At 34.2% G+C, this 219,101-nt stretch overlaps 17 protein-coding genes and 1 long non-coding RNA gene across 24 annotated transcripts in view; 10 read left to right on the top strand and 8 right to left on the bottom strand.

Annotated features, from left to right (window-relative positions):
• Positions 1-8,982: 8,982 nt before the first annotated feature.
• LOC136271691 (V(D)J recombination-activating protein 1-like) lies at positions 8,983-11,660 on the bottom strand. Its single transcript, XM_066072111.1, has 2 exons — positions 10,461-11,660; positions 8,983-9,067 (listed from the first exon to the last, which is right to left on the bottom strand). Exons 1-2 carry the CDS (start codon positions 11,576-11,578, stop codon positions 8,983-8,985), a joined length of 1,203 nt encoding a protein of 400 aa, XP_065928183.1. The 5' UTR covers positions 11,579-11,660.
• Positions 11,661-11,676: 16 nt separating this feature from the next.
• Positions 11,677-12,928, bottom strand: LOC136271688 (V(D)J recombination-activating protein 1-like). The gene is made up of 2 exons (XM_066072101.1): positions 11,834-12,928; positions 11,677-11,688 (listed from the first exon to the last, which is right to left on the bottom strand). The coding sequence occupies exons 1-2, from the start codon at positions 12,872-12,874 to the stop codon at positions 11,677-11,679; spliced, it is 1,053 nt and encodes a 350-aa protein (XP_065928173.1). The 5' UTR covers positions 12,875-12,928.
• Positions 12,929-16,809: 3,881 nt separating this feature from the next.
• On the top strand, positions 16,810-31,068 carry LOC105321006 (uncharacterized). Its single transcript, XM_011419165.4, has 8 exons — positions 16,810-16,947; positions 21,958-22,067; positions 23,609-23,694; positions 24,235-24,359; positions 24,720-24,902; positions 25,452-25,599; positions 25,803-27,373; positions 27,545-31,068. The coding sequence occupies exons 2-8, from the start codon at positions 21,996-21,998 to the stop codon at positions 27,595-27,597; spliced, it is 2,238 nt and encodes a 745-aa protein (XP_011417467.3). The 5' UTR covers positions 16,810-16,947; positions 21,958-21,995; the 3' UTR covers positions 27,598-31,068.
• Positions 31,069-33,285: 2,217 nt separating this feature from the next.
• LOC105321007 (uncharacterized) lies at positions 33,286-36,020 on the bottom strand. Its single transcript, XM_011419166.4, has 3 exons — positions 35,822-36,020; positions 34,218-34,445; positions 33,286-33,949 (listed from the first exon to the last, which is right to left on the bottom strand). Exons 1-3 carry the CDS (start codon positions 35,877-35,879, stop codon positions 33,393-33,395), a joined length of 843 nt encoding a protein of 280 aa, XP_011417468.3. The 5' UTR covers positions 35,880-36,020; the 3' UTR covers positions 33,286-33,392.
• A 5,410-nt stretch (positions 36,021-41,430) lies between these two features.
• On the bottom strand, positions 41,431-46,295 carry LOC105321008 (uncharacterized). The gene is made up of 7 exons (XM_011419167.4): positions 46,151-46,295; positions 44,967-45,194; positions 44,343-44,594; positions 43,543-43,671; positions 43,076-43,213; positions 42,800-42,937; positions 41,431-41,945 (listed from the first exon to the last, which is right to left on the bottom strand). Exons 1-7 carry the CDS (start codon positions 46,251-46,253, stop codon positions 41,854-41,856), a joined length of 1,080 nt encoding a protein of 359 aa, XP_011417469.3. The 5' UTR covers positions 46,254-46,295; the 3' UTR covers positions 41,431-41,853.
• Positions 46,296-50,871: 4,576 nt separating this feature from the next.
• Positions 50,872-59,317, top strand: LOC105321009 (uncharacterized). Of its 2 annotated transcripts, none has more exons than XM_034447424.2 (3): positions 50,872-51,132; positions 56,967-57,015; positions 57,255-59,314. In XM_034447424.2, the coding sequence occupies exons 2-3, from the start codon at positions 56,967-56,969 to the stop codon at positions 58,061-58,063; spliced, it is 858 nt and encodes a 285-aa protein (XP_034303315.2). In that variant the 5' UTR covers positions 50,872-51,132; the 3' UTR covers positions 58,064-59,314. The 2 variants fall into 2 exon arrangements, with proteins under 2 accessions (XP_034303315.2, XP_065933313.1); XM_066077241.1 differs by lacking the exon at positions 50,872-51,132 and adding an exon at positions 56,013-56,101 and having other exon boundaries at positions 57,255-59,317.
• A 7,808-nt stretch (positions 59,318-67,125) lies between these two features.
• Positions 67,126-78,025, top strand: LOC105321044 (uncharacterized; the record flags this gene model as incomplete). The annotated part of the gene is made up of 14 exons (XM_066072093.1): positions 67,126-67,245; positions 69,031-69,075; positions 69,537-69,646; positions 69,985-70,215; positions 70,329-70,548; positions 70,886-70,982; positions 71,480-71,870; positions 73,607-73,802; positions 74,441-74,485; positions 74,992-75,101; positions 75,952-76,182; positions 76,284-76,503; positions 76,925-77,021; positions 77,380-78,025. Coding segments are annotated over 14 exons (2,526 nt in total), but the record flags the coding sequence as incomplete, so codon positions are not given.
• A 5,332-nt stretch (positions 78,026-83,357) lies between these two features.
• Positions 83,358-93,279, top strand: LOC105321010 (neuronal acetylcholine receptor subunit alpha-7). The gene is made up of 8 exons (XM_011419168.4): positions 83,358-83,528; positions 87,386-87,543; positions 87,731-87,775; positions 89,035-89,144; positions 89,480-89,710; positions 90,252-90,471; positions 90,675-90,771; positions 92,429-93,279. Exons 1-8 carry the CDS (start codon positions 83,489-83,491, stop codon positions 92,839-92,841), a joined length of 1,314 nt encoding a protein of 437 aa, XP_011417470.2. The 5' UTR covers positions 83,358-83,488; the 3' UTR covers positions 92,842-93,279.
• Positions 93,280-106,754: 13,475 nt separating this feature from the next.
• On the bottom strand, positions 106,755-113,332 carry LOC136273140 (uncharacterized). The gene is made up of 3 exons (XR_010711333.1): positions 113,069-113,332; positions 110,083-110,129; positions 106,755-109,670 (listed from the first exon to the last, which is right to left on the bottom strand). It is a non-coding gene; the product is annotated as an uncharacterized lncRNA (long non-coding RNA).
• Positions 113,333-117,008: 3,676 nt separating this feature from the next.
• LOC105344284 (AP-3 complex subunit mu-2) lies at positions 117,009-124,255 on the top strand. Its single transcript, XM_066077240.1, has 13 exons — positions 117,009-117,114; positions 118,290-118,368; positions 118,561-118,666; positions 119,044-119,156; positions 119,330-119,454; positions 119,740-119,899; positions 120,330-120,443; positions 120,536-120,609; positions 121,519-121,624; positions 122,045-122,203; positions 122,521-122,571; positions 122,962-123,030; positions 123,898-124,255. The coding sequence occupies exons 1-13, from the start codon at positions 117,080-117,082 to the stop codon at positions 123,961-123,963; spliced, it is 1,257 nt and encodes a 418-aa protein (XP_065933312.1). The 5' UTR covers positions 117,009-117,079; the 3' UTR covers positions 123,964-124,255.
• Positions 124,256-124,420: 165 nt separating this feature from the next.
• LOC105344260 (CDGSH iron-sulfur domain-containing protein 3, mitochondrial) lies at positions 124,421-126,565 on the bottom strand. The gene is made up of 3 exons (XM_011452008.4): positions 126,430-126,565; positions 124,849-124,939; positions 124,421-124,753 (listed from the first exon to the last, which is right to left on the bottom strand). Exons 1-3 carry the CDS (start codon positions 126,493-126,495, stop codon positions 124,521-124,523), a joined length of 390 nt encoding a protein of 129 aa, XP_011450310.3. The 5' UTR covers positions 126,496-126,565; the 3' UTR covers positions 124,421-124,520.
• Positions 126,484-132,106, top strand: LOC105344277 (ubiquitin carboxyl-terminal hydrolase isozyme L5). The gene is made up of 11 exons (XM_011452018.4): positions 126,484-126,624; positions 126,855-126,918; positions 127,104-127,209; positions 127,598-127,723; positions 128,155-128,216; positions 128,410-128,540; positions 128,890-128,956; positions 129,669-129,756; positions 130,362-130,454; positions 131,152-131,250; positions 131,350-132,106. The coding sequence occupies exons 1-11, from the start codon at positions 126,549-126,551 to the stop codon at positions 131,392-131,394; spliced, it is 957 nt and encodes a 318-aa protein (XP_011450320.2). The 5' UTR covers positions 126,484-126,548; the 3' UTR covers positions 131,395-132,106.
• Positions 132,107-133,833: 1,727 nt separating this feature from the next.
• LOC105344250 (neurogenic locus Notch protein) lies at positions 133,834-178,475 on the bottom strand. Of its 3 annotated transcripts, none has more exons than XM_011451978.4 (31): positions 177,994-178,475; positions 177,589-177,664; positions 169,157-169,296; positions 168,621-168,755; positions 167,948-168,152; positions 165,310-165,443; positions 153,281-153,403; positions 150,510-150,746; positions 149,641-149,757; positions 149,044-149,232; positions 146,714-146,827; positions 145,471-145,584; positions 144,755-144,997; positions 143,369-143,482; positions 142,834-143,175; positions 142,487-142,717; positions 141,994-142,375; positions 141,660-141,867; positions 141,382-141,535; positions 140,718-141,269; positions 140,208-140,525; positions 139,764-139,915; positions 139,034-139,605; positions 138,785-138,936; positions 138,425-138,686; positions 138,227-138,323; positions 137,766-138,135; positions 137,489-137,640; positions 137,228-137,375; positions 136,967-137,064; positions 133,834-136,874 (listed from the first exon to the last, which is right to left on the bottom strand). In XM_011451978.4, the coding sequence occupies exons 1-31, from the start codon at positions 178,049-178,051 to the stop codon at positions 135,729-135,731; spliced, it is 7,335 nt and encodes a 2,444-aa protein (XP_011450280.3). In that variant the 5' UTR covers positions 178,052-178,475; the 3' UTR covers positions 133,834-135,728. The 3 variants fall into 3 exon arrangements, with proteins under 3 accessions (XP_011450280.3, XP_011450274.3, XP_011450291.3); XM_011451972.4 differs by lacking the exon at positions 149,641-149,757 and adding an exon at positions 149,969-150,124 and having other exon boundaries at positions 177,994-178,474; XM_011451989.4 differs by lacking the exons at positions 149,641-149,757; positions 165,310-165,443; positions 167,948-168,152; ... (2 more) ...; positions 177,589-177,664; positions 177,994-178,475 and adding exons at positions 149,969-150,124; positions 159,504-160,303.
• Positions 178,476-182,663: 4,188 nt separating this feature from the next.
• Positions 182,664-196,731, top strand: LOC136269451 (U3 small nucleolar ribonucleoprotein protein IMP3-like). The gene is made up of 7 exons (XM_011451962.4): positions 182,664-182,877; positions 186,455-186,562; positions 195,711-195,785; positions 195,885-195,964; positions 196,148-196,199; positions 196,407-196,479; positions 196,645-196,731. Exons 1-7 carry the CDS (start codon positions 182,741-182,743, stop codon positions 196,669-196,671), a joined length of 552 nt encoding a protein of 183 aa, XP_011450264.1. The 5' UTR covers positions 182,664-182,740; the 3' UTR covers positions 196,672-196,731.
• A 549-nt stretch (positions 196,732-197,280) lies between these two features.
• Positions 197,281-201,592, top strand: LOC105344233 (gamma-aminobutyric acid receptor subunit alpha-5). 3 transcript variants are annotated; one of them, XM_066077239.1, is made up of 10 exons: positions 197,281-197,970; positions 198,346-198,440; positions 199,219-199,286; positions 199,377-199,600; positions 199,726-199,808; positions 199,921-200,061; positions 200,150-200,214; positions 200,368-200,455; positions 200,559-200,740; positions 200,986-201,592. In XM_066077239.1, the coding sequence occupies exons 1-10, from the start codon at positions 197,927-197,929 to the stop codon at positions 201,250-201,252; spliced, it is 1,257 nt and encodes a 418-aa protein (XP_065933311.1). In that variant the 5' UTR covers positions 197,281-197,926; the 3' UTR covers positions 201,253-201,592. The 3 variants fall into 3 exon arrangements, with proteins under 3 accessions (XP_065933311.1, XP_065933310.1, XP_065933309.1); XM_066077238.1 differs by having other exon boundaries at positions 197,282-197,970; positions 199,392-199,600; positions 200,535-200,740; XM_066077237.1 differs by having other exon boundaries at positions 197,284-197,970; positions 200,535-200,740.
• Positions 201,593-203,012: 1,420 nt separating this feature from the next.
• On the top strand, positions 203,013-208,141 carry LOC105344230 (dopamine beta-hydroxylase). Its single transcript, XM_011451939.4, has 10 exons — positions 203,013-203,151; positions 203,786-203,978; positions 204,442-204,571; positions 204,682-204,783; positions 204,914-205,087; positions 205,183-205,349; positions 205,559-205,802; positions 205,906-206,002; positions 206,236-206,539; positions 206,827-208,141. Exons 1-10 carry the CDS (start codon positions 203,132-203,134, stop codon positions 207,265-207,267), a joined length of 1,872 nt encoding a protein of 623 aa, XP_011450241.3. The 5' UTR covers positions 203,013-203,131; the 3' UTR covers positions 207,268-208,141.
• Positions 208,142-211,086: 2,945 nt separating this feature from the next.
• LOC105344218 (gamma-aminobutyric acid receptor subunit beta) lies at positions 211,087-216,240 on the top strand. Of its 2 annotated transcripts, none has more exons than XM_066077236.1 (9): positions 211,087-211,214; positions 211,351-211,439; positions 211,561-211,628; positions 212,891-213,117; positions 213,686-213,768; positions 214,120-214,257; positions 214,351-214,503; positions 214,592-214,827; positions 215,013-216,240. In XM_066077236.1, exons 1-9 carry the CDS (start codon positions 211,168-211,170, stop codon positions 215,370-215,372), a joined length of 1,401 nt encoding a protein of 466 aa, XP_065933308.1. In that variant the 5' UTR covers positions 211,087-211,167; the 3' UTR covers positions 215,373-216,240. The 2 variants fall into 2 exon arrangements, with proteins under 2 accessions (XP_065933308.1, XP_011450219.2); XM_011451917.4 differs by having other exon boundaries at positions 211,351-211,442; positions 215,013-216,239.
• Positions 216,241-216,348: 108 nt separating this feature from the next.
• Positions 216,349-219,101, bottom strand: part of LOC105344216 (uncharacterized) — a 27,020-nt gene continuing 24,267 nt past the window's right edge. The window contains exons 17-19 of the mRNA XM_011451902.4: positions 218,196-218,366; positions 217,849-217,925; positions 216,349-217,636 (exon numbers count right to left, since the gene is read on the bottom strand). Of these exons, the coding sequence (XP_011450204.3) occupies positions 217,392-217,636; positions 217,849-217,925; positions 218,196-218,366 (493 nt within the window). The 3' untranslated portion in view covers positions 216,349-217,391. The remainder of the gene's footprint in view (positions 217,637-217,848; positions 217,926-218,195; positions 218,367-219,101) is intronic.

The following is a 219,101-nucleotide window of genomic DNA, read 5'->3' as shown; positions in this document are numbered from 1 at the left end:
TACTTCTTATCTGGTATATTGGGCTATGCCAGAAATGAAAACGATTGATAAAGGCCTATATTAATTTCTGAGATCAATGCATATAACACATTTCAATTGGCTTCATTTGCATGTGCTTATAAACAAACAAGGTATGTAAAAAGCGTACGTTAGTTAGGTTTATCAAAAACAATATGATCTTTTAAAATATCAGTGCAAGAAAAGAAAAACTATACCCTTATGCTTATTTTTAGTTGATAATTTAATGTTTTTCAATGTATCTTTATTTTAAATATGCAGTGATTTATTTGATTAGAATTTGAAAAGAGGGTTCATGTTGAAACACTTACAGATTCTTTAACATACCATTAGAAAAATATTGCAATTGTTTTGTCGGGTTTTTTTTCAATATCACTTTATTTAATTTACAAGAAAGCGTATTTCATTGTCCATTTTTATAAGTTACATGTATCTCCATGTATCTCCAAGTTGCTGAATATCATGTTTTGGAAGGAAAGATGAGGGGTAGGGAATCTTCTTCCTGCAATCAACTAAATTATGTACTGGAAATTGACCTGTATCATTGATTAACGCCTATATCCCGCCCCATTCTCAAAAACAGTAAATGAGATTCACAAGTTTTAACAAATCATTATACAATCAACAGTTTAGAAATTCAATTCCAATCTTTTTCAAAGTGCGTTAACTTGGTTCCAAAGGACTATATATGATAAGGGCCTAAAATGGCCCCTTAAGATGAACATTATCATTTTACTATCATTCTTTGTTTTCTTAGTACAGATATGTATGTGATGTGTTTACATAATATTCATTTTGGTTCAAGTGCCCACTATTTAGAATTATGACATTATAAAGACAACCTTTTCCCGCCATTTTTGCATTTTTAGCGTAAAACAGCTTGTTTTCAAGCATTTTTTCCTTCCGAAAACATAGAGCGCATTCTTGAACAAATAAAATATTTTAATCAGAGATGTATCTAGCCAAGACTAATAAGTGACAAAAATATTTTCCTTGTTCAAGCATGCGCTCTATATTTCCCATTCGTAAATAGATAAGAAAAATGTCAATTTTTGGCTGATTTTGATTGAATTATAGAAATGGCGTCACTTCTGACGTCATATACTGCCAGTGAGTGCAAACAAATCAAATAAATAGATGAAAGATATATTTTATATCAACTCTTCTAAAAAATTAGTTAACATTTTATTGTACCCGAAACACTTAAAAAATGGCGAATTATGGGGGCCAAATTTAACTCTTATCATATATAGTTCTTTAACGCACTTTGAATTTTTTTTAAGTGCGTAATTTTTTTTGGAAAGTGTGTTCCCATATGCCAGGCGTAGAGTTAGGTATATCCCTCTAACTATTTTTAGAATCGGTAGGACCCTCAAACTATTTTTAGAATCGGTAGGACCCTCAAACTATTTTTAGAATCGGTATGACAAAAAAGTAGTGCCTTTAAGCAAAATAGTTCCTATACTTGCAGAGTGTATATACATTGGGACATTTTAAATCAAAATGCTTGACACATGTCAGAAAAGAGGATTTGCAATTTTAAAAGCAAGTGTCAAAATTGAATTATCATTTAAAGAGAAGAATTGAAATTGTTTGATGTACACCCTTTCCCAAACTGTGAAATTCCCTACTTTTACTTTCATTTTCAGAGTTTTTCAATACAGACGCATTTTGCCGGAAAACGAATCTGACTTCACATCACGAAATTTTAACAGGAAAGAGACAATTTGATGAGCTTTCATTCAAGAGGTCCCTCGTTGCTGAACGAAAATTAGGGCCGGAGCTATGAACCCTAACGTTAACATTACCGCCTATGGAAAATGCATTCATGGACTATACCCAGTTATAAGCAAGATACAGAGCTCACAATTCTTTGTTATGTAAACAAGGCTGGTGTCATGTTTTTGTTTACATTGGTTCAATATACCGGTAAAATCACTTCTTCAAGCGGATTTTTTTTTTCTATCTGCGAATTCGTTTTAAACAAAAACATAGTTCCTAGCGTTTGTCACATTCATTTTAGGAATTTTCTTATCAACAGTCAAAATGTAAACAAGATCTTTGTTTACAAAACAAATAATTGTGAAGTCTGTATCTCGCATATAACATGTACATGCCAAATCGCTTATTTTATTAATAAATTATACAATTTAAGACAGAAACGCTTAACAAAGCTATCTTGCTCCTAGAACATGTAAAATTTATTCACATTGTAAGTGACTTATAGGTCCGTTGGGCCGGGTGTATTGATGTTATATTTGTAAAAGGAATTTTGTAATTATGCTATATACACATGTCACTATAATAAATTATTTACTTACTATAACTTGACCACAGACACTCAAATTTTGGCTGAAAATTACCAATGCCTTACTGAAGCATTGTAAACATTAAAATAAGAAAAATAATTTTCGACAAAAATCGTGACCATATTTCCTTTTAATGTAGCTAGATGTATACCATGGAGAAATACGCCGGTATATGCGTGTATTGTAAAACTGTAATACTATTTTACTGTAAGACATACATACGTACATGCACTGTATTGGTTATATGATTAGATGTTTTTAAAATGTCTATTCATTTAAAATGGGCTTTATTGAATTTCCAAAAATTAGCGGCCGCCCTGAATGGTGACCCAATACGTAATTTGAAAGGCGATGTGCTTTGTTTGACTAAAATATGTAGAGACTTGAAAAGACAAAACTTCATTAAGCAGGCACCGTGATGTATTTTCTTTAATATAGAATTTCAATTCAATTATTTTCAGCCTCTCAATCATTTTACTTTTATCTTTCTAAGTTTTAAGTTGATTTATGAGACAATGGCACTCATTAACGTAATAAGAAATCTTATAGCAATGTATACTAAATTTTATATCATAGATATATGTGTGTCTCCATGCCAGTAATCGTTTTCCTTTAAGACTGGTGTATAGAGTATATGTAATCGTATTTTCAGACTCTAATAACTATTATAATTTCGTTGAATATACATGTAATTAGACTACTACTTACACCAGATCAAGTTGAGCGCTTGAACATCGCCCGTTTATGAATGGCGAGTGCTCTCATTTTGACGATTTAATATCGTATCTCATTACTATATATAGTTCTCTTTAGAGCAGTTTTGATTAAGGTTGTTCACTACATCTTGTAATAGTTTTTCAAATCAGCAGACAGTTAAGTACTTGATTATGATAGAGAGCATGATTTTTACAAGTTAAAAAGGGCAAAAAAAAATGCTGTTCTGGATTTAAAAACTGATTTTTTAGTCAGAAAACATTAACAAAAGCCCCATGCCTGTTGCTCACAAACCTGATACTTTAACCACTGAACTATGAAGATGCATGTATTTAAATTAATTGATTGATACATGTACAAACAGTTTAACAAAACATTCAAATTGCCATCTTGTGACGAAGTGTCTAAAAAAAAGTATAGGTCTTGATGTAGTGAGGTACATATATACCTTAAGCCAAAGCAAATTAAACTTGCTGAATTCATTAAACATGTACTAATACTTTGTCAAAAGGTTTATATGCATATTGTCTCTATAATAGTCTATAATCCGAACGTCTCCATACAGCTTTTCTGTTTCTACAAAGACTCTAACCATGATATTTTGACCACGTCTCTCAACTTCTCTGAAAAACCAGTGCGCGGGAAACTAAAGATTCATCGAAAAAAATTGGCAGCATCCCATATGCTTTATATCATATATACCTAGTAGTTTATCAGCCCTGGTACATGTGTTTTGGACTAGATGAGACAGCAACCGGAAGCTAGTGCTGTATCGCCCACTACCGGCGATATTTCTCTGTCTTAGTCCATCTTCGAACCCATCTTCAAGGGGGTGTATTGCTCCCAAATTTAAAATTGTAAATTCCCAATTACATGAACCTCTGTTTGTATAAGGGCTAGTTTGTGAAATTAAGATAGAATAAGTAATAAAATATATAAAGCATTACATTTGATTATCAACTAACATCAAATAATTTTTGCTTCCCCTTAAAACCGTTCTTTACTTTTGAGGAGAATTGATCAGTCTGTAAAATGTAAAATGGGTTTTATTTGATCAAAAGTGTAAAGGATGAATATTATTTTTCTTTTGTATCTTGTTGTTATCTGACTTTTATTCATTACAAGTATTTTTTTCCTGGCTCATGATTTTTCAAAAGTATGTTTATTTTTGTATTCTAAATAATACGTTATACCCATGTCCCCGGTCCCTGTTTGAAGGTGTGTAATTTCCCATTTTCCAATTTTAATCCATTTCTATATCCTGCATAATTTAAACGCTGATCGATATCAGTAAAGCGTACTATTGCTCTAAATAAGAACAGCCGTTGCGTAGGTTAACTCCCCTTACTGAGATATTAATACCGAGCGCAGCGAGAGGCGGGCGAAGCCCGCCTCGCGAAGCGAGGATTAATGGTAACACGTATATATGAGAAAATCAGTGAAAAATGAAAGCTGAATCAGGGGTACTAAGGCCCAAAAAATTTTCTTCCAGCCATGGGCGCCGCCATATTGGCCGCCATTTTGTTTTTAAAAAGTTAGTTCGATCATTGATTGACTGGTAGTTATCGATGTTTATTGCCCCTAAACTCGATTTAATAAGTTCCAATGTTTCAATAGAAGGTAATTTGAATTAAAAGAAATTAAAAAAGAAAACAAATAAGTTTTAATAGTGCTTCAATCAAGAAACACGACTTGTTCTATGTATGTCTTATGAAATTATCAGATGGAAAATGAAAACATTAACGCCAAGGAACTGATCTTTAAGATTCTGAATAAAGTATTCAATTTTATTACATTGGCATTCATATGAATTAAATTGATGAACAATGAAAGAAGAATTTAAAAAAAATTCCGAATCACGTAAGTCTCTTCGGCTATTTCCGAAGACGTTTTACGTCTGAAATATGACGTCATAATGTAGACTGAGCACGCGACATTTAGTTTAACTCTGACGAATGATTTGAGAAGGCAATCATGCTGGCGGATCCTACTGTGTGCGTTTTAAATAGATTTTATTATACAAAAATCAAACTGCACTGTGTTAAATCTGCGCTCGGTCCAACGGTCACACCGTTTACATATTACCGAGCGCAGCGAGAGGCGGGCGAAGCCCGCCTCGCGAAGCGAGGATTAATGGTAACACGTATATATAAGAAAATCAGTGAAAAATGAAAGTTGAATCAGGGGTACTAAGGCCCAAAAAATTTTCTTCCAGCCATGGGCGCCGCCATATTGGCCGCCATTTTGTTTTTAAAAAGTTAGTTCGATCATTGATTGACTGGTAGTTATCGATGTTTATTGCCCCTAAACTCGATTTAATAAGTTTCAATGTTTCAATAGAAGGTAATATGAATTAAAAGAAATTAAAAAAGAAAACAAATAAGTTTTAATAGTGCTTCAATCAAGAAACACGACTTGTTCTATGTATGTCTTATCAAATTTTCAGATGGAAAATGAAAACATTAACGCCAAGGAACTGATCTTTAAGATTCTGAATAAAGTATTCAATTTTATTACATTGGCATTCATATGAATTAAATTGAGGAACAATGAAAGAACAATTTAAAAAAAATTCCGAATCACGTAAGTCTCTTCGGCTATTTCCGAAGACGTTTTACGTCTGAAAAATGACGTCATAATGTAGACTGAGCACGCGACATTTAGTTTAACTCTGACGAATGATTTGAGAAGGCAATCATGCTGGCGGATCCTACTGTTTGCGTTTTAAATAGATTTTATTATACAAAAATCAAACTGCAATGTGTTAAATCTGCGCTCGGTCCAACGTACGGTCACACCGTTTACATATTACCGAGCGCAGCGAGAAGCGGGCGAAGCCCGCCTCGCGAAGCGAGGATTAATGGTTACACGTATATATATAAGAAAATCAGTGAAAAATGAAAGTTGAATCACGGGTACTAAGGCCCAAAAAAATTTCTTCCAGCCCTGGGCGCCGCCATACTGACAGCCATTTTGTTTTTAAAAAGTTAGTTCGATCATTGATTGACTGGTACTTATCAATGTTTATTGTCCTTAAACTCGATTAAAATGTTCCAGTGTTTCAATAGAAGGTAATTTTAATTAAAAGAAATAAAAGAGGACACCAGATAAGTTCCAATAGTGCTTTAATCAAGAAACACGACTAGTTCTCTGTATGTCTTATCAAATTATCAGATGGAAAATAAAAACATTAACATCAAGGAACTTATATTTAGATACTGAATAAAGTATTCAATTTTCTTACCGCGGCATGCATATGAATTAAATCAATAAACAATAAAAGAAGAAATTTAAAAAAGTTCGGAATAATAAACTTAACTCTCTTCGGCTATTTCCGAAGACAAAACGTGTACGTTTTACGTCTGAAAAATGACGTCATAATGTAGACAGAGCACGCGACGTTTAGTAAACTTTGGCTAATGATCTGAGTAGGCAACCCACTATCAAACTTCCGCTCTTTACGGTGTCTCCTGCTAAGAACAATAACTCGTGCGTAAGAACAATAACTCTTTCCGTATTTCCGGTAACAAGTACGATAACTCCTACCCAAGAGCGGTAACTCTTTCGTGTTTCCGGTTACAAGAACGATAATTTCTTCACATCCGTTTTTGCGTAAATATTGCGCGGGCTTTCGTTTTCTTCTTCTGCTTCGGTCTTCTTCTTCTTCGATCTTCCCCCATAGTCTTCTGGTACTAGCTGGTGTTATATATTGAACTGTTTTCAAGGTAAGTTATATTTTGTCAATTATTTATATATAAAGAATGGTTAATGGTATATAATGTATTTTTTGATAAGATTGTTTCATGTAATATAATTTAATGAAATGTATGTATTTTCATTCCATTACATGTATAACACAGGACCATAATCCATATAATAACAGACATTAATAAACGTTATTTATCTCTCTGATAATAATACATAATGTTATTTAAACATTTAACTTGCATCATTGTTTTTCTTAAATATGTAGAGTTATTGTTATCCATTTCAAATGATACCTATGTTAATAATAGCATAAGAATGGCTAAGCTAAGCTAATTAGATTTACTTTATTTTTGTAGAAAGAAATACTTATATTTACTTATACAGCTGATCGAATTATTAATCCATCAATTCAACCAACACATGTATAGGTGAGTTGCATTCTGATTCTTAACAAGTTTTTCTTAATAAAATAAATTTAAGTGAATTACTGATTTATTAATATACACACTAAGAAAATTATATATGTGTGTGTATATATATATATTTACATTATCCAGTGTCTTTGTCTGTGATAGCACTACATATCAATTTTGTACTATATAACCAATAATACAAATGACGCCAAATTAAGGCGCCGGCGGGGTTTGCTTATTTATATATAAAGATTTAATCGTACGATGGCCTAAAATATATAAATATAAGTAATAAGGAATCATTCTTTGAATATTATGAGGTGATAATTTCGGTCGGGGCGTGATCAAATCAATCATAAAGCACTTCGGGCTTTATTGGATTTGATAATGCCCCGACCAAAATTATCACCTCATAATACTCAAAGAATGATTCTTTATATATATATATCTCTCTCTCTCTCTCTCTCTCTCTCTCTCTCTCTCTCTCTCTCTCTCTCTCTCTATCTGCACACACCCTAAAAAAACCCCCCAAAACTATAGTTCAAGTGTATACATTCTTTATTACAGTATTTATATGCATGTTACTTGGTGACGGGCCCCTAGGTATATTTGTTCATTTTCCTGTTTGTTTACTACGTTTTTATTAACTGTGCATGATGAGTTTGTACAAACAATTTCGTGCGTTACCTTTTAAAAACCACACTACAAATCCCTTAAGAAGAATTACGAGGAAGAAAGCAGTTGAAGATGAGTTAAATTATTTTCCTCCAGAAGGACATGTGTGTTTACCTATCAATTGTCGTACCTATTTATATTTTGGTGGTGCCAGGCGAGGGCAAGAGAGTACTTGGAATATGTCAAATAAATTGTACAGAATATCTTATGCCGTTGATGATAATGATATCAACATTGAAAATTTATTAGAAATTAAACTGTCAGGTGGTCAGTTCCCACACTTGCAGTCAAGTGATGGATTTTATGTTTCCCCCAAGAATTGTTTGTTTGTTTGGGGTGGACTTAATTTGTCTTCTTTTTCAATGTCAAATGAATTATATGTTGTTAAGTTAAATGACACAAAAGGTATTGTAGAAATTATTCAACCGCCAGGTGGCATTTCTGTAAGAAAATTAGAAGGGGATATTCCTTCTGGTAGATCTGGTCATTCTTTTACATATTTTGATTGTTGTGCTATTTTACATGGTGGAGTTTGTTTTCCACATAGAAATTCATGTATTGGTTCATCTCTTTTTACGAATGTTACAAATGATAGCAGTTTTTATATGTTTGATTATGAGCGTCTTTTTTGGACTAAACTTTCTGTCTCAGGTTCTCATCCACGAGCATATCACACCGCTACACAAATGGACATCAGAGGTATGAAATCTGTTGTATATATTGGTGGTGTAATAAAAACTGAAAGTGATCTTCAAAGAATACCATTATCAAATGTATTTGTTTTAAAGATGGATTCTGATAGACATTTTCACACAGAAATTTTGACATTTGCCAATTCTCCTGCTGTTGGTGTTTCATACCATTCAGCAGGAGTGATTGGCCCATACATATTTGTTGTTGGGGGGGTAGATGAAAATAATCTTCAAGGCAGAAGTTCTGTTTCAGTATTAAATGTAGAAACGTATTTGTGTGATATTATTCAATTTGACCAGTCTTTTAAGTCAGCTGGTCATTCAGTTTGTAAATTGTCAAATGATTGTTTAATGATATGTGGGGGGGTGCATTTACAATATTTTGTATTTACCAGTAAACCAATGGTACCAAGTCCATGTGACTTTGGTAATGATTGTAAAATTATTCAGTCATCAGAAATATCTCCCATTTCTTGGATTCAGTGTGAGGGTGTTTGTAAAAGGTGGCTCCATCAATTTTGTGTAGGTGTACTGAATACTGACATGAGCCGCAGAAAATTTTTATGTTCAACTTGTTCAAAGTCATGTAAGGGTAAGAAGAGAAAACTTCCTGTGTAGAATTTTCTGTAAAATGTAAAATTGTTTTCAAGCATATATCAACTATACTCTGTCTCGTGGTATTCTCAATTCACATTTTGCCAAATGGAGAAAAGATGTAAATATTTCCCATTATAAATCTTCGTAGGGAATCTGTTTTCTTTACTGTGAATTTTTAGGAGGGAAAAATGATAATATGTGAATGAAGTTATTTTAAAATTTTTCCCTTAAATGGATTTCAATTACACTTCTTTTACAGGTATGTGTATTTTTATTAAAAATCGTCCAAATGTGCAGCATAAATATCTTGGGAAAGACTTTAGATTTTGGGATAAAGTCAAAGTTGTAAATAATTATGTTCCTTGTTTAATTTAAGGGCTACTACATGGAGTAGCACTTCCTGTTGTGGTATATATTATTTATTGTTTAAACAAAGAAAGAAGATCATTGTAGTGTATTAATATGCATATTTGTACATTTATTTATTGTATGGTCATAAATAATGTACATGTTTACAGTGTGATAGGCATATCAAACTTAATCCATACAAGATGAATTATGTCGTAATATATCATATAGATCTATACACATGAAAGATGTGTAGTATTTACATATTTACAAATGTGTACAACCTTAATTGTTATGTGCATATAAAATACCTCTGTACAGAAACATACCCATTTCTGATCAATATGTAGTACAATATGAATGTATAACTTAGACAAATTTTCAAAATAATGATACATGTATTATGTTCATGAACATTGATGTTTCATGAAATAAAATGAAGTTAATGATTATAATCTATTGGAATATTTATATGAAAGAGTTACAAACTAGTTTTTAGAAGTGGGCAAGTTCTCTTATTATGTCCACTTGTAAAACATAAAGAACAGCGAATTTTCTTGTGCTCAACTTCGGCAAGCTTAAAAAGAGCCTTGCTGCTATACAGCCAATGCAGTTTTAAAACATCACACAAACTACCATAAGTATTCCCACGTCGCGAGAGATTTTTTCTAAAATGTCTAAACAGTTTGTTCCCTGCTTCGTTGCCCTCACTACTAAAAGCCCCCACTGACCCAGGCCCATTTGGGTCTTCTATAAGTTGCTGAACATGTTCAATAATTTTATGTAAATAATTGGGCCACTCTACGTAATCAAAATTTTGAAGTAAAAGAGTTCCCATTTCAACAGCACATTTTTTGTAATTTTTTACATCTAGTGGACATTCCTTTAAAGGTTCTTTACATCTATATACCTTTCTAAGGTGTAAAAATATACTCAAAACAGAAGAAAGATTTTCTTTTCTGGTAGAATCTGAAATAAGTTCTAACAAAACAGAATGGGGAGTTTCAAAAAGAGTCCTTGCATAGTTGCCAGGCATCATAAGTTGGGGATTAATTCCACAATTAAATTTCAAATGTTGATCAAGCAATGATTCTGCACTTTGAACTAATGACTTAACATCTTGTGTGAGTTCCCATTTTGTAACCCCAGCAATTTCACGTATAATAACTTTCTTAAAAAACTGTCCTAAATTGATATCTGCATGTGTTGCATCTATGCCTTTCTGTATTGGTTCAATTTTTGAAAGTGGAGCAGATTTCACACCCTTTGATAATTTTTTCAATTCATTTTCAGACAAAACATTTGGATTGACACGCAAAATTTCAGCAATATTTGTACATTCAGAAATTGACCTATTAATTACAAAAGATCCAAGTAATTCTTTTGCAGCATGTTTGTCTGCATCACATAATGTACATAAATATTTTGACCCACTACCCTGAAGACCAGAATCTCCTCTGTCCCTTTTTTCGTCAACCATTGAATTAAAAAATGAAAATTTATGACATATCCAACCCTGTTTTGTTTTCACATTCATGCGATTTTGCATTAAAATTTCTCTTTCATTTTCAATGGGTAGAATACAAACAACATTTGAAACATGGTTATTTTCATCCGAAATTGATTCCAAAAGGGGTCTATTTGTTCGAACACTGTTTGGCAATGGCTCAGTAAACACATCATACTTTTTGCCTTGATATTCGGCTTCAATTTTAACTATACAAAAAGAAAATCTGAAGGCTTTGTCTGGTAACATTTTAAAATCTTTTTCTTTATAAATAGAAACTTCACCCATTCCATCACACCCATCTTTAACAGTTGTATGTAAAATTACATTTTCAACAATTAAACCATGCTTTTCTAACCCATTCACAATTTCAGGCTCTAATTCTTGTAAAGAAACAGACAGTGCATCAAAATAACAATACCGAACTCCCATACAGTTTGGAGTTGCCAATTCAACAAAACCTTGCATAAAACATTCATTTATATTCAAAGGATCTGTACAAGGATTTTGGGAGTTTTCAAACAGTACATTGCCATCATAATTAATAATCTGATAAACAGCTGCAGAAGGCAAAAATAAATTTTCACAACTTTCCATTTTACTGGGTGCTTGAAAAACATGAACATTATTTTGGGAAAGGAATTCATACTGGGATCTATATTGTCCCTTGCTTTGTAAAAGATCAACGCGTATAGCTAAACATTGTTCTGGAGAAAGGATATTATCATTTCCTAGCCACAAATTTTCAATCTGTTTCCAACGTGGATCATTAATATCTTTCAAATGGTCTTTCAACATGAAAAACAAAACATCAGACTTATTTTCATCTTGCGTTTGGCAAAATTCATTTACCTGAGATATTATGGGTTTCAAACGTTTATGACGTGTGTGCTTTGCAGAAACAGAATGAAGAGGTAATTTAAACACCTTAGGTTTTGTTGTAACATCATACAAAACTTTTTTGCCTTTCATTGTACAGACATTTTCATGTTTATCAATATCTCTAATAACAAGTGATTGGGAACAGTTTGTATGTATACAATGCACTAACAGGGTATCATAAATTTGAAGAAGATGACCATGAAGGGGGGACACCTCACTCTCATCAAGTAATGACCTACATACAGGACATGCACTTGATATGGAAAACCAGCCAACTATGCATTCTTTGCAAAAAATATGATTGCATTTTGAAATATATGGTTCACAAGGAACACCACGACAAATCGAACACATAAATGATTGGGCAACTTCTACTTGACAAAATCGCTCAATAGGAATGCTCCTAATAACAACATTTTTGAATTTTTCAGATGAAACAGGCTCAGAAGCACATGCATCAGCAATTGCCAACTTATCTAGAGGGGGGAAGGGGGAACTATCTACAGGGACAGGAATGGAGCATGTTGACGAACATGATGGATGATCGGTAGAAGAAGAGGATGATGTTGAAGATGATGGACAGTCGGGGGATGTCGAAGGTCTTGATCTGTCTTGACTGTCTTTGTCCGCGCTGTGATAGGAATGTTCTTGACAAATAAAACTGTTCTTAGTAGACTGGGATGGGACACTTAATTTTCTCTTTAACACTTTCTTTGGTCGGCCAGGTTTTACATAACAAATGTCACAATTGTCAGAATGGGGCAAAAATTCATGCAAAACAGGCAAGTTAATTAATGTGGCATCTTCAGCTTGACTGTATCGTGTAAGTCTAAGTCTACATGGGGTACAAATTTTAGAAGGATGAATGTTCAAAGAGTCACTGTCAATGTCGATGTTGTAAAGGGATGTGATTGCCGACTTGAAGTTTTCTTTGGGATGAGACTTTGAATTTATGGGAATTTTTACACCACAAAGTCTGCACAAACTGTTCAACTTTAATTCATGCTCCATTTCTGTGGAAGAAGTGAAATAAAATATTTCAAAATAAATTATATCACCATCATATTTTTCTGTGTTTTTCTCTATGTAGCAAATAAATGTGTTCATATGCAAATAGACATGAAATAAATAACTGTCCAACTGCCCCCATATATATTTTCAATTTACCATCCCATATTGGCCCAATCCCCTCATCATGCATCAATCATTTTTAATCATTTGCATATGGACACACTGATTTACAACATGTTTTATGAAAGTTGTTGACTTGCTATATAAGCAAAAAGTACATGAAACGCATGACTGGCCATGTACAGGAAATTCATATCAAATATCTGATGAAAAACCAATTTATAAGTATATATGTATGTCCAGTCAATCTTGACATATATTCAAATTTTCTATCAATACAACTTATGTACATATATGTTGAATATTTAAACAGATGGGGTGTTCCCAGGCCATAGGCCTTAATTTTGAGCAAGGAAACACAAGGTGAAAATAAAATAGGTACACATAGGTATAAATGGTATTATTGAGCCGCTCATTGACCTTTACTGTATATATAACTAGTATTCGAACTATTTTTGATGAATTTTTTAATCACACAAGCTAACAGAACATAACAAAACATAAAAACTTTCAACATTTGCCATGCTACTATAACTATTGTAATTTTAACAGAGGCAGCTTGTATTTATTTCGTTAAATCTGCAGTTTCTTTTCTTCATTTGCCATTAACTACCATTTTCAGCACTTTTTGTACCAAGACTTTTCAATTTCAATGAATGTGTAACCCTGTTTATCGATAGTGTACCCAAGTAAACAAAAATTTACGTGAATCTACATGTCCTTTATGACCTTGGTAAAATTATCTCTTTTTACAGAAAAATTTCATAAAACAATAAAAATTAATCAAAAATTTATTTACAAGAGCATAATGTTATCAAAAAAAAGTACCGGAAGTAAACAATATCAATTTTAAATTACCGTTTCAAAATTTTCTCTCAGACGATCAAACTTAACTCATACCGATCGGGTTCGTTATTGCATGTACTTTCTGTTTCAAGTTTATGCGCAAAGATATAAAAATAGAATAATATTCGGTACTCCTTGCGCATGTACCATATCTTGTAGTTTTAAATCTGAAGCGGAGTCTGGAAAGCACCGTGACGTCATAGTTGTAATGTATTTTTTTTAAAAATGGCCGACTGAGTAGGAGACGGGAAGTTTGATAGTGCAACCAGGCGGATCCTACTGTGTGCGTTTCAAATAAATTTAATTTGTTCTACAAAAATCAAACTGCACAGTGTGAAATCTGCGCTCGGTCCAACGGTCACACCGTTTATATATTACTTATCTCTGTTTGGCGCTTTTTTTATAAAATTTTATTTTTTAATTTTCAGCAATATACTGTAAACCAACTTTTATTCGCGTGCGAGAAATTTTCGCGAGGTTCGCGGGGGCATCATTGTCGCGAATGTTTCTCGCCGCGGACCAGTATTTACCATATATAGTTGTAATAGCGAGTGCAGCGAGGCGGCGCGAAGCGCCGCTCGCGTAGCGAGCTCCATAGACAACGTGTACGAACGGAGGAAATTCGAGTTGAAAACTGCACATTGTTCAAAGAAAATTTTGTGGACCCGCGTGAAAACGTTCTACTATCCCAGTGATCCTTTGCGGTGCATAGCAGCATGGCGGAACAGGAAGCGTTTCTACGGAAAATTCTTACCTGTAAATCGCATACATCATTTTCATTTAACAATAAAAAATCCCTTTAAAACCATTAAAGTAAACAACACATATGCTTACGTAAAAAACTGTACCTATGACGTCATTTCCTTTCCCGAATTTTTCCGACAATTTACAAAAACTGTCGAGCGCAAAAAGTTAAGTATGACGTCACAGTGATCTCGCGTTTTATATTCCCGCGATACATTTAGAGGTGGATCAAGCATCTGTACTGAATGAAACGTGTAGGAAGTACTCAGTAGGGAGTCACCGTTATTACTGATACTGTCTGCGCTCGCTATCAACGGTGACTCTTTGGCTGATTAGTTTTTTTTTGATGGGGTTTTTTTGCTCAGTAAATACACATGCAAGTTCCATGCTAAATTTATTGTCATATTGATCCAATCATTGTATACGTTAGGTAGGTGACAAAAAAATATTAAAAAAGAAAAGTCTAATCGTTATTAGATCTACGTGTAGCCACGTCATTTTGTAATGAATAAATAAAAGAAAAAAATTAAACTGTTAAAATATCTACATGTATTTGTTATAGTTGCATATGTGGTCAAACCTTTCAATAATATTGGATATCACACACTAAAAAGAGGAGGAGGGCACATATGTCTACAACGCTTATATAGCGTACAAAAATTAAAAAGATTAAAAACAAAATTGATGTCACAGAGGAAAATAATTAAAACACCGGTAACAACAAGGAACAAAATGAGAAATAACACAGACACAAAATTTATTGATTTTAATGATCATTATTAAAAGGTAAAGAAGAGATAAAAAAAAAAACGGCTTTGTGTTTATCAAAATATTTTAATAAGTCTGTTTAACATTTTATTAATGCTCAGTGGTAGTTTTTTGTTTAAGTGTATTTATAAGCCTAGGAAGGGACCATTGGAATACAAGTTTGATATCTACCGGTTCCTTGCGGTGGTAAAAGTTTTCGAGACAAAGCCAAATTTTAAGTTTTTTGGTTTGGTTAAATCCACGGGTTGCATTTAACAATGATGACAGATGTGTGGCTCCTTCTGCGCTCGCCCCAACGGTCACACCGTAAAACATATTAAAAGAAACAGGTGTGGATAAGGTTAAGTCGCGAAAATTAGTCGCCGCGAACCAGTTCATCTAGATCTAATTTATAAAAATATTCATACGTGTAATACTTAGTTGACATTGATGCAAGGTTTGTGTAATTCTTGCTGCGCTCGCCACAACGGTAGCTCCGTAAAACATATTATTTAAATATTCAAATGCTTAAAAGTCTTGAAAAGAATATTTTTTGACTTATAATAATAAAAAAAACTATAGCCTCTTGATATCGGTCAATACATGTTAGTGGCGTCGGGAGCAAATTGAAAAAAAAAGGCTTATGGCTATTTCCAAGTAAGTGGGGGGGGGGGGGGGTGCTAATTAAGCCTCCCCCTCCGAGCCCCCTCCCCCGGTTCCGACGCATGTGCATGTTTATAGACATGATGAAAGAACATCAACCTCGGACTTCGACATCGGGCAATATATACTTATTCAGGTCTATAAAAACAGAAATCTTTTTTCTATTTTTATTATCTTTATTATTAATTTTTTTACAGAGCTATTATTTATGGTCTATCGGGTTCAAATTGCTAAAACGAGGTCTTCTTTGAAAAGATGGAGGAACCCCCTGCCTGAAGCTATTTTTTTTATTCTGTAAAGTTTAACGTCAAGTACAGATGAAGTATACTATTCTTATCCCCTCCCCACTGAGCCCACCACATTTTTTATACACCCTTGTTATCCAATGGACGTTGAATTTAAGGGTCGTCTTATAATCCCCTCCACTTGTCATTTGATGAGTTTTCTATAGATTTATTATATAAAGCACAATAAGAGCATACAATGCCCGTAACAAAGGGGGTCCTACTCAATACTAGACATAGCAAAGTACGTACTTCGTCCAAAGACCATCGTCGGTAATCAACCGTGGGTTACCGACGATGTCCAAAGACCTGTGACAGACCTAACTCAGGCTAGTTTTCAAATCAGTGACTTTCACTGATAAAATTTCTCTAATTGACATTTAAAACCATTTATTTATTTTTTTATTTTTTTTTTATTTTTTTTTTTTTTGTTATCATAATGGTCATTTTGCAAAATGTTTTTCTGTGTTTTTATTATGTTCAAAGAAGGGTAACTCCGAACGTCTACTTGTGTTTCGACAACACGAGCCACGAGGTGTTCCGAAGTTGATATTTTCGCGTGAAAAAAGCATGAGATCGGTGAAAATGAATGTCCGTCACGGTATACATGGTATACGGTATGCCCTAATAAGTTGGTAAAAAGTGCATTTACAACAGACAGGATTTTATGTGAGTATTATCATTCGATTTCACCAGTTTTAGTTGCAATACGTAAGTAAGCCCACGCTTGTCCAGTAGACAATCGCGGGAAAAGCGTCCATACTGTTTACACAGTATGGTGCACGATGTCAAATGTTTACGGTGTCATAATGACATTGTTGTGTAGCTTCGTTTGTATTTGAAATGCTCTAGAATGTGCATCTGAAATTGTATTGAAAAGCTTTAACAGATTGAACGGAACAGTTACATGTATGTCTAATGTCTATAGATAATTGACTGCATGTATCCAGATGTATGGCCTGTGCTATAGATGCAGCGTATTGAGTTATTTCCCTTGTGTTCAATTTCCCTGTTGGATATACAGGCACGTAGCATCAGGGGGGGGGGGGGGGCAGGGGGGGCCTGCCCCCCCCCCCCCCACTTTTTCTCGCAGCAACAAATTTTTTAAAATTTACATATAAAAAACTGAATTATAATGGAGCTGGCCCCCCCACTTTTTTGGAAGTAAGAAAAAAATTGATATGAAAATAAGGAAATGAGGAGTCAAATTGAAGTAACCCCCCCCCCCCCTCCCCCCACTGATTAGGAATTTCATGATTAGGAGGGGAAAAAAATTTTGGTAGGGAAAAATTTTTTTTTGGTAGTAGAAAAAAATTGATATGAAAATAAGGAAATGAGGAGTCAAATTGAAGTAACCCCCCCCCCCCCTCCCCCCCACGGATTAGGAATTAGGAATTTCATGATTAGGAGGGAAAAAAAATTTTGTAGGGAAAAATTTTTTTTTTGTAGTATAGTTTAGTATACCCCCCCCCCCCCCCCCCCCCCCCCCCCCCCCCCCCCACGGATTAGGATTTTGAAGATTTTTGAAAACTTTACTTTTCCTTTTTTTTTTTTTTTTTTTTTGCTTGTCAAGATTTTTTGGATGGGTCTGGCCCCCCCACTTTCAAAAACGATGCTACGTGCCTGATATAGTCAATTTTAATATGTCTCTCAATGTTAAAAATTGGTGGAAATTTGTGTAATAATGTGTTCAGTTCATGCAATTATCTTAGGAGTGTAAAGTGTCATAAATTAATTACAGTTTCCTCTTAGACTTGCTCAAGCCTCTCTTGTTTTGATGTTTTTATATTTTCTTGCAAATTGTTCTGTGTTTCAGAAATTTTAATTTCTGCTCTTAGTTTGCACGATGCGATTTTATAGATCTGCCTTCATACATAATTTCACATCGATCTAATTAAAATTAGAACTTCTTTCCTGGTCCCTGGTTTTACAATACGAAAGAGAATACTAAATGGAAGAGATCTTATACGAAGTTCAAATTTTAATCAGATTGGATTTCACATTTGATTTCAGTGTTTAATTTACAGGATATGATTTGCCAGACATGTAATTCATAATATTTCCCTCCAATGTTTTGTTGTTTACAATATAACATCAGAAAAATGCTATTGATATCTTATCGTATGTCTGGCAATTTTTGTGATGATCTATTTAATACACAGAAATTTTATCCAGTATTTTTTGCTATAAGAAACATTAAAAATCACAAGAAATGACTGAAGCAAATTAAAAAGTTACACATTTTAATTAATCAGTTGCAAAGGTTTGGGAAAAGTCCACATTTTAATTGAATGTACTGTAATTAGTTGATCTTTCTGACCTTGTTAATGATTGGTCAAAACCTTCTGACTTGCTAGACAGAATAGAGCATATGTCACATTGTGTATTCCATATGTCCATATCTGTCTATATTTTCTTATACAGGATGTGGCAAAGTCAGATCTGAAAAATTGCATGTGTAAATGGGGCATAAATGTTATCAAGCAAAGTGACTTGTAAACCCTGCACAGGGCTTATCAACCTCCTAATTAATTCTGTCATCATGTATCCCCTTGACGTAGGTTTTATGACTTTTCCCCGAATAAAATTGCCTCCTTCCTAGTGTATCCATTCTCTTACCTCATTAAAATTCCTATCTTTTTAACCCGGTTTTCCAACAGAAAAATCCGGTTATTAAAATAGTGAAAATGGCGGGTGGGCGGCGGGCAGCTGCCAAAAGGGTACCCTCATTGTACGGATAACTCCTCCTACAGTTTTCAAGATAGGAAGTTGTTCTTTTGCAGATCAATTGTACATATATCAGAGATGTGCATATTGCTAGGATTTTGATTTTTGATAATTTGTGAAAAAAATAACAGCTTTTGAACTTAATCATTTTTTGGCAAAATATTGCATATAGGGTACCCTCATTGTACGGATAACTCCTCCTACAGTTCTCAAGATAGGAAGTTGTTCTTTTGCAGATCAATTATGCATATATCAGAGGTGTTAATATTGCTAGGATTTTTATAACTGATAATTTATGAAAAAAATGCCAGCTTTTGAACTTAGTCATTTTTTGACAAAATATTGCATATAGGGTACTCCATTTCACTGGATACGGGTTGACACGGATTATGGATACAGTTCACATTAAAAAAAACCCGAATCGCTGTCACATTGACAGCTTTTCACTTGTTGTTTTTTTTGCTCGATCATTTGTCGCTTTTTTTGGAGTTCCTAAGATGGTTTCTGGACTTGCAAAGATAACTGTTGCATCAGTCTTGTAATTCACTAAAAAAAATCCTTTTTGTCATGTTTAAATTTTACTCAGTCTTAATTATAACAGAGTTCAATCGGGGAAATGACCAGCACACTGTTTTTTTTATGGTTTGAATGTAATGCTTGCAGGAACAAAAAAAGCCAGGGTGTACCACTTCCACTTAAATTGAACAAAAAATAGAAAATTTAGAAAACATCATATTTCTGTATTAAGTAAGTAAGTAAATTATTTATTATAGTGACATGTGCATATTATGTATAATTGTGCCGTATGATACAAATTTTATAACAACTACTTGTACATGAATATTGGGCACCCGGCCCATTGGGCCTATAAGTCACCTTGGTAATATTAACAATTATAGTTCATCACGCGTTATACAAGGTGTATCAATTATTAACTTATATTTGGGTTATGGTACATATTAAATCACAATGTTAAATGAAAGTGTATACCCTAAAATGAATAAATTATCTATAAAGAAATTGTCTCCAAATTCGGAATGCTTTTACATTATTATTAAATATTAAATATTATTAATTATATTAAATATTATTAAATATTAAATGTATTAAATAAGCTTCTATTACTTTTCTATGTTTAAATTAATTGTTCAACTTATTAATAGTTTGAAAATTCCCTTAGTCATACATCTTCTGTCAACTTATCAACGATTATGCAGCACCACACTGCAGAGCTGTAATATGACCCCCTTACCAACAGTAATCTGGGGTGATTTTGCAAGGATTACAAGTCTCTATGTTTGACATTAACATATAGACTTGAGCATGTCTAGCATATGAGCAAACCTAAAAACTCTTTCAATCAGTTTCAGAATGCTGTGTTAGGGTGCCCATCTACTCTTTAGCTCACCTGAGCTGAAAGATCAAGTGAGCTTTTCTGATCAAAATTTGTCCGTTGTCTGTTGGCGTGGTTGTAAACTTTTCACATTTTCATCTTCTGCTCAAGAACCACTGGGCAGATTTCAACCAAACTTGACACAAAGCATCACTAGGTGAAGGGGATTCAAGTTTGTTCAAATGAAGGGCCACACCCTCTTTCAAGGGGAGATAATTAAGATATATTGAAAATTTGTTGGTATTTTTCAAAAATCTTCTTTTGTTTTGACATTGCATTGACCTATGACTTAGAAATTTTCAGGTTGGCATAGAACTCCAGTCAAGCTCATTGACCTTACTGCCAGGCTTTTTGGGGTTTAATATGAGCAACTGCCAAGATTAAGCCAATGGGAAATAATTTGTGGTCTAAAACTAAAGAGATTGGCTATGACCTTCACATTTAAACTTGAAACTTTATTTAAGGTCGCTGCACATTCTTTACCCAAAAGCTCTTTGTGTGAAGTATGAGCCAGATACGTCTAAGGGAAGATAAAATATGATCTGAAATTTTTTTTTGCATGATCTGATATGACCTTGACCCTTGACCTAGGAAGGTAATTCAAGATCACTGCACACATTTTGATCAAAAGCACTCTGTGGATGAAATATTAGCCAGATTGGACCAATGGGAGAGAACATATGATCCGGAAAAAGATTTTGCAGATAATTCTTTTATGACCTTAACTTTAGACCTAGAAACTTGGTTCAAGGTCAGTGCACACCTTTTACCCAAAGGCACTCTGTAGGTGAAGTGTAAGCTAAATGTGGCCAAGGGGAGAATAGATGGAGAAAAAAATATGATTCAGACAAGGATTTTTCAGATAATTCTGCTATGACCTTAATTTTAGACCTAGAAATTGGTTCAAGGTCACTGCACACCCTTAATCCAAAGGCAGTCAGTAGGTTAGATATGAGCCAGATTAGGCCAAAGGGAGAGAAGATATGCCCAGGACAAGTGATCTCTAATGGAAGGACGGATGGAAGAATGGATTGATGGCCAGTCTGATAACTATAGGGTGCCTGCAGTCCATAGGGCACCTGCAGAGGGAGGCCCTATGAAAAAAAAGTTTATATAACTTATGCCTATTGCTACATGTGTATATGTGTGTGTGTGTGTGTGTGTATATATATATATATATATATATATATATATATATATATATATATATATATATATATATATATATATATATATATATATATATATATATATATATATATATATATATATATATATATATATATATCTTTTGCTTACTTTTGCGTGTAGTTCTATGTTCTTTGAACAGCTCCTGTTTTTTCTAATTATATGTAATTTGTATGGTATGTGACATGAAATTTCCGCAAGGGGAAATAAAGGTTGATTGAACTTACCTATTATTCCCTCTGGGCTTTAAGTTACAACTTTATAGATAATTATATTGATAATTTCATCTTATGTATGCAAACAACTCAATGATAAAGGTTATTGATCTTGGATTGAAACAAAAGAATGACTTGTACTGTTGCATTTTGCAGGGTAAATGTTGAAACACAGAAAGTGACAAAGCTACTCCATGATGTCCAGAAGAGAGGCTTATAACCTTTATTCAGTTTTTGTGGGACATCTGTCCATGTCAGTGTCAAAGGTAAGTCTATATCTATTTACACATGTAAGGTTTTTTCAGTGTTTGGTTTTATTGTATTTGTACATTCCTTATGTAATTAATAGGTGTGATGCTTAACATTTTACATAAAATAAAAATTGCTAGCTTTGAAAAGGCAAAAGCTAGCTAAGGGCTTCAACATACTTCAGTCTGTACTTTGATGAAATTAGGAAAGAAAAAAAAGCTAGCATGGTTACCAGTAACAAGATTAATAGTATTTACATAAAGAGTATCCCTTTTTTTGCTACCAGTATTAGATTACTGAGCCAACAAAGTACATAAAATGAAATGATTTCAATGAGATTATATATTTATTACATCAATTTTCACTATAAATGAACCATTGTTTAGTTTAGAACTAGCTGCAGGACTGTAACTCCTGGTCTGAATATGGCTGGATGGGAGAAAGAGAAATTAATCAAAGAGGGAGACATACCAATAAAATTGAATATTTATACAAATTTTTCAGGATTTCAGATTTAATCAGTTTTTGCCTGAAATCTTATTTTACAAAACTCATCAAGGCTTTATTTTCTTTATACCATGTTTCAGTATCACCACATCTTTTAGAACCAAAGAAACATAAAATCTTTGAAACATTACTTAACATAACAACTTGCTCCATAAAATTAATACTATCTAACCTGATTATTTGCTGCATGTCTATATATAATGGTATATGTGATGTGTAATATGAATAAAGTAAAATCATATATGTAACTTATGGCGCACTATATGAATTAACTTAACATTTCCCTTCCTGGAATTACTGCTTATCTATATACGGTATTTATGTACATGTCCTTTTATTTTGCCCTTGTGTACTAAATACCTATGCAAGCCAGTGTTTCAATCTGAACTAGACGAACTAAATGTATATTTACATACCTGTCAAAATGTAGATTGAAATATACACACATAATTAATAACTGAATTTCATTATTTAATCTAAAAATCACATTCCTCAGGTATCTTTAGTTTGTATAAATTGTATGAGAATAATTTATAAAGCTGGTGTCCAGGAAATGAAAGGTGGGTTGAGGTATACAATTTTTTAAAAACTTGTTTGACATTTAAAAAAATTAATATACCAGAATTAAAAAATATGTATTTGAAAATATACATAGTTTTCTTCTTATCCTATCAAATAAGGATGTATTCTGTACTCTCTATTGAGCACACCCAATATCTATGATTCTTAACACCCCCCACTCGATGAATTTTACTGTAAAATTCTGAATAAGTAAGTAAATACACTCCAATGTATTAAGGCTGTTTGAGTTTGCTCCAGCATAGTAAAGTAATTTATAGGTTTCCTTTAGCCTTGTTTTAAATTTTGCCCACTTTGCCCAGTTGTCGGTGATGGGATTGAAATCAGGGATAAAAATTTGCCTCTGTACAGTATTTACTTTGGCTTCAGTATACTGGAACATAAATTCTAAGTGACTGATTAGGATAGAAATATGTTGAGATGATGGTACAGTTATATCAGTACAATGTACTAAAATGAGTATGTTTTACAGGCAGAGTTGTTTGAGATTTTCTCTGGGTGTGGAGAAGTAGAGGATGTTTTTATAGGTGACAGTGGTTCATCACAGTACTCTTACGGGTGAGTGAATTCAATGTACTCTTACGGATGAGTGAATTCAATGTACTCTTACGGGTGAGTGAATTCAATGTACTCTTATGGGTGAGTGAATTCCATGTACTGACTGAAACAACTTACAGATTTGTGAATAGCTCTGTACTGTACTACCCCTTTTTAGCCATTTATCTAGAGCATGCACAGACTTTCGGCAGTACATGTCAAAGTTAAATTTGATGAAGGTGGGGTCTACTCATTGTTAACTGTCCAGTCATTGGCCAATAAATATGAAAACATTAAACACATTGACTCTTGTCTGACTGTTTTTGGTCAGAGCAGTACATTTTACTGTTAATTAAAACACAGTCAATTTCAGTCAATAGAGCAGATTTCGAAAAAACTTTCCAATTTTGACAGTGTATGAATATTGGTTTGCTTTTACAATGGGGATGTTTTTTTTTCGTATTGATTCAAGAATCCTTGCTCTTTGAGAGATATGCTTAGTACTGTAGGCGAGCCTTTGCCTTTTATAAGGGTTTCAGAAAATGCTCTTTTTTGCTCCAGGTTTGTACGCTTTAGGGAAGTTGAGTCTGTGTTCAAAGCAGTGAAAACTCTACACAGATGGCCACTGAAGGGAGTTAAAATTGTTGTTGATGTAGCTAAAGATACAGGAGACAAAATAAAAAAAGGTGAGATTTTGTAGATATATCGATAAAGATAAGGAAGAAGGAATAAAGAAAGGTGAGATAGTCATAATTTGTCATAATTTGAGATGGAATGGAATATTTCATTTTGAAAAGACTTAATTAATAATCTATTTAGATGCAGTTTATGCAAACAAATCAGAAGAATGACAATATAATATCACCAAACTGACTCTACTTTCTACAAATATATTTACTATAAATGAACATTGATTGAATATTGCATTTCCCAGACTTTTAAATACATATGTCATGAACCATTTTTTTTGACAATTTTCAAATACATCTGGTACTATTTCATTTTATCCTATAATTTACTTTTACTTTACTCTCTCCTTTTTGCAGAAGGGGAAATTAAAATTAATATAGACAAGTTGTCATCGAGTTCATCACTGAGTGCCCCTCTGGTGAGGGATCGTCTTTACACGGGGACCAAGTCCAGCATTATCCAGGATGTCGTACAGTTAGGGAGACTCAAGGAAACTTATGCCTCCTTGTCAGTGGAAGCAAAACAGCATAATGGGGCCTGTAAGTCTGATGTATCATTTCATTTTAATCTAGAAATGCAATGCATATTCAGACACCGTTAACATTGAAAGTTTTAAATACAAGATTTATTACTTCTAAACATTTAATGGTACCGGTACGTTAAATTATTTTATGTACAAAATTTTGGAGCATTCCAATTAGTGGGGTTTCTCTGTACATTGTTAATTTCCCTTTGGGGTACCCCATATTTATTTACCAATAAGATTGCAGTATCATTTCATTTTAATCTAGAAATGCAATGCATAGTCAGACACCGCTAACATTGAAAGTTTCAATTGTCTTTGCAAAGACATTTTATATCCAAGATTTATTACTTAGAATTTTTTCATTAACCTAGAATTGTGTAATCGATAAGAAATAGGGGGGAAAAAATCCACATTTACAGACAATTCGCTACGGCCATTTCAATAACCATTTATTTCTTTGCCAAAAAAAGGTCTCAAGAATTTGTACAAGTTATGCATGTATGTAAATATGCCGTAATTCTCGATTCAGGAGATGATTCCATTTTGTCATTGTACTTTGTAGTTTCTGGCCACAAGTCATTAAGTGTCACGGACATAGAGACTTTCATGGAGGATGTTGAGCAGAGTAATGGAATAAAATCAGATTGTTATGAGGGAAAAATTCACAGTGATGTCACCCCAGACTCTGTGTATCAGGCACTGCTCAATAGGTAACATTTTATGGAGTGACTGTCCAGTAATCTACTTGGATAGTGATATGTTTACGTTAATATGCCGAGTTATTTTAGTCATTCTACGTTGACTGGTACAGCTAGTTCATTATACAATTGTTAATATTTATGAAATGAACTACTTAATGATTATTTCTCTAAAAGTTTTGTAAAATATTTGGTAAATAAATTCAATGTTTCAGTGATGACATGGATCCAGCATTTGGGATGCAGAGATCGAATCAGTTCCTGTCAGCACTGAGAGTGGTGATGGGAAATGTGGCTTCTTTTCTGAAGGACCATGAACTGCTGTCTGCTGAAGCTGGGGAAATGTTTGACCTGTGCAACAGGGAGGAGCAGAATGAAGAGGAGGAAGAAGAGGAGAAGTATGAAGAGGAGTCTTCCAGTGGGAGTAGTTCATCACACAGCCAGAGGAAGGCGTACAGGGACTCTGGATTTGAGTCTGAGCTAGAAACAAAGCCTAGAGAACCAGAGAGCCCGGAATCAGAGCTGTGTCCAGTATTTGAAAATCTAACATCTCCCAATCAGGAAGGCCCAAAATCTAGTCCACATCTTCAAAAGGAAATTATCCAATCACAGAGCAGTAAATGTTCATTCTCTGAAACTGAAAGCATGGAAGATCTTAAACAATTTGAAGATGATACACAGAAGTCAGGAGAAAGAAGATCTGACTGGGTGCTGGAAGAACCAGAACAGAAGACATTTAAATCACTGGGAGAACTTATACCAATGAAACAGAATAGTATTGAAAAAGTGAAAGAAATGGTAAACCCAGAATTGCATGGTGTACAATTAAGAGTTGACAGCATTCTGAAAAAGGAAAAAGCAAACAAACCTGATGATATATTGGACATAGATACTCCTATGGGGAAACAAGAAGATATTCGAGTTGAAGAAGAAAACACTGTGTCTTCAGTCAGTAGCTTGTCATCTTCCACAGGCTCATCTCAAAGCACAAAGTTACAAAGGTCCAATTACTACAGACCATTATCTCCTGTAGCACCAGACCTTTCAATCATTTCTTCAGCTCTTCATTCCAAACCATCTAAGCCATACTCAGGTGTTCAATGTAGCAACAATACATTAGTTACTTGTCGTCCAAAATCCATACCTATCGTTGAGCCTATTGTAGACAGATTACCCAATGCCATCTCATCACCGATCACTGAGTCGTTTTATGTAGATACATCACCAGTCACCAGTTCATCACCAATCATCATCCCCTTGTATGAAGATGAATCATCCACCTCAGTTTTGTTGAATGAAAAGCATGAACTGTCCCTACCAAATGTCCCTAATCATCATGTTAATTCAGCACCACCTATTAATGACTTTGTCTCAAAAACAGATTCCTCAGAGATTTCTGTCGACCAAGAGAGTAGAGATATTCAAACCAGTACCTCCATTCGGCGTCCAGTTTTTCACAAGAGTATCTCTGATTCCTGTGTTACCAGTCTTCAAAACTACACAAGGTCTCCCCCAAATGATGGGTCTTCCAAGACTTCCAGAAATCCAGAGTTGGAGGCTTTTCAGAGACTTGATCTTTCAGAGTTGTTTGTGTCTTGTAACGGCAAAAAGCAAGGAGTGAACACCAAACAATTGTGCTTGAATGATATGTTTAGATCATGCAATGGCAAGAAATGGGAACTTCCTGTTGAGAATCAACTCTGTCTTCATGCAAAAATAGATGCACCTCAGAAACACCTTCCTAAAGGTGTGTCATTTGAAGAATGCCAGAGGAACTCGGAGACAGGTAGGGGTTTTCTTTGTATATCAACATATTAAAAGTTCCACCTAATATGTACATGTATTTAGCATTGACTTTTAATTTCAATGGAATTATGTCAAGTGTGTACATTTTATGAAGGGGATAACTAATGCTGTGCTAAATTTTTAAGCTAGAGCAATGTAATATATCTTGCAGTTAAACTTGGGCGGGGACGAGGCCTTGATTCACTGAGGAAGACTTTGAAGTAATATCTCCGAAGGTGATTTCACTGAAGCATCCAGATTTTGCAGCTAAACAATAAAGAAGATTGTGATTTTTAAGAGATTTAAAGAAAGAGCTGAATGTCGATGTATTCCTGTTGGGAAAATTTTAAAATATTGTTATGTTGATGTATAAAAGTTCACATACTTTTAAACAGTCAAAAACAGGATGTCAAATATAGAACGTTTTTTTTTAAATGAAGTCAGAGTCAAGAGTTTTGATATTTAAAAATATTTCAATAGTCCCTCTGAGCTTCATTAGTCTGTGTTATACTGTTATCCTCTCTGATGGGTTTCTTTTTTACTTAAAAAAAAAAATACTGGTAAGAATTATTTAATATTTTAATGTTTTCACAATAGTTACAAGATATAAAGTGAATAAATGATAGTATGTACATGTATGCTATTATTTTTACTACATTAGTATACTAATTATTAAAGTAAAATTTCTTTTTTATGTCAGCATAATTATATTTCTTTTCATTGTTTATAATAATGGTTTTAAACTTTTAAAAGCTCTTTTAAAATTCTGTTTGGCACTAGGTTTTAGATGTTATGAGCTAAATTATATTATTAATAGTAAAACAAAAATACATGTACCTGGTATTTATATAACTTATAGGGTCTACTTTCTTGTGATTCATATTTTATGTTTTAAACAGCATTTTTAGAAGAGTTTTAAAAGAAAGTCAAGAAGACTTTTTCACATTTACACAATTGGAGAAGTTTTTAAAACATTTAATGATTGTGATGTATGTGTAGATTATGATGTACATGTATATATAGCATTACATCATTTTTGTCCTTCTGGTGTTACCTTGTAAATTACCCTATGTACCTTCTTCCTGATGGCATATATGGCAGAAAAGCTGGGACTCTTGAAAAAAAATGAACTTTTTTTATCTATAAAAGTTAAAGGCTTTATATAAATATTCAACACACAAGATGCATTTGGCAAAAAATAGTTGTATGTATCGCATTCTCTTTGATGGCTTTGTCTTTGCATATATATACATGCATTTTTACTGCCCTTGTTCACAAGGGGGTGTTGTATCAGCTGCTGTGTAGGATCTGGCCTTAAAAGTTTATATTGGTTGTGAAACCAAATGTTTTCAAATTAAGAGATAAAGAACTGCAGCTGGTGCTGTACATACTGCTGCACTACCTTGTACCAACCAAGATTTGTCATTCATAGCAATCAAATAACAAAGATACATTATTTTATGTGAAGGAATACTGGAATTTTTACATGTGAGACCTAAGGTAAAAAAATAGTCTGAATAAAGACTCTGTCATGAATTTTGACCCAGAGTTTGTCATATAGAACGAGTGTCTTTTTATGCCATAGCGTAATTACAATTTATTGAGGTGTTAAATTTTTTGATGGACACCATCTTTCTTTTCTTTCTCTAGGTGGTGATGTATCAATTTTTTGTGAGTGGTACATGACAAATGATAAATACCTAGAATTGTTTACATATGTAACGGGGGTTTTGTACTAAAGAGATCTTTTTATAATTGTTTGTTAATAACAGAACATCTTCACATTGTTTAAAAGTGAGAGTGAAAATTTATTAAGAGGAAAGTCTTGTTTCAAACATGTTATGTTAGCTCAGTAAGACTAAATCAAAATGTCAGTTAATCTTGAGGGTTGAACAAATAACAATCATGTATGTAACATGATTTGTAATGTCTTTATGGGTTTATCTTTTAAGTATAAGAAGTTGTAATGTATAATAAATTATTGTTTACTGGTCCGCATCTTTGCAAGCCTGTACTCTACACCATGGCTTGTGAAGATGACTGGCCCATTGAGGAATGTGTTCACAGAAGGTTTTGACCAAATTTAATCATTTGTTAGAATAGACATGTTTGTTAATTACTACATGCCAGTGATGCCAATTAATCAAGGTGTTTTTATTTTTACAATGAGTGCCTTTAACATGGTTTATGATAATGTTTGTGAAATGTCTTCTTATACATATAAACAATTAAGGCGGGAATGTGACAAGTTATTACTTCCCTTAACATGTAACAAAGTATTGCATAATCATCGATATACTGACAAGGACAGTTATATATACAGGAAATGTATATATGTTTTATGCATGTACTAGCATTACAGTAGTTGATTAGTAGTCTAGAGTAAAGAACGTTCCATTACAGAAAATGGTCGGACACAAATGTCAGTGACAGGAAGAATTATTAAACGTTGAATGGCAAGGAATGTGTGAATGAAAAGTCTAAAAGTCTTGCTTTTAATACAACTTGATAAAGTTTTAGGTGTCCTAAATTTGTCTTAATGAAATGTAAGTTGTGCAATAGAGTGGGTATATAGTAAACGGTGCTTAATCAAGAACTGGTATCTGAGCTCAGGTTTGTGTGAACATAGCCTATAGACTGATGATGCTGTACTGTTGAGTTTTAAAAGTTATTCCTTGTTGAACAACCATTATGTAGTTGACACCAGTATAGTTACTTACATGTACGTAACCTTTTTAGCGCTCTTTATATCTTGCATGATAAAAGTTTCGGAATTATGACTGTATGAACTTTTAATCAAAGTGTATCTATATTACACTGTGTTAGTAAAACATTTTAAAGATTATATTGATATAAATATATTTGAATTCTCTGTCCATTCTAATTTCTAAAGAAGTAATTTTTGGTATTTTGGTTACAAGTGTTTTTTAATGTTTGTCAGAAACCTAGATTTAAAGGTTAAGCTTCATTAGATTCGATGAGCCATACATAATTCATGGAAGATATCATTCTGTACATATATTCATGTATTTCATATATTACCATATTTCATATATATCTTATATTTTATATGGCATATTTTAGATTTCTCCTCTTATAATTGTTGGCTACACACTGCTGTCTAGATTGTGTAGAAAATAAAAACTTCACTATCGGTATTGTCAAACCCTCGTAAACAACGAATTTTAAAAGAATAATTACAAGAACTTAATTTTAACATCCTCGCAAGCCAAAGGTTTACGATCCACCCTGCTTTCTATAATTCCCATATATGCCAATGGGAAGCGAAGTGGACCGAAAACCATTGGCTTGCGAAGATGCTTTATTATTGGGTTTTTAAAAAGTGTTTTACAATGTTAAAGAGTGCCATATTTTTGTTGTTGATGACTGAGACATTGTTATTGTGTTCTCGTGTTTTACCCCGTCTGTTAGTTGTTTTATGGAGAGATTGGGGAAAAACAGAAAGATATGTCATACAAACTTTACAAGATGTCCCACCATCATGAATAATTCCAGAGTTATTTTGTTTGATTGGCTGTTTGTAAGCCTTTGATTTTGTATTCGCTTTTAGAATGTTATTAGATATCATATACTCGTGTACTCAACAATGATCAAAACAGTTTGTGTTCAAGAAATCGCCATTTTCCATGTTATATTTGTACAATATTGTTAATAAAGTTTACTTTTTAATCTTTATGGAGTTTTTCAATTTATATGAAATTCAAGAATTTAGGACAATTCTAAACAAAACTATATTTACATCTACCATGTATAATTTCCTCTTTTTCTTACGGAACAATAAAGTCAATTCATAGCTCTATAGAAACAGCTTAACTGAAATTTACTCGCCCCATTTATCGATTGGTGGAAATCTACATCGGCTGAAATAAGAGGGCTGAAATTGACGCGCCCTGTTTATCGATTGGTCTGAATCGACAGCTCACGGACTGAATGAAATAATCATGATGATGCCAGACTCAAAGTCTCACAAGAGACGATTTGGCTGTTTCTTTTAGCTAACGTACTATGTACATTAACAGTAATTTAGTGAATTTTACTAACTTTTCATAATCAATTTTATTATTAAATAGTTAAAGAAAGATGTTAATATAAACAATAAAATGCTTTCGTTGATGATTCATGCGGGTTATGAAGGTAGCGATCATTGCAGGAAAAATTAACATAACCCGTAGCGGGTTATGTATTTTTCCTGCAATGTCGCTACCTTCATATTCCGGATGAATCGCCAAGGAAAGCATTTTATTGTTTAAATAAATCACTAGAACTTTGTAAATATTATAATTAATGAATGTGACTTCTGGATTGTTGTTCCCGCTTTAGATTTTTGTTGCCGCTTTAGATTATTGTAATTATTAATTTCCTTAAAGATGACATGAATTCATAAATACGCATTATTTCCCTTTTATCTCCGACTACCGCCATATTAGTTGTCGATTTATATTGTTCTGCTCATGGATACACACCCCCTATTTAAGACCGAGAGCACTATTCATGCTTCACCGCGTTCAGGTATTTCATACACCCGAACACGTTACCTTGGACGAAAAGACGTGTAGAAACGCGTTTTGAAGAAAAATAAAATGACAACCACTGCACTGGCAAGATATATCCAATAAACGACGAAACAAGACAGACTGAAATCCAGGCGCAGATACTTATAAAATTCCTCGATAATAGTGGACCGTTTTCCTGTGTATGTTCTAACATCGCACATACGCAAACAACACACTGGCAGATCGAGTAATGTCAATGATCGCATGGGTTTTAGAAACGGAGCGTTTTTGTAGGAACGGATGGAAACGATGTTACGTTGTTACCTTCTTGGATTTACTATCATTTATGGACTGTGTTGGATGTAGTGCCGCCGGGGTTTTCAAAAAGACGCAGACGATATTCACTCTGAACGCCACACGTGTTCGATGTGAATGCGAAGTAAGGCAGCACTGTCTGTGCAAAATGATAAAGATATCTGGGAAATCTATTCACAGAATAAATATATTTTGTATTTCATTGATTGTTGTTTTCTTTATTCTTTGCTACAACCATTTTACTACGATATGTAATTCATGCATTTAGAAGTCCGTGCAACCTGAATGCCTCGATCGGAAAGCAACCGACCGTAACTTTCTGAACCGGTATATATACCCCAGTGGCAGTAGAGGAGCGTTCGAAACTAATATGGCGACCAAATGCTTTTATGAATTCATGTCAGCTTTAAAAGAGTGAGCCGCTTTTGTATTGGGATTTATATAGCAAGCGATTATTCAAATCTTAAAGCGAAATATTATAAATTTATCTTTATTTATAATGGACATTTTTAAAAAGGTGACTATATTTCGAATACGATTTTATTAAAATTGATATTTCAAGGAGTTCCAAGTGCAGTCCACTTAAATATAATAATCATAAGTTCGAGTTTGGACAGAGCTTTTCAAATTAAGAATTTGAAACTCCGTTTTGTTCGGTGCGCCTGTTTGGACGGTTGTTGTGTTATGACCAATGACAGGAGACTTGTTAACACTTGGCCGGGACTGCTAAAGGTTTCATTGGTGACGTGTTTTATAGAGCTGTTGGCGACGAGAGTATGGGATGTCCATTATCCCCATCAACATAGACCACTAAATCAACCGGACCCCCACAGGAGGCAATGTCCAGGTGAAAAACAGGTACACTCTACCTGTGCAGGAAAACACAGGTACATGTCCACGCGCAGCTTGCTTTTACGTGTACAATGACAAATATGTGATACTACATAGCTAGTTAACCATACGGAGCGGAGGTGTAGAATATTAGTAGAAATCAAGGCCTTACTAAAATTGATAAATGATTCTAATAAGTTTTTTAGTTCATATTTTTTATTAAAAAATAATATAAAACAAAATGAAGAATCATTATCAAACAAAAGCATGATTGTGTCAACAAATTAAACTCCTAATGGATAAAAACCAACAGTTGCCTGATGATGTTTATGATGGATGAAATTGTCCTTCAGACTTAGTTCAACATGTGAGGTGTGTTTTCAACAAGTAGAGAGTAACAAAGGACATTATTACTACTAGCGCACTCAATTTGACATTGGTGGCATCATTGTAATTCCTGATCAAATGAACAAACTTTCTCACTTTCTCCCTCAGTTCTTTCCTCTCTACTAATTCAGTCTCTCTGGTTAAACTTGAGGGCTCAGATGTATTGGTAGCAAGCTCGGAAGTAGTATTGATATTCAGACTATTTTCAAGCGCATTGGATTCAGCAACAAGGTCTGTTGAATTGTCTGCGACTGATACAGCTTGCGGAGATATTTTTGTCACTGCTTGCGTCGATGTTTCAACGTTTGTCATTTCCTCTCTTGCATGTGTTGTGACGTCATAATGAGGATCAAAGTAGCAGTTGGCGCCAGTATAATTGACGGTGCTCCATGTGTGTGTCAGATGGGTGAGAGTCTTGGAGATATACGAGGACACTGACGTATCCTCCATGTGGCTGATGCACTTGTTACCGTGTGCGGGATCCACCAGGGCGCAGCGACGTTCTACCGCCAATAAATTGACCTCGGCGTCTGTTTGGAGATATAAACAATACGTGTCATAATTTGCTGTTGAAGCGATGCACATTGAAATGTCATTATTGCATGCTCTAAATATTAGTAGATACAAAGAGAATTGTCTTTTGTTTCAGCTTGAAGCACATCTTCATGTATTACTATGAGACAATGTAACGAAGATTATTTTGAAAAGAAGAGCTTGAAATGTAAATACTAGTACTCTCGAACTATGTATTTACGCTATCCTACATTATGATAAGGCAGTAATGAGCGTTATAATTACCAGGTTCTACTCCCAAGATTCCGTGAGCCTGGACCACAACATGGGTCTTCTTGCACTTGACCACCATACCCGAGTTGTCCCGAGGACACGTGATCTGTGTCTCCGGACTGTCCTGGAGACAGTTCAGGTTGTAGGTGTCCAGTAGGAGGGAATCCAGCAGGGAGCGAGAGATGGTCCGGAGACCCCTCATCGTGTAGTCCAGGTGCACGCAGTCCGAGCATCTCTCACCTGTAACACAGTTTATTACGTTACTATAGCGATGACGTTACATCGTGTACAGTCTTTATAGGTTACATGAAAAGCGTAAAGTTTATCGATATAAATAACAGTTTGAATCCAAAACTTTTAACGTAACACTTATTTACTTTTTAATAAACTAGCAAACTAGGATTTGGCCGTAAAGTAATACAATTCATTTTGTTTTTCAAAAATAAAAATGAGAAAGTGTTTAATACCTTGGAAGTCTCTGACTCGACTTGCCGAATACGGATATTCAACTGACGCATTAAATAATGAATGTTTTAAGGAACTATGTTTTTATTGAACAACACTTTTTTTGGGGGGGGGGGGATAAAATCGTTAAATTTGAGTTATGAAAACGAAAGTTCGCTACAAAATAAAGATGTTCCAATTTTCCATGATTTTAACTAAGGAATTACATGTAAATGGTTGTACATTTATTGTCTTTAAATACACAATTACACATTTAAATATAAGTGACTCAATGACATCTTGCTATATCGGTTCATTAGAAGATCTATTCTTATACTGTTCTGGCATTTTTAGTGAGTTATTCGTTTCGTGATATTTCCAAAGACGCAATTTTGAATCCCATTTTTTAAATGTCAAAAAATAGAGAAACAATTTAAAAGAATGGTGTTATATATATAGTACAATGCACAATAATGTACAATCAGTTTGTGCGTTCAACATTAATATGAACATTTCAAATAGAATGAATACTAGAACTGTGTTTCGCCACGAGAAAATGAGGCGATACATTACGATATTCATTTAAAAAAATATTGATATATCATGATCTATATATGAAGTTTTTATATTGAATACATTTTCCATTATTATATTTCGAGTTTTGATTTACATGCAAAGTGCAAGTGCTAGAGTAAATTATTAGAGCATTTTCCCCACACATATTAAAGTCCAGCGGAAATCAAGCTATATTAAGATACATATTTAATTTTACAAAAATACTCTTAACGTTGTTCAGTATCTAAACCCCCAATTATTAACTCAAATCACGCGCATTATAATCTTTCGGAAATTATCAAAGTTACCGATTCTTTATTTTATGAATCGATGTGTTATATCGACCTCCTCGGCATCACAATACATCGATACTATATCGCTAAATTTCATGTCATCAAGAAGTCGCAAACCTATCTAATATAAAACATTTTGACAAACTTCACAGAGATTCACAATTTATAGAGATGTTTATATTATCTATCTTAGAGGAAAAACTTTCAGCACACCAAAAAAAAATAAAAATAAAAATAAATAAATAAATAATGAAAAGACGAAGTTCACAAAACAAAACTTAATCAGCGTTCTGTTAAGTAAAACATAATTAAGAAAACCCTTACCATTCAATTTTACAATATAGCCTGCCATCACTATTCCAAGGAGAAGGTACAGTCTCATCTTTGTCCAAGCACCGAATGAAAACGTCTCGAGCCAGGTCCTATAATGAAGTTACATGTTCATGGGTTTTCTAACACCTCCTATATGACATTCTGCCGTAGATACACATTTTTCTTGCTGCTGACACGCTTCAGAGATTTCGCCACGGTGTGTTAAGCTGCCACCCCACCCCCCTTCTCTCGCGTCCGGAGCAGAATGACAGGCGCCTACTTGTTACGGGCATGTTTTTTTCGGTGGCCTCGCTAGCCCCTGGTCAAATCCAACACCAACATTCAACGGACACTGGTAATTTATTTCACTCATCCAAAAGAAAACTAGCCATAATAATTTTTTTGATGCTGAAAAACAAATTGTTTACAATCTTGACATTGCTGAGACAGTCTGTTCGTTCTTACTAGACACCATTATGCACAATAAACGTAACAGTTAGCGAGACTGACACAATTAAATGTAACAATTCAGGAGACTGACACAAATTTACTTTCTTATAAAAAATAATCAATTAGTGCAGGATTCATTTTCTGGTTTTTTTTATTCATTGGTTTCTCTTTTGTATATAGCTAGGCCAAGAAGGTTATATATTTTAGGAAAATTGTACAATTTCAGGTTCTTATTGATCTAGAAGATAATAAACCCTCCCCATTTCCGCCACAAACCTTCAAAAAAAAAAAAAGGAAGAGAAGAAATTATATACATGTATTTACATGAAATTACCTCAGGAATTCGAAAAAGAACTTGCACATGGCAAGAAAACATTGATCTCGTACAGGATATGATAATTTTCGGGGGACATTTGTATTTGAAATGCAATTTCAATCGTGTATGCCCAAATTGTCCGTTGATTTTATGGTTAAACTATTCATTATTGCAACTCATTAATTTACAAAATGATTTGATAAAAAATACAATTAGGGTGACCGTCGTTAATCTTTTCCTCAGAATATGTGGGATATTTTATCACCAAACTACAAAATATTTGCCTGTTAATTGTTTTAAGGATTTGCGATTTATTATTATTTGTTGGTGTATTTACATTTAAAACGTATATAAGGTGGGTGAACTAATGTAAGTACATGTTATGCATGATAGTTAAGCTTGTCTTTCGATTTCATTTTTTTTTTTAGTTATTGCAAGAATATTTATTTTAAAAATCTAGAGAAGCGTATCATCTTAACGTTAGGATGAGCATGGCGCTGAATAGGAGCAGTTTATTTATTCATTAGCTACACTTATGCTTTAACAGGTCGGAGGAAACAACCTTATATGGATATTGTTGTCATTGCGCAGAGAGATGCGTACTTCAAACTTACATCTACCAACTATTATTCCCTCTATTTCTTACGGAAACTTAAAACTAATTCATAGCTCTATAAAAAAAGCCAGACTGAAATTGACACGCCCTCCTTATCGATTTATCCAAACCTACAGCGACCTTAGAGAAATCACGGACTGCACGAAATAATCATGATGATGTCAGACTCGGAGACTCACAGGAGACAATTTGGCTGTTTCTTTTGGCTAACGTACTTATGTGCATTTACAGTAATTTAGTGAATTTAACTAACTTTTCATAATCAATTTATCTACTGGTTTAAAGAAAGATGTAAATACTAACAATAAAATGCTTTCTCTGATGATTTATACGGGTTATGAAGGTAGCGATCATTGCAGAAAAAAATTACATAACCCGCTATACTCTGTCCCGGGTTTTTGCTTCCACCAGTTTTTGCCTGATATTTCAATGATAGTAAATACCTTTGTGCTCAAACTACGTTCATCCACTAATATGAAAAATGTCCAGATTATCTGTTTTGAAACGCCCCTTCTACCGCTTCAGGTTTCAATACACATCCAAAAATTGAAAGTCTACGGAGATTTTGCATTGCATCAGCCATTAATAAGCCCGGATGATAATGTTACAAAATTGCGCGATGTATTCCGAGTGTTTTTCGAATGGAGAAAAGATGTAAACATTTCCCATTACAAATCTCCGTAAGAAAATTGTTTTCGTTCCTGTGAAATTTTATGAGTGAAAAGGGATAATTGACATTAATTGTTCAATGAAGATACATTGTATCTTGGATATATTCCCTTTCATCGATTTCAAATAAGGAATAAGGAATCATTCTTTGAGTATTATGAGGTGATAATTTTGGTCGGGGCGTGATCAAATCCAATAAAGCCCGAAGGGCTTTATGATAGATTTGATCACGCCCCGACCGAAATTATCACCTCATAATATTCAAAGAATGATTCCTTATTACTTATATTTATATAATTTTAGGCCATCGTGCGATTAAATCTTTAAATATAAATAAGCAAACCCCACCGGCGCCTCAATTTGGCGTAATGTGTATTATGGGTTTTATAGTACAAAATCGATACGTAGTGTTATCACAGACAAAGACACTGGAAAATGTAAATATTTGTATTTCTTTCACAGGTATGTGTATTTTTATTAAAAATCATCAAAAATTGATGGAAGCAATAACTTGGGACAGACTATAAGCATTTTATTGTTTAATTAAATATTACTATGAACTGAGTAATAGATATGATGTAAGAATTGCTGTTTCTTATTTAATGTATTCGTATCAAATTATTATCAAATGAATTTAACTTTCATTAAACAGTAAATAATTAGGAGCCTGTTTTTAGTTAAGTTTTATTGATCTTTTAACATAAAGTGTTATTGTGACAAAGGCATAGTAGGATATAAATCTCACAAAATAAAGGGAAGAATAAATCAGAAAATGGGTGAAAAATATTCAGAGGGGAGTTAATGTTGCGAAAATGATAGAAAAGAAAATTAAATAAGGATAACGTTTATTCAGGGGCGCATAAACACAGATAGGAACGAAAAAACAACTAATTGTAGTTATATTATATTAGCATGCGCGGATCTAGAGGGGGGGTCGGGGGGGTCCCGACCCCCCCTGGAAAATGAAAATTTATTAAATTTACATAGTAAAATTATCACGAAAATATGCCTCGGACCCCCCCTGGCAAACACAATTATCCTTCGGACCCCCCCTGGAAAAATTTTCTGGATCCGCGCATGATATTAGTACTAAATTTTAAATTCAAGTAACTAGATCAATAACATAAATACACCACTTTTAAAGTCTATATTTTGTTGGTATTGAAATTTAGAAAAGTCGATGATCAAGTTTTTGAGATATGACAAGTATCTTGAAGTGATTTTATGCATTTTTGGATTTTTCTATTAGATGCCAGTCAGCAATCTAAAATTTTACGCAAGATAATACGATCATGAAATACTTGTAAGTAAAACGATGCGACAAAACAAAAAACAAATATAAAATTTTGTCCAGATTTTCTCTGTTTCAGATTAATTTTACCTTTGTCATATCGCATCTTCCTCAAATACACATCAAATTGACTTCAGGTATTGAACTTTGTAAAAATATTTTTTGAAATGTCAAACCTTGTGTAAATGTGACCATTAAAATTTTCACCTGTCAAAATTGGGTAACGATTTCTTTGATGTTATCAGTTAATCCGGATTGGAAATTTAATTACACTGAGATTACCACTATATACGGGTAAGTTACAAGTATTCGTTAGTAAATTAATTATTTATTATAGTGAGAAGTGCACAATATGTACAATCGTGCCGTTCAATAACAATTTCAATCGATTAGTTGTACGTTCATATTAGGCACCCGGTCAATTGGACCTATAGGTCACCTTTGATTATAATAACAATAATAGTCCATATTGTAGCATTTAATTAAGTATAAAGCAAAACTACATGTACATAGCCTCTTTCTAATTCCTTATATACATAATGGTCCCCTCCTCACTGGGGTGAGACATCTAAACTTTAAAAGTTCTTACCTCCCGTCTATAGTGGTCCACCCCAGGAGGAGAATGAGGGGTTGGCAGAGAGGTTTAACACCCAGGTCAAAAGCAACACTTGCTTTAAAAAATAATTGGCTGTATATCTGTGTAAAGATTGACCTTAAAGGTATATATGGTGTTTTTAACGGCATTTTTGAAAAAATAGTTAAAAAAGATTGTAATCATATCAATGTGTAAAATGTTAATTCCCGCGCTTGCGCTGGATATTATCTAATGATTTTAAAATAGAACGTCATAATTATCCTTCTAGGTCCCCTCGACTCAAAACATACACAATTATTTATAGAGTTTAGGTAATCGAGTGAAAGCTATACAAGTTTTATCATATTCAGACAATGGATATCGTACCATACACATTAGATTTTTTTTCCTTTATGAGTAAATATCTTATTAACAAAGAAAACACACCGCTGTGTGACCCACCTGCCAATAGCATGAAGCCGGCAAGCCCATAGTTAAACATGAAGTTTCTAACACGTGCTCACCGCTCAAAGTGGTCTCCAATATAGATTCTCATTTTACAATGTTATCTGTCAAACTGTTTCATCTTTCTTCTCTCTTTGAACACGTTAATATTGCACTGACAACGGACCGACCGCGTTTTCGCGTCGACATCTTGTGTACATTCTAAAATTAGCTTGTCACATCACGTGCCTATGAATATTTCAAAGTTGGACATTTACTGACTGATCCGGTCAGTAAATAAATAAATAAGAATTTATATTTCATTATTTTTAAAGAACTTTATATGATATTAGTCAAATTTGGCCCCCATTTTTCGCTATTTTTAAAATGGATCAGGTACATTAATTTGATGTGTTATATTATAAAAGAGTTGACATGAAATATGTTTTTCACCTATTTATTTGATTTATATGCACTCACTGGCAGTATATGACGTCAGAAGTGACGCTATTTTTATAATTCAACCAAAATCAATCAAAAATTGACATTTTTCTTATCTTTTTTCGAATGGGAAATATAGAGCGACTCTTTGAACAAGAACGAACTTTTTGTCACTCATAAGTATTGGAGAGATACATCTTTGGTGAAAATATTTTGTTTGTTCAAGCAGTCGCTCAATGTAATCTTAAAGAAAAACTGCTTCAAAACAAGCCGTTTTATGCTAAAAATAAGAAAATGACGGGAAAAGGTAAACATTATGATGTCATATTTTTAAATTGTGGGCACAAAAATCAAAATCAAAATTATGACAAAACTTCAAATGCATATTTGTAGAAATAAAACAAAGAATTACAGTAAAATGACAATGTTCATTTTAGGGGGCCATTTTAGGCTCAAACCCACAGGCACTTGTTTCTTAGAAAAAAATTTACCCTATAGTATAATAATAACACAAGGTATCTAACTCCCTATGCTAGACAATGCTGAGTGAGTTGATCTCACGGTCACACACACACAATTGAAACCTACATTATGTACATAGCAAGTTTTTTGATAGCGTAGATTATTCATACACTATAAAAAATACAAAAGTTTCTGAGGAATTGGGTTCTCATTCACATGGCACAAGCATATACAGAAATACAGTTCTTTTGTAGCTGATTAAGACTTGTATTTTGAAGTTTTCGCTGGAGCCCAAAACAACAACGACTTACCGGCTCGGTGACCCTTGACCCAAAAACCCGTTAAACATCACGTTAAACCTAACTAGATCTATAAAAAAACTTAATGCTTAATGTTACTAGTGAAATAAAACGTCAGTTTTCTTCATAAAATTGGTAAACCCAAAAAGGGTTTTTATTTTTCGTTTTTGTTTCCAAGTTTAAAATATCAAATTATGTCGCATGTCATGCTTTTGAAAGAATCTATAGACGGGTGTGAAAAAAACATGTAAGATAAAATAAATATAAGCACTATATTTTAATGTATTTGAGTATAAATAACTCGCAAAATTACAAAACATATAATGCACACATATTATCGAAACTGTTTCCAGTTTCACCCTAATAACAGTTTAAAAATCATAAACTTTAGCCCTCTATAAGGACACTTTATCATACAATAAAAAAATAGTTTTTATATAATACTTAAAAAGTTGCAAACATTTCCTCAAAAGGTGGCTTGATCACAGCAAGTTTGAAAGTTTGATAAGATAGCCTGCACTCCATAAGTAGACTTTGTCAAATCCGCACAGATTCAAATTTATATACCATCTACCTGGAAAACAAATAGGAGACACAAAGCTTAAAAGTGAAGGTAAGATAAATTCTAAATAGATATTTTTATACTTTAAAACAAGTTAATTAGATCTATCTGAGCAGCATGTTTTTATTAATGAAGATTCCAATTTCGGTGGTGCCACCATTTTGACTGCAACACATCGTGATGATGTAAAAATGCATTCTGTACATGTTGTGAATATGATCGTACAACAACTTGAAAAGTGAAATCTTTTCTACACATAACTAAAAACTAAAGTAATCGTGATTAATACAACAAAGCCTCAGTAAATACATACTTACATGTACAGTCCTGTTTCACTGTCCTCTCAACTTCGCTTTAAAACAGTTACGTGACATATCGTGTACTCTGGGTTTTTTCGGGTTTTCTGCTCTTTAATACTTATTTTTTATTTCTATTCTTATTTTGGACAATTTATTTAATTTCGTATGTTTATTAATTATGTAAGGAGAACAAAGAGATCATATTTCAGTCTATCCATATTTTGATACTTGTCTTTCAATGTGAAAGAAAGTACACGTTTAGATGTAATATAAATAGAATATCATGTGTTTTATATATATATATATATATATATATATATATATATATATATATATATATATATATATATATATATATATATATATATATATATATGATGTTTTGATGACTACAATAAAACTATAGTAATCTGACATTTATGAAATATGAATACATGAATACATTTCATGAACATGGAAAACTGCTTTTTTTAGATTTACAGTTATAAAAACATATAAAAATATGTTAACATATTAATAATCTACATAATGACCGACTTTGGCGCTTGATAGTTTTCTATCACTTACCTGTATTACACAGTTCTCCCTGATAATCTACAGCACACCCCGTTAGACACGTCCCATCAATATACGAGCACAGGTACACGTCAAGGCAATGTCCACAGGTATTGATGCAGCCCATACCATATAGCCCTCTGTCGCAAGCTTTGAAAATAAAAACAAAAACAACGGTTCCTTAAAAAATGGATTAAACGTTCAAACCACGAGAAAAGTCATCGCATTATCGAACACTTATATCCGAATTTAATCACATTAAAGCTGAGAACACCGAACAGCACTCACGTGTTTTACATAAATCGTCCTGGTAACCAGTATCACATCCAGTTAAACACGTCCCGTTGACATGGAAACACTGGTCTACGTCACGACAATGTCCACATGTTTCACTGCATCCAATACCATAAAGACCTTGCTCGCATTCTATGATAAAACATACTTAATGTTTTCACAACCTCGTGTAACTGCAACTTGCATTGTTTCCATGTATTTGTCAGTCTGTTTTTGTTATATGAACATCCCAAGTAAATGAACCTGGCTCAAGACGCTTTCTTACCACGCACTTGATCATTGGCATGGGTTATTTTATTCATACATTATTAACTGCAAATTTATTCAATATTTTAAAATGTTTCGGTGGTAAAAATGTAAAACATGCCATATAAAGTACGTTCAACACAGAATAAAATGTACTAACCCAACACATACAGTAAAAATGTTACAGGTACCAATACGTAAGGCTTTTGTGATACCTAGCTCACATCGACGTCCTATGTAGCCCGGCCCACACCCCTGACAGGTGCCCGTCTCTATGTGACAGTACTGACAGTTGACATCAGGACAGCAGTCTGACCCGTTATAATAACCCGATGTTGGACACCCTGGATGTAAGTATAATAGGAAAGAAATCGGTGTAACTTTATACAAACATCCGCTTAAATAACTTACTGTGTGGCCTAATAACATGCATGTTAAAATAAGCATCAATTACTTATAAATTCCTCATTGATAATTTTGGTTTTGCGTATTTCGCAATTCACATACGATGCATAATCAATTTTTGTGTTTTTTCAAAGCACTTGTATTTTCCTCATAATTAAGATTTATTAATTTTTTAAGAATCAGTAGCATTTGCAGTTTCCTAATTTCGTTAAAGATATGTCGTCCAACTTTTTATTTAAATATAATAAATTTTAAAAATAACCAGATTTTTTATTTGACAATCAAATCATAAGCATAACACTTTAATGATAATTTTTGGAAAATAAATGTGTCCATGTATTCGAATTAATGTTGATACATATGTAATAAGAAAATCATAAAATTGATTAAGTGCAAGTATTATAAAAGTTGAATTAACGCACATTTAAATATTCAATTTTTGTTGAATAACAAGTACATTAATCTCATCAATAACATTACCTATAAGACAAATTAATAATGTCTTTTAAGATCCAACATATTGGTTTAAAAAAATAAAAATAACATTTATATATATTTTTAATTAAATAAAAAACAAATAACAACAAATTTAGCTTTAAAAATCACTCACCATATACCTCAACTTCACAAAGATCACTGTTAACGTCATCAGAGTAATAGTTAGGGTAGGTAACTCCTGGTTGTCTCTCGTTGTAGTAGATGACGTATTGTCCATGTACAGGACAGGTGGTGGTGAAGACAGCAGGTATGGTGTCTAGGGTAAAGTTGTCGTCCTTGTAACACAGTGTTCCCTGTAGCCTGTCTGTTGTATTGGAGACATATAGAAAGAATCCAAGATAGCCAACTTTTTCAGAGTAGGAATCTGTAAACAATTTAGTATACAGATGTACGACATCATGGTACCCTGTTATTGATTAACATCGGTAGTTTACAAAGGTCAGAAAAATAAATTATAAAAATGCATTTCGCTTTTGAGTCCCACTTGATATGTCATAAACAACCAATAACGGAACACTTGTACGCCAAAGATATGATAAAATGGCAGGCTGCTGCTTCCATCTGTTGATCTTAAAGAGATAGATGCCAAACAAACCTGGATGTTTAACAGGAAAGCTTCGTATTTTATGGAGATTGGGAAATAATTACGGTAGACAGTTTAAATTTAACCGTGTTCGCGATTTATTATACGTTCTACTCAGGGTAAAAATGGAACGAAACATAATGTTAACCATACCCCATCGTACATTGTCCGTCTTGAAGAAGACGGTGATGTGATGGATGCTGAGTTCATCGTTCAGGTCTACCCACCAGGTGGCGGTTTGATTGTTATGTGATACTGCACATTGACCTCCATTATACAACAGGTCAGACTTCCGGCCGTCTACAGCGTTACTGGCGTCGAACGTGTCGTTACCCAGTATAGGATACAGTTGGTGTGCTGGCTTGTTGAGTGCGATATTGACTGTTGATAAAACAGTTTTTAAAAATTCACATAGTGTATATCGGTTAATTTACTATCCCCTCTTGATACTTGTTGCGAAGGGGATATATCATTGATTGTGTGTGTGTCCACGGCCCAAAAGAAAATTCATGTTGCGATTTAAATTAACGGTTTTTTTTTAAATCATTAACAATTTCATTTATGTTTATGATAATGAACTGATTGGTTTTAACGACATAGTTTTTAACTTTTTATTCAAAATTTCACATTTATGTAGCATATGGTATACTAGTAATGTTCTATAGGTTTCGTTAGAAAAATGGAGAAAAGAGGAATTTTAAATATCAAAGAAGGTCTTTAATTTTGTAAAAAAAAAAAAAAAGAAAAAAAAAAGTATTTGAACAGTTTTTGAACGAATTTCAATAACATTTACAATTTTCAATTCTACAATGTAAATAGATGAACTGATGAAACAAGTTTAAAGACAGTGGAAAAAATTAGGGAAAGCTCAATAATATTAATTTACAGAAAAAGACACCGCGGGAGTAAGCATAACAAAACCAAAGAGACACCAGTATAAGGTCCGACCATATAACAGATAATAAAAGTGAGCAAATAGCAGACATTGTCAGTGTGTGTCGAGGAGAGAGATGCCAAATGTTAGAAATTACAAACACGCGCGATAATGCTTTTCTCTAATGATCAAACCAATTAAATAAATTTCAATTATAGATATACATTGTAGATTACAAAAAATGAATATGTTCAGACAATGCTCATTATAATTAAATCTTTTTTAAAAATACAAACTGTTTTTATCAATAATATATACGAATGTATGTCGTGCAAATGGTATATAAAAGTGTGCAAGACTCACTTTGTTTTATTGTGTTTTACTTGTTAGAAAATTATTTTGTCGTATAACGTCGAAAAATAGATAATCGGGTTCAAGGAATCCTAAACATTGTTGAACTTACCATAGGCATTCAATACCAGTATATTCCCAGAGAATAAATACAAAACGTTTAAGTAGTACAAATGTAAATTAAACACAACAGGCGACATCCTAACGCGTATCATCACCTCTGTGTCCTTTTTTAAAAATGTGATGTAGATTTAAACTTTGTCTATATAACAAGACAACTCTTTGATATAAACAATTGTTTTCTGGTCATCTATATTGTTCTGCTTAAGTATCTACTTACGCATCCTTAAGCATTAATGAATTTTGAATAGACTAGCATAAAGTGTTTCTTAAAATGTCCCCAATTTACTTAGAAATCACTGTTACACCGCTCTGCTTGAATGGCCATCCTTTCATGCAGCACTTTAACCATACTTCCTTATTTAAGCATTATATTGAATTGTTGCAATTACTTTACACTAATAGTAGATTTTATATGCATTAAATAAATAATATAAAGGTAGATCTTGTCATTTGAACATACATGTATTAGTGATTCATACATTTCTTTAATTTAAATTGTATAATGTTTTTTTCCGCGGAAACAATGCACACAATTTTCCGGACATATTACCATTGTTATTGGCTGTTGTTAACTTGCTAAATCTTCAACACCCTCACCAGTGGGTAATGTAAAGTGGGTACATTCACGTCCAGATCATGATCCATCATTTTTAAATATAAATCATACTACATAACTCGTATAGTTCAAATAACTCATCGGGTACATGTATCTACATGTAGATATCTGAAAATCATTACAGGTTTGTGAGTTGTTTTACATGTTTCCTTGAAGATCAAAACGTAAGACACGTACGTCAAGATTTTATACAAATATTATTCTATATATCTTAATGAGCCATGAATTTAATACATTTTGACAGTAAAGGACATCCGTAGAATATTTTAGCTGCAAAACTGAAAATTACCATGAAGTTTATGGATCATATTAAAATACCTTGATCATATTACATATATATGTAATTGATGAAAACATTTTCTTTCCATAAAACATTAATACATTTTATAATATTTACATCGTGTAAACTTAAAAATAACGTCAATATATCATTACAGAAAAATGTGCTATTGCACATGGACAGAGATGACAAGATAATACGTAAAATCAGAAAAATCCGCGCGGTTGAAAAGACTCCGAATTCGAGACTTAAAGGATGACACAAGAGTACTTGCAACAAAGGAGGTACAGGCACGTAGCATGAAAGGGGGCAGGGGGGCTGGCCCCCTCACTTTTTCTCGCAGCAACAATTAAATTTTCTTAAATTTACATATAAGAAATTGAATTATCATGGAGTTGCCCCCCCCCCCATTTCTTTAGGAGTAGTAAAAAAATGGATTGAAAAAAGGAAATGAATAGTGAATTGAAGTTATAGATACTACGCCAGCCCCCTCCCCCCTCCGACCCCACAGATTAGGATTTTGAGATTTTGGAAATTATTTTTTTGCTTGTCAAGATTTTTCGATGAGTCTGGCCCCCCACTTGTTAAGACGATGCTACGTGCTTGAGGTATGGAAAGAAAACACACATTATTGGGTTTTTTATTACCCCCATTAGTGTATGGGTTTTAAGGCCACCTGAGTCACTCAGGATACCTATTGCTACATGTATGTACTTGTTGAAATCTGCATTCATCTTTTAAATATACCACAAAAGGCAACAAAGATGTTGTTGCTATGGAAATTAAATTTGAATAGAAAATCGCACAGGAAATCCTACTTTTTGAAGTCCATAGCAATGGCAATTGTTTTTAGCAAAATAAAGATGTTCAGGACCTACGGGATATTTTTCTTCATAATATAAAATTCATATTTTACATATGATTGATACTAATTCAAAAATGCTAAAAATTTTGTTTCATTTCTTTTCAACTCGTTACCACAGCATTTTTATTTATGATTGTGTGTAAAATATTCATGATTTGTAGTTTAATTTTAAATCAAATGCAGATATAAATTTGTGAAATATCTGTTCAGTTAATACTGGAAACACTTTAACATTTGGGATTTTCCATAATTTTTTCTTCCTCTTGAAAAATGAGAACTTTTTTCCTTGGAAACCCCAAATTGTTGCCATTTGTCACAAGATATTGTCAAATAAGCTTTAAGGCCATTCTGACATGTTTACACTATGTTATAATGGCCACATCGTAACAAATAAACAGTGCTAGGATATTTTTACTGATCAAAATTGATCAATATGCAAACTATGAGGAAAATCGGTGACTATGCAAGGCCACCGAATTTCGTTGCTAACATTGAATTTATTTTGATTGCTTAAAACGCATATACACTTAGTGAACCATGGAATTAACAGTAAGTTTTCTCAGTAATGAGTGCGTATAATGTTCATTCTATTAAATGTAGATAATTTTTTTTACCAAAAAGAGTATCTTCAAAGTTTTATGAAAAAATTTTATTGGCATTTAAATGTTGAAAAATCAAATTAAAATAAGTAATGTAGGCGAACGTTATGTTAATTTTGAAATGTAAATACTTTTTTCAAATAAGTGGATGATTAAATATTTTATGAAATTATTTTAATGTCATTCAAAACTTGAAGAAAACGAGGTTTTAGAACTGGATCTGCTATTAAATTGCGTTGTGGTTGTTTACGTCCTAGAAGCCTTTTATTATCTGATTATTTTTTCTTACCTTACATCACCATTTAAACTATCGGTTTTTTGTAACCCTGTTGACTAGATCATAATTGTATAATTGATGAACGTAGGACCGAATACAATCTAGAATATAAATATATGAGTTGAGAATTAATACATGATTCAGAATATTTAGACTAGGGGTGATATAAATTGGTTTTATGAAAACAGAGGAACCAACCTCTGCAGCAAAGATTTAAACAACGTTAACTAGACTCTTGTAAAAAAAAATAAGAGCAACAAAACGGTATTCCATTCTGACATGTATGGATTTAATTGTAAGACATTGCTTCTTTCACGTTGAAAAATGAATTTCTGTGAATGAAGTTTCCAGACTTCTATGTAAAACAAAAAAAGATTCAATTTTTGAAGTACTTTCTGTGACGAACGGAAGTTTTGCCAATTCAAACAATGCTTGTTAAACATTTCTAAAAACAGATGTCTATCTTTCATTTTTAGAGTTTGGTTGTTCATGTCTCTGCAGAATCTGAGATTGCGGTGAGAAAATGTCTCGGGACCGGAAACAAAAGTACATGTACTTTGTGAAAATAAAAGCCGGTATTTCTTGTACATTTGCCTAGTGTACACTACTCTTTATCAGGCTAAATGAAACAGCCCAAAAAATAAGTTAAACTTTTTAGAAACATGATTTATTTAAACCCTTCCGATAAAGACCAGAAGTGACAGTTGACAAAATAAAATCAGTTCAACACATCTTCAATTAATATCTATCATCCGTGTAATTTTCATGACTTAATCACATACCGTGTCTGATATCTCGTGGGTACAGAATTTAAAAAAAGATACCTGAGATATTTGAAATATCTTTCCAGAATAAAAATCTGTTTGCTTATTTAACATTGTGTAGATGACACATAAAAGAATTTTATACTGATATATTATTCCATGTAAAATAAAAAAAAAATTAAAAAAAATAATGTTTGAAGTACTTCTAGTGATGACCAGAAGTTACGACGAATGAAAAAAAAATATTGTAACATATGTACATGCACAGGTCAATTATCCCACAAAGTTAGGATGTTCAATTCTGAAGCGTTTTTTAGATCTTGTGTAGACAAGATTTTTTGTCTCCAGACAGAAAAAGAACAAACGGAAGTCATCAATGAAAATAAACTTTTGTATTTCTTGAACATTTTCCTATCGTATATTATTGTTGGTCTAGCTAACTAATCCTGTCAAAGAAAAACATTTAGATTCATAAACAACCCGATTTGTTTGAACCCTTTTGGTTACGACCGGAAGAAACTGTCGACAAAATAAAACCCGTAAAACATATCTACATTCAAATGTTAATCATGCATGTAAGTTTCGTGTCTTGATCACTTACAGTTTCTGAGATCTTGCGGGTACAATATTTCTATTAAAAAGCTACCTGAGATAATTTGGAAGTAAACTTCGTTTGTTTTTATAACATCGCATATATAAGGATTCATACGAATAAATTTATTATATGTAAAATACATTAAATACCTTTAGAAATAGTACTTCCGGTGACGATTAGAAGTAACAACGAAAAAAAATTATGTGAACAAAACTACAACTTTAGGTGTATCATCCCACGAAGTTTAAGTCATTATCGTTTCTAAGATCTCGAGGTGACAAGCTTTTCCTCGCGGGACAGGAAACGGACGACGGATTTTTTTTTATAAATGGAGAAAAAAAACCTTCAAGATATATCACTGTCTACCATTCCTGAAAATCCTAAAGAAATATATCCAGTTATCTCTGAGATATTCTGCCGAAAAAAGGGGGAAAATAATAAGAAAAAAACCCACTTCACTCACTAAACCTGACCTAACCAAAACTAAACTTATTCCTGTTAAATAACATCTAGCAGTAGAACAAATTAGAACATGCTATGAAAGTAATATGATAAACAGAGGGGACCAAATCAGCTTAAGTGACAACTGTTGCGAGAAGTTGGAAAGAGTTTACAATTCTTGACTGTACACACCATCAGTATTTCCAGATACAATTATAGCATGAAGATGACTGTCGATTAAAATTGTAGACCAAGGATAAATCATCAATTTAAATTCCGTCACTGAAGCATACTGGTCTGATCATGAATTAATATACTGTGAATTTGAATGATTATTATTACTGGATGTTAAGGACGACGGCCTAATTCACTTTGCGCAGATATATCGCGCACCTAAAAGAAATGATTCCAATATAGTATAAATTGTTCTGACTGACGATTCTAGATATAGCTATTTTACAGATTTTATTTTAAAGCAACGAAAGGAGTAAAAATCCAAAGAGCAACAGTTGATTATAACATATATCAAACATCGTAAGTATGTTTTATTTATTTTAGCACGATAAGATTGCAGCTGCATATTTTTTCGTACTCCAAAACATAGTCAGCCTTACCGCTACTACGATGAAAAACCGTGGAACAATATTCGTGTATACAACGTCGATGCAACCAAATCTAATTCCAGTCTAATACGGTAGGTTTGAAAAAAAAATAGTAAGCACTTATAAGTACATAAAGTTACAATATCCAAGTAATGTGTATAAGTCATAAACCTATTACCGAGATATGTTAGTTTGAATCAGAAATAATTTCTCTTATTTTAATTCTAATGTAGACGAGTTATTTCTTGCATCATAAACCTTGATAAACCTGGAGGGATAACAAATCAACCAACACACCCAGTGAACAATTTAAACTATGATTTTCTATGCATGGTGAAGTACAGAAAGAATCCGCAAATGCTAAAGAAAGAAAATATAAAGATGCTTAAGTGATGAAACCATCAACATGGTATATATAATATGAATGAAATAATATAAAAAATAAAATATGAAAGTAAAGGCTAAGGTAAGATTTAGGAAAACATGTGGTTTCACCAGCAGTAGTGGTATCTGGGGAATAAGAATAGGAATAATAACTTTGGCTTCAAAACGTAGTAAATCTGTATACGTTTAACCCAAAATGGCACTGTAGCAACCTCTAATGATACACCGTCCACTAATGATATAATGTTGCATTAGAGGTCAGGATGTTGACAACTAATGATATGATTTTATCATTAACAAACAACCTAACTGTCCGCTAATGATATAATTTTAGATTTATATCATTGGCAGTCAAAAATCGTAACCTCTAATTATATGGGAAAAAAATGGTAAAATAAGTACTACCTTGACCACTTATGATATACATTTGCACACATTTTCAATTGCATTAGTGGATGGATTTGCAACCTTTAATGATAATTGATATGATATGATATAATATAATATACCTGCGCTCTATACTATGAAGGAAAAAATGACGACATTTACATTTGCAAACAAAATCTACTAAAGTGACGTCATATATAGATGGACAGGTCATGGACAATGGTGACTAATGTTGAGTCTAATATGTTAGACAACCTGTGTATAATGTTGGATAAAGATTTGATTTTGATACGATACTGCAAAAGAATTGGTTAAATTTAGGGGGGGGGGCAGTTATTTGATCATATATATATTGTAATATACACCATTCTGACATTGCCCCTGACATTTTACCGTTTTACTTGAAATGAAATTAATAGTCGCATACAGACAAAATACATACAATTTATGACTTCGTTTGTTTACAAATTGATCATCATTAAACAAAAAATGAGTTGTGCTAGATATTTTTAGTTGATGAAAAATTTGAAGAAAAGCAATTTTACGATATTGAAAAAATTATTTTTAAACACAAAAAGTCCAATGGATAAGATTATTTGCTATTGTGGTCTGTAGTACAACTGAATCACCAATCTGTTGTTGAATATGTGGGTTTGTTAATTATAGATTAGAACAACAAAGAATATTAACTAAAGTTCGTTGAATTAAAACTACATAAACAATAGTGATCATATCGGTGTAACAAAGAATGATGACTCGGGTTGAAAATTGACCGGGATAAAATCATATAATTTGTGGTCAACATCCTGACCACTAATGCAACATTATATCATTAGTGGACGGTGTATCATTATATCATTAGTGGACGGTGTATCATTAGAGGTTGCTACATGGCACGTTTTTGCATTTTATGCAAACTAGGTAACGAGTCTAAGGGAAAATTGAAGTGTTCCCTTACCTACATGTAGTGACAAGATTGTATTTTAAAGAGAACAACTTTTGTTGCTACTACCAATTTTGATTTATTCATGAAACATACAAGCATATGGAAACACTCCAAACTCTCATCTCGTGTTGGTTTCGCATGAAAACTTCTTCATTCTCAACATTTGGCACCTGTTGCTATAAATTGATCATTTACAAAGAAGAAATAAATTGTAAACAGGTTATGCAAAATAGGTAAAGGTAATCAGTTACCTAGTTTTGAATTAAACTTCATTTATGATCGGTGATTTTTTTTTAAATGTGTCCGTGGGGGAATTTGAAATTAGTACATTAATATTTTAAAGGGATTCCAATTTTATCGAATTTTTGTTTGCATCATTAAGTTCTTTAAATTACGTTTTATATTTAGTGCATGCATACGCGGTATTTGGCGGAAATTCATTACTCAACAATTAAGCGTTGATTTGAATTTGATTTTTTCTTAACTTCTCCGCTCTTATTCATCTATACAAGGCACGAAACGATAACATTAATAGAGCGGAGACAGTTTAACGTTAAACAGAATACAGACACAATGTGTTACATTTAAAAAAATCTCACTCATTTTTGTATATAAAATTATAAATCTGCTTAGAAGTATTCAAAGAAGATTAGGTCGATTAGGCGTGTAAAATGCCCATACACGGTCGGACAAGCTACTGAAAAAATAAAATATCAATAAATCTGATATTGTTTTAAAAAATCATTCAAAAAAATATATATTAAACATACCATTGATTTTTAATCTATAAATATGATCAATACTTGGAATATGTTGACTCAAGCATGCCTATACGTATCAAAACCTGCAAATACTGTCATTTTTTTTTATTTCTAGGCATTTTCTTTTATTGAGTGGGTCTGTACTCCATATTTTTTTATAGTCTAAATAAGGTCTAATGGAAAACAAGCCAATTTCAATCAACAAAAACATGGAGAGATGACCCACTATATATTAAAAATATCATTTTGTATCCAACAATTGAAAGTTTTGAAAAATATAATACAAGTCCGTAAATTCGTGGCCAAAGTCACAAAAATATTTAAACAGCCTACGTTGTAGTGTCTAAAATGGCTCAGTGGTTAGAGTACCTGACATAAGCTAACCTTATATATCTAGGGTTTTTTATATTATGGGTTCGATACCACCAAAATTTCAGGCTATATTTGAATTCTTATCTTTTGTTAAATATATTAAAAACTGAATATATTTAGAAAGACTTTAGTGTGCTTTTGCAAACATGTATTATAATATACTAGACTTTGACCCGTGCGTGCACGGGTTGACATTGCATATCGGACACTTACGAATAGGTACATCGACACAGTTTATTATTGAAATTTGAATAACAAAGCTATAAGCCTACAATAATGGTATTAATTTCACTACACTTTCCTTAGTTTGGTAAATCTAACTGTGTCTCGGGAAAGGCACTCCCCACAGTTAGAATGCCTCCGTTATACCCGTAATGTAGCAGAAAATTGCAGAATCGCTCCGGAACGATTATGGAGAAAGTTAATGAAGTTGCCTTGAAAATAACAGTCAAATTCATCACAACAAACCTTTTTCAGACTGCAAATACCTTTTATCTAAAAATTTTAATCCACAGAATGGAAGAATTCAACACTTTTTCACCAATGTACACGTATTTTCTTTGTAAAACTGGGTCCGTAGGACATTATTCATTTTTACGATAAAACATATTCTATCTTCACTCTAACAAATATAATGTAACTTTTTATGTAATCAAATATTTTTGTCATCACGAAGACAAAAGTAATTAAGTACTTACATGTACTTGAAATGTATATTTGTTATTTTATACTTTCTCTCATAAGAAATCATTAATATATATGAACAGAATATATAGCAAAAGTCCAATGAAAATTTACCCGTATATGTTTTATCATTTCTGAGTTTATTCATGCAGATGTGATATTGTGGAAACGTAAACTAAAGATCCCGTTAGCGTGAATGTATTGCGCAAGCGCAAGATTGTAAAATCCAAAAAATCCAAGTGATTTCCGGGAATTTTTGAGGAATTTTCGTTGATTATTAATTAGCGAAGCTTAACTGAGAAAAAATAAAAACAAATTGGTAATCTTCAAGTACCAATTATGTTTAAAATATATAAAACAAAAGACAGTATTCTTCCGATTTCTCGGTATTAAAGACAAAAAATTCGAGTCTATTATTTTAATATAGTAGTATAGATTTGAATAGATTTAATTGGGTAAAAAATAAATTCAAAATTGTATTTTACGACTAAACCGAATGTGCATTTACGCAATCTTATTCCCCCATACTCTTTCAATATTTTATGTATTTGATAAACCTCTACCAAACTTCGTATTGACATGCCGTTGGCTGATTGGATTTTCACAGGTTTAACTGAAACTATCCAGTTAGACAGTTTAAACCCATTTATGAACATTTTTTTTCTCGAAAATACTAGTATTAAAAGATATGAATTTTTTTTATCTCAAGTTCAAACTTTTAATGTTCTGAAAATGGTATATAAGGAAAAAACAACATCATGCATATGATGACACCCATAAATTATTCCAACCCTTTACTAAAAAGAGTTCTTTGAACACCGACAATACAAGGTAACTAAGCCGATTAAAATCACATGTGCATCTATGCATGCTGCTATAGATTCTGAATATTTCTTGCAATAGCACATTTCAATTTGTTGGAAAAGATGTCAAGTGGATATGGATACGCTTAAGATTTATTTTAATATGGATTTTTGCACTATATTAAACTAGTTTTTTTTCATGCAAAGAAATCTTCATCTTCGCTAGCCAAGGGTTTTCGGTCCACTTTGCTCCCCATAAACCCTTGGCGGATTTCATTACGTTCCGTTTAATGATTGGCTGCAGCTGCGAGTAGCTGATCCAATCACAGTGCTTGTAAATATAAACTTTAAAAGAAAACACGTGTGATCTTTGGTAAAACATTCGGTGCTTTTAACAAGTTGAGACACAAGTTCTTGAGTACAGTGCCTCACCAACGATGGTATAACCAGATCGCTTAAAAAACCTATATATTTTACAGGGATTGAACATAGTTCTACAAACTTGTCAAGGCTCGCGTGATAGCATGGGAAGTAAACATGGCGAATGTAGACGTTGTCTATTCCGTTAGTATATACGTTCCTGCTTATGGTTATTGCTTTTAAAGGTTCAATGAGCTGCGTTTTATTTAATTTCTTTGTTCCGCAATATTCACGACAACGATACCTGAAATAGTTATGATTTATTTTCACTATTTCCTTGAATCAACTTCATGTCCGAGCCACTGTCATTAAATTCTATGGTAATTGTTCGATCCGTCATTGTATAAACATAATCCTAGTTACTAGTATTAGTTTAATTTCTTTTTTTTCCAGAGGAATTTCATATTCTGAACTACTTCGCTTTCAAAGCATATTCAAATTCAAATGTTAAATTTTGAAATAAAAAATAACACCATTCACACTCTGCATACAATGAAACAAACTAGTGTAAGTATACAAGTAATGTCAAATAAGTTTTTGACAAAAATGAGAAAGTTATGAAACCATCCACATTTCGTTGATTTTGTTTGTCAAGATATCAGCTATTTTGACTGCAAATATAAAGATTGATAACGGTAGGATGAGACATGACGCAAACATGCCACGTTATCTTCGTAGGTTTTCCTCTTCAAAGGGGGGAGGGGGCATTTAGGGCATATAACCTTGTTGACGGGCGATTTTTTTTTAATAGTTTCTATGAATGGATTTGCGGACTTATACAAGGTTAAACGAAAAATGGCGTTTTAATTACTGGCTAAATAATTTCGACGCTATTTTGACAAATCATAAATTTCTTAACACGTATACGTGACAGTAATTGGTAACAGCTCCGGTTCAAAATCATGAAATAATAAAACAAGATCAAAATAAACTAAAAGTGCAACAAATCATTTCAAAATCATTATATTTCAATAACGGTTATATTTCATGGTTCTTTATATATTTTCAGATGAATGTGTACGTTTCTTTCATTTGGCTGGCAATTGTCAATGCGCAAGGTAAAAATCATAGATATTTTTCATGACAAAAACATATCATGAATAAGATTTTTTATTTCCAAATTCTAATTAAATAAAAATTAAGTTAATTTGACAAAGACAACCGAAGCCTTCGATACATGTATCTATCATAATTTTTAGTAAATCATATTTACGGTAAATATGTTATTCGCAAAAGCCTGTTTTCGTGAATGTTAATAAGATATTAAATTATCGTTGTTTGACAAACTCTTCTACAGATTCTTCTTTGAGTTTAAGTTCTGATGGATCAACTGTTATTATGAGTGCACCAGTTTCAACAACAAGCACTCCAGTTGCTGCCTCCAGTTCGCCGATCATTTCCACTAGTTCACTAGTTGCTACCACCAGTATGCCATTTATTTTCACGAGTGCACCTGTTGCTACCACCAGTATGCCAGCTATTTTCACGAGTGCACCAGTTGCCACCACAAGTATGCCAGATATTTTCACGAGTGCACCAGTTGCCACCACAAGTATGCCAGATATTTTTACGAGTGCACCAGTTGCCACCACAAGTATGCCAGTTATTTTCACGAGTGCATCAGTTGCCACCACCGGTATGCCGGTTATTACCACGAGTGCACCAGTTGCTACCACCAGAATGCCAGTTATTACAACGAGTGAACCAGTTGCTACCACCGGTATGCCAGTTATTACCACGAGTGCGCCAGTTGCTACCACCAGAATGCCAGTTATTACAACGAGTGAACCAGTTGCTACCACCGGTATGCCAGTTATTACCACAAGTGCGCCAATTGCTACCACCAGAATGCCAGTTATTACAACGAGTGAACCAGTTGCTACCACTAGCAGTCTAACGGTAGCCTCTAGTTCGCCTATTATATCTACCAGTGCACCGGCTGAGTCGACTAGTGCGTCGATTGCTCCTTCTAGTACGACGGTTGTTACTGCAAGTACTGCGCCGGGAAGTGGAGGAGAGAGCGGAGCCAGTGCTTTGGTGTTAAGCAACTACGTGTTTGTCCTGACTGTAATCGGCATGTGTGTGATGCTGTTAGTAGACCTCTGACTGGCCAGTTGTTGTTATTTATTGGCGCTTATGTGATATGCCTATGATCTGTATAGGGAGGCAAATTCAATGCATTAGTTTGTGATGTTATATTATACATTATCTTTTTTCATATACTGTATTTATTCATGATAACTATGTTATGATTGATTCATGTTTTGAAATTTAGACAACTTTGTAAAAAGATGGGTGGATTAGGCGTGTAAATTGCCTAGGCTATAAAATGACGGATAAAATAATGTAAAATTGAAATAACAAATCTGATCATTTTTGATAAATCATTCAAAACAATGTAAATTTAACACAACATCGATTTTTAGCCCTTAAAGACGTTAAATATTTGGAATATGATGATTTAAACTGCCATATGCGTATCTAAACAGTGTATTTTTTTAATGTCTTTTCTTTCATAAAGTAGGTTTGTGCTCCATATTTTTTGTCGTTGTCTAAATAAGGTCTAATGGAAAACAATCAACAAATACTTGGAAAAATGACTCACCATATATTTAAAATATAATTTTGTATCTCAACAATTGAACATTTTAGAAAAACGATAAAAAGTCCGTAAATTTTAACCAAAATCGCATATAGCATTTAAACAACACTCTATGTTGTAACTGAAATGGCTCAGTGGTTAGAGACGTTAAGTAATCTTAAACAACTATTAAGCTTCGATACCACCAATTTTTATTTTTATTTTTCTTATCTTTTTTTTTTCAAATATCAAAAAATGAATAAATTTGGAAATTGTATATTACGACCAAACCAAATGGGCCAAGGCATTTGCGCTATCTAATTCACCAATCTTCTTATTCGTGTTTATGAAATATGTTGCCACAAAAAGACGCTTGGTATATAAAAACCCTGATTTGGGAAAGGGAAATTCCATGATTTTGTTTCTAATACGTTTCCCCTTTGGATACTATAAAACAATTCACGTTGAATATTAGATTCTCTACAAAATCAGTGCAAATATTGACGGAGACCTTTATGAGTTTCATTGTCATACACAGGTAAGAAATGGCAAACATGTTGCATGGTGAGGAGACAGAACAAGCGTCATTTTGGAATTGACACCGAAACATTACCAAACACGCCACTGCGCAGAGGCCGCATACCACGGAGAACACATCAAAACTGTAGACACAGTTTAAGGATGTCAAAAATTGGCACCCGAAATACATCCGATGATAGACATCTCAATGCAGAAATGTATGGTGTTCCGATGGGGCCACTTCGACCTTCGCATTTCGCCTTTAGGTCGAAGATGCGAGAGTGCGAAGTTGCGAAGGCGAAAGTGCGATAGTGCGACGGCGAAGGAGCGAAAGTGCGAAGATGCGACGGCGAAGCGCGAAGATGCGATGGCGAAAGTGCGAAGGCGAAGGAGCGATACTACTATCGCTCCTTCGCCTTCGCAACTTCGCACTCTCGCATTCGCAACTTCGCACTTTCGCCTTCGCCTTTTTTGATAGCATTCAGAAAGTCTCGGTCGATTACATAGAATTTGATGCAGGCACCGTACCGATTAATCCATGATATCATTGGTACGCATGCGCTAGGCCATTGTGCTTACTATGAATGTTTATAAATATTTTAATGTGTATATGTGACAACAGTGACATATATATTTACCAGTGCTGGCTATGTCTATTATTATATACTCCATATAAAATGTAATGTCCGCCATAATGTATACATATGCACTTCCAGGCTCCTGTCACTTACCAGCTGTCTGTTTACCGTGGATCAAACTGAGTAACATTCTAATTTCATAATGCGACAATCTTTGCTCATGTATGGATCTAGAGGGGAAGAGGGCGTCCCCCCGGAAAATTCAACATTAAAACTTCACACATGCAGTAAAGGGGGAGGGAGGGTCCGGATCTCATCCCCCCGGAAAATCTAATTTTATTAATTATATATAATAAAATCTCCAAAACATGTCTCGGAACCCTCCCCCACCCCCGACAAATATAATTATCCATCCACCCCCCACCCCTCCCCCCCCCCCCCAAAAAAAAAGTTATGGATCTGCGCAGGCTGTTGAAAATAAATTCTAAAAAGTTTTGTCTGCCTCAGATATCCTTTTATACAGCTAAAATTGTCTTTAAACGATAGAGAGCTCCACAATTAATAAAAGGCGAAGGCTAAAGTGCGAAGATGCGAAGGCGAGAGTGCGAAGTTGCGATGGCGAAGGTGCGATAGTAGTATCGCTTCTTCGCCTTCGCAACTTCGCACTTTCGCCTTCGCATCTTCGCGCTTGGCTGTCGCATCTTCGCACTTTCGCTCCTTCGCCGTCGCACCTTCGCACTTTCGCCTTCGCAACTTCGCACTCTCACACCTCGAACTAAAGGCGAAAGTGCGAAGGTCGAAGTGGCCCCATCGGAACACCATAGGAATGTACTACCCAGCATAAGCCAGAAACATAATGAAAACAATTTAACAACAAAGCATTCAAAGCCATTAGTGTTGGTGACTCATAAAGGATGTTAGATGCAGATACATGTAGCCAGACAAGCAAACTTCAAGACACAAAAATAATTTATAAGCGATTAAAGTGTTTGGGAAAAGCATATCATTTCGCAGTTTGATCAAAACATATTTTATAAGTTAAAAGTACAATTATAATGAAAGTTTGACTTAGATATTAATATAACTCTTTAATAACGTTCAATCAAAATTGATAATTATATGGTGTTTTCCCTGTTGCCCATAACTCCGCTAAATTAAACCATCTAGCGAACGTTGTTAATTTCATACCTGAGTGGTCACCTGTGTAAAGTTTTTTTTATAGGCTTACGTGGTCTTACCTGTTATTGTAAAAATTATTTTAACGCATAATATGAATAAACTAGACACGATCTCGTTGCGAGCAACGAGGAGGTCTTCCGTCTGATTTTAGAATTTGAGATACATGTTCGATCTTGATTTTGCTATTTAACAGCTAAACATGATTTAGAATAGAAAAACGGGGTCTACATTCTAAGGGCCAGATACTATTTTGTTTCAGGGATAAGAGCTTTGTTCAAAAAGTGTTTAGAAATTCGTTACCGTTCTTGAGATATCTGAGAAAAAAAATTTTAAGGGGCCAGTCCCTTACCTCCTTATTGGAGCCGCTGAACCAAATTTTGAAGGTTGCATTTTGTAAATTACATTATTTTGAGCATCTTTTCTTCTACCCTGCATTTCAAAATATTTTCCTTTGTCATAGTTTATGGACTCATCACCCCTAAAAAATCCTTTTTCCATAACACATGAATAAATCATTACAGTACTTGGATACAGAACTGTAAGATAAACATATTTGCTTCTATAGCCTTTCATTAAATTTCCCTCAGTAAAGAGCTACAGTTGAAAAATTTTAGAGCCCTTTAGTTCCCTAATTCTAAGGACCAGCCCCTTTTTCTTGATATCAAATAAAAGGTCATTTAAATCTCAACACATTTTGTTCAACAACTGTTTAGAAATTCGTTACCGTTCTTGAGATATATGGGAAAGAACATTTTAGGGGCCGATCCCTTAACTCCTTATAGGGGCCGTTTAACGAAATTTTGCAAATTGCATATGATTTAGATCATCATTCTGAGCATCTTTTCTTCTATACTGCATTTCAAAATATTTTTCCTTTCTGAGATATGGGTGATCAAAATTCTGGACTTTTGGCCCTTAAAAACCCCTAATTACGTAACACATGATAAAATCATTACATTCATTGGATACATAACTGTAAGATAAACATATTTGCTTCTATAACTGTTCACAAAATATCACTCAGTAAAGGGCTACAGATGAAAGACTTTAGAGCCCTTTGGTCCCTTAATTTGAGGAGCCAGCCCCTTTTTCTTGATATCAAATGAAAGGTCTTGTAAAAATTAATCTTTTTTGCATTACAAGTGTTAACAAAATATTTTTCAGAAAAGAGACAAACTAAGAAAACCAGTAAAAATTACGACGTTTTTTAAGTCTCAATTTTCGGGACCAGGGGAGCTTAAACGCCTTTTGAGCATGACAGATATGAACGCCAAATAGCACATCTACAATCTCTTGTCTACAATCCCTGAAAGTTTGAACTCAATATCTTTTACCGTTTAGGAGGAGATCCCTGGACAAGCCGACCCTCTGAAAATCGTTAAAACGTCATTTTCTCAAGAACGGAAATGACGTCATCAAAATAAAAAAATGTATATTAAGTTCGGATTAATATCTATTAGATCTGAAAGTTTCACGAAAATCGGCTGAGCCATTTTCGAGAAATCGCCTGCACAAATTTTGTAAGAAAAAAAATAATAATAATAGGGAAAAAGAAACCGAACGAAAACAATAAGGTCTTCCGTTGGAAAACGGAAGACCTTAATAAAATGAAGATACTTTTTTCCAGGCCGTATTTTGCATTAAAGTTGTATTAAACAGAAACGACACGAAAACATTTTTAAACTGTACTTCAGTCGTGTAAAAAATGTAGAAGATACCAAATTATGTTGAAAAGGGGGAAAAAGGACAATTTTTCCTTAATTTTAAACAATTTTGGAACTACACTTTAAATACACTTCAGTTGTTTGTGGGGCTGTTCAATATTTAAATATTCGAATTGAAATCGACCATTTATAGGCTAGTAACTGGTCTTCCAATGCAGTTGTCAATTTATTACCGGTATTAAGGATTGTACTAGAATATTTACGAGTAATACTTAGTGTAATAAAATATAATAGAGGTAATAGAGATACATTTTTGATTCCAGTTACTAGGTTAAATTATAACTTATGTCCGTTATATATGCCCAATGCTACAGTCTACTATATCGTAAACTTAGAAATACTTAGAAATCTCTTTTTAAAAAAAACCACTCCTCTACTTTTCTTTTTGTAAACGCTTTACATATTTTATTCTATCAAGTTAAGGAACACGTACTTACTCAATCTTTATATATTGTATACAAAACCAATATTGTTGATAATAGCAAACAAGAAGATGACTTTTCTGCAAAAATTTCTACTAGTATATGTTCATGTTAAAAAAACAATAACTTTGACAGACTGTTTAGGTTTGATTTATTCAATTGATTTAGATATCAATTCTACATCGATAGATTGTCATTGAAATAAGTTTGAAATGGATAATACACATTTCTTTGGTCTTTTAGATTTATTTAAAGATTTGCCAAAAAAAAAAGAAAACAGTTATCATATTTAAAAAATTTATTAAATATTTCATTAATACAGATGACTTAATAATACTTTTTCATTGAATCAATGGAACAATGTTTAAAATCAATTAATAAAAATACAGATTATTAAATTAATCCCTCATTGGAGTATCATATAGAATATCATTACAGCACTTCTTATCAATCTAAACCAGTAATTAATTGTTCTTGTTCTCTTCTGTCTCCCTTTACCTGTACACCAATCTCACCACCACTCAATAGTGATTGATGAAATGTATCAGACTACACATTACAGATTCGCTTTGTATCGTTATCACATCTCTAATTTAATTAAAACAAATTATCTTTATACTCAATTGCTTTCTGAAGAAAAATACATGGTTTATTTACTAGTATTTGTTTCTTATTTCTTAAAATACGGTAAGCAACCGAATAAGCTTGAAACAAGGAGGCTTTGATCAGTTTTAATTCTTGAAAATGACCGTACTTTGGACATTCTAGGATGAAGTGATATTCATCTTTACTCCTATTAAGGACACAAAATCTACAAATGCAGTGCGAATGTACAGTTTGGTTATAACGACCTTGTTCAATTGCAGACAATTTATATTTTTTCAGACAGTGGACAACACTATTTCTGATATACATTTTAAAGAAAAGACCGGAGACCAAAAGAGTCGTACAAATATTTGTATACGTAACATTTAGAGGGACATGCAAAGAAAGCATCCCTCCCCCGGTTTGGGATTTTACAAAGCACATTTTGTGCGTAACAAACATGTCTAAACCAGTACAGCATAACAAATCATTACCATAAAAATATCTAAGAATTTTTTGCGTATTAATTTTTTTTTTATCCAATATGTCATTATTTTTAACTTTCTGAAAATAATTAAAATAAAGCCATATTTTGGCATTGGTTCTTATATGAAGGATACCTATTCTGGATGATCAATGTTTGGTATAATTGGATGACGAATCTCGACTGCAACTTAAGTTTGTAAATATATATTCACTCTTTTTACGTTATTAATTAATATGATATCAAAGCAAATATATATTTTGATAAAAACTCCTGCTGACTTAAATTCGCCAAAGCTTGTCAATCAACTTACTTTTATTTTGCTACATTGTATTTCTTAGTAGCTAAACAAAACGTCGGTTTGGGATTAATTTCCCGATTATTACTGATCAGGTAAAATTTAATTATAGTTTAGCGACATTATCTTACACGTGTTGAAACATCAAAGGTGTAAGCAGTAACTCTGGTACAGGAATTCAATATTTACTGGCAAAATGTCTTCATTTATAAGCATAGATTACTTAAAATTAATTAAAGTTGAGACTGTAAAAATACATTTGAGTTCATCGACTATATACATGCATTACTTTCTGACAATCTTTGATTGAAATATGCGTGACTAACTAATTATTGTATAAATTACTTATGATTAATTATTTCCTTTATACATAAAATTCATTTCTTTTTATGGAATACTTGAAAAGTAACAAGCAATATCTTGCTAATACAGGGCAAACAATGAGGTGTTTGTATTTAATAATTAAATTTTATTGATCTTTTAAGTGAAGTATTACTGTGACAAAGGCATTGTAGAATATAACTCTTACAAAGAGAAATGAATTTGAAATCATACATTTGGACGTGTGAAAAAAAGTTTCTGTTTCGAACATGGCAGAAAGGTTACTTTAAGCACGGTTATGAATCAACCATTATTCAGTACTCATTGAATTTGGTAAACTTTTAATTTCACACACGTTAAAATTGAGTATTTTTTTTTTATCATTTGCTTCGATTAACTCTTCCATGATCGGAAATTTTAATAGCTCTTAACTTGATCATACATACAATTTCATTAACACAAGTATGTGATAACAGGATTTCCGAAATATAATTATTAAAGACGGGAGGGATATGACGGACCACGTTGACCTTACATCGCGTGTACATGTCTTTGACCTTACATGGCGTGTACATTTATTGTCTGAACGCTGACAATGCCTAGATATACATGTATTTACGGATCAGGAGTACTTCAATTACTTCTTTGCCTACTTTGTAAGTATTTTGTTGTATATGAGCTGCAATGTATATGAATATCGCCAAGCGCAGATCCAAGAATTTTTTAGGGGTGGAGTGGAGGTCCACTCTTTCCCTGTAACCCCCCCCCCCCCTTCCCCCCAAAAAACCCTTTTGACTTGAAAATTTTTCTTCAAGGTAAAAATATTTTTATATCTTTCTTGGAAGTAAAAAATGTTGCTAGCCAAAATGTGGATGTATGTATGTTTGGTTAAGTGTGTGGCAAGATTGTGGGGCGGGTTGGGGTAGGGGGGGGGGGGCTAGAATAACTGCTTTTTTCTAATGCTGTCCGTGTTTCCCAAAAGTATTCGTTGTCCATCTATTTATTAGAAGTTTACTTGTCAATGTCCTCCTTGCAAATTTCACGGAATAGTCAGTCCAAACATCTCCCATGTATCCGTGCAGGATTAAAAAGTCAAATAGAAAGAACAGCTAATTTTTCACACATGTGAAAGTTGCCATGATAATTACAGTCTTCTTGGAGTCTGAAGTCAGTCAATGCTTTTAGTAAGCTTTACTTTTGATCAAAAAAGAAATCAACAAAGTTGAGCAGCAAGAGTTTGAAGACATTGTTAAATAATAATTTAAACTTTGTAAACCGGCATATTTGACAAAAATTATTTTTGATTAATGCATTATTTCTACTAATTAACTTTTACCTGTAATGTAGGCTTTAAAACAATGTTTTTGCTTCAAGTCTTGACAGGTACTAATGGTCTCTGATTGTATACTACCGGTTATAACGAACAAGTGATGCAATCTTTACATTGATTAAGACTTATTTCTATTTTCATATGAAGCAGATCTAGAATTTTTTTCAAAAGCTTGTGAAATCAAAAAAAATTAAACACTGGCTGTGGCCTTTAAGTCGACATTTGGATATATATACTAATGATGTTTTATCCATAAACAACAGTTACTGTCACTCTTTTGTTAACTCAGTATATCACAGTGAGCTTAAAATAAAATATACCACAAAGTCTGTGTTTCATATTTGGATATTTTAATAGAAAAAGACGTTTATGGTAACTTAACAACAAAATTATATGATACACGTGATGGTTTTAATTTTCTACGTCAACTTCCTATACTTATGTAACAATATACCATCATCACCTGCTTATGGGGTTTATGTCTCTCAGCCAATTCGTTATGCAAGAGCATGCTCTACATACAAACACATTCTTAAACGAGGCAATCTACTAACGAACAAGTTGTTGGAACAAGAATATCAAGAACCTTGACTAAAATCATCTTTACGCAAGTTTCTATGGTCAATACGATGACCCTGTCAGCAAGTACCATGTTTCATTATGCCACAAGCTGACTGACGTTTTTCATACTTGTTAGATCATTATTTATACACCGGACTAACTACGATTTCTTCCGTTTCTCATGACGTTGATAATGAGCACACGGTGAGTGCGACCAGTCGGCAGGGGATGCTTTCTCCTCCCAGGCACCTGATCCTACCTCTATCTTTTTAGAGGTCCACGTTGCTCTTCTTTGACTTTGTATTTCGCCTTATGGATTTTTGAGATGGTTGACAGTTTGTTATTGTTATTTTTTCATTTAGACATATGTTACCTATGATATGTGTTTAACCTACACATAAACCTATTAAGGTTAAATACATATTTGCAAAAAGATACTCTTCCTTAGATGAATTACTCTCATTCATCATTTCTTACAAATAACTGCTTAGTTTTATCAAATTATGCCTTTTGAAACCATGATGCAATTCTTATACTCGTTCATGTCCTTGTCTGTTTAAAGTCACATCAGACGCCTTCGCCTTGAAACACGAGTGATGCCCAGGAGGTCAGGAGAACCATACTGTCCTCCTCCCATCCATATGTCCGACCATCTCGGAGGACAACGGTCAACGTGTCCCTCAGTCTTCTTACTATCAACGAGCTAGTAAGTGGAAACTAGATAACTGCTTGCATGGGCTGGTTAGAAGAACTGATATCACTTTAAACGGACAACTAGTTAGTTAGTGGAAATAATTGATTGCATGGGCTAGTAAAAAGAACTGATATCACGTAATTCGGGGTACAGGTTAGTTAGTTGAAATTATTGATTGCATGGGCTAATAATAAAAACTGATATCACGTAATACGGGCAACAAATTAGTTAGTGGAAATTATGATAATTTAATGACACATGGCCATCAAGTTAGTGGAACTTGGTTAATGGAATGGATATTACTGTATTGACCAACGAATAAGTAAGATAACACTAGATTACTGTCAACGAAAAAGTAAGTAAAACAAATGTTATTGTTTTAGTCAACAAGTTAGTATTACAGATTCACTTAATCTTACTGTCAACTAGTTAATAAATATTACATTAACTTCAACAAACAACAAGAAAGAAGTTGAATAAGTGTCATTTTATGAGACATCTTTTAGGCAACATTCATTTCAGTGTTGTATGTGAAATAACAATTATTTATACAATAGAATGTTTATGGCAAATTGAATTGTTACTTTGTTTAAATCGACAAGTTAGTACATGTAATTTATGTATCTCACCAATATAAGTAGTTAAAATCACAACAGTATTCAAGGACAACGACGAAATTTATTATTCATACGATACACTTCTTCAGCGAATTGATAAATTGAATTAAGGAGGCTGGGGGTGGCTGCCATTTTAGACAATATTTATCTCCTTCAAAAGAAGAGCTCCATATAAAAAATATAGAAAATGATAAAATTTCATATTAAAATATATGAAAGTAGTTGATAGCTTCAGAAATCGCATATAAAATTTTCAAATAAATCTGATGGTTTTATATTATATTATATTTTGACCCCCCAGCCTCCTTAAGAACCGTTTAAAAAAGAGCTTGGACAGCACATGACAAATTTCGATTTGATGAAGGTGGGGCTCTATTCATGGTTAAGCCTCTAGTCACTGTCTAATAGATTTCAATACATTGAACGCAATGACACACTCCGTCTTCACAAGGGATGTATATTTCAGCGTCAATCTCACACAGCAGAGATCTCTCTATGGAGAAGGCTTACATAGCCATTGCATTTTGCCTAATCCATTTATGTAAATGTATATTTGCATAATAAAATATTTACATCGACCAAGTATTATTCCCTCTATTTCTTACGGAAACATATAGTTAATTCATAGCTCTATAGAAACAGCCTACAGCGGCTGAAACTGAAAAGAAAGTGACAGGACCAATGCAATGTCGCTACCTTCATATCCCGAATGAATCCCCATAGAAAGCATTTAATTGTTTAAATATGTTCAAATAGGACCTTGGCAAACAGCTTTTCAAGTTTTGACAGTCTATGAATATTAATAAGCTTAATCTAACGAAATAAAAGAAAGGAGGCCAATATTTGACAGCATGGTTGATGAGCAATCTAGACAGAAACATCCCACCGAAACTCCAAGCTCTTGTTAAAACGGTTTTATATACTTCTTCCAGTAAACAAAAGATAAAGTTGGGTATCTTAAGCTAGTAATTGCCACTTGTGTCAAACAAAATGCAACTGTTAATTATTTAACTTGTCATTAATTTCTGTGTAAGGGAGCGAGATTGATATTAATTACCATATTTAACAATGAATTATTACGCCAGGGGCCTACTTAAAAAACATCAACGCTTTATCATTCAATCAAGAAATTGTACAAAATGAACCTAAATGGAAACTGTTTTGTTTTGTTTTTTTGCAGGACGTAAAGACACAACGGTTTTCAACAACTGGCTGGCTCACAATCGTAAAATATAACTTAACAATTCTTTATTATATATTAAATACTATTGTATTAGGAAGTACATGTATATCAGTATTCAATTTTAAAAGGGATAACAAAAAATGATCAATAATCCTATACTTAAGGCGATTAAGGAGACTGCATTAAGATGTTTGTGGATTTGATTTATGGAGAGTAATTTTTATGAATAGAAAGCATTTTAAAAAACCGAAAACATTTTAAAAAACAAAAAATAGAGAAGATTTTAGCTTTTAAAGCAATGAAACTATCATTAAAGGCTTTTTGCTTATATTTACAAAGGGTGGTCTTTTTTATGGAAAAGATTATTTGTATTGAATGTATGAACATAAAAATGAACTGTTTTGACCATGTGACAGGTGTTATTGCTATTTCAATATCCTGTTATTACTACTTCGGTTGCTTCTTATTAAACACAATTAAAAACAAGAAATAATTTCCTTCAGAAATGGATGGATGACAGGCTGAGATGGTCAGAGACCAAGTACCCGGATGTGGCCCACGTCTATTGCCCTTCGTCTGAGATTTGGACTCCCCAACTGTTCATTGTTAATTCGTGAGTCCTTTGAAACGTCTTTAAGGAGACATTTTGGTGGTCATTACATTACGGTTTCCTGTCAGTTCCACTTGAAATTGTTGATCATTGTTCTTGCCATAAACTATCAGTAAACAAATATTCAACATTCCCTACCTTAATATGATAAATAATATCCAACATCTATATGAACACAGACCTTTTATACCGTAACTGTGTACGGTATAAAATACATAAATACATATGTATATAAATGTCCCTGACAATCTAGCCCTTATGAATATATGAATTCCAATATACAAGATTTTAAAAAACAATAATTTTTTTTTTTATCCTTTTGGGGCGACGTGAAATATCAGTCAACAAGAGGTATCCATTTTAGAAGATGAGCATGTATTGTTGAGCGTACATAGAGACGGTTTGGTGGAGTGGAAGTTGCCGCGTATATTCAGCACATTTTGCGTCGTCGATGTCACATACTACCCGTTTGATACTCAGAAATGTGTCATAGAAGTTTCTAGCTGGGTATACACAATTCAAGAGCTAATCTTATTACCTGCAAAGAGCAGTGCCAACTACGAGGATATACGGTCAGTTTTGAGATCTTTGGCGAGGAAGTCTTACTGCATTGATTTTTTGATTGCAATTTTGTACACTGAGTGAATTTCAACGAAGCTTATGTCACTCCACTTTGATTTGACAGACCGCATGGAGAATGGTCGCTGATTTCATCCTCTGTTTTTACTGAGGAATTACATGAGATTAGAGAAGATGGCGTTGTTGAAATTTACTCACAACTAGATATTTTTGTTAAAATGGAACGGAAGTCGTCCTACTATGTGACCAGTGTGTTACTTCCTATTGTACTGACGTCCTTCTTGAGCTTATTTGTTTTTTTATTACCAGTTGAATCAGGGGAAAAGGTATATATTTTGTAGCCATTGTAAATGAAAAGGCGGTGATGAGGCACAATCTGAAAATACATTTACATATAAAAACTACTGGCATCTGACGTTATATATTCTTCTCATGATAAAAAAGTACCCCTTCCTAAAGTCAGGTGCCTGTAACAAAAAACTGAAGAATAGATAACAGGAGGAAAGCTTTTGATTTTGTTAAATTTCTACCTCAAATTATCTATTTCTTTCCAGGTTAATTACTAATACATCCTCAATCTGCTGTTCGTTCAAAGAAAATCTTGTTAAAATAAGATGTACGACCTATCCTATCGAGCAATTATACATGATCTCCTATTTCTAGGTTGGTTTCATCCTCACAGTGCTGTTGGCTCTTGAAGTACTGTTGACCTTGGTCAGCGACCAGGTGCCCTCAACCTCCATCAATACCAGCATTTTGTGTAAGTTACACAAGATTTATCCGGGATAATCCTACACGTTACATGCACATTTACTCTACGATGTAGGTGTCTAATTCAGTTTTATCCTGAATCATTTAGGCGTTCGTCAAACTTTCTAAAAAAAATACCATAAAAGAACAAGAGAACCATCTTCCACAAATACACCTAAGCACTTTGACCAATATAAGATATCGATATTTAGCTAAGTTACCGGAATATGACACAAATTTATCTTTGTCAAAGTATGCATATTAATTTCATGCTATTAAAGTTCTGACCAAAATGAACATGCAAAAAATGATCATGTAACATAATTTTGAATTATGTTTCATTATAACTTTCTGGATTCAGATGTCCTCCTCTAAATAAACAAATGTTTACATTTGAACCTATAATTAAAATGCATTACAAATATTCCGGAAAATGTATTTCACAAATTTAATTTTTTTTATCCATATGGGCCAGTAATTTGTTGATCAAATTCACTGTGTTTTCAGCTGTTCATCTGGCGTTCATGATATGTTTTGGAGTAGTATGTTGTTTGCTGACAGTGATGGTACTTATAATATACGAACGAGACCCAGCAATACCCATCTCATCACAATGGAAATGGCTGTACAGAAAGGTCCTGATGCCTTCATCGTGTTGGAAACTGTGTTTTTCTCGGGCTAATGAAAGGAGGATCAATGTCAAATCTTCACCCTCCAATAGACATGTTGGGACTTTTAGTGATGGTGACACAGACAGTGTGGACGGCAAGAACGCCTCCAATGATATAAGTTGGAGGGATATTGGCGCTGTGTTGGATCACCTTTTTTTTAGTTTCTATGGGAACACTGATCACGGTTTTCACTACTGGTTCTTTGATTGCTCTCACAACTGGAACAAGTGATTTTCAGGGGCACGTGCATCATTAATGTTGTGTTTTAACTACAAACTATAAATACATTATTCAAATCACAAGGCATGATCAGACTGCCGAAAAGACCCGTACAGTGGCCAACCTATGGACAACAAATCTAAAGAGATGATGTCCGTGCAATAATAGGAACACTTAATTGGAACACAGTGAATAGTTTCCAGTGAATTGTGAGCTTAATTTTTGATTGATTATATTCATAATTTTTTGCGAAAATGTATAATTGTTAATAAAGAAAATAAATTTGTTATCAAACCGTATTTTTTATTCGTTGTCTTTTCTCTTTTCTTATTACGGCACTTTTCCTGATTATAAATAAAGTTATTAGACTTAAAACATTTTAGTTCTGTTTAAAGATAAATTACAATTTTTTATGCTTTTGGTTTTTTTTTCAATATAATGTAGGTCAAAACATACATTCGTCACCACATACTTCTACGCTTTTCTGTCTTGTGTCCAATGCTGAAACTGTCGCCATGTCCATTTGTTTTCCTTTATTTCTTTATCTACTGATCTCCTGTAGGCTTATCTCTCTTTCTTTCACCAGTCGGTGTCCATCTTAATATTATCCATGCTGTTGAGATTTTCCTTATATCTTTAAAAGGTTTTACCTAGTGAACTGCATGGAGAACCTCCATATGAGGTCTTTACAATGTATTTACAACAGTAAATTATCGTGTGGTGCTTGTAACTTTCTGTGTAATGTTTATCGTCTTCAAAATGTGCAGTATTTTCTTTTTGACAACATTTTTTTGTATTTAATTAACTACCTATGCGTGAAATGTGCATTGTGACTTTCAGTAAGTCCTTTAATTAAGTAAAGTGATAGTGTCTTCGCGATTGCAATCGAGCTCTTTGTATAGAAGAAACAATGGTAAGTAATAACAATAAAACTGGTTATTTTTAGTTTGAATTTGAATAGCGTAATTTGAATTGTGCCGATTACGGATGACATAGTATTGTGATGAAGATAGACAGGTCATCATAACAAGATCTTATTTCATTACATTTTGAACACGGGTAGTTAATTTGCAAAAGGATCAAATGTACGAAGAACTTGCAAAATGACGTTAACATTGTGTTGGTTGTTCCTTTACTATTTTGGTAAGTATTTCAATCAATAGTAACACTGCTTTTACAATTGGTTTATGTATGTATTGAAATTTTAAGGTCATGTTTTGTAAGAATTGCCAGAATTGCAAATATGTTTTTATATATTATTTTGTAATATCTATAGAATTAGATTCAATTCAATTTTAGACTCTAATTTTGTGAAATTGGTTGGTTTTTTTATTTTTATTTTCATGCAATGTACATGGAGTATTTGATTTTTTTATAATGATGATTATCATCGTGATATTTTTACGATTATTATTATCATTACTAATGTGAGCCCAATTCTAGAAAAAATTTGTGGCGAAGATGAATTTCTTTCATAACACAGATGCATATTCAGAGTGATGTAATAATTAAAGATGATGCACTTTAAGTTATTGTATAAGATTAATGAATATCATCATCATAATTATTTAACAAAATACAAATAAAAATATAGTTCTTATAAATACGTCTTATTTTCCTGAATTTTTGAAATACCATATCGAGTTTTGAAGAACAATATTGGATTCAATTGCATTAGGTTTTAAAATACCAGCGTCACTAAAATATACCGATATACAATAACATGTAACGACATCTCCTTTTGATATTTCCTAGTAATACTTCTACGTGTTTATACAATAGACAGCATGCTACAATCAACCTGGGGAGCTTGGAGCGATGCTGACGTCCATGCAATACGTGAATCCATCCTATCAAACACAACGTATCACAGACTGATCCGCCCCGCTGAAAATATGACCGTCAACGTCTCGCTAAGTCTCCTGACGGTCAACTTCTTGGTGAGTAGTGTTTGTAAAGATGTCGTCACATGATACGATTTATCATTCATTTATTTATCCTATCATTTATTTTTTTTAATGAAATTCAAATATACCTAACTCAAGGATATTGGTATAGCACGAGTTAAGTGTTTGATGATTAGGAAATTTGAACCGATTTTATTCTTTGAATTTTGAACTCCCATCTCCGTCATTTTATGGTTCAGCAAAGTTTGCAGCACATTACCACAAAAAACTAACTTGACCACATCTTAAATATTTGATAAAACGACATTAAATGAAACTGAACCCATTGTTAGAGTATAAAATGCATATAGCTGGTTGAAATTTTCAAACCATGTAAAAATGTGCTATATCTTTGAACCAGACATGTAGAATTCAAATCAGATAAATGATCTCATTGATAATGGGATGTTTAATCGAATTTTTAGTATGAATACTTTCCTCGCGACGGTAAGGGGAATGACATCATTTATAATTATGTTAACTGTGAAAATGTAGCACGTGACCACCTAAAATTTTTACTCTATTTGAAATATTGTTGTGAAGTAAAAATAAAATATGGCGATTATACGAACGTTTTTGAATTTTTATCATGATCAGTAATAAAGAAAACTTGAACTTGTTCATCTTTCCAGGACGTTAGGACTCAGACCCTGTCCACAACGGGTTGGTTAACCGTGGTAAGTAGTCTTCAATCTAGCATTGATTATAAGCACTGGTGAGTGTTCCACCATGGGTTTGCTAGCAGTGGTTATAAATCCAAATGTAATTACAAGTTAGAACACAATTATTTGAAGTCAACCACTTGTTGAGGTGGGTGGTACATGTAACTAGTCCCATCATGGGTTGGTTAAAAACTTTAATGAATAAACCATAGAAAGAATACCGGTGAAAAATAGACAACAATAGTTTCATTAGAGTGTTAATAATTAAAAATATAATAACAGTGAGATAACGAATACAAAGAGTTTGATAACTGCTTTCATGAATAATCGACTGCAGTTAAAAACAGGCAAGTAGTCCATTAAAGGCGGTTTTATATTCGTAAGTATTTTGCCTAAAATTAAGTTACAGTGGTACATTCACGTACATGTAATGCAATTACAGATATAAGAATCGAAAGTTAATTCCTTCCTCATAGAATTTTTGAACAAACTGATATTGCAATATATGTTATTTTTATAAGGAATGGCAAGATGATCGGTTAAGTTGGAACGCTGCTACATACCCGGATGTAGATCACGTGTACACGCTGGATTCAGAAGTCTGGAAACCAGAGTTGTTCATCGACAATTCGTGAGTTATCTAAAGATCCTGTAACGTCACGTCATACATCCAGAGAAAGTTAGATAGCTGGGTTTTGTGTCACTTTATATATGTTCTTCAATAAAAATTTTGAAATATACCTGAGGAACATGTTGCTTTACAAGAAACAACATAATGTATAATATATATATATAATTATATAGTAATCTGAATCCAATGCATCTACAAAATATAAGAACACTTTATTATTATACTTTAATTTTCTAAATATCGCAAACCCCCTCTATCTTGATATTATCACTTATTATTGTTTACGCCAGTCATAGGACAAGAGGTCACGATTTAGATAAACGTGAATCTCCGTAATATGAGGATGTTTGCATTGTAATGTCCTTTACTTCTGTTTGTACTCTTATTTTGAACTATGAACCCTTTCTGGGTGCACATTATCAAACTTGATTGCACATTTGTATCTAACGTAAATTAATAGGCCTATTAATTTACGTTAGATACAAATGTGCAATCAAGTTCTAGGACACCAGAATACATGTTTAGGTAAATCACTATACTATGAAGTTCTAAAGACCCCCCCCCCCCCCTTTTATGCCTATTTCTAAATGGGCCCTAGTGGTAGAGGGGATTGAACAGTTTGACAATCATCGGATATCCATGGGTAATAAAGTCCTTTACTCATCGCCCGACGATCTTTGAACAACTTTTAGGAAAATAACTGGTTACATTTTAAGAGCATGGCTGGTATTATTACCGTTTTCTGAATAGTTAAGAAAGACGGGTGCAAAAAATGTGGAAATATATCTTTTTGTAAAGAATAAAACTTTTTCGACTTTAAGAGCTCATTTTCTTTCTTTTTTCTTTTTAGTGTGGCAGATGTGTCAATACTGCAAGACTCAAACGTCATGTTCAAGGTTCAACGTGACGGGGTGGTAGAGTGGAAGTTGCCGCGAATCTTCACCACTTTCTGTGACGTTGATGTGACGTATTACCCCTTTGACACACAGAACTGCGTCATAGAGATTACAAGCTGGGCATACACCATTGATGAAATCTCGTTGCGGGCCACCAGAGATTCTGTTCACAAAGAGGACTTAAAGTAAAGAGAAAATAATTCAACATAATATTTCATACAGTTATTTTACCATATTAAGTAAAGTCAGACTAAAATGAAATTGTAAAAATCGATAATGTTTACAGACCGCATGGGGAATGGACAGTCTTGTCATCCTCTACCGAATTAAGAGAACTACACGAGACAAAAGTAAACGGATACACGGAAATATTTTCGCAACTAGACTTTTTCATCAAAATGCAACGGAAGTCAAATTACTACATAACCAGTGTTTTACTTCCCGTTATTCTAACATCCTATCTAAATATCTTCGTCTTTTTACTTCCGACTGACTCTGGAGAGAAGGTATGTTTCTTTGTAAATAAAGGTGATTAAAAATATTGAACTTTCAAAGTGAATAAGAAAGCTTTCATTTTTTAAGGAGGGCTGTATGGTCGGGGTCAATTTTAGAGTGTATTGATCTCCTTTTAAAGGAGAGCTCAGTTAAAAGATTGAGAATAATACTCAAATTTAAATGTTAAATCTATTGAAGTTTTCTTTGCTACATAATACAAATTGAGTTTATATCTCAAAACGTCATATCTAAAATTTTAAGGTAGATCTAACGATTAATTTGTTAATTAACCAACAATACACCTTTGTATTGTGTCCTCTAAAAGTAAAATGTTATTTTGTCTTTCCGTTGACCATATTTAATTGCTTTCCACGATTCATAAAACGACGTAATGACGGGCGTTCCAGGTTTTCCAAACGTTTGATGTTTCAGGTGGGATTTATTTTAACCGTGCTTTTGGCCTTGGCAGTGTTACTGACTTTAGTGAGCGATAGCATACCCTCAACATCCATCAACACCAGTGTCCTCTGTAAGCAATTCTTAATTTGTCAATGGAAGTATTGAATAAAGTACATTTACTTACCATATGTTACTTTATAGTGTAATTTTCGACTGTTGTTTAAAAAGTAAAGCGGTTGATATACTTTTATTTTGAAATAATTTTATTGTGCTAATTGTAGTTTCTTTTAGAGGTTAAATAAATGTAGAAGGACAACATTTTCTTATTATTACCAGACTATTACATATGTTAAAGGTATCCATGTTGCACATTCTAGAATGATATTCCATCTTCAAATGTAATGTGACATTACAATGCAATGTCTGTATCAAAACATGTGATCAGATATAAAGAAAAATGTCTTCACATTGACGTTTTAACTTTTCAGCTGTGTATCTAGCTGTGACGTTGTGCCTTGGAGTTGTCTGTTGTTTCCTAACCGTTCTCGTCTTCAAGATAAACTTTAAGGAACAAGATACACCAATTTCAGACGGATGGAGGCTTGTCTATGACAAAATACTAGAGCCATGTTCCTGCTGGAATAAGCGTTTTTATAAATCCGCAAGGAGAAAAGAATCCGTGAGCTCCGTGGACCTTAAGGATGAGACTGTGGTCATGGAGTACGATGGCGAGAAAAACGAATCAAGCCCTGAACCGGAACCATCAGACGAATTGAAATGGACACACGTGGCCACGGTCATGGACCAGTTTTTCCTTGTTGTCATGGGGATTGTTACGACAATGTCCTCAATAACATTTATGATAACGTTATCTGCAGGAGGGGCATTAAATCAGACGTAACCAACACCAGGACTAATAAGTGCTAGAGGAAACACGATTGATAAGTCATTTATAATGATAGAAAAATATTAACGTATTTCCAACGTCAAAACATATATTGTAAGGGATGGTCGTTATTCCGCAGACATTGAATTAAGAAAAAGTACAGGCGCAGCAAGAATTGTCAAGAAACTTCCAATATTGGCCTTCAGAGAATCAATGAATCTTGAAACGGATTGAAAATTTTAAAAGACTTGAAATCTGAATTATCGATTATATATAGAATTCACAACAGTCCTGTACTAGCGATACTGCTTACCTCTTTTTTAGAAAAATATCTCTCACTACAGTTTTCGTTATGAACACAATGCTATATATATATATATATATATATATATATATATATATATATATATATATATATATATATATATATATATATATATATATATATATTTCCTGATAATATTTATATCTGGCAACCTAATTTTAAGTAGCTCGTGTATTTTTAATGTTGGAAGGCTTTTTAAGCTCAAGTGAGCTGAAAGCTCAAGTGAGCTATTCTGATCACATTTTGTCCGTCGTCCGTCGTCCGTCTGTCTGTCCGTCTGTAAACTTTTTACATTTTGAACTTCTTCTCTAAAACCGTTTATCCAATTTCAACCAAATTTGGCACAAAGCATCCTTATGGGAGGGCGAGTATAAATTGCAGAAATAAAAGTCCGATCTGTATTCAAAGCTGAGAAAACCTTGAAACTGTAGAAAAAGGGGGGTGCATTTTTAAAAATCTTCTTCTCAAGAACTACTGAGTCCAATTCAACGTAGTTTAGCATAAATTATCCTTATGGGAAGGAAAATATAAATTGCAAAAATTAAGGGCTAATTCTGTTTCAAATCTGAGTTATTATGAAAATAATAATAAAGGAAAGGCGTGTTTCAACCAGTTTAATAGCTTCGGGTTCGGCATCCGGTAAAATGGGTAGGCAAGACTTCGCCTGGGCAAAACAAAAGATTGGCAGTTATTAATCTGTCAATCTCATTAAAATTTCGGGATATTTGATGGACCAGTATATTTGTATTCGCTGTAAATATTGCTGCAAAATAATGCGTATTTGCAATTGACGATTGCCAATCTGCCCCGGCTTTTATTTTGCCACGGCCCGGGTTTGCATACCCATTTTACCAAGACTCGTATTCCATACTTCTAAAACGAGGTTCTTTGTTTAAAGCAGCTATGACATTATACGAAAAAGGGTCGATCTGACTATGATGAATTTGCTTGTTGTGCAACAGTTCGCGTATGAAGGGAAATTTTTGAAACATGCAAAATATATTCATGCCGATTTTGTGAAGTAAATTGAGGCTAAATATTTCAATGCGCTGACAGTTTTCACACATGACGTTGGTGTTAGCTTGTTCTGATTTTCGTTTCGTTTTCATTATTTATGCTTTGTAACCTGGGAACTATCGTCTGTATTTCGTGATTTTTACGTATCAAATCAAACAGAGACTTCGGTAAATCAAACAGTTAACTGTTTACCTGCGCAAATTAAGCAAAATTTGATGTATCAAAAAAGTACTGAAATACAATCATTCTATCGGTAATTCGGCATTATCTTTTGCTTAATGGCAGATTAATGCAAAAGGTTTTGTTGAGATGCTCGGCATTTTCTCGAGTTTATTCAGTTTAATAGAGTTTGATATCGCTGACGGAAATATGCAGGTATATACATGTATATATATGATTCATTTCGAAAAAATAGATTGTGTTCTTTATTTGTTATAGTGCATGTTTCTTGTGTTTAATTGTTTACAATTTCTATTTACTAACCATATTTGAGTGTTAAGCTTCGAATTATAAGCAAGATACAGAGATTTGCTCACAATTCTATGTACAGAATTTTGTTTAAATCATGGTCCCCGGGGGTAGGGAGGGGCCACAATTGGGAGATAAATTTTTATACAGGAGTTTTATAGAGAAAATCTTTAAAAACATTTCTTTTAAAAACTATTTGGCCAAGAAAATTAAAATCAAATTAAAATGGAAGCATCCTCAGATAGTGTAAATTCAAGTTTGTTCAAATCATAGTCCCTGGGGGTGGGGTGGGGCCACAATGGGGGATCAAGTTTTACATAGGAATATATAGAGAAAATCTTTAAAATTCTTCTTCTCAAAAACTATTAGGCCAGGAAAGCTCAAATCTGATAGGAAGCATCCTCAGATAGTTTGATTCAAGTTTGATCAAATCATGGTCCCCGGGGGTGGGGTGGGGCCACAATTGGGGGATCAAGTTTTACATAGGAATATATAGAGAAAATCCTTAAAAATCTTCTTCTCAAAAACTATTTGACCAAGAAAGCTCAAATTGGCGGGTAACCATCCTCAGATAATGTAGATTCAAATTTGTTCAAATCATGGTCCCTGGGGGTAGGGAGGGGCCACAATGGGGGATACATCTTTATATAGAGAGAAAATCTCTAAAAATCTTCTTCTCAAAACTATTAGGCCAGGAAAGCCCAAATCTGAGTGGAAGCATTTCCAGATCGTATAGATTCAAGTTTGTTAAAATGAAAGTCCAGTGGTATGGTGAGGCCACAATTTGGGATGAATTTTTACATAGGAATATATAGAGAAAATCTTTAAAAATATTCTTTTTAAGGACTATTTGGCCAGAAAAGCTTAAACTTGTGTAGAGGCATCCTATTTTCAATTTTCTTTAGCAAGATCTACTGTACTTAGTTGTCAAGATATTTTGATACTGTAATGCTAATTTGATCAGAATTAAGGCAATTGTTGCTAAGGTGAGCGATGTGGCCCCTGGGCCTCTTGTTTAATGGTCATAATATACTGGTGCAAATTAATGTCACTAAAATAAAATATATACCATAGCTTAGTGAAATAGAGATAGATATTTTTAAACTGAAGTCGATTTATGTAGTAAAGATAAAATGTGTACAACGCGGTCGGTAAACGGGCTATTTTTCAAGTTGCTTTAACAATCTTAACAGTCTTAATTATGTAAGAATGCCTATTTAGGTCCAAGCAAAATATTTTTAAATGTGATATAATGAATTTTTGAATTTGCGAAAACAGATATTATAATAAATCGTTTTAACAAATTGTTGAATCCGTTAAAACGAATTAAATTTGTCTTATGTGTTTGAGGAAATCATTAACGTGATTTTTATCGGATATTTTGTTGATTCTAAATGTATTGAGAATCCTTATGAATTTTAAACACTTTGTGCAAGAATCCGGTCTTTACTCAAATAACCTTGCAATCACCGCAGCACAATTGTTATTTAAAAAGTCATTAATTATCATGCGATTTTGGTGTAATGTTATAGTTTTAAAATTTTATTTTTTATACAAAAGAAAAAAATGACAATAACAAACCGTGAACTATCTCAAAAATCCATAAAACGAAATACAAATTCAAAGCAGAGCAACATGGACCTCCAAATAGATAGAAGTAGGATCAGGTGCCTAGGAGGAGTAAGCATCCTCTGCTGACGGTCACACCCGCCGTGAGCTCTTAGTCGTAATCGGGGAAAAAATCGGAAAAGTCCGTAGCCAATTAGGTGAATAATTATGGTCTAACAATTTGTATGAAAAACCTCAGTCAGCATGCGACCCAGAGGAAGATGGTATTTGCTGACAAGGTCGTTGTATCGACCATAGAACGTACAAAAAGATGACTTCAAGCGAGAATATTGATAGTCCTGATTTATCAACTTGTTTGTCAGTAGCTTGCTTCGTCTTAGAAACTGTTCATACGAAGAGCATGCCCTTGCGTATCGAATCAACTGAGAGACAAAAACACCATATCCAGGTGATGAAGGTATATTGCTACCAAAGTAAGGAAAGTTGACTATAGTAAAATTGAAGTCATCGCGTTTATCATAACGTTTTGTTGTTAGGTTACCATCAATGTCCATGTCCAATAAAATATCCAAATATGAAACAGATGACGTAGACTATGTGGTATCATTTATTTCAAGTTCACTGGGATGTATCGAGTCGACGTAAGTATGGAAATAACAATTGTTAATGGATAATACGTCGTCGATATACCTGAATGTTGAGTTTAAGGCCACAGTGAGTGATTTATTTCTTTTACGTACAAGTTTTTGAATAAATTCTGCTTCATAAGAATACAAAAATAGATCTGCTAACAATGGGGCACAATTGGTACCCATGGGAATTCCAACAGATTGTTCGAAGACTTGATTTTATACAAAAAAGTTTGATTTAACAAATTGACAAAGAAGAAATCAAGCGGAAGCAGTTTTCCCAGCGTCTAAACTATTTTACTTATTACAGTATTTAAATGATATGCTACTTTTTTTTATAAAGGAGATATCAGAACAAACTTTTAAGAAATAAATCAAATTAAAGGGAATCGCGATTTCGGTCAAATTTCATTTTATACAATGCATTACATGTAGTAATGTACATGTATTACTATGAACAATCAAAACTTGAGTGTCAGTCGTTGAGTTATATGCAAGTCTCAGAGCTCATGTTTTTAACATTCTTGCGTTTATTGCATTCATTTTAGATCTAAATCTGGAATTTTCTTTTCAACGTTCAAAATGTAAACAAAACCATGACAAAAAGCTTGACAATAACATAACAAAGAGCTCTGTATCACGCTTATAACTTCACGACTGACGCTTAAATTTTGGTTGAATATTAGAAATGTTCCACTGAAGCATTTAAAAAAATAAAATCGGAAAAATAAATCCGTGACCATGCCCCTTTAATCACAATTTAGTTACAATTACTAAAATAATCTGATCAATTTAGACAATGTCAGTGTTTTGAGAGGGGTTTTTTCCGAATAACATTGATTACTCAAAACGTGCCTTTCACACAATGTTTGATTGAGATTTTACTGCATCATTAGTTTGTTTTGAGATATCAAAGATAGCGTGTTCAATCCCAGGCTAGGAAACAAAAGCTTTAACGGTTACTTGTATAGAACTATATTTGCTTGATACGGTTGGAATTAATGAATCGTGATGAGAACATCCCACTGTTACAACAATTCATTTATCAAAATTGTTTGACTTGCATGACTCAATAAACGACTGTACCCAATAAATAAAACAAAGTTGATTAAAGGTTTTGTAATTTTTTTTATAATTATTGTTATTGGCAATAATAATTATTCTTCAAAAAAGGGTTAACGCTATCAACACTTTTCCAAAGAATGAATTACACTCTATTAAGGTGAAGCTAAACCGAGGATTTTGTTACTTGGTCTTTTGTTCATATGCAGGATATTTTACTGTTGTGGCGATATGGAACGAACTGTCCATAGTATTTGTGCAGTAAGAACCATTTAAAAACTGTGTTTCTATTTGATTAGCAACGTATGTTTGATCTGTGCAATGGGTCTTTGGGCCTCAATTTAACTATAGTTGTGTCTTAGTTGATATAATCGAACTCTTTACAGAGGAAATAATTGATTGAGTAAGAACAAAGCCTACGGATATATTTAGTTTTGTTTTGTCTAATTTACCCTCTGTTAAACGGTTTTCTTAATTTGAATACTTCTATTTAAATTGCGCTGATTTCGGGTGACAAAATGCCTTGGTGCAGACAGACAGGTCATCAATAAACATCTTACTCATGACATTTTGATCACGAGTATATGTTACCGGGTCAGTGCTAGCAACATGATCAAATACAAGTTAGAAGAACTTGCACAATGGCGCTAACGTTATGTGGACTGTTTCTTTATTCTGCCTGTAAGTATTTCACTTTAATCACTTATTATTAATTGAATATTCTTTTATAAATGGGGTTTGTGTTTAAATTAAACGTGTATTCATTATGTAAAATCTTTTAAAATTTTTAAGGATCATTTCATAGAAAAAGATGGGGTTTGTTGGAGTAAATATAGGGTTTTTTATATGAAGTATAAATCACCGTAATAAATTCTTGAAAAAATAACGGGATTGATGTTAGCCCCCCCCCCCCCCCCCCCTCACTTAAGACCCCCTTACTGTTCCTACCTGCCTGTTAGACACGTGCATTTTTAAAATAAAAACAAATCCCAAGAATTTAATAATTCTGATGCCAAGTTATATAAATGTACAATCTTATAGCGAAGTCTGGTTAATTTTTATATAAACGAAGGTAACAAATTTTGGAAAGGAAATTTTAACTAAAGTCGAGCTCTTTGCAAAGAAACGATTAGGTTATCCGACGCGGCTGTGGCAGACACGTGACGTATTGCAAAATTGATAACCTGACAATGATGCAATTCTAAATCATAGACCTTAACTGTAAAAGACAAATACTTTCGATAAATGTAATAGTTTGTTTCATGATGATTTGTTTGTGAAACACACTTTCTTCCGAATATAGCCAACTTGTGATGTACATACTTGAAAGTTCATTGATATACTATCGAAAATTTGTGTTATGATATTTCTAATATGATAACTAGACTGAGATGAGATAAAAATAATGTTGTCTGAGTCTAGGGTTCCTAGCTCTTAAAGCTTAGGTTTAATCAGGTTTTCCGAAGGAAACATCCGGTTATTGAAATTGTGAAAATTGCGGGCGGGCGGACGGCTGCCAAAGAGTACACCTATTGTACTGATAGCTCCTCCGACAGGTTTAAAGACAGAAGTTTTTGTTTTGCAGATTAATTGAACATATATCATAGATGTGCGTTTACCTGTATTTTGTTTCGGTGAATTATGATGGGTACATGTAAATGCCATCTATTAAACTAAATACTTTTTTTCATAATACTTTACACACGGTGCATAATTTGTCTAGATAACTCATCTACATCATTGAAATCGGTCCTATGAAGAGATTTCACGTAGGATTTCACAGAGTTGTTCATTTTCGTTGTCAGAAGGAGTAAGATTCATTTTTATTTTGACTAATTACAAGTTATTGACAAAACATTTCGAAACCTGTAACTGTGAAATAAAAAGGGTCAGCACCTATTTCCTTATAATTAGACTTCAAAGGTGCTTGAGAGAGAATCCCCCCTCCCCCGATTTAAACAAACGTGTTAGATGACTTTTTTAAAAGAAACTCCTGTACACAACATGTTCTATTTATGATATCTAAAAATAAACGGAAAATTGATTACGATTAATGTAAATCACTCCCCCGCCCTTGCATATAAAAAGACGAAAGGTATGCCACTTCTATTTGTTTACATGACTACCCCTTTGTCATTTTGGGACTGTAAAACATGTATCCGCTTTATAAATCCAACAAACACGGGATGGTGTTATCGCGGTTAATATACCTCTACTTAATATTATATGCTTGGAAACTGAATGGGCGTTTTTTGTAAACCTGGTAAGTGCTAACGTTATCATATCAAACGAGTTTTTCGAAGACAAACTAGGTAACTGCATGAGACGGAAGTCAACATCTTTCAGTGACGTAATGTACACCCATGAAAGATAAAACCCGAGGAGTCTTTTTGCCCACCGATAAAATTAAATCAATTATCTTGGATATTATCGTCACAGTGACCTAGCGGAGGGACATACCTTTCCTCTTTTAATATGCAGGTTGGAATTGGTTTTTAAATATTTGAAATGGAAAATGATATGCACGGCTTGAAAGGAATTTCTATTAAAGAAAAGTCAACTCTGCCGGGTATATAAATCGGGGGGGGGTGGGGGGGAGAGAGATAGAGAGAGAGAGAGAGAGAGAGAGAGAGAGAGAGAGAGAGAGAGAGAGAGAGAGAGGTCCTGTCCTCGAACACCTGAGATACTTCACTATTACAAATTGTCACCAGGTGAAAAAATAGTAAGGAAAATACGTGAGCAGATTAAGCATCTTTTGAAACCTATTTTTCAACACCTATATCTATCCTTTAAATTTCATTGTAACAACAAGTTGATGGTATCTTCTACTTTTTCATTGTATCTACTTCCAAACCACCCGATCTTTAAGATTCTTCCCGGCCACCATAAAGCTACTTCCATTTGACAAACTGTGTGTTAGTTGAATTTGGGCAAAAGGGGAATAATTCAAGCTTAAGACAGGATAAGGATTTGATCGAGTAACATATATATCGCAAACATCGCACGACATGTTATCATTCTTGAAAGTTTTAAAAGATTCGGATAAACTAGCGAGATATCAATAATCAAAGTTGGCGTCTAGAAAAAATAAAATTACTAAAAAGCGGGTTTTTTTAATGTGTCATCATGCATACTGCTCTCTCTCTCTCTCTCTCTCTCTCTCTCTCTCTCTCTCTCTCTCTCTCTCTCTCTCTCTCTCTCTCTCTCTCTCTCTCGTAGAAAAAAATCAGTGCATTGCATTTAGAAACAAGCGTTATAAAATCAATCTCAAATTTCTTCGATGTGCAACCGAATACCAATTTTAATTGTTAGTGGAATTTTATGCACATTGTATTTGTTTTTTTGTTTTTAAAACACATGATTAATAAGAAAACAATAGATTTGACAAAACATGGCTCTCTGTGAAACTATCGATATAGCGGAAGCCTTACTTTTGCTCATTTAGATTCTCGTTTACTTGCCTACAGCCGGAACTTTGCTTTCAATAATATAACAGGAACACAGTATTTTGTTCAATATAATAAATGGTCTTCCGGTGAAATCAGAAAACCTTAAAGTAGTCTGAGTATCGCACTACGTCATCATACGGATTTTACAATATTGGTTCTACTTCAACATAGTGTTTTAAATATCCGGTATTGATTTTGCTCTACATCGCTGTTGTAAACAATGACAATAATAAGCAGTTAGAACGGTTATGTATGTATTGTGTAAGAGATAGAAATGGTTAATGTTGAGAAACTCGATTTTGTTGAAGTAAACCAGGATCTCGGGTATGCTTATATTTTCTTTGTTTTGATGCCCCCCCCCCCCCCGAATTTTTTCTTGTTCTTTTACTAAAACCGGTTTGTATTAAGAGATAGAAGCTATTTCAAATTTAATCAATCGTCAAACATTTAATGTTTAAATGATATCTAACATTGTTGACATATCTAAGCATAAAACTGTAGCAAAATATGATTTTTATGGAGTTTTCTTCAGGGTGTACTTGGTTTAGATATTATAGCGTGAAAAGTAATTTGTCAACGTATGATTTATTTTACCGAATCTTTTTTAAAGATGTTATTCTATAGAACAAACACCATGAATTTAAGTTTGAGTCCATAAAAAGTATTTAAAAAACTGTATTCTAATTTGATACATCGGGCGAATAAAGTGTATTTAGTTAGAACATTTTGCGCAAAAATGTTGATGAGATGTGGTTAAGATAAATGTTAATACTCTATTTTGTATATCCAGTTTTAATTTCCTCTAAATTGGTAATTATTTTTTGGAAAAACAGACGTCTGGCACATTTCATCATTATCAATAATTTTGGCAAGGGGGTACACTTTTCTGAGAGACGATAACAAAAAAACTAGCATGTAAACATAGATATTTTCTTATGTATATATATTGCAAGAACGTATATTTATCATTTAAAACTAAGCTTTTAATGGTTGAGCCCATTTAGTGCCGAGTATAGGACTACCTTAATAATCAATATTTTAAGCATTTGCAATGAAACTTTATTTGAAATGAAGTGTTGTATACATTAGTCAACATACTACGGCCAACCCTGGGGGCGTGGAGTCATACAGACGTCCATACAATACGTGGAACCATTCTTTCCACCGCCTCGTATCATAGACTGGTCCGTCCGGCAGAGAAGATCACCGTCAATGTCTCGCTAAGTCTACTGACAGTCAACGACTTGGTTAGTATATCTTATGTTGCCTTCAGCTGACTCGATTTCAAATAGATTTCCTTGCTCAATGTGTTTTCCGCTAAATCATACAATATGGCCTCGTAAAGAGAAAAGTGTCCCAGAGATGTTTAAATTTTAACTTTTTTTCTTTATTTCAATGACAAGGCACTAAACTTGTATTTATTTATCTTTCCAGGACGTAAAAACTCAGACCTTGTCCACCACTGGTTGGTTAACAGTGGTAAGTAGTCCACAATGGGTTAACATTGATAAATAGCCCACCACAATTCGTTTAATAGGAAAGAAGCTGATAGATCTAAGTAGTCTTTGTTTAGTTAACAGTGGTTAGTCGTACACCGTAGTAAAGTTGTCCATCATAGTTTGATTACCGGTCCGAGTTTCTTACATAATCGTTAGGATTGTCTATAAGTTTGATATAACAATAAATCAATGATTTGATAACATAACATTATCATACATGTAGGAAAACGATTTTTATGGGAAGGAGATGACCCTGGCAGTGTTTACGAATATCTCAAATATAAAAGTTTATTGTATCCGTTCGCTACTTCAAAAGTACGTCATAGTGTCTGAATATATCAGTCTACGAAACCAAAACTAGACCTTGATTGTTATTCCCATGTCCGAATAATACAGGAAATGGTCGGTAATCAATTCCGCCCTGCCCTTTAGTTTGTGACCACTAACGTAAATGTCGAAATGTTCCCCAACAGGTTCTTTTATTCTCCTGGTATCAAAGGTGTAGAAGGGTTATTTTTATTCTTTTCCCGAGATCATCTTTTCCCTATTGTATTGTTTATAACAAACTTTACAGCTGGTGAGATAAAAGCCTGTAAAAGGGGTCTTTGACAAGACAAGCCACCATATATTCTTTAGTTGCAATCCGTAATTTTTTGGACTTGTAAGCTGCCAGTGCTGTGAATGCAGTAATTAAAAGGGGTTTGGCAATCTTACATCTAATTTTGATGTCATCATACGGAAATAAATTCATTTGACCCTAATTTTTGTATAATTTTTCACAGGATGTTGTTAGAGTAATAAATTATAAAATGATAAGTACTGATAAGTTGAAACCTCTGTCTGCTTTCTTCTTGTTATAAAAGAGTTTCCCTTTCTTACATAGCTACCCCCATCAAGTGCAGATTTGCTATGTGAGAATCATAACCTCGATTACAAAAAATTTATTTCCATACTTTGCTTTATTCTTCAAAACTTGCATTAGAGGAACAGATTTGTCAAATTCTAGTAAATAATCCTTAAGGAAAACCTCCAAATGATATGTTGGCAGAAAATGGTTGAAAAAAATTGTGAGGATTCGTAAGTTAAGCACGGAGTTTTTACTTTCAAATCCTTCTTCCGAAGTTTCAAAATGTTAAAAAAATAAGTTTTGTTTAAATTTGTCAAGCTTTCTGTTTTTGCACGAAAATCAGAGGTTGGATGAATTCTAAATATACTGATTATGTAAAATCTGTTCTATAGGGATGGCAAGATGATCGATTAACTTGGAACGCTGCTACATACCCAGATGTAAGCCACGTGTACACGCTGGATTCAGAAGTTTGGAAACCAGAGTTGTTCATCGACAATTCGTTAGTTTTTGCTTATAATATCAAACACACAACAAATGCTACTTCAAAGAGGAAAAAATAGTCCTATTTCGTATTAACAAAATTTTTCGTAAAATTGCTTATACATTGTAAATCTATTTCAATTACGTTCTACACGTTTACGTTTTAAAATCACAATAACCTTCCATTTATTGTATATTAAACGTTTCAGAGTAAACTGTAATAATGTAAGATAGACAAATTGCACATATATCTAAGAATTTGTTAAGTGTTTAATACAAGTGGCTCGTATTGACAAAAATCGATTTTGAAACTATACTCTTTCTAATCAACAAAATCTCATTTTATTAATTTAGTTTAGATGATGTGTCAATTCTGCAAGACTCAAACGTCATGTTCAAGGTTCTACGTGACGGGGTGGTAGAGTGGAAGTTGCCGCGAATTTTCACCACTTTCTGTAACGTTGATGTGACGTATTACCCCTTTGACACACAGAACTGTGTCATAGAGATTACCAGCTGGGCATACACCGTTGATGAACTTTCCTTGCGGGCAACCAGAGAGTCTGTGAACATTGAGGACATCAAGTAAGGATGAATAGCTTCTCGATAAAGGTCCGAGGACTGGAAAATTATTTCGAATTCGGGAAAATAAACGTATTGTTCCTGGAACCAGTGTTTGTAAAGACGTTATTAAGTTATGCACATCTATTCTGCTTTCGGTAGGGTTTTCGAATAAAGGATGTTTTTAGATTAAGTGCACAATGACAATTAAAAACGAAACAGATTCTGATAAATTATTTTGTATTAAAATGTGTCTGCAGCCGTCGTCTGCTAGGAAATTTAAAAATCTTAAACAACATCATAAAGTTATATTATCAACATCAAAAAGATTGTGGTTAGCTATTTCATATAAAAAGTTATTTTAGGAGTCTTAATTCTGCTTTTTTAAAAAGAATATCGAAAAAAAAGATTTCATGACGTTACAATTACCAATGTGGATACTGGTATCAAATAAGCTATGGAATGTCACAATGAAATAGAGAAACTATAACTGAAACTTATTATTTTTCTTGTGGGCTCTTATTTATTCATTGTAAAAATGAAGAACTATTGAAAATATTTTCAGACCACACGGAGAGTGGACCATCCTTTCGTCGTCCATTGAATCAAGAGAACTACAAGAGACAAAGGAAAACGGAGATGTTGAGAAGTTTTCGCAACTAGACTTTTACATCAAAATGAAACGGAAGTCAAATTACTACATATCCAGCGTATTGCTCCCTGTTATTCTCACATCCTATTTGAATATCTTCGTCTTCTTACTTCCAGTCGATTCTGGTGAAAAGGTATGTAAACGTATTTATTTATTGTTGCTCTTGAAAACTCACATCTCTATGTTTAAAAAGGCTATTACAATATCAAGATCTTACATGTACCGATACAAAATTTTCTTGGAAACAATCATATCTGTAGAGAAAAATCACATTTACCTAGAGTTATAACGTGATAATGTGCAAACTTTTCGAACACGTTTTGTATCATGTTTTAGGTGGGATTTATTCTAACGGTGCTATTGGCTTTGGCAGTGTTACTGACTTTAGTGAGCGATAGCATACCCTCTACATCGATCAACACAAGCATTCTGTGTGAGTACATGCTAGGTCATTGATTATAGAATGTTTGTATTATAAACAAGCATTCTGAGAGTATTGCATAAGCAATACACGTCCCCTACCGGTTTGTGGAAATTGTGAAAACAATGCACTGTTATGCAGAATATCGAACCCGAACATTAAAAAATTGGAATATAAAAAATTAATTTTCTCGAAAATATGTCAACCACACGCTACAAAAGTGTAAACTCGATCTGTAGTTTGACATTTTGAAGCTGTTCAGCAAATTTCATATTATTCCTCCAACACATAAAGAAAAAAAAGTGTGGAAAACTGAAGTGGGAGAGACAGACGGACGGACGGACGGACGGACTGACGGACGCAGAAAACCGGTAGGGGACTAATAAAGTAAGCCCCACCATGTATATTATAGCATTGAATCATGATTTTTTGAAGTATACACTCTCATAACTGCAGCGGTGTGTGCATACAAATTGAATAACGCGCGTTAGCCCGTTATGAAAATTTGTATGCACACACCGCTGCAGTTATGAGAGTGTATACTTCAAAAAATCATGATTTAATGCTTATATTTACATTTTTTTAACTTCTTGCCTTGTCTGCAAATGCGATTCATACCTTAAAATTCCTATCTTATCCTAAGGGTAAGTTAATATTAATGGAAGAGCCACAGTAACAGCCACAAGCGTGAACTTTGATTTTCGCTTGTGACGTTGCAGTTTGCAGCGTTTAAAGTTTGTGACGTCATAACAAAAACTCGTCATTTTGACCTTTGACTACTTGTTGCATTTAGAGGCATTTGAAGATCACAGAATTTAATGGAAAAACACAGTAGAATGTAAATATAACCAAGTGGTTTGCCTTTCTGTCATGCTACCCGCTGTTCTTCTCAACCATTCTTAAGTTTATATCTTTAAAAAATATAGATAAATGCATTTAAATTTGTATTATTAATATTTACATCATTTACAATTTTTATGAAGGAAAGTTTGAAAAACAGTGTTCATTGTTTTATCAGACTGTAGAAAAATTGCAAATGAACTATCGCCGTTCTTTTAAAAAAGACTCTCCCAAGTTTTTTTTAAAAAAACATGCAATTTTAATTGTTTCTATTACCATGACAGAATTATTTCATATATTGTGTTTAGCGTTATTTAAAAATCATTGTGTCCGGGTTTTTTGATAACAATTTTATCTGAGTTCAAACAATCAAGTAAAAGCAATTCTACCTTACAATAAATTTTCACTTTGTATTTACTTCGACTTTTTTATCCTTTTTTTGTGTTCAACACGGTTTCTATAAATGTTCAAAATAATTTTATGAAACTGTATGCGATGTCTTAAATACGGATTGATAACTGAAAAGTATGTTATGAAATGTGTTTTAACGATACATTTAATAGATTATAATGATCGAATTATTTATAACATCAAAAGGTCATGTGTAATAAAACTCAAAAAATCATATCATAGGTCTGTTCAGCCAAGATGAGCTTGCGAGTGTTTAACAAGTTTCCCTATGCTTATGACACATACTCGAAATACTTTTCTGCGAACGGCTGCTACATGTATTTTACAGAAGTTACATTTTCACTTTTACTGAAAAATAATTTTCAATATTTTGTATATATTAAAACAACTACATTCAACATGCATGTAATTCTTTCAGCTGTCTACCTGGCTGTGACGTTGTGTCTTGGAGTTGTGTGTTGTTTACTTACCGTTCTCGTCATTAGGATTAACTTCAGGGACCCGGATACTCCAGTCACAGATGTATGGAAGCGCATCCACGACAATATTCTAGTGCCGTGTTCGTGCTTGAACGGATGTTCTTGTCGATGTAAAAAGGGAAAGAAATCCGTCAATCCCATAGACCCTAAGGACGAGCTCGTGGTCATGAATTATGATGGCGAGAAAAATGAACCAAACCCAGAATTAGAGCCAGTAGACGAATTAAAATGGACACACGTGGCCACGCTCATGGATCACTTTTTTCTTGTTGTCATGGTTATCATTACGACCATTTCATCCACCACATTTATGGTGGCGTTGTCTGTAGGAGGGGCAGTGAATCAGTCGTAATCAACACTTAGACGGGGGCAGCTACCTTAAACTGAAAAACCATGGTGTGATTATTACAATCGTGTCCTGTCAGAAAAAAATAAACATTCATCTATATTCCCATATCATTTAAAATTAAAGTAAAGAATATGAAATAAAACTTGTACTTAATTGAACAAGGATCATTTGACCATAGAACTAAGACGAACTCACATTTACTTTCATATCACTTTCTAATGACACGTGGTAATACCGAACTATTTATTCCTTTTAAGTAAGACTTAAGTGACCTAAGTTTATAGCCCATGAGACAGTTGTTTCACAGAAAGGATGCTTATATATAAAAAAAAAATAACCTCTTTCATTTTAAGTGAGAACAGCATTAAATACTACTGTTGACGATGTTAAATGGTAATTTAATATATGTGTTTACATCACAACAATAAAAGCCAAATCCTGTTCCTTTTGTTAATTTTTGGACAGTTGTATATAATTGCAAAGGTTTAAAACTTGTACTATCAAAATTTTATATATTCACTCTCTTATGGGAGAGTAATGATCTGAGGTTGTGAGGGCCAGTAAGGCTGATTTTATTATGAAAATATGTGTCTAGGAAAATGGTAATTTACAAGACGATAGGAAGATAATAAATGAATATATTTCTTTCATCTTAGTAAAGTTCATATTTCAGGGAAATAGTGTTTATAGTACCGGTATTGGCTTAAAACTACATTTGTCAAAAGTAAAATAAGAATGAATAAGAATAATTAAATAATCTCTGATTAAAAACTAATTTGCGTTATCAATGCGGGACCTAACTTACGTTTGCTATGTACCTCGCCAACGAATTTTTTGGGATGATACCATAAGATAAAAGATAGTACTGGACTACATGAACAATGATAAGAACAATGGTCTGCAGAATAAACATGGCTGGATTTCTAGAAAACTTCTTTTCGTTTGTTTTCTTAAAATTTTCAATTGATGATTCGGAATTTTCTTTTTAAACAGAATGTTCAGTTATCCACAAAGCTTCAAACCTTACAAAATGACGTAAAACGCCGAGATGACCTAATAAACGAGTTTCTAGAACGCATTCGTCAAGAAAACAGATGGATGAACTTGAAAATGCTTTTTAACTCAAAGACAATTTATGCAAGCATTATAAAAGCAGACTCAAAGACTTGGTGATCAAACGTAGTGCCGTGTCTAATGAAGCTATAAACCGTACTCCCGTCATTAAAGACGATAAGAAGATAGGTCGAAAAGGTGAGTGATGTTATGAAATTGTCAGGTCATATTCCACTTTACATGTATGTGATTGGTCTGCTTATTAACACAAATGCTATCTTTATACTAAAGAAATGACGGTCTTATCTGTTATTAAATTGCTTGATTATTATCCGGCAATATAAACTGTAACGTCGGCAATCATTTGAGTTGAAATAAACGTTCACGCAAAAACCCAATGTTTTACAGCATCTAATCAAAATTGTTTTTATTTCACTGATCGATTATTGGCCTCTTTTGTTACTAATAATACTTTTTTGATGGGATTGTTGCTTTTTACGTCCAGATGTCGAGCGCCGAGCTCAGCCCCAGTGCGCATCATACTTTGATTTTTTTTAAAAAACGCACAAATGTCGGAAATGGCTATAATGGAGTAATAGGAATCTTTACTGCTCCAACAGACGGCATCAGTGTCCTCGACTGGGTGATTCGACTGGTGTCGGCCGCACATGCTACCTAACTGATGCTAAATAATGATTAACTTAGTGTTACATTTCTTCGTGCAAAACAGGATGACGACATCTCAGTAAGCGGACTTGCTGTTGCACATGTCGGAAAGGAGATGTAGTATTTGTGCGGATGCATTCGCTTCTTGCTGGAGATGACGATATATTTTCCAAAACACACGAGAAGCCATCATTTTCCGGATGGTTGTTGCATTAAATAATACAATATCCTTTTAGGTTAACGCTCTTCCATTAGGCAAATTAAAGCTATACTTGCTACAATTTGCGTAAATTTTAGATAACGGGGAGGGAGGGGTGGGGGGTGCATGTGTTGATTACTTTCAAAAGTTACTTTTATGCTTTAAATATCAATAATAAGTTCGATTGCGTAACAGAAGAAATATCAAAATTTTAAAAACAATAATATTTATAATTCTGACAGGAAAGTATTGAAAGTACTGCATCCTTTTGAATATTAATTTATCACGTGATATCGAAATCTAATTTGAGACTATCATACAAAAATGGGAGATGGGTCAACACCTTTATAATTGTTATATTTCATGATGAAAAGAATATACTTTTTATTTCAGTAAAGCATGAATTGTTCCAGTATACGAGTACCTTGAACGTCTGTGTTTCCTCTAAGGGCTACTTTTAGTCCTGTGAGTGTTATCGTATTTAAATGGTCTCGTGAATGACATCCGTATCACATGTACATTCATAAATAGGTCTCAAATCAACATACAAAATCGAGACAGAGTTAGCAAACAATAACTGCCAAGTGATTTCCTGTGGACATACACAATGATGTAGGTTTCGCTCTTCCTTCATCAACATTCATGAAAAGGCATTTAAATTCTGTGTCTCAATGGAATTCATTACTGTAATTTACAGAATAAGGGTAACTATTTAAAAGTAAACCAAAAATGCGTTTTCATTCAAAATAAACGCAAATTATAGCGTGTATAGTATTAAAAGTAAAAATTAAAAATACAACAATTGTTGAATTATGAAAAGTTTGATGAGACTTGAACTTAAGCAGGGTTAAGTAGAAACAAATTTATTAAATAACATCGATCAAAAATCGAGCATGACTGTCATAGGGACATTTTACCTTCTCCTTTGTACTAGCATAAATAATCTCTTAAAATAGCATCACATTCCTTGACCTGCCACATAACGAGGCAGAGTACAGTTAGAATGCGCATGACTTTGCGCATCTTTCTTTCATGCATCTTTAGCAATAGGTGCAACGTTTAAATTTTCTTTCATATTGTGTATTTAAACAAAATTGATATAATATATAACGTTAATGGGTTGAGAAATTGTGATTATAAATTTGATAGGGTAAAATGCTTAAATTTCATTCACGCATCATCGTTTCGATATTGTAAACATATTCACAATGCCAAAGAAAAGAATATGAATCGCTCATTCATTCGAGGCTTTAATGGATTTTTTTCAAGAAGTATTTATTGACAGTGCATCGGAGAAAACATGTTAGTATTTAAGTTTTATTTTGCTAAAAACGAAGTCAATATATACATGTACTGCAATATTCCAGAATAGGCCACATTATTGACAATAAAGTCAAATTTGATAAAATTATTGGACCGAACCAGGAGGTCTATATTTTTTAAATTTCACAAGTTGGTGACTTTTTACAATAGTTTTCATATACTCTAATTTAAAAAAATCTCTATGACAAAAATAACAAACAAAATAGGGGAAAATATGAGAAATTCTGCACATATTACAACAAATTTTCGAAGGGCCTCATAATAAAACTTACTATAAGTTTCGAGACGACTCCCTAGAAAATTTGGGTGGTAAATAAATTAATTTTTGATTTAAAAATATAATTGATATAAAAGTAAAAGTACATGCAAGAATACTCATCAAAATATCTAGTGTAGAAATATTTACACTCGGCCTCGTTGAGATAAACGTTATTCCTCAGTGAAGAAGAAATACAGTGCAAGTGAAAAAACAACGTAAGAATACACATGTTTTAATAGAAATATACAAATATTCTTGAACACTTTCATATATCTAATAATAAATTCGAATATATAAACCTTTTGTTAAAAACAATAATATATGAAATAACAAATAGAATCTGATGGTTATCATGTTTATATAATATACAAACTTAAATTGAAATCAGAAAGATATTTAGAATTAAAGACATCGTAGTTTTGACTTATAGGAGGGACTGACTGTTAGTCTAAATAAAGAAGGTGAATCAATTTTCTTCCATCTTGAACCAAAAATGGTGCGATATGCGAAAGGAAGTGTACTGGTATCAGTATTGTCCACTACTTTGTAGCAATGAAGCCAGTCGCAGAAGATGGTGGGTTGGGTTTTTTTCACACATCATGACCATCAGTCTATAAAAGTTTGGCGTTCTTAATTCTTTTCATCGTTAATATTCAACAAAAACTCAACAAAAATATAGTCAAACACACGTACGCGTACCCGTACACGTTTTAAATCTCAAACTCTCATTAATAAAAAAAGTCTAATTAAAAACTAATCTACGTTACCAATGGGTGACCTTATATACTTTTGCTACGTACCTCGCCAACGCATTTTTCTACAGAATGATACCATAAGATAAAAGATAGTAGAGTCATAAGAAGATGGTCTGTAGAATGAACATGGGAGGACTTCTCGGAATATTCTTTTGGTTTCTTTTCTTAAAACTCTCAACTGCTGATTCAGAGTTTAGTGATTTAGAGTTTAAAGCTCTTGTTAAACAGAATGTTCAGTTATCCACAAAGCTTCAAACCTTACAAAATGACGTAAAACGGCGAGATGATCTATTAAACGAGCTTCTGGAACGCCTTATTCGACAAGAAAAACGAATGGATGAACTTGAAAATGTTGTAAAGTTTAAAGACAATTTCTGCAAACAATGTGAAAGCAGACTCAAAGACGTTGAGACCAAATCTAGTGCCGTGTCTAATGAAGCTATAATTAGAACTAACACAAATTCGTCAAACCGTACTCCCGTCATTAAAGACGATAAGAAGATAACACGAAAAGGTGAGCAATAATATGCCATATCACACTGTACATGTATATGATTCGCCTACCAATTTACCCAAATACTATATTTCTACTTAAGAAATGGCAGTCTCATATATTTCTTTATTGAATTAATAGATTACCATCCTGAAAATGATTCACTGTTTGAAATTTCTTTATACCATTTGTAAAATCGGCAACTAATTGAATTGGAATAAATTTTCACACATAAAAAAACAAATGTTTCACATGATCTAATCAAACGTGTTTTTATTTCACAGAACGGTTATTGGCCTCGATTATTCCTAGAAATGCTCCTTCTTTTGATGGGATCGTTGCTTTTTACGCCCAGATGTCGGTCATAGAAAACAGCCCCAGTGCGCACCATACTTTGATTTTTGACAAAGTACGCACAAATGTCGGAAATGGTTATAATGGGGTAACAGGAATCTTCACTTCACCAAAAGAAGGAATCTATGTCGTCAACTGGGTCATTCGAATGTATTCGGCCGAACATTCTACCGAGCTGATGCTAAATAATGATCAACTCGGTGCTACCTTTCTTCGCGCAAAACAGGGTGATGATGGCTCCGTGAGTGGTCTTGCAGTTGCACACCTCGCTAAAGGAGATGTCGTGTTTGTGCGGGTTAACTCCCTTTATGCTGGAGATGGCAATGTACACGCCGATAGGAATGGGTGGCCATCATTCTCGGGATGGTTGTTGCATTAAATTATTCAATATTTCATTGTTATAATCCTATTTGCCTAATTAAACGTTTCTTACGCTTGCATACACGTTTCAATGACGTAGCAATGAATTGCGCTTAAAAGGTACTGTGGAATCATTAAAATTCGTGTGGGCCAATTTTCGCGGATTGCTTATATTTTACAGGTTCGAGGGGACGTAATTTCGTGTATTTTCGTATACATACAAAAGGACTATGACTTGATGAGATGAGAGGTAGCCACGAATTCCACGAAAATTGAGCCACCACGAAATCTAATGATTCCACAGTATCAGGTCATGGGGCATTAAAACAGTTGATCTCTGCTCTACATTTTACCGTCATGTATTTCCTTTAGTTAGTAAAAGTAGGACTTCAATCAAAGGGTAGTTCCGGGTTCAGTTTGCATGATGTTACAGAGGCGGATCCAGCAATTTGGAAAAGGGGGGGGGGGGTCCATTTGATGAAAACCAATATGTACAAAATTCATTATTTATCAATAAACAAGGACTTTTTGAACGTTTTCAGTGCGTATACAATTGTATTTAATAAACATTTATCTCATCACTATCTATTTCAACAGCAGAGTGCACTGCATTATTGAGCGTTTTGCCGTTATGGTTTAGGTAATGAAGATTTTGCATAATACATGTATCTAGCCTCAAGAAACCCAAGTCTCCAGCAATGAGAAAGTGCGTCCATGCTTGATAGAAAAGAAACACTAAGAAACAAAAATAACTCAAACTAATTACGACAAACTATTATAAAAATGGATATTTTGCTAATTTTTTTTATGTCTTTGATGTTTTTAAATTCTGAACTATATTAATCGATTTTGATTTCTATCGATTGCCTTCTTAAATAAAGGTCTAAATGATAGGATATGACAAAAGAGAGGGGATAATTTATCTGCTGAATAAATGGTACGTGTGTAATACTGTGGTAAAAGCAATTGTCGTCCCAGGGAACTTGATGTGACCTCTGTAATGGGTGCGTTACATCATCCGCTGTAACGAAGAATATTGACCCGGGTTGAAAATTGACCCAGGGGTCATTTTTCAACGTTGAATATTGACCCGGCAGGTCATTTTTCAACGTTGAAAATTGAGACCAGAATCGTGAAATTTATACCCGGGGTCATTTTTCAACGGTATGAAAAAGATTTTTCTAAACTCTGATGACCTCGACCCGTTGAAAATTGATCCTGTTGAGAATTGACCCAAACCTCAGAGTTTTGATCTGAACTGGAACTTAATCTACACGGTTTAAATGTACAATCATGCACATATTTGAAAGTTTCAGTTTTAAAATGTACATACTGTCCGATACATATGCGGACGTGGCTAATTTCTTTTAGGCTGATATGTCCAATTAATCATTTAAAAAATATGATATCCATTTATTATTACAATACATTGTACTATGTAAATAAAGCTAAGAAGATGACCGTTTGCTTCGGAATGGAGCAGGCGAGTAGGGCTAGAATACTTTTTTACATAGATTACATGGTTTTCATTCCCTCATGTGACAGAATTTAAAGTTTAAACTTGTCATAATCTCTGATAAAACATATTGCCCGTTATCGTCACTTTTAAGGCAATTCAACAGAGCTCTATTCGACAGGCACCTGACGTTGTATTTTTTACTAATAATTGAAAATACATAACCTCTATACTGCTTTATTGGGTAAAGGGTATATATATATTTATATCAAGACAAAAGGAAATAATATCAGATACCTATGCTTAATTTGAAGAAGTCAGAATATTTCACTGACAAAATAATAAATGAATGGTTGTCATATTTTTATCCTTTTTCATATATACTGGGGTTTTTTATACGTATATATACATCATATACATATTTACACATGTTTTTTAATTTTTTAAGACTTAAAAATAATTTTTCATAAACTTGTCTAATTAACTTTATTGAAGCACTATCCAATTTTCTGCATATACAGTCATAGTTCTTCTTAAAAAATGCAATTTCTATTATTTTGAGTTTTCCATTCTATTATTTACTTGTAAATTACAAAACACAGGCAACTGACGTAATGTATTTTCTCAAAACTAAAAACATATACCCTCTACAGCAAAACTGTTATCAATTTAAAAAAAAAGTAGGTTTGCATCTAAATATAGAGTCGGAGATTGGTTGATCTAATTATATTAATGGTATATACATGAAAAGGTATGCGAAAAGTATACAACTGATAGATATGTTGTTTGGAGCAGCTGCATCAAAGAAAAATCCGAATTGCTTAAACATGTACAAATTGAAGCAACCAGGACAGTGACAGGGATCAGAGTTAATTCTTCTAGAATAATTTTATATAGTGAGCTTAATTTGGAAACCTTGCAATCTCGACGGGATAACCATAAACTAATTATATTCTACAAAAATATAAATGGTTTAGCACCACTAGATATGTTAGATTGAATTCAATCATATTTTCTTACTGAACATGCATATAATCATAGATCGAATTAGCTTTTTTACTATCTACCACTATATACTTATTACAAAAGCTTTGCTCCGTCTACATGCAAATTATGGAATAATCTTCATGCAGAAAAGAAAATGTCATCAACTTTATCTTTCTTTTAAGTCAAAACTTAAAAAAACAAAATATACCTAGAGCTTACAAACCTTTCAGTTAAGACAATAGGAAATATTATTTTACGTCAATTACGGAATAAAGCTAGTAAAGCTTACTTATTTAAGGATTTTTTTTATCTGACGTGAGTCGATGTTTATACTGTGGGTCTGAATCTGAAGGAAATGTGATTTTTCCCCTGGATATCCAAGATACACTCAACAAAGAGACGAACTTTTTAAACAACTTATTGACATTAGTGTACAATTTTATATGAACTATATACTTTATGGTAGTTCTGATTTTTCATATAGATAAATTTGTAAAATTGTTTCCAATGTTTATACTTATATATATTAGATCTCCGAAGCGTTTTTTGATTCTCTTAAGGTACACTGTTTAAACCTATTTAAGTATTATACCTGTATATTTACTTAATATACAATTCCCTTTTATTTACTGTTCTTTTCAAATGGACTGGATCACGAAAATCTCATTCTTATGTTTGTATCTCTGCAGGTATAAATGAAGATGATAGGTTTGTTAATGTAGGTGTGAGTAAACATGTCTACCAACAATATGTCATACAATCATATGTGCAAAATATTCAGATAATTATTTAATATTCAAGTACCTCATGTCTTATATACACATAATATACACATTTAACACGTTTAGATTAAATTAATAATGTAGGTGGCTCTGATATGAAGGTCAATCATCTACTCCAACGCTGCTGTATGATCTTCTACTACTTATTTCTATTCAAAAAATGCAATTTACCAATTTATTGAGGAAAACAATTACTGTTAGTAAATTTATGATAAATTTTTGTGATCAAAGCAATTTAGAAACTTTAAAGCAAAATTCTATTGTCATCCTGTACAAAAATTAGGTTGCTAACTTGCTACAGATGAAGCAGAATTGTTAATGCCTAGAAAAAATAGCGATTTGATGATATTTAGTTACATCAGAAGTTATTCTAACGGAACAAATAAAACACCAAAAATCGGCTTTCCAGATATAGTTAGTACAGCATTGTTCATGAAAGAGTACAATCATGTTAGCATATCATCATTTTGTAAACTGTTATTGGCTGGATGGGTGTGAATACAAAATCCAGATAGTCACAGTTTTAACAAACTGAGTGGGTGCAAACACAAAAATCTCAATATGACATACTGTAATTTTTTTTATTTACACCCACTCAGAAAATTTACAATGAACAATATCAAAGTTTCAATTTACTGGGTGAACGTAAAACCAAAATTAAAAAATATGACGTATTGTAATTTTTTAAAATTATTTATATTTGTACACTTCTCCAGCAAATTAAAGAAAGGAGTTTTACTGAATTGAATATTTTAACGTGTAACCATGTATACTAATACTATTAAAAAACATATATTTCTTTAAAAATATATAGATACCACACAAAACAGCAATTATACGCTAAAAGTTTATTATGAATAAAATAGTTATTACATGTACATATTTAAAGGGATACTATGTAAATTCAAAAAATATTTATGTAAGTCTCATTTTAACCCAACCCCCCCCCCCCCCCCCCCCCCCCGGTTGAAACATGTAAATCTAAAGAATAAATATATAAAAATTGATAATTTTTAATTAAATAAACTCAAGTTATAATATTGATTCGTTAATTTGTGCTTCTTTGCTGTTGAATTTTGAACCGATTTCATGATCAAAATTTCACGATGCGGGTCAATTTTCAACGGATTAGGGTCTTTATTCAACACCTTTGGTCTCAATATTCAACGTGTAAAAATGACCCCCTGGTCAATTTTCAACCCGGGTCAAAATTCTTCGTTACACCGGCACTAGTATAGATGCGATCATATTTAGAAAAGTTTTGAAAAGTTGGGCATTTTCATAATGGTTTACATATAAAGTTAAACCCTTTAGCCGGTATTCAGTTTTGTAACAGAATTTCCGATTCTTGGAAACAAAACAAAAAAGGCTTTCTTTTGTGTTTCATGTGGGTATTGTCTTTTCCGATATATTTTATTTTTAACAAATAAAATATACAACATGACAATTGTCATGTTTCCAACCCCCGGACCCCCCCCCCCCTCTGGATCCGCCAATGTGTTAGGTTCCTTGCAACCTCCTTGATTATAGAAGCTATGAATTCAATAGCAATGTAATATATAATCATATATTTACATATATCAGTCTATCAAGTATTATTCCCTCTATTTCTTAGGGAAGTTATAGTTAGTTCATAGCTCTATAGAAACAGCTGGACTGAAATCTACATGCCCCGTTTATCGATTGGTCGAAAGCTACATCGGCTGAAACTGACAAGAAGCTGACAGGACATGCCCTGTTTATCGATTGGTTGAAACCTACACACTGTCGTGTATCCGCGCCGGTAGTGACGTGTTTGGATAAAGTGAAAATGGTGGTTCCGTTTGCTTCTTGATAAGTTTTCGTTTTATTTAAGGCTTACATTGTCTACTTTTACATGAAAAAGATCGTCATATCTATTTAAAAGTGTATAAAATCTTTAAAGTTCTACGAAGTTTATGTTAAAATTATGTAAATAAGCAGTTCATGTCGATTAATTGTGAACAACGAAACAGGTTTGGATGACCTTGTTTTTCAAAATAGGAACGGTTTGGATACGCATCTGATACGGTTTGGATGTAATTAATTTGTGAGTGTAAACAGTTCCTTTAATTATCCCCTCGCGAAGGGGATATAGCATCGCTACTATGCGATATACATGCCCTCACTGAAAAGCATGCTTTCAATATAATGGATATCGTCATGTAATAGACATATGAAGTCACATTGTTTAAAAAAAATAAACATACACGTTAAAGACTTGTGCATTAAAGCCAACAAAACTTATCATACCATAATTTGAATTTCAATTTTACACACGCTCCAAATAACTTGCAATTGGCTTATAAAAATTGCACACAGATTGCTTTACAGATATGTTAAGTCTATTGTATAATCATTCCATCGATATTAATTTCGAAAGATTCAGCCTTTAAGTTACCAAAATCTTTACCGACACAAAAAACATGTGTTTACGATAGTTGCTACAGCGACCTAAGAAAAATCACGGACTGCACGAAATAATCACGCTGATGTCAGACTCCAATTCTTACAGGAGACGATTTGGATGTTTATTTTAGCTAACGTACTTTTATACAGTAACAGTAATTTAGCGAACTTTACTAACTTTTCATAATCAGTTTATGAATTAGTAAAAAGAAAGATTTAATATGAACAATAAAATGCTTTCTTTGACGATTCATGCGGGTTATGAAGGTAGCGATCGTTGCAGAAAAAAATGACATAACCCGCCAACCCGGGATGTATTTTTTCTGCAATGTCGCTACGTTCATATCCCTAATGAATCACCAAAGAAAGCATTTAATTGTTTAAATACACGCAAGTGGGATGGATCTGATTACACTTTTCAAAAACCCAATTATACTACGTATACATTTTCAAGCAACTAAATTTATTTCTGTTTATGAAGAATTTAAATTCATTTAGTTAATTTTGCCAATCACCAAAAGTAAAAACGATCAAAATTGTAATATATATCGCGTCAAGGTGATTTCATCTTTGGTTGTTTGGTTTTAAAAGCAGTATCCTCATTATAAACAAGTTATGTACCACTGAACTGGTATATGATGTACAAAATAATTTAAATCCAAGGAGGGCAAACAGTGTTATTGAATTTTATGATTAAGTTAACAAAACTTTAGAGCCGTTTCATCAAGAGTTTTGACTTTCGGTGGGATGTTTTTATCTAGTTTGCTCATCAAAACAACCTGTCAAATATTGACCTCATTTCTTCTAACTCGCTACGAGTAACTCATTAATATTCATAAACTGACAAAATTAGAAAGTTGTTTTCTCTGTTTTGCTGAACTGGTTCGATTTTTGAAATTGACGCTGTTTCATGATTTACAGCCCAGTATTAAGTCGGAGAAGTGAAAATGCTATCAATGTATTCAAATCTGTTAAACCGTCTTCTGTCTCGCACTGCCCAAAGTCCAAGCTCTGTCTTTAACAGATCTAAATTAGCCTTAAAACTTCATGTTCAAACTTGGTCTTTGTCAATATAATTTGTCACAAAAGCTTTACACTTTAGTATAAATTGATATATCGGCAATATGAACTTCAGTTCAAAGTGTAGAGAGTCTTTCGCATGTCGATATTTTATGCCATTTTCCTGTCTCTACTGGTAAGCGATGATTTGATTAACGACACTCAGTTAATATTTTTCTCTAAATTTAGATAAAAACTAACTTAAAATATAAATTATATATATAAATTTTCTAAATCAAAACTACGCGTAATGATACACTATTCACTGTTTAGAACTATTTACGTCACGTCCACTTTTGAATGCATGCACATGTAAATTAGTTTTTTAATTTGTTTACTCTCTTATTATTTGATGAAATCTATTTTACCTGCGAACTGATAAATTGTTCAATACAAGCCGCATATTTGATACATCTAAATTTTTAGAGGTGTTTGCTCTGCTCCTATTTTGTACTTTTCCTTTGGACTTTTGAAAACTGTCACCACATGTCGTACACCACTTGTATTTTCGAGAAGTCTTTAATACAGAGATGGAATCATTAATTTTTTACTACATTGAAATTTTTAAATGATATAAATGCAACGCATAGACGATTTTATATTCCCGACCTGGAAAGAGTTTGGTTCAAAATAAAAACATTGTGCAAGTTAAAAAAGCGGTCGGAAAAGATCGCGAATTTTTCATTTTGCAACAAATCGCGGTAGATTGAGTTAGCGGAAAACAAAACTTTATATAACACAAAATTCAATCTCAATTTAATTTTACAAAATTCCAATCATAATTATCTATCCATGGTATATAATTTCATATGGTATTAAATAAACTGTTAAAAAACAATTATTCTCAATATCTAATCAAATACTTTTCGATAAAAACATCGCTTTGTGTAATACCCGTATATTACTATACTCAAATATTTTTTCACTAGATGTTAAATTCGCGGAGTTTTCGTTTCAGGGAATAAAGCGAAAATTCACCCCGTGAGTGAAATTCCTGCTATACATTTCAATTTGAATTATTAATGATCTCAATAGTAAATACTACAAATGCATTTTAAGTTACAACAAAATGCGTTGTTTAAATATTATATGCGACTTTGGCCACGAATTAACGGACTTTTTAAATCGTTTAATTGTTGGGATACAAAATGACATTTTTAAAGTATAGTGGGTCATCGCGTTTTTGCTGATTGAAATCGGTTTGATTTCCATTAAACCTTATAAAATTTAGACTATGACAAAAATATGGAGCTTAGACCTTTTCTGTAAATGAAAGGACATTGAAATTCTAAAAATGACACTATTAAGTTGATTTGACACGCAATCGCCAGTTTAAATCAACCTATACCAAGTATTTAACAAACTTAAGGCTTACGAATCGGTGTTATTTTGAATATACATTTCCTTTCTTAAATATTTAATTTGTAAATATTTCAATGTGATAGTATCTGATTTTTCCTCATATAGGCATTTTACACGCCTTATTCATCCATCTTCTTTGATTGACTATTAGTTCAGTTTTAATTGTTTTCGACGATCACCATTGAAGCTTTGTCCGAGAGAAAGTAATTGATTCTAAATATAACAAACATAGCTATATTTGATTGGTACTGTCAAATAATCCAATTTCCTTCTCCAACGCAAATAACGTCAACATTTCGAAACCTACAACTTTCTTTTAAATTCATGTAAAAAAAGTTATTCTTCAGGGTAGAAATGTGAGTAAAAAGAGACACGAGAATAGACTTGTACATTTTCACAGTTTTAATAGAAAAAATAAAAATATTCTTGAACACAATCACATGTAAAAAATATATAGATACGGATGTATAAACTTTTGTTTAAAAACAATAATATAAAAAAACATATAGAACCTGATATATATAATATATAACAAAACAAACTGAATTAAAATCATAAAGTTATTCCAGTCATTGATTGTGGACTTGAAAGACGCTGTAGTTTTGATGAATATGATGGATTAACTGTACTGAAACCAGCTCAGGCCTTTGAGTTGGTAGATGTTCAGTTGTATTCAAAGTATGCGATTTCTACAGTATGTAGTTCGCGTTCAGTAAAAAAAAAAAGCTGTAAAAATAGATTTACAATACTGAAAATACTAACGTTTGACAATACTGACTCTTTGAATATACTGACTGAAAAAATAGGCTAACTGAATAAAGTGAAAAATAGAATTGATATTCTTGTAAGAATGTTAGACACAATGTATAATGATATCAATAAGTATACATGTAGAATATATAATAATTTACTTAGTTTAACATGATAACTATAATTTCACACACGGATGATTTTGGCGCCAATGAGTGAACTGTTCTTTGTATACAATATCATTATATCAATGAATACTGAACATTTGTTTTATATTATATATAAATAATAAACAACAAATACAGCCGTAGGGCTGTACGTTTCTTGAATGTGTACACTTGTACAAATTGGGATTTTGGCAACTCTAATCAGATTAATGACAAGAGAGAGGAAAGGGGAGTAACTCTAGAAAAAATAAGTTGTACACAGAATATTCATGAAAACACCACATTGACTGTTAGATCAAATAAATAAGCAAGGTCAATTTTCTTTAGCAAAAAATGGTGCGACACGGTTCAAATGGAAGTGTATTGACATTAGTATTGTCCACTACTTTTTATGAAGCCAGTCTCACAAAATTGCATGTGGTTTTTTTTCCCTCACATCATGGCCATCAGTCTATGGATGTTTGGCGTACCTTATTTTCTTTTCATCGATAAATGCAAACTTGGTTAACTGTTCCTATCGATGAAATACTGGTGGATTTTTTTTCTTGTTGAAGAGCTTAACCAGCAGGTTTAATACAAGAAAGATATGAGGTTGATTTGTTGCTCAACTGTTTGTTTGTAGTGCATGTATTTAATGACTGCCGAACTGATTGTAGCGTTGTTTGCTGGAAGTTATTAAGGCAATTCATGGAACTTGTATTTCGATTGCATCAAATGTCCACAAACATTTTTCATTTTAATTTATTAATGAGCTTGATTTGGGTTTTGTCATCTTCTCTATTTGCGATCCACAAACAGTCGTTACAATCAATATTCATGGCTGTCACAGACCGGAAATGATTGGACATGACGAATTGCAAGAACTGTCCCTTGTCACTGAGTACATGAATGATTGATGTTGGTTGACAAACGTCCAACAGAAGCAGACGACCCTCACTGTCAGCGCATATGTTTAGTGGGCTGAACTCACGGCCGGCATAGCTTTTGGAGTATGAATACTTGTACTTTCCAGAACTTTCGACTGCTATCAATGTATATTTTTGATCGTCTGTAACGCATACATCTCCAGTTACTTTATTCTGTACGATATACCTTGGATTCAGATAAAGAGGTTTTCCGTCATCATCATATTCAAATGTATTCACTTCCTTTCCAAAACTATTGAAAACAGAAACCTTCGCTCGTTCAAAAGTCCATGATCTCAAACAAACAAGATAATCGCCACTTGTAGTTAGTGATATTCCTTTAGGAAACCAGTTTTCTTCGGTGACTAGTGAGGCCTCATTGCATGTGGCTTTTGAAGTGGTTACTAGAAGAACCGACTTTTTTTCAAAACTTGCATAGATGAGTCCTTCCCCATCGGGTGTTAGTGCAATGTATTGTGGACAACAACTTGTTTCATATTCTTTAACTACATCCCCTGTCTTGTTGACTTCTATTATTTTTCCTGTTCCTTTTTCCGAAACGATAACTGTTTCATTTTTTGTGTTATAAACTAAATCTTTGACGTTTTTTTCCTCCAGATGCTCCGAGTCTATATCTATAAATTTGGATTCATCCAATTTAAAGCTCGGGTTTGACATAGTAATTTTTGCAAATTGGCACAGAAAGTCCAAATCTAAGTTGGATGTGGACAATTGCAATTGGTTTTTTTCATCCAGGTCTGACTCATCTGTACAGAATGTACAATCATCGACGTTCACCTCTGGCAACAATTCTGGGTTGTGTAGCGCATCAAAATCATGAAGAAAATTTTTTAGTCCTTTATTTTTTTTCGTCACCTTTTTCTTTCTTTTTTCCATTAATGAAATTTCAGATATAATTTCACCATAACTTTTCTTCCTTTCTTTTTCAGCTTGGCTTAACAGCTTTTTTTCCAACTGATCCAATTTCATGTGGAAATCTTTAATATATTGTCGAATATCTTTTTTAACTGTATCATAATTAATAGCTTGCTTTGACAATTCTTGACATAAACGTGAAAGCTTTTTTTCCAACTTCAGGACTTCGTTGTTCTGGATTTCGAGTTTCCCAAGTATATTCTGAACGTTTTTCTTCAGAAGTTCCCATATCTTAGAAACTTTATGCCGTTCATGGTTCTCTTTAATGCATTCATGACAAACAGAACGTGTGCATGTTTCACAGTAAGCCGTAGTTATCTTATTTTTATGGATTTCACAATTCCGCCTGTAAACTTTCCCACTATTTTTTTTACTGTATTGTAGAACATTATGTCCATCTTCGGTCTTTGCAGGAGTTTGCAGATGCTGTAACAAACAATCATCCCCCAAATTATCCTTGCAAAAGGTGCAGTAATATTTGACTTCATTTATGTCGTTTGTGCAAGAGCATTTTCTAACGCTGTAAACTGCGTCCATCCCTGAAAAAACAGCTATAATTGGAATCAAAGATAGCCTAAGAATACTGTTAAAGTAACAAAATTACATTGAATTGTGCTTTTTGAATTATTCATTTTTACTACAATTACATCAAATGCGCGGGTATAAAGACTCCCCAATCGATTCCTAAGAACCACTTGTCAGAACTTACATGTACTATGAAAAATTACATGTAAACCAGGAGTTCATATCAAAATACACATAATTTTATCATCATACATTAAGACCTGTTTTCTATTATTATGCTTGTGAAATCTCTGAGTAATAGTAACAGATGCAAACGCCACTTAATAAATTTCTTTTTAGAAAACCCCTTTTGAAAAATGTATTGTGGAGCGTTACGTACAAAGTCTTTTTTAAGATATAAGTATTGTCCAACACAGAGCGTCTTACCGGGTAATTGTTGGTGAACCCGTTCGTTTTCCAATGGATACTGATGTCTGAAAAAAATAAAATTATGGTCGATTTACTATAATTGTTTTAAAAATGTTTTATGTGAAAACAATGTTTTGATAAGAATAACACTAGATTTTGATCCGTGCGTGCACGGGTTGACATAGCATATGATATCGGACATTTACAAAATAGATACATCGACAAATTGTATACTGTTGACATTTGCATTACCAAGCTTTAAGCCTACAATAATGCTATTAATATAATTGCACTACACTCTGCTGAGTTGGAATAATTTCATCTGTGTCTGCCTCCCATATACATATGTACCCGTAATGTAGCAGAAAATTGCAGAATAGCTCCAGAACGATTTTGGAGAAAATTAATGAAGTTGCATTGAAAATATTTAACAGTCAAATTGTTCATAACAAACCATTTTGAAGCTGTAAATACCTTTCTTCGAAAAGTTTAATTCTATAATTGCAGAATTCAACATTTCTTCAACGTTTTTTACACACCATGTTGACACTCTCGGGATTTTTTTTTTTAGTAAATGCACTGTGTTAGAGTTATCTGCCGTATTTTTTTTTCTTTTGCTGAACAGAAAAAAAATTCCAATGAAAAATTACACGCATTTGTTTTATCGTCTCTGAGTTTATTCATGCAAACGTGATATTGTGGAAACAAAAAATAAAGAGCCTCCTGTGATTTAGCGTGATTGTAATGCGCATGCACAAAATTGTAAAATCCAAAAAATTCAGATGATTTCCGGAATTTTTTTAGGAATTTTCGTTGATTATTAATTAGCGAAGCTGGATTGAGAAAAAATAAAAACAAATTGGTAATCTTCAAGTACCAATGATGTTAAGAATATATAAAACAAAAGACAGTACTCTTCCGATTAATCAATATTAAAGCCCAAACATTCGAGTCTATTATTTTAAAAAGTTTACATCTATACTACTATATTGAAATAATAGACTCGAATTTTTGGGCTTTAATACCAATTAATCGGAAGAGTACTTTCTTTTGTTTTATTTTATGTTTCCACAATATCACGTTTGCATTAATAAACTCAGAGACGATAAAACAAATGTGTGTAAATTTTCATTCAATCTAATTAAAGTTAGACGTTCTAGCGGATTCAGAACGTCTAATTTTAATTAATAGTAGATTGATTTTCATTGGAATTTTTTTTTCTGTTCATCAAACAAAATACGGGACATAACTCTAACAAAGTGCATTTACTATAAAAAAAAAAATCCCGAGAGTTTCGAATGTCAACATGGTGTGTAAAAAACGTAAACTTTTAAGATGTTCAAACCATCTACAGGTATAAATACTGGTAATAAAAGACATTGCTATTAATGGAATAGTGTATAAATGTCGTATTAAAATGTATTAGTTCTATTTATATTGACTTTTTCCTCTCTTTTTTTTTTATATAATTGATTGACTTTTTCTTACGAATTATCAAGCATAAAATTTCAACTGTAATTCATGTTAATTTTTTTCTTGATATACATGTGTATGGAGCTCCTAGAAATAAACATTTGAACGTTGTGACTGGTCCCAAGACGTCCTCGTCGTTTTGTTTTCGCTCACTCAATCACTTACTCACTCACTTTCTTATTTACTAACTAACTAAGATTTTAAGTCTCATTGAACACAGTAAAATTGTTTATAAGGTATAGCTGACATTATCACAGTTTGCTTAACAGTTTTATACATTCTCGCAAGTGTTGATATCTTTGTTCGCTACAGTTTCTAACATATGCTTCACAGGGGCCAAGCCCGCTTTAACATTATGGTTACATTGAAATAAATGTTAAAACGGGCTTGGCCCCTGTGATATGCTACTTACTTTTAGACTTCATGTATAGTACAGTTTAAAAATGCATGTAACATAAAACTTTCTTTGTGTGTTAATATTTTTTTTTTGTTATATTATACATAATGCATCATTTAAGAAAGTGTTTCTTAACAGAGAGTAGTGTAGGCTTCACAATGAAAAAGAAATTTTAAATGAGAGTCATTATCATTTCACCAGTAAAGCAAGCATTTTTGCATCAACTTCCGTTGCTTTCGATAAGTTTGGCAAGTATATAGTACATTTCGGAACGATGTGTTTATTATGCAGCATACAGATGTAGTCAGACGATAGGAATAAGTCATTTGGATATTTTCCAACCTAGATCTTGTCAGAAATCGTTGGAGAAACGGAAGAACTTGTTTAAAACATAGCTTGAAACGAGGACCCCTTATAAATCCAAGATGGTGAGTGTCGTCCCTTTACTATTTTTAATGTACATTGAATACACTTTTTTAACATGACTGAAACGGGGGGTTTCAGTGTATTTATTTAATGCAATACACAGAAATACATATAAGATTACCAATTTTAATCAATTTTTTCTTCGGGAACAAATAATAAGGAGATTCACTATCCAACAACCAAGCCCCTGTGCAGTGCACTCCACAATTTGCTTATTTAAAATTTCGATGAAATGTTTCAATAAATACACTCCAACCGGATATGACAGATTGTGACCTTTACACTCATACTCATTGCGACTGAGTCGGAAGTGAGACTGGCCTCCAAACTCATTAATATTAGGGTGAAAATGACAGGTGTTAGCAGAGTGTAAACTTGTTCGATTTCGATAATTTTGATTGCGACGCAATATCACGATTTAAGTCCAGAACAAGTTTATGGATAACATTTACGATTAGACCATATATATATATATATATATATATATATATATATATATATATATATATATATATATATATATATATATATATATATATATATATATATATATATATATATATGTATTTAAATTTTCGCACCTTTTGACAACATGTAATTTGAAACAGGTCTGTCATTCTGATATGTATATAATAAAATCTAAGTAATTGTTTTAAGAAAAAGTTCAATACAAATTTGAATTATATGTAGAAAAACTATCCAACTTACGCTATATCCTGGGGTTTTCGAAAATTCCAACTTTCGTTTTAAAAGTGGTTTTAAAATAGACTTAAATAAGTCTATATTTGATAGAAAACCACTCAATTTTTCAAAAGAAATCGCCCATTTTCAATCGCTTTCAGATAAAAATAGTGTCCAGCGCCTAAGCACATATTAAGCAGCCGCATGTAGAAAATATTGAGCAAGCAACGGCATATTTTCTTGTTATAGAAACAGGAAGAAAAAAGCTTGGTCTTCATAAAAAAAACTATGGTGGCATAGATCTGCCACCACTTGTCAGATAGTTATGTCGACTTGTCAGATGATTATGTCGACTTGTCAGATATTTATGTCAACTTGTCAGATCTTTATGTCAACTTGTCAGATCTTTATGTTGACTTGTCAGAAAAAAACCATATTGACTAGAAACTCAATATTTTGTTGTTAAAGCGTGTTAGTGCCACTAACTGCCATTAAGTTGTCATCATAATATCTGACAAGTCGACATAAAGATCTGACAAGTTAACATAATTATCTGACAGAAAAAATAGCATGGCCACTAATTTAAAGAAAATTATCATTCATATTATAAGTCGACTGGTCAAATAATGATGTTGACTTGTCAGATGTTATGTTGTCTTGTCAAATAATTATGTCGACTTGTCAAATGATTATGTCGACTTGTCAAATAATTATGTCGACTTGTCAAATAATTATGTCGACTTAAAAGATGCTAATGTCGACTTGTCAGATTCCTATGTCGACTTGTCAGAAAATATTATTTCAACTTGATGGCACAAATTGGGCGTGGAAAGGTTATAGTGTTAAATTTTTAAACACGTGGATAAGTGACAAGTCCACATAATTATCTGACAAGTCGACATAATTATCTGACAAGTCGACATCAAGATCTGACAAGTCGACATAATTATCTGACAAGTGGTGGCAGATCTATGCCACCATAAAAAACCAACACGTAAGCTTATTTATATCGATTTCGTCATACATGCATCGAAATTGCGTTATTTATTTGAAGTGTTTGCTTTATGAAAAGATAAGAAATAAAAAAATATTTTCACAATTATAAAAGTCCTAAATTAAACTGAATTTATAAACATGCATGCACATGATATGTTTAATTTTAATAAAAAAAATTCTATGCGAAACGTTTGCCAAACATGAGCAATGTGCATATCGCCGCATATGTATGTCTATTATAATTGCTAGCGCTCTCGAGCGCTAGCAACTACGTTAGTCTTTTTAACTCGAATACGCATGCTCGACTCCATAGTAGGGGATTCTGGGAATACTGTACTACTGTAGATGAATTTCGTTTTATCATCTTCACATGAAGTTTTGTGTTTTATTGTAAATGGTAAAAAGTAACAGTAGCTTGGGTCTTATAATGCAAAGTTATTTTCAATATTTAAAATTTCTTCAAGCTCGGAAAACATCTTCGGATATGTTTTCCGAGCTTGCCGGAAAGGCCCGAGAAGATTCGATTGCCTAATGGTTCTTGAAAATGTTCACCTCGAAATTGAAATTACAGTAGATACATAATGATTAAGGCACAGTAAATGAGCTATACTATTGCCGATGTGAAGCCCACTCAAGATTCACAATTCTAAATTGAGACCCCACTCCAGAACAATTTCAGTACACCACTGTGCCTTCCTATTTAATTAATCGAGTCAGAAATATAAACCAATGTTTTAGAAATCTGCTTCTGTTCAAATGTCATACTAGTATTTCATAATTAACGTGATATCAATTAAACAAAATTGATTACTTTTGTGCGAAAACCCGACCTCGCTGTTACGGCTATGTATTAATAGGTCATTTAAAAAGGCATCAAGCGTGTGGATAGTATGCAATAGTATTTTTAAGTGTGTTTGAAGTGTTTACTAGGCTTTTTAAGTGATACCAAAGCTCGAGGCCGACAAAATACATTTTAAAAAAATTAGCTTTGTCCGATTTTTGATACTTTTTTTTTATTTTTGACCACGATGTCGCATAAATGTTCTTAAAGCGTGAATCATCAATGCATGTCAGTAGATTTGAGTCAATGGTTCGGGGCTTTCTTTTTCAATCATGAGGTCAAGACGGGTTAAAATTGGTCAACAACCTACCTTTAATGAGACAGTCACACGTTTAGGGGATAATCCATTTATTCTTTGCGCAGTATACAATCAAATGTGTCCAAACGGGAACAACCGTGATCATAAAGGAATTTAATATTTAGGCATTCATTTCGCAGCTTCAGGGACTTTCTCACTGGCTAAGGTGGAATTACACAAAAAGGGACTGAAAGCTTATTTCAAACTACGAAAAGACTTCCTGAGTCTAAACCCCGGGATATCGACTAGCTTAAATGTATTTGACCACACTATAAAGCCAATTTTACTTTATGGCTCTGAAATATGGGGAATCTTTAACGTCAATAACATAAAAATAAAACAGTCTAATGATATACTGATACAACAATGTTATAACAACTTAATAGCTGAAACTTTACATCTCAAATTTTGTAAAACCATATTGGGGTTGAATAAGAAAAGTATGAACCATGCTTCACTTTCTGAACTAGGAAGATTTCCTCTACATTATGATATTGTCAATAGATTACTAAAATATTGCTACAGATTAGAAAATTTAACAACAGAGTTTCCTCTATTAAAAGATGCATTTCTATGTAGTAAAGAACTTCATTTCGCCCAAAATACAACTTGGTATTCCTCTATTGAAAAGCTACTAAACATTCTTAATATTCAAAACATTATGACATATTCTAAAAAGGACTTTGTTACTTCTTTAAAACAATCTCAGACTAAAAAATATTTGATGGATTGGCAGTACTCAAATGAAACACTTAAAGATGGCAAACTTGTTACTTATTTATTTTTGAAAACTAACTTCAGACTGGAAAAGTATTTAACTATATTAAGACCTGAATACAGAAAGCCAATCTGTAGACTGCGGATATCAGCGCATAGACTTTTTATTGAATCGGGCAGATATAATAACACACCTAGAACAGAAAGAATATGCAAAAATTGTACACTTAATAAAATTGAAGATGAAGAGCATTTTCTTATCCAATGCAGCAAATTTACAAAAGAAAGAGAGGAACTATTTGATTTAATTTCATCTAAAGCAAAACATTTTACTAGTTTAGAAGATAAACAAAAATTATTTTGGATTCTTAACTGTGAAGAATTAGATATATTAAACTCTGTTGGTAAATTTTTACAAAAGGCATTGCCTTAATTTGTATTTCCTATTCAAATATTGGTTTTTATTTTTTCAATCATATGATAAACTATTTCAAATTTGTACGTGCATTTGTATCTTGACATATTTATGTATATGGTGTTTAACATAAATATATAGAAGACACTGTATTGAATGTATGGAAACATACATAATTATACATATATATACATATATACTATTTAATTGTTCATATCTGTCTTAGCTCTTTCAATCATCCAGCTCTTTCCCTCTTGTATATGTTTATTGAATGTTTTATGTTCATTGGTTGTTGTATGTCAACAGTCTTCATGTTGCCCCTTGAGGGCCCTTAATTGGTTAATAAAGAAATTGAAATTGAAATTGAAATATTATGCCATGTTTATATATGTAACTTACTTTTTCATAATCAAAATTTTGAAAACACTTCAGTTCTTAGCTGTGCATCTTCGCTAGCCAAGTGTCCGATTCGTTTTTCTCAGATGACTTGACTAGCGAAGATGTAGCGTACGTAGGAATACTCATTGCTGGGTTAGAAAACGATGCCTGGCTTGTTTCGGGCATCTGTTGAAATTTGTGTATAACCGTGGGCTCTGTATTGCTGGTACAATCATAACATAAAATATAACGGAGGTAATGAATTCCCCCCCCCCCCTTTTTTTTTTATTAACGTCTTGATATCGGGATCGACATTCTAAAAATAAATTTCAACTTCGTGTACACCCCTGTCTCAGTGTCTGTACAGTGTAAACAACACTAAAAACTAAAATTATGATAAACAGTCTATTCATAATCAACAGTAGTGGGTGAGTTTTAAGAATTATATCTGCTCTTAGTTTATTTTATAATAAGTTTACGATCAGCATACCGTTGTCGGAGGGAAAGCAACAAGGAACACTGGAAAACCGGTCACGAGATTTTATATCTTGCTTCAAGTCTTTAATCAGATAATTGATGTCTGATATTTTTGGTCGACTTTAAGCATTATAATATACTTTATTAAAAGGAAATTTTGGAAAAGGTTTCAAAGATTTTTTTATTATCTACTTCTTCGACATGCTACATCTCGTTATTACTTGACACGTTCTCCATTTCGTATACATCATACGTCCCTGTATACACATGTAGACGAGATCGATGTGTGGGTATAATCATGATGCATGTGTGTATAATCCGAGAGTCCTGACTCTAAATAACCCCTGCTTATAATTACCTTATTATTACCATGTGCAACTTTATTTCTTGGATCTGGCTTCAGAAATATGTCTCAGCTGGAGAGAATGCAGTAATGAGATGTTTCAATAATAATTTTATTTGTTTATCCTTACTGATTTGCCATGCTTGTTAGATCACAGACAGAGTTGCATAACTATCAAAATGTTGGCTTTTGATTGAAGTCTGAAGACACAAGCATTAATTACTCTGTTTGTAAACAAATTGTTTATGACAAAAGAAGTAAAATTGTAGCCAATATAAAGTTAATTCTAGTCTAAAGAAATGTCCATTCTAAAAATGATTAGGTGAGAAATTTTCTATAATAAGTCATGGAAACATCATTTGGAAACCCATGGTCAGTCTCACTTCTCTTTCTTACTATAGGAGATAAGGGATTAGCTAGACCGACCTAGGTTTCTAGCGATGTAACAAAAGAGGCTTTATGAGACTCTGTTTACCTGTATGTCATTGTTTCAGGTGAATTTGGCATGAAGTTAAGCTAGGTTTGAAGTGATAAGTTGTGTTATTAAAATGACAGCTAGGGTAATTTACCAGCTCCATTTACAAAAGAAAATCGAAGTAAAAATATTTACAAAAATTGCATACCATTACCAGTATTTTTTGGCTTTCCCGTATCCAGATGTGAAAAACACACACAAAATTTATTGAGTTGAAACAAACAAAATTATCGTAATGCAGGCAAGTTTGCAGGGTCAAACCAATGAATATGCATGTAATATATGTTTCTGTTCTTTCTTTTTTACAGAGATGTGTTTATGGAAAAGCACTGGAAAAGTGTCATTCACAAATCAATTTGTGACTACTTTTTCGAGGAACAAGGAAAGGTACTGTTCTTTGTTCAAATACATTTCTCTTGAATGAAATAAACCTATACATGTACCTAAAGTGAAACTGACAGCAAAAAAAAAGAGAGACTGTAAGACTTAAATTTCCAGAGTGATCTCCCTTAGCAGATAGTTATGTAGACTGGTGTGTGATATGCTTCTAGGCTGATTTGTTTCTCTCTCTGTCCACAGGCAGGGAGCCCCGAGGATGTGCCCCCTGTGATAGCAACGCCCCACCACTACCTCCTCAACATCTATAGAAACCAGCTGTACTTTGTAGCTGTAGTCACAACAGAAGGTTTGTACACAATGTCTATAGAAAGACTTTACTTGTGACTTCACTAACTCATTGACATGAAGATGTAAGGTACATGCAGATATGTGCATATGTATGTTTTGATATGAATACTAAAGGGAATGTGTATCTTATGCCTAAACAGAATAAAGATCAAAATAATTTGTACTAATAATATATCTTATTTTCATGGTCAATATTATTATTTGTAATTTTTCATAATGGACATGGGCCTGTCTTCAGTATAAATGTAGCCCCATACTGATTTTTTATTTTTGTCATGCTTATGAAATACTTGATTTTCAGTAAGTGTGTATAAAAGTCATTATGGAAAACTATTATAAACTGTTTGATCTGATAAAGTTTGTCTCTATTTTCAGTACCTCCCCTCTTTGTTATTGAGTTCCTACACAGAATTTTCGACACATTTGAGGATTACTTCACAGAATGCTCTGAGACAACACTGAAAGAACATTTTGTTATTGTATATGAGGTAAATAGTTTCTCTCTCTCTCTCTTTTTTTTTCTCTCTCTCTCTCCCTCTCTCTCTCTCTCTCTCTCATTTCCATGAATAAAGATAATATAATTTGGTAAGCAAAAAATATTGCTGCCATGTCCACATCATTGCAAATTACTCAATGTTTGTGTGTGGCATTGATTTAACAGCTGCTGGATGAGATGTTGGACAATGGATTCCCTCTGGCAGTGGAGTCTAACATTCTGAAGGAACTGATTCGGCCTCCAAACTTCTTACGAACCATCACAGACACAGTCACTGGCAAAAACACAGGGTAATTAGTACTTGTACTGATCTATACTAAATCTTCACAGTTACTGCGTACTGGGTAATACTGATGTACCTCTTTTACATCTACAAAGTTTTCAGACACTGGGTAATCTAAGTAATTGTAGATTTATTGAGTTTTCAGACATCTCTTGTTTGACTCTCATGAATTAAGAATACCTGGTAATTGTTTTATAATAAAAAAATTTAAAATATACGTGAAATTCTGAGCCTTTTAAGGTTTAAGTACTTTGTACATGTAGTGACTTTTGTGTGTTTTCTACCTATACAGAGTCAGTGCCACTCTTCCGACCGGTCAGCTGTCTAATGTACCCTGGAGGAGGACCGGTGTGAAGTACACAAACAACGAAGCCTACTTTGATGTTATAGAGGAAATCGATGCCATCATAGACAAGCAAGGGAACACAGTCATAGCAGAGGTCCAGGGATATGTAAGTGCTGCTGTTAGCTTCTACTTTTTAATTACTGTAAGATATGTACCTCAAGCATAGGTATCAGGGTAGGGAAACTCGCAAGCTTAGTAATACTTTTAGCTCCTGCAAACTACACAGTTAAGATCACTGTACTCAAGATAGAGTCTTTTAACCTTACTTGAACTTTTAAAAACCTCATGAGGTTATGATAAAAAAAACTGCATGATTTTTCTCTACATTTATTGATGTAAAATTGACAACAGCAATGATCGTAAACCAACTTTTATTCACAGGGACTTTTTTATTTCACAAGTAAAATAAGTAAACAAGACATTTGAGGACAGGTTCGCAGTGAGAAATGTCAATTTCGGAGAGACTGTTTAGTGTCCAATTCACTCAAAAACAAAATTCTGATGATAATATTTGTGCACCTCTTTTCTTATTACAGATAGATTGTCTGATTAAGCTGAGTGGGATGCCAGATTTGACCTTGTCCTTCATTAACCCCCGTCTCCTGGACGACATCAGCTTTCATCCATGTGTGCGGTACAAACGATGGGAGGTAAATGACCTTCAAATGTATACAGTTTTTCCAAGATGTATGTACTTGTAATCATATAACATCTGCTTGAAATGTAACAATCTGTTTTTCAGAGTGAAAAGGTTTTGTCATTTGTCCCCCCTGATGGAAACTTTAGGTTGATCTCGTACCATATAGGAGCCAATAAGTAAGTAATCGAGCCATCATCTTACTAAATGGATTTTCTATTCTGTTAACGAACTTCTAATTTACTCCTTTTATTCTCAACATGCCAGTATATTTTTAGTACATGTACATGTGTATTTTTAGTGCATAAAGTACTATGTGCTCTATAAATTCTATACATTAAAGTTTGAGCAAGTTATTTATTTCACATGTTTGTACAGTTTTTTCTCTACCAGTACATTTTTTGGCTGCAGTTTTATGCTTGTTTTGTTTTTTTATTTATTTCATGGATGCAATCTATGACATAACATGAATAAAATTTATATATTGGATCATAGTTTGATGCTCATATTTGTTACGATACAATTATTGATAATAGATTTATCTTAACATTTCTCTAGTATTTGATTCTCTTGTTTCCTTATAAACAATTTCTGATTCCATGTTTTTCTTATAAACAATTTTTGATTCCATGTTTTCTTTCTAAACAATTTTTGATTCCATGTTTTCCTTATAAACAATTTCCGATTCCATGTTTTCCTTATAAACAATTTCCGATTCCATGTTTTCCTTATAAACAATTTCCGATTCCATGTTTTCCTTATAAACAATTTCCGATTCCATGTTTTCCTTATAAACAATTTCCGATTCCATGTTTTCCTTATAAACAATTTCCGATTCCATGTTTTCCTTATGAACAATTTCCGATTCCATGTTTTCCTTATAAACAATTTCCGATTCCATGTTTTCCTTATGAACAATTTCTGATTCCATGTTTTCCTTATAAACAATTTCTGATTCCATGTTTTCCTTATAAACAATTTCTGATTCCATGTTTTCCTTATGAACAATTTCTGATTCCATGTTTTCCTTATAAACATTTTCTGATTCATGTTTTCCTTATAAACATTTTCTGATTCCATGTTTTCAGTATGGTAGCTGTACCTCTATACATCAGACACAACATTCAGTACAGAGAGGGCAGTGGGGGGAGGTTTGAGGTCACCATAGGACCCAAACAAACCATGGGCAAAGTGGTGAGTCACTGGGCCACTCCATGCAATATACAGTAATACTTGCTTAAAAAGAATTCAGATACAAAGAAGTCAGAGTTCAGCATCTTGAAAGATCTTATACTCATGTAGAAATTTCATTTGCCAAATACTGCTACTTATTAACCATAGATTGTCACTAGTGTAGGGAAGAAATCCTGAATTACATTTTGAATTTTGTTTACATGTACTGATAAAATTTCAAATTCTTACTTAAGTATGATCTTAAGGCCAAATCTTATCTCCTTCCCATTTCCCTACTGATTCAATGAATACTGCAAAACACTAAATTTGGTGTCCACAGAATTCCTTATTAGCAAGTTTTCAGATTCTGTGACCTCTTTCAATCTTAATTAATTAAGGTATTTTCAGCGCATATATCAGACGGTTTGTAATCTGTTTTAGGTGGAGAACATATCCTTGGAGGTTCCTTTCCCCAAGTCTGTACTGAATCTCACCTTGACCCCCTCACAGGGAAAATACACTTTTGATCCTGTTGGCAAAATACTAACCTGGGATGTAGGTCGGATGGATCCTACCAAACTCCCCAGCATTAAAGGAAATGTGAGTTTGATGACTGCTCTGGGTAATGAGAGTATATGCTATGGTAGATTATAGCAGTTTGTTATGTATGTAAGAGAGTATAATTATGTTAATTATGCAGAACGATATATTTATCCTATATACCTTATTTGTAAAGTAAAAGAGAATGTCATGTATGGTACCTATAAATGTGTTCAATATGGCTAGTGTGTACACATGTACGTGAAGTGAATTACTTGTACGGAATAAGTAAGTATCCTGTGCAGCAGCTTGCCTACCCATGATGCATTTTAATCATTGACAATATTAACTCTTTGTTTTCTGTTACTCTTTTACAGATCAGTTTACAGAGTGGTCATCCAATACCAGAGTCAAATCCCACAATTAATGTAAGTCTTTACAAGTCTTATACAGGGCTGTATTCAGGATTGTAGCAGCTACCTAGCTCTACATAGAACGATACACTACCTCAGTGCTAACAGCATTAATTCATTTAATGTATATATTAAATAGGACCTACGGTACTAGTATCTCATATATCAGAAAATTATAACATTTCTCTACCACTTGTATCATAACATTTTCTGTAATACATTATAACGTATATGCATATATTAATGGTATTAAGAATCCGTCATACATGTCAATAACAGAATTAAACTTCCATGGAGTGATTTTGACATATAATGTATTTTGAATCACCCTTAGACATTTTAAAGATGTTCCTCATGCAGGTTTGAATTGCTGTGTTACACTAGTGCTCTGTTTGTACATTGTAGATGAACTTCAGTATCAGTCAGATGGCGATATCTGGAATCAAGGTCAACCGACTGGACATGTATGGGGAGGTCAGGAAACTTCAGCCAGTGCTTTCGTTTCATATAAAGCTACCCTAAGTCTCTAACTTTCATACCTTTCCTAATTAAGGACTGAAATGTCACCGTTTAAAATATAAATAAGCTGCAAAGATTTCTCAAAGATAGCAAAAGGTCACCAGAGTGTCTCAGGTAATCTAATAAAGCGTACTGTGAATTCCTAATGAAATGTGAGGAATTAAATCCGTGTAAAATCACAAGGAGCACCCCTCGCGGATTTTAAAATCTTATTATTTTCTGAGAGTTGGGAACTATAAGAAATATGGATAAATGTTCCGCATTCCCAAGTTTATAATCTCGAGATTTGATACAAGGAAGCTGGATCCCGAAATTAAATACTAGCGTAATACAAGAAATCTTTGCCCATTCATCAGTGTCAAGCCATGAATTAAAGGAGCTGGATGGTCAAAATATTTCCATAGAATTTAAGTCACAATCAAATTTCTAAATTTATTTTCTTTTTATAAGAGAGAAAAAATATCTAATTGAGCTTTATTTCTTTTTGAATATGAATAGTTTATAAAGAGCTTGCCATTTCTGGAGATAATTTTTAAAGAGCCTAAAAGACCATTCAGAGGCGAGTTCAACAGAGTGAGCGCTCGCGGACACTCGCCAAAATTCCTTATACCTGCAACACAAATTTTGGCGAGGGCATGCTCTGCTGAACTCGCCTCTAGTCTCTCAACATTTTCTATGAAACCAAGGTCCACATCCAAACGAAAATAAATCCTTTTATAAGAAACAATTAACATGATTGGAATGTTTAAATTTTTATTCTGTTTATTTAATAATAAATTTCCATTAGATGGATATATGTAGCTCTATTTTTGCTGTTTGTAGAAATATAAGCCATTCAAAGGAGTGAAGTACATGACAAGGGCGGGAAAATTTCAGTTCAGGACTTAATAATAGCAAAATGGTGTAGAATGGAATTGTGCTGAAAATGAGGACAATGACTCAAAAAGTATGTGAACAGATAACGGATATTCAGTCCAGGACAGGAAGGAATCAGAATTCAGCAAAGCTCTAATGACTGGATTGACTACAATACTACACTGTTTAATGTGTTCACAGTAGTGTAGAGCAATTCTTTGTTTTATCTGAAGAGTAATTTATTGTTGTTATTTAAAATTGATGGACATACATGTAACATGTGTACTTGAAGTATGAAATGAACAATTAAACATGCTGCAATATTTGAATGTCATTGTTCAATTTCAATCACAAAACTGTGTGCTCCCATGTTAAACACTGATGTACCCTTTTTTGGCTATTCAATATTTTCAAATTTAGCAGATTAAAAATAACTCTATTGCAGTATTTTGAAACAGGAAAAAATCACAATTGACAACAAGTTTATATAAAAAAAAAAACTAGCTTTATATGGTTTGGCATGCATGACAAACTACATGTATAACATTAATATAATAATATCACAGAAAAGAGTATGAGGTATAAAGCAATCAAAAATCTGGAACCCAGCCACATCCTGTACACAGTTTACTGTTGCTATTGTGACTATCTTGTTGCCATGGACACGCTTCCTGTCGCTGTAACACTTGACAGGGTAGATTTGTGTGAGTGGCATCACAGAAGGGTGGGTCTTTGGTGTACTTACATGCACATATCTGGAAAAGTCTCTGTTCTTTTGACACTTTCCACCTCAATGGCTTAATCCCTGTGCCTTTGTGAGACCCTGAACAAATAACATTCAACTCTATTGTTGTTATAAAATTCAACACTTTCAATGAATTTGAGTCATGCTGATTAATGGAGGAGATACAGACTTACCATCACACCAGGGCTGTTTTTTGCTCAGGCCACAAGCACACCAGAGTCGGACATCTCCCTGTTTTAGATCAGAGACGGTGCATGGACCATACTGAGAAAGAAAACATGAAAGCTACTGTTTGTTTTCTTGTATATAAGGTCTATATTAATAAAACATCACAAGTATAAATTCTATATTTATGTTACTTAGTTCAGAGGTATTGTACTGTTATACTACTTTCTCGAAATTCATAAAAACTACCATAATATTACTAACAAGAGAGAACCAGTAAAATTGCTTACTGATTTGTTTACCTGTATATAAAAAATTGTGACACTTGTGACCTCTATAGGCAAAAAAGCAGTTACTCTTGATTCATCTTGCATAATAATAATGTGCATTACAACACACAATAGCAGTGAACCGACATTCATCATTCATCATACAACACAATACACTATGGGCAGATATTCATGATAAAAATACACAGGATAACTGTGACTAGACATTCAAGAGAACTTAAAATATCTAGGGAAAACACAATCATCATACAACACTAAAAACAATTAATTATTATACAACAAAACATACACTCACCATACAACACAATATAGAGACAACCAAAGTACAACAAATGTATACAAGCAATTATTGTGCAACACAACATAGCACAATCATTATCATATAATACAACATGCAGACAATCGCCATATATCGAACAAACAGCCAATTGCAATACAACACAACGTACAGACAATCTCATAGAACACAACATAACAGACAAGCATCATTATGCAACATAACATACAGACAGTTATCATCGTCAAACACAACATACAGACAATCATCACCATCATACAACACAACATACAGACAATCATCATAAAATACAACATTCAGATAATCATCATAGAACTCATGTACAACATGCAGACAATCATCATAAAATACAACATACAGACAATTTTTATACAACATAAAGACAAGCATCATCATACTACACAACAAATAGCAAATCATCATACAACACAATGTAAAGACAATCATCAAAAGCCGAACATGGGGCCAATTACAATACAACACAAGATACAGACAATCATTTTACAACATAAAGACAATTATCATTGAACACAACATACAGACAGCCATCATACAACAATAAAATTATAACTTAGACAATCTTCATCTGACATGCAACACAACACGTCAATAATTCCCATACAACACTACACACAAACAACTGTCATACAACAGAACATAATGACAATCATCAATCAGCATACAACACAACACATAAAAAGACAATCATCATACAACACATATAATTAGGACAATCATCTGATATAATAAAAGTATGTATTCATCGCAAAACACTACACACACTTATAGATGTGACTATAGACGTACAAATTACTTTTGTTGACCATGCAGACATTCATTCTGTAACACTATTTAGATTATTGCTGTTGTTCTGTCATTCATCATTCTGTCACAGATGATCAACATGTATGCCACTACATGCACTATTTTCTAAAAGGCAATGGGACAGATACACTTTCAATGAGTTTGATGGAGGTATATGATGGTCGAATAATATTTACCATAGTGACCGCCGGATATTTACATGCCTCTTCAACTTTTGTCTCTGTCTCCGAGTTCGACATCATCCGAATGTTGACAACAAAAACATGTGCTACTTCCGGTAGAAAAGAAATTGAAAATGGCTACGAGTGCAGGGGACTGGTGTTTGATAGAAAGCGACCCAGGGGTTTTTACGGAACTCATTAGAGGATTTGGTAAAGCATTTTTTAAATTATCATCACGCCTGCAATATACTTCAGTGAGCTATAAGAATATAACTTTGCCAAAGACCTAATTCGAGTTCAAATATTGAGGAAATTCGAGTGACACAGAATCTTATATATGCATATCTGGTATAGACTACTAATCCCTGGTTTAACATTTTTTTAGATGTTTATTTTACATTGATTGCAAGTATAAGACATTTTGATTCTTTCAAATGCAGGTTGTGAGGGGCTTCAAGTAGAAGAGTTATGGAGTTTAGATTCTACGAGTTTTGAAAATCTCAAGTAAGAATTTTTTCAAGTTATTTTGTCAATAATAATTTTTTTTTTAATTGTATAACGTTATGCATGATTGAACAAGTTTTTGAATACAAATTACTTTTGATTAAAATTCATTGTTGTGTTACATAAAGGGTTGGTTTGTGAGTATTTTTCTATTACGTTTAACAAAATTTAATTTTTTATTTCAGACCGGTGTATGGCCTGATATTTTTATTTAAATGGCAGCCCGAATCTGAACCAGAAGGAACAATTGTTCAGGACAGTCGCATTGAGAAAATTTTCTTTGCAAAGCAGGTACTAAAACTGAATTTTATCAGCATTCAGTTTATATGCATAGTAATTAAAGTTTACTTTTGTGTCGGACAGCATTGTAAAAAATACAAAAGTCAGTCTTATTTTTCATCCAGTAAGGAGTTAACCTCTAATGAGAGTGATGACAACTCTGGCTCAGTTAAAAACAGAAGGCTTCTTCTTTCAATAATTGATAAATAATATTTTCTTTTGGAAGCAACTTTGACAATGATCCTGTTACTGTAAATTTACTGTAAATTTGTCTCTGTATTTGTGTTACAATTCTTTAGATGCTTCATCGTTCAACTATATCATAGGTTAGATAAGGTGACATTGATACATGATGAACCAGAACAATTTCTTTTTGATTTCATGGACTCTCTATTTTCAGGTTATAAACAATGCCTGTGCTACACAGGCAATCCTAAGTGTCCTTTTGAACTGTCCAGAGAGTGATGTCAAACTAGGTCCGACCTTGGCCCAGTTTAAAGAGTTTGCCCAGGCTTTTGACCCTGCTGTGAGTAAATGTACAACATTTAATGCATAAATAGACTTCACATGTCATGATGTGACCTTGACAAATTTAAGGTTTAGTCAATGTATTTTTTCTTCTTCTCAAAGTATTTTTATAATCAGTATGTTTAGTGCCATTTTGGTCAATGGTGCTTAACCTTTATGACAAAGATTTTATTTTGTCTCTCAGTTAAATTTTCCCCTTTTCTTTAGTCCTTAGTTTGTAATTGGAATTTCGTTATCTACCTCATTAAGCACAGTATACAATCCAAGATGTTCTGATGTCATCCAATCATCAGCTATGACATTTTCAATTATATTCATTGGGGGTTTTTTCTTCTCATATACATGTATAATAGTACCTAACTTCAGTATCACAGGAAAAGGTGTTTCTGAATGATTAATGTACCTGTACTGTGACTTGATATCTTACAGCTACGCGGACTGACTCTCAGCAACTCAGACACTATTCGTGAGGTACACAACAGTTTCTCAAGGTGGGTATATGATATTTTATTTGAATATTGTTAATTTTTTGATTTGAATTTAATTCATGATATATTGATAAGTCAAGCTATGTTGAGAAGGAATAGAATTCGAGAATTTCATTTGATATTAGTATGTCACCATAGTATTTAAATGTCTGTGTTGGATTCAATTTTCACGTTGGTGTGTTTTAAATTTTTCCAGGCAGCAGATGTTTGAGTTTGATGAGAAGGCGGCCAAAAAGGATGACGATGTGTTCCACTTTGTGAGTTATCTCCCCATTGATGGGCGGCTCTACGAATTGGACGGACTCAAAGAGGGACCCGTAGACTTAGGTAAAGTCTGTACTCCAAGGGGCAATTCCAATGTTTTCATGTAAAACTGTTGTTATACAATATTGAAGTTTAAGGACACAACAGAGACTTTGAACACTGTTCAAATTAAATATAAGATTGATATTAAGGTACTGGATTTTAAGAACACAAGAATGAATTTGAACACTTAGTAAATTCAATTTTCATTGGAATCTCAAAATGTGGAATAATTTTAAGGAGTTTTTGGCTTTTCTGACTTGTCCCAATGTCAAATTAAGAATTATCTTTTCTTTTAATATCATATGGTTATATCAATGGAATGAGGTTTTTGTGTTCTGATGAGAGATGAAGCTGTATTTGTGTATTGTAGGTGCCATTCCTTCAGACACAGATTGGCTGGATGTGGTCAGGCCTGTATTGGAGAAAAGGATGCAAAAGTAAGCATGTGATTTACAGTACAGAGTCACTTACTGCATTTGATTTACAGTACAGAGTCACTTACTGCATTTGATTTACAGTACAGAGTCACTTACTGCATTTGATTTACAGTACAGAGTCACTTACTGCATGTGATTTACAGTACATAGTCACTTACTGCATTTGATTTACAGTACAGAGTCACTTACTGCATTTGATTTACAGTACAGAGTCACTTACTGCATTTGATTTACAGTACAGAGTCACTTACTGCATGTGATTTACAGTACATAGTCACTTACTGCATTTGATTTACAGTACATAGTCACTTACTGCATTTGATTTACAGTATAGAGTCACTTACTGCATTTGATTTACAGTACAGAGTCACTTACTGCATTTGATTTACAGTACAGAGTCACTTACTGCATGTGATTTACAGTACAGAGTCACTTACTGCATGTGATTTACAGTACAGAGTCACTCACTGCATGTTATTTACTGTACAGAGTCACTCACTGCATAAGATTTACAGTACAGAGGCATTTTCTGCATTTGATGTACAGTAAAAAGTCACTTATTGCATGTGATTTACAGTACAAGTCTAAATTAAAAATTAAAATCATATTAGTAGCAATTTTGGTATACATGAACAACCAATATTTCTCCCATATCAGTATGACGTCACAATCACTTATTGGTTTTTTATCCTTGGTATTTTGGTTTGTTTAGATACAGCACAGATGAAATTCACTTTAACCTGATGGCTATAGTGTCTGATAGGAAAGCCATGTACCAGAAGAGGCTGCAAGAGCTACAAGTGAGTAACAGTGTAAATGGCAACAGTACTAACCTAGTAGAGAAAGAATTTGTCTATTAACCCACTCATGTTCGTAACATTAAAAGAAGAAGGTACAGTTTCTTTAATATTTGCCCTAAAATTCAAAAGTTGTTTCAATCTCCTGAAAATACACACATAATATCTTGGAACATGTGTGTATATGAAATGCCAAGTTATACACTTTTATCTTGTTTCAAAAAATAATTATGACTTCAAGATTTTGGCATATTTCTAAGATTTAGTCAAAATTGGTGATAAATGGCACATTTTTTTATAGTTTTTTGAACAGAAAAAATGTGTCTGCAGCCGTCGCCCACAACAAAATTAATATATTTTATGTGTTTTTACATGATAAAGTTATTATGTGAGTTTCATCATGGGCGATGGCTGCGGACGTAGTTTTCTAATCAAAAAACCACAGAGAAATTGGTGTCTTCTGCTCAGTTTTATGAAATTATGGGAAAATGCACTGTTTTGACGTCACGATTACCCCGTGAAAGTCTAAGGTAACTATTTATAGATTCTTAGTTTATGGGTATTTTTGTGTAAATAAATGTTTCACATGGTTCTGCTTTGGTTTTCAGTCGCGGGGTATGGAGGTCGAGGAGGACCAGCTGGAGATGAGTCAGCTGATGGTCAAAATCCAGGAGGAGGATGCTAAGATGAAGAGATACAAGGTAGTTTATATCCTGTGTATGTTTAAGATGGCTGGGTGATCCTGGTCATTTTTATGCTATATTAACTTCCTTGAAATGAAGAGCTCTGTATGAAGATTCTGTATGAAGGGAAATTAGTAAAAATATTTTGTGTTTTCTTTATCAAATAAAAGTTTATGGGCAAAAATATCATAAATAAAAGTTTGAGACAGATGTGATGGTTATTTTGTTGATCATCCATCCTCCTAAACCAGTAAAGCAGGCTGAGGGAGTTATGGAATATACCTCCATGCACCCTCGGTCATACCTGGATAACAAATTTATTTCCAGTGTTATTCAAATTTTAAAATTATTTTGTTTTACCAGAGAAATAAATTTGATACAAAGAACCACAAATTAATATTAATTGAAATGGTGCTGAAAATCATTTATTCATACCAATAGCTAGAACATTAAGAAATATGTATTTGAAAATTATTTATTTTCTTCATTTAATGTCACATTTTAATTACACCCGGCTTCAGCAGCTGGTACGGAAATTTACACCTGGCTTGTTTACCAATCAGATCTTGCATTATAAGTGACATAGGAAATAAGTTTTGGTAAACCCCTATGTGAATGTGTCCATCTTAAGAACAACACTCAAAGATATTTACTTGTACGGTGTATGTCAGCTGTAGGACAAATGATAACATTAATACTGTTGTTTTTTATGAAGGTTGAAAATGTGAGAAGGAAACACAATTACCTCCCTTTTATTATGGAACTTCTGAAGATATTAGCAGAACAGAAGCAGTTACTGCCCTTAGTAGAAAAGGTAAGACCTAGTCCTAGTTGTCCATAAGAATGCCAATGCCAATGCACCATATTGGAAATTATGTTATTTTTACTTATTACTGGTATATCTTGATTATAGGCAAAAGAAAAAGCAGCTAAAAAGAAGTCAGAGGAAGTAAAATAGAAGACTAGGATTCCTGTTGTCACTATAGGACTGCACTGCCTAAACATTGAAACATTTCACTCCTTTCATTTTCGCCTCACACAGAATCATCCATGCGTTGTGAATGGTCACCCAAGTTCAAAGCTTTCAGCAAACATTTTCTATTTGTTTTCTGGGAAAAGTTTGTACCCTCAGAGGATGTCATCTGAAGGCACACCCCTCTCAGATATCTGAAGAGTACTTGTACATTTGTAATGTCATGGGCTGTAATACATTGTGTGTTCTCGACCAGTCAATGTGGTTCAAATTCTCACAATAATTTTAACACTTAGCAGTAACAAATGTTCTTTACTCAATGTACATGCATAGCAAGCTCATTTTCTGAATGATATTGAATATATTAGAGGTTAAGTCAATCAATTGATTCATTATTTATACACCTTAGTTGTCATTGTTATAGTTTAAGCAATCAGATTCTTATTATTCTTGTCTTTTTTTCCTCTGTAATTTTTTTTTATTTTTGACTTTGTTATACATTCTTGTTGATTATACATTTGTACAATGCCAATATACAAGTAACACCTGTAATTGACCAGTAGTGCTTTGTTCCACGCAGATGTAAGTAGAGTTTGTTATTGTTGTTGTAATTTTGTAAAAATACAAACAAACAAACAAGTATGCTTTGTGTGTGTATATTTTGAAATTGAAATTTTAAAATATAGGTGAGACTGTGTGTGGAGTTGTCTTTCTTGTGTTGGTTCCACACTAGGGGTGACTTCATCTGGAACTCAGGTTTATTCCCAGTCTCCCATTACGTCATAAGTGTTAATATTAGCAAAGGAAACCCTAAAATGCATAAAATAGTGTAAGCATCAGGTGCACCAAAGTTAATTAAAGTGTGGTAGAGTCAGGTATATGGCATTCCTACTAGCTCTGGCTAGTGGGTTAATCCTTAAGCTCGATCAGTAGAGTGCTGGACTGGCGTGCCAGAGGATCCGGGTTCAAACCCCAGTAGTGGCAATAAGTGTCTCTGTTACAATAGCATTAGCTGACTTTTGTTTTCTTCTTAAATCAGATCAAAAAGTAAGCAAATGATTTCTATGGTGTATTATATATGATGCAAGGAGTGTATTGAAATTGTTGTACCAAACTATGTTTACGAAATGATTTGCGAAAACTTCATAAAAATCATTTTGTTCATACTTTTTACACAGTTTATTACTTAATCAACAGAGCAAATTCATAGAAGCTAGCGCTACCCAAAATACATAAAACATAAAACCAGGATTTAAAATTATTTTGTACTCTGAAATACATCTAAAATGTACATAATTATATTAACATCACAGGATGCTGGAATTTTACATAAGATGATGTCTTTACCCATTTATTTGAATATTTGATCTATTTTAATTGATGATGGTAATAGGCATATTTCTATAATGAATTATCGGTAAAATGCAGTTTGATTAAAACCACCCCCTTTCTGTCTACACTTAATTGTCAGGTAAAAACAAACGACAAAATCACGTTGCAGAATTGGCCTTTTTACCAACTTCAATCTCTGATCTTAAGCTTTCACTTGACCAAATATGTCGTCTTAAAAAGACCCATGGCAATATCCCCAAATCTTTAATAATAGGGGACTAGATGAAAGTTGTAGATATACACCAATTATTTATTTCAAGAAATAAGGAATTTAAAATCAGGTCTTGCTGCTGATTTTTGTATTTCCTTTCATATACATATAATCTATAATGTTGGCAGTAAATATCTTCCGGTGGATCTCCCATGCAGTATAGTGCATGATTTACCGTATAAAACAAGTTTCCTCAATTAACAAGCAATTTACAGAAAAGAAGCTGGAATAAACACAAGTCTCTGACGCCCTTGTTGAGATTCACATCCTGCATAACTGTTCATAACTGAATAATTAAGTAATACATGTATATCGTAAACCGAGGTGATGGAGGGGACACTCCCTGCCAGGAATACAAAATACACACTTTAATTTTGCAGCACGGTTCCTTGTTCATCAAATTTCCTGGCCCAGGATGCAGGGGAAAAATAAAATATTGCTTTGTCTTGCTGGCCCAATAATTTCACCATCCAATTTTTAGGGATCTTCCTTGTTCCTGAAGGTTTTCGACCCTGGGTGCAGGGAAATTCAGTCACTAGATATACAAGCCTTCTTCCTGATGACCCAATATTTCACCCAAGTTTTACCGGCCTTCCCTGCACCTAAGCTTACACAGCCTGGAAGTGAAAAGAACTGCATGGGCCTATCAGAAACCTCTCTGCAATGCCCACATTAGGGCATCAAGTGTAATTGACACTCAGTATTCCCATTCAATTTTGCTGAGAGAAAATGTTACAATTAAGTGCAATGTGTGCATTTTGTTCCAGCTTATACCTATAGCCATTCTGTGAAACAATCAATGACAAAGGAAAAGCAAACAGTTGTAAATTTTATATATTTGTTTATTTGCATCTTTGATGATTATGAAACCAAGTGACATGATAATAATGAACATGCACATTTGTAGATTTTTTTATCTTGCCATATTGTTTGTTGCTTAAAATAATGTGAACTAAAATATAGGTATATACCCAAAATGTAAAACAAATGAAATGAGTAAACACCACCCTTGGAGAATCATTAGATTCCAGATTTGCTGATATTTTTTTTGTTTTTTACAAACCACACTGGGGCAATGTTTACAAATTTCTTGCAATAGCACTTAAATAAAAACAAAAATAAATAGATAAAACAAAGGAACATTAAATAGAAGCAATCCTAGACAGCCATATAGTGTCTCTACAAGTTCAAATTAGAGTTCTGCAGTGCTACTACACTTCCTGCAGAAGAGACTGTACACTGACAAGCTGGTTTCTATCACTACTTATTGAACATATATTTGCCCTCCTTAATTAACCATATTACACAAATATCAAAGAAAAAGAAATTATATCAATTACAAAAAAAACAAGAACTAATTGAACTTGGTATAATTCCTTTCTTGTTCATTTGTTTGTACACTTTGTAGACACTTGGATTTCACATCTTCATAAGCAAAAGAAATATGGTCACTGTTTGGTGGCTTGACTTAAAACTTAAAAGTAAAATTTGTTCTCAGCTCAAAACAATTCATTCACAAAGCCCAAAACTTGGCAAGTTTTGTTTGTTCTTTAGTAACTTTCCAGTTGCCCTGCTTTTAATTTGTTCCAATTTGAGAGAGGCAGCTTTTGTTCCAATTATTGGCCTATTAAGTGAATATTATACAGATATGCACTATGCCTGCAAAGAGACATATTTCTTTGGATACAAAGTACGGTACTTTGTCGATGCTGTGATATCTACGCATGTATTAGTGAAATGAGGTCTGACAAAGCTGAGATCATTAATTGGTCAAATGCAATCTGAGTGAAGTTTTATACCACTGTAAGAAATATCTTGGAAACGCCGACAAATAAATTTAGGTGTATGCATGGATATGAAGAAGCTTAGCTTCCGCAAAATGTTGAGTTTCATACAAATGTGATAAACAGAGAATATAAAATTTATAAAAATATCATATGTACATTTTGGTAACAAATGAGATGAAGTGATCTACACAATGACAAGTGGAATGAGAACTGGAAGCTGATTGGTCAGGTTGGTGGGTTGTCATAGTAATGCTAAAGGATCTAAAAATAACCAATTTCAGACAACAGGGATCGGTGAAAGTTTAAAAGAGAACATAAAAAATCTAAAGTATGCCAAAAGCTTTAAAAGTGATATTAAAATGTAAATGTTATAAAACTTGACAGCATATGCTAACATGCTAAGAATATTTTGCTATAAAATGAGGAACAAATAAAAATCATGTACTGGCAGTTAAAAATTTTTCCATACAAAGTGCAAACCTCAGCACTCCATTCAAAATTAAGTACTTAAATCAATGCAATTTTATCAACAGCATATAAACTATTTCGGGAGCAAACATAGAAAACTGCAGGCTTAAACAATCAAATCTATAACTCAAATCCAACAGCTTCCTGCTTTTTTCTAATAAAAACAATGTAAATAACAATATTATTCTATAAATGCAACTCAAACTTTGGCCCCTTGCATGTACAAAATAAATCCTGCAAGATAAAAAAAAAGAACTGGTGCACAAATTAATCAAAGAAAAAAAACATCATTGTGCACCAAACTAACCAAACATATTTACACCTAATCCAGCCAATGTTAAATGCGTATATATAACCACAAAATATCTGCACCAATAAATTGCATGTAAAGTCACTTGCAAAAAGTCCACAGTCTTCATCACTGCCATATTTAACATGTTCACTCATGGCTAAATTGCATTTTAGAGAAACACAGGTTTATTGCGAATGGGTTGGTCAGGACTCGATATGGCCTCGGACCAATCAGAGTGGGCCGAGTGCGGGGACGAACTAGACCACTGTCCTGGAGAATCAGGCGAGGGGGTCAGATAATGTTCAGGGAGAGGCACACCTGACCGAACCTGTGGAGAGTCCATACTGCTCTGAGATTGGGGGGTGGGATATTTCTCTATATACATTTTTTGTGGGTAGTCAATGGCCTGGGATTGATGCATGTAAGAGTCATTGGTATACATGTTTGGCATGGTGGTGATCGGGAGATGAGTCTCTGAATTGCTGTACACATAATGATCATTCTGCCTGCTGTGGGGACTTCCATGAGCCGCCCGTTGCTCCTGGCGTGCCCGCTGATGCATGGCCTGGATGTGGGTGGGGGAGGTGGGCAGTGAATTCTTGGTGGGCTTTACTGGAGACATTTTACCATGTCCCATGGGACTGTTGATGGGGGGTTGAGAGGGTGGGGTGATGGAGGTGGTGTAGGTGGGGGGTGGGTTATGGTGGGGCTGGGTCCACTGTGGCTGCATGCCCGGACTGTTATTGTATTCATATGATAGAATGGCCTGGTCATCAGTCATGCTGTGAGACAGGGTCACATTGTCTATATGATACACAGGTTGCTGAGACATGCTGCGAGCATACATATCATACGAGGAAGGAGTCTGATCGTATCTCAGTGGGGACTCGATCGAGTTCCCCGGGGACACTGTCTCCATAGATGAAGCTGATCCTTCACAATTAGGTGAAGTTCCATGTTTCGGCGATTTCTTCTTTGTTTTTGGTTTTTTAGGATGCACACCATTAGGCAGCCCGTTAGGGGAGATAGGAGTATTTGAATTGTTCTTTCTCCTCTTTTGTTTGGAGTTTTTCTGCTGCATCATGTGCATGTGTCCTGGAGATGCAGGCATTCCGTTGGACAGTGTCATACCGGCAGGACTCATCCTGTATTCATCCAACAGACGTAAAATATCACGATGCTGCCTCTCGTGAGCTATGTCTCTAGGTAACCTGTCCATGTGATCTGTGATGTCACGGTTGGCATAGTGGTCAAGTAATATTTGGGCTGTATGACTACTCCCTTCTCTGGCTGCCAAAAATAATGGAGTTTCATCCTGCAAAATATTGTTAAAATCATTACAAATTTTTCATTTATGGATAAATTCACTTTAAAAAAATCAGTTTTTGACAAGTAAGCAGTGCTTGCCTTGGTATCCTGAGCATCTCTATTGGCACCATTCTGGAGCAAAGTCTGTGCAGCCTTAGAGTTATTAACAGCTGCTGCCCAGTGCAGGGCTGTTTTACCTGCAGAGAAAACAAATCATTCACATACTGATCAACATAACATACATCACTTTGTAAATGAAAACAGCTATCAATGCAAGTCTGACCCACTCATAAATAAGCTGGTGTCTGACCTCAGAACTACATATAAATGACTACTGTAAAGACAGACGGGTAGACCTACCCCATTCGTCTGTCATGTTGATGTCTGCGTCAGACTTGATGAGGTCCTCCACCATTCCTTCTACGGCCATTCGGACCGCCAGGATCAATGGCGTTGTCCCGTCCTGGGATTTGGCGTTTAGATTTGTAGAACGATTCCTCAGTAAAATCTGCAAAGAGGGAGATTATACTTGTGAGAACCAATGAACATTAATTAAATCTGATGCTTTAAAACAAACATGTGCACAGTAAAGCATATTCCATCACTTTTATCATGACTTACTTGGAACACGCCTAGGGCATCAGCAGCAATGGCGGCATGGAGAGGGGTGCGACCTGTGATGTCCTCAGCATTACAATCAGCTCCAGCATCCAGTAATACTTTGGCAGCATCAGCCCGAGCATATCTGGCCGCCAAGTGGAGTGAAGTCTCACCTAATTAACAGAAAATGTCAACTTAAACTATATATCCAAATCACTTTAATAAAAGAACACACCACAAAGATCTATAAACATGAAAGAGATTAAAGAAGTGGCTATGGCTTGGTGTGCATTCTGACCTGTCCTGTCTGTCTGTGCGTTGATTTCGGCCCCCTGTACCAGCAAGGCTTGGATGACCTCCACCGACTTGTCATCAGAGTCCCCGCTGTTACTACTCTCCCCGGACCCTGACCCACTCGACTCGTTATCACACCCATTGTCCAGTCCATTGCCCCGGTAAGATGCCAACATCAGGGGAGTTAACCCATCTGGACCACGAACATCCACGTCGTTCACATGTGTATGCTCGTTGTCATAGGGTGGAGTCAGAGCCATCTGGTCGTTGGGGATGTTGGCAGCATTGAGGTGTCTGGAGGTCCACTGTCTCTGGTCCGTATCTGAGGGTGGGGGTGAGAGCACCTGCTCCAGATGTTTACTTTGAGTTTCCATCTGATAAGAAAGAAACAGTAAAGAATAAATGTATTAGTGTTAAAGCTATGGGTACATAGATAAACAGAGCTGTGGTTGTAGGGATGGGTACCTTGGCATGCTTTGCTTTTGGCATGTCATCATCTGTGTCCCAGGGAGGAGAAGTGACCTGGGTGTTAAGGTCATCACAGCCAGGGCCTTTCACGTTCCTGTCAATACAATACACAGTTAGTTACTTCTTCATAAAGTGAGATAAGAACAAAAGAACAATTACATTATGAAACATATCATCTGTTCACAGAACACTTACTTCATTTCCTCTCCATCAGGTACCCTTCGTTTGGCAGTGCGTGGAGGTCCTGTCGATTTAGGTCCGGAATTGCTCATAAAGAATCCCTCGGGGAACCAGGTGGTTCCATGGGCTGTTTTTCTGCGGGACAGCACAAATATCACGACGACAATCATTATTAGAACAGCTGCTATGGAAACAGCTACATATATGTAGGCCATGTTAGGTGTTCCCGGTGATTGAGTGGTTCCACCATCACATTCCTTACCCATGCAGTCTTTCACTGTTCAAAAGAAATTTACATTATAGTGTCATTGTAAACAAAACCAAATTATCTATCATTTTAATACTATCATGTTTTAATGTGAACACCTTTCTTACTTTCAATTCGCTCAACTTTCACCCCAGTGTCGTATCCATTTTTCACTGCCACTGCAAACACTTGGGTTGCCACATCCAGATTGGTAATGCAGTCCAACTCTGCATTTACACTGACACAACTGCTGGCATCCAAAGTCAAATAAACCTTAGTCCTATAAAATATCAATGTTACATTTCATTTCTCTACAACTAGTAAGAAATCAAATTGTACTTGTGACACCTTTAACATTTTAATGATTTATAATTTACCCATTGGTTTCTGTTGATGGAGCAGGTGCCCTTCTAAACCTGTTCAGCATTCCTTCCAGAGCCAAATCTGCGTATCTTTTAGCTCGTCCCTGCATGGCAGTGGGTTCCCAAGGATAAACCATGAAACTGTTGTTGGCATCCCTCTTTATTTCCACCAGAACATTTAGCAACAAACCAAGCTGCCTCAGAAACAAGGCTCTTTTGTAGAGAAACTCTGTTGGTGAAACTTTCACAAAGACAATCATAGAGCCCGGCACTTGAGATTTTGCGTTGGATTTCCCTTTACAATCACTGCCGTCCCAGTTACATTCCTTAACATTGCAAGTTTCATCGCAGAGTCCGTTGTTGTATAACCGGTCGCAGTAGAAGTTGCCGAATGGGTTACAGTCCTTGTGTTCGCGACAGTCCCCTCCGTCATAAAGACATTGCTGGTTGTTGCACCTGTGGTCACACTCGCTGTTATTGTACTTGATGGCACAGTATTCGGGGTCAAAGCATTTTTCGTAGAGGTCGGGGACCCCAAAGGAGCAGTCCCCTCCGTCATACTGACATTTAGCTCGGTTACACTCCTCCTACAAGTCAAACACATTTATTAGATTTAGCTACAAGAATTCAATATCAGCATCATCACATCTTGCTGTGATGAGTCAATGTACATCATCTGAATTGAGAATTGCAATTTACAGTACACTTTTCAGTTCACATTTTTTAGGGACATTCTATACAGTACCTCACAGATTCTGTTCTGGGCTTTCGCAGCACAGCCATTAATCTCACAGATGTCAATAACGGCGGTGGTTTGCGGACTTCCTGTGTTGGACGCATCATATCTCTCACAGTTCAAACCAACATAGTTCCTAGGACATATGCATTCATATTTTCCTATTTGAAAAAATACCAATTGTACAATTTTTTAAAACTCAACTAGAAGAGATTTCTATAAAAGAAAATTCAATATTCTACAGTGTTTTCATTTATTTCTCCTGGAATCAATACTCAGATTCAAGGTTAGGTAAAGGGAACAGTGCTTTTGTCAATCCATAATTAAGTAAACATGTGATGAGGATCACTCAATAGCAATATCCACCAAATATTAATGTTCAATGAATAACGATAAAACCTAATTTATGAAACGATATCAACAGAAATAATCCAGGATGAGCCTGTTACTGACCCATTCTGTTGCGACAGCTGCCTCCGTTTCTACATGGGTTGTAGGCCTTGTCGCACTCATCCAGGATGTCCTGATCACAGATGCTCCCTCCCACCCCCGGTGGACAGATACACTGGAACTGGTTCTTTCCCATTGGATGGCACACTCCTTCATTCAGACAGGGCCCACTGCTACAAGCCGTGATCTCTGTCTCACACAGGTCACCACTGTAAGGCTCCATACAGGTACAGATTGGCTTGGAATCCCCACTAGTGCACTTGCCACCATTCTTACAGGGCTGACTTGCACAGAAGTTGATCTTTTCGCTGCAGTTATGACCTATAAGAAGAAAAAACCATCATGAATTACTTAAATATGAATAGAATTTAAGATGTCTCCACAAAGCTGATTAAAGCACTGGCTGACCACAAATTAAAAAAACCCTACAAAACTTTTGATATTTTTATTTTTACATTTTTAAAGGAAATGGTTTTTTATTTAATCAACTATAATAGTTTGAATGCAACTGACCTCTGTACCCGGGGTTGCATTCACAGCGGTAGTCGTTGACCATCTGGATACAGCTGTGGGTGCCTAGAGGATCACAGGGGTTGGACAGACACTCATTGATATCTCCCTCACAGCGAGGACCCACATAACCTGGCTGGCAGTTACATTCGTATCCATTTATCTTTTCTACACAGGTGCCCCCATGGAAACAGGCACCAGCAAAGCAGTCTTGTTCATCAAGTTCACACAGCAAGCCCTTCGTTCCTGGTAGACAAGAGCAGGTGAAGTTATCGTCCAGGTCGTGGCATTTCCCACCATTGGTGCAAGGATTGTGAGCGCAATCATCCACGTTTCTCTCACAGTTGTCTCCCTCGAACCCCTTCTTACACTGACACAAGTAGTCTCCAATTCTATCCATACACGTGGCGCCATTCTGACAAGGTGCCGACTGACATTCGTCAACATCTATTTCGCAATAGCTTCCCTGGTAACCCCGGTGACACGTACAGTTGTGAGAGTTGCCTATATCATGGCAGGTCCCCCCATTTTGGCACAGTTGAGCGACTGATACTCCTGAAGAAGTAAAGAACTGGTTAAATACTTTACATATGTAGTTCATTAGTCATAGAAGGCCTTTAATTTTATCATAAATATAGACTGGTAAGCTATTAAGTTTTTAACTTGCCTTTGGATATGGCTGCCACTTCACATGTTATAGTCTGTACATCACAGATCTGGCCTGTCCAGCCGGCCGGACAACTGCATCTAAATGTATTGGCCGTCTGTGTGCAGGTGCCCCCATTCATGCAAGGACCCTCAACACACCAATCATGAAATTCCTAAGAATGAAAAAAATTAAGATGTGTCAAGTTGTATTCTTATGACTACCAGTAATCATTTTCATTTAACATTTTTCAGAAACGTATGGATGTTGTCAACAATTTTTTGAGTTATTTTTCTTACTTCACATCTCGACCCTGTGAACCCGTATGGACAAACACAGTGAAAGGAGGTAAGGCTCTTGTCATTGACACATGTGCCTCCCTCTAGACAAGGGTTGGAATCACAGGGCAGGATCCTAGTTTCACAGTTCATCCCTTCAAATCCTAGAGCACACTCACATCGGAAGCTATTGACCAGATCATGACAGGTACCTCCATTCAAACATGAGCTGCAAAAAAAAATTCAAAATATTTGCACTCAACCATAATTTCAACAACAAAATATTTTTAAATCCAACAATTTTTTTTACAAAGTCTGAGGCTCCTCTGAATTGCCTCCCTTTGGCCGTACCCACCTTTCTGTACAGTCATTATCGTTGACATGACAGTTGGTGCCACTGTAGCCAGGTTTACAGGTACAGGTGTAGGAGTTGACATAGTCATTACACACCGCTCCATGCTCACAAGGGTTTGAGGCGCACTCATTGATATCATTCTGGCAATGGTAGCCACTAAACCCAGGAGGACAGATACAGGTGTAGTTAGCGACCTTATCGTAGCATGTTCCCCCGTTCTGACAGGGAGAGGACTCACAGTCGTTGATGTTCGACTCGCAGAAACGACCAGTGTAGCCTCTGGAACACATGCACTTGTACGAGCCATACGTGTTGACACAGGTACCCTCAGAATGACACTGAGTGGTCTTGCATTCGTCATAGTCTTCACTGCAGTAGCGACCTACAGGTCAAAGGTTAAACATGATAAAATGGTCAAAGCTTACATCAGGATCATTTTAAACTTTTTGTTCACTGACCCATGGAGTGATTACAAGTGAGTGAGTGAACTTACCAGTAAGTCCCTGAGGACAGTAGCAGGAGAAGTCTGTGAAGTCTGCAGAGGCTGAGCATGTGGCACTGTTATGACAGGGGTTGGGATTGCAGGGGTCCAGCTTGGTGTCACAGTTTTTGCCTGTCCACTGGACCTCACAGTGACATTTGTAGTCATTGGCCAAATCAGTGCAGGAACCATGAGCACAAGGATTAGTAGCACAGTTGTCAATGTTGATCTCACAATTCACACCTGCAACATTCAAAATCAAAATCATTCCTTGTTTACAGTCAAAACAATCTAAAAGCAAGCAGAAGATGTAAGCCACCAAATTTCTAAAACAATCTGAACCCTGTATCTCAACTCACCTGTAAATCCTGGCACACAGTCACACCTGTAGCTCCCATCCAGATCGTGGCACACCCCCTGGTGCTGACAAGGGTTCGAGGCACACTCATTGGTTTTGGTCTCGCATCGAATGCCCTCATAGCCAGCAGGACAAGAACATGTATACTTGTTGACTCCATCCTTACACTGGCCTCCGTTTAGGCACGGATTACTGGCACACTCATCCACATTGGATAGACAGGTTGCGTCGTGATATCCGTACGGACAGTCACAGTGGAAGCCATTTTCCAGGTCTCTACAGGTGCCCCCATTGTGACACGGATTTGGGTTACAGTCATCCACGTTAACATCACAACGATCTCCTGTAAATCAAATGTGGTACATGTTTATACCTTTGCAATATATACAAAGTAATTCTTTGCCGTTTTCTGATCTGGACTGGACAAAAGAAAGCCCACAAAAACTAAATTCCTCGCAGATTTTTACTTTCCGTTTTTGAACAGGTACTAATGAAGATGGAGTCTACCATTAACTTGAGTTCAGTTATGTCCATACCTGTATATCCTGGCTTGCAGCGACACACAAAGTTATTCAAACCATCCTCACATGTTGCTCCATTTATACAGGGGTTGTCTTTACAGTCGTCAAAATTCACTTCACAGTTTTTACCTGAAACACAAACAATACATCTTATTATCCATACAAAAACAACATACTGCCATATATTACGCATTTTTTTTTTTTGCATTTCTGTATTATTTGTTATTCTGAATAATATATATCCATGTCAGATAAAACAGTTTTACTATCTGATATGTTTGCCTTATTACACTCTATGGGCATTTTAACTTTCAAAAAAAGAGAAAAAATCTAATTGTTTTATTCCCATTCATGCACCCCCACCCCCCCCCCCCCACCCCACCCCACCCCTTTTTTCCAACAAGAAAAAAAGATGCAAAATACACAATTTTAAACTTTCTATATAAGGTGTCTTCCAATAGGCCTGGGAACCTCAACAGGTTGTTATGTATTCATTGAAGTTAATCACATAATGACATACAAAGCTAAAGAGAGACTGGCACACAAAGACTTCTCCAGACAATGTCTGGAAAGGATGTCTCTCATCTCTCTCTCTCTCTCTCGTTTTTGGCTAATTTTAGTTGCTTTTGTGAGAAGGAGGGCACTTCGAAGTATATATCCTTTATAACAAAGACTAGACTGTCTGTCAGCTATTCAACAGATGCATACTAATGCGCTCTGAAGATGTGACCTGCAACCCAATCACATACCTGCATTTTTTAGGCAACACTAGTTCATTTAAAAATCTATTTTCGGTACCAACTTGAGAAAAAATTCTTAATCCAATTACACACTCCAAAATTATCATTACTGTTTAATTTTTAAATTAGAGTGCTGTTTATTAAATAAATCTGAGTTTTGACACATTAACATTTAATTGTAAATCAGTAGGGGCAGGTGAGATTTGTAGAAGGGTGGACTGATATTAATCTGCCCGAGTGATCACCGTCCATTGTACACCAACAATGTCTTCAGCAAACTCCCAGGATCCCTTCTATGACTCAGGCTTAATGTGTTTTAACGGCCTCACCTGAGCGACTTTATCTGTACCCAGATAATACACCTGAGTGAACTTTATTTTGGGTAATGGATAAAATTTCTTATTCATCTGATGGCAAATACACGGATTATATCTACTTAGTTAAGAGAATTTTCTTAGGGAAACTAGCCTTTGTATGCTTTTTGTTTTCCCAAGAGCAGTGACCACTGCTGAATTCAGCATATTCTTTCTGTTTATTTAAAGTAAATATTTTGTTAATAAAGCCCAAATAACTTCTAGTTTTTGTATCTATTTTAGCATTTGCTTTGGGGAATTATATAAAGTCTCCTCTCTAAACCTTACTAAAGGGAAGTAACTCTTACCAGTAGTTCCCCTTGGACATCTACATTCGTATCCCGCAGCATTTGCAATAGTGTGACAAGTTCCACCATATTTACAAGGCTGGGACTCGCATTCATCAATGTCCGTTTCGCAGTGGGTGCCTGTGTACCCCTCAGGACACACACACTGGTAGTCCCCCAGGAGATCCCTGCAGGTGCCCCCATTGCTGCATGTAACCCCCCTACAGTCATCAATGTTAGTTTCACATCTGTCTCCCTGGTACCCTACAAAACACAGGAAAACAAAATTTGGTTGAGTGACAAAAACATCATTTAAGGAACTTAGTGCACTCTTTTTCTTTATTTAATATCAATTTTCCTCCCTGGATATAAAAATAACTGCATCATACACGAGAGAGCAAGAGTCTGCCAACTTTCTCTATGGCATAACAATTTTTTAAGATGGCACCACTTCTCTCAACAGGTATTCTGAAAGCACCAGGAAACATTTACAGAATGTTCACAAACACAACAAATGCATTTCACCAGGTGTTATTAGGGAAGCATACAGCTGAGTTCTAGGAAGAAGACCTGCAGTTTATCATATTATAGAGATGCTCCATCTTGTGATATCAATGGGTTCTTTTAATGATGGTATAACAGTAAAGATACACAGCTTTATCAATATTAATTGACCTATTTCTCCAGCAGTAGTATAGAGATATTTTTTTGGCTAGTGATTGCCATGTTTTTCTTACCATGTGCACAGGAACACGTATATGCATTAATTTTGTCTTTGCAGGTTGCCCCATTCTGGCATGGATTGCTAGCACATTCATCAATGTTGATCTGACATGTTGCTCCCTCAAAACCTACAAAATTACAACTCCAAATTACACCCTACATATTAGAGTAAGGCTCGTTAAAATTGCTCATTTCAGAAATCAATAATTTTAACAAAAGAAAAAATTTGCCATAAATTATATTTGTAAAAGAAAATTATGTTAGAACTTAATAATGTGCATTTAGGGCATTTTCTTTCAAATGATTATGTTCATTTTTTTCTAAGGTATTTCAAACAATTAATCATTCGTTTGTACAGAAAACCTAAGGCAATTACGTATTGAATACTTCTGGATTCTCACACTTTTCTCAGCGATTGCATGCATCACCGAGTACTCGGGGCCAGCGTGTGCTCTCATCGTGAGCAGTCCCTTACATCCCTTACAATAAGGTGATTAAATCTGTTGTCAATTATTACTAAACTGTCTTTCACTGAGTACAAGCTATCCCCCTAATCAAGATTCTTCATCCATAAATAATAGCAAAAAAAGTGTCCCGTGGCAAAAGCAAACAGATTTAAATCTTTTCTCCTCCCTCCGACTGTTGTTTTTACAGCTATAGCGAGGCCAACTAGGACCTTGGGTGGGTATTGACACCAAAAGATTAATATTATAAATTACACAGTTTCCTCAACCCAACAAAGCATACATAGTGTACTTTTCTAAACCTAATAGGCAAGCACTCCAAATAATTGATCTAGTCATTTGTGAAAAAAAATTATCTAAAAAACTTTGAAAAACTCCTCTCATTTAAGAATAATCTAATTTTAAGATGTAATTTCAATCAGCAAATTTGTAAGATGTAACATGTAGTCCAAACTCTGCTACTCTGTGAAAGAAATATGTAATGAATCAGTGGACGACAGCGGTAATCTGATACAGATTTCCCTTCCTCCAACTGCACCTAGATAACCCTGTTGATAGTGTCAACACAAAGTACTCCCTCTTGACTGGATTCACTCGGTACAAGTGTTGGCAGTACTGCGGACCAAGACTATTTAGAACTGAGAACTACCAGTCAAATGCACAGAACAATTGTATGATGTAGCTGAGAGTACCAACTCTTTCGTTACTAGTTGAGGCGCAGTACTAACGGTTATTTTAGGTCAGGAAATGGGGTGGGATGGGATTGAGGGGTCAGGATTGAGATTATCATTACCTGGAGGACAGGTACACTTAAATTTATTGGTCAAGTCTTCACACACGCCTCCATTCTGACAGGGGCTGGACTGACACTCATCGATATCTTCTTCACAAACTGTTCCTGTGTATCCTACAAAAAACAACAATACTTTCAGATTAATAAATGTTCCAAAACATTGATTTCTTTTTTGTTTAATATCAAAATACAACCCCCCTTCCTTTTGTCATTAAAAAAATCAAAGCATTATAAAAAAAACCATTAACATAATTACATATATAATGTATACTTTCAGACTTTTAATTTAATTTTACTTCACTTAAATCTGACCCGAGCCATGAAGTATACTTGTCTTTGATAAATAAGATTTAATCACAAGAAATCAATTTTTAAGACTTTTCAACTGTGGAGTTTCACATCCTAAACTCCAAAAAGTTCCTTTGTGATCATTCTTGCTAAACCAATTCTTTCCACTGTGTCTTAATCTTTGATCCTGTTTATCTAATTGTTTTGATTCAAAAATAACATTTAATAATTTTTATTCTGGAGAATAAAACCAATGGAGGGGGACTAGATAATGACTGGGATGAATGTGGCGAGGAGTTTGAGCACCCTTCACTTTCCTCACTGCAGGTTAAGACCGAAGTATGTAACATAATTACAGATGTTATCTCAACTTGCAACATAGGAAAACATTTTAATGACCCCAGATCGTGGGAACTCTCAAAATCTACACCAACCAAAATGGTGGGGATAATTATGGGATTTCTCTGATTAAAACAGTTGCTACTATTCCGCGTAAGTAAAATAACCCAGACACATATAGAAAACATATGGTACAGTCACAAAGAGCTCCGTCCTCGTAGCACATTTTTCTATTTTAATTTCCATGTTGCAGGTTCCAGCAAAAGCGCTGCAGCTTCAAAATTTGTTTAATTCAATCACGCATGTAGCTCACTGGGAATTAATACTATCATTTATGATGTGCCCTCAAGTGCAACTCTTCAAGATAAACGTTTTGCAAGACAGACTTTTAATCTTTTTCAAAGTTTATGGTTAATGAGAAAAGAATTTAACCTTGATGTCTAAAATTTCCCCGATTTCTTTCTTTCTCCCCTATTTTCAACCCTCCCTATATCCCTATCTGCAGTCTACAGACCTGAAGAGCTGCTTTAGGGACACAAAGGCCCTTGACAGGTACTAACAATGGGTCCCCCATCTGTGTTTTTCTCCTCCTTTTAAATCTAGTATATCAAGCGGTATCACAGAGATCTAGTTTGCTAGGCTGTGAGAGGAGCTGTTGGTAGAATTTCCAGATTCCTATCAACTTTTGTTCTAATTTGTACAGTCTATTACTTTTAAAGTGCTGATCTTCAGAGATTAGTCAGGCCCATATTGTAGGAAAACATTCAAAGGCCAAAACTCCTGCCATCCTATCAGATCTAACAGAGGCCTATATATTTGAAACAATATCTTCTTTTTGCAAACTTCTCCCTCTTTCTGTGACTAGATCATAGAAATGCTTTCTTTATATAATCACATTGAGAATTATAAAAGCATTAAAGAGAAACCCTACACGCTTTTGAAAGTTTTTCCCACACTTCCTAAATTGTCATGAATTTTTGTGCTTTTTTTCAACTGCTGCCTTAAATATCTCTAATTGTCTAATGTATTTTAAATGATAGATTGATATTTGAAATAGGGAAATATAAAACTTCTATAAAAACTTGCAATACCTTATTAAAAAGGTGGCTATTATCATTCTGTTACATACAAACAAACAAACAAAGAATAGCTGAATCCAGGGTAAATAGTGTCATGAGAAAATGGGACCTCAGCAAGTTGCACATATGAAAATATGGAAATATGATATGGACACAAGACACTTGGCTAAATCAAACTACCTCATAATATGGTAAGCCTTCATCTTTTTATGTTTAAGCGTGAGTCATCAAGGATAGAAACGGTTCCCACACCTACCAGGAATCCCTACCTAGAGCTAGTTATTGCCTGTTAGATACGTTCACTTGCCTGGCATACAGAAACATCAGAACACCCTACACCTCCCATAGATAGTTTTTGCCTGTTATATAGGTGTATACACCCTACACCTCCCACAGATAGTTTTTACCTGTTATATAGGTGTATACACCCTACACCTCCCACAGATAGTTTTTACCTGTTATATAGGTGTATACACCCTACACCTCCCACAGATAGTTTTTGCCTGTTATATAGGTGTATACACCCTACACCTCCCATAGATAGTTTTTGCCTGTTATATAGGTGTATACACCCTACACCTCCCACAGATAGTTTTTACCTGTTATATAGGTGTATACACTTACCTGGCATACATATACATCGGAACATCCCGGACAGATCCAGACAGGTTCCCTGATTCTGGCAGGGATTCGACTGACACTCGTTGATGTTGGTTTCACAGCGTGGTCCGGTGAATCCATTAACACAGTCACACTTAAAGCTGCCCGGGGTGTTAACGCAAGTCCCTCCATGCTCACATGGGGACACAGAACCTAAAACAATAGAAAGTTGTGAAAATAGTTGGTCTCTTTATATGTGTAAAATAAATAGCTAAAGGACAAGAATGGGCTTGTTGTAATTCTTGATCAATATAAATTATGCAAAAATAATGATCTTTGAATAAAAAGTATTAAAATATGATACAAAAAAACCCAGTAAAAACAGTATAATGTAAATGGTATCTATTTAATCAACACTAAAAATGTCTGCAATAGAAATTGAATATGAAATACAATGGCAAAGTAATAGGTTTTACTTTTTTTTAGGAAGCAGTTTTACCAGAAAGAATTCAGGGTCAGTAAAAATAGGCATCATTTTTCTTTCTTTCTAGTATGCCAAATAATTTTTTGTCATCATATATGTTGAATATCCCTATGTCCTTCTGACTGAATTTTCCCTACCTGAATAACACTCATCAATGTCCGACAAGCAATCTGTACCATTCCAACCATTGACACAACGACAATCATTGTCACGATTCTGGGACAAATTGACATCACCATCTGGGATCTCATTTTCTGGATAATTTTCCAAGAATTTGAAGTTTTTCTTCTTTTTTTTTGGTCTTTTTATTTAAGAGAATTTTATCTTGTTAGGAGTACAGGCAGACCAAGCTTCGAGTTGGAGTCAGATATTGTACAAGGGAGGCAACCTGTTGCTATCTGAGGAAGAGGAGTTACATCCCTTCGGTGAGGGGTAGAGACTATGTAAAGAGAGGACAGTACTCACTTTCATGGCACTCATTGACATCCATAGAGCAGTCATTTCCAGTCCAGCCTTTCTTACAAGAGCAGATAGGGTCTCCATTAATTGGGGAGGTTTCACAACTAGCCCCTTCATGACACGGGCTACTTGTGCATGCATCTTCCAAATGACAGCGCAGGCCTACGTAAGAGAATCACAGGCAAGGATGTAAGTCATGCAGTTACATGCAGAGTTCAGCAAGACAGGTTATGAGAGTATCAGATGTTGAAAGATACACTTAAAAAAAATTTCATGAAGAAATATAAGCCAAGTATTTTCATGCATGGAGGATATTTTGATTTAGTTTCCATTAAAGGAGAATATATTAAAATACATGAGCATTCAAAATTCTAAAATCATTTGCTAGGTAATGAAAGTAAAAATTCAGTATCACATAATTTTTTTTATCAGGTAATTTCTTTCCAAAAGGTTAGCTATGTGAACTAATTTGAGAATTCCATCATTTTTTACAACAATTTCATTTAAAATATCATTGCCATGAAAACGGCAGGAAGTGAGATGATACCTGTTTTTCCGTGAGGACAGTCGCAGTAGTAGTACCCCACTTTGTCGTGACATGTTCCCCCGTTATAACAAGGGTTGTCCTTACAGTCGTCGATGTTGATGCTGCAGTCCCTCCCCGTCCATCCGTTGACACAGATACACGTATAGTTTCCCACCGGGTGGTTCAGACATGTTGCTCCATTTTTACAAATATTGGGATAAAGTCGGCATTCATCCACATCCTTCTCACAGAATTGTCCTACAATCAATCATGTTATACAGAGCTTTGTTTTTACTTTTGTGTATGTTAGTGTTTCATTATTACATAGACATAAGCTATTAAGAATCATTAGATTTCTGAAGCACTATCAAATTTAAAGCATTTGATAAAGTATACATAATTTAAAGCATTTGATAAAGTATACATGCAACCTTTGACAACACATGTACTTGTATTAGTTTTATGAAATAAGATATCAAACTGCGAAATCAAAATTCATGAAAAAAAAAAAATGAAATCAAGGAAATAACAGGTACATGATTTCAAAAAAGGCCAAAATATGGAACACAAACCAAGCGGAAATCTAAGTATAATTGGTAAAAGGACTTCCTTTTCCTCATTGTGGTACTGTTACTACATTTTGTGACACTCTTTTTTGTGAGAAAATTTCATTGAAATAGATTGCTTGGTCTGACAAGTAATAATCTCACAACATACAAAAATAGGAAAAAATGTAAAACAAAAAGACACGTATACATGGTTATTTTCACCCTGTGTAATTTTTGCCCTTCTATACTTACAGTATTGCCCCATCTTGAATTTGCCCAAATACAGTTGTGTTTACAGATAGATATTTTGAGACATAGCTTGGATTCGCCGAGTTTTAAATTCGTCCATTCACAATGAGGGCAAAAGGGGCGAAAATAAAACAGGGGTGAATATTTCCCTGTATACAGTAGAGAAAAAAGGCAAGTAAAAATTGCAACTTTAAAATATAATTTTCAACAACAAATCTTAGATAGATTTGTAAATTCTTCCAACAAATAATATTTTGGCTTGAACTAGTAATATATATAAATAGTCCATTAAACCATGTAATGTCCACTGCAAGTTGTTTATCATGATGGAATAATCAAAACATTAGCTTAGTAGCAGTACTGATGTAACTAACTGTCATATAGTGTGGTGAACAGAGACCAGTCATTAGGTGTAGTACTTTGGGACACTCATGGATATTAGTAAGCATACTAATCAGTCTGTCAATAAAAGGCCACTCTCTCTGTAACCAGCCCCTAGCTAGCTGCCCCATGTCTTTTATATATGTCTCAAGAACAGAACAAGAAATTCAGACCCCGGTCTGGTCTAATGACCTCCGCTCAACAAGCCTTCATGTGGAGGAAATGGCACTTTGGACGTTTGACAAGTCATTGGGCAGGTAGGAACCTAAATGACCTCGTCATTGTTGTCAATGCATTGTGAACTGTGGGAGAATTCACCAAAATCTGGCCAAACAAAATCCCCTGTTCCCCTCGATGCCTTTTGTCCATTGTACTGGGGCATTTGAACAATTGTGGACTTTTCAAAATAACACATAAAAACGTTCCACATTTATCTTTGTCTGATTATTTAACTTGTACAAAAAAATTTCAGAGTCAATATGATTTTATATTTTTCAATCTTTCCAATCAAAAACCCTGTTGACTGCCTATTTCTTTCTTTCTTTACCGCAGGGTTTTTCTTGTTGTTACAATGACCTTATTTTGGATCTTCTCACACTAGAATTCCTTTTTAAATTTTCACCTGAAGAGAGCACCTGCCCTCTTTGTAAAGAATGATTTAGCAGTCAGACACTTCTGTATTCAATGATGCTCCGACACAAAACCCTTACTCTGATGATGTATTCAATAACATACGTCAATTAATATCAAAAAGCAGGGAATATCATAAGGCTTGCGAACTAATTTGCAAGATCATTCTTTCTAATGTTATTCAAAAACTCCTAACTTTAAGTACCAGTTTCTGCCCCCAATTGAGAAAAAATTTAATCTTTGTCCCCTCACTGACCATTGGACCATAGATAAGTTGTGGGTCCGAGAGCAAAGAATTCTCACTAGACTTCCCCACCTCCTCTACATATCTATGAATAAAGACAAAAAAAACAAGGGATATGCCCAGTTCATGCATACTTGTCCACATGTGAACTCTGTCAGTTCTGCAATCATAAATGTCAGAAGAACAGATGAAGACAAATGGATGTTAAGGCTTCAAAGAGTTCAGGGGACAGTGGTGTGTTTAGGTGTCTTCCTCTTAACCATATAAACATTTCCTATGTATCAAGATCCCATGATAATCAAGATTTATTCATCCAGATATAGAAATCATACATAACTAAATCAAATGAACAAAATCTTGAAACAACAAAATCCTGAGGAATATAAGATAACTGTAAATTCCTTATTTTACACGAGTACTTAACTCCACGATTTTGTTATTTTGTATCAAATCACAAGTCTATAAAATCACAAGCAACAATTTTTTGTTATAATATCATATAGTTCAAAACTGTCATAAAGATAAAAGTGAGATTTTAAAATCTGTGAGAGTTGCTTCTTGCGACTTTACGTGGATATTAATTCCTCACATTTAATAAGGAATCTATAGTATTACCTTGTTCTATTATTTTCCCTGGTTCCCCTACATTCAATTCAATATCTCTTCTTTAAGTACATGAAATGCTTTTTAATTGATTTGCACAGTGATGTATATTAGTATGTTTCACCAGTGTGACTTACCTGTCAGGGTAGGGGGACATTTACAGGTGTACGAGTTGACTTGGTCCACACAAGTTGACCCATTTGCACAACGACTATTCACGCAATCATCAACATTTGTCTCGCAGTGCATGCCCTGAAAACCTGTAACCACAGAAACAAAAAATTAAATTAATTAAACAGCGACATGTATAAAAGTAATAAATGTATATAATTTCTTAACTCATTGAAACATGTGTTATTTGGAGATAAGATTTAGATCTTTTATCGTCTATGGTTTTTGTTTTGTGTAGAGCTCTGGTTCTGCAAACAGTGCATGCTTCCAGATGCCTTTGACTATAAGGGTGTAGCCTTTAACTCAACAAGGCTACTCTGTAAGCCAAACCTTTACACGTTACCAGACCCTTTTTTCCCTTCAAAGCTCATTAGCTCTGTAATAACAGCAATTTTCTGTATTTTGGGAGCATTAATCAATTTAAAAATCAAATTAGTTGAACTCATTATCAAACAACGATAGCCATTTAACCTTTTTTACTGACTCTGGGAATCATGTTAAAGTACTGCACATTTTAAACATGCTACTATACTGTACATATGTATTGCCATCTAAAACCCTTAATGTGCCTTGCAAAACTTTTCTGCTAAATGCAGGACACCAAACAGGGGGCACAATTGATTATCAAACCTTGGGTTCCCAGGGGAAAGGTGTAGCTGTTTGCCAAACACCTCGTTTTCACACATTTCAAATGTTCAAATTGAATTTTATTTCCGTCGTTATACATAATGGATCAATTACACCTAGTTTATCCTAAATTCGAACAAATACAGGGTTTTTCTCTCCATTTATTGGCAAATAAAGACAGCGGTAAAAGAAAAGCTTTCAGCGTTTAACATTTCACAATGAAAGTGAATGTCTCCCATTGTGATGGTAACGTTTAAAGTTTTGGTAAAAATTTGGTCACCACTAAAATGTCATTTTATCAATATCAAAGAGCCGACATAAATCTAGAATAATACAAGTCAAACTCCAGTACAGACCAAACACACATTAAAAATGTCCACCTCCAAATCTATTTCTCTATCATCTCTGTTTGAGTAACAGATACCAAATAATTTCACACGAGTGTGAAACCATTAATCACATCTAGGTTATCAACTTAAAACCAAAATCTACCTTTACCAAAATTCTCTACAATGGCTGAAATTTCTGTCAAAATCAAAATAACAAAATAAAAGAAGGGGGAGGGGGAGACTCAACTTCAACTCACATATATTTGGTACAACTGTAATCTAAGACATTTTTTGGGGACAATACAATTCCCTGTTAGACTTGAGGAAACCTATTAAGAATACAATTTTTGAAAAATAAAATTTTTTGCTTCGTTTTATTGTCAATATTTGATTTTTATATCAAAAAGATTAAGAGCATCAAATTAGCGGGGTTTATTTGGGTCTGCAAATACTTGACAACTTCAATAAAGCTTCCTAATAGAGAATTAAGTGTTCTATTTTTACTGCAAACCTAAACATATGTTCAGAAAGACCATCTAGATGCAAACTGGGAAATCAGGGATTAATCTTTAAACTTTCATGTATTTAAGTAGTTCTCTACTAAGACGATTTCGTTGGCCATATCCCCAGCAGAACTGTTCACGGCTTAGCATTAGGGTATTATCGATCATTGCAGAAAACCCAGCAATAGGGCTACAGATTTAGTCTAGACAATAAGAAATGTACAAGCTTTTCCTTTACAAGTTATGAACTGTGTGTACAGTTTTACATGAGCCGTTTCTGGGACTTAAATCTCCCGCACTTTGAATCATTGTTTGCTAATCGTCCTTCGAGTGCCGATCTTTTCCTGATTTGTTTTAAGTGAGAGTGACATTCATCTCCTTTCCTTGATGAGATAATCTGAGCTCTACCGAATTTAATCACTAAGTACCAAACCGAAACTTCCATTTTCTTCTCTGAGAAAATTTCTCTAAGGGGGATTTACTAATAATCAACTTCAAAAGAAAATATTAATCATAAGTAAATATTGTGTAATTCACATTTCTCATCACAGCTCCTTCTCTTTGCAAATTCTACCCTGAGAAACACCGCTTAACTAGAATTACACTGCTGTTATGAAACCACATTGAACAGGCGAAAAGAGAAATTCTGGGTCAAGACACTTACTGGGTGATTGCAAATGATTGACTATTTCCCTTCAAACTTAAGTTGCTAATTTCAGAACTAACTCTACAACTTTTATAAATTTTAATTAATGAAAAAGTTTCCTTAAATTATTTTCGTTCTAAGAGCTGATCTCAGCGAGACTGACTTGGCTTGGGTAAAATATATGTACGATGAAGTTTACCAAGTCTCAGCATATAGCATCTTGTAATTTTGGAAATTTGGACAAACTTTGGTCTCTTGCATGGTAAAAATCAGGATATCTGAAAGTCTCATATATTTTGTTATCAAGGATACCTGTTTGCTATAATTCTACCTAGTTTTTTGCCATATTTACTGAATTATTTGATACGTCAATTTGAAATCTTTACATCTATAATAAGAAATCTGCACATATAAAGTATCAACCATCTAAAAACTAGTGAATGAACACAAAAATAAAACCCAAGACCTGAACTGGATTGATAAACTGACAATGAAACAATTCAAATGATGTTTAATTGTTGAGACATACAGGATATCCCAAACTTTACCACCATACGACACCAAAGTTTGGATCCTCGCTAAGCCAGATCTTTCCAAGATTACTGCTACTGCAATGCCAACCTATTTGATCAAATTTTCATTGAAATTAGGAAAAAAAATAACTTTTCAACCACAGAATCTGTTTGTACAGAAGTTTGATTGTCAAAAATATTGCAAAACTAGCTCAAAAATATTGCAAAATTCGTTTCAAAATTTATATCACTCGCGTACACTCACAATACCAACAAGTTTTATAAACACCTGTCATTCAATGTAAACTAAAAAAGAGACCTTGCAAGTTACAAATTAAACAGCTGTACTTTTCCACCAACTTTCACACGGCCCTCAGTGATGCCAACGTTTTTATTCCGATGCTCTTTTGAGCAAATCTGATATCATGAAATTTAAAAAGATCCTATTTAATCTGCATTTTTCCTTTATGTCTATGTGTGAGATTGAGAATGAGAATAATGTATAGAGAATGCATGTCTGGATCTGCAATCATTTTCCAGTGCACATGTAATATATGTCTGATAATTGCTGGACCCTGAGACAAGAGGGCTATCTCCATAAACCATGTATATGTCACACTTGTAGCCCATAAATCTGACAGGTTCATTCTATCTCATGTAGTAGCAATCTATTTTATATGTCAATTTATTCCTGATATATTGGCATACTGATGTAAAAAAACATCTTCTGCATTAGCATACTAAGAAGGTCTGGCCAAATATCAGTGCGAGTGGACATAAAAAAACTCAATGCTGTCACAGAAGAGGACCATGTGTTTCAAGCTTTAAATAAATACGCGAAAGTGACTTTTCCAATTTATAAAAACTCTTCACAATTTGATTGCAACACCTGCTAATGTGTTTCCCTGAAGTTTCAATACTCATCAATACCACCTATTGTTGTGACCTAACACCTCACCGATTATGAATTTGCTCCCCAATAATGGCACCCCACATCTTATCTAACTGTACCCCAAAGGCTTGCCCCGCAGTGTTGACACATAGCACATGACCATTGTAGGCGCCCAGCGCTGGGACCCACTCGTCCCCATCACGACTTTCAAGAGGAGACCTAGTATAACTAATTATCAACTCCTTCACTTGCTCACTGCTTTTTTAAGAGGAAGAAAATCGTTACAGAAAGAATTCACCTGTACAACATTACCTGACAACTTGGGACAATGGGCTTCTACCCATTGTGTGTTGCGGTAGACGGGATATCGTATATCTACAAAACTATGTAAAGGTGGGGCCGAGCTTTGGTGCAGATTTTGTGAGGGAGAGTTTTGATTACTTTCGTTATCGGTCTTCATGCCAGATCCCCTCCACCAGATAACCAGTTCACAGGCGATGACCCGCGGTGATTAAAACTCCTTTTGAAAATGTAGTCTTTGTTCTTACCTTATTTCTGAATAATTCAGATAAGAACAAATAAAATACCACACTTACAGAACAACAAAGATAAACAAAAACATTCATAAAACACAATTTACTGGTGTCAGGGGGTTGTTGAGTCAATACCCCATGATAAAGCATGGTCACTCTGGGATTTTACCTGCCTAACATTACAGTCATTCACTGTGGTGAGATAACTTTCTATCAGCTACCCTACAGGTTGTACCCAGGACATGATACAATTGTCAAAGGATGAGCACCAACACAATCAAGTGATAGCTTATATTTCATCAGGCAGAAGAAAAGGTTTAATGAAATGAATGAATTAGTTGCAGACAGTTGAATTTGATTACACCGCTCAGCCCATGGGAAAAATTTCACATCTGCAACAACCCAATTATTTCCCTCATAAACTACCCTAAACAGCCATTTAGGTTATTTAATCTATTTTCAAAAGGCATTTATCAAATGCCAAATCTCCTGAGAATGGGGAGAAGTATATATATATGATAAATGTGATAATCCAAACATTTCCTGTTCTTAAAACTAACAAACACACACTGGCCCGTCTTCTGTGATGTCCAGGCGTCACTGTTTATTTGTCCAGCCCCATCAGTGAGGAGGGAACAAGTGCTGAAGCAGGTCCTTCTTTCCATTTTTCCCATGACCACCTCCACTTGACTCTCTAATTACAAGCACATTTTGATGCCTTGATCTTTTTATTCCGCCAAATAACTGTGCATACCGATTCATGCAATCCCCCCTCATAACTCACCCGCCCAGCGGGGTCCTGCTTCAGGCAAGATTTTTTTTCAGCGTCTTAATTAGCGGCTTAAGTTTTTTCTCAAAATCACTGACTCCACGGTGTACCGGTACAAACTTCTTTACAAAAGTACACTTGGAGAAGAGTTGACACTGTGACCCTAGATTGGTTTTTCACAGGTCTTCTGATGGCTGGGGGACTTTCCCATGCCTTCAAGTCTGTCCATGATGATTAAAAAGTAACAGCCTCAAGTACTTAATCCTTTTTTTTCACAGCAAGAATCTTAGAGTACTGACCATAATTAGCAAAGTAGAGCAATTAACAGATCTAAAGAGTGTCAAAGTTTTGAGTTGTGTCTGTTATTAATACTCTCTATGAATAGGCCTGTATTCAATATGTGTGAAAAAGCAATTTCAAAATGTAATTAAATATGTGTCAAAGTAAACATAAGAAAAATAACTAATAAGACCAGGAGGAACTGGCAATTGAGAATTTATAAAATAATTAAACAGGAAATTCATTTTTTTGGCAGGAAGTATATAAACTCTGCATATTTCCAATTATTTTTCAAAAATTCCTGACAAGTTTCACAAAACTAGAAACCAGGGTCTACTGCCTTTAAAACAGCTGGTTTTCTTAATGTCATCCCAAACCCAAAGTCTGGTTTGAAATTAGCCAAAAGACACTGGTAGAAAGAAACAGTTACGGCAGAGAAATTCATCCCCAGTTTCCCACAGATATTGTTTTACAAAGCAACATGCTCAGCGTCAAGAAATCTGTGTCAAGAAAACAGTTGCCGCCAAAAAAGTTCCCAATCGCCACATCAAGCCCCCAACATTTGTAGATGTGTAACATATCGTCATTTGTAAGAACTCCGAGACTGCCACTTCTTGGAAGAACATAAAGACAGATTGAGAGATCTGATAAGATTCTTAATCATCAACTTCAATCAACATCAGTTTTAACATCACATTAAGAAAAAATATTACCACTTCACAAACATCTTTAAAGCTTTTTTCTTTATTGAATACTCCTAGAACTCTTTATAAATATAATGTAAATTTTCTGGAATATTTTGTAACAATAAAAAAAGAAATTGATTACGGTACTAATAATTCATATTTATTAATTAATCTCGTATTCAAGAGAATGATATGTTCTAAAATAAAGAGGATTTTTCCATGCAGCAAAAATTATATAAAAATATGATAAAGAATATTAATTTATGAAAAAGAAATGCATGGATCCAAAAATTGGGCCACCTTTTAAAGTTGTATTCATAAAACCTATTTCAATTCAAAATGGAAACTTTTAAATCAGCTCAATTAGCATTATTTATGGCATATAAAAATATTTTAGAATTTTCCATACTTACCAATGCATATCAGGAGCAGCAAGACAACCCACAAACTGGGTAATAAATTCTTAAATGTCGACATTTTTCCTCTCTAGAATTAAGTTCCCATGATTTCTCAATAGATATTGAAGACGGCGATAGTAAATGTTTGGGACTGTGCTACATGATATGAAGAAGAATTCTACAAGGGTGACAATGTTGGTCCGTGATTCATATCAAGCAGTCATGTAATCCCAGGGAATTACTGTGTCCAAATCTCTGATAGCTCCCCGAACTATTGATCAACACGGGACGACAAAATAGAAATCTCCCTGTGTACACAAAACTTTATGGCACTTCAGCTTGTTCCTCTCATAAAATATATATACTATAGTATGTTGCACTCTGAAATACTATCTAAGAATTAAAAAATTTCCTTTTTCTCTGCTCTACACACACACTGCAGTGTCAATCAAAGTCCTCGAGTGAGCCTATACATATAGCACCAGACACACTGATGATCCCACTCGCAGTGTTCACTAATCGAGCTGTAGTATTAATTGGCATTAATCACTCTGACAAACAAACCACTTCACAAGTCCACAGTAATTACTCCTCAATAGCAGTTGTCTGTGTAGAGATCAGTTCCACTCTAAGACCAGAGTCAGGGGTACACAGCTATACCCACTGCAATACAAACGCTACGCACTCCAGAGTTTTCCACTTGGCTGACAAATAGGTATTAAAGAGATTTGGTCACATGGCGGTAGACTGGATGTAGGGAGAATGTTTTTCTCTGTGTGCAGTATGATGGGAAATGTTTTGTGCTATTCAGCCAACCATTCAATGGGGCCCCACTCAATGGTTTGTGAGTGACTAACCATAAAATACAATAATAGGGGGTTGTAGTTGGGGTTCCAACAGGGAATTGTTATGTCATACAAGTGTTGTATAATTATTTGTTTATGGGCAGAATCTGTCAAACAGGGCATTAATCTATCAATTGGGTTATGCTGGGTTTTACTAGTATTTATCATTTACAAGTAAACCAGTTTGAAAACCAACCACAACAAAAAAAAAACCTTTTTGATAAAACATTCAAATTCTGTTTCTTATATTTAAAGATTCTAAAGTTAAAAACATTTCATTCCACATGGTACTTTTTTTTTGTCCATTGTGGACAACAATTTGCTCATGTTTAAAAATGTCTTCCTAGCATGGGAAAAAAAGGTGCATTGCCATTATTAAAACTCAAAATAATGGGCAAAGCTTTGTGGTAAATGGACATTATCTTAATTCAATATGCTCAGGTGTGGGTTTTTTTCTCTCGGTCACTAACAAGACAGAAGACAAGGGTCCTAGGGCACAAGTGTTTGTAACTGCCCGAGCTAAATGGACGGATGACCATTACGCTTACACAAGCGACACAGTTCCAGACAATTGAACACAATGATTTACTTACTGTATTGTTCAAGGCTTAATGGAAGTTCAGCCAAAAAGAGACAGTGCTTTTGTAGAGTTACTGTGAATTTTTGGTAATGGATTCTGTGTACAATGGACTGTTATTCATTAATTTGATTAAAGGATAAAGAAATGGATTTAGAATTCATTTTCCAAACCTGCACCATAGAAAACCATAAAACTTGATATTTTTCTTACTCATATACAATAAACTTTATTTTTTATCAGTGTTCTTGCAGAGGAAAAGTTCAGGTAAAAATATCTTTAACCTGAGAAATTCCAAATGGAGCCTTGTGAGAGGATTGATCTCCCCTGTTTTATGTGATCAGCTGATCTTATATGCCTTTCTTTTTTTAAACAACAAGTACCCTGTAAATTTACAATCATTTTATCTCTCGGTTCTGCATTATAATCTGAACATCAGCAATTAAATCAAGACAAATCCCTGCTTAGAGCTATCAATTTCTAGAACTCAGATTAAAGAAGACAAATAGAGTCTTGTAATTGATTTCCATGTCTAAGGAGGTTCGGGAGAGAGTTGACTATTGTTCCGAGCAGTCTAGAATAAATCTCGCCAGCGTCCCAGGTAAATACAGGTAATCACTGTTGAGAGGCCAGAGTTTACCAGTCTGTGTACAAAGTCTATACTGAGAGCTGCTAACAAAGCTCATTTTCTCTCACATCACCAACTCCAGAGCCAATAAACCATTGTCTCCCCAAAACAACTATTGAAGCTCATAAAAGACGATCATCGATTAAGCATTTCGAATTTCACTCTTAAGTGATGCATTATCATTTTCATTTATCTAGGAAAACTTGTTTTCATTAGGGCTTTGTTGATCTGATTGTAATCAATGTTTTATTTGATTTCAACACATCAGCCCCTGTTGTCAGAATAATATTGTTTGATTAATTAACCCGAGACTAAGAGTTGTCAGTGTTTAGAGGAAGTGCATTTCTTTAGAAAGCATTCACAAAGAACTAGGGCACAAATATGTACCTTGACTACAAAGAATGAATTTACATAAATTTGTCCTAAATCAACTGCTTACTGATTGTTAATTATTTGATGTTGTGAAAAGGAAACCTTATAATGGCCACACATAGGAACTGCATCAATATCATAGACTGTGGTGGAAAACCCTCTTTTTAGTCAGAGAATTAAACACTCTTAATTGAAAACTGATTTGATTAATTAAAATAGATTTTATTTCTGTTTTCCTTTGCTTTATCCCTTTTTTAAAAAAAAATCTCTGGGTGAAGAACAGCGAAATTCCCAATATCGTATCTGTTTAAATAGATCCAATGTGAAGCATTCAAATAAGCTGAATGCATAAAATGGAAAGATTGAATCTCAGCTCTAAGCCAAAGTTTGATAAATGTCAAAACACATAATCCCACTTTTACATGGAGGCCCATAATGCAATCAATATTTTTAATGATTTCTATGAAATTATTACAAAACTGCTCAAAAATCAATTCATCCCTCTTGGAGCTGCTGAATTGCTCCTGACTTCAGCTTCCACCTCTTGCAAATAAGTTTGCTCCGACAGAGACCTCATATTTTCCATCTTGTTAATATTCTCACCAAGGCAAAGCCAACAAGCCTGAGTGCACAGCTAAGAAATCTACCCCTAATTTTATTGTCACTTCTGCCTGGTCAGTAACCTTCATTTCCATGACAACTGATCATTTTATTCTAATTCGTTTTCAGCAAGTCTTCACTTCCTTAATAACTATATTTAAAGTTGAGACATTTTATATCCATTTCCCAGCTAATACATTTTCCCATAAAGAAACATTTTTAAGCTTTTGGGGTCTAAATGCATGGAGAGAGAGAGAGAGAGAGAGAGAGAGAGAGAGAGAGAGAGAGAGAGAGAGAGAGAGAGACTAATAAGCAACAAAAACATGGACTGGATTTACTACAGGAAAAGTTTCTCACAAATCCAAGTAGCATAAATATAAGAATGATCCCGGATTCTGAATTCTTTCAGCATGACCATGATTTATAGTATTTCAGTCACGATCTATGCAAACAATGCACCTTATTCACTGTGACCACTTTTGTAAAAGTACTATAAAACATTTTACAATCACACCAACACCAGGACATACCCATGAGTCTAGAGATTCAGCTTGAACATGATTCACCATACTTAGGAATTTCCTGTATTGTGCAAGATGACAAAACTGATAAAACAATAGAGTTACGATTTCACAGTAAAGAGATTCAAGATATAGCACAATTCTTCTATATCTATGCTAAAACTTGATGTCATCTCATCAACATTTATCGTTAATGAACACCTGCCCAAACCATTTATCTTTGTCAACATAATCAATCAGTATTTTAACCTGCTTGTATGTAGACAATTAAAACCTGATGCACATTCACATATGTATGCATACAGTTATAGTTATAATATAAATAAATATATGCTGTACAGGCACTTGAACCTATAACTGGCACATGGTACACGCCTACATGCAGACATCCGAATGTCAGCCTCTCCGACATAGTAATTGATTCTTGTGGCTTCATGCACTTGAATTTTACATTAACCTTGCCCAATACACACACAATATGCCTCAGTTTAACATATAAATTATGGCAAATCTTGTCCTCTATTTTACATGCACCAGCTTAACATTTTTTAGATCAAAAAGAATAATACAAATTGACTATCCTTGGACACAATTCACTGGTACCATATATGCCTTTTAAATTTAATTTGTTAGATACCAATAAATTAATACATATTATAATTTAACTTAATAAAATTTTTTTATCATTATCGGAATTAATAAATTGGCATGCTAATTGCACACTAAAATGTTCAACTTTTTATTTCATTGGCTATTTGAGTCTTGCATGTCATCTCATAGAGTTCGTAAACTCTTCAGAGATATGAAAGACATTCATTACATTGGTACTACAAAACAGTGTTAAACTTTTTGTGGTTTGTTTGGAATGCTTTTGAATTGTAAAATTCTTATGTAAAGCAAACAAGCTGTCATATCAATTCAACAATGCATTTAAATCATTTCTGCAAGTAGAAGTATTTTCTTTGAGTCACAGAAGCACTGGAATCAAAGCCTTCGTGAAGAGACAAATAAATTCTTTTAACTGTATATGATTGTCCCTAATCACTCGGCAAAGACTGATCCTTACACACAATATTTGGAGTAGTGACGCTCTTAGGGCAGCCCCCTTGGTTCGCGGACATTCAAACCTCTGTCAACATTTCAGGGTGTAAGTAAAAAGGGGATATTCAAATCGCAAATAAGCACCTGATTTAAACGAAGATTTCCTAATCATAGGCTATGTTCAAATTGATTTAGCAGTAGCCAGCCATGCACACAGTTCTTAAATAGAAGAAAATGAGACAATTAAATCTCATTCAAGACCCAAATATGCTTCGTGTTCAACAAAAGAATCTATACATAATGGCCAATATTTACACTACAGACAGACTTTAACAACTACAAATGAAAGAAAGAAACATAAAAAGATTTGAGAAAACACAGCATTCAGATGAATGATTTAAAGTTAGTGGCATTGTTACTGCATGGTCTGTATCTGCTGAACTGATATATTGGGTGTTTGTAGATATGTTTGGATCAACTGTGACCAATTTCCTTTCACAATTAAATGAAAACAAACTTGTCAATCTCTGGACAATGAAATAAAATCCCTTTATAATAATTGTCAATATCATTTTCTGAACTTTTTTTTCTTCACAATTCTTTTGTGATTTGTAGAATATTTATTTGCCTTCATTTTTCAATGATAAATTCATCACGTTTACAAAAAAATATTTACATCATTTAAATGGTACACAGAGAAGTTGTTCCTTTGAACTTCTTTTAAATTTCTAATAATGGAGGGGAAAATGATGCAATTCTAATATTGAATGTAATGCAACACAAACAGTCCCCTACAGAGATGAGAAAAACTTTCAAAGCATGCAGACCATAGGGCACAGGTGTTGTTATGGGACTGTAACTGATCTACCGGTTCTAGTCCTCATGCTGCTTTTCTTGCTGGTTCTTGCTGATGCTTATGCACACTCTTCACATCTATTTCTTTGTTGTTCACAGTGATTCATTTGCAGTAACTATCTTAATTTAAATCATTGTTCTGTGCAGTAAAACTGCACTACTTCCAATACCTTCTTCCTTTTTCCCTGCAGTATGACATTTTGCTGTGCCATACTCAGCATTATACTTCCTACAGTACTCTATTCCTAAAGTGCAGTGAATATGCACTACTTCAGAGTTCCCATATACCCTAAATAGCACACAGCTATATTGAGAGGTGTACTAGCTATATAGAGAGGTGTACTAGCTGTGCTGCTCTGCTCTTTCCTGGTACTGAACCTACCTGATTGACATATACACTGGTAGCTGAGACCTCCGGACGGGATGCAGGTGCCCCCATTTCTGCAGGGTGAAGGCTGACAGGGAACATACAGTTCCTCACAGTGTCTCCCGGTGTATTCTCTAGGACAGATGCACCTACAAATATATCATACAATTAGATTACCTAAACCACAATAACTACACAAGTCATGAAATTTTTTTAAATTTATTTTATTTTTTTTTTTCATCTGGGTGTTGATATATCATTTTCTTAAAGATAAAAAAACTAATCAAATAAGATAAGACCATGTAGTTTTATGGAGCGATCACACAGTAAATTTAGCATTCTTATTGCTGGCATTACATGGGAAGTGACTTTGTTCAAAGATCATCTGTACAATCAAAATTCCAGTACACATAGATATAAACTATTTCGCCAATATACTGTAAGGGCCTTGAAAGCTGACTCCACAATTGTTGCGATACCCCTATGTAACTCTGTATAAAGAGCTGAATATACACTCATCAAGATCTTAGAGATAAAGTCACCGCATTGCTGTCATAAACCCAAGTACATCAAAATTCTGACCCTGATTTAAATTCAAAATCAATAACTTTCCAAGTCTTCAAATACACTAAAAAATACACCACCAATATATCAATTACAAACTATACACATATGTAAAAGTTGAGCTGCAGGAAATGAACTGATTTTTGTGTAACTGATAAACAGCTGAAGTGTAGGGCCATTTATTAATTGATATATAGGTAATTTGTCAGGAAGCACCTGTCAAGCAGGGGAGGTAAGTACACTGGCCTGTGGCCAGAACGTGTCTCGTCCTATCATCATTGTCTTAGCTGTCAATCGATCAGTTCGAACTGTTCAGGCATTAAACACAAAAACAAACACCTGGGATAGGACAATTAGCAGTTCAAAATCAGTGGTCAGTGGACACAAGTGTAAATGTATAGTTCATAACCCAATGGATTCTCTAGTGGGTATTGGGCAAGGAATCCCCCTGGGTTCATGTAATTGCACTTGTTTACAAAAGCGGAAGATGATATAGTTTTTCATATTCAAACAAAATCTAATCAAGGATCAGAAAATCAACAAAACATATTCATTGCTTAACAAGGTAATTAATTTTCATAATAACCAATGCACAGCATCACTGGGATAAAAAGTCAGCGTTATACAAATCTGTTTCAAATAACAAAGACTTCCTGTAAATTATTCATTTAACCTCCTCAAATCATTGAACCACCGATGATCAAAAAGGCAAGATTTATCGATGCCATTATGGAACTGATTGCAAGATCAATAGAGCTATTTCTTTATTTGTTTGTGGAATTAGATGTGTCAGATTGCTTCAGATAACAGGCTACAAAGACTTCACACACAGGCAAGTCACATGACAGTCATCTGACCGAGCGTGCTGTGTGGCCAATCAGAGGGAGAGGGATGAACAGTTAAGCCTGGGATAATTTGAGTTGACACATGCAAAAACTATTCTACAAGGCTTTGCTGTAAAAGCCAGATTTGATCACATTTTTGTAAAAATTGACACTTATCTGACTTTTTGTCGATGAAAATAGATAGGAAAAATTTATTGATCAGAACTCAATAGTGGGCCAAACATCAAAACTAGGTTTAGCTAAGGATTACATTCTAAACACACAAAAATCAGCACTTCAAATACTTCAAAACTCTTTGACTTATCACATAGCAAGTGTGCATATTGACTGAAATTAACACTTCGCAAATATAGACAATTCTAACTGAAGTTGATTTGAAATTGTACTTAACTTTTAAAAACAATGACAATAGTGTAAAATCAACTTTACTCTAACACTACACTCAATGGCTTATGAAGTACGGTACATCCGACACACCTACATACTTACTGGTATATATATAACCTTCATCTTGACTCAATTTCTGTTAAATGACAAGGTCCCACATAGATTATGTCATATATACAGTGCAGAGTGAACACAGTTTAGGACCTTTAGCTCTACTTGTGTCTGCTATCTCTGCTGTAATGCACGTTTTCAAATTTAAAAGTTTTAGTCAATTACCTAAAACTCTTGTCAATTTAAATTGGTACTTTAAAAATACTTTCATTAAAGTAGATGCTACTGAATGACAAGATTTGAAATGTTCACCAATGGACAGTAAGGATTCTGAAACTAACAAGGGTGATTTCGAGTATTTTCAAGTATGTGCAGGAACAAAGGGTAAAAATCAACAGCAAAAATTTAAATATCATGTAATTAGACAAAGTGTCATAAATTAGAGAAAGTGTCTAAATTTATGTGCATGTATAGCGTGCAAATGATTCAGTTTTTGTATATGGTTGGACTGTTTCTCCTTGCTCTGTAATCGAAAGTTTTCTAGCAAAGACTTATCAAATAATTTGGCTGTTAGGATCTACATGCCACATAATTATCTACAAAATACATATCAACCTGTCATAAGTTTTGAAACCACACCTTCAGTAAAGCAGAACACCAGGGTTAGATTACTGAACATGTGAAGATGGACATAAAACAAATACAGACAACACAATTTAAAACATGGGGAAAAGTGTTGTCCCTGGATTGAGATTAAGAGTTCCATGGAAAGGAGCAAGTCTGTTACTAACTGAGTGAAACCTTACATGTATGACCCTGGTCTATTGTCACACGTTCCACCATTTTGACAGATGTCTGGATTTTCCACACATTCGTTGACATCTTCCATACAGGTGTCTCCTTTGTAACCACGGAGACAGTTACATTGGTAACCATCATCCAGGGCGTGACATTCACCTTGGTTACGACAAGGTTTAGGGGCACAGTGGTCCACTTTCGAACAATTAACTCCTGAAACATTTAAATAATTAAAGATGTATTTATTTTTGCAATTTACATGTGAGAAATTCATATAATTGACTTCAACGTTAAATTAGGAAGTGCATATTGAAATAACAGGCTTATTGTGACAGTGTTTTGTCAAACATGAATTCACATTTCACAACTAAAGCTTCAGTTCAGGTCTCTATCTGAATTTATATCTCAAAACAATATTACCTAGTAACTGACATGTTTGCTAGCATATTGCATTGTTTTTGTAAGTGACCTTGACATGCAATTTTTTCTTCATTTTAAAATACAAACTGAAAGATTTAAGAATTTTCCTTTTATTGTGTGTAATATTTTCTTTACAAATAATATTTCTCGTTTTTTATTCCGATAATACTAAATAGGGATATAATGAATGTATATATATCAAACAAGTGTCCATTACTTATACATAATCAGGTTCTACTTTACATATTCCATACAGCCTACCTCTGTATCCTACAGGACATGAGCAGGCATAATCCTGTAGGCTGACAGTATTGTAGCAGGTGCCCCCATACTGGCAAGGATTGTGGTAACACACACTGGTGGGTTCCAAAATCTCACACAGAGTTCCAGAGTATCCTATAAAGATGCAAAAATGGAGTAATATACTGCAATCTCACATCAAGCACTTACAGCATGTACAATATAATACTTGATTTTGGTTTTAGTATCAGTCAGTAGAAACCAAATTCATAGATTTTTCAAAATTTCCTCAGACAGAATTTCCAGTAAGATGGGATATCAATGAATATTTTCAAGGAATTTTAATGATTATAAATGTCTTGCTATTAAAACTAGAATTGTCAATTTAGGGTAGAGTAATAGAGTAGGAAAGAGCAATGACTTGCTGTGCACTATCTCTCTATGAAAAATAATTGTTAAAAAAATTGCCAATATTGCAAGTACAAAGAGGGATAACTCTTATCACACTCTATTTTATGTCTGACTCAAGAAAAGAAAGATAACTCCAAGTTGTTTACCCAGTCTACAATCACAGCGTCCTTTGAATCCGTCAGCAGTATTTATAATTCTACAGGTTCCATTGTTCTCACAGAAATGGGCATCCGGTCGACATGGGTTGTCATCCTCACAAAATTCTCCAACGTAATTTTCACCACATCTGAAAAATACAATTTTAACATGCTTAATTTACAATCTTTTCGTCTATTTGAAAAAGCTATTTTAAAAATAAATAACTCTAGAAACTTATCAAAGAAATAAATTTACTTTTCAAAATTTCTAAATTAAAGAATTTAATATGTTTCAATTTAAGATTACAGTTTCCCTCCTTTAGAAAACTTTTCATAATTTAAAAGATTAAATAGAACATTTCACACCTAATATCTAATTTAAAAACTACTTGTGTGGTAGAATAAAATCCCTATTTACAAGTTTTCTAATGCAACAGAAAACCCTGTAAATCATACAATGAAAGTCCTCTTTTCCAGTAAGGGACGGTTTTTTGTACAATATCATAATTTACTTATACTGGCAAGTTTCTTTGTTTGATACTTATCCTGACTCTACCCACATCTTTTTTTTTCAATATCAAGCAAAATTATAATCTGTACTTGGAACACAAAGGGTTATTATTAACTATAGTGTCTTGACTTGGAATCCTCAGAAATTTTGGAAATTAAATTTTGCCCCCCCCCCCCCCCCCCAGAAAAATAATTGGGTTTAACTGCACCTGTCACAGTTTTTAGGATGTAATATAATATGTCACCTATAAGAGATATAACTCACACTGAAGTTACAGACTTTTATTATCATCTATCAAAAAGTTATTTCTGAAATTGTGTGCATTCATAATAGTTTGAATTTAATCTGTATCATCATTTTTACTAATAGAAGCAGATTTTTTATGTGTACAAGTGTAAGAATGCTGATGAATCTCACGCAGTTATATGCAGCGTATGCAACTAAGCAATTCAAAACCTTAATAATGCATTTCTTTCGTAGAAATCAGCATCATGAAATGGATAAAATTGTATATATACAGGAAAATGTCACAGCATCAAACAATTACCTGGTAACCCACACAACATCAGGGGTCCCCAGACCACTCGTGTCAGTGGGAGTCAAGACCCAACATTGTGAGAATATCAATGTATAACATATTGAGAATATCAATGTAAATCATTTAACATACTGTCACACAATATAGTATTGTACTTCTTTTTATTAAACTTTGTTGAACTTAGGTATCTTGAACATCAATGATATTCCAAATACAATGGACAGAAAAAAATGTGATAAAATTAAAAAAAATCCCTACCTACCTAACCTAATTTTTTCATCAGTGTTACCCTAAACATGCAATTTTTTTTTATAGGCCTTACTTGATAACTGTAAATAACAAATGCTGATTTGAACACCATTTGCTAACAATTTATTGAGAGTTCAAAAGGAACAAATCATTGCATAACAATTTGTGTTTTGCCACATCATACAGATTCTAATTACCTACTAAATACAGTGAATATAGTCATTCAAACTTCCGATGTATCCCAAGAGTCCTATATTTAGGACACATTGAATTTAAGTAGACTTGAGATTACATAACTTTAAAATTTGCGTAGCATTTTTAACAATGAAAGTTGACATGTACACTGCTTTTATTTTTCTGAAGGGATCTTCTAATTCTTCTTATTGCTTTTTGAGCCTTCATTCATTTGCCCACTTTGATAAAACGAATATTCTCCAATCAACCTATTGAAAAATGTCAGCATAGCAACTCAAAGATTTAATTTAACCTACAAATTTTTGAGACTTTAAACTATCTGAATGGCACAGTCATAGAACTACAATGAAATATCCCATGTGATCAACTTTGCATTTCTTTCATATACCTTCCAGGTATAGCATGTATAGTAAGCGACCAAATGACCTATTTATTTCCCAGCAGCAACAAGAGCCCAAAATCTCCAGTTTAAATCTCCATATCATCTGATTTTGTATTTGTCGTGTATTTGCAGGCACCCAACATGATAATATTTGCCATTATTATAAACAAACTTGCTTCTATATCTGGGTGGCTCAGGCTTATCACTTGTTTTTACGTTTTGACAGTCCTTTATGAAGTATATCAATGAGATGATAAGAAAAGCTCCAGTTAGTGTAAATAGGCCACTTCTATGTCTTATACATGCATTCACATTTGTTATTTAAGATTTATAAATGTATACAACCCTGTATGACCAATGTGCATATATATACTTTTGGATCAAGAAAGATAACTCTTGCTTAACTAACCAATATAACCAGATAATCTGAGAATGAGTGTTTATTGGAGCGCTCCGAAAATGTAAAGACAGGTGGTGCGAATGTCTGTAGGTAAACAAAGGTAAATTTCTTGAAGACAGGTGAAGGCTTTAATAGACTCGGGGTAAAATTTTAATTACACCCTGTACCGTTTCTATAAACACCCTAAATCATACATCTGCCACTTGACCAGCAAGTAATTTAATTGACCTTGAGTAGATATGGACCTCTGATCAGGATGCATGATTCAACAAACTGCTAAAGCATTCCAACACACAAGAAGGTGTTCTAGCGGGGTTCTCAATGAATGAGTGAATTCTCTTGAATGACACAAGATTCTTCGAAATTTGATTCAGCTTTCAATTTTTGGAACGTCAACAGCTTATATCAAGTGCAAATGCTTTTATGAGCACAAATATGACTGATAATAGATGTAGATAAATTTTCTTCAAAGATTTTTTCCTTCAGTTTTATATACCAGCATTTATTCTCATGATAGAAAAATTATTCATTATTAACTTTGACTTTAAAAAACTTTAAAGCTATATAACAAAAAGAGTTTAACAAAGAAACATTTAAGCCATCAATCAAAGTAGTGTTTTCTTCATTTTTTTTTGGCAAACTTCGATGTCAATCAGGTGTTAAAGACAAAGCAAAACTCTGCATAATAGATCAAGTGATCCATCAACTTAGTAACACCACCATAGGCACAGCTCTGTTGAATAGCTAAATACGTATGACAGTAAGTAGAGACCGGCCAATCAGATGGCCCCAAATGACAGGTGTTCTTTGCCAGTCCCTGAAGAAAGCACACCTAACGACTCAACCTTTAAACATGACCTAACGGATTCTGATATCATATCTCGGGCTAAACAGACTAGATTTTATTCAGCATTCTGATAACTTGAATAAACAGATCTTGATTTCACTCCTTACATAATACTTTAGGAGCAAGAAAATATGATAACTTCCCATAAACATTGAATAAGAAAAACCCAGTTTTCCAAAGTTTTCTAACATGTAGGAAAAAATAAACTGCAATTAATTCCGAGTCTGATTAAAACTTAAAGCTTTGTTGTGTCGGGACAGCCATGATAACTTCCGCAGGGTCGTGCATTAATGGCCTGTGGGTCTCCCAAGCCCTAATTTGTCTCAGTCGGCCATAAGTTTGCTGGCCCCTTCAGCTGTTTATACCCCTCTCCATCCCAATGTTTATTGTGTACATGGAGATTCTGAACACAACCGGATAAACTGTTCCCGATTCCAGGTACACATATCCATTAACTTCGGGTGTTCACCCTGAGCATTCCTTCATCACCCTCAGCTTGCCTGGCCTCTTAGTAATACATGTACCACTAAAGTCCCCTCATTGTCGATTAGTACCAGCATTATATAATAGTAAATAGGGGAATGCCAGAATTAATAAGTATGCTTTAATTCTTTTATTACATGGAGTTTAACTCAGTATTCTGGGCAATTATCTCAGGCTTCAGTTTTTAATAAATTACAGAATTCACCAAAAATGAGCCTCCTTTGATTTTTATATACTTTCATAACAAAGGCATAAAAGTAATTTTCCAATGCGGTGTTTTCCAGTAAATGACTAAATGTAAATAATTGAATGATCCTCATTAATACCATACATTCAATGATGTTTGTTTCCCTATCTGTATCACTCTTTACAACATCAGAATGGCAACACTTTGGCACCAATTCAGAGACACCCATCAATGCCAAAGCTTACGATATATAGATGCAACTTCTTGTTTCTCCATGTCTATCATATAATTGGTTTATTAGTGATCACTGACTCATTATCGACCCCGCCATACAAACACCCCAACATGTGTGATATACTCTTTTTATCCCCCTATACGATTATTCTCACTGCTATTCACACATTTGCCAACAACGTTTTCATATTACTTCACAGTTACACAAAGGGCCATAGAATCATCTGTAAATGGGGAGACAGAGAGGCCTATCCCCCCTACCATGCTGACAATAGACCCCGCTAATCAAGTCCCCAGGTATTTACCCCTACACAAGGTTGATCCAGCGTTCTAACTGTAAATACATGACAATACAGAGTTGATCCCCCATTCTAACTGTTAATACATCACAATACAGTAACAATAGTCTCTCAGTCTAATAGTCATTGGTCTGTTCAAAGAAAAATTTGTGCACATCCCTCCCTTCAATATTCTCCCTATAATAAGCTTTCCCCCTATTGCCAAATTGCCATTATACAAGCACATCTCACCATTCTGATTTCTTTATTAAAAGCACATGAATTTTTCTTCCTTTCACAAGAAAAGTACATAGAGTGCTGTAACCTGAAATTTGCTAGAGACATAAGACACTATATATACCGCTAATTAGACGGCAATACCAAAGGGAAGGGCACCAAAAAACATCTCCAGGAATTCAACAGCTTTAAATAAATTATTAACCCCGACCAAAATCCCTGTCAGTCAGGGGTTAATAACAATCTTGTTCTTTTTACCTGCCATAATTAGCATCAGTTACATCTTACAACTTCCTTAAAATGTTGGATTTTAGATTAAAAACTTTTAAATTCACTTTTAAAGAGACTTTGCAGCTCTGATAAAATTGTTAACGACTTGGTCCAAATACAAACTTTTCGGCATTTGATGCAATTACACTATCATATTAGTGTAAAGTCTATCATATATATATAGTATAAGTAGTACGAATTTTCTGGGTCAAGACTGCACACACGTCCTAACCATGTCTCTGATTTACTACGATGACCGGGTCACTCAGGTATTCTAAGGTGACCCTTCAGGCTACTGTGATAATCTGTCCGTCCAGTCCGATCAGTTAAAATAAATCACTTGGACAAAGCATTCAAGGCTTCTATTTCAAAGCAATTAGAAGACTTGCAAAAAAATGGATTAAACAAAAGCTACCTAAAACGAAAATCGCGGTTCAAAGACAGAGCTTTGAATTATACACTGAATCATTTGCCGAATATTTATTTTATCTGACTCACAACACAAGTACCACTTGCTTTCAAAATGTTTTTGCATTACTGTAAACAGAGCATCAAAACTGATTTTTTGTTTCATCTGTGCCTGAGTTTTTTATGATGTGAAAAGATGATGTGCTAATTTAGAGCTCTATCGTGGGGCCTTATCGAATCCTCCACACATGCCACTGGCTTCCATATTTCCCTACAACCCTCATCCAGTGCTGAATCTTAAATCGCAGCGAGTGTATTATACCAGGACAGTGTATAATGTGTTACATTAATACATTGGACAAGTTTTCCTCAAGGAGTGGATTCATATGATAGGCTAAATTCAGGCACTTTTCTCGCCATAAAACCTAGATTTTATCTGTGCAAATCTATTGAATTGTCCCAGGGTGGCCGTTTTCCTCCCCACAATAATTCACTTTGTTCTAATTTGTTTTGTACAACCCAGTTCTTGATCTATCATAGGATCAAATGTCATTTCTTATTTACCCATAACCAATTCATTATTTGATTTATCAAAGATTGGGAGTTTAATATCAGAGTGTATGAATAGATTCCTTCATTAAAAAACAGGCTTTCCTTGAGATTTTTTATTTGTTTGACCTCATAAAGAATTAAAAATTGTTCTTTAATAAGCAGAATAAAAGCAGGAATATAGTATTAGAGAAAAATGCCTTATCATCTGAAATTTGAACTACACAAAAACTAAATGACCAGTGTTAACTTTTGAAGTTTAAATCCAGGATTAGTTTCTGCACCTTGCCATGCACAACACAGGGGGTATATATACTTCAATAGTTTGATCTTTAAAGTTAGTAAATGCTAAATTATAAAAGTACAGCATCAAAGATTGTAACACTGGTAAACACACAAATAAACGAAAATCAAACACAAAATGTGTTCCTGTGTGTAACTAGAGAAATCAAACACATTAGCCTCTGTGTAAACACTCGTTAGGATGTTTGTCATCAGTATATTAAAAGGAAACTTTCCTCAATGCCTACATGGTCAACAATTGGAGTGTGGTCTTCATTTCCCTCCAAAACTTGGCTGACAGATGTTGACCATGCGACAAAAGGACTGAACAATACGCACTCACCGTGGCAGAATGAGAAAGGGTATTCTATTGGTTTTGGTTCATCTTCAATATGCCAAGGCATACATGTTTGTTTAATTAATCTACACTGAACATACTGACACTAGAGTGTAAGGGAACAGAACCTGCTATACCACTATACAAGCAAGTGCACACCTCTTATAAACAACCCATCATTCTATTCAGGCACCTGCCTGTTTATATTCTTATAAACTGCAACAAAACTCAATACCCATTACACCTAGAGCTATCATTAGAGTATAGATCATAAATCATCAAATTATAACAATTCATCAGATTCGTAAATTCCTCCATCTTTCTTAAACACATGCAACAGATTGTCCTCCAACAGATGTGCCCTTTATCTGGGGCTCTACCTGAGATGGGCCAGATTTTATGGTGTGCACCTGTCGCCTTCTCCCCTGACAAAGTCTCTGATTTTACAGCTGATGGCACAGCACATGTCTGGTGCGATGGCTATTTAATCAATTTCAGTTGAAAATGAATTCCTCAGCAAAGGTGATTATTAAAGGTATTATAAAAATTTAAAGAAAAACCCAAGTTTTTTTTTCTTTTTTCTTCTTAAATCTTTTACAAGATGAATCCAATTAAAAACACGAATAAATGCCTTCTCTTATCTGTTTGCTGTAAACTAAAATAAGCTTTAGTATGAAAATGTCTCTTAAGTCTTATCAATTTGAATTTTATTATTGATAACGCATTGTTTTTGACCCAGGGTAAAGCTTTGTTTAGGAATGTCTGTAAATGCCCGTACATCCTCTTGACTGTGATGAGAAAATAACTTTTAACATGTGTCAAAGCCTGAGTAAGACCCATTCAAATTGTTTATACAATAAATTAAAGCATATATATCTGTACTTATCTGTAAATTACTCAAAGAATTCAAATCTCCACAGGTTTTGAATACAGATTTAAGAACACAAAGCAACGATTCCCTGAGGTAGATCTAACGTTAATTTGTTAAAGCCGTAGACAAAGGGGCCGTTACAATGTTAAATACCAATATACACTAGCTCTCAGAGATTAGGGCAGATGACCAAAGATAGTGTGTCTAACTAAAAAGGAGTATGTTAAATTTGAGATGGGCTGGTAAATCTGATATAAAACGCCAATAATGAAAAAAAACAATTCCATATGGGATGTGTTACGTTGATTACCAAACTCACAGTGTTGTATTACTGGGATGGCAACTGGAGTCAAGAAAATGAGAAAAATTCAAGTTTGTGATAAACTGAGAGAATAGAGTAGCTTGGGAATATAAAGAAATGGTTAAAAAAATAACAACACCCAAACAATTGAATTGCAGATCTGTCATGTATTATCGATGACCAATGCATTACTAATCTGTCTTGCTACAAATAACCGATTCCGCATTTGAAGAATGGCTTATCCATAAGTTACAGTATATATACTTAATAGCCCCCCAAAAATTATCATTATATATAACAGATTCTATAAAAGATAAAGCTTCTGCATTATGATTAATGAGCAGAGAAGAAATCCCTCTTTGTGCAATTCAGCTACTAAACTTTGATCATGAATCAGAAGAGAAACATTCAAAGAGCAAATCACCATAAGGATATTCCAATTTGCTCACAATTTTAGGTTTCCAGGCAAAATGTCTTCCTTCTATCTGAGAAACCATGTTTGGGATAAAATTCACAAACAATGCCATCGGTTTACCATCAATATCTTCAGTACCCCCACCCCTATTCCACCACACACAATTTGTATGTATACATACAATTATATATATATATAACTTAATTAAAAATAAAGTTCCATCCACTTCACTGACTTATTCAAATTCAGAAGTCCTACACATTTTTGACTGCTTTTCAAAGATCTTTTTTTTATTTAATAAAATATTTGTGTAGGAACCTGCTTTGGACAATTTTCGGGGGGTAAAATCACAAATTCCCTCTGGACTTGACAAATGTTCAATATTAAACTGTACAGCACTCTTAACTAAGAGATGAAATCTGTAACAGTATAAGATTACTTAGGCAATGGTCCTTTTCTATACTTACATACAGTAACTGGTACTTCCACTTGTTTGACACAGTCCCCCATTCAAACAGGGATCTGACAAACAGGATTGGAAACCTAAAAAAAAAATTATTAATGAGATAAAAAAGCAATTTATTAATCAAAATGGTAGAATGCACCAACAAGAGCACGCTATATAGATCTATTTGCGTTCACTTATTTTGCATCCTTCCAACATCTTTTTTTCAATCTTATTGAATAACGTCAGCCTTAACTATAAAATAAAAACTTCCAAAAGTTTGTTTACAGCAAAAATAAAAACTTTTGTAAAGTTGAAATAATCTTTTAAAATATTTGGTTATTCAACCCAACGTCAGTTGAGTTCAATGCAAAACCCCTGAAGACGTTGTGCAATATGAAAGATGCATGTTGCTTCATTTGCATACCTTGTGTGTCCAAAACGAATGCCAATACACACACAAGACACGGTAAAAGGTGGCCCATAACTCCAAAAATAAAAATAATCACTGCACCATTTAATTCACATTTTCACGGCATCATAATAAGTATTCCAAAAAGTAACTAAATTAAGATCCACGCGGTTTCCTTGAGTTTATTTTCGGTTTAAAATGTAATCCATTGCTCCCGCGACCCGATATTCTCACAACAAACTTTTTCGCTCGTGTTCCCTTTGAAAGATCATCGTCCCTTGTATTCCTGCGCCAAATTAGTGGCACGCTTCGTTAAATTCCATCACTTGCAAATGTAACTGTATCAACCCTAATTATAAAAAATCAATATTTGAACACTGTTTCCCGGGCTTGGAAATTCTCAGATTTTGTTTCTGTCTCCCTGTTTGCGCTGTCTTTGTGCTGGTATTTACAGAACTATTTACTTACCGGTGCGCGGATTGTTACCGTGATTTTGGTTATCCTATTTCGCGCGAGTTGGAACACTTTACCTGTACACAGAATATCTCGGCACACGACTTGAATGAATAATTCATAGATATAAATTTATTCATGTCTGAAATCCTGCTTTTATTTAAGTTGTTGGTATACACCTCTGCTTCTTTTTTATGTAAACTGTATTTCTATACTTGTTAATTTATAACCTTCTATTATTACTGTCTACTGAATTTTTATCTCCTTTTTTTTTTTGGGAGGGGGGGGTAATATTTATGAATATGTAAATCATAAATATATGATTTTGTTTATTTAAATCGTTAGTTTGGTGATACGTCATATTGCTTAACTCGAATCCTGATTAGTCAGGACAGATAATTTGGAAAGAACGGGGGGGGGGGGGGGGGGTGGGGGGGGGGTGACGAACTACCTTTACATATTTCATCAAACGCAGCTCCGAATCAAATGTGTATTTTCTTTCTCGTACCTCATGCACCATTTTATAGATAAAGCGGGCAAATTTAATTCAATTCATTGATTTACTAATATTGAACCTCTACCATGATGTGTTTCAGTGGAAATATCAGGATTGCGCAGGGGTTAGCTTTGTTTAGTATAGATGTATATTTATAAATGGAAAGACTAAAACTATCTACTCCATTACCCCCATGTTGCGTGCTTCATTCGACGTATCATTTAAAGTATATTGTTCAATTAATTTCATATTCTTACAAACTCGGTTTCCTTAAGTGCACCGTACTTGTCCCGGGTGACGAAGTTTAGCGTATTATGCATATACATCTCAATTTTAAGGTAGATGGGGTATCTTCATATTCAATTATCATTTATTTTTTACTAAAGTATGAAATAATAGCCAAAGAAATTGCCTATTACATAAAGTCGTTATTATTACGACTTATTGTAGAAGGACGTTGTCATTATGTGCACGTGGGTTATGATAAACTGAAATTGTTTTGAATCATAGGTCATAAAAGAGTTCAAGGCAGCTATATTCATAATCAAGAAAACCAGTGACGAATTAGTATATACGTCCCTGAGAAGTGTCGAAGAAATTTTTGAACAAATTAAAACAAAAATTCAACGGTTTATTTTCGCATTCGATCTTTATGTTTTTATTATTTACAATGATTCAGAAATGCATTTCTAATGATCAAGTGAAATTTGAGAGCCAGTCGTAGAGTTATAAGCAAGATACAGGGATCACAATTCTTTGTCATGTAAACAAGGCTCGTGCCCTGTTTTTTGTTTACATAGGTTCAATATACCAGTAAAAAATCTTTTTTCAGCTTATTTGTCTATCTTTTTATTCATTTTAAGCATAGATAAACAGTTCCTAACGTTTAATACATTCGTTTTAGGTTTAAAATTGTAATTTTTACTTTAAGGTTCAATATGTAAACAAACGCTTTGTTTACATAACGAAGAATTTCAGGCTCTGTAACTCGCTTATAACTCAACAAATGACACTCAAATTTCAGTTGCCTATTAAAAATGCCTTTCTGAAGCATTGTAGATATCAAAATCGGAAAAATAATTTTTGACCAAAATCGTGACCATGCCCCTTTAAATACAATTAAAAATGTTTTTTGTATGTACATAAGATTGGAAACTTCTGAATTATGATTTATTTTTTCAATAATTACATTTCTTTGTTGTGTCAGATTCAATCTTTGTTTTTCGCAAATATATATAAAGTCTTAAAATATTTCTAAATGTGTAGTCTCTGGTTGTAAAATGATTTAACTTCATGCAATTCTGACATCGATGAGTAAAAGTATGGTTTTGGTCAAATAGGAAAATCGAACGAATCGTCTTCTAAAGGATATATTATATCTCTTTTATTTTATTTTATTTTTTTATTTTTTTTGGTGGTAGGGGGGGGGGTCAAAATAACAATATAAACTGATTCTAATATGATCGAACCATGTTTTTATAGGTTCGTGTTTTCTTGTTATAATGAAATGATAAATGATGTATCGTATGTAGATGTAGGAAAGCTCGATTATTTCATATATGAAATTTGAGGCGAAATTTAATCCAGTACATAATTATTAGAATAAACGTTGAAATTGCGTAACAATACAATATACCTTTATCATATTGTCATAAGATAAAAAATGCCATGATGGAATAAATCTCAGCGAGATTCGTCGAGACTGACAAATTTTGACCAACGTTTCTGTGGAATTCGCAAACAAGTTTGTGGATATTTTTCACCATTTTTTTAAATTATATATGGAATGAAAAAATGTATAATATTTAGAATGCTGCTTCATGGTCATTTAAATTGTAACTTCAGAAGAATTTGCATATTTTGCGAATGCTTCGCATATAAACGCACAGGTAACGTGCTTATTTGCAAACTTTTTGTGCGTTCAATCGCAACAGTTTCGCTTTTTTCCCGAAAGGTTTTAGTATAATTGCGAAAGTTGCGCGTTTATTCGTGAAAGTTCCGCGTCTTATAGCTAAAGTTAAAACTTAATTGAAAAAAAATAATAATTTTAAGCTATGAAAATCAGCTCAGCTTCTTTCAAACGTATAGATATCCGGTAAAAAAAAGTTAATGACCCCCCCCCCCCCCCCCCCACCAATTGACCGAGAAACATCCCCCAATGGAGCTACATGTAGAATATGTTCAGTTACACGTGTGTAAATACTTAGGTAAATTTTATAATCAAAACTTGTGGTCACTGCATGGCAGCCTAAAAGACATTGATGAAAATTTCGGAGTTTTAAAATCACATTTGGTGTACATTTCGCGTTCTAAATATATATTCAAATAAAATCTTATGTTTCATTCACATTTCTTTGGTGGGAACAAAATTTATTTCGTGGACAACAATTCTGTTAATTTAATGGTAACGAATTTTATTTCGTTCATACAAATTTATATATTATGGCCAAATAATCTATTTTAAGGAAACTATTTTTTTTTGTACTAATATTTTTTAGCGGTAATTATGTTTGCTATGTCACGTAATCGAAACTCTTACGCAACCGGATGCTTCGTCAAAACGCTACATATGATGAATCAACGCATTGAGAATACTGTAAGCGGAACCAGTGGTATGTGTATATATTACATTTTTTCTCACATGATGGCAAATTATATATCTATTTCAAACTAATAATGAACATTATATGGCGATTGTTCCTTTAGCTTTTACTGAATTTTGACCCAGATTTAGGCTATGAAACGACATGTTTAATGAAAAAATAGAATAATTGAATCTGTAGTTTGAAAGAAAATCATTTCGAGAAAAGTAATATTGCAGCACATTGTATCATACAAAAACATCGTCCTCTGGTTGGTAATGTAGAACTATAGGTTCGAAAGGAAACGTGATTTTGTGATGAACATAAGTATGTATGCTTGATTATACATTCCATATTTGGTTGTGAAATCCAACATATAATTTCAACATCTGCGTTATTGCAAATACTAGACACTGCCGTTACCCTTCTTACATTTTTATAAAAGGGAGGTGCTTATAACTATGATTAAATGGTGTATAATATTTCACTCTCGACTCATGTTCATTTTATTTTATTCAAGATCACGAAGAAATTATAATACGGCATGAATACTATAGTAGATTCCCAATACCATTTTTGTCTACCGACTTGAAAGATACTTAGCTCTATTCTCCGTACTTTGTGAGATCAAAATTGTCATTTTATTCAAAATCGCGAAAATGTGTTAAAAGGAGTATTGAATCCCATTTTATTCTGTGTTATCCATTCTGAACGGTGATTTTATGAATTCTAAATGTAGCTCTATATTAGGCACTATGTGACTTCAAAGTTTATAACGTTAAATGGGTAAACATTAGGAAAAATAATGTTTTCATTTGTTATTTTGATAAAACGCATTTGTATGCAAGAAAAGGGAGAATAATACTTGCTTACACTAAAAATATTGATTTTTTATAAGATTGGGCAGGAACTCTACAATACTCAAAAATGGCATATTCCCAAGAACTTGCTGATCGCATTCCATGCAGTACTGTCAGTACTTTGATTAGATTGTGGTCGTGAACTTAATGGTATATCCTGAAGCAACCACCGTTATTACCATGAGATATTGTTTAAAGTGAAATAAGCCACTTTAAGTTATTTTTGAGTAAGTCCAGCACTATTAAAAAAAAAATGTGTAGAATCTGTGTACAATAATATCGGGCTCGGAATACCCATATGTTTCAACAACATCCGCTCAGAAAAAATGTGGAAGACACGAGGGCCTGTCTGAGGTAAAGAAAAGGTAAAGATGGTGAGAAGACTGAGATTTCACGAGAAGAAACTTCTTAAGAAAGTCGATTTTATATCATGGGAGGTAGATAACAACTTACACGAGGTCAAAATACTGAAGAAGTATTACATACAGAAGAGAGAAGATTACACGAAGTAAGTACAAAATATAAACAACGATGGATCATATATTTAAATAGATATATTAATTGTAATTTGCTTGAACGAAAGTCTCTGAGTAATACAAGATATAAGTGCATTACAATGCATCTTGATTTAATATGTTTATGGTCATTCTGTAGTTTTTGACTGTCTGAATAACCCATTTGTAACCAGTAACATTGGTTACTTATGATTAACAAGTTAGTTAAAGTTAAATCCTTCTCCATGCCATTTGGCGCAGAAGGCCGGTGCTTATGCAGGGTTTTAGTGGTGCTAAGTGGTCGAGAGTTGTTGACAAACTGAAACAATGTAGATGAAGTGCCTTGTCAAAGTGCACAACATCAAGTGACCACAGTGTGGTTTGAACCAGTGACCTTTCGGTTACTGGCCTAACACCAATGACCACTGAGCCTTGTGCTATGATTAACGAACTACTATATATTTGTGACAGGTTACAAGGGTTATTGAAAACACTGGTTACAAATGAAGGTTATGTAGGTGTTAGGGTTAGGTTAGGCAAGGGCAAGGTTAGGATTAGGGGTTAGGATCAGGGTTAGTTAAGGTTTGGGCTTAAGGTTAGGGTCAGGGATTAGAGTTAGTTACAGCTAGTAAGGATAGTGTTTAGGGTTAAGGTAACTATTGTAACCAGTTTAGTCAGTGTAACCAGATAAAATTAGATGCTCTGTAAATCAGGAAAATTTCTAACACCACTTAACCCTTTGTCAACAAGAGAATACAGTTGTTACTGTTGTAACCATTGTAACCACTGCCACTGTTAAACAGAAAAAGTTCTGTCACCAGTGTTACCCCTCTCACCAAGTGCCGTAATCGCTGTATCTGAATGAAATGCACCTGCCCAGCTGAACAGAATAGAACAAAAATATGGGCATATTTTATGTTTCATAGTTTTCTGAAAACAGAGCTTTGTGAATGGTTACAAAAAGAATGGTGATAAAAGTCAAGACTAATTACTGGCCATATCTTCTGTAGTAATCTTAGTAAAAAAAAAAAAGTGGAAAATGTCCATCTCAATATGGACACAAAGAAATATAATTCCATGTTGTTAAGGTAGGTCCCTACTCAGGATTTTTGTGGTTAAAGTAAGGTGTTTTTTTTCATTTATCAAGTAGAATAATACCTTATGTAATAAAAAAGCCCCAAAACTACATGTCTTATTAATTTACTTTTATCACTAGAGTCTCCAGAAGATGCATACCCCCTTCTTCGATCACATGATTTCAACCAAAATCATTATTTGGCTCATATTAAAAAAATATCAAAGCAAAACAAAATTTTAAATGTTTTAAATTATCATTAAATATGTAAGAAAGTAACAACAAGTGTGATCATCATCATTTGATTGATTAAAATGAAATGAAAATAAATGAAATTAAATGAAATGTTACAATAATGCTATTTCAATTTTTTTTTCATAATTTCACATTTTTTAACTTATCTTAAAAAATTTTATGGTTAAACACAATTTTTAAACTTTAAAATATTAGATTTATGTCTACTGCAACTAAAAAGCAAAAAAAATATCGTACTTCACATGCCTCTTTTTTTCTACGACCTTTAGAACACATATACCCCCTTATCAAATGCAGCTTAAATAAAGTGTCACAAACACAATTTAACAATATATCAGAAAACAGCATTTCATTTGTTTGCTTTGATAAACACTAAAAGTCTTCTTTCAAATCTACATGTATTGAGTACAAATTAATTTTTTGGATAAACAGTACCTTTCCACTGCATATATAAACACAACCGTACTAAAATCTCAGTACAAAAATTCAAGATTTCCAACTATTAGACTCATTGAAGATCAAAACATTTATATACTGGTAGACATTATTTACACTTGACTGCCTCTATCAAATTCAGAATTATCAATTAAACATTAAAAAATTAGAACAAAAAACGGTAAATCTGAACAAATATTGTTTTCAATTTTAAAGCCTATTATACCCGCTAAATTAATGACGCGTCTGAGTAGAAATCTACTTTAATTTATCAGCATATTAAGCTTAATAAGATCTTTTCCCTAAAATGACCAGGTACAATGTAACTACCGGTAGCAGTTCTTTAGTAATCGACATGCTTGATCTGCAAATTGAATTTCATGCTTGAAATACGATTATTGAACTCACAATGGAACATTATATTCTTTTACCATGTACCAGTATATGTTTTCTTGATTTATAAGAAGTATAAAAAAATGGTTGAAAATGTAAAGTTTTTGAATTAAGTTATGCAATACTCAGAGCCATTCTGCAAAATGAATAGACCAGCACAAAGCTAGTTTGTTTTAATCCTCTATAATAGATCTTAATATAAAGAAGTACATCAGATTTCGATGAGTTTATAATATCACATGCCACAAGCTTTGGAGGGTGTAATGTTTTTGATCCTCTGTCAGAATGTCAGTCCTGGATTGATTTTTTTTGGTCAGCACGTTTCCTAAAATTGTCCGACTGCCCACACACCCATGCTTTCACATTACGAGATAATGCTTGTGCCATGTTTACAACGGCTGTATATATATACTGATATACTGGTAGAAGCTTTGGGTTTTTTTCCCCCAGGTTTTTCCATCTGTGAGTTTATTATTAACGAAATTTAACAGTTCTATGTGTTATCATGTCTTATTTTATATCAAACTATATTGAATTTTCTATTCAGCAACCTAGATGTATACCTGGTAAACAAAAATATGACACAATCCTTGTTTACTTACATAACAAAGAATTGGTCAGGCGTTAAAATTTTGTCTGACCATTAATTGGAAATACTTTTCCCCAGGTTTTTCCATCTGTGAGTTTATTATTAACGAAATTTAAAAAATCTATGTGTTATCATGTCTTATTTATATCAAACTATATTGAGTTTTCTGACCATTGGAAATACTTTATGTAAGCATAGTAAATAATAAAATTGGGAAAGTAAAAATTGAAGAAGAAAAAATACTGGTGGTGACCATGCTCCTTTATGGACAACCTGATGGGTAATTTGGCCACCCCGCCTCCTTAAACTCTGCATGCAATCATTGACTTTTATTATGTGTAGCTTTGGCAAGTAATGTGAGAGTGTTGGGTATGTGAGCTTGCACTTTTCTCTTTCATTCAGATATGTTATGAAATAATAACTGAAATATAGATTTATTTTTTTTGCCCCTCAGAACTTGATAACAAATCCGTAAATTGGTCCATCTTTGTTTGAAATGGGTTAAAGTATGGTTATCATGAAATAAAAATGATGTTTTGTAAGGAAATGAAAATTGAAATTTGCAGAAATTGAAGATAAGGAGGTAATTACATGTATTTGCTTAGTTTGCCAATTTACAAAGACTTGGCAAATGAAAGCATTTCTGAACTAAAAACCATGTTGTTTTTGCCACTAACAGGTCCAGCTGTATTCAGTAATAAAGAGTATCTGTTACATATAATAAGACGGGGATTACAAAAAATACATGGAGGAAGACCACCATGATTCTACCCCCAAAATGACATTTTAAGCTTGGAAGATTTTTTTTTTGATTTGTCTGATAACTATTGAATTATTTTTACAGATACAATAAGCTTTCAAGACATGTAAGAGAGCTGGCAAGAAAAGTTAAAGAGTTGGATGTGAAAGATCCATTCAGAGCTGAAGCTACTTCACAACTGTTGGAGAAACTGTAAGTATAGCAAACAGGATAGACCGAGCAAGATAACTTTCTGCCAACAGGTGTTCAGCTCTTCATTATAGGACAAGGAATTTTACATGCTGATTATTTAACTCGTGTTTAATAACTCCAGAGCTCCTTATTTTGTCACATTGGAGGGATTAAAAACCACAGGTTGATGGAATGTAGTCAAATTCCGTATTTTTTAGAATGCTGTAACATGGCTTTGATATGTCCACAGAGTTCCAAAGAATATGACATTTTGGTAATGAAGTTGGTAAACACCTTATCACTTTAAACTGATGTAGGAAAATATTTACAAGATTACTCTTTTGAACTGTCCTTGAGTTTGCATTTAGTTACAACAAGTATTATTATATTTGGAAAAGTAAAAATAAAAAATTTCTGGTTCATGACATTCAGAATATACCAGTACTGGAATACACAGCTAGAAACAGCTCTGCGTATCCAGAAATTAGTCCAACATTGGTATATGCTTTGCTCATAAGAAATTCAAAATGAATGAGAAAGTTCTTGATTAAAAAAATCTTGGAAATTTTTCTTACACTGGTTTATAACTCATGAGGTGGTTGTGAAATACAATGCATGAGGCACTACCTGCCAGAAAGGTTTAAAATATACTGTTGTTACAACAAAATGACCACCACTCACAGGATACCAAGGAACACTCAGATGGCTGCAGCATAGTTTGGTGCAGCTAACTTACATGATTTGCAGATGTATTTGTTGAAAATTTGTCCTGGGAAGTAATGGTAGCATCTCATGAACCAAGCATCAAACTGTCTGGATTTTCTGTTACATGTACTCATTTTCTGTTGTTGATTAATATTGACTAGGAAAACAATTGAATAAGTTTGTGCTGTAGAAGTTATCGACTATTTATTCATTACTCTCAACATTTTGTATAGTACCAGTGCTACTGCAGAGGAAAGTGTTGAATCAATACTTTCTTCAACAGTAGTACTGGTACTATTACTTTTTACAAGAGTATATTCAACACTGTTGATGGTACCCTTGTACATAGGTCAAGTGCTGTCATATTAATACCTTGTTGTACCAAGTACACTTCATTCTTAATTCTTATATACTTGAACGATGAAAGAAATAGTGTCTTCATAATGTACTTAGCCCTTATATGACACAAAAACTACTTTATACCATTATTTGGATTTCAAGTTATATATGAGTTTGTGGAAATGGTTCTTTAGTATCGTAAGTAGATGTACATGTACTCTTCAAATGAATTTGAACAAAACAGAGTTGTCCACCCATTGAAGAGCTCTTCTTTGGAATCCAGCAATTCAGTCAAGAATTTACACTTAGATATCTTCTTTGTTCTAGAAGTGTACAAAAGATGTCAAAAAAAAGAGAAAAAACTTGAGAATATTAAACAACACTGACTTTCATATCCCCTCTTCATCTGTGCATTGGTAGAATTCTTCTGATCCCCAGAGAACTTGCAATTTCTTTGGTTTTCAATATTTTTGATGTGTCTACTTGTGAGTGTTTGTTTTGTCTGATGTTGAATTTATCTTTGGGATCATCTCACCAATAATTGGCATTTCAGAGCTTATATAATCAAGAGTTTTTGTGATGGTTGGGGGGGGGGGGGGGTCCTTTATTATAGTCATCTGTCTTTTCTTTTATCTTTTGGTATATTTTTTCTTTGATTCATTTAATGACTTTCTCAACTGTACTGGTGTCTAAGATTTATGTATTATTTAGCAAAGAGAATTCAAATTCAGTCCTCAATTCTAAGTCTTCTACACCTTTGGAAAAACTTTCTCAAATCAGCATATTATAGTGTATTCTACATATAAAGATTTGATATTTTTGTATGAGAATTGATTGAAAAAGACAGAAAAAGTAAAGATTTTGGGAAATTTATTATTTTCAAAATGTATTGCATTCAGGTAAACAAAAATCCCTGTAGTATTTGAACCCAAGGTCTCAGTTCTACATGTAATCCACTTAACTAAAAAATTAATTAAAAGTAATGCATTGCCTGAAATACATGTAACTTCAAATGACATTTACCAGTCTTTGTTGTGACTGTCATACAATGTGCATTCAGAGGTTTGTAGTACATTTGTACCCTTAAATAATTCTAATTCATTTTCAAATTTTATTTATAACTGATGTTTTTTCGTCCACAGATATTATGTGCTAATGGTGAAATGAAACACTTTTATTTGTAAAAATGTGCCTGTGATTTTGATCAGTGTTTAATCATTTACACATTCATTCAGTCTAAGAATCCTCAACCAAATGAGAGTTGATAAATGAGTGACAATGAATACTGATAAATGAGTGACACTGAATACTGAAATGAATCTCCCTAACTGTATAGAGAATTTCTAAATTGTGGCTATTTATCCTTGTTTAGCTGTTTCTTCTTACAAAGAACAGCAAACAAAACAACACATATATAACCCAGTATATATCTAAATCAGGAGGCCCTATTCATTTCTTGTTTTTGATTATTCATCTCTTATGTTTTCATCTCTTATGTTTTATTTTGTGTTAGTCCAAAAGATAGCTGGTGAGCAGGATCAAAAAAAAAAAAACTACAGGAGCTTCTTCAGGCTTTCTAGAAAATTGGTTTTTCTAACCTTTTCAACCCTGATTCATTTCATTATCTCGAAGATGGCTAATAAAAAAATATTTTGCACATTGAAACAGTTGTGTTAGAGAAGGAAATACTCATATTGTCAACACCACTCATCCAGACCCATTTACAAAATGAAAATTCAAAATTCTTTCTGCCTAACAAGTCTAGAGTTATGGAAAATGAAAAAATCTCTCTCTCTCTCTCTCTCTCTCTCTCTCTCTCTCTCTCTCTCTCTCTCTCTCTCTCTCTCTCTCTCTCTCTCTCTCTCTCTCATTAAACATACACACACACAATCCAAATGATGTAAATAAAACTTTTAAAGGACGGATGATCCATGAAACACTTTGGGTGTCAAAATGTGCCCAAGTACCAGGATTAATAAAATTATCACAGAATTTCCCATGAAAGGCTTAGTTAAAGTGTTAACCACGCTTGGCTGTCACGAGATTGCAGGAGAATGTGAGATTGGGAACAGTTGGCCTGCAATCTAATTTGACAGATACAAGTGATGCAGGGTGGGTGCCTTGTGAGAATTGATGGTGGGGACACGTTCTGTAATCCTATCCTCTGGGACTTCTGGTTACATCAAGTGATGGCTATAATTGAGTTAGTGCAAGAATTTATCTCCAATAAAAATGTAGTCCTCCATAGTTAGACGAGTGATGAGGGCCTAAAAATGAGTTGATTACCAAGTTTAAGTACATTAATATTGTGTAAAAGAGGCATTTTGGTTTCCCAATCAGAATTATTACACATATAACAAAGAAAAGAAGATTAGCCAACACTTGGGATGGGAAAATCTGTGATGGTATGACCAGTGATTGGGAGTAGACAAGAGGGAGACATATTTAGAGCTGTTAACTCAGTGCAAGCAAATCAAAATGTTTACCAATAAACACTTGCAACTACCTAGAGTATAGCGCAAAAGATGCCCATGGGTGTTGTATAAAGGAATTGAGGTACTACATGTCAAAGAATGAAATCAAAAACACACGGGAAAAAGCTGAGAATCTACATCAATAGGAGTGGGGAAGTATTTTGGCTGAAGAAACACAACTGTCTAGAGTATAGAGAAAGGTTGCCCACTGGTGTTGTGAAGGAAAGTACAACTTGAATGGAATGAAAATCGCGGGAAAAGCCGAGGCTCTGTAAGGATAGGATAGGGGGAGCTTTGTGGCTGGACAAATATTGACTTATTAATATTAACTCTTTGTGCTATTGTGCCCATACAGGATGGTCTTTGTTTGAGACAAGGAAACAGATTCTCTCATATCGATAAAGCAGCTAATTGGTTCTTTATGTTACTTTTAAAAAATAAAATATTTCATTTATATCAATTTAGAAAAAATACAAAAAACAGATAATTTAAAATATTTTTGTTAATAGTCCATGGCCTATATAATCATAAATTCCAGATTTTAAGAATTACATGTACATGTATACCGGGTATTTAAGGCAAAATTTCAATTGGATCACCTCTTCAATTTTAATTTTATACATACATGTATGTTACCTTACATACATATATATGACCTTTCACAATTAAGAACCATGTATTGTAAGTCATAGATTTCAATAAGATTTTATAAAATGACCCTAAAGTCAAAACAATTTTTTCTTAAAATCAAAAATAACAACTATTGCTTTGATGTTAGAATGAAGATAAGCAACTATTTGATTATATTGTGATTGACTCGTACAGACTTAAAAATTCCAGAGCTTGCATGTAAACATGTACCATCTTTGTTCCACTACAATATTTTCTATTCTATCTTTGAAAACACTGAGTTTTTATAGCTGCTGATTTTTTGGGAACATCGCAGAACCTGTCAAAATAAATTAGAATCCTTGAAGTGCCACAAACATTTCATTGTGTATTGTGATCATTTGTTTTGGTGGAATTCAGTATCTTTAACACACATTTACTGGTACACCTGTTGAATTTTGCCCGAAAAATACAAAAATAGATTTGCTGAGCTCCAGCTTATTGTTTCCTTATAGTTGTTCTGAGAGAAGTGGTTCAATAATGTACCAGCTTTAAAGTTTTTTGCAAGTGTGTTATCCTTAAAGTGTTTCAACATCTGCAACTAAGGTAAATTACTGTACTACACTGAATACTCTTATAACAGACACCCAAAATTACTGAAACTTTCTCTCCATTTGTTGAGGAGACTTTTGTCCCTACAGTGAGGTTGACCTTTTGACATTTGGATGTCTTTTGTGCCCTGTGACAGTGTCTCCAGAGAGTGGTCAGTTGGACAGGTCTATGACCCCATTGTTGCGGTAACAGGGAGGCTTTGTATTGAGTGTTTCAAAGTTTACAAGACCTGACAGAAGGGTGGTCAATGCTCACCCTCTTCATGTAATCCAATTAGCTCTCCGCGCCATAAAAAAGTCAGGCTGATGCACTGAAGAAGTTCGTCAACTACTGTAGGTGATCAGGGTTCTGAACTCAGTGAATGCCTGTATTAATCTTTTGACAGCAAGTTGCCAGGTTTGTAAGCTCTGAACATAACCTAAGCAAATGAAAAATTCCTCTCTCATTACAACCTGTTAATCTTTGGCAGCAGAGCTACAGCTAGTCAAGAGAGCAGCTCATTATGTTCTTTATTCTTAGATAATCCAATTTTCTGCATTTGATTAAAAAGTAAATATATGTAGCATAAAGAAAACCCCAGGGATGGGAACTGGATCAGGAAATTTATTGTTTTTACCTTTGTAATTCACGAATACTCAGAACTCATTAACTACACATGCATTAGATATCTTATTGAAATTTGATAAAAAGCATGGCTTAATGTCTGTCTGTCTGTAAGTGTCCTTTGTAAGATCATTGTTTAATCGTAAAGTGTAGAATAGTCAAGATCTACTGGACCGTTTACTATTTTAAACTACCTGTACATGTAAGATACTTGATGTTGAATTATGTGACTTCTTCAAATAAATGGAAGCAAACAGTCTTAAATATTTCTCAGTGTGTTTTTAAAAAAGTTCTTAATGAATTATGAGGATTTCAATCCCTTGTCAAAGGGTTTTAAAAGAAAAAAAATTGTATGATGTATGATATGAATAAATTAACAGGTCTAAGATGATGAATTGATATGTATACAGAGGATATTGACAAGGTACACATCATTATTATAGAGAAGTCTCACTATTGTGTGCTCAGGACCCTAGCACGTGTCTGTAACAAAGACACAGACCTGCCGATTTAACCGGGTAAATAACAGTATTCAAGTTAAACCCCTGTTAGGATGGCTAAGCTTTCAAGTTAAACGGTAGGCATATTGTCGTTATAGATGGAAAGCTTTTGATGATGTTTGACTGGGTATTGTGTATTAAGACTTCATTACTCCAAAATTATCGAGATCCTGTTTTTTGAGGATTTCTATAAAACTTTTGTGATCGCCCTAACTTTCATTGAGTGTAAGAGTTTAAGATAAAATTGTTTTTGCTCCCCAAGTTTTTCATTGAATGCTTGAATCTTGAAATTTTGCTCAACAATCAAAAGTATGAATGTGAAAAATTATAGCCAGATTTTTTGTAATCTCAAATTTAAAAAGGAATTGATGATAATTCTAAGTATAGATTGTGAATTGGGCTGTTTTCATTTAGCAATTTTGATGTCGTATCTAGAGATCATGTGATTCTAATTCCGGGTTACGTCAGCTCTGCATATTGCTACAGATATAAATATAAAGAGTATGTAATGAAGAGATGCTAAGTTAATCCACTGAACGTTCTCCAGAAGAAATTCTTTTACAATATTTACTTAATGTAGTTTTCAAATGTGAGAGGCATGCCAGTAGAAAGTTATGTTATTATCATTTGGCAACATCTCATGACCGTCTTCACAAACATTACTCACAGTAAAACTGTAAATATTATAAAAATATTTTAGGGGGAAAGTGATATCTGAGCCTTAGGTTAAATGATGTAATATTTAAATTGATGTCTTGATTTTGGAATGATTGCTTTGAAATTTTTTTTGGAATGGGAGGGGGGGGGGGGGAATAAAAAAAAGTCACTTGTACCTAAAATGTACTATTATTACATCCATGACATTTTGAAAACCTAAAGTTTGATAAAGTCATTCTGTGATATTAACTGAACCATCTTGAAAACTTGCTGTGTAAATGCCCCCCTCCTTTCCCCATTTTTGAAAATTTAAAACTTCTAATTTACTTTTGATAATTTTATCTGACTTATTTTTAGCGATGTTTTTTAAAAGATTAAAACTGGAATTCTGAAGGTAAAATTAAAGAGTTACCAGTACATAAATTGTTTAAAGATATCTAAGCTAGTAAACTTTAATATCTATAATTGAGTTGACACATCTAAACTGTTAGCTATAATTTTCCAAGACCAGCAGAGCAAGTAACCTGAATAATGCAGATAACAGTGTCTTAACATCCAGTACATTGCCGAGCAATGGGCTGTTTGTGTGATGTTTATGAAAATATAACTCCGTGGTCTCCGCTGGCTTCAGTCAAATGTAATTTGTTTGTGATGTGTCTAGCAGCTGTATTACAGCAGTTGATATCTCAGCATGCAAGGGATCTGCCATGCTTCACAGGTCAAAGGTTGCTGACATTGGAGAGCTCTTCAGTGTAGGAGACAAGATTAGTACTAGTAGTTGCATGCAAAGAAGCATGTGTTTTTAATTTAATGGCCACTTAAAAAAGTTCTGGTTTATCCTTTGATAATAACTCGTGTTGTAGGTTTTTAGTTCCTATGGAAACACTTCCCCCCACTTTCCTGGCTTTTTCTTTCATTGTGAATCTTGAATTTAGACATTACTGCTCAATAAGAAACAAGTCTTTTTCTCCTCTCTGTAATTGACTATTTTGCTGGTTGTTATCTGTGGGTTTTTTCCTGGTCTTGGCACCGGATTGTGAGTCTCACAGATGTGCAGTTTGCTGGAGACGCACGATCGTGTGGGATTGACTCATCTGCAGGGTTCGTTTTTGTTGTGATGTGTAAGTTATGCCGATAATAGCTCGACAATAAACATCCCACAGGATCACGATTCCCTAAGAATTCTGTGTATGCATATAGATCATTTAACTATACAATTGTTTTGGCACCTTGTGAATGCAGGCAATAAACAAAAGTAAATGCACTTGTAACATTTATCTCCTTCTTAAATCCAGATTTTATCCTACATGCATCATTATCATACAAGTACGGGTACATGTACTCTTAAACCATGACAGACCCTTGAAAAATTAAGTGAAAACTTCCAAAACCTCCCTTGAAACAACTGTTTGAATTATAAGATGAAACAGATATGATTCTTTCCTTTATAATAAGAGCTGAGCGATTGGAAGAAAGATAACTCTGTCATCAGTCTGTGAGTTGTGTGTCAGCACAGTCATTCATCATAATGTATTACATCCTACTATAAATATAGGAATACTCATCACTTCTTATCTTATTAACATGAGAATCCATTTATCAACATACCAATATGAATCTGGTCTTGGATTCTGTATCATACGATCACATAATCTTGTTCATCACATATCAATTTTTAAAATTTTTTTTTCAATAATTGAAAAAATGATTTGAAAGCTAGGCAATTACAGAAAGATTGTTCATTGATAAAGGACACAAAATAAAATGAAGACATTAATTGATGGGTTTTTTTTGGCTTTGATTACAAACAATAGTTTTGGCTCCAACAGTATCAAATGGATGGCCGTGTGTATCATATCTGTCCTTGGTGCCCCCATACTGTTTACACATAGCCTAGAAAGTGATTAGAAAGAGCTTGACACATTTACTGTTTTAACAGAAGTCTAGCAGAACACATACAGAAAATACCACAAATGTTAAACAGTCGCTGCTTCTGTAGACTCTGCTCATTGGCTGACACAACCCAGATGCCATGACGACAGAGGGAAACTCTCGGTCTGTGAGAGGGGTCCCGGGTCTTGTGACGTTTTCCCATGGCGATCACTTTCAGCTACTGTTTTGTGATGATGGGGAGCGGATGCCGATAGCTCTGATAAGAGTTTTTTGTATACACAGTGTCACTTCCATATGGTATATAGGGAGTGATTTGGCGGCAGAATTTTATCACCCTATCATGTGGTCCTTGTAGTATAAAGGTCGGCATCACCTGACATTGGTCAGAATTTGAGCCACCACTGCCCCCACCCCCTGGGAAGTTGTTGGAGTTTTTATGAAAGAGATTATCATTCTGTGTTTTTGTAGTGGACATCTGGATAAGCTATTCTCCATGGTTTACTGTGTCAGTCTATGTTTACTGGAAAAGATTTATCATGTATTTAATGCCTTTGATTGTTTTGAAGATTTGTTATTCTACATGTAGAAAACATGATATCAATGCCAATGATGATGAGAGGGAACAAGATTAAGATGTGAAGAATATTATGTCAGATAATATGCTTGTACCAATATTTGATTAAAAGTTATGATTAAACAGGTACCATGTAATTTACTTGATACTTTTATGTATAGGTAATAATTTGAATTTTGAGTCATCAATTTGATGGTTTGCAGATACAATATGGGTCTGGTAGAAACCAAGAGAGGTCTGGAACTTGCAGATAATGTGAACGCATCCTCCTTCTGTAGGTAAGTCAAAGAAAGACAACTCAGGCGGTACTAATAAAAAAAAATAGGGTGGGGTGTTGGGGGCGGTGAACTAGAATTAAATTATTTTATTCTTTTTAGACGGAGGTTACCAGTAATGATGGTCAAAAACCACATGGCACAAACACTGAAGGCAGCCACCACATTCATAGAACAAGGACGTATCCTTTGATTTAATATTGTATTGATAGATGAAAAACTGGACTAAACATTTCATTTAAATTCAAATTTGCATTTAATTTTCATAGATTTAAAATTGATTTTCAATCAGTTTGCATGCATACATGAATTATACAGTTTCTACCAATGTTTTCCTGTGAGCTGAGTTCCTTGATGATAAACAGACATTAGAGTCGGCCCGGAGGTTGTTAAAGATCCCGCTTTCTTAGTCACAAGGTGGGTTCACATCTTGGTGTAGGGTGGGAGTTATCTGATAATCATCCATAATAAACATTCCATGTTTTGTAAGGTTATTAAGGTTATACAGGTAAAAGGATAAAAAATCAGCTTTTGTTTAAGCTTGAGAAACCTTTTATTAGATGAATGACTCATAGATAATTTATGCATGCATATTTAAAAAGTTAATGTTTATATTTTATAAAGAAATATGGAAGACTTTGTAACATGGACCGACACATCAGCCATTAAGAAACATGTTTTGGATTACAATGAAATGGTAAGGGTCAAATTATCAATATTGTTGAAAAATTAATACTATGTAATATGAATATTAATTAAAAGTCTCACATTTCTTAATTTACAGTGAGAATGAAATTTCAAAATGTGTTAATTGTATATGTTATAAACTTTTTAATTAGTAGTCATTGTGATTGGCTTTCAGAGAGACGATTTTGATCTGATGAACTGACAGCGGATATTTATGTTGTTGTTATATTATCACGCAAATAAACATGATCTGTTTTCATTATACCAGAGTTAGAATTGTGTATGTACACATTACAAAGAGTTTTATACACAAGATGTTGAATTGTCTTGTACATGAATTTCTCCCTTGATTATATATTTGTCTCTCTCAAGCACTGGCACCTAATGTTTTAAACTTTTCTTTTAATGAAAAAATTCTTTCACCATAATAAATCTTGTACAAAGAATTTTTTATTAAGAGAAAAGATTAAAACGTCAGCTGCATGTGATCTGAAGGATAAAAAAATCATATACATTGTTACAGTATGAAAGTGTCATATGCAGACATGAATACACCGTATAAATTAATTTTAAGAAACATCCTTTACCTTTCTTACTTCGGTGCTCATTGAAAAAGAAATCATTATATCAATTTTTTTATAAGGTCGATAGGACTTCGTAATTGACTTTCAAACAAAATGGAATTCGGTTCTTTTCCTTTCATTTTAATATGCATACCTTGAACATTATATATTGATGTATTTTTTTTTTTGGCTCTTTTTTATGCCAATGACTATCTTTATATACATGGGTGCCTATTTGAACAAAACTTTTCCGATTTTTTATTTACATTTACGTTAATTCAGATTAATATTAAAGAAAGTTTAATAAATCAGTAAAATGTATTTTATGAGAAGTAAAGATAGGGCAGATAGGGTCCATCTGCATCTGCTTGCGAATGAAAGATATCTTTGATTTTATATTCGTCCTCCGCATTCCAATCGACGGTACACTGTATGTGACAATTTACATTGTACTTCGACTTAAAAGTAAAATTAAAAGCAAGAAATATGAAATATACACCAACTTTATTTGATTGCCATAATGTGTATTTCGATTGAAAGAAAATAGAATTATAGTGGGGATATATATACAAGTGTACACATTGTAAGAAAATGTAAATTATCAATAGCATTGGAATCGCAAAAAAGAGAAATATGATTTATAGAAACATGGACGATCCATTAAGCAGCAAATAGGACAGATATTCCTACAAATAGCCAATTTAGCAAGAAGCAATCAAGAAGCGACGATCTGAGTGATTTCCGTTCCTTCTCCCGGACTGGTCCCGGATTCTCTTATTGTCGGAGAGAGCGCGTTTGGAGCTAATAACGCGTTCAGTATTAGCGCATTCAGCAGCGAACACCCTCATCTAATGGCGCTCTCCAGCCAAGCTGAGCGGGATTAAGTTGAAGAAGATGGATGTCGCGAGGCTGATGGTTTTGTTATACTTTGACGTGTGGCAAGTACTTGTATTTCATTGTTTTCTATCGAAACAAACATGCTTTTCTTTAATTAACAATCTATTTGTTTTGATAATACCTACGCCGATTTTATGTTATTCTGTTGTTAGTGTGTGTTGATACATGTAATGGAATAAAGATAACAATTTTCAAACAACAAACCTTATTGAATTGCGGTCTTGTCGACAACACTTTAGGTACTAACGTCTGAAAACAAGAAATTCTATTCAATTTATTTTTAAGCAAAAATGTTAATATTATGGCCTAGTTACTGTCAGCAATTAAAATGACACCAAGATAATTGACAGGTTGCTGTCAGAAAAGTCTTCGGTGAAATATTAGTTCTCTATGATTCTCTTCGTTTCTTTTTTCAGCTTTTCAGATGACCTCACACTAAGGGAGAACGTCACCATATTGTTAGATAACCTGTTACAGACCTACGACAAGTCGGTGCGACCTGCAGGGCGGGGTAAGGTCTGCAAGTAGCTTTGTTACTTTCAGAAAACAAAATCGCAACTTGTCCTAATCAATTTTGTATTATTAAACAGTTTAGGTTTTAAACTTCGTTGTCTAAAATGACGGAAAATATAACTATTAAATTTTTCTTGGTTTTGGATACAGTCCTTTTTGCGATACGAGTAGGTAAATTTGGGATAAACGCTTTCTTAAGACAACCAATTCTTCAGGGTATTCTCTGCCGCTACAGTAGAGGGCATGCTTTTACGTGACACCATCGCCCAACAGTCAATACTCGCCCCATTCCCCAGTATGTACACATCGACAGGTTTCTTCTTCTCCTGTTTGATCTCATCAAGCGTTGACAAGACTCTCCGAATCCAATCAATGCAACGTCATCAGAACGCGCGCCTCAGATTACCAGACGACAGTCTTTTCATCGGGGAGAGTTTGTCGTAATGCCTCAGACAGGAATTTAAGGCCTTCATCTGTCATCAAACAAATTTCAATTAGTGCACGTACTTGATGAGCCGCGATATGCAGTTACTGTTCGATGTTGCTCCTACAAAACTTCTATTATTACTACGACGTAAAGTAAAATATTAAGTATTTTTTTAAGTAACTGCAAAACAAAAAAGAAAAGAAAAAGAAAAGAACATTAATTTTATTAAAGGCGACCCAACACACCAAATGTTTTGCAGCACTGTACTGTAATATTCACAGAGCTTGAAATGAAGGTTTGCCTCATCGTATTTAGTTTAGTTTATATTTGATCGTTTTTTCAATTGCAGATGGACCACTGGTTATTAAAACCAATATGCTGGTACGGAGTATGGGACCTATCACAGAATCTGAAATGGTTCGTTCACCTATAACATGTTAAAAACGAGTCTTTGTTTTCTTGCATCGCTTTGATACAACAAAAACAGTATATTTAAACTTTTTACAGACATACTCCCTGCAGTGTTACCTAAGACAGAGCTGGCACGACGAACGCCTGAAGTTTGACCTTCCCAACGTCACAGAGGTCACTCTCAGCAACACGTTTCTCAAGGACATCTGGAAGCCTAACACGTACTTCCTGAACGGTCGCTTGTCTACCCAGCCCAACATCACCGTTCCTAATGTATTTGTTCGAATCCGGAAGGACGGCAGTATTTACATGTCCCGCAGGTACAAGCCTTACTGTAGAGAACCCAAACAAGATGAAAACTTCGCTCTCAGAAGGTTGAGATTTGAAATTGTTTGATGTAAAGAACAATGTTCAGCTTATAGATGCAAATATCTTGTATTCCTAGGTTAACAATTAACGCAAAATGCCCCATGAATCTCTTGGACTATCCAATGGATGCCCCCGTTTGTCCTTTGCTGTTGGCTGGATGTACGGTTTGAAACAGACTTGGCAAATCATTAGTATCTCAATGCAAGCAATAGCATACATTGTTACAATTATTTACAGCTTCTAGATGATACTGTATACTATTTGTTTTCAGATGGTTACACGACAGATGAAATCATTTACAGGTGGCAAACCTCAAACAAATCTGGGGTAGAAATATATGATGACGTCACACTATCACAGTTTGATATAGTCTCTATCTGGACTGCGAATAATACTTACTCCGATGCATTAGGCAAGTATTTTATCATCTTCGTCGTCAGCAGCAACAAAATGAGTCGAAAATCTTACAATGCTATACATTATTTTTATTTATATTACAGGGACACAGTCCGGCCTTGAAGTCTACTTTCATCTAAAGCGGCACATCGGCTTCTTCATGCTCCAGGTTTGTTAGCGTTTTACCAGAGTTGTGGTTCTTATGCTGATTGTAAATATTTGTTTTTCCATGGACCTTTTTATCAATATCAGTTTCATGAAAGAGTCTTAAAGTTATTGAATTTCTGTCAAGTTTTCTGATCGTCTGTTTGACATTTCTTAGACTTATCTGCCGTGCACTCTGATCGTCTGCCTGTCATGGGTCTCGTTCTGGATAAACCGAGATGCAGCTCCTGCAAGAGTTCTTTTAGGTGAGTTCTACTGTAATAAACAACTGGAGAGAAATCGTCAACCATTTACATTACGTTCATCAGCTACTTACCTCATCAGGTGTGACGACAATCCTGTCCACAGCGGCCGTGGGTCTGATTCAGAGGGACGGACTTCCCAGAGTTCCCTACGCCACCGCCCTTGACGTCTTCCTGAACGTCTGCATCTTCTACAACCTAGCCGCCATCATACAGTACTCCGCCGTAAACTACTTCACTAAGATTCTTCCCAAAGAAGGAGGAGCGTCCTACGAAGAGGATGAAACGGTAGCCTGGCTTCATTTGTTGTTTTTAACCCTAACCAACAGATACAACTTGGTCCAAAGACATTATCGGAGTACATTTTTAAATTTAATTTTTTCAAGTGTATGTCATCTTCGCTAGCCAAGGGTTTCCAATACACTACGCATTGCTACGTTTCTCTCCCATTAATATGAGAAGCGTGCTGTATCGGAAACCCTTGGCCAGCAAAGATGCGTATATGTCAACACGAAAAGAGTTTATTTTTTCAGGAAAATGTTTTGAATGAAGACCAAAATGGCGTGTTGGACTGGAATTCGACAATAGGAAAAGAGACGCAAACCGGATGTCTGATCTTGTTCTGTAGGTGTCTTCTGGGCAACTTCCGGTTTCGGTACAACATGGTGAAATCCGCCGACGCAGCTAATGGAAATAGTGTCAGCAGTATAGACATTTTATCTAGATATATATTTCCACTTTCTTTTTGTCTTTTCCAAGCTTTTTATTGGGCTTGGTATCTCCGATTTAAACTCTCTTAGATAGAAAAGAAGACGAGCGAATTATTTCCGGGACAGGCATTTCTCACGCCCCGCATCTATAAAAATTATCGTGGGAGTTGATTTTAGATTAACTCTCCTATGCAGTTACGCAGGCAAACCGAAAGAGAAAAAGTGTTTGGACCTAAGCACAAACTAACACCGCTGATAACATTTAGTCCTTGAAAATAATCGATAAATTCAATGTAATGTATACTAAAACATTGTTTTTCAAGGAAACTTATTTATAGATGCCTTGTAAATAGTCAAATTTTAAATGGTACGAACAATTTAGATTTTTTTTGTAGTCGTACATTGTATGTATTCCTACGCCAGAGTTCAACGTGTCTCGTTCAACGTTTCAGTGAGTTAATGTTTAACGTGTTTTTCTCATAGACAGTTGAAATTATTTGTATTCAAAAAAAGTATTTTCCAAAACATAGGTGTATAGAACCACAAATGTACGACAATGTTAACGTGGCTATCGGTAACTCATAGGTGATTTTACCGGCTATTGGTAACTCATAGGTGATTTTGTTGTCCAGTTTCTTCTAAGCTTGATTTTTAGTTTTGATTTAATATGTTGTTTGATCGCCTTCGCTGGCGGTTGTTTTGATAAAAATTATGAATGAAAATTACATGAGAATAAATAAACAAAACCATTTTTCCAAGTTTCATGACCTTTATTTGTTTTATGTCTTGACATTTTACAATATTTATATTTTAAAATATCTCTAATGAAACACAAATTAAACAATTACATGGCTAAAAGAAACTATTAAAGCCATCATTGATAAAATCTACAGGTTATAGGAAGGAAATATGGAAAATCGATGAGTGTGCCAAAAATAAATATTTGAACATCTTTTAAGTACTAGTAATTGAACAACTTTTTAACCCTTAAAAAACTGGAATGGATTATGTTCTACAGGTATTGTAGTACCTGTTTATAGGTGATTTTACCGGCTATCGGTAACTCATATGTGATTTTACCGTCGATGGTTCGATTCCACCAAGTTGTGATTTTTTTTTATTTCATTGAATGAAGTATAAGAATTGAACGTTCAAATTATCAAAGCTGGTTTTTTTTCCACAATAAATGTGTATTTATTTGTCGATGTTGTTTTCCGGATTTTTTCTTGATAAGTAGTCATGAGTGCCATTTTAAAATCAGTATAATGTTTCGAAAATTCTATTGCGGCAGATATTTATCTATTTGTATAAAAGGGTACTTTCTGTTCAAACTCAAATTATGGCTGCAATAACTCTTTCAACAGACTTAAAAAGTATTTCAATGTGAAATTCTTAATGAATAACAAATATATATCATGTAAACTTGACTATTTATATTACATTATTATAATCTGCAGAAATAGCACTGAAAACCGTCAAAAAATGCAACACTGAGTCTTTACCATTTAAATCATTTTTCAAAAATGTATAATAGGTTTATGTTGAAAGATGAAATAATCATGTCCGCAATTTGATACTTAATATATAAAATGATTTATCTTCTAAATCAATTACTAATCATCATTGTATAAAAATATATTATACTATTCTTTAAAGTTGTAATCGCTGCGTCCCGTTAAACATGTCTATTGGGACCAACGCCGCTGTAATAAGTATACCCGGTATCGACACTTCTAAGTTATAGAAGATTAATGCAGTAGTATAGTATACCCCGTTATTCAAATGTACATGTATATAGATTAAAGATGTATTTGATAAAGAAGTTCAAGGATTGGTCCCGGGGGTGACCATTTTGTTTGACTCACGACTGCAACTGACGGTGTATTATTATTACCTCACCGTTATGTATGGAGCCCCCGGGGTCCTAGGAAACAGCTGACGTTCATTCACTTCCTTGCATCAGTCCAACATGATTCTCTCTTGCAGAAGGTAGGCATTTCTTCTTAAATGGCTTGAATTTTTTTAAGGTTTAATAGATTTATTTCATGTATTATCGAAGTAAGATGAATTGTACGGGTGCAATGCTTATCTAGTAAATCAGTTTTCTTTGTATTGTAATTCTATAATATCAGTGCATTCTTGTGTGACCGTCGATCCTAATAATCTATTCTAAATACCCCAAAATTAGAATATGTTTTCAGTGTAAGGTTTGCAGCATTCATCATTGGCATAAGAACTGAATAATAATATACACTAACAGAGTATATTTCTTTATTTTATCATACATATAATCAGATCGCCCCTTGTCTCTTTTAGACTTGTAAACATATAAACGTAGATTCATGTGGGCAGTGCTTTTTTAAACATGTTGGAATCCTAATTATTTTGTTAATTATAAAAATGTTTTTATATCTTCATTTTCTTATATCTAGGTTTAATATAATTTTATTATTATCGAGCATACCGTGACCGATATCATATTCGTTGTCGAAGATTTCAATTCGCTTATTCTCGTTATCGGACTCTAATAAAGGCCCGTGGCATGGTTCGTTGTACATGTCTGCATTGAATAGACAACAGAAATGTTACATGTGTGTATGGTGTATGTTTTGTTTTTTGACAGATGGCGATTCCTGCTAATTGCCTGTGTCATACACAGCGCTATCTCCTTCCCACAATTCCAGGACCTGATTCCTAGCGGGAAAAAGGTCCCCCACCCCTGTAGCGACGGGGCATGGTCGGCGGTGGGACACGCTAATCCCGCGGGGGGCCACCAAAGAAATCCGTTTGGAAACGATTTTGCTGCGACCGGAATGGTGAGTTTATCTTTCAGGACAGGCTCTTGTTCTGGGTAGTTTAAGAGGGCTGGGTGACTGTGGCCGTTTATCTGACTATATAAATCTTCTTAAGAAGAAGAGCTTTGTTTAAAGATACAGGAAAATCTTTAAATTTTAAAGCTGAAATATATGAAGTTTTTTTTGTTTTATCAATTAATAGATATTAACTCAATCGGCACACCTCGGCCGATTCGTATCTTTAACTTAAAGAATCATATCCAAAGACTTAAAGTAGATCTGATGGCTAAATTGTTGACCACCCAGGCTCAATCAAACTAGGTGCTACTGTTTTAAACTTGATTGACAAGCGTCATCATTTTGAAGTTTGTAAAGGTTAAAAAAAAGGAGGCGGGTTTAAAATGTTCGGCCTTTAAACTTCAAATCTCTTCAACAAATTAATAAATATAATGTACATGTTTTCATTGCTCTCATACTTAATCAGGTTTGGTCCGAAAGTTTTTGTCGAGCCGATTCTGACGATGATGGGAGGACAAACGGCGAAGAATTGGGGGACCCAGAATGCACCTGGAGCCAGGGTCAGGAACTGTCGAACCCCGCCACTGGTCATCCAGGTATGACGTCACGTCGTTACGTTGAATTATCGCCCTATTTACTCACGCTCGTTGTCGTGACCGGAAATCAGTGCATGTTACTCAGACCACCGTGAAATGTTTTTATACAGGTGTGTGTGAGCCGATGGATGACGAACGATGTAAAGGCAAAAATGACTGGGTAGTATGCAGCAAACAGAAGGAGATGGAGTGTGACGTGCTTAGTGATCCGGGTAAGCCAAATTATGTATTGAATTGTATAGAAAATGTAATGGACATTCCCGTAAAGCTACATTCTTGAATTTCTCAGGAAACAAACTGCGCATGACCATGAGCAAGTGAAATTTTGATGTTGTTTTCCAGATACCCAGTTCTTCGACATTAGGTTTCCTAAACGTAAAGTCCCCGCAGAGAAGACAACTTACACGTGCATGGTTGTGGAGGTACCGGAAATGGAAGATCATCACATGGTTGCCAACAAACCCCTGATTGACAACGAAAACGTCATGCATCATTTGCTGGTCTATGGTTGCCAAGGTAACCAGAAAGTTTTTTTTGTCGAAATGAGCTGCTACATTATATGAAATGAAGAAAAACTATATTATTTAGATGTTTCTATGGATTTTTTATAGAAGAAGTATCAATGAAGCTGAACACGCCTTATGAATGCGGTATGGAGGCGACAGCATCTTGCAGAGATTTAATTGGACTGTGGGTCGTAGGGTCAAAGGGCGAATGCATGCATCCCAAGGCAGGATTCCGCCTTGGCAAAAATGGATACAGACACCTCGCTGTCCAGGCAAGTATCCAAATAGCAATAGTCTCTAAACTCGTACATGCAGCACAGATACGCGGAAAAGTTTTATATTGCCAATGTCTAAATGATGATTTGTAATTGTGCTTTATGGGTACCGCAGTCTTCTAAAACGATAGTTTATAGTGACACTATATCTACTGAAGAATGTGAATATAAATTAAGTATTTTTTAAGTGGTTTTATTTGTTTTAGATGCACTGGACCAACAAGCACCAGCACTCGGACTACTACGATGAGTCCGGGATGAGGATATTCTACACCAAGTCCCTGAGAGAGCATGACGCCGGAACACTGTGGCTGGGTCAGATGTTCTTTGAGATCCCCCCACAGGCCCCGGAGACCGACGTCCAGGGAGTGTGTACGTCAGAGTGTACCTCCAAAATCTTCACGGACAACATCAATATATTCGGAGCCACCAATCACATGCATCTACTGGGTGAGTGGACATCATTGGTGCTTCCCTAATTGTCCTTAACTTGAATTGACGTTTTATAGTTATGATATGTGCATGTTAAAATAACTGATTCATGTAACTCCAGGTACTCGAGGGAAAGTTGAGCATTTCAGGAGCGGGAAGCGTGTGGGAGTCATAACAAACGATACCCACTATACATACCACAGCCCGGTTCAGAACAGGTTAGTTACGGGTTACGTCATCTTCGAACCCTGTTCGTAGGGAGCGGTGCGGATCAGAAACCCCTGCCTAGTAAAGAGCCAGGGGTTTCTGATCCGGTAACTTATAAAGGATGAAAGAAAACTATAACAATGGCTCTAGAAAATTATTCTTCACGATATCAGTTTATACTTATATGATAATAATACTTAACTGTTTTACTGAGAAATATCAAATCGATTCGATTTTTTTTTAGTTTTGATACCCCTGTGGTGGTGAGACCAGGGGATGAGTTACGGACCACATGTACCTTCAACTCCGAGGGGGTGGACAGAACTACTTTCTTCGGGAAAGGAACCCACGATGAGATGTGTTTAGTGTTCATAAAGTATTACCCGAAACAGAAGGCGCGAATCCAGAAGTGTCTGTCGTTCAAGGAGCTGTCCATGTGCACGGCTTTCCCGCAGACGGTGGGGCTGTTCCAGGACGGGATGCGGGGGTGTAACGTCCCCCAGTTCACCTCACTCACCAACCCCGCCACCCTTACAATGGTATTCCAGGTAAGAACTCTGACCGATTACTAGTAATATCAGTGAACACATTGACGTTTTTTGAAGTGTAAAAAAAGTAAAATATATTGAATGTTAATATATTACCTTTAGGGATTCATTTTGCAGTGAGAGAGAAATTAACTGTAAGAGGCAAAATATTATTCATAATTTTTTTTTATTATTATTCGTAACTTTGCCCATATAGAAATTATAAAAGCGAGTATTTTGTAGTCTTTGTAACATTGTCCAATCTTCTTTTCTCTGGTGTGTTCAATTGAAGCTCTTTTTGTTGACAGATTCAGACCAAATGTAGACCAGACATATGTACACAAGAATGCAAAAATGCTATGCGGGAACTTCGGCAGCATCCGTGTTTAAAAGAAGATGTGTGGGAATACATAAAATTTTTCTTAATGGAGGAAAAGCACAGTGGCAGTGGAATCGATGTCGAAAAATTGTTAGTTCTATATACTGTGTGTGATTTGCAGCTTGGACAAGAAATCGGACGTGACGTAAGCAGGAGAATAACAACCATGCGCACGACACCATCCCAACCCACTAACACAGATTTTACTTCCACAAGTACTGACACAGACCACATACACACGTGTCCCAAATGTCCGCCAACTCATTTGAGTATATGCAACAATAGCGCCTCACGAAATATCATTCCATCCATAGCTACTTTCATAGGTGTGATAATTTCACTTGTTGATTTCTTGATTACTGCCATGTAGGTCTCTGTAGTGAGATCTTGACTTAACCCTCAGTCCAAAGTTCCTACCGATATTGTTCAGTGTTTGGCGACAAATGGACAACAGCATCTGTCCTTTTCAGTGTTCTTGTTTTGGAGTACCATACCAGATACTCTAAGAGTGGATGACGTTGATCCAAATAACCAGGCGTTGTCCAAACATCGCGTGATTCTACGCCATTTTGTGGTTCCATCGAAAATAAGATGTTCGATTATGAACGATGTTCTATTAAACAGATTGGTGTGTTTGTTCGCCCTATACTGCTATGATAAATGGTATGGACAATAATGAATGCACTTCCTTACTTAATTTATTTAATTATTTATTTTTGTTGTACTTTGTATTATATATATTTGCTTATTTGTTTAAGATTGGCCATGACCTTTTGAAAGAAGACATGTTTAGTTACAAGATTTGTATGTTTAATTACAAGATTTGCTGTAATCTAATGCTATCAGTGTCTGCAAATGATTAACTTGACACGAAACAGCATGAAAAAGAACAGTCTTTTATTTAGCTTTATCTCAGTGATTGCAATTGACCATAATCCTGTTTCGGTACACACCTGAGGCTACGGTTCACGTAACTGAATAAAACTGACGGCCGACAGGAAGACTTTGTGTTGTAACACCGTCCACTGCTCAGGGAATGTCTTTAGAAGTGTTACGTTCTTCAGCAGGGGTTACGTTTGGGTAAAGCATGTCTTCTATTGCAGGAGTTACATTATAGAGTGTCGTAATAGTAAATGTGGTTCGGTCGGTATCGAGTGTTAGTGTTTTTATTTTATTATATTTACATTTTCCAGTGTCTTTGTCTATGATAACACTACGAAATAAATTTAAAACGTATAGTCCAATACATTTCATTAATGACGCAAATGACGTACAACGGGGTGCTAGCGGAGTTTTCATAATTATACGAAATGAGAATAACGTATGTCAATAATTTAATATTTAATGAACAATTGCTGACAATTATATAAATAAAAGTAACAAGGAATCATTCTTTGAATATTATAAGTTGATTATTACCGTTGGGGCGAGATCAAATCTACATGTAATTGAATTAGATCACGCCCCGACCATAATGATATCCTCATTATACCTTACTTGTTAATATTAGAATAGAAGACTTGTATACCTTCTGCATTCTCGCTTTATAAGGCCGCGGAACATTAACTGGCAAGATTGGAAATATACAGCTTACGTCAGTTTAATTCACTTGTTACAGTCAAAACATTTGAAATGGGCGGGAACAAATTGACACGGACGTCTGAGAAAACATTGGATTGAAACTGTAGTTATATGAAATGTATTTTCAATCCACCTCAGCATTTCTAACTTGCATAGTAATCTAAAGCGATCGAAAAACATTTTAATTAGTATCAGAAAAGCGCTTGAAAAACATTTTATTTCATCAATAAGTATATTATCAGCAAATGTGAAAAGATACCAATTCGGAGATATCATACGCAGGGCAAAGCATTGTCCGATGACTTCTTATATGAAACATTTTATATATTCTATTATTGGATATAATTTTAATCTCATTAATGGGAACTTTGATTGTTCTTCTCTGTGAATAAACCCCACTTGATATCAGACTTGTGACGACTGATTCTCTGAAGTCATCGGTCAATGCCTTGCCTTGCGTATTATCTCTCCGAAATTGAGATCTTCACATATTTGCTGATTATATACTTATAGGTGAAATAATTTTTTTTCAATCACTTTGCTGATACTAAATATAATGTTTTTCGATCGCTTTAATTAACATGTATATAGCAAGTTAGAAATGCTGTGGTGGATTGAAAATACATTTCCTATAACTACATGTACAGTTCAATCCAATGTTTTCTCAGACGTCCGTGTCAATTTGTTCCCACCCATTTCAAATGTTTTGACTGCAACAAGTGAAATTGACGTACGCTGTATATTTCCAATCTTGGCAGTCTTATTTCTTACAACCACTAGGTGCGTCCATGATTCCATAACCACAATAAAAAAAATACCATAATAAGCAACGTTATTTTAGTGATCATGGTATAATGAACTTCAAGTGCTATTCTGACACATTGACCATGAAGCACCTATGCACATCATGGAATACTAGTTTGCTAGCAGAGCATTTCGCTGTTCACAAAAAAAGTTGTTCATTTTTTCAAATAGGCTGTACTTTGGGTTCAATATCCTCGTAAAATATAGATTTTAGAAAAGAGTATATTAAACATGAATTGCATTTTCATGGAATTTGATTTGAAATAATGTAAAAAGTAATTAAAATACATTTACCCGTGTTAGATTAGAAATGTCTTAGAGGTACTAACCGTTAAATTGATTAACTTTTGCTTAAATGTATCCAACTTTAGATGACACATGTAAATCGAGGTCCTATCCACCCTAAAGCATTTTACTCCCTAAACATTGACATTAATTTTGAAAAAAAAGAAACTTTCAGATATTTGTGATTCAAGGTTAGCAGTGGGTAGTACAATGTCTATGCACAGTAGAAAAATATTTCACTTCGATAGCATATCGTAGTCATATCATTAGCTGACCAGGCGCGTAGCTAGGCGTACGCAAGTACGCAAGTGCTTCCATATCATTTTCAGAAAAGAAAAAAGAAATAAATTAAAATAATAAAAATAAAATTTAAATAATGCTGATTAATGAAAACTTTCTTTTAGGAATAAAAACTAAATTAAGCCGCTGTTATCTCAGAATTTGCTGAGAAATAGCGCAGACGACTTGCCTTTCTTTTTCAATAAATAAAAAAAAATTGCTCTTCTGTTATATTCTTTTATCATTTGCATGCAATTCTATAGCCTGAGTGATAGGTTGACAATGATTATGAATAGATTATCGAGATCGAAATAACGGAATCTTAAAGTTTAAATATATGAGTATTTATGTAGACAAAAATGTTATAGACCATTAGGAGAGAAAGCACAAGACTTTTTAGATATAGAATAAATAGATTAAATTAATTACATTATAAATTGATACTTCAAATTAAGTGTTTGAAATGCCGAAAACTCGCCAGCTTCCGGGCGCCCCCTGGACCCCCATCATGGCTTCGCTCTGAACCCATTGGGGGGGATCAAGGCGGCCCCCAAATCCCCTGCCTTAGTTTGCTTCCACAATAAGGAAGCATTGGCTACGCCCCTGAGCTCACTAGCACGCTGTTTTGTAAACAAATGATCAGTTTGACAGACACATGTAAAGTGGCCTTTTGTTTTAGTCTTTGACGAAATTTCACGAAAACATTTTAATTTGGTAAGTCATAAAATGTAAGAATTATAGACACAAGTCTCAACCATAGATGAAAAAATGGCGATGAATGATCAGAGACTGCTCAAAATAATTTTTTAAAAAGATGCAAGAAGAGGCCATTCAAATGGTCCGACGTTTGATCACATATATTCATCCCACCATCGATTGATTTGAACATCAGAGAAGAGATTTGAACTGTTAAAGGATTGAGTGATGTCATGTTAGGGTATTTAGACACTGGTGAACTCGAGCTTTGTGTAGAAATGCGCAAATATTCAAATTACTTCATCCTAAAGTTAAAGAAAATTAAAATTCTTATTTTTTCTTTACTGAATTATGATCTATGGCTAGAAAACTAACTTCTTATTTTTTTAATTTGACGAGTAATCACCCAGCCTCCTTGGACATAAAAAATAAATTACAAACTTGAATTTTTGCACACATTGATGAAGTCATTCATGAAAAAAAACCAATATGCTAGATGTCATTGGAGGACCTTTTTCCAGAATGGAGCCCTAGTATAGGATCAATGTCTTGACAGAAGTCATTGATTCCTGGGGTTGGCTTCTTGAAGTCTCTCTTGGCTGGCATACGAGATTTCCTGCCTCAAATGGACCGTCGGTTGGCTTTCGTACTGTGGGTACTTATTCCGACAAGGTAAGAGTATGTTTTTCTTTCAGAGAGAGAGAGAGAGAGAGAGAGAGAGAGAGAGAGAGAGTGGATTGGTAACTTATTGTAGACTGTAAATATACTTACAATTAATTCAATCAAGTAACACATGAAATGTTTGCAGGGTCTGTTTCTCTAATTCCCCGGATGTAACCTCGTCCGTCATTGACAGTCTCCTTAGTAACTACGACATCAGACTAAGACCCAACTTTGGTGGTAATTTTTTGTAGTTTAGATAAAAACAAAATAATCATAGATGAATACTTTTTCCCGTTTATATCACTCCTATCAATGAATAGTTTATTTCAAACAACCCATTGTTCTATCTATTTAGATGCTGCCGTAGATGTAGGCATTGAGTTGGTGGTGGCCAGCTTTGATACGATCTCTGAGGTCAATATGGTGAGTTGTATTAAGTCCATAAATCAAAGTAGTAGTTTAAGTCTATCATTTTGCTAGTACCGATTGCCTTGGCAAACATTGAATCAAATAGTATGAAATTGTAACAGCAAAGTGGAACATTGAAGAGGAAACGGTTTTAGCTGGCTCAAGAGATTGCAATGTAGTTTTTACCTGGTTTAGATGTGAAATATGATGATTTCCATATTGGTAAAGAACAAAACATTTCTGACTTCATCTTGCTTTCAGCCAATCTTAAACATTTGCTGACCATGCATATGTTGTGTATTTCAAAATTTCCAAGGAACATTTCTGCGTAAGTTTACCTGACCCTATCTTTCAATTACTTTTCTTATAAACACAGTACGTGCCAGAATCTGCAAAACCCCTTTATTTAAAGAGTATCGACTTCAGATCTCAGTTACGGCAAATTAATTGAAATTTCCATTCTGTTTCTGATAACTTTTTCTGGACCGTTTCATCTGGCTATCTATAACTATATTGTCTGATTTCTCAGATAGCAATCTTCTCACATTTCACCTCAAACGAAATTACGAGTTAAATTGACAAGAAACGAGAGGGATTCGAGATTTCTGATCGAACCGTCCCACTTTGATTTCGCTTCGTTTGCGTGGAAATTTTCTTGCCAAAAATACCTACAAGTTGATTGTCGCTAAAACACGTTTCGTGTCGATTTTTCTTGCTCATAATTGAATCGCTTATCTAGATTTACAAAACAAGATTTTAGTGTAGCAAATAATTCCATGTGACACCGTAGTCATGATTGATATATCCCTCCGCGCAAATCGGTCGCCAAGCAATTGGATTTAAGCTTTATTTCTTTATACATCTGATCTCCTCATGGTATTGGAATGGAATGCTTCTTCTCTGATTTAGAGCCTATATACAGTATACCGACTTTATGAGTATTTCTTTGCGATTTATTGATGATGTAAATATCCAATATTAGTTTATGCAATGTTTCATTTTTTTCAGTAAATAGCTTTTTATGATAAATAGGAAACGCATATTTCCAATGATACTCGTACACAAAAACCATAGAATAAATGCATTTACTGACATTTGCATTTACTTTGAACGCGACCAGGGAACTTAATCAATACAAAACATGATCACCGACCGAGGAGGACGATTTGCCCATCTCAGTATCATGAGAGGATCATCATTTGGTTAATACCAAATTGTGTCGAATCTCGTCCAAAAATATTGATGGTTTGGTGGTAACTTTAATGGTTGTTTTGCAGGACTACACAATCACAATATACCTGAACCAGTACTGGACGGACGAGAGACTGACCCACGGGAACCTGTCCACCTCCACCAGCCTCACCCTCACGGGAGATTTCGCAGACAAAATCTGGGTCCCGGACACCTTCTTCGCCAATGACAAGAACTCATTTCTTCATGACGTCACGGAGAAAAATAAAATGATTCGTTTGTACGGCAACGGGTCCGTCGTCTATGGAATGAGGCAAGTATCTACTTATTAACGATTACCAAGATCTTGGAAGATGGTCTGCTATATATACCAATGACATGATGGATTAATTTAATTGGTCTTCCTCCGAAACGATTGCCGCTTTTCATCTTCATCTGAAGAGTCTTAAGAGATTTGCTATGACCCTGAAGTGGTTTTAATCAGCTAATAGAAATAGAAAGCGATGACCGGGATTGGGGTTCCATTCTGGGGGATCAATCTCCTTTTATGGTTTAAGTATGGCCCACCATACTCCCCGGCAGCAAGTGTAAACAGAATGCTCTAACAGACAAATAATTGGGTTCGGACGGCATATTTTGACGGACAAATGACTTTTTCAGCAATATTGCGCCATTAGTTTGAGGCAAATAATATGAAGAGAAAACCCTGCTGAAATAAAACACTTTTCATATAACCCGGTATTTAAAAAAAAAAAAGAATTTATTATTAAAGGATATTTAACTCCCAGGGTCCCTTCTAAAAACAATAAACGACCCAGTTTCATTGGAAATGAAATCCAGCAAACGGTAACTAATAGAAGGCTTGATTTTTTATAATTCAGATTCACAACCACACTTGCTTGTATGATGGACCTGCATAACTACCCGCTAGACGAGCAAAACTGTACCGTGGAAATTGAAAGCTGTAAGTATGTAGCTTAAGAAACTGTTGCAATACATGAAACATTGCACTATCTGTGATGTGTTTCATATCAATGAAACAGTGATTGCTCTCTACCATTAGTCTATTACATGTAGTACTAGTATCTTTTCGGAATATATGTGTCATAATGTAAATTCTGTATGCATTTCCATCCATGCACACATGCTTCACCAATTTTTGTTCAAAGTTTCAGTTTTAAAACATGATTTTGTTGTGCAAAGAAAAATATACATGCTCTTGGTTTTTTTTTTCGTATTTATCGCGAAAAATGGTAAATTTGTTTTCAATATCATATCAACTTTTCCACATACGATAGTGGTTTTCTTCCTTCAGATGGTTACGACATGGCGGATCTATACCTCCACTGGAGAAGTGGGCACCACTCTGTACACGGCATACAAGACATAGAGCTCCCCCAGTTCTCTATTGTGGAGTATAGAACGGTGGAGAAGATAGAGAGCCTACTGACAGGTGCCCGGGCGACTATTTCGGAACTACTGATATTAAACTAAGCAACATCCATGTTTTAAACTAGTGATATAAGGGTATGTTTGTATGTTCTAGGGAAGTATCCCCGACTGTCGCTCAGTTTCAAGCTCCACAGGAACGTGGGCTACTTCATCTTCCAGACGTATCTTCCCTCCATTCTGATCGTCATGCTGTCTTGGGTTTCGTTTTGGATTAACCATGAAGCAACATCAGCGAGAGTGGCTTTAGGTGACCTCTATTACCCCATACAATGTTGGGAAGCAAAAGTTCAAAATATCCTACAGTTGTCTAAAGAGTTATTTCGTAATCGTTGCAGGAATTACAACCGTTCTCACCATGACTACGATAAGTAATGGCGTCCGATCGTCCTTGCCGCGGATCTCCTATGTCAAGGCCATTGACATTTACTTGGTGACGTGTTTTGTGTTTGTATTTGCCGCCCTGTTGGAGTATGCGGCTGTTAACTACACATACTGGGGAAAGAGAGCGAAGAAGAAGAGGCGGATCAAAGAAATGACAGATAGGAGAGTGAAATCACAAGAGGAGACCAAAGTAGGTCTTACTAGTAATTAAATTCAAAACGGGGAAAAATAGGGTTTACATATTATTTTACATTTGTTAATACTTTAAAGTCAGTAATTTATGAGCATGATAAACGGTAAGCGGAACATGGTCTGAACAAGATATATTTTGATCACACCTAAACATAAATTCTATCGTAAGGTTCGATGTTGTAGAATAGCGATGTGTGTTACACAACTGTCAACAATCCAGATGTATCGCCGGTCATCTCTCTGAGGGGGAATAAAGAGACGCAGATAGATTTAGAAACAGGAAACACGTCATTTATTCCAAGAGCGTGTATGTCACGTGGTTACATCCCAGAATCCTTGGTCAAAAGGAAACGTTCGTCCAGTTTGAAAAAACAGCGCCAGGCAGCGACACAAGGATCCATGACAGAGGAAAGAGAGAAATGTAAATCTAAGTTCTTGTCCATAAAGGATGTCAATAGCATTGACAGGTTTTCCAGGTTACTGTTTCCGCTGCTCTTCCTGATTGTTAACGTAGTGTACTGGGGATTCTACCTTGTGCTGTGAAACCAAATCGTTCCTTCTAACAGTTACAAATGAATGAATGTCATTAAAAAGCATGCTCTCTGTTGGTGACTCATAAAAGTAACATAAACTATCTTGACAGAGCTTTCTCATTACCTCTGCATGAAACATACAAGTGTTGAATGTTTTTGAGGTCGTAAAAGAGAACCAAGAATTTTATAGAAAAATATATTAAAAATATATAAAAGGAGGACAAGGGACATAGACAGACGTCATTTCAGTACAGCATCTGTTTAGTGAACTACTAGTATTTCCTACAATCTATGTACATAATCTTACTGCATTATACTGTCCAAACTGAAAAGCAATCATTCTTATTGCAAACATTACTGTAATACAGCTAATTTTCAGTCCATACTGTATAATTATCCACACTGTATGCACATGTGCTGTGTAATCAATAAATCATACTGCTCAATACTGTAAAGCACATTTTTGTTTATATTACCACAATGTCTTTACTACACCCCAACTTATTTTCACTCCCAATACTGAACATGTACCAATCTTTCTGTGTATACTCTTGCTGTCCATAAAGTATATCAGCTAATTTTACTGTCCATACTTTTTAATTTTATTTTCCATACTGTAAACAGCTTATATTCTGTCCATACTGTGGCACAACCAATCTGTCTTTCGTAATTTACAGCAACCAACCAGCCCATTCTGTATAGCAATCTACCTTCTACCACTCCATTTTATAGAACAACATATTTCTCCAATATATATATATAGCAATTATTTATACTCCTCTGTTTGAGTTTGAACTTGATGCTGCTTTTTGGTTTACAGTAATGTGTGACTTTGACCTTTCAAGGCCACTGAATGTCATATTATCTATTCCTGAATGAATTAAATAATAAAAAATGTTTTATATATTTATTTATTTTTATTATTACAAATGATAAAATGTATAAAAAAAAAGCCTATTCTATAGTGATTTTTATGTTTACATAATAAATTAGAGCAACAGACGTGTAAAATTAAACTTCATATCAACAATAGGGTTGTCTGTGGTACGGTTTTTGTTGCTTTGAAATTTAAGAAGTGTCCTGTATGAAGTGATTTAGTTTTGAACATAACATTTATTCATGTAGACAGTTTATAGAATACATTTACATTTTGAAACATGCAATGACTATTATTATCACAAAGAACTTAAATAAATACAGTAACCCTAACTCTATAATACACTTATGTTTAAAGTCAAGTGATATGATGATTATTGATGACTGGTTTTATATGCAATACTAATATGTTGGTTTTAAATGTAATACTAATTTGTTCGTTTCAAATGTTATACTTATTTGTTATAACTTTGTAGTTATTACTACAATTTTAGACTTTTGAAATGAAAATGACTTTGTTGTTTGCATGAATTCATTTTTTGCATGTTCCCTGTAACTGTGTTATACTGCAATTCATATTATCAAATTTTCAACATTGCTGTTGAAAAAGCAAAACAAAACATAAAAAATTCACGATTTAATTTTATGACAAATATTAAATACTAATGCTCAATTCCATGTTAAAAAGTTTAATATAACTAAAATTGATTTTTAAGATAAATACATGGCTACTTAATATTGTTTTATTTTATCTCTCTGATTTGAAGGACTATCATTTGATCTATTTATACCTAGTAATCTCATTTTCTAGCCTGTACAAAATTCTAAAATAATATTTAATGTAGACATGCTATTATACATATTACTACCTAAGGCCTGGACAGTGTGTAATTCTCCATCAGATAACAGTGCTTGTATTGCAAATCTTACCCATCGTATCAATGAAAGCAATTCTGTTGTACAAAAGTCATTGCTGATGATCCTCTACATTAAACTCCATCATCTGTGTCCTTTTGATTTTATTACATTTATTACATTACAGCTGTAATACACTATGTAGCTGTATTTATTTCTAATATTACTAATGATCCTCCATCTGGAATCCTATGATGCCAATGTCTGACATTAAAATCATTTTTTAATAGAGCTATTGTCAATGTGGATGATCTTCCATCTTGATTCCTACGATTCCATTATGTCCATCCCTCATATACAAATAAAGTCCTGCTCCACCCTCATTGGAATCTCCAGGTAGATAAGCATGATGGAAGGACCGAGGGCCGGGGCCCAGGCAGGGAATCACCCCCTGTAACTGTCCATCAAACTTGTAATGACAAAGATGCTCAATGTATGCCTCAGATAGAGTGCTGTGTTGGGTGAAGGTCAACAGGAAACCAGCTGTAACAGAGGTCAAGGGCATAAAAAGGTCATCTGTCATAGAACCTGATTAGACACAACTCTCTAAGAATATATGTAATGTCAATCTTTTATGGCATTGACTTTATACATCAATTAATATATTAATTACTGAATATATTCAAGTTGAATTCAACTTGTGTGCTGCAGTGGTCAAGACAAAATTCAATTATTAAACCAATTAATGCACTTGCCTCTCTGATTAATGATGTATGCCTCCATAGGGTAACCGGCCAAGGAGAGGGTCAAAGTTACAGTAACCTCTGTACACCTACAACATAAAATCCCAGGTCAAGGACATCAAATCATAAAAAGAATATCAAATCTTATGAGAATAGTACACATTCACATTGTACTGTAACTTGAGTTATCCAAGATGGTGAAGTATAATTAAAACGGGGGAGTTGGTAGGAAAACAGACTACAGTAATTAATACTGTGTGGGTGTCTGGTGACCAGTCCTTGTTTTGAAGTCTGTGTATGTAGGGTATCAATCCTATGACTATTATTGATACAGTAGAAATGACTTGTATGGTACTCACTTGGACAGCTCAGTTGGTGCTTCCAGACAGACAATGGTTCTATCCAGTGCAGCAATACACATTAAGCGGGGCCCAGTGGGCCTGCTGACGGTCTGTGTCGCCAACACCTGGACTGTCTTGAAACCCTGCTCTATTGTCTTCATACTCTCACCTATCTTGAGATTTAAACTCCTAAAACAGAAGAAACATGTGGAATAGTGAAATACAAGTTATTTCTTTATAATGGTGTCACAACATTTTTATACCAATAACTCGTTAGGACTTATCTTGATATATTTTAAATTCCACCTAGAATTTATTAGAAGTTTATTTAAGATAAAGGTTATAAAAGTTTCTTTTTTATTACACTATTTTAAGATCATGCATATGTTTATAATATTTCCTCTTTTTAATTGTCATGCAGATTCAATTTTTTTTGGATTGCATTTTTTGGCATTTTTCAAAATGATTTAACTGTCAAAACCATTGGAAACGTCTTGTCATGAAAACCTCAAATGTGTTACTCAGAATAAAAAAAAAGACAAAAAATGGATTTCAATTCATATATAAAATTTTCATACAAAATATATTAAGATCAAGGTCTAGTAAATAAAAGGTGCCTACAGGTTTATGAAATTTAAGATATAAATTCTTTCAATGATGCTTCAAAACAATATCTTTGATTGATATGGTGTACCGGGGCTAAAATTTTTGGTAAACACAATGAAAAATCATGTTTTAAACTGTCTTTTTCAATGAAATATGAAGGAATTGAGGAGCAAATTTCGGAGTTTTGTCCATTTTTGACTAATAAAATAAATCTTGAATGCCTACAGTCTCCCCCAAAACGAAATTAAACAAGCTCTTGACCTCCCCTTTAAAATAATGTCAAATTAAATATTGGTATCGGGATTACTTTTCCCATGA

This window comes from Magallana gigas, chromosome 2 (assembly GCF_963853765.1).
Source record: "Magallana gigas chromosome 2, xbMagGiga1.1, whole genome shotgun sequence".
Classification (NCBI taxonomy): Eukaryota; Metazoa; Mollusca; class Bivalvia; order Ostreida; family Ostreidae; genus Magallana; species Magallana gigas.
The sequence above is the reverse complement of the archived record's forward strand: the minus strand, read 5'-3'. Positions and strand labels throughout refer to the sequence as shown.

What these genes read in the sequence shown, in the direction of transcription:
- LOC105321007 (XM_011419166.4), bottom strand. Translation starts at nt 35,879, where the DNA reads ATGAGACTGTACCTTCTCCTTGGAATAGTGATGGCAGGCTATATTGTA. An exon ending in CTATATTGTAAAATTGAATG is followed by an intron (nt 34,446 to 35,821) that starts GTAAGGGTTTTC and finishes ACTGTGTTACAG; the next exon opens with GTGAGAGATGCTCGGACTGC. An exon ending in AATCTTGGGAGTAGAACCTG is followed by an intron (nt 33,950 to 34,217) that starts GTAATTATAACG and finishes ATCTCCAAACAG; the next exon opens with ACGCCGAGGTCAATTTATTG.
- LOC136271688 (XM_066072101.1), bottom strand. Translation starts at nt 12,874, where the DNA reads ATGGAGCATGAATTAAAGTTGAACAGTTTGTGCAGACTTTGTGGTGTA.
- LOC136269451 (XM_011451962.4), top strand. Translation starts at nt 182,741, where the DNA reads ATGGTGAGAAGACTGAGATTTCACGAGAAGAAACTTCTTAAGAAAGTC. An exon ending in TCACAACTGTTGGAGAAACT is followed by an intron (nt 186,563 to 195,710) that starts GTAAGTATAGCA and finishes GATGGTTTGCAG; the next exon opens with ATACAATATGGGTCTGGTAG. An exon ending in CCCGCTTTCTTAGTCACAAG is followed by an intron (nt 196,200 to 196,406) that starts GTGGGTTCACAT and finishes TATTTTATAAAG; the next exon opens with AAATATGGAAGACTTTGTAA.
- LOC136271691 (XM_066072111.1), bottom strand. Translation starts at nt 11,578, where the DNA reads ATGGAAAGTTGTGAAAATTTATTTTTGCCTTCTGCAGCTGTTTATCAG. An exon ending in GAAACTCCCCATTCTGTTTT is followed by an intron (nt 9,068 to 10,460) that starts GTTAGAACTTAT and finishes GGCTCATGTCAG; the next exon opens with TATTCAGTACACCTACACAA.
- LOC105344260 (XM_011452008.4), bottom strand. Translation starts at nt 126,495, where the DNA reads ATGATGTCGAACTCGGAGACAGAGACAAAAGTTGAAGAGGCATGTAAA. An exon ending in AATATCCGGCGGTCACTATG is followed by an intron (nt 124,940 to 126,429) that starts GTAAATATTATT and finishes TTTCTTTCTCAG; the next exon opens with TATGGTCCATGCACCGTCTC. An exon ending in AAAACAGCCCTGGTGTGATG is followed by an intron (nt 124,754 to 124,848) that starts GTAAGTCTGTAT and finishes TTATTTGTTCAG; the next exon opens with GGTCTCACAAAGGCACAGGG.
- LOC105344230 (XM_011451939.4), top strand. Translation starts at nt 203,132, where the DNA reads ATGATTCTCTCTTGCAGAAG. An exon ending in ATTTTGCTGCGACCGGAATG is followed by an intron (nt 203,979 to 204,441) that starts GTGAGTTTATCT and finishes ATACTTAATCAG; the next exon opens with GTTTGGTCCGAAAGTTTTTG. An exon ending in ACAGACACCTCGCTGTCCAG is followed by an intron (nt 205,350 to 205,558) that starts GCAAGTATCCAA and finishes TATTTGTTTTAG; the next exon opens with ATGCACTGGACCAACAAGCA.
- LOC105344284 (XM_066077240.1), top strand. Translation starts at nt 117,080, where the DNA reads ATGATAAACAGTCTATTCATAATCAACAGTAGTGG. An exon ending in TTCATAATCAACAGTAGTGG is followed by an intron (nt 117,115 to 118,289) that starts GTGAGTTTTAAG and finishes TCTTTTTTACAG; the next exon opens with AGATGTGTTTATGGAAAAGC. An exon ending in TACCATATAGGAGCCAATAA is followed by an intron (nt 120,610 to 121,518) that starts GTAAGTAATCGA and finishes CCATGTTTTCAG; the next exon opens with TATGGTAGCTGTACCTCTAT.
- LOC105344233 (XM_066077237.1), top strand. Translation starts at nt 197,927, where the DNA reads ATGGATGTCGCGAGGCTGATGGTTTTGTTATACTTTGACGTGTG. An exon ending in GGTGCGACCTGCAGGGCGGG is followed by an intron (nt 198,441 to 199,218) that starts GTAAGGTCTGCA and finishes TTTCAATTGCAG; the next exon opens with ATGGACCACTGGTTATTAAA. An exon ending in TCGGCTTCTTCATGCTCCAG is followed by an intron (nt 200,215 to 200,367) that starts GTTTGTTAGCGT and finishes GACATTTCTTAG; the next exon opens with ACTTATCTGCCGTGCACTCT.
- LOC105321008 (XM_011419167.4), bottom strand. Translation starts at nt 46,253, where the DNA reads ATGATACGCGTTAGGATGTCGCCTGTTGTGTTTAATTTACATTTGTAC. An exon ending in TTGTGAAGTTGAGGTATATG is followed by an intron (nt 43,672 to 44,342) that starts GTGAGTGATTTT and finishes ACTTACATCCAG; the next exon opens with GGTGTCCAACATCGGGTTAT. An exon ending in AGGACGTCGATGTGAGCTAG is followed by an intron (nt 43,214 to 43,542) that starts GTATCACAAAAG and finishes GTTTTATCATAG; the next exon opens with AATGCGAGCAAGGTCTTTAT.
- LOC105321006 (XM_011419165.4), top strand. Translation starts at nt 21,996, where the DNA reads ATGATGTCCAGAAGAGAGGCTTATAACCTTTATTCAGTTTTTGTGGGA. An exon ending in TGTCCATGTCAGTGTCAAAG is followed by an intron (nt 22,068 to 23,608) that starts GTAAGTCTATAT and finishes TATGTTTTACAG; the next exon opens with GCAGAGTTGTTTGAGATTTT. An exon ending in TCATCACAGTACTCTTACGG is followed by an intron (nt 23,695 to 24,234) that starts GTGAGTGAATTC and finishes TTTTTGCTCCAG; the next exon opens with GTTTGTACGCTTTAGGGAAG.
- LOC105344277 (XM_011452018.4), top strand. Translation starts at nt 126,549, where the DNA reads ATGGCTACGAGTGCAGGGGACTGGTGTTTGATAGAAAGCGACCCAGGG. An exon ending in GGAACTCATTAGAGGATTTG is followed by an intron (nt 126,625 to 126,854) that starts GTAAAGCATTTT and finishes TTTCAAATGCAG; the next exon opens with GTTGTGAGGGGCTTCAAGTA. An exon ending in GTACACAACAGTTTCTCAAG is followed by an intron (nt 128,217 to 128,409) that starts GTGGGTATATGA and finishes AAATTTTTCCAG; the next exon opens with GCAGCAGATGTTTGAGTTTG.
- LOC105344250 (XM_011451972.4), bottom strand. Translation starts at nt 178,051, where the DNA reads ATGGGCCACCTTTTACCGTGTCTTGTGTGTGTATTGGCATTCGTTTTG. An exon ending in AGTGGCAGCCATATCCAAAG is followed by an intron (nt 141,270 to 141,381) that starts GCAAGTTAAAAA and finishes TTACTTCTTCAG; the next exon opens with GAGTATCAGTCGCTCAACTG. An exon ending in CAACATGACAGACGAATGGG is followed by an intron (nt 137,065 to 137,227) that starts GTAGGTCTACCC and finishes TTTTCTCTGCAG; the next exon opens with GTAAAACAGCCCTGCACTGG.
- LOC105321009 (XM_066077241.1), top strand. Translation starts at nt 56,075, where the DNA reads ATGGCGAATGTAGACGTTGTCTATTCC. An exon ending in ATGTAGACGTTGTCTATTCC is followed by an intron (nt 56,102 to 56,966) that starts GTTAGTATATAC and finishes ATATATTTTCAG; the next exon opens with ATGAATGTGTACGTTTCTTT. An exon ending in GGCAATTGTCAATGCGCAAG is followed by an intron (nt 57,016 to 57,254) that starts GTAAAAATCATA and finishes ACTCTTCTACAG; the next exon opens with ATTCTTCTTTGAGTTTAAGT.
- LOC105321010 (XM_011419168.4), top strand. Translation starts at nt 83,489, where the DNA reads ATGGCGCTAACGTTATGTGGACTGTTTCTTTATTCTGCCT. An exon ending in CCACTGGTTGGTTAACAGTG is followed by an intron (nt 87,776 to 89,034) that starts GTAAGTAGTCCA and finishes TCTGTTCTATAG; the next exon opens with GGATGGCAAGATGATCGATT. An exon ending in GTGAACATTGAGGACATCAA is followed by an intron (nt 89,711 to 90,251) that starts GTAAGGATGAAT and finishes AAATATTTTCAG; the next exon opens with ACCACACGGAGAGTGGACCA.
- LOC105344218 (XM_011451917.4), top strand. Translation starts at nt 211,168, where the DNA reads ATGGACCGTCGGTTGGCTTTCGTACTGTGGGTACTTATTCCGACAAG. An exon ending in TGGGTACTTATTCCGACAAG is followed by an intron (nt 211,215 to 211,350) that starts GTAAGAGTATGT and finishes AAATGTTTGCAG; the next exon opens with GGTCTGTTTCTCTAATTCCC. An exon ending in TACCGTGGAAATTGAAAGCT is followed by an intron (nt 213,769 to 214,119) that starts GTAAGTATGTAG and finishes TTCTTCCTTCAG; the next exon opens with ATGGTTACGACATGGCGGAT.